The sequence below is a fragment of the Halichoerus grypus genome, chromosome 5 (genome assembly GCF_964656455.1).
Source record: "Halichoerus grypus chromosome 5, mHalGry1.hap1.1, whole genome shotgun sequence".
NCBI lineage: Eukaryota > Metazoa > Chordata > Mammalia > Carnivora > Phocidae > Halichoerus > Halichoerus grypus.
Window position 1 is genome coordinate 60,206,505 of NC_135716.1, and position 288,358 is coordinate 60,494,862.

Genomic DNA, 288,358 nt, shown 5'->3' on the forward strand with positions numbered 1-288,358 from the left:
AATCCCATTTAAAAATGGGCAGAAGACTTGAACAGACACTTCTCCAGAGAAGACATACAGATGGCCAACAGACACATGCAAAGATGCTCAACATCATTCGTCATCAGGGAAATGCAAATCAAAACCACAATGTGATAGATACCACCTCACACCTGTCAGAATGGCTAAAATAAAAAACGCAAGAAACAAGTGTTGACAAGGATGAGGAGAAAAAGGAGCCCTCATGCACAGTAGGTGGGAATGCAAACTTCCTGTGGCCACTGTGAAAAACACTATGGAGTCCCTCAAAAAATTAAAAATGGAGGGGACACCTGGGTGATTCAGTCTGTTGAGCATCTGACTTCGGCTCAGGTCACGATCTCAGGGTCCTGGGATCAAGTCCCACCTTGGGCTCCCTGCTCAGCGGGGAGTCTGCTTCTCCCTCTCTGCCTGCTGCCCCCCCTGCTTTGTGCTCTCTCTCTCTCTGACAAATAAATAAATTTCAAAAATCTTTAAAAAAATTTAAAAAAAATTAAAAATGGAGTTACCATACGATCCGGTAATTCCACTACTGGGTGTTTACCCAAAGAATACAAAAACACTAATTCAAAATGATATAGGCACTGCTATGTTTACTGCAGCATTATTTACAATAGCCAAATTATGGAAGCAGCCCACATGTCCATTGGTAGGTGAATGGATAAAGAAGATGTAGTGTGTATATATATGTATATATATACACACACGATGGAATCTTACTCAGCCATAGAAATAAATGTGGCCATTTGCAACAATGTGGATGGATCTGGAGTGTATAATGCTAAGTGAAATAAGTCAGTCAGAGAAAGACAAATACCATATGATTTCACTCATGTGGAATTTAAGAAACAAATGAACAAAGGGAAAAGGAGACAAACCAAAAAATAGACTCTTATCTATAGAGAACAAACTGATGGTTACCAGAGGGGTGGGGATGGATGAAATAGGCAAAGAGGATTAAGAGTACACTTACTAAAAAAAAAAGTGGCTGGAGCTGGAATATCCAAGATGGTTTTGGTGGGATGATTGGTAGACTGGGACTTCTCTTCTACCACATGGCTAGCTTGGACTTCCTTAATGGTGGCTAGATCCAAAGAGTAAGCATTCTTAGAGGATAAGCCCCAAGGTACAAGTTACAGTTCTCTGCTTGCATCATCCTTACTAATGTTCCATTTGCCAAGCCCAGAATTGGTCTTTTTGAGAGGCATGGTTCAACGGGAGCCACCAAAGTAACAGCCTACCATGTTGAGATAGAAGCCAGCATCAGAGGAGAGGTAGGCTGAAAAGAAAAGAGGAGTAAAGACATTTATATCAGGCTGGTGAGTATGCAGAAACATGAACGAATGTACAGTGACAGGAGTGAGCATAGCATACTGGGGTGACAAAGGAGGCTGGTGAGGTGTAAGTGGGTGGGGAAGGGGATGTGTCTGATAGTTTGACTAGATAGTAATGAAAAGACTTTTAGTTAACTTTCAATGATTTAGATTGTAATTATTCAGGCTCTTTGTGTTTATGTCATGTTATTGTATGAGCAAGAAAGCAGAAAGAAGAAATGAATGGAGATGAAAGTCAAATCAGTGGTGTTTATTGTTTATGCAGAGAGACTGGAGTCATCTTTAATTTCTTTCTTTGCCTCAAACCCACATCCAATCTGCCAGTCCTGTTGGGTCTAATTCAAAAATATGCCCTAAATCTGACTACATATCATCATCTCCCCAGATAAAACCCTATTCTAGATTACCACCACTTCTTACCTAGACTGCTGCTCAGCCCCATTTGCCTACCTGCCTCTTTTCTGTTGTCTGTCCTCCACATGGCAGCCAGAGGGATCTTTCTTAAATGTAAATCAGACAGTGCCACTGTTCTGATCAAAAATAAATTATAAAATAAAACAAAACAAACAAAAAGGATCACTGGTAACTTTATATTATACTAAGAATAAAATCTCAGCTCTTTACCTGGTCTACAGAACCCCATGCTCCACACCCAGCCCGGGTCCTGCTCTTCTCTTCTTGTCCACTATCCTCATAATTTTTTCTTTCTTCCCTCCTACTTGCCAAGTGTGTTCCCTTTGAACTTGCTGTTTCTTCCCAGTGGACAGCATCCCCTCCACCTCAGATTTTTATAAGTCTATCACCTCTTTTTCGTTTTGAGTTTTAAAATTCATTTTATTTCATTTTATTTTTTATTCAAGTATAATTAACACACAATGTTATGTTAGTTTCAGGTGTACAATATAATGATTCAATAATTCTATACATTGCTCAGGGCTCATCGCCTTAAGTGTACTCTTAATCCCCTTTATCTATTTCACCCATCGCCCCCTTACTGGCAACCACTATTTTGTTTTTTATATTTAAGAGTTGGGTTTGTCTCTTCCTAATTTGTTTGTTCTTATTCATAAACTCCACATATGAGTGAGATCATATGGTATTTGTCGTTCTCTGATGACTTATTCCACTTAGCATTATACCCTCTAGGTTCATCCATATTGTTGCAAATGGCAAGATTTCATTCTTTTATGTCTGAGTAATATTATATATATAGATATAGATATGAATATCTATGTGTATATGGGTGAATGGATAAAGAAGATGTGAGATATATATACATATATATATATTATGCATCTATCAGTGGACACATAGACTGCTTCCATAATTTGGCTTCTGTAAATAAAGCTTCAGTAAACATAGGGGTGGATGTATATTTTTGAATTAGTGTTTTTGTTTTATTTTCTTTGGGTAAATATTCAGTAGTGGAATTACTAGATAATAGATAATTCTATTTTTAATTTTTTGAGGAACCTCCATACTGTTTTCCACAGTGGCCACACCAGTTTGCATTCCCACCAACAGTGTAAGAGGGTTCCCCTTTCTCTGCATCCTCACCAACACTTGTTTCCTATGTTTTTAATTTTAGCCATTCTGACAGGTGTGAGGTGATATCTCATTGTGGTTTTGATTTGCATTTCCCTGATGATGAGTGATGTTGAGCATCTTTTCATATGTTTGTTAGCCACCTGCATGTCTTCTTTGGAAAAATCTATTTAGGTCCTCTGCCCATTTTTAAATTTGTGTGTGTGTGTGTGTGTGTGTGTGTGTTGAGTTGTATAAGTTCTTTATATATTTTGGATATTAACCCCTTATCAGATATGTCATTTGCAAATACCTTCTCTTATTTAGTAGGTTGCCTTTTTGTTTTGTTGATGGTTTCCCTCACTGTGCAGAAGCTCTTTATTTTAAAGTAGTCCCAATAGTTTATTTTTATGTTTATTTCCCTTGCCTGAGGAGACGTATCTAGAAACATGTTGCTACAGCCGATGTCAGAGAGATTACTCCCTGTGCTCTCTTCTAGAATTTTTATGGTTTCAGGTCTCAGATTTGGGTCCTTAATCCATTTTGAGTTTATTTTTGTATGTGGTGTAAGAAAGTGGTCCAGTTTCATTCTTTTGCACACAGCTGTCCAATTTTCTCAACACCATTTGCTGAAGAGACTGTCTTTTCTCCATTGTACATTCTTGCCTCCTTTGCTATAGATTAATTGGTTATACAATCACGGGTTTCTTTCTGGGCTCTCTGTTCTGTTCCATTGATTTATGTGTCTATTCTTGTGCCAGTACCATAGTGTTTTAATTACTACAGCTTTGTAGTATAACTTGAAATCAGGAATTGTGATTCCTGATTCAGGGTCTTTTGTGATATCTTACAAATTTTAGGATTATTTGTTCTGGTTCTGTGAAAAGTGCTGTTGGTATTTTGATAAGGATTGCATTAACTCTGTAGATTGCTTTGAGTAGAATGGTCATTTTAACAATATTTGTTTCCTTAATTCATGAGCATGGAATATTTTTTCTATTTGTTTCTGTCATCTTCTACTTTTTTCATCAATGTTTTATAGTTTTTGGAATACACATGTTTTACCTCCTTGGTTAAGTTCATTCCTAGGTATTTTATTATTTTTGGTGCAATTGTAAATGGGATTGTTTTCTTGATTTCTCTTTCTGCTACTTCATTATTAGTATTTAGAAATACAACAGGTTTGTGTATATTAACTTTGTATCCTGTGACTTTAATGAATTCATTTATCAGTTATAGTAGTTTTTTGGTGGAGTCTTTAGGAATTTATATAGTATCACATCAACTGCAAAAGTGAACGTTTTACTCTTCTTTACCAATTTGGATGCCTTTTATTACTTTTTATTTTCTGATAACTGTAGTTAGGACTTCTAGTACTATGTTGAATAAAAGTGGTGAGAGTGAACATCTTTGTCTTGTTCCTGATCTTAAAGGAAAAGCTCTCAGTTTTTCACCATTGAGTATGATGTTAGCTGTGGGTTTTCCATACATGGCCTTTATTATGTTGAGGTATGTTCCCTCTAAAACTAGTTTGTTGAGAGTTTTTATCATGAATGGATGTTGTACTTTGTCAAATGCTTTTTCTGCCTGTATTAAGGTGATCATATGTTTTTTATCCATTCTGTTATTAATGTGATGTATCACATTGATTGATTTGTAAATATTGAACCAACCTTGCATCCCAGGAACGATCCCCACTTGATGATGGTGAATGATTTTTTTAACGTATTGTTACATTTGGTTTGCTAATATTTTTTGAGGATTTTTGCTTCTATGTTCATCAAAGATACTGGCCTGGAATTGTCTTTTTTTGTAGTGTCTTCATCTGGTTTTGGTATCAGAATAGTGCTGGCCTCATGGAATGAATTTGAGAGATCTCCTTCCATTTCTACTTTTTGGGATAGCTTGAGAAGAAGAGGTATTAATTCTTCTTTAAATGTTTGGTAGAATTCACCTGTGAAGCCATCTGGCCCTGGACTTTTGTTTGTTGGGAGTTTTTTTAATTACTGATTCAATTTCATCACTGGTAATTGGTCTGTTCAAATTTTCTAGTTCTTCCTGATTCAGTTTTGGAAGGTTATGTTTCTAGGAATTTATCCATATTTTCTAGGCTGTCTAGTTTGTCTAATATAATTAGGCTGTCTAATATAATTTTTCATAATCTGTTATAAACATTTGTATTTCTGTGGTGTTGGTTATTTCTCCTTCATTTCTGATTTTATTTTTTTGAGTCCTCTCTCTCCCTTTTTTGGTAAGTCTGGTTAAAGTTTTATCAATTTTGTTTATCTTTTCAATGAACTAGCTCCTGGTTTCATTTATGTGTTCTATTGGGTTTTTCTAGTCTCTATTTTTGTTCTAATCTTTATTATTTCCTTTCTTCTACTGGCTTTGTTCTTCTCTTACTAGCTCTTTTAGTCTACCACCTTTTCATTGTCAATGCTTCAACTCAAGTGACACCTCCTCAAAGAGGCTTGCTTTCCTTGACTAGTAAACACAGCACCCACCCCTTTCCCCATATCCCTCTCTACCAAATTTTACCTGAAATACTTTTAGAACTTGTCAACAAGTAATATATACACATACAGGGTCAAGAAAGTGTCTGGTTTTTTTTTCATTTTTATTTTAATCAAAATTATATGCATATAATTTTGAAAGTCAAACAATTCTATAAAAATTATTGTGGAGAGGAGAGTCTCCTACCTTTCATCTTTCTTTGCCTTTCCCAGATAGAACCACTTCTAACTTTTCAGCTGAATCTTGCTATATTGTTCCTTGTTGATTTTTTTTTTTCATTTTTGGTGTTACTTATTGATTTGCCACTATGGAAGATGAATATTTGTTCCTCTTTCATCTCACTCCCACCCCAACACATACACACAAAAACTGTCAGTCTTGCCATCCTTCCAATATGGATATTTCCTGATTTGGGGCATTTGTATCACTCCATCTATATGTATGCTCTTTACAGCAGCTGCATATAGTATTCTATAAATTCTTTTAAAAATTCAATTTCATACCCTCCCCTGATTGTTTAACTCTTCTTTCCATATGTTCAGATGTATCAACTATTCTATCAATCTTTTCATCTTGAAAACTTTTCTGGTGCTTTCTGACCTCCTCTGTTTGGATGGGCATGCCTGGTAGAGCTATCATCCTAGAAATTCTCTTTACTACCAACACTAGCAATTAGATTCTTCTCTTTCCTATTTGGTTGACTTATTTAATAAAGGAGGTTTGCTCTCAAATTTCTATAGAACATATCTTCTGTTAGCTCCCTGATAAAAGATACTTTGTAAATAACCTTTTTAAACCTGGCATGTCTGCAAATATCCTCAACTTGATTTAAATATCTTCAATTTTTCTACTTGTTACAAAGTTTTTAAGATATAAAATTCTAAGTTGAGAGTTATTTTTCCTTAAGAAATTTAAAACCATTGTTCTATTATCTTCTAGAAATACAGGTTCCAATTAAGAAGTCTGAAGTTGTGTGATCTGTTTTGTCTGTGATATGTTTTTTTCTCTTGGGATACTTGTGGGGGGGGGGGGCCTACCCTTTTCCCAAGGGTTTTGAAATGTCCCAACAATGTCCATTGACCTCTTTTTTTTAAATCTATTTTGTTGGATATTCATTGAGCTCTTTCAATCTGAAAACTAATGTCCTACAAAACATTTTAGAATTATTTATTTAAGTTTTACCCTTCATTTTCTCTGCTCTTCTGGAACTCCAGTTATTTGGATGTTGGACCACCATATTTTCTTATATTTCTTCATTTTATTATTGTATTTTCTGTTCTTCTCTCATATTTTCCATGTCTTTTGCTCTATTCTCTGTAAAACTTCCTTAATTTTATTTTTTCAAACCTTATGGAATTACACATTTCTGCTATTCTGCTTTTTATTTCTAAGGGCTCTTTTTTGTTGTTAGATGTTTCTCTTTTTAAAAAAAAAATCATTATTGTTACTTTCCTATCTTGTTTACTATCTTATTTCTCTGTGGATATTAATGAGAGTTTTTTGTTTTTCTAACTTTTGCCTGACCTCTGTTTCCTCAAATTGCTTTTCTCTGTTCATTTAGCTTCTACATTTCTTGCAAGAGGGTTTCCTCAGACACAGATAACCCTTGACTATTGGCTCATATGTACAAGTGGAGCACCTTAGAATTGACTGTTCTCTGGGGATTCATAGACCATGGTTTTTACGGTAGGGCAATTAGGGTGGGTCTTCTCTTTGCAAGACCTCCAGGTATAAGTATCTCAAGTCTTTCCTCTTGGGCTAGTTAGAATTCTTAGTGAAGGCTCTTTTTATCTACTGCCTGGATAACCTAGATATAGCTGCCATTATTCTAGGAATCGGAATGGGGAAAGGTTTGGTGGAAGGAAACAGGGGCAGTTGTCCCAGAATTCAGTTTGTCCCAGCATTCAGGATTCTGTAAACAAAATCCACCTGTTTTTAGTATGGTGCCCCTTCCTGAACACATTCCGGGGCTTCTCCTTCAGTCCAAGTGTACTTGTTTGACTATGTGAAGTGGCATCTAAGAGTGATTCTAACTGCTTCTTACACTGATTTGTACCTCCTTTTTTTGGTATTTCTTTTTACTTCTACTTCCAAAAGTGCTTGGTACCACCAGTTCCTGAGATGTCAAGGGGCTTTGTTGGTATAAATTGGATTGCTTTTCAGCTTTCCTCACTGCCAACTTTGGATTCAGCTTTCTCGGATCTGCTAAGCCAGCTACTAATGGTCTGTCTGTTTTTTTACTTCTAATTTTTTTTTTTTACTATTTTCTTATTAACTGCCCTCTTCATTCTTTGGGATTTATGCTTTAAAAAAATCCATCTACTGTTGCTTTAGTGGGGTTTGTAGAAAAAAGCAAAAATAAATGTATATGTCCAGTTGGCTAACTTTTAATTTATTTACATGCTTTTATGCACACATAAGTGGGAATTCTGTCTGCTCATTTACTGCTTCATCTCCTAGTGCCCACATACTAGATGCATGATAAATATTTTCTGAGTGAGTGACTAGCTGACAGACCCACTAACTAGCTTGGTTAGTTAAATTTCTGAATAGCCTCAAAGCTGCAGAAATTAAAATGACAATGTTGTGGCTGTATCTACCATGAAGTATTTCTGAAAGGTGACGATATCGGGTTTCTTTAAAGATATTTTCATTCTATTGTGTATCCCTTTAAATGTTTTTAATTTTCCTGCATTTTTCCTTTAAGAATTCAAAAGGGAAGTATGAACTACTTTGGAGTAAAGAGTACTTTGGGAGGAATATGATAGGTAAAACTAAATATGTCATTGATAGTTTCTTTTTAAGTGAAACTTAACTTTTTATTTCATTTTCTTGATCCGCTGAAAAACAGACCATGTGGATACAGTGATTTCAGGTCTCTTCTAATTTTTAAATTTCCTTAGAATTTGGTTATTTCCTATTGTCAGGATGGCAAATGCCTGGCAGTTGCAATGACTCAGTTTGGTTCTATAAAGTGTTTTAAATATGTTTTGAACATGAGAATGAGATTAACTCTCCTATGATGATAATGTCCTAGCCAATTCTCTTCAGAGTTTCTAAAGGAGGACAAATACAACAATGTGTAAAGAAAATAAAAACATAGAAACAAAAGAAATTCAGGGAAATCATTTTTCTTTCATAAACCAGGGCCTTGTTCTGTCAAGTAGCCAAGTGTGCATGCATTAATTAATTTAAATAACATTTACTGAGCACCTACCATGTGTATCAAGTTGTGCTAATATTAGAAACTCCACCATGTCCTGACTGGGCACTCATTCTATTCTTGCTTAATTAAATTGATTTGAAATTCAGTTTTCTTTTTTTTTTTTTTTAAGATTTTATTTATTTATTTGAGAGAGAGTGAGATAGAACATGATTTGGGGGAGAGGCAGATGGAGAGGAAGAAGTAGACTCCTCACAGAATAGGGAGCCTGACTCAGGGCTTGATCCCAGGACCCTGGGATCATGACCTGAGCCGAAGGCAGACGCTTAACCGACTGAGCCACCCCGACGCCCCTGAAATTCAGTTTTCTATTGCTATTTTACTATCTATGAGAGCTTTACCCTTGCAGTAAACATTTTTTTAAGATTTTATTTATTTATTTGAGAGAGAGAGGGAGTCTACGAGCTGGGGGGAGGGACAGAGGGAGAGAGAGAAACAGACTCCCCGCTGAGCAGGGAGCCCAATGCAGGACTCGACCCCAGGACCCCGAGACCATGACCTGAGCCAAAGGCAGACGCTTAACTGACTGAGCTACCCAGGTGCCCCTACAGTAAACATTTTTATCCCCATGCCATTTTGGTTAGGTGTGTGACCTTCTTGCATCCATTTTATAGGTAGCCTGTCTATAGATTATAAATTGAGAGTCAAGTATTGTGATAACAAAGGGCACAGAGAAAACCTATGCTAAATTTAGAATTAGAACTTGAACCTCTAGTGTATTTTTTTTTTAGTCTAGTGATTATAGGTAAATTTTGGTAGCTCTCCGTATTTAAGGAAAAGGACAGCTTTTAAACTTTGAACAGTGATAGATACAAAATCCAGAAGTACAGAAAGATGTGGTATATGCTGCTTCAAGAATGTCTTAATGTGAAATATCTCCTTTAAAATATCTTTTTTTTTTTTTAAATAGGCCATTCATTGATTGGGAATAGACATGATTTCAGAAAATTGTAAATAGAGAGCTTAGTGATGTGGGTCTTCCTTTTAAATAGTCTTTGGTTTTTAGTCATGAATGAATTTATTTGTGGTGAGTTAGGTCTTTTATTTTTTTTTAATTTTTATATTTATCAAATGAAATGCCTCCCAAAAGAGACATATATACTAGTAAAGGTGCTGTAAATTTAAAACATATAAAATCTGCGTATCGAAAAACATGATCTTTTTCCTTTAGAATTTCTAAGTCATAGACACTCGTTCTTTTAAAAAAGCTGAGATCCTTGAACTAGTTTTCTGATTAGTGTCTTGAATAACTTCTTGTTTTTTGCTTTGCTTTTGTTCCGTCCCGTCCCTCCTTTACCTCCTCCTTACCCCTCTCATCCAGTCTCTGCTGGTGAGGAAGATCTGTCCTCTCAGGCAAGGGCAGGAAGGAAAGTGAACAGCTCTCCCAGGAGGCCAGAGCTAATGGGAGTTTTGCGGATCTTTCAGCAGGGCTTGTCAATGATAACCGTGCAGTAGAGGTCTCCCCTACTGGCTCTCTGACCTCTTGGTAAACTATTTGTTTTTCCTTGTATTGATTTAAAAAAATGAGCCACCAGTCTATAACTCCCTATCAACCGGGGTGTTGTTTTTAAGAACCATACGCATTTAAAATATGCTAATTCAGAAAACCCCAGATCCTTGACTTTGTTTTACTCTGCAATTCAGGTAAACCAGATCACTGATGATGTTAAAACAGAATCCTTGAAAGAAACAGTGGATGCTTCCAGACTTCTATTTTTTTTGAAAGAATACAAGCTACAATTTTTTTAAAAATCAGTATAATACTCCATATATTAAACCATCTGAAATAAGAATTCTCATTACTTATGAACATCTAAAGACTAGAAAACTTTCATCTTTATTTCCATTTTGGTCCTAAAAAGGTACTCTCTTTCAGTATTTGAACAAAGTGGAGCTATTGTTTTTCTTAGCATATAATGCAGAGTCTATTTTTTTCCTTACTCTACAGCATTCTAAAGTAAAATTCAAGGACCCAGGGCATCTTGATCGCCTGCACGTATGAATCTTTACAGTAGAGAGAAACCTCCAGGTTGTATACCTATTGACATTGCTTAATAAAAACATCTAGAAAAATGGTGCTTCTGGTTGTGTTTCCAATAGCAATGTGATTGCAGCACACTGTGGATTAGGTTACCGATCCTTTGAATTCTGACCTTCTGTCTAAAACAGCTTTAGAGGTTACTCTTTTTTCCGATTTGGGAGACTGGAGGGGGAAAAAGTTAATGCTGCTTGAAGGAAGAAAAAAATTCTCTAGGTTATTAAGTTTTGGTTTTTTATTTTGTCCCTTCTTGGCAATTCCTTTGTAATAATAATAGAGCTTCTTGATTCTCGATACTTAAACTATACCTCCAAATGCATAAGGACACTTGGAGTACGTTTTGAATGTAATTATTTCCTCATGAGCAAATCAAGTGTTTATGATGTAATAGCTATTAAGATCAAAGCATATCACATTGGATAACTGAAATTAGGAATACAAAAGGGAAGAAATGGATAGAACTGTAAAACAAGTTGTCCATATAATTTGCTTGTGGTAGACTCAGACCCTTAGTGTCTCCTTTTTATTATAAAGAAAAGGTTGGGAATATTTATAATCCTTATTTTAGAAAGATAATTTACCTTTTTTTGATAAGTAGTGAGAAAAAAATCCCTGATTTGATCATTTCAGGTTTAAGGATTCATTACATTTTTTTTCCCTATTGATCATTTAACATATTTTTATTTTTGAACCTGCACACTAACTTGTAATATGTTTGTCAATAATCATATATTGTACACTGATTGTGTCTATTCTATATTGAATATACCATTTTAATATATATCATTTCAACATGTCACACACCTTTCTGGATTTATTAACTTTATTAGGTGTCCTCTTGCTCCAAGAGGATGATACAGCCCAGGACATATTGATGTCCCTCCCAGTGCTCCATCTACTGTTTAGTGGTAACTTTGATGGTTTCAGAAAAACGAGGCAGATTCTAGAACAAATAATTAGGGGGGAGGGGCATATTTTTTAAAACACAGGATTTGTACAGATAAATTGTCATGTTATTTGTTAAAATAAATGAAGAATGTATATAAAACGCCTAGCACAGTGCCTGGCATGTAGTAAGCACTCAATAAATATTAATTTCCTTCCCTATTCCATGAGATAGTCACCATTTCTGAAGAATTTAAAAACTGTGAACTCAGCTGTCATGAAACCTGGAAAACACAAAACAAATTTCCAGATCCTCTTACAAGTGTTGGGAGGTGCTGACAAGATTGGTTTTGCCCATGGCTTTGAGGGAAAAAAAAAAGTCTGAAGCGTAGACAAATCTGGGTTTTCTAGGTTATTTCGTGTCAACTGAAATCCATTTTAAAGTGTGAAAAAGCAAAAGAGCTTATTGCTGAGATTAAGCATGTGCTTCCAAGACAATTATTTACATATTTTTGGCAGAAGGGAGAAAAAGTAACTCTGTTTGCCATTTTGGAAAATCAGTTGCCTTTAAAATGGAAAATCTGGTATGTCATATTTTTCTTAGATAAAGTACCTCTATCATCCCATTCCCGTTTCTTAAAAATCTATTGTTATCATTATTTGTTTCAATAAGTGCTCCTCAAAGTTTCTATTAGAATAATAATTTTGAAAAAAAAAAAACATCCAATAGGCAGTCATTACTACCTATAATAAGTTTCCCACCCTACATAAATAAATGTTATTATTCATATTAATAATCAGTATTAGAGGGCCAGGAAATAGATTATATTTCCAAATTGTGTTGGTATAAAGACTATAATATTTATTAAAATAATTTTCCATGGTACAGTGAATAGCTAGTAATTGCCTCCTTAAATTTACTGTTAAAAGCTATTCATGTTGGAGTTTGAATGGAAAACATTTAGCCAAATACTGGTAGACATTCAGTTTGGCAGATTTAATATCATTCTTAAAATAAATAGAGGATGTTTTACTTGGTTGTGTTTCAGCAGAAGGCTACTGGGAGCAGGGCCCTCATTGTAGGTCTCGTGCCAGTGGGGAAAGAGGAGGTCATGAAAGTGACCGCTCCAAACGCCAGCAAGGATCTTAGCGTCAGCCATCCACTGTTCCAACGGTTCCATAAAAAAGCCAGGAATGTAGTGCCATGGCGTGAACCACAAGAAAAGAGAGTCGTTTGGAAGCAGAGGGACCAGAAGGACAGTATTTTGGAATACTCTATTTGCCATTCCACTTTGAACAGCCCGAATCGCAAAATGTTGATTGTATTGATCAGATATTACTGATTTTACTGAGGTGGAAGAAAGAATGACTAAGATTTTGCTTTTGAAGAGAGATCACTGGCCTTTAAATGCTAATTATGTTTTTGCAACTTACTATATTATTATTCTTGAGCAATAATCTGCTAAGAATGGTAGAAACAGAGGTAAGAGATGGTTGATATCGGACCAGGTAATAGCGTTCATCCTTAATTGTAAAATTATTAAAAGGTAGACACAAATAGAAGAAAAATAACTTCTGAGTACATATTTTATTGAGAACTTCACAATTGCTCACAATCTTTGTTATTGTTACTGGAAGGGATAAAGGGAAGGAACACTTGCCTTTAATCATTTGTTTTCTGTGTTCATTTCTTATATTTTATTTGATTAATCAACTGTTTACTCATGTAGTTTTTAAAAAGTTCAAAGTCACCTTTTCAATTGTTCTAATGAATTCCTCATATCTGCCCTAGTCTTTTTTTTTAATTGCAGACATTTGTTTATTTTTGTAATCATGCCTTTATTTAAAATTGTGTTAGTTGGAAAGCACTAACAACTTGTCTCAAAATTGCAGATTTCTCTATAACCAGGCACACGTCTAGGGAATAGCTTGTTCTATAAGATAAAACCTGTTTGAAGATACAGTATATGAAAGATATTGTCTGTTTGAGGGTATTCAAACACTGTTACAGTTGCCTATTTCAAGTGTTTTCCTTTTCCAGATAAAATTATATATTTATTTTTTTGCTTTAGTGGGGAAAAGGCATATTAGAAATTTCTTTACTCCTATTCATATGTTTGTGTTGAAATTTCTTCAGGAAATATCAGAAGATAATGCTTTCTACATTACCTGTCTTTACTAATGGTAAATTTTGAGCAAATGTTTCTAATTGCTGTTGTAATGTGTATGACTTTATTTAGGGGACACCTTCATCCTTAAAATGTATGGATAAGTTATGTAATTGTGAAAATTTAGAAATAAGAAGTTAATAGTATACTACAAACTGGATCTTATTAGTAATGGCTTACATATTGGCTATTTATCAGAGAATGACTTATTTTTGGTGTAAGTTGCATGGTAATTACTGCATATTTGACAATCAGGAGTAGTAACCAGACAAAATTTATGGATAAGCATGTGATTGTTTTTAATCCATCTAATTTTGCTTTAGGAAAGGGAAACCATTTAAAATTGGTACATATGCACATGGATATTTCTTTTAGCCAATGACTAAGCTCTTTGTTACATAATTATGAAGCATGATCTGTGTCATATTAGTGGTCATATTACCTTCATCGTGCTTTTTATAATTTTCCTCGTAATTACATGCATCATTTCTTTAATGGTATCTTGTTTGGTTATATAAATAAAAATAATTGAATTTCAATATAAAAACTAATGTAGTATGATAAATTTGATTATAATACAGGCAAGTAATTTATATATAAAAGTCAGATATTTTACATGATATTCCTGCTGTTCTGACTTCATATGGCTTGTGTCTCCTGGGTTTGCAAGTATAATCTCTCATGGATCAGAAAACTAATATTTTATCTTTTCATATCTAAAATAAGTTTTAAACTATGGGAAGCATGCGTACAATAGCTTAACACAGGGTTTCAAACAGGGTTGAACCAACCAGCACCTCAGATTTTTATTTTATGGACCTTAGAAATAAAGATGATAGCAAAAGCACTTACTATGTGGGTGCCTGACGTCATAGATTAAATTAATGTAACATGACAGTTTATTTCACAGCACTAGAAACCTCCATTATATGCTGTATTTTATTTTCTGCATATATGCTTTAGTATATTGAATAACTGATACTTCTGGCTTGAGAAAGTGGTGTAGGTGGTAATGTAATTCTATTTGTGCAGCATAAATGAACAGATCCAATAGCAATCAACTGATTTTTGACCTAGCTTCCCAAATATGGCAGATGACTAGCCCATGACTCCTTGCTGGTACCATACAAAATGAAATCCTAGGTGAGTTTGCAGTTTAAGTTGACTCTTAGATTTGACAAAGCATTCTTTTCTGAGGAATTTAGATTGGCATCCTTTCAGGGGGGAGAGGGGGAGAAAATCCACAGTGAATTTTGTTCATTAGAAGCATTTTGTTTTGGTTGCATGGGAATGGTGCTTTCATTTACAAATTAGCAAAGAAAAGGTAAGACTGTATCTGTTTTATTAGTTGATCATCTGGAAATGTATCATAAAATCATTTAAGAGTTTACTGTGATTTTAAAAATGTTCTTTGATACCAAAGCAAGAGGCTTAAAAAAAAAAAAAAGATGTTTTTTATTATTAATAAAACAACTGAATACGTAGAATAGTATTTTCGGTAAAGGCGAAATAGTTTGAAAGAAAGTCCAATGGGTATAAAGATTTTACTTTAGAGTACAAGATTGGTTATGATAAGTGAGTAGTATCAAAATAAGCATTTGTATTTGAACTTTGGTATGGAGCTGACAAATTAAAATATAATAGGCACATCAGTGATGCCTTCTTTAAATATTTGAAATCAATATAATGGTTGTCATCGATCTAATAACCAAAGCCATTTATTTACCTAAAACATGATAGTAAGTAAGCATTTTAAACTAAAGCTGTAATTTAGTCCTAATGTGAATAGCTCGACTCTCTAGATAAGTGTTATGGATTATCATGCATGGATTGTGAATTTAGTTAGAATTTTTTAAGAGAACAAAGTGTAAGGAAAGAGTTCTAGATAAAATAAGTATTTTCCCAAAAATGATTTTAAGATAGTAACACTGAAATACTATCTGGTTCATATCCAAAAAAAAAAAAAAAAAAATGTTCCTGTAAAACTAGCCATCTAGAAATCATTGCAGAATCATCATTTGGGCTTTCATTGTTAAACTGATAATAGTTTACACGTTTGCTCGTTTTCTCCCTTTACCTACTTACTATATAAATGGCCATTCTCATTTTTAAAAAATTTTTCCCAGACCTGTTAGTTGGTACACTCGGAAAAAAAAAAAAAAAAAAAAAATTTTTTTTTTTTTTTGAAAAGTGTTGATTCCCCAAGTTTCAGGGCCTGAAAAAAGTTTTGGAAAAGTATAAAAGATAACGTGTAACTACTCCCAAAGCTCGTAATTGGTAGCTGCTGTAGCAGGAGATGTGTGTTGACAGTGTCTCAGAGAACTTATTCTCACACAGCTGTTTATTCAGATAGCATGGGGCGCGTTCATTTACATAATAAATTTTTTTTGAGCAGCAAGGTTGAGTCAGACGGAGCAGTGCTCCTTTCAATTGTTGCATTTAAACCAATAAGGTTAGAACAAGAGAATAGCTGTGGTTTGCGTTGCAAAAACAAAAAAAGCCCCGAGGCTCCACGGGCAGACCTACAAGGCTGCGCAAACAAATCGAGGGATGAGATTCTGCTGTTTCTTTGTCTAGGGTTCTCAGATGCTATCTGCGGCTGCTGTTTGGTGGGGAAAGAGCGCGGGGCTCAAAGCGGTCACTAAACAGAACGGTGGGAGCTGATGGCTCCGAGTTTGGGGCGAGGTAGAAACTCTGCAGTGCCACTTCCGACTTTAAGCCTTCCTGTTGCCGTCCACTGTGGCGGTTTTCGTTCTGGGGAAAGCGTTTTCGCTCAGTCGCTCGGCAGCCCGAGCCTGCAGCAGCGGCCAGGCGGCTGTCCCCGCGGCCGGGCTTCCCCCTCCAGAGGCGCCCCGCTTCCAGCAGCGCCGGGCTCCACTGGGAGCGCCTAAAAGCCCTCACGCGTCCTTATCCAGGAGCAAAACTGCATAAGGAATGGAGGTCTGCTAAACCAGAAAATTCGAAGGAGCACATTAAACTGGTGGATGCAGCAGATGTAAGCGCTGTAAGTACAAGCTGACTGTTTGAAAAATTGTAGTGACTGACAACAGCTGTCCTGTGGGCAAAGCCCAAGATAACAGGAGCGCTTTTTAGTATTGTTTTGATTTGTTTTGGAATAAAAACATTAGGGCACGGGCACGATTCTGACACTTTGTACGTAGTGCGTGATTAGCCACAGGGTTCCATCATAAAAGTATAATTCTTAACCCCCAAATGATCTGCTCGATTAGCATCATTAAGAGATAATTACAAATTAATTGTTAACAATTACTGTTGTTGTGATCGATATAAATGTAACACACGGCTATATTCTTGTAGGGAGATTACTTCATATCGCTCCTGAATTGCTGCACAAACCTCAAATATTATTGTGATACTGAATAAAGCGAAAAATACGTATATGTAGCTCTCCATTGCAACACAGATAACTTTTCCTCCGCAACTTTGGTTGATACGAGAAAATGAGGAAGGAATTAAGATTTTGAAAGGACAACAGATAACAAAAATCAACTGATACCACTTTTTAAGGAAGGAAATCCTTTTGCTTCAATAAACAAATTTCCCAAACGTTATATTAAACAGGCTCATCTTCAAAAGGTGAAATAATAAACATTTGCTAAATTAATATACTTTTTCCCTTATTGACACTTCATATGACTTGACTGGACCTTGAAATTTAAAACAAGATTCTTAAACTTTTGAACGACCATTTAAAGTATTTGTCATTCAAAATCAGTATATTGCTAATGACTCATGGGCTTATATTTCTTGGGAGGAATTTTTGAACACATTTAAGTAACTTTTGCAAGAATTCAATAAATTCAGACCTGTCATTGAATTTAGACAAGAGTTTTTATGTTGCATTTCTTACAATGACAAGGGGTACAAAAAGTTTAGCAGTTAAGCCCAAAGTGTAGTTTTATAGGGTTGGGGTGGTTTTTTTTTATGTGTCTTTCGGAATAGGTTTTATTTTAGGCTTCTGTGAGTTTTTCCGCCCACCGTTTGGAGGTTTGAGGACATGCATACATGAATAGTCATGCTTTTTTTGCATTATCAAATATTTGATATTTGACTTTCTCGCTGCTTGAATTCTCCTAAGGCCCAGAGTGTTCAGTAAATGAGCAAACAGCCATGGGTTCTCAATCCTGAAAATTCTTCACGGTGACAGAGAAGCCTAATTGAGCCACTGTTCAGTTTTTGAGTGCCAAAAGGAAGTCAACTGCTATATGAGCTTCGTAGATATGATAAATGATTTTCTCAAAAGAAAATTTTCATTTGAATGCAAAAAGTCATATTAGAATACAATGGAAAGAGGAGAAACACTTGCAGGGAGAATAAAATCCCTTCTTCCATTTAATCAGATAGCAAAGGTATTTCATTCAACATTTTGAATGAATGCTAATTTTGAAAACAATCTTTTAAAACTATGGTGGCGTCAAGTGTCATTTAAAGGCTTGTTTTTGTTTTCACGGGGACTCGATTTTGTCATTTTCTTCAAACGAGGAAGTTTGAAATACAGCATGTTACATTAAAATCAGTAATAGTATTGGAGCATTCATTTTATAGAGTCTTTGATAAAGCAGGAAATAAGTGTTAACATGTAAAAGACATCTACCTCTTCCTAGAAGTTCATTTTGATTTTAGGTTCAGGTTTTTATTACAGCATTGACACCATAGTTAGAAATATTCATTGAGAAAAATTTTAGCAAGAATATATTCTGATTAAAAAGCAGATTTATGCCTAAGGCTCATTCTTATAAAATACATTCTGATTAGAAAATTGCCATTGTCTTTCAAATTTGGGAGTACTCAGGTTGATCTGTGGTTGGGCAAAACCAGCTTGCCTGCCAACTCTATTTATTTAGATAAGTTCAGTACTTTCACTTTGAAAATTTCTTTTTAGTTTGGGGGAAAAAAGTTTTAAATTATAGTCATTTTATAAAAATTGCTTCTAGCAAGCAAAAAAGCCTATGGAAAACCCATAATTTAGACAAGTACCTACATTTTATTTGCTCTGTGCTGCTGAGATTTAGAATCCCTTTCCATTTACAGTTTACTTTTCACAGAACATTATTAACTTTTTGGCTTCATACATGATCTTCTGTCAGATGCTTTTGATTTGTAATTTAGCAAAGTATAATAAACAGTGCAAAAGTCATGAATTTTGCTCTGCATCCTGAGCTCTGTGGTAGGGAAAATGTGATAAAATGTGTACCTTAAGTCTTGTTTGATGATCTCTCAAAGCAAGTTTGCCTTCTGGAAATAATTTCTGGGGTTGAAGAGCATGGTATTAACAGATTTAATGTGGCTATTCAATGGATTGGCGAAGTACTATGTGAGGTTTAACAAAATGAGAGAGACAAATTGAACATCAACAAAAGTTACATCTGTGAAGAATTATAAATTTAATTAGAAAAAAAGGCAAACTTAAAAGACCTCATTAACTAATCAGAAGTCAAAGTTACTAGTTTAGAATTCTTGAATTTAAATTCTACAAAGTTCTATCTTTTTTTCTCTTTGTATTTTTGCAACTCTCAGTATGCTGCTGTGGGTACTCTAGCAAAGAGTTTTAAAAAGCATTAAAGTGAAGTGACTTCATTGTAATAGAAGATGACTATTTGTAATGTTATGGGAAATATTTTTGTACTCATAGGAACGTTTGAATTAAAAATACCAGATTAGAAGAAGACAAGAAACATATTAAGTTTATCAATGTGAAGCAGAAAATGTGAGTTTACTGAATGCCTAACAGCATTTTTCTGAAAACCATGAAATATTTTTTTTCTTTTTGAATAGGAATATGCCTAATTAATGATTTTTGAAACCCCTTATGCTCTTAGACCTCTAAAGCCCAGAAACTTCCAGAGATATTGTCAAACATAAGAGAAAATCAACACCAATCAGAAATAGGTGTTCTTTTCAGATAAGTCATTATTAAGAGTATGTTTCCTTACTGGACTGTAATCTTGTACTACACATAAAAAACTAAAAGCATGTGAAGTGTAGCATTTTGTAAACTGTAACTAATTTTGCTCACATCTGTGTCTAATTGTTGTCTGCATTCGCATTCTTGAGAGTAGATTTATTTTTCCTGGACCACGATGTGGATTCAGCTGACCAGCCTAAGTGAGGATTAGTTGTTTTAAAGTTATTTTGATTAAAGAGTCATTTTTAAATACAGTAACACACAACACATGGTTTAAATAATCCTTGAGACACAAAAGAATATATCTGAAGTATACTTAATGAAATGAAGATCATGAATATGGACTTTCAAAAATTGTAGTGTATGAAAGTACAGTAGAGATTGAGTCAGGCCAGCATTAAAAAAAAAAATGCTGTTGTGCAAATGCATTTTTTTTAGTGAGAAAATGTGTTAGAATAATTCTTATTTTTAATTTGACCTAAGACCTTATTTTGAAGTTCATTTTTAAGTTTGACTTTGAAATTTAATTAATGATAGGTTAAGCCACAAATATAAGTATAATTAAACTTTCAAAGTACACAATGAAACTAAAATTATATTTCCAAGATTATACTATCTAGCCAATGTTAAAATAGGAATGTATTTTAACGTTTAACAGAAAGTGTGTTTTACGTACTCTTTCCCATAATTGGGCCAAGAGAGTTCTTAAAACTAAGTTAGTTCTCACCTATAATTTATTCCAGGTGTATAAAAGCAGGGGGGAAAAAGGGTGGGGGGGGAAGGAAATTTATCCTTGGGGTAGATTGCTGCAGTTTCTAAAGGAAAACATTTAATCTTGCATGAGAACATTACTTTTAGCAAAAACTGCGGACGCCTGCTATCACAAAATGACATATCGGCAGGCATTAAAATTGCATTTTCACTTAGGCGTCTCTTAATTATTTTTCGTCCTGCACATATTCTAGAAACACGTACCTAGAAATTTCACATAATCTTACACCAAGATATTCAGACTTTGACAATGCGCTGTTCTTGCCAGAAAGGTAGAATTTCTTAATTTCATGAATCATAATTAAAAAATAACAGGACTCAATAGCAGATATTCGGTCGGATTACTTTAATGCCATTTGAGATGCTTCAGTTCTCATCTTTGTTCTGTAGCCCTAATTGATGTCAGTTCAGGTTGAATGAAAATGCACATCAAAGATTTGGAATTCTGAGTCATTTTAAGCATTTTTCAGAATGCTCTTTCCTGGGAGGCGTTAGCCTGAGCTTGTCAACCAGCAGCCCACCCTCACCTGAGTTTATCACCTGCTGGTCGTTTGCACTGCCTCTGGAGGAAGGGCAGGGACTAGCAAAGCCTGCACGTTAACTTAGTTGATTCATCTGGAGACAAAAGGCACCAAAATGCTGGCTAACTGGGACATTGAATTGATTATTAAGCTATCCATTCTCTCGGTTGGTTCAAACGACAGAAAATTAAACGGAAAGCTAACTGCTTTTTCTGTTTCAGCAGGCAATAGCAAACAAGCATTCGCTGAATTTTAAATTCTCATGAATAAATGAGCACATCGCTCAATGATGTGATTTTTGGGTCTGAAAACTTGCCTTTACCATCTTTGGTCAGCCCAGCATTGCCCGAAAGTTGCCCAGAAGCCGTTTCGGTAGATGTCAAATGGCGTATAGTACATATAGGGAGAAAACCATCATGATAAGGATAAGAAACTGTCAGGAGTCAAAGGGGTGGGCGGGAACTCTATTTCAGCTGGGGATAGCAGAAGATGAAAGATCTTCTGAGGATGCTGGAGGATTAATTCTTGAACTGCTGTGAAACACACTCATTTTGCTAATAGCTATTTTTTTCCAAGCACCTTTTCCAAGCTGCCTGGGCAAGGCTGCTTTGCATGTTGATTGGGGGAGGGGTAATCCCGTTTGCAGCTGTCATAGGCCAGTGATGAATCACTATCCCGTCATTTGGCTGCCTTCCCCCCTGACAAGGGGAGGAGGAGGGTAGACCTGCAGGAGGAAACAACAGTGGAGACCTCAACTTAAAGACAATATGCCTTTCACTGCTGCAGTATCCTCCTTTTTCTCTTTTGGTTAAAAGAGAGCATTGTCGTTCTCAGCCATGTGCTCTGTATAATTAAGAGCTGACACTGAAGCAGAGTAACAACAGCTTCTAATTTCTTACCCCTGATCACAGGTGCAAACATCTCAAACCAGTTCAGATGTTGCTGTTTCCTCAAGTTGCAGGTAAGGATATTTGACATTTTTGGAGATTACCTTTCTGTGACCCATATCTATTTTTGTCTAGGATTTCTTAATTATTTCTATTAATAGCAACAGCCTCTGTTGGAAATTACTTAACAATTTGTGTGTGTGTGTGTGTGTGTGTGTGTGTGTGTGTGTGTGTGCGCTTGTAGAAAATGTTAAGTATGTAGAAAGGGAATAGGAGCCCGGGTTTGAAAATGATTATGGGCTATAGTTTCTGGTGTTAGGTAAACTGTGAATGTGTAATGTGAATTAGGAGAGAAAAGTTGGATTGTAAGCCATTTCTAGTTTGGATTTAGATTTGGGGAAGTAAAAACTCACTTTAGAAGTTACATGGTTCCTATTAAGCTGTTTTAAAAACTATTTACAGTAAGTTTAAGTGCAACCTCTAAATTAAAATAACTAGCTTTTATTGACCTGGTTGGGGGGGGGGGCAGAAACAGTTTTCACTTCAGTGGAATATTAATACCCCCTCCTCTTTTTTTTTTTTTAAGAAAAACACAGAAGTTTAAAATAAAGTGAATGGGCCATAGATTTTTTTTAAAAAAAATTGCAGAAGGGTATCTAGGTGTGTTTTGAGTCGCTTTAAATAAAGCCCCTCCTATTAATAGAATATTAAATATAAATGGCTAGTCCTGCAATTGTGACCGTGAGGAGTGGCTTCTATACCATAATCTTCTAGAATAAGTAACTACTGAGTCTGAGAACTTTGGTGGGGGAGGACTTAACTGTTTTTATAGGGTAAAAATGCAAAATTGCTGCATTGAAGTAGAATTGTTATTTCCCTGAATAAGTGACAGCTGAGGTATTCCAAGTGCTAATGCTCGCAGGGACTCACTGTATGTTGGCCTTATCCCTTTTCAATTGGGCACGCTGTATGTAATCCACAAAGCAAACAAGTGAGCCGACATCGTAATGTTCTAATGCTGCATTTGTTTCAAGGGAAACAGAGGAACAATTAAGCAGTTTGCCAGAGTAAACACATGCATCAGGACTATCTCTTTCCCTGTCACTACACTATAGGCTTCAAGTGTTTTATTTGGTTTGGAGACCCATTAAATTACAATTGAGTGGTAAATTATAAGGGAGTACCTAGGGCTAATTTATTAGATGAAACAGATTCCATAGAAAAGTGATTTTTTTCCTATTATACCTGTTTACGTATTTCTTTTACAAAAATCATGCCTCTTTTTTTAATATAAAGAAAGCGTGACTGCATTTTTTTTTCTTTGAAAATTAAAATAGATGCAACTGTCTCATTGTGATTTGATGAGCTGTGTAAGAAAAAAAAAAAGATTTTCAAAGTGCCATGTGAATGTTTGGTTGGATAGGTAAGGCAAACGACACCTTTGAGTGCCACATGTTATGAAAGCATGACTGAAGTTAAAACTAAGTAAGATGAACTATTTGGAGTCTAAGAAAATAGATACAATGGGACTTTTGTGTGAATGTGTTTCAAAGGTGTCAAGTCGTTAGCACATTAAATAGTAGTGTTATGAATTTGGTACATCTGTCACACGGAAGGCTTCTTGTCTTTAGGTCTATGGAAATGCAGGATCTAACCAGCCCGCATAGCCGTCTGAGTGGTAGTAGTGAACCCCCCAGTGGTCCCAAACTCGATAACTCTCATAGAAATAGTAATTCCATGACTCCCAATGGCACCGAAGGTGAGTGTCTGCCTTCTCCCTGTTTACTTTGCACCTTGTTTCTTCGTCACTATATGCTTTGTTATTGGGTGGTTATGATTTCAGTTGTCAAACCCATGAAGCTACCGTTCTAGTTCCCCTTTAGCTAATTTGACTTGTGAATCAGCATTCATCCTCAGTGAGGAGCTGCACAGGACTAAATTATTATAACACAGACTGGTTTTATTTGGCACAAATGCATATGTATGTATCTATACATATTATACGCATGTGTGCATAACATTTCTAACCTTTGAGTGTTTTTTAGCTCCTTGTTGATCGTTCTCCAGAGCACAGTATCAATTTGCATGGTTTTATTCTATGAGCAATGAAAATTTGGAAATATTTCCTTTATTTTACTTTCCCTTTTGTTACTAAATATAACAAAATTTGCTTAAATGTAACATTGGACTGGATTGTTTCTAAGTAACCATAACATTGTGTGCCTGATGTTCTTGTGGCTATGACCATTAAAATACAAATAAGTAAAAAAAAACAAAAAACAAAACTTGTTTACAAATATACAGCCTTATTAGGAGGTACATGAAATTTATTTACTTTCTTAAAGATTAAATAGTACACATTAAACGTAGTACTGTTACAATTATTCTGTATAATGATACATATGAATATGTAAATTTTATGCAGATATATATTTTAGCCCATATATTCCTAAGTCTACACATGTAAGCAAGGCTATCCTTATGTATTGTTAGCTGTTATGCATATTTATGTAGGTACTATGTATAATTTTAGAACTTCAACATATGGAGAGATATATTACATGTTGTATTTTTCTAATTTAGCCTATTGAAAAATTTCTTCACAGATATTTTTTGCTTGTTCCTTACTAAGCCTCAGACCTTAATGAACTTAGAGCATAAGTTTCACTAGTTCAATGAATTATCCATGTTAGAATTCTATCCATAAACAAAACCCTTAACCATCATTTCCCAATCACCATGGTGATCTTTTATCACAGTTCTTAAAGATAAACAAAACTAAATGCCATATAATTGTTTGGTGCAGTATTCCAGTGTGTATTGATGAGGCCTTTTGAAACTAGTAATGTTATGAAATTTCTGATAATAGAAAAAAAATATAAAGTAAGTTGTTTCTGATATTAGACATCTTAATTTTTATACCGACAGTGATTATTTTTAAAGTGTAAATAGTCTGTATTTTACTCTTTGAGTAAATTCATTACCAGTGTTTGTGAAAAATGGTCACTGTCAAAAGTAGAAACTTTGCTGATCTAGCCAAAAAAAAAAAAAAAATTTCTGGATAAGGTGGCTTCTCATCTGAAACTCTTTCCATTTTGATAGGTGATCAAAAAGAAATTGGAATGATTTTTAGGAAAGCAATTCTGGTATTTAGTAGATTTTTATAGAGCCAATAAAAAAAAAATCAAGCAGTCCTTTATTCTCTCTTTTGGAATTGGGCTTCAGGTGGCAGCATGGCTGCCGCCCTGTGCACGTGGGGCGCGTACAGCTCCCTAGGCTGGTGGGCCCCGCGCCGGTGTCCTCATGCAGGTAGCTGCTGACAGGAGGGTCAGAGGAGGCCATGGGTGCAAACCTTAAATAGTCATTCTCCTCACTGAGAAGTCCAAAGAAGACAATCATTTAGAGGAACTTAAGAATAAAGAAGACCAGGTTAAATCATTTTTGCACTAAGCATACATTTTGCATGGAACCATAATACATATGGGTAGGAGCAATTATGAAATAATGATAGTTAATTTACGTATGAAGAAATGAAATGGGGGTAAGGCGTTTTCGTTTTGTCATCATTTACTGGCAAATCGTCTCCTACAAAATAAGAACCACATAATGTTGAAACAGACTATGTGTTAGGGACTGCCCCCTAGGAAGGCTTTGTGAGAATGATATGTGGCTTGTTTTTTAAAGGCATGTGGAGTGGTTAGATTATTTCTAACAGTTCACATTTAATGGCTTGGTATCAGGTCCACATTCAAGAATATGTATCTTATACAATTTTTGCATAACTAAAATTGTTCAAAATACAATATTTTAGATAATTGTGGGATCTGCTGAGCCAGTCAATCTGGTAAATAGTTAGAAATTACTACTTATCAAAAAAAAATTATCTTAGGTCTTGGAAATGAATTTTTCAGACCTATTTCAGACAAATGCAGTTACTCTTCTCACTTTGTAGGCATCATTCCTGGATGTACTTTGCAAGGGTTATGGTAATTAGAGGGAAGTTAGAAGATATCAATATAAATTATCTGAAGAATAAAGGGAATTTTGGTCAATCCGCTGGGGATACCCAGTTTTATTTTAGTATATAGTTTGGAAATATGGATCCAAATTTCCTTCATGATCCATGTTACATGCCTGTTTAGATGCAAACTGTATCAGCAAGTTCTGGGTTATTGTTAAGTTTGTGAATCAATTCATCATGCTGCTTACGTGTTCCGTAATGCATCTGTTTCATTGCCCTCCGTCACCGCTAGAGGAGGGAAGCTTAAAATGAGTGAACTAGTGTCTGGCAAGCTTCTCTGGGATATAATCGTGACAGATTTTCCTTGTACTTCTTTGAAAATCTTATTGATTTCGAAACCAGCACTGTTCACCAATGAATTAGAAGAAAGCAAAACAAGAAACTCATTTAAATTTAAGGGCACGTTTGAAATAGTCCTCATCTCTCCTACCTCCATAACAAGTATCTCTAGCTGTATGTGCCATGATTTAGACCTAGGTGGCTCCACTTCAGCTTCGTTGAAATGAGCTTCCTTAATGAGGTCAACAAAACTTCCATTTAGTTTACACAGTTGTTGGCTTTGCCCGCGTTTATATAGGTTGTCTTCTCTCTCTCTCTCTCTGCAATTTTTACTTCCTGCCACCACTTGTCCCTATAATGAGGCTAAGAAAACATGAAAATCTCCTGTATCAAAAACCATAACTTCATCTGAAGAACAAACAAGAAGGGAATGGAATGGAGAGGCAGAGAATATTAAGTTTCTTCTTAAGTCTGCTGCCAAATTATCATAAGACTCAATGTTTGTAGGTTCTGTCCTCACAGGCTAGTGCCTATTTTCATGGTTCATCTAAGGGATAAAGACAGAAAGACACTGATCTACAGCCTCCAATCCTGTGCTTTTTTATTTCCTAGATGAAACGTTCTTCAGTTAGAATAGTTGTTTGCATGTTTCATATTTCAAGTTTCAACTATTCGTATTTTATGTTCTATTCCAACCTCTCTGAATCGTTATTGTAGTTAACTGTTGGTTTCACACACTTTATAAATCCTTGAGATAGAAAGCACAGATAGGTAAAAATACAAAACAGTAGCAAGAATGAATGTTTGAGTTGCTCTGAAAAAAGCACTGTTAGAAGTGATATGTTTCCAAACGAATTAACAAATATTTTAGCTACTATTAAACACTTAAGGCTTGATTTGGAGGAGACTAATGGATACTTATGAAAACACCCAATTGTGGCTTTCTTTTAACCGTTTAGCCTATTTTGAGAGGAGGCAGTTAGTCTTCCAAGATAGGATGGAATAGAAATTTCTTATTAGAGAGATTGTAAAACCATCATTTTTAAGACCTACACTTCTTGGTGGTGATGCTCCCCTAGATCCATATTAACGCGCTGAATCTGAAAGGATTTCTAATGCGTGGATTTATGTTCAAGCCTCTATTTGGTCGAGGCTGTGTGTTGATGTCTGTGCTGGGTAAGTGGGAGAAGTAGTTGGGAAACCTTCCTTCGGAAGGACTCAGGGCCATAGCAGTAAAAGGATTTTTATTTACATACCTAATTAAGGCCTTGTTTGAAAAGCAGTGATTCTTACCATCTTTGTTTTTCCTGGTTGTCTTATGTCTATGGGAGCCTAAGATTGGTTAGTTCATATATTGCTCGTTTGAGTGTTTATTTTTGGTTGTCTGGGGATGAAGAGTGGGGAAGGGTGAAAAAGAGGTGTGAGCAAGTGGAACTAAGAGCTCTAAGTCTGAGTTTTTCTCTATTGTAAATTTAGCTCCAAACTCAAAAAGAAGCTTAACCTTGTCTTAAAGCAGATGAATTTGCCTTTAAGTGACATAAAACCAGATGCAGTTGGAATCCTCACTACAAATAGGGTTTCAGGAATTCTGATGGTAATTCAAATAGCAATTTTGAATTGGTATATCAGATTTCCAAGATGATAAGAGATACAATCTTGAATTAGGTGGCTAAATTTTCTGCGTTTTAAAATTTATTTAATTTTATATTGCATATTTTAGGAGGCTAGGTTAATTCAATTTTACAAATTTATATTATCAGAAGCTATTTTAAAGTTTTATCATTTCTACAAAGCTTAGAACACTAACAAATTATCTGAATTTGTTTTTCTCACTGTAATGTGAATTTAGTAAAATACAGTTATATCCAACTAGAGTATTTTTAAGAAATCTTATTTACAAGAAATATGTAAACTGGAATGAATGTGTATAAAATTATGGTTTGAGGCTGCATTTTAAAGGCTACATTTGCATATTTGTGGTCAAATATTCTGTTGTCAATAGAAACATGGTAATCTAATTTTATTATTGTTTACATTCTGCACATGATTTACTTTCTGGAAGGTTAGGGGACATTGCGAGTAAAAGGATTTCTAACGGACATTTTTAAAGTCTGCCGGTAGCCCCATGATTGGTCTCTTATAAATTGTTCTTAAGCAAAAGCCATGAAAGAATGAACAAAATACTTTTTGGATTTGATATTTGCCTATATTGTGTATGTGAATAGTTTCTACATGCCTATTACTAATTAATAATAATAATGGCTAATGTTTATAAATAACTTACTGTTAGTCATTATGCTGACCGTTCTCCATGATTTGTTTCATTAATCTTCAGAAAATTCCTGACCTACCAGCATAATGGTTAAGAGGCTGGGTCTGCATCCCAGCTCCACTCTTTACCAGCAGTGTTCGCTTCCGTTAGGCTCAGTCTCCTCATCTTTAAAATGAGGATAATAGCAGAACTTATCTCAGGCTTGCTGTGAGGATGATAAGTAAAACCTGGAGCACACTTGGAACTGAACTAAGTGCTCTGTATTTATTAACTCCTATACCAAGTCTAGATAATAGACGCCTCTACAGTCTATTGCTGTTTTTACACACGAGAAAACTGAGTCTTAGAAACTTCAATGTCAAGTTTAAAGGCACAGACTTTGTAATTAGTACCACTAATACCTGACCTAGTATTTGAGTCAAGTTCTATCTGAGTCCAGAGCCTGGGTTTTTAAATCACTGTATTAGGGACGCCTGGGTGGCTCAGTCGTTAAGCGTCTGCCTTCGGCTCAGGTTATGGTCCCAGGGTCCTGGGATCGAGCTCCGCATCGGGCTCCCTGCTCGGTGGGAAGCCTGCTTCTCCCTCTCCCACTGCCCCTGCTTGTGTTCCCTCTCTCTCTGTCTCTCTCGCTGTCAAATAAATAAATAGAATCTTAAAAAAAAAAAGAAAAGACACTGTAGCCAGTACATAATTTGGCTCAGCTGGGAATAATATTTACATCCATAGTAACAATGAATAATATGGATTACTCTGAATATATTGTGAGGGTAGACAGAGGGAATGAAAAGAAATGGCAATATATACATGTTATATAGAAATTTGAGGATAGCTATGGGGTGCCTGGGTGGCTCAGTCATTAAGCATCTGCCTTTGGCTCAGGTCATGATCCCAGTGTCCTGGGATCGAGCCCCGTATAGGGCTCTCTGCTCGGCGGGAAGCCTGCCTCTCCCTCTCCCACTCCTCCTGCTTGTGTTCCCTCTCTCACTGTGTCTCTGTTAAATAAATAAAATCTTTTAAAAAAATAAAATAAAATCACTGTATTAGTCTTTGGAGAGAATATGTGATTCCCACCACCTGCCAGTGTCTTTTCTGATACCTTCCTACTGAACACTGGTGCCTTCGCTGCCCCATGGATGCCTTCGTAACTGGAGAACCCCATTCCCTAGCAAGCAGCAGAGCTGTGAAAGGACCGATGGCAGAGGCTTTGACGACGAAATGACTTCATTATGAGGACACGTCCCCAGGGCAGTTATACTCTGGTCTTTAAGTTCTTGTGTGTGTGAGTGTATGAGATTTCATCCTGGTGTCACGCGTGCACAGCATATTACATCAATAGGTTGAGTTTTAAGGGATTGTCTCTTACTAGTTTTCAAAGCTTTAGACTTAATTATAATTCCATCAGCCGTCTCTCTCTGTTAGGCTTCCTTGGGATCAAACGGAGATGGGAGGTCCTCTCTGCTTTTCATTATAATAGTCATTATTCTATACACATTTGGATTGGAGCAGAATTACTGTGAAATTTAAAAAGTAGTTATAGTTTTGCTAATGCTCAGGGTAACAATTTTCTATCTCAGAAAATATGTTTAAGTGGGTGATAAATTTGGTCACATTTCTCTTGACTTAGAGAACCAGGTTGTGTTAACCAAGCAAAACTCAGAGAAGCAGCTTAAGTGGCATTTGTTGGAGGCTCCATAGAAACAGCAGTTTCCAAAGCCAGGATTTGGGAGCATGCGTGTTATGTTCTAGGAGCAGCGAGTTGCTGTGCAGGCAGCGTGAGCGGAGGGACATGAACAGGGCGTGTAGGAGGTGAAGTCCGAGGATAAAGGTGTGGCGTGTGTAGGGCCTTGCAGCTTGGCAGATATACTATAATTTATTACAAATAGCTTTCACAGTAAGAAGAGGAACTCCAGTGCTCATTGCCTAAAAGTAGGCTCAGAGTTTCTAGAAAGCCAGGCTTCTTGATATATTAATGACTCTCTGTAAACGGTATTTGCCTAACTCCCAAGACCTAATAGTTGGGAGAATCACGTTTCCATGCCCTCTCTTCTCTAGCTGGGCCAGAAGTTTGGTATGATCAGAAATCTCTATCTCCCTTAGAAAATCCTGTCTTCTGGGAAAAATTTCTAGTTCCTCCGGGGAGATGTGTGAAACTTTAGTGAGTGCTAGTATTTGGCTAATTCTTCATCCTTCCCTCATGGATTCCTTGCCTTAAGTAATTCCTGATTTGTTATGATGGCCAAGGATGCCCAGGAGTGAGCTGTAGATAGATAAAGTGGTATGTCTCTGTGTGGCCACTTTGCGGACTTGGAGTAAAGTCTGAGAGTGACTCATTTTCCGTTTTTGGCTGCAAATATACAATATAATAGGAAAAAAATATGTAATTACAAATTTTCCATTTTTACTTTGGGTAGACAAAAAAGTTATCTGACACATTGCTGTCTTCAGTGACTGCTAAATAATCAAGGATTTATGCTAAGGATTTATGTTAAGTTTTAGGAACCCTTTTATAAGTAAAACCTTGTTATGTTTACGGTAATTTGTTGGTTTGGCTGATATATATATATATATATTTTTTAGTTTCACTTTATGCTACAGTATCTCATTATATTGAAAAAGGTAGATGAACTCTACCAAACATATCCCAAGGTGATATGTTTATGTACTCCCTTTAAGGCAAATTGGAAACAGTTCTTTTACATGAAATGAATCAAAATCTAAAATGCTTACCTATTTTACCATTACATCTGTTACTGTTCAGGGGAATTGTGAGTGGAAAGAATACTTTTTAACAAAATAAGGAATATGAAATGAATTGACTAAGTTCTTACTGTTTATCGAGCACATCATTATGCCTTCTGCATACCTTATTTTATATACCTCATTTTAAAGAGTTTAAACAGCATAGTAACTGTTTTGGAGAAGAGATTCAAAGACATGTGAGGCTGATTTCAAAGCCCACATTTACACTCTAAAACATGGACTCCCCGATAGCCAAATAACTCGGTTCTTTTTTTTTTTTTTTTTTAAAGATTTTGTTTATTTATTTGACAGCGAGACAGCAAGAGAGGGAACACAAGCAGGGGGAGTGGGAGAGGGAGAAGCAGGCTTCCCGCGGAGCAGGGAGCCCGATGTGGGGCTCGATCCCAGGACCCTGGGATCATGACCTGAGCCGAAGGCAGACGCTTAACGACTGAGCCACCCAGGCACCCCAAACTCGGTTCTTATTGACATAATTTATCTGCCTTAAGAAATTTTTATGTTACCCTGTCTAAGCATATGATTCAGTGAAGGAAGTACAAGATCTATTTATATGTGTGTTTTGCTTAGTAGAGTCTCTAGGTTCCTTAAAGGCAAGGATAGACCTGTTCACTACTGTGTCCTCAGCATCTAGCAGAAGTCTTGGCAGTGATTAAGCAGTCAACAAATATTTGTCGAATGAATGCCCCATATGACTAAGCAAACAATGCAGGCGAGTGATTACAAGAGAAGAGAACCATTCATTTTATTTAAAGGCACTAACAGATTCAATGAGTATCTAACATCTGTTTTTCAAATTTTGAAAGTGATGATTTCACAGACGAATTTATATAATAGTTATATAGGCTGTCCATCCAGAGAACATCCACAGTCAATGTTGCTGCTGATTTTGAATTTGATCTATAGTAACTGACTTGCATTTGACCTGTACTAATTAATTTACTGATGGAAACCGCTCCTATTGGACTTAATAGCATTTAGCAATAATGAAGCAACTTCCACATAGTCCCAAGAAATGACTGAATTATAAAAAGATCAGGCAGTTAGATGGGTTTAGTATCCTTACAGGATGGTAAGGAGTCATGATTGGAGATGAACATTCTAAAAGATGAAAAATTTCAAGAATAAAGATACATACATACTGTAGTGAAAAAGTCTATATATATGAATTTATAAAATTATATATCACACTGTGTATTCACCATTGCATCATTCATTCATTCAAGAAATATTTGTTGATTTGTGTCTAGAAATTTACCAGATATCATACTTGCCAAGGAGAAGTTTACAGTCTACTGTGATTTGCAGACCTATAATCAGATGACCACTATACTTTATAACAAGGGCTATATTATGCAGAGAGGTGGGGACCTAATTATGACTGGGGTGATTGAGGATGGTTTCTGCACACAGGTAATACTTAAACTGAGTCTTGAAAAAGAAGTAGAAAAACACTCGGTGCCAACCCAGGAAGGAAGAAAGGGCATGGATTGTAGAGCTGTGGCAAAGACATCCCTCATCGCGGGAGTATTGTGTGTGTGTGTGTGCGTGCGCGTGTGTGTGTGATGTTTGGAGAGGGATATGTGCACAGTGCATATGCAATGGGGCTAAGACAGTGGCCCAAAGCAGATGATGAAGGGCCTTATGTATGAGGTTCAGGAGTTTGGATTCAATCCTGTGGGAGCTGAACATTGGGAGGCTCACAAACAGGAGAGTGATATGACCGAGTCTGTGTTTCAAAAATCTACTCCAGTAGTACTCTGCAACTGTATTCAAGGGATGGTAGGTGGGGAGAAAAGACTCTAGGTGAAAAGCTATGTTAGGACATTTTTGTCTGAAATCATGTACTTACTTACACGTTGTTATTTCAGTACAAATTTACATCCGATGCTTGCCTTAAAGAAAGTGGAGAAGGCATAATATTAAAAATAAAGAAAAGCATGGGATGCCTGGGTGGCTCAGTTGGTTAAACGGCTGCCTTCTGCTCAGGTCATGATCCCAGGGTCCTCGGATAGAGCCCCATGTCAAGCCCCATATCGGGCTCCCTCTCAGCAGGAAGCCTGCTTCTCCCTTTCCCACTCCCCCTGCTTGTGTTCCCTCTCTCGCTGTCTGTCTCTCTGTCAAATAAATAAATAAAATCTTAAAAAAAATAGAGAAAAGCAGTATTGCATGATGGGGAGAACATGGATTTTGCAGTCAGACTAACCCTGGCTTAAAAAATTGCAGGTTAGCTATTTACTAACAATGTAACTAATGTGTGGGTTTTGAAAGGCAGCAGAGCAGGGGCTTGAGGGGGCTCTGCCACACAACAGTTAGCTAGTGTGATGCTGAGTAATTACTTAACTGCTCTCTGGCTCTGCTCCCTGGCCTATAAAATGAAGAAAATAATAGTACATACCTGTAGGATTGCAAGGATGGTTACATGAATTGGTAAAACACTTAGAACACAATGTGACTCCTAGGAAGTGCTTAATAGTCATTGATTATTATTATTATTATTATTATTACCATGATCATCATCATCTATGATCTCTGAACCTTGCTTTCTCCATTAGAAAATGGAGATTGCAGTTTTATCATGGTATTATGGCAATGTCTATTTAAAATACTGAGCATTGCGGTGCCTGGGTGATGCAGTCAGTTGAGCGTCTGACTCTTGGTTTTGGCTCAGGTCATGATCTCCGAGTCCTGGGATGGAGCCCTGCGTTGGGCTCCACGCTCAGCAGGGAGTCTGTTTGAGGATTCTCTCTTCCTCTCTCTCTGTCCCTCCCACTCGTGCTCTTTCTCTCTCTCAAATAAGTAAGTCTTAAAAAAAAAAAAATTAAAATACTAAGCACAGTCACTAGCATCTACTACATGCTCAAAAAATAGCAGCTATTATTAAATAATTAGAAATGTTATATTTAAAAAACCTGCTGGGACTGGCTACTGTGTCTCCACGGGAGGAGGAGGATATTTTCTCCTCCTCTGAGGTCCTTCACATTGTGTAATGGCTGCTACACGTTCTCTGAGTACCTGGGCTACTCAGTAAGTACTTGCTCAGTTAATATATAGTAAGGGTAGGATTTATGTCTGGGAACTCCTGCAAATTGGTGAAGAATGGGAAAATATGGGGGAAAAGCATGATCTGAGATGTAAATTTGGTAGGTTGATTACATTTTAGGCAAGTACACCATTTTTCCAGATTGATATGATTGAGGTTCTGAGTCTGAGCCAGCTCATCTGCTTCTAATCTTCATTCACTAGTTTATTTTACCATCCGCTAATTTGCAACATACACTGATACATTTTTATTCAGTGCCCTGGTATTCTGGGACTTTTCCTATGGCTGTTCGGTTTGCTGATTGTTCAGATTTCCATCAGAGCAATGATTAAGGATGATAAAGCCCTAGTTAGGAAATGTTTGACTTTTCACTTTTTAAAGGCTTCATGAAAGATGGTAATAAAAAAAAAAAATTTAAAACTAGCTATATGACCTTAGGCTACTTTTTAAACACCTTTAAGCTGCAGTTTCCTCATCTTCGAAATGTGACAATTATAATAAATATTTCAAAATTTGCCATGAGGAACAAAGGAACTATTGTTTGTAAAGTCCTTAACACAATTCTCGACATATAGTACGTGCTCAATAATCATAAACTTCTATTTAAAGTATTCCTTTTCCATTCTAAAATTCTAAATATCGCCTATGTCATAAATTGAGAATATTACTACCTTAATTCTTAATATTAGAGCAATCTTTTCATACCATTGTGCCATGCTTCCATTATTATAACAAGCTAAAAATAGTTAGATCCCTCTTTGGAATCTAAATGTAGGTATCTGTTAAAAGTCATTAAATGGCACATTTAAGGTTGCATACTTAGTTATATATACATCTTAATTAACAGAAAGAACCAGAAACAAACATGAACTCTAGTTAATGATGTGAATGGTGAAGTATTAAAGGAATATATATTGTTTATGCAGCTTATTTTGAAATGCATGAAAAATAAGATGGTTTTATAAGAAATAGATAGGGAAAAGTAAATATTTTAATGTTAATTGTGAGATTTAGGTGGTTGGTTTATGGCTCTTCCCTGTATACTTCTTTTTTTTTTTTTTAAGATTTTACTTACTTGAGAGCGCGAGTGAACGAGAGAGCATGAGCAGGGGGATGAGCAGAGGGAGAGGGAGAAGCATACTCCCTGCCCAGCAGGGAGCAGGACATGGGGCTGGATCCCAGGACTCGATCCTGGGACCCCGGGACCATGACCCAAACCAAAGGCAGACGCTTAACCAACTGAGCCACCCAGGTGCCCCTTAACTTTTCTATATGTATGAAAGATGTTATAATAAAATATTGGTAAAAAAAGTGAACCTACAATACTTAATGTGTCCTAGGAAGGAAACATTTGTTTTTTTTTGTTTTTGGGGGGTTTTGTTTGTTTGTTTTGTTTTTGTACAAAGAACTATTCCAGAATCTAGCAGAAATACAAAGAAGTATGTGACACTGCTGCTGTCTTAAGGAACTCACAGTCTGGTTGGGGGAGACCAGACTTTTTGAAAATTGAGCCCAAACTCAAAGGTCCTATTACGTCAGTTGAATTATGAAGGTGGAATTTTCCACATGTGGCTTAGAGATCCCCAGGAGTTGTAGAGCTAGTATTGAGGTCAGCAAATGCTTTTGTGCAAAAAGCTTTGTTTGTAGGAGGAGGAAATTAGCAGGCCACATATATGTTTAACTCTTTGTCACATGGGGACATTCTGTTACCTTCATTAAAACACACATTTTCATGTCTGAAATTTCACAGTAAGTTTTTGTCATTATGCACTTTCTCAGTCAGCAGATTAGAAGCAGTCTGTCATTTGTGTTCTGAAATATTTCAGTGTTAGAAAGAGGGCTTCATGTCTGTGATTCAACAGTCTTACACAATTCACAGACCTGTACCTCTGAAACAAATAATACATTATATGTTAAAAAAAAAAAAAAAAAGAAGAAGAAGAAGAAGAAGATAGCAGGAGGGAAAGAATGAAGGGGGGGACATCGGAGGGGGAGACAAACCATGAGAGACTATGGACTCTGAGAAACAAGCTGAGGGTTCTAGAGGGGAGGGGGGTAGGGGGATGGGATGGCCCGGTGATGGGTATTAAGGAGGGCACGTTCTGCATGGAGCACTGGGTGTTATACACAAACAATGAATCATGGAACACCACATCAAAAACTAATGATGTAATGTACGGTGATTAACATAACATAATAAAATTAAAAAAAAAAAGAGGGCTTCATTCTCAAGAAGGTTAGGAGCCACTGATCCAAACAAAAGTGCTCTCAGAGTTTGGAAAAAGAGCTCTTCAGCTTGTGGAGGTCTGGCCAGGCTTCAAGAAGGAGATGGAATCTGAGCTGAGTGTTGGGAAATGGGTAGAATTTGAATAGGTTGAGAAGAGATGGAATGCATTCTAAATGAGGGACCAATCTGAACAAAGGTAGGATAGTTTGGGAGACTGTGAGGAGACTAGTTTAGCTGAAGAAGGAATTGATAGGAGATAAGGTTGGAAGGATCAGCTGGAGCCAAACTGTGGAGGACTCCGAACATTAGACTGAGGAATTTGGACTTCATCCTGAAGCCAGCAGAGAAGCCATGGAATATTCTGAGCAAGGGCTTGATATGGTGAAAGTGTTTTAGGTATTAATCTGGCAGCAATTGCAAGGAGAGACTGGAATGGGGGAGAGATGGACACATACGGAGGCTCGTGTAGTCTGCCCAGATTTTATGTGTCCAGGATCTGAGCTAGTGTGGCAAGAATGAGAGTCACAGGAAAGGAAAGTGAAGTCTCGAGACCTTTCAAAGGAGCCGTCGTCATCTACCATGGGGCATTTCTTTTACCAAAGAGAGTCAACTAGTCGAGACCTCTCCAGAAGCCATTGCATGGTGCTGCCCCAATACGGTACACACGCTACGCTTCTGTGACTAACAAGTTCTGAAATTGACTAACAGTTCTTGTGGGCCCTGTATACATTCCGGTTCTAAGTTTAGTCTATACGTGTTGCTTTGTTTTTCATAAGGTTATGAAAGGTGTGATATTTTGAAAAACTGATATTTTTCTACCCTCTTTTAGGCAAAAGAGGATGGATGGCTCTAACTTTAAAATTTTGGAGGGATAATAATCCTCCTCCAGGGCCAATATACACATATAAAGGAATGCCTCATTTCTCAAATGGGAACTACCCAAAGAAACACATTTGCTTCATGGATATATACATTTTTAGATAAAGAAGAAATGGTTAAGTGGCTACTTACAATATTTATTAATTGAATTCTATGTCTTTAAAAAGTGTCACATAAAATATATAAATTTAGGACTATTGCTGTTTTCCACTTTCATATTTCACGTAATCATTTTATTCATTCTTTTCACATAGGCATTTGGTATCCCTTGATGCCACTTTTTCAGTCATTTGACACAGTTTTCAAAAACCTACATTTCCACTTCTAACTAATGGTTTGAGAAGGAGTACTCATTAAATCCATGAGTGATACTGCCATTGAATCCAAATTGTAACATAATATTATGGTGGCTGTGCTTTTATTTTGTCCCACAAGTTTATATTTGTTATCTAAACAGCATAGTCTTGTGCAGTGTAGCTTTTAAAAGTTCTTTTAAGGTCTATTTATAGCAGTAGCTAATATTTGCCTTTGAATGGTTATGCCCCATGCATTATTATTAAATCCAGGTACTTTACCTCTCTTTTGAAGGATCCAAGCCCAGTCCTTTTTTAACAAACAAAAATTCCAGTGGTAGACACTATTTTATGTTAATGTGTCTTCTCCAAAGAGTACTTTGTTCAAAATAATGTAACAATATGTCCTGTGAGAGGCTTTACAAGAACCTGCCCGTAAATTGACTGAGTGGTAATTTGGGAGGAATAAAATGTCATCTTACTTTTGAACATACCCAGGATTATTGTTAATTGCTCTATGCAATGTGCCTAGCAGTATAAAGTCAGTTGTAAGTCATTTGTACATTTTTACCTTTATTTGTTCTCTCAATGAATATTGAGTTTCAACTATGTGTCAGGCGTTGTGCTAAGTTCTGCAGGGATATAAAAAGATATAGTTCCTACCGTAAAGAGATTTATAACGTATTAAAATGGATAAGACTGAAATGTAAAATGAGGTAGAATAGGATGTGTTTTCTAAAGGAGGTACAAACTCAGATTTAGTAGCTCAAGGAAAAGAAAAATCAGTCCTGAGTAGTAGGTCAAGCAAGACTTAGCAAAGCAGATGCAACTTTGATTGAACCTGGAAAGAACTGTGAGATTTAGTCAGATGGAAATTTTGCCAGAGGGAAAGGCATTAGCAAAACCATGGGTTTGGGGATGCATTACGCATTAAGCATCTCCGTTTAAACTAGTTTGGTTTAAATGTTGAATATATACAGTCATGATTCATGGTCTGTAAAATGGGATAATATTGTCACACAGAAAAGTTAGGACAATTAGATGTGACCGTGTATTTTGTAATACTTTGTGTTCTTGTAAGCTACTAGTTATTATATAATTAGGGAAGTAAAGCAAAAAAAAAAAAAAAGAAAAAAGCAAACGTCTTGGTGTTAGAGTGTGTGGGGGGGAGGCTTAAAAACATGATAAAGGGATGTAACTTAATAGCTTAATTCAGGAGAGCATGGAGAGCTGAAGACCTCAGAGCAAAGAGCGACTCACTCAAATCTAAGCTATGGAGAGATCAGCATCTGCTTAAAGTAGAAAGGCCAATTGCCAACTTTTACGAGAGAAGAGATATAAAGTAATCAGGATAGTGGCTGTGATTTAGAAAGAAGATGGTTGGGAAAGATTAGAGTGGTAGAAATTGTAGACCTGGCAATAGGGTGTGAGGAGAGGGGATCTAAGAGAACTTGGGGTGAAGAGGAAACTTTCTAAGTGACATGACCATTACAGAGGTATAAAATGAAGATTTTATGTTAGAGTAGGTTGAGTTCAACCCTGATCCAGGCAAGGGCATTGTGTAATTGGGATGTGGGGATTGATTCCCACGAAAAAGATGTGCTGGTAAGATAGAGATTTGGGAGTTCTCTACATGAAGATGATTTTTAAACCTCTGGCAAGGAAAGACTAGAGCAGCATTCAGACAGGTAAGAATGGCATAGAATTAAACAAAAACAAAAACAAAAACAAAAAAACAGAATAAGCAAAGGGAAGAAAATCCAGAGAAAGGAGATAGATCTAAGGGGAGAGGGGGAATGTCACTGTGTTGTATTGGGTCAATGATAAGAAGAGAATCAGAGGAAGGCCCATTCTGTAAAAGAATTAAGGAAAACCAGGATTGGAAAAAGTTTGACGTGGGCAATTAAGAAAGTCCTTTTAGTGAAATAGCAGCTATAAAGGGATGAGGGAAAAGACTAAAGAGAGAATAGATGATCCAGATTTCAAGGCAAATTTTTAGGAAACTTGGTGACGAAAGAAGGGAGAAAAGTATCATGGTCGAGAACAGACTTTTAAATATTCAGGGAAACCTGCCTTTTTAATTAAAGTATACCTGACACACAATGTTACAATGAGTTTCAGGTGTACAGCATAGTGACTTGACAAGTCCCATTATATGCTATGCTCACCACAGGTGTAGCAACCATCTCTCACCACACAGCACTATTACAATACCATTGACTATTCCCTATGCTGGGCATTTTATTCCTCTAACTCATTTATTCACAATGGGAAGCCTTCATTTCCTAATCCCCTCATCCATTTTGTGCATGCCCCTACTCTCCTCCCTTCTGGCAACGATCAGTTTATTCTCTGCATTTACAGGTCTGTTTCTGCTTTTTGTTTGTTCGTTTGTTTTGTTTTTTAGATTCCACATATAAGTGAAATCATATGGTATTTGTCTTTCTCTGTCTGACTTATTTTACTTAGCATAATACTCTGGGTCCATCCACGTTGTCGCAAATGGCAAGATCTCATCTTTTTTTTTTTATGGCTGAATAGTGTATACACACACACACACACACACATATATAGTCCCACAAGTTTATATTATCTATACAGCATAGTCTTGTGCAGTATAGCTTTTAAAAGAGTTCTTTTAAGGCCTATTTATAGCAGTAGCTAATATTTGCCTTTGAGTGGTTATGCCCCATGAATTATTATTAAATCCATGTAATTTTTGAAGGCTCCAAGCAGAGTCCTCTTTTAATAAACAAAATTCCAATGGCAGATGCTATTTTATGCTATGTGTCTTCTCCAGAGAGTACTTTGTTCAAAATAACATAACCACATGTGTCCTGTGAGAAGCTTTACAAGAACCTGCACATAAGTACATATATGTATATATGTTAGGTATGTATTTACACATGTATATATATATGTATGTATACACATATATCCCATCTTCTTTATTCATCTATCCATGGACACTTGGGTTGCTTCCATATCTTGGCTATTATAAATAATGCTGCAATAATCATAGGGGTACCATATATCTTTTCAATTTAGTGTTTTTGTGTCCTTTGGATAAATACCCACATGTGGAATTACTGGACCATATGGTATTTCTATTTTTAACTTTTTGAGGAACTCCCGTATTGTTTTCCACAGTGGCTACACCAATTTACATTCCTACCAACGGTGCATGAGGGTTCCCTTTTCTCCATATCCTTGCCAACACTTGTTATTTGTCTTTTTGATTCTAGCCATTCTGACAGGCAGGCGGTGATATCTGTCTTTGTCAGTAGAAGAGAAGTAGCCTCTTGAGATGGAATTATTGAGGATTCTGGGAGATCAAATAATGGAGTTTTGTTGCAAAGGAGGTATGAAAGTGGAACCAAGAATAAAGGTTTAAAAGGTTAAATCCTACTACAGGAAAGGAAACCTCCATTGAGATTAACCAGTAGGAAACTGGGAGATGTTGCAGGAAGATCATTGAAAGATCTAATGTAGCTTCAACATTCTTTATGAAATGTTGGTTAGGGCATGTGCTGAAGAGAATGGGGAATGAGGTGAGGACTAGGGGCTTGAAGAAAGTGGAAAAGACTCCATAGAAACTGTCTCAGGTACAAGAAATGGAAAAGGGAGATTGTCGAGCAACAAGATGACTCACAAGAACATGGAAAGCATAAATTTTAACAAATTTGGTCAGCATGCATATTGTGGCCTCCTCGCCCGTGCTCAACCATCCAGAACAGCAGTTGAAGAGTGAACAGCAAGGGCTTGCCAGTGCTAGGATTAGAGCCTGGCAAAAAAGATGCTTGGAAAAACGAGATGACCCAGGACTCTAAAGTGGAAGCTCTGGGTTCCAGACTGGGCCAGTGAAGTTGGAAAGACACGATGTTTTGATGAGCAAGTCTAGTATAAGTGAGCAAATGAAAAAAATGTGACAATTCTTGGAGGTCATACAATTCTAGGCAGTGGTGTAGCTGAATCATTTAATAACCAAAATGGAATGAAGGCAAATCTCATTGAGATCTTGAGATCTCTCAAGAGATGAAGGACTGGATTTTTCATGCTCTTGATCATTATAGTAGGAAACAAAATAGAAAGGAAGACCAAGTGTATGTCAAGTGAAGACAAGCTGTGCTATTATAGTTTGAAAAAAAAGTTACAAAATAAGCTTAGATACTGCTGGGGGAGGACCTGCTGTTCACCTGGGCTGATGCCTTCACTGTGCAATCCTGGGCAGATTCTTCATAACACAAAGGCTGGCTCCTACTCCAGCAGGCAGAGCTGTCCTTTGGTAGTGAACTCCCTTTAACTGCTCTCTTAATTTATGGTAAAAAATTAACCAAATGGATTTAACACGTGTCTCCTCTGATCAGCCCATCATCTTTCTTGAGGCTGTTTATATGACTACAACATTTAAAGTGCAACCAGAAGTTGCTTGATGAGCACAGAGTCATACTGTAATGGGTTAGTTGGATGATCTTGAGAGCTAATGTCACCAAGCTCCAATGGTCGGATAGATGCGTCTCCACTTAAATTTATGGTGAAGGAATACCGACTTATCTTTTCCATGGGCCAGTTACAGTATATTCCCCCTACACAGTACTAGAGAGAGAGGCCATTTTCTCCTGGGATCCTCAGTCTCACTTGCCATGTACATCATGATCCTCCTGCTAGCCTGTATCTTCAGATGGAATATACACAGATCGTAGTGACAAGTACAGTAGTACTCCCTTATCTGCAGTTTTGCTTTCCATGGTTCTAGTGAAATGCAGTCTAGAAGTAGATAGTCCTCCTTCTGACATATCGCCGGAAGGTCAATAACAGCCAAACACTATGTCACAATGCCTACATCCTTTACCTCACTTCATCTCATCCTGTATGCATTTGATCATCTCACATCATCAGAAGGAGGGTTAGTTCAGTACAATAAAATATTTTGAGAGACCATGTTCACATAACTTTTATTACAGTATAATTTTTCTATTTTATTGTTGCTAATCTTACTGTGCCTAATTTATAAATTAAACTTTATCATAGGTGTGTATGTATAGGAAAAAGCATAGTATGGGTAAGATTTGGTACTATCCATGGTTTCAGGCATCCACTGGGGGACTTGGAACATATCTTCCACAGATGAAGGGGGACTACCGTATAATTATAGTTTTCTTATATAATCATGATTAATCCTGTATTCTTAAGTTACGTTCAAGTTATCTTGGTTTGATATTGGCTGTCCTGAGTAAAATGGCCTCATGTTAGATCTTAGGTAAGTCGCTTGACTTTATATTTTTAATTTACTTTTCGAAGGACAAGTTTAACTTTAATGTAAAGTTTATAATAGATTTTATCCCATAAGACTTCGATGTCTCTTAAAGAGACCTATAATGATAAAGTGACTATAAAAGTGTGGCCTTTGGACTGGGTTAATGATTTGTAAACCACTGGACAGTGCTCAATGATTTCTAAGCATTCCTCTTCTTTTTTTTTTTATCCTTGCATGATATGTTATCCCCATTTAACAGATGAGGAAGCTGAGACACACAGAAATTGAATAACTTTTCCAGATTTGTGCTGTGAATAGCAAAGCTAGATTGAAATTCAATTGATAATTCCAAAGCTGATACTTCTAACAATCTTTATTTGATATTGCTCTCTGGTACTAGTCCCCAGGAGAAAGGCATTCAGTGTAGGAGAATCCTGCTACTACTAATGATGATGATAGATATAGTTTCTGCTCCTACTTTATACCAGGTACTTTGTATAAATTTTTACAAATCCTTCCTGCATTCCTGTAATCTAGCTATCATTTAAAAAAATTTGTACATGAGATAATTAAGGTCAGAGATCAAATAACTTTTATAAAGTCATATAGCAGATAACTGGAGTCTTTGACTCTAGAACCAAGGTTCAAAGGTGTTGATAGATGGGAGTTTGTGGCACCCATGGAGGGTAGCAAGTTGCCCTGTGTAGTGCGGGCCTAGAGTACATGGCTGAGCAAAGGAGTTGGGGGGGATTGTGGAGATTAAAGAGGCAAAAGAGAGTTTCTGAATATTTTTAGAGATGAGTAGGTCCTTAAAGTATCAGATGGAAGATTGAAGACTTAGAGGGTAAAGAGAAATTCTTAAGTGGGGGCAAAAGAGAATAAAAGTTGCTGTTTTCTAATAGACTGAAATCCTGTAATGAAAGAAAAAGTACAGTGGAGATAAAAGAATTGTACAGTTATTTATTTATTTTTAAAGATTTATTTATTTATTTTAGAGCAAGCGAAAGAGAGAGAGAAAGAGCATGCGCACAAATGGGTGGAGGGGCCGAAGGAGAGGGAGAGAATCCTCAAGCAGACTCCCTGCTGAGTGTCGAGCCTGACGCAGGGCTGGATCCCAGGACTCTTGAGATCATGACCTGAGTTGAAACCAAGAGTTGGCTGCTTAACTGAGCCACCCAGGCGCCCCGAGAATTGTTTAGTTATTTAGAAGAGAACAGATGCTTCATAGATTTTTCTTTTCAGATAAGTGTCTTAGATGGGATCATTGTTCTCAGATGTGACAGTACCTTAAATCTCTAAGACTGGAAAAAAAAAAATTCAGGATGTGGTGTTTTAAACTGGAAGCCTTGGAGAAGTGCTCTATGATATCATCTATGGCATATTTTTAAATGTGATAGTGGTAGTGAAGATGGATAGTTTGGTAGCTGGAGATCAGTCTTGTCTTTTTAACTTTCTGGTGGGGGTATGCTTGGCAACAACACCAGAAGTGGTCTCCCCTCATTTGGCTTTCACTCAAACTATTTTACATCACAATAAATCTCCAGTCTCTTTAGCATCAGGTCCTGGTGATCAAAGTATTCAATTCCAGTACCTGATAAAATCATGACTATCCTGGTAGTTACTTTATGTGTATCCTCTTTAACAGAGCCTTTTAAAAAATTGGGTTCATTAGGAAACGGGAGTCTTCATTCCTTAGAGTATAGATGGGTATATTTGAACAATGACAAAAGGCAATGTACTTGGGGCCTAAAAGAAAAATTACCCTCTTCCTTTCCTTCCTACTTTTAATGGAATTTCAAGTATAATTGAATATGTCTCCTGGGAGTGAAAGCTATATTCGATCAAACTAATAATATGGAGAATAGCTAGAGTAAGTCTTTGGGGGGGGGCGGGGTACAAGAGTAGGAGTGGTTTTGGAATAGTCAAGCTTTCACCAAGTAATTTTATAGTCCAATCTACAGAATCATAGATCTTAGATTTGGCAAAGACTTGGAAGTAATCTGGGCTAATACCTTGTACACTGGAAAATTTCTTCTTCACCATTTTCTCAAGCAAGTGGACATGGAGCTTCTACTTGAGATCGTCCTGTGAGTGCACTAGCCTGGAAGTGTTAACACTCTAGAGGAGGGTGTGGACTGCTGGGGTTTTACTTCCTTCTATATCCACAGTGTGTGGCACTGTGCCTTAGTTTCCTTGCTCTGTTGTAGAGTAGTGCTAATTATTGGGAAGTGCCATGTGTTGTCATTTCTTCAAGACTTAGAATTGAAAACATCCAAAATTAATTCCCATTTCTGCCACTTGTGACTTTGGGCAATTTTGCTAATCCCTTTGGTTTCCATTTTTGCATGTGAAACAAGAAGACAGTACCCAACTAGGGAGTTTGTGAGTTGTACTCTGAGACCTACTTAGAGAATGATTTAAAAGGATTAATCATAATGTCTATAGTCTGACAATAGTAGGCACTTTACATGACTACTTCTCCTTGAGCCTGATTCTCATCTTTGATCAGCGTATGCTATTTGATTCTGAGTTCAGATCCCTGTGGTAATCTGTCTAGTACAGAGTAAAATAGAGCTATTGCTTTACAGGTACAGGGCATTTATGAGTTCTTTCAGGAAGGATGGATAGGATGTGGACAACTGGGTAGGATACTTTGGAGCTGTGCACCAGCAGGGGAGGACGCGCTTTCCGCCACCTATGGCAGTATAATGGTTACAAAGAGCAAGACAGTTAGATTGCCTGGAGGTGTGAAGAGAAAAGGGAAATACAGGCTTATGTCAGAATTTATTAGCATGAACTGAGACTTCTAACCCCAAACAACTGGTGGAAAGTGAAAACTTCAGTTACACTATTGTTTGGTCTACATTAAAACAATCACTTGGAGTGATTCCCATTAGACTCACTGGCTTTATTTTTCAACTTTGTTTAGAAGCAGTCTAAATAATTAATTTTTTGGAAGTGACTATCTGCTGCAACTATTTATAATGTCTATTTGAAAACTCATTATGCATTAGTAAAAGATTCAAAGGTCAAGGAGGGTGAATCTGTTCTTTGCCTGATATTTATAAGAGATTGGCAATGTTGAGAGAAGGAAAAGCTGCATTTTCTCCATCATTCTTTCCCATTTCAGAATGTACTTACTTGTGAGAGAAGCCACCCCAAATATTCTCTTGGTAGGACCTTTGTTTTGGAAAACATGTTACTGATTTTTAAGTAGCCTCTGAGATATTATTGCATTCTTTCTGAAAACCCATTAGTGGGAATATATAACTTCTACAAAGTGGGCCACAAATTCCAATGGTAGCACTTCGCCAGTTGTTTCTAAGAACAATAATGCTATCTCTTCATTAAAAAAACAAAACAAAACAAAACACCTAAGTCTAGGGGAAAAGGCAAACGTTCTGAGGTGGTCTGGCTTATCTGCTTAATAGGGGTCAATAATACCATCACTATATCAATGGATTGGGTTGCTATCATGAATCTATAGCATAAATCTAAATGTTTTTATTGTACAGCTACAAAGGACTTTACTAAAGATCAAAATGTTTCCCACAAACTATCTGCTATTGGTTTTATTTTGGAATGAAAAACTTAATTTCTGCTTCATTTACACTTAGTGTGGTTTTGTACTAAGTGTACATCAGATATTGACATATTGGCAGCCAGATATGGCTGAGTGGTAATAATGATCCATTAAATTGAGTACTCTGTTTTACAGCCATATTGGATAACCAAGAGAGTGCACGTGTGCGTGCGCATTTGCACACACGCACGCACGCAATTGCGTCTGCCTGTCCCTAAGCATGATGAAAATCTACCAGTGTTATTTCCTACTTCAAGTCTTTTTATTCTACCGTTTTGGCTCTGTTGGGCTAAATGGCTACATAACCAAGGAAATACCCTCACATCCTCATCATATAAATTTTAAAATTTAAATTATTTGTTAATAAGCAATTCAATTAATACGTAAGGTAATGAATTTAACTACTTTTAAAGTGTTTCTTTTGAAGGATAGCTTGTTACAATGGATTGTTTCCTTAGGGATTAAATAGTTAATGTGTATGTCTTTTTTAAAATTCTATTACAAATATTAATCTGAATTATATTCAAATACTAAAAGACTGCTTTTTAAAATGATTTTCATGTGACTATTTTGAATATAACTTCTCTACCATGCCTTTACAGATAACTATTAATTGGATATATCCTATATGTTGTTTATTTTTGTAGTTAAAACAGAGCCAATGAGCAGCAGTGAAATAGTTTCAACAACAGCAGACGGGTCTTTAGACAATTTCTCAGGTTCAGGTAAGGAATAAATATTAGATTTTCACATTAATACCAAGCATGGTTTTTCTTAGTTTATTTATATATGTAAGTTTTTCTCTGTGGGTATATGCATGTGTGTATGTAGTATAAAATTGTACTATAGCTTTACTCAGAGTCCTGTACCTGCAATTCTGTTGTTTTTATCAATGTTACGAAGTATTTGCTGAAAATGTTGATATCCTATAGAGATAAAATCAAAAGCGGTTTTTTTCATTTTTCTTCAACTAAATTATCTTTATTATGTTAATGACTCCTGCCCTTTTTCTCTCATTTGTATGATTTTTCCAATTACGCATATTTAGGTAGGCAAAATTTGGCTTCTGATACTCTTTAAGCAGACTTAACCAAACCATCCTCCTAAGTAACTGTCATGTCAACTAGAGATCTAAATTAGACTTTATAAAGCAGCTTTCGGTCCTTAAGTTAGTTTTGATCTCTTTCACATTAACAAAGTTTGTCTTACTAGAATTCGACTTATGCCAGAGAATGTGCTTGGTGCTATTACAGATTAATAGGTGTATGAGAATGGCCCTGGTTTGGGGCTTAGTAGGGTGAATAAATGACCAGACTATCATATTACACTTTGATATTTCCAGAGGGAAGGCCAAAGATCCCCAAGAAGGGTTCCCCAGGAAGGGACCCAATAGAGACCGGGTTGGGATGGAGGGGGTAAGGAAAGGTTTCCTGGAGGAGATGCCTGCACTCAGCCTTAAAAATGAGTAGGAATAAAGCACACATTGATCTGGGGAGGGGAAAGTTGGACAGATAGAACATTCCATGGGAGGAGACCAAGACACAGAGGCATGGAATTTGGAATTGCCAATGGTTCAGCATTCCTGGTGTGTACAGTGTGAGTGGTGATGGCATGCCGGACAGGGTCAGGATAGAGTCTAAAGAGGCATTTGTGTTCCACATGATGTTTGCTCTATATCCTGAGTACAGTGGGAGGCATCAGAGGAAGGGGGTTGCATGATCGTATTCACATACAGAATCCTGACTGTAGCAGGAGGGAGAGGGGCTGGAGAACTGAAGTAGAGAGACCAGATAAAGTCTTTTTGCATTAATTTGGGCAAGAAATCATGAAGACCTGAGGTAAGGTGCTGGCAATGTTATGGAAAGATGGTGGATTAAGGTGTATTTGCAAAGCCGAATTTATGGCATAGTAACCAGTGAGTACAGGGGATAAGTGAGGCAGAGAGACAGGTTAAGGTGATGGAATGCAAGAGGAGCATGACTGAGAGGGAAAGGCATGTTGAATGGGAGGCAACATCCACTCGAAGATGTTGAAGTTCAGGAATGATCTGGAATGGAAATTTTGGGAACGTGCAGGGAGTTAAAGCTAGTGGGCTCTAACAGAGTTGAAGACAGAATCCAGGGAAGACCAATATAGAGAGACAGGCAGGGAATAAAATGAAGATGCAGGTTTTCAACTGGGAAAGAAGGAAGAGAGTTGAGTTGGAAGTAAAGGCAGGAAGGGTTTCAAGGAAGTGCTGTCTATGTGATAGATTGGTATACAGCTATTAAAAATAGTTTGGAAAAAAAACTTAATGGCATGAGCAAGTGTTAACTATATTAAGTGAAAAGCAGGTTACAAAAGAGTAATATGCTCAGTATAATCCATGTGTTTTTAAACATTTATGTGTATGCATATTTGTCTTTGTGTATGTGTATAAAAATTAGTGGTGGCTTTCTCTGGATGATGGAATATAATTTGAATTTTATTCCTTCTGCCTTTTTTCAAAAATGTTTTACAGTGTATTTGTATAACAGTCATACTTTTAAAAAGTAGTAATTTTGAAGTGCAAGTTTATCCAAGTCACATACTGAGAAGAGATAAGTTTTTTTAAGTATCTCTAGATAATAGTATTGCTTCGCTATTCTTCCTGGTATTGAAAACCTGTGGTTTAAGGAATTCCTTGTTCTTAAGAAATATACATCGAAGTAATAGTTAAGGGACATCTTACCTGCAGTTCCAAAAAGAGTGAGCTATACATGTGTATGCATATACAAATCTATAGGGGAAAAAGAGAATAGAGAATAAAGCTAATATAATAAGATGTTAGCATTTAGAGAATTGTGGTAAAGGATATCTGGGAAGTTTTTCTACTATTTTTGCAACTTTTCCGCAGTGTCAAGTTATGTCAAAATAAAATCTAAATGAGGAACATCCGTGGATTTAGCCTACAGCAGTTTCAGTGGATGGTGCTTTACTTCCCCTCATGCCCACTTGCCCCTATGCCCCAGTTCTGTTTTCTCCAATACAGTTCCTAGCAGATATATGTGCTCATAAAGTGCCGTGAGGAAATGGGTGATTTAACTAACAAGGTGAGGAAGTGGAGACAGGGAGGAGAAAACTGTCTTTCAAGTACATAGGTGGTAAAAGGAGAAGAGAAGGTAGTCCATTAGAAAGCAGGAGATAAGGCTGAGGATGGCATTTAGAAGGTCAGGGTGGTTTTGGCTGCCAACACCAACTTTATAGAGGTAGGGGTTAAAGGTAGTAGATAAAATGGGGATAATCGATGCAGGGAGGTGCCTGCCGGTACAGCAATGGCTTAAATCCTGAACAGAAGTGGATCGCCTTAGAAAAGGAATAACTTTCCCACAGAAACATCAGGAACAGTGGACTGGGAATGAACACAGATGAGTTTGAAGTGGAGGAGGAGTCAATATGTTAAGGGAATTCCTGCCTGATTCCTCTGCTCAAACCCTCCAGTAGCTCCCACGTATCTCTGAGTAAATGCTGAGTCCTTACAGTAGCCACAAGCCCCATCGGACCTATTGCCTCCTTCCCACTATTCCTTCAACATCCTGGACAGGCTTCCAGTCCAGACCTTTGCAGTGGCAGTCCCTCTGCCTGGGGCACCTCTCTGTATACCTGCCTGACTCCCTCACTACCTTCCAGTCTGGGCTCTCATCTCCCTTCTCTGCGAGGCACCCCCCACCGCCACCCCGACCATCCTACTTAGTGTTGCAAAACTCTCACTGTAGGGTTCCAGCCTCTCTAACATGCTAAACACACCCCCCCCCAATAACACAGCCTTTTGCAAACTGTATCATTTACTTGTGTATTAGGTTTATTGTTGGTGTTTCACTCCCACCAAAATGTAAGCTTGTGATGGCAGAGATTTGTTTTGTTTCCTTGACACCTGAAAGAGTATCTGGTGCTTATTAGGCACTTAGATATTTACTGGATGGATGGATGGATGGATGGATGGTTGGATGGATGGATGGATGGATGAATGAAGGCTTCTACCATTTCCTCTGAAGTGACTCAAAGTGAGGATAGTGATAGGCTTATAAGCTGGAAGAGATGGAGAAGATTGAAATAGATGTCACGAGGAACTGGGAAGCCTGAGGCTGCTTGGAATGTAAAGGAAGGTTGACAGTAGAGCCAGAGTCCAAACAAAGGTAGAACTATGAATGTGGAGCCTTTATCATAGAGCAATTTTTCTCTACAAGGGTTTTGCTGCCCAGGTCAAAAGATATTTATCTTGATCCAGGGTTAAGGGTTTTCCAGGTCAGGCATGGAAGAATATGGAAGTAAGAGAATTGAGGGTATCAGTAAGAAGAGTTTTAAAAAAATGATTCATGTATCCTCCTGGGATAAGTATTTTAAAAAAGGTAAGGAATAACAAATTGAGAGAAGGTAAGGATGTCAGGGGTCCTGCATCTATAATAAGGTTGGAGAACAGGTTAGATGGGAATAAGGGAAAGAAAATTCTGACAGGAGAGGATGTCTTCCCTTAATCTCAAAACTAGTGATGCCTCTACCATATGCTTCTGTAGTTAGTCCTCCATACTTCCCTTCCTCAGCCTTCATCACTACTTTTAAAATTACTTTTCATTGTCTTTCTTCCTGCTAAACCATAGCACTATGAGAACAGAGATTTTGTTTGGCTTGTTCACACTTACAGTCTTGGTGGCCATCATGGATTTGAGCACATGGATGCTGGTCAGTAAATGTTCATTAAGTAAACAAATGAATTGGTTGATGCTGTTGTGGTGCAAGACTGTGGAATGGGGGGAAAGAACAGTCCATAATGCGGTCTTGAGCTTAGTGGTTGGAGTAGAAGGCCAGAGTGGAGGCCTAGACAGAAGGAGAGAAGTGATGGACGCATAATCCAAGATAACGCTGAGACTTGTTAGGGGACACAGTTAAATACTAAAGGTTTTGATAAATGCAAGACAGTGTTTAGGAGGTGGGTCATTCATGAAAGTGTTAAAGAATTGTCATAAACCTTAGACAAGGAAGGGTTTAATGGGAGAGAAAAAAACAAAACAACAACAATTTTGAAGAAGCAGAAATGGGGTTATGTTTTTCAGGTCTTTGTAATATCTGGAATCTGAGAGCACGAGTACGCTCTACTTGAAAAAGATATGCAGGAGAAGCAGGGTCCTTGAAAAAAGGCTTAGCTGAAGGTGGAAGGATAGTTTGGTGAAGAGACTGAAGCTATAGGTGATCTTGTTTTCCATAGATTGATTCTCCGTGTTGCACAGCGGAGAGAGAGAGAGTGAGCTGGGGAGTCAGGGGCAGGTATAGGAAACACAAAGCTTTTCCCTTAATTCTTTTGTTCCTTCTTTCTTTCTGTCTTCCTTGAGTAAAGATGCAAAAGCCATGGCCTGCTGGGGTAGCTATGAACAGGACTTAGGGCTTATAAGGGAAAGAGAAAGCAATCTCCAAGCATTTACTCCAAAATGGTCTTCACCTCTGGTCACTACTCTGCTTCTCCATGATGGCTTAAAAATTCACATCCCAACCATTTTGGGTGTCTTGATGAAACAGACAGCAAGAATAAAGAGGAAACAGAGCCATTCTGACATCGGTAGTAGCTGTCTCCACCTCTGTCCTTCAAGGAATCTGAGCATCTTAAAGCATTAAGGAGGCAGTGAGGCTCCTTCTTTTCTAGGAAAATCACCAGGTATCCTGGTATGGGGAGACTGGAGGAAAGCAGTAGATTTTCAAAGGCATGTTGCTGAATTGAAAATTACAAGGCTGTTTATTATGTTTTTAAAATTTAATTATGTTCTGCCCATTTATTGTTTACCAATGAAAAGTAATATTTTAATGATCTAAATGTTAAGAATAATTGGGGTTGAAAATAATATTTTTAGGGATTGCAAAATGTCTTTGCCTTCTGTTTCTTCCATTTCCACAAAGCCTAAATTTGTTATTAATTTGTTACAGGAAGTGCCAGTTGATAATACAATGTTGATGTCTGGTGGTATTTGAAAATTGGAAATAGGAACAGGAATGCTTCTAGAGGAGAAAAAAATATCGTGTATGACAAGTAGGACTTCTGTCTTTTAATTGTTCCTAAAAAGATGTAACTTTTGGGGTCTGACTCATTCATTCAACAATTCTGTATAGAGCTCCTACTATATGCGAGGCAGTGTTCTAGGCAGTGGGAATATAGCAGTGATGAAGTAGATCAGGTCCCTGCCCTCATGGAGCTTTCATTCTGTGGGACAGAAGATAATAAAGAGGTAAGTGGTAGTGTAAGTAAGTAGGCTACCAAAAAAATGAAAGCAGATCAAATAATGTAGTGAAGAGTGGATGGAGGTCTCTTGTAGAGGGAAGGCCTCTCTGAGGGGTGAGCATACGAGCAGAGATCTTAGTGAAGTGAGGGAATAAGTTTGGGTTTATGTATGTATGTATGTATTTTTAAGTTTGGGTTCATTTAAATGTAAAGGAGGATAATGGGGCTTGGAGTTGGGGGCAGTTGTGACATGATCTGTATTTTTTTAAGAGGTCACCATTTGTTGTGTGGAAAACGCTTTATGGGAGAAGAGTGGAGAGGGGGATAAATAGAAACAGGGAGACCAATGTTGCCCTGGCTCAGAAGAGAGAAGACTGTGTTGAGAAGAGCCCCCGAGACAGGACTGAATGTGTAAGGATTCCATTAGGAGAAAAGAGTAGAGAAGAGCGGGAAGGAGGCAAGGTCGGGGGGGGGGGGGGGTTTGTCCTGACTGCCATCCTCTGGTGGCCACCACATTGGTGATTGGAACAGAGAAGTAAATGAGAGCAGTGAGTTGTCAGGTAGAGGACATATTCTGAAGGGAGAGCTGGCCGAATTTATGATAAAATGGAAAGAGAAGAGTCAAAACATTTAGGCTTTTGACCTGCTTGTCCAACAGAGTGATGTTGACATTCACGAGATGGGAGCAGTGAACTGAGAACCTGCTATTTTGGGGATTTCTATTGACCTTCTCAGTAGATTCTCAAGCTTGGGTCCTCCCCTCCCTCCCTACTACAAGATTTGGGGAACTTCTTTAACTTCTATGTTAGCAATAAGAGAAAGAATGGAATAATAGGAAACAAATGTGCTAAAGCAGAGAGGTATTAGTTGCCCATATGTTCCCGAGGCTCTGGCATGCATAATTTGGAGTTTACTAATGGTAAAATAACCATTTTATTTACCTTGATGAATGATGAATGATCTGGGAGCATTCTTTTTTGCTTTAGGTTATTCTGGTCTCATGAAAATTAATCTGAATTCCTAAATTATTGCTTAAAAAGTTAAAGGTGTTTAGGCAATTAGGAGGAGAAGTATTTGAGGTATGAGATGGAAGATTTTTGACTTTGGGCCACACAAAATTGTAGAGGTTTGGATTTAGGGAAATCCCAAAAGATATGGCTTATTATATGGCATTAAATATTTAATCATTTTAGGGGCACATTGGTAATTAGTAGCAAGATATTTGGGCAGCATCATGGGTTCTTACATGTATTTTATAAAGAATACTATTCACTCCCAATTATATTGCTGAAGAGCTAAATCAGGTTTATTATACATTTTTACATAGGACTTAAAATAATTTAACCACCCTTCATATCATCAGGGTTTAAAAAAAAATCTCCTTTGCTTATGACCTAAATCTCACATTGTAATTAAACAAATATTGTTTATTGATTACTTACCACACACGTAAAGGAGAGCAAGAGGTCCTGGGCCCCAGAAGCTCCTGGTTAGCAGAGGAAACTAACATCTATACACTACACACGCTAACTATAACGCAGTGTGGTGAAGTGCTCCATTGCCAATGTTTACAACACTCCAAGAAAGTACAGAGAAAGAAGACATTATCCTAAAGAGAAAATGATGTTTTAGTCCCAGCAGAGGAGTAAGTGTTTGTCAAGCAGAGGAAAGGCAGCCTCACAAGGCAGAGGGTCTGGTATGAAGAGCCACTGAGCCAAACATGAAAATGCATGGCATGTATGGGCAATCCTCGAGTCCAGGGAGGCTACTGATTACTAAACCCAAGGGAGGGTAGATGCTTACATCTCCTTGTGTACCTTGCCAAGAAATTTGGAATTTTTCCTAGGCATAATGTGAGCACAGTTGAGAGATGGTAAGTTGGAGAATGGACATGAAGTTTCTGTTTAAGAAAGATCACTTTGGTGGCCATGGATGTAGTGTGTGGTGGGTTAATGGGTGGTGTGCAGGGAACGTGGCTGAGGCTCAGGAGAACCTGAGCCAGGTCAGGGGCTTGGGGATGGAGGATGAGGGACAGCTCAACAGGCAATATCTGGATTTGGGATGGGTGACTCGAGACTCATGAAATGGGGGTGGAGGGAAGGAGATGATTTTGAGGTTTTTAGATTCTATGTAGGAGGTCAGGAGCTAGTATGTTTTGAGGGAAAGAGTCAGGCAGACATGGGTTCAAATACCAGCTTTACCATTTGATTGCTTGGACGTGTTGCTTAATTTTTATGCCCCATAGGTACAATGGGAACAAAGAATCCTGCTTTTAAGTATTTTGCTGGACAGACGGTGATGCTGTCCATTGAGTAGAATTAAAAATGCAGAAGGAAGGGCAAATTCGGGGGCAAAGATAGTGGGAATCTGGAGAGCTGAGCTAATGAACACTACACATTGTGCTCTTCACAACGATCAACGATCCCATTTAGTCCTCAAACCATCCTGGGAGGTGTAGGTAGTATTACTGCCATCATACAGGGGAACGTAGCAAGGTTTAGAGGGATCAGGTAACTTGACCAAGACAACAGAGGAGTTGGAACTTTAGTGTCAGCCGAAATTAAATTCTGATTCCAGAACCTATGCTTAATTACCACACTCTGCAGCCTCCCAGATCTCTTTATGTGTACACACCTATGCTATGCATATAATCTTAAAGCTTCACGGAACTCACCTTACCCTGTGTAATAACCTTGATATATACTATTCCGTTATTCTGTTTGTAAAAAAAAAAAAAAAATTGCTGGGTGTAACCTGTGCAGTTGAGTTTATGATGTTTTCATGGGTCCTGACTCACAATTTCAAAAACCCAGGGATAGAGCTGAAAAAGCATAAAAGGGATTTCTATGGCTTCCATCATCGGGTTGCACTGGGTTTCTGTTCTTTTTTTTTTTTTAAACTTATTTTTAACTGTGATTTTCCAGGGAAGGTATTACTCCTCCAGCTACTCTGTTGGATAAATCTCTTTTGCCCTTGGCCTCTTTCCAGGCTTAGCAGAGGGGAGTAGGAAAGGTTGTCATCACGGATGACCTGGGCAAGTGGTAGTCCTTGTTGTCCAAGTATTCTCTCACTAATCCCTCCCTTCTATAAATTGCAATATTTACCTAATCCCCTCATGGCTATTTGTGTGTCGGCCTCCCCACATGTGACAGAGAGAACTTGTCTATGCATGTTTGCATCTGTGACATCTCGCTCAGAGCCTGGAACAGAGCAGTGACTCAACATGTGCCCGCAGATGGGGGGACACCAGCCCAGTTGGCCTGCCTTCGCTTTAATGTGGACCCCGGCTCTGCCAAACTGAGAGCCACGTGGTGGAAGTCTGGCAGCTTGCGTGCAAGAGTCGTACTAATCTAGATCTACTCTACTGTCGCTGGGTTAGGCCTGCTTGCTTTACAAGGAGAGGATTATTCATAGATTAAGATTCTGGTCCGACTCTACCACTCTTCTCCCAAACACAAACAGAAAATTACATTTGAGAAGTATAAATGTACTGATGCGACATCATGAAAAATGTATACAACTTTGAGTGCATGGAACCTTATAGAAGGATTTTAATACACAGTATAGTTAATGAGTAATAGAGCCTCTGAACACCAGGATTATTAGTGGAAGAAGAAAATAAACATATTACATCTCATAATTGTACCCAAAGAATATGCATCTTAGCTAGGTAGAGGATAGGAAGAGTCTGTGGGCGGCGGGGGGGGGGAATATATGTGTGTATATATATATATAGTATCCTTTTATATATATTTTACATATATTTATATGTAATACATAGAAACACATATAGCTGTGTGTATATATAAATATATAAACATAAATGTGTGTAATATACACATAAAAGAGATAGTCCCTATTTACAATAAATAAATTTTAGTGCCTTATGTTCACAAAAATGGATTTTTGTTCTAGTTCAGAATGAGTATAAAAGAATGTTTGATAGACTTCAGTGCATTTTCTGAGACCTACTGAATAAAGTCTGTGTGATTAAAAAGAGATGAAATTCTGCTTGAATGCTTGAATAACGTCTTTAAACAAAAAAACTTTTTTACGGAATTAACTGAAGTTGAGCACATTTAACTGAAAGGCACAGGAACACTGCCCCAGAGCAAGAAAAAACAGGCTTAGCTTGCAACTTGAGAAATTTAAGAGAGCTATAGGAATGCATTTTTACTAAAAAAAAAGTTGCTAAATCAATGCAGGCAAATGAGGCTCAGTCCTATTTGTACTCACCTGAGACGGGGGTTTCTCTGTAATCCAGTCTCAGGTGTGTGTGTTCCGAGCACACACAATAGGCCAGGTGACCTTTTGGGGTCCCGCCCAGCCCTGCAAACTCACCCTCCCACCGCCTCTTTGAGCAGGTCCTTCAAACGGTAGCCAGGACGCCTTGTACTCGTGTACTGCTGCTGACAGGTATTTCAGATGACGGTGATTGCTTTCTGAGTTAATTTAAAATACAAATCCCTTAATCAGTTCCCATAGGTCGTTCAATATATTTTAACTTTCTCTTAGCTTGAGCATATGAAAGTGCCAATTTTTTCAGGCCAAATAGGGTGAACATCTACAATTTCATGGTCTTCCTGTAGTTCAAAAATAGATTGAAGCTTTAGACATATTTTGTATTTTGCTATGATTATTGTACATTATTTTTTTTTCCAGCAATTGGGAGCAGTAGCTTCAGCCCAAGACCAACTCACCAGTTCTCCCCACCACAGATTTATCCTTCCAAGTAAGATGTATTTTCTCTTAATAAATGACTTTTCTTAGTAGCCTTTTACCTTATTTCAAGTCATGTTTTGTGCCTACGTGTTACGTCTTAATTTAAACTAAAGTGCATTTCCTAGAGACTTCAGTGTGTTTACACAAATTTATTTTGAGCGTCACCTAGAAGAGGTACTGAAGTATTTCAGTACTTTGTATAGTTAGATTAGAAAGTTATACTTTAAGAGACAGTCTTTAACTGCAATTTGTGATATGGTTGTTAATCGGTTACCTTGCATGTTTCCATCTAATGCATGGGCTTTCTATTTTCTGTCATTTCTGACAAATAGCAGACCATACCCACATATTCTCCCTACCCCTTCCTCACAAACTATGGCTGCATATGGGCAAACACAGTTTACCACAGGAATGCAACAAGCTACAGCGTACGCCACATACCCACAGCCGGGACAGCCATACGGAATTTCCTCTTATGGTGAGTAATCCTGTTACCTCAGTAGTGGGATCGGATGGGCAGTCCTGTGTGTGTGCACGTTTCACAGGAGTGGTACCTAAAGACTGTCACCTTGGGCCACTTTATTATTATTTTTTTTAATATTTATTTATTTGGCAGAGAGAGACACAGCGAGAGAGGGAACACAAGCAGGGGGAGTGGGAGAGGGAGAAGCAGGCTTCCCGCTGAGCGGGGAGCCCGATGCAGGGCTCGATCCCAGGACCCTGGGACCATGACCTGAGCCGAAGACAGACGCCTAACGACTGAGCCACCCAGGCGCCCCACCTTGGGCCACTTTACAAAGTGTTTACCACCTTCTGTATCTAAGTTCTTCATACGCTTGTTTTTAAATGAGCCCTGTAAGAAGTGGTGGCTACTTATCTTGAGATCAGCAGTGGCAAATAGATCGCATGGTTTATATGCCCTCTTGCTCTCATTTTTTTCCATTTATAGCTCAACTTTTAATTTGTCACTTGAGCACTTGGTTCTGGAATCCAAAGTATTCTGGTGCATATTTGTGATAAAACTTCGGTGAATGGAGTCTTTGGGGGTAAAGATTCATTTCCTATTTATCAGATGCCTACCTATGATTAGGGAAGTACAAACAGAATTCAACAAGCCCTTGCTCTGAACTTGACGGTGGTGGTACTTTCAAATTTCAGCAGGATCAGCCATTAGGAAAAGTGATCTATATATCACAGCTTGGGCTGCACTTTAAAGAGGCAAAGCAGGAAACATTGAAAGCTCATATCCTTATTTGTTCCTTCCCACCTGGAGATTATCTTTATCTCGGTGTAATTTAACTCAATTGTTAAAGGGTCAATACCTGTAAGTTAAAAATAAATCCAGCAAAACCCCAAAGTTTAATTTTAAGAAATCTTAGAATTTCAAGATACCTTTTCTTCAATTGAGTTGCAATTATAATTTTAAGCAAATTGCACTTTGAATAGAAAGAATATGAATTAACACTCCCTTAAAAAAAATAAAATCAAGTGATCAAGAAAAAGTACATGAGAGTTTGGGGGAAAGGAGTGGTAGAATAAGTAATTCTGTGTTTATAGCAGTATATTGAAAGAAGCATTTAAACATTTCATTAATAATCGAGAACTAAATTACTTTATTCCTTTTTATTCTCTAGCTCTACCCCAAACCAAATCAACTATATATAAATTTCTTAGAAAATATATGTAAATTAAAATGTAAATAATATATGATTTCACCCTTTATAGTTTCATTGCAAAACTTTCCAGAACCAAATGTTATCTAGCTAGGTATTTTTAAGCCAGGTTTTAGAAACAGCCATAAAATGGACTTCTAGAATTCTCTTTCATTTCCGTAACTTTTACTCAAGATTTTTGAAAATAATATTAGATGTAGATCAAATTTATCTGCAATTTACTTCTAGACAATTCTTGTGCTGAAAGAGAGAAAAGGATGTCTGATTTGAATTGCATACCTTCAACTCTATAATGTGAGTTGAGGGGGTTCCCAATTTATATTCTCAAAATGGATTGGTAAGCTGATTATTTGAAGTGTAAATGTATCTTCCGGCCCGAACAATACTAAACGGTAGCCTTACCAGTGCTGCCCCAGGAAGCTGCCATTCAAGTCACTGCCTCGGCTGCCACGCACGCACTCCTCTCTTGTTCTTTCTTCTCCCCATGGAGTCATGGTAGGGCCTTTGCCCCTTTCTTGCCTGCCATCTAGGACGGTTCCAGTTCTGAACCATTAGTGGATGTCCCTATTGTCTGCAGTAATTGTTCCAGTAGAGGAAGATGAGCAGAGGTTCTGAGATTCCAATCACAACTAGTAGAGTGAGAATGGGCATTTTAATGTGATAGGTCAGGAGATGGTAAGAGCGTGGCACTTTGGTCAAGGGCTTTGGCCTCAGGGCCGTCTGTGCTTATAAATCTCCTGAGAATGATTCTGAGTCCTCCTTATTTTCCCCAATCTCTTTCTTCTCTGCCTGGGCCTTGAGTACAGAGAGATGCTCCCAGTGCTTCTGGCCAGGAATTCTAGTTTTCTTGGGCCAGTGCATTGAAAAATAGGACCACCTTCTCCCCTCTGCTTGCTTGTGAAGGCAGAACACATACATTAGGGTTTTTAACGGCTGATAGTCAAGGTCCAGATGGTCTAAGAAGACTCTCTCCAAGGATTTGTGCCCCCTGACTTTTTACTTAGACCCTGTAAGAAAAGCTAGGCAAATCTTTTCATGGTGTGAACAATAGATGGTGTGAACAATAGATCAGTGGGAAAGAAGAACTCGTCCTGTCTCTGGATCTGCGTGGAGCTTAGCGATAAGATGAGTTCATAAGCTTATGGGTGGAAGCCCTCGAAAAAGGTGCAGATGAGGGTGTTTTCTGCCTCTTATTGCTCTTCCTTATCTGTTTTTAGCACAAAGATTGGACCTCCAGGCTAATACCAGAGGTGGTACAAGCAAAGACTGGAAGCAGATTAATAGTCTCAAATGGAGAGAGAGGAGGGGAAATCCCTGTTGGTGACAAGGAAAGGAAGGGAGTTTCTAGAGCCATCAAACCACCTGCTTTGGGCAGGTGTTTTTCCAGGGACCATTTATAAGTATGGGTTATTCATTGGTTTGGGATTGCCTGTACAGGGAAAAAGATCACATTAAAAAAAAAAATGTTAAGGTTATGTTAAGACTTAAATGTTAAGGTCATTATGAGGTTATTTAGAGATACTCCAGGAATTATTGTAGGCTCTCTCGGCCAAGAGTCAGATTCTTCCACTGCCTTAGGAAAGTTACCTAACTTCATTCTACTGATGAAATTCCCCTAAAATGGAAATAAACAGTGAGACTACTGTGATCCCAAAGATATCATTTATCTTAAGTGCAAAGTAAAATTATTCAAACATGTGAATTCGCTTGGCAGAAATTTTTCTCTCTTCCTTCTGTGGAAATTAAGGACAGTTGTGAACTTTCATGACTGTCTTTAATTATAATCCAGTGCCGAGCCCTACACAACATTCCTGCCAAACCCAAGTCCTGCAATTTGGATGTCAGCCTGGCGCTTCGGGAAGTAGTTGGGGGCCATAAACACATTATTTTTATATTATCATGATGAGAAAGAAAGTGTACTTTAGGCTACGCTTAATAAAATTGGGATAAATACTTGAAACTACAAGGGACAAAAAGGGAACTACTGGTCAGCTTCACTTGTTTATAAAACAAGTGCTGCTCTACATGATTCAGTTCTTTAATATTCTCCTTTCTTTGTGCTTACTTTCCGATAGGATCTGGGTGTTTGGGAGAAGGTTTTCCCCTGGGTTGCTTATTTCTGTGCCCAATATTGCTTCCTCTGACTTCAGAATGAGTCGTGTGCTAACATCAGTTTTGGGCAGAAAGAGTAAGGAAAAAACAGGAGAAAAATGCTGTGAGGCTAGAGACTAATCTCTTTCTAGAAAAGAGAATTTTGACAGTGATCAACATAGTGACTTTTAGAATAATCTAGTTAAAGTTTAATTATGGCCATCTCTTGACTATAAAGGAGATGCTCTTTTAACCCCTTAGAAAACAAGACTACATTTAGAAATGATAGGAGTTAAAGTTTATAGAAAATGTATTTGAGAAAAACAGGAAAGGACAATGTGAATAGTCGCTCAAATCTGTAATACTCCTGTTTTGTTTTTGTTTTTTTTTAATTGAAGTTCTAGTTTAGGGTATTCCACTCTAGGCTTGTATACCCTTGATTACTGAGATGGTATTGGGAAGCTTTGTGACTGAAGCGTTGTGGGGGTGTTTTTGTGTATTGACCAGCTTTGGAGATGGACAGATAGATAAGCTATCACTAACTGATTTAGGTGCATTGTGGGCAGGCATCAAGACTGAAGGCGGATTGTCACAGTCTCAGTCACCGGGACAGACGGGATTTCTCAGCTACGGCCCAAGCTTCGGTACCCCTCAGCCCGGACAGGCACCGTACAGCTACCAGATGCAAGGTGTGTATGCATGCTCTTGTCAGTAACCATGCTGGAGTCTGATAGTGACCTTCTGGAGTAGAACCCAGTGTTCGGTGTAAGTAGCAGATGGGGGTGGAAAAAGGACTGGCCTTAGAGGCAAGATAGCCTTGTTCTGGTTTGGCTCTTCACTTATTCTCTGGGCCTCAATTTCCATATTTATGAGATCAAGGGGTTAGGCTGAATCCTCTCTGAAGCTCTTTTCAAAAAGCTCTAAAATTCTCCGTGAAGTTGAAGTTTTCTGCTTTTTCCTCTGTCCATTAAAAAAGGAATGACCAACCCACAGTGAATGACATGAGAGGCTGGAGAGCGAGACATGCTCAAACCGCAGGCACTTGGGGTGGCCAGGCAACCTTCTGGAAAAGGCTTTTGTCTTCATTGTCATTATCGTAGCTCTACAAGTAGGGTGTGTGATAGGCGTTAACTAAATGACCTACCAGTGTCCAAGAGATCAAATTGACAACCACTCCATGCATCTTCGAGATACTGCTTCTAAGAACCCGTTCCTGGGCTCTGATTTTGAAACTGTAGACAAATCAATAATGTAAATGCAAGTCAGATGGAAGAAGAGCTGAAAGTTGAACATTGTCAATACTGTTTTCAGGAATACACAGGCATAGGTGTGATTAGCAGATCATTATCAGGCAAATGTGCCTGTGAAATACCTGAAAGTGGGTCTCCTAATTCAAGTATTCTCCTAATAGCTTGTTTTTACTACAAGTCCCTTCAATCACATTCGACCTCTTACTAGCGCCAGTAGTTGAATTAAATCCTTATCACTACTTTTTGACTGAAGGCATTCTTTTTGTATTTTTATCTTTTTAATATCTTTTATTCTTCCTTACATTAAAATAGTTGTTTATTGCAGGTAAATTAGAAAATAAAGAGAATCAAAAATAAAGATCTCATATATTTATTATTACTTTGATATATGTTCTAGATAGGCAGTATGGGACCATATTGTATAATATAGTATTGCAACCTGTTATTTTCAGTAACAATAGATTGTAAATACGTGGTAAACATCTTTTCACATCAATAAATTCTATTCTACAGCATCATTTTAATGACTGTGTGGTTTCATAGGTATATCTTATTTAACTAATCTCCCTTTTATTAGACATCTAGAGCAATACCATGAATATTTTACGTGCATTCTTAATTATTTCCTTTGAATGAATTTGTGTGAATTGCTAAGTAATCTGTTTTAAACTCTTCTAAGGATTTGTTATATATTTACACAAGGAAGGGCTACATATTAGCATGTACACATTGGATAATACCTTTTTAAAAAGTGTCATTTTAGTTGGTACGAGATTTTATTGTTTTCATATACATTTTTTAATTGACGATAAATCTTTTCATGGCCGTTTTCATCTTTGTCTTATTTCTTTTATTAAGATTCTTAAACTTCTGTAATATTTTATAGATAAATTTCCAGCTTATCATTTTTAAGTGTTTTTTGTTTTTTTTTCTCTTCAGTAAACTAAAATTTTATGGGAAGAGATCCATTAATTTTTTCATATTTCGTTTTGCCTTAGGTATAAAAATACCTGAATTATAGGGGCATTGGGGTGGCTCAATTGGTTAGGCGTCCAGCTCTTGATTTTGGCTTGGGTCATGATCTCAGGGTGGTGAGATCGAGCCCCGCATCTTGCTGTGTGCTAGGCATGGAGCCTGCTTAAGATTCTCTCTCTCGCCCTCTGCCCCTCCCCCCATCCCTCTCTTGCACTCTCTCTCAAAGAAAACCTGAATTATAAAGTTTGGATATATGTGGTGGCTATAAAATAAAAACCATCTTACAACAGATAGTATGTATTATTAGGAGGATGTTACTGTATGCCTGATTCCAGAACTTTAAAGCTGCCTGAGGAAAGAATTACGTTTCTGCATGTGCTGAGTATCAGTTGAGTAAAGGAATAAAAAGGAAAAGTGACGAAAGGGCTTTATTAATGAATTTAATAGTCCTAAGCCCTAGTAATGAAACAAATTGTAAGACAAACAAGGTCTGTTTGCTGGTAGAACTTTCATTTGTGAAGGGCAGAGTCTCCTGAGAGCTGTGAGAGAAATACATAGGGCACCGTGGTAGGTCCTGTTCTCTACTGAGCATCCGGGTCTCCTTGAGGAGAAGGTCCTTGGGTCCTGAAGATGAGAAGGAAACCAGTGAAGCACCTGAGAGTGAGAGCTACCTCAGTGTGTGTGGTTCCTGGGCCCAAGCCCATCTGCAGCCTCTTGGCTACCTGTCCATAATGAGTGAAGTACAGAAATTTCAAGTTAAGTGTTTAGAAACTTATATAGTAGGTCAATAGTAAATCTCATGTTGGTTAAATCAAATAATTTTAAGAAATGGGACTTATACTCTCTCTTTTTTCATCTCCTTCTTTTGTAACACATTACTATTTTATTTTGCTAAATGGTCAGTCCTGGAGGGATTAGGGGGAAAAACTGGTCTTGTATCTCAGAGAGTTTGAGAAATAATGCACTTGAAAGTTATTTTTATTCTTTCCTCTCAGATTGAAAGCTTACGCGGCAGAAACAGTCCCTAAGGGGACTAACCAGCTATCAGAGTATAAGCATAGTGTTAGAATAGAGAGAAGTATGGAAATGGAGGAGGAGAAAAGACAGTTAGTTTGGGGAAGGAAAAACTGTATTTTAAAAAAGAAATAAGGACACATGCAGCACGAAATATAGCATTGCTTCTCTACCCATAGGTATCATTGCATCTGGGCATATTGGATATTGCATTAAAACTTTTTTGTGTTTTGTGCAGCCTTTGGTTGGATGGCCTTTCCAGTGGGATTTCAGAATCCATTTTCCATGCCTGAGATATTATTTTATATGGGTATTTCTATAATGGCACTTGACTCAATTTTAGATTATTAGATATAAAATGACTTCCACAGATCAAGCCAGATAATTATATGCTATTAACTTGAAACATGCTAGTGTGATGATGGATAATGATATATTATATTTTATAAACTCCTTATGGCCAGATTTGGATAAATAAATTCTGATTAATATGTATTTCATAAATATCAAATGCGTTATGAAAAATGCTTCACTATTATTAAATGATTTTGTATAGCCAGTTGTGGGAGTCTATTGGCCTTTTAGTATCTTCTCAATATATCTTGTTTTAATATAAAAATTTCTATAATGTCTTAAATTATTTTCAAAATTCTCCCAATTCTTTTATCCTTAATGAATAACAGTGATTTTTGCTTATGTCAATCTCATCTTAGAGCTATTAAAATTTCTTAGAACCCCGGATGAAGCTATATGTATTTTAGTGGTTTTGGGAGTGTTTTACCTAGCTTTTTTTTTCCCCCCAAGATCTTCTCACCTTTAAAATGCAAGGTACAATAATTAGTTATTCAGAGATTTAGCTACTAGAGTTTCATAACAGTAGAAGAAATATTCTAGTAACCCAGATGACTCAAATTGAAATGTGGTATGTGTGCTTACTGTGTTACGCTGATTTAAAGAAAATTTGCGGCGATCCTCTCTTTGATTCTGTCCAACATAGTAGAGCTAGATGAACAGCCCAGTGAACTCTTGCTCTCTGGTTAACAGTGTAGGTTCTAGAGTCAGACTGCCTGTTGCACAGCCCTGCTGTTGCCGTCTGTGGGCCTTCAGCCCAGCCCTTGACTTCTCCACACCCACATTTCCTCACCTCTCAGGTGGGGATATTGTCTACTCCCATAGTGGCAGGGTGAGACGTAATTGAGATCTGACTCTGACCAACATAGTAGGGATTGCAGTGACTGTTTTCATTGTCACTGCTCTCATTGTGGTGGTGATGTGGTTACTATTGTTTATTATTGTTATTATTATTGTCCAGCTTTTTCAAATAGTTCCAAATTAGGAAGAATTACCTAAATGCTCCCCTTCCCCAGGAGGAAGCAAACAGAATATATAAATTTAATATAGACATAGTATACTAAAAATATGTATATGTGCATATATACACATACATATATATATCCAACAAAGAGAACTCCAAGACCCCAGTAAACAAATAAGCATAGCAAAAAAAAAAAAAAAAAAATCCAGATCTAACTAATGTCCTGCAAAAAGAAAAATCACTATCAACAAAAGTCAGGCTGTTTGTACAAGAGACAAAAACTGGGGGGAGAGACTGGAAGAAACAGTCAGGAACATTGAAGAAGAAACCCGGAAGAGAGAAGAAGCTGTGTTGGCAAGAGTGGTGACAGACATTGGAAAGTGAAAGCAGTGGGACGCACAGAAAATCTGCTGACAAAGACAGGAGTTCAGATCTGCAGAGGTGGGAGAGAAGGAGGCATCAACCAAGTGCTTATGCCTCAGTAATCCCTCTGTCATCTCTCTATTTGGAGCAAGAAGAATGAGTAGAAAAAGAAGAGGCAGCAGCAATAAACAGCGAATTTTTTATTCAGAAATCAAGATTAAGGGGGCACCTGGGTGGCTCAGTGGGTTAAGTGTCTGCCTTCAGCCCAGGTCATGATCCCAAGGTCTTGTGATCGAGCCCTGCATCGGGCTCCCTGCTCAGTGGGGAGCCTGGTTTTCCCTCTCGCTCTGCCTGCCGCTCCCCCTGCTTGTGCTCTCTCTCTATCTCTCTGTCAAATAAATAAAATCTTAAAAAAAAAAAAAAGGCAAGATTAGGGAAGATGATAAGACCATGACAAACTATGCTACCCAGAGATGGAAAACTCTAGTGCCCATACACCAAAATAGCAGTTAACATTTATTCAGCAATGATTAATGCCAACAACTATTCTAATTATTTTACACTTGTCTCAATCCTTCTGAAAACCCCGAACAATGACTTTAAAGATAAAAATCTGAAAATGCCAAAGGATGCATCAAAATGGAGAATGGTTTAGAACTGTCAGACCCTCCTCTGTTGTAATCCATCTAAATTATAGCACCAGTAGGGGAGCCTCTTAGAGAAAACCACAAAAAAAACCAAAATGTAGTTGCTTATAGTATATATATTCCGAAGGACAGACTTACTCTTTAAGTAACTGAGCGAGACATTGCATTACACAACTAGGTATATAAATGGTCAAAAATACCAGCTCCAGAAAAAAAATTGTTCAGATAATTCTTTTTTTTTTTTTTTTTTTTTTAAGATTTGTCAGAGAGAGAGAGAGACAGAGCACAAGCGGGGGGCGGGGGGGGGGGGTTGTGGAGAGGCAGGCTCCCTGCTAAGCAGGGAGCCCGATGCGGGACTCAATCCCAGGACCCTGGGATCATGACCTGAGCCGAAGGCAGACGCTTAACTGACTGAGCCACCCAGGCGCCCCTAGATAATTCATTTCTGAGCACTGTTTGTACTTTAACACTTTAATGGTACTTAAGGAACAGGTTTATTTGGTAATATGTGGGTATGTGCCACTCCAAGCCTTGTGAACTAGGTCATATCTGCTGCCCATATTTGGTCCAGGTGATCTTTCTGGATCCTTCCAGCTTCAGCATTCAGCACTTCTGTCATGGTAGGCTTCCATGGATCCTGCACATACCAGATTTTAAGCCAAACAAGGATTGAATTTTTGTTTTATATGCACCGATACTAATAGCCCATGCAGTAAAACCTCATGGATTGGGAAATCTGGTTGCCTTCACTTTTGCTGAGAGATCGCTAGAAAATTCTATTTCTCTTTTCTATATCTCTTTTCTACCTCCAGTGAAAGATTAGAAACTTAAGTTTAACTGAGGAAAACAAAATGTTTCTGTTTGTAGACAACTGTAGGGTTCACCCTGAGGAAGCGAAATCCTTGCTTTTAGTTTGATACCTTCCTGCTCCCAGGATTAGCCTCAGTGTTTCTGGAAGACGCTTTGGAATGGTGTGAGAAGGTTTTCCATCACACACCGTTGACAGACTCTGTGTAAATGAGTTAGCTGAATGGGTGCGTATGGATGGACATAGGGTGCCTGGAGACTTTGGGTCAGTGATGCCGGTGGTGTAGGGAATGTTCTCAGTGCTGCTGGCCAGTCAGAGGGCACGGATAGGGTGAGGCGGGGATGTTGTGTGTGCATGTGTGTGTTGGGGGGTGGGGTGTGAGTATGTATAAGTAAGTATGTGTCCATGTAAACGTCCTCCGAGGGGAAAATGCTTCAGCCTTTGGCTTACTGACCAGTTTCACAGAATATCCGCCCAGTTGGTCATAAACTAGATTTATTCACCTTTTATGTATAAGAAGCAACTGACCTGAAATCAAACTGTTATATTTTTTTCAATGCACGTCCCAGAGTTATTGCTGGCAAACCCCTTCCTTTACCCCTGCATTCCATACGGTATAGGCTCATAGTTCTATCTACCACAGAAAAGAAGAGCTGTGTTCATAATTTTGAGGGTGAGTCACATACAGAAAATGACAGTTTGTTGGGCAGTTTATTTAAGGTATGGAAGTGTAAACCCTTTCATACACAAAAAAACTAAAATCAGATTGGGTCAATTAACTGAAGCTCAGCTTTGAGGAAAACCCAGCGTTCCATAATAACTTAGTCCTGTTGATTCTAGATGGTTACAAGTAGTGATCATCTTTACTCCTATTTTCATCTCTGGTATCAGTTATAGAATATGCAAATGTCTGTTAAATGTGGAGAGGTCAATGCCACAAAGAAGGTTAGAGATTAAGATTCGTAAGGACCGTAGCTTGCTTCATTTGGAGAAGTGAATTTGGAATTTAGCATAATAAAGATCTTGGTTAGTTTATGATCATGGTTTGTCCAAAGCAATCTTCCCTTGTGCTCATGCTCATCAGAGGAGCTGGTTGGGGACATCATGGAATGGGGGTGGGGGTATACAGTGCTGCTCTGAGTGTTTTATTGCCCCTGAATAGTAGTTGTGGTGAGGAGCATTCCTATCATTCTGCACCAGGAAGGTGTCAGGATTGGTCATGATAGATAGGAGGGGCTACACAGATATTCCCGAAAACCAGAGGGCTCTGGAAACTTCACTTTGTTTATTTTCCTTAGGCTTTATTGCTCTCGGTTAGAGAAGAAAATAACACAAAATCTGACGCCCTCTTTGTATATTATGTTGTTCATTCTGTTAAAGAGATCGGGGTTCAAACCAGTGAAGGAGACAAAGGGAGAGCAGGGGTTTATTAAAAGGTACGTGGCAGGCTGCACAACTCTGCAGCCTTCCACGCTGCCCTTATCTGGGGCTCATTATCCAGTGGAAATGATCTAATAATAACCTAATGAGGGAAACCATCCTTATTTCCTTTGTTCTGCCCGTCCAGGGCTTTTCAAACATATAGCTGAAGTGTTTCCATGTACGAGTCCTTTAGAAACTCAGAATTGCTTAGCAAAATGTACTTTGAAAGTTTTTCATTATCCATAGAAATGGTATTTTTCAAGAGGAAAAATAGCAAACTCCAAACTGCATGGTTTTAAGAAACCTTTTTCAGAATCTGCTATGATAAAGCATTTGAGATTTGTACTTTCTGACATGAAGTGACACGATACAGTTAGAATTGCAGAATCACTCTTGCAGCTAGCCCTGATGTTCAGAATTTCCCCTTAATTTCTTTGCCAGTCTATTCATATTGATATTTTAGTTCATGGCCTTTTTGCATTCTAGGACTTTTTTATGCTTGAGCTGATTTTTTAAAGTAATATTCCATTTCAGCTCTTTTGGCATTTTATGTTATTTCAACTAAGGGGTATTAAAATTGTACCAAATTTTGTAGAAATCCAGCTGTCACAATAAGTAATCAGTGATCAGTACCAAATTTGTTTTTTATAGGAATTGTTAAAGTATATAGAACTAGATCAAGAAAGGTAAATGTAAAGACTTTACGGTTTTTATTACCTAAGTTAAAAATGCTCTTTGGAATATAAAAACTATTACCGGGATAAAAAGGAAAGCTTGGTTACTGAAAAGCCTTCTTGTAAGAAAGGGGGAAAACTTTGGTTTTAAATAACCCATCTGGCCTTCAGAGGCCTGTCCCCGGGGAGTTATGCTAACTTCTGCCACATAGATCGCGCCCGATGATGGACATAGCCCATGGCAAAGAGGCCAGGGAAGGAAAGCAAATGGACTTCTGTGAAAATACACGAGGGACAAATAGCATCCTGCTTGCCGAGTAAGTGCTAGGAAACACTCTCAAACATGGGAAGTACAGACAGGCCCCAGCAGGTTCCAGCATTCTTAGGTTGGCTGGGATTCTGGTTTTTAATGTGAGTCCTTGTTCTCTGTGAAGTAGACCTTTGACCTACACGTTACCCTTGTCTTTTCCTAAGTGTTTTGAAGTTACAGCTGGGCAGTATTCTCCAGGTTAAAGCACCTACGAAACTTTGATTTGATATTTTAAATTATGGAGTTTATCAATATAAACTACATTCTTAATATGCTAACGTTGTAGGGGTTTATTAATCAAGGTTCTGAGAGGTTGGCTTATTTTTAAACTACAGTTGCTTAGCACCTACAGAACAGGGTGGCCCACACAGGGCCTTCTAGCAAGACTGTTTCTTGTTTGTTACGGTTGACAAGACCACCACCCCTTCTCTGTAGGAACCCCTGACAGTGACAAGAGGAAAGCAAAGTCTTTGTGATCTGCCGTCTGTGGGCAACTTTTATATAATTTGCTTTTAAAATTACTTGCTAGCCTACAAGAGAGTTATAAGGAAGAAGTCTTTTAGAAATGAGATGGTTTGATTGCAAATGTATTCATTAAATTTTTCAGGTGCCTTTGTCTCTAGTGTCTGCAATGTTTGTGTAACCAAAAATTAAGACCACTTTCCAGAATATATAATTCACTTTCAATGTCACTGAATCAGAAAATCGGAACAGTGGGTTTGGCGTGGTAGAGTGGAAAACAGTGACCTGGAAGTGGAGACAGTGGTCATTCCCTAACAGAGTCCTTGTGCAAGAGAGAAAGCAGCATCCTCCCAGCTCCTTGGAAAAGGAGAAGGATCCCTGCCTCAGCTGCCTTAGGAACTGATGGTGGAAATAACCCGAAACAATGGGGGTGGAAATACCAAAATATAAATGGACTGTAAAAACATAGAATCTTATTGCATTCTGAATATGAAGTTTCTCAAATGCAAGCAAGACTCTTAATTTCATTAATATACCCACAGTATGCCAACATCTGAGTTCACAGTAGCCTCTTAGGAGGCCCCTATCTGTGCGGTGAGGTCGGTGTTCTGTTAGGATACCCATGTGGTTTGTATATGGATGTGACATCCTTGTACCATCTCTGGGATCCAATGGTACTAAATATCTAAAACCAGTGAGATTTTATGAGCTTAAAATCCATGATGCTTATTAATCAATTTAAAATCTTACTTGATCATTTAAAAAAAAAAAAAAAAACAGGGTACCTGGGTGGCTTAGTTGGTTAAGCGGCTGCTTTTGGTTCAGGTCATAATCCTGGGGTCCTGGGATTGAGCCCCATATCGGGCTCCCTGCTCAGCGGGGGGTTTGCTTCTCCCTCTATCTCCTCTCCCCCAACTCATGCTCTCTCTCGTGTTCTCTCTCAAATAAAATTTTAAAATAAATTTTAAACATCTTATTTAAAACTCTGATAGATTTTTTTTGGAGATTTAGAAATATTTTAAATCCTTCCAGAAGGGTGCTTATTCAAGCCTGCACTTAATTTTCTTTAATTTAAATCTAAAGTAGTGCCTGTAATCTAGTGTTTAAAGATAAGCGTTTATACACCATCTAGTTTAAAAAAAAAAACAAAAAACAGTAAAGTGTGTGTTCTCTAGATAAAATCTGAGAAATAAGCTGTTATTAATTTGTTTTTCCTTTCCCTCTTTTTTTTTCACTGCTGAACAAATAAGGAAGTTGAGACATGTTTTTCTCTTGTAATGTCTATTGACTTTCAAGTTGTCCTTCCAAACTGCCCATAGTTACCACCACCATCACCAAAAAAAAAAAAAAAGAAGTTATTAAAAGTCTTCCTCCTTACCTGATTCTTTAGGCCAGGTATATTATTACCAGACCCTTTTGTCACTTACCACACTGGACTAAAATTCTTAAGCACCAGTTCTGTCTCTCACATGAGCCTAGATGAAACCCTTCAAAGGCATGAATCAGCCATGGCTTATCCATGTCCACGTGAGGCAGGCAGGATAAATACATCACAGGAATCTAAGGAACATAGGATGGAAGCAAGACTAGTGAAGAGGCAAATTCCATGGCTTCCGTTAGAAAGCTGGGATTCCCAGAAAGTGAAATCTGTGCAGAGAGGAATAGTCAGGGAAAGTTTATTGGAAAGTTAGGACTTGAACCAGGCCTTGAAGGATGAGAAATGAGGACTGTTAGAAGGAAGCAGGAATGAGTCTGATGTGTTTCCAGGATCCCAGGGATCCCATCCTGAATTAATATAGCAGGCTGTGGATGAGGGAGCCTAGGCAACATCCATCCCAAACTCTCCTCCCCAAACCCCATGTCCCTTCCCCAGGCCCAGTTATATGCACGTACATGTCTTTGCACATATGACAGCTTCCCCCCCCCTTTAACATTTCCTGTGCCGCAATATGCTCTCATATTGGCATGTTCAACCGTCAGATTCTTGGGTTTTTCGGTTAAAGAATGCCATGTCTTTTCCTGAACTGTTAATCTTTTCTTAAGTGATCAAGAAACTTCTCTCACCTACCTTTCGTCTCTCCCCCTACTTTTGTAAGAACCTTTCAGTCTCTGATCTTCTTTGGGCAGTTATCCCTCACTGCATGCGAGGAACATACTACTTGTGCTTTTTGGGTTTTTTGTTTTGTTTTGTTTTTTTGTTTTGTATTTGTTTTGGGTTTTTTTTTGGTGCAGTTGTATTTTCCTTCCCAAACTAACCAGGTGTTTTCATTCACTTGATCAGCTTTGTCTCTTAGAGGTGTTCTGAAAGGAAAATTTTTTTCAGTGTTCTTTTCCCCTCCCCACCAAAAAAAGAAGTATTGCTATGATTTTTCACAACAGTAAACTATTTAAATAAGATTTTTGTCTTAACAACTGGGTAGGAAGCTTCCTCCACTGCCACCACGCTTGGAGCATAACTTAATTCCAAACTATACCAAGAATAATACCATGCATTATTGGAGCTTCGCTTGAACCCATCCCTGCCAAACTCCACAATTAAGAAATAATGAGTTCTAAGTGGGAATCCTTTCTACTTTGGCGAATTTTTGTAACATTCCGCTACATAAAATATACAGCATTTTATTATAGAATATTTTTGCTCTTTTATTTACCTAAGAGGTTATTTTTCACGTAAAGTGATTTGTCTCTGGGAAGGAGAATACTTTTATATTCTTTTGATAAAGGAATTCTGAATATTAAGCCTAATTCTATGACCTAAGATAAAAGTGAAGACTCCTGAATCAAAGAGAAACTCGCAGCAGATGGACCCTCACAGAGAGAGGAGGTCTGTTTTTCTTCATCGCGTCTTGCCCTCTCTCCCCCTGCAGCATCCATGTTCAAGCCCGGTGTATGGCAGCCTTCTCCACAAATGTGCCTCTCCTGCTGGGCTTGCTCAGGGTAGGAAGTGGGTTTCGCAGCTCTACACCGAAACTTTCTCGGGAGCATTGTGATAGCTATGTTACCTTTGCTTTGCGCCGTTCTGACCCGGTGAAATTCATCGGGTGGTGTTGGCACCAACTCTGCGTCCGATCAGCTATCAAAGTGGAACCCTCTCCTCCCTTTAAGAGCTTTCGCACAGCTTAAGGAGCAAAACTGCCCCAAACAGCCTCCGTGAAGCTTCCATTCTAGAAATGCCTGGTGAGTGTGATTACTTTCTTAGAGGAAAAAAGCAAGCGTGTACTGGTTACGGGTTTCTGAAGCAGTTGCTAAAACATCTACTGAATTGGTACAAAACATAGTAGTGCTAAAAAGCAGGTACTTGGGGTGTTTGACAAACCTGTGGATTTTCAGGTCAAACCCTCCCTCTTCTACCTCAATGAGATGGTGATTCCCGTGTCTAATGAGGGGCCTAGATATGTGCCTTTTAACGGGTAGCTCCTGACGATTGCCTGACAATTAGCCATATGTTGGATATGTTAAAAAAATTTTTTTTCAAAGATCTCCTCCCACCCCACACCCACCACCCCGAACCCGGCCCCAGTTACTTTGAGAGGTAATCTACTGTGGAGATTAGGAACTTTGCCTCTGGAGCCAGATGGCCTGGGATAGAATCCCAGGTCTGCCCTGCTTGTTCCTGATCTTCAGCAGTTTGCTCATCTGTAAAGTGGAATGTAGGTACTCCTCTCATGGGGGGTGGGGGGGCGGGGGTGTTGGGAGGGCCCAGGGAGCTGTAACATGTAAAATACTGTTTGGGGGCCTGGCTCAGAACTACCACTCAGTAAGTTTTAAGTGCTATTCTTTGTTCTTATATACATCTATTTTGCTTCTTATGTTTTTCTTAGTCCTATAGAAAAATAGAGTGAATTTCAGAACTTCTAAAAGCAACAAAGAAGCGGTAAGAGGGCATGAGAGAGCATTGTGTAGACTCTGAAACCAGACAGAGCTGGGTTTGAATTTCACTTTTACCCGACGAAAGCTGTATTCTCTTGACCTAACCCTCTGTTTCCTTATTTGCAAAATGGGAATATTAATACTCCCTATAGTATCAAGGTGTTGTGGGGTTTAGATAAAGCATGTAAAAGATGAACACGCTCCTAACACATAGTAAGTGCTCAGTGGACATGGTCCATCTTTAGTGTTACCGTATTTTGTATTCTGGGCATGTTTGTATGGGTTGACTACAAATATCCAATTCTGTAAGCTCTAAGATTTCTTTTTAGCCTATTTAATAGGGAAGGAACTAATAAGCTTAAATGTAATTAGTATTTGAGGCGCATGGGTGGCTCAGTGGGTTGTATCCGACTCTTGATTTCGGCTGGTCGTGATCTCAGGGCCCTGAGATTGAGCCCGTGTGGGGCTCTGTGCTCAGTGGGAAGCCTGCTTCTCCCTCTGCCTGCCGCTCCCCCTGTTCATGCACTCGTGCTCTCTCACAAATTAAATAAAATCTTTTTAAAAATGCAATTAGTATTTAATTTGTATTAATTTGCTAATTATTAGTACTAATTAGCTTAAAATACCGATGAGTAGTCATGGATATATATAAATATATATTTATAATATCATAAATTATAAATATATATTTATAATATATATAAATATATAAGTTATATATATTTATATATTATGTATTTATATATTATAAATACATATATATTTATAAATATATAAAAGTATATTATGCATTTTATATATTGATATATTTTATATTTATATATGTATATATTGTATATAATGTATATATTATATAAACATATTTATAAATATATAAATATATATAAATTTGTGTACATATTACATAAATTTATATAATAAAATATATAAGTATATGTAATTATATATAAGTATATATTGTATAAGTATATATGTTTATATATATACATATATAATTTATTATATAAATTTATATAACACTGTATATACATTACAGAGGTAGGTAGGTAGATTGGTAGGTAGGTAGGTAGGTAGATAGGCAGATAGACAAGAGATTCAGTAATCCAGGCTTAGAAGGAAAGAGAAGAGGGGAATTCAGGGAAGGTTTTTCAGAAGAAAGGTTTCTAGTCCATGCTGAGTTATTGATTAGATATTAGGATACGATGGGGAGGAAGTAAGAGGAGTCGCCTTAAGAGACCCACATGTTGCTTCATTTGTGTGAAGTTAGGCTGGAATGTCTATCTGGGTGGGTTCGGTTGAGGTTCCTGGGAAGAAACCAAAGAAGTCCAAAAGATAAACTGGAGACAGACCAGGGTCTAATAAATAAGCTCTGGTAAGGCGTTTGAATTTTATCCCGAGGGTAAGAGGAAACCACTAACAGTTACTTTTTTTTTTTTTTTTTTTAAAGATTTTATTTGACAGAGAGAGAGAGACAGCGAGAGAGGGAACACAAGCAGGGGGAGTGGGAGAGGGAGAAGCAGGCTTCCCGCTGAGCAGGGAGCCCGAGGTGGGGCTCGATCCCAGGATCCTGGGATCATGACCTGAGTTGAAGGCAGATGCTTAACTGACTGAGCCACCCAGGCGCCCCAACAGTTACTTTTTTTAAACAGGGGAGTGAGAAGAGCAGATACACACGTTAGAGAAAGTATTCTACCTTTGTGGAAAATGAACTGGAGGGGCCGGAAGATGGGCAGGAAACCAGTAGAGGTTGTTGCCGAAAGCCAGTGCTGGTGGCCTGGACTGCAAGTTAGCAGCCCTCTTTCCCAAGTCCTACGTGAAGGCAGGTGGGGTGGCCCTACAGCCCCGATGCTGGTGGTGAAAAATGAGTATTGCCTGAGCCTGATTCTCTCATGTGTATACCTCTCCCTGAAGTAACTGAGACCCTTTTGGAAGTTGCATGAAGTCTCCCAGGCCACAGGAGTGCCGTTAAAGCCTGCCGCAGCATACTAAATGGAATGGAATCTCAGCCTGCAGTCGGCCAGTAAATGAATATAACTTATGTTGAATTCCAGCTAATGTACAGTCTTAGAGGTAGCAGTAAGTCTGGAAAGTCACTTGGGTGCCATTTCAAGTACTGAACTGTGATGTACTTGGTCATACCTCACTGGCCTCTATGTGCCGATATAGCGTCCGTGGCCTTTTCTACTTTGTTCCAGGGAATAACTTACGGAATGAAAACATGCATTTTTAAAATATATTTTCTATATCTTACTCATTTTCTTGGTGGGTAGGGATTATTGAGGTCAGTATTTATTGTTCAAAAATGTGTAGTATAAATGAAAGTAACAAGTCATAACCTAGAAGTGTGCAGTTTTAAATGAAAGTAACAAGTCATAACCCAAAGTAATGTTTCCTGTTAAATGTTTATGATAAAGTTTAAAAAAGTATTGATCTCACACTCTTATCCAAAAGAAATTTAAATTTTATTTTGCAGGGCATGTTTAAAATGCTCAGTGTAAGTTTGCTTTATATATAAAATATCAATATTAATTGTTCACTAATAAATACAGAGTGAGTCACATGCCCATGAGGTCCAGTGCTTAAAAAAACAAAACTGATGTCATCCTGGTAAGTCCTGTGAGGTCCCAAACCATGTCTTAGTCATCCTTTTATTCCCATGTAATTATCACCATAAGTCCAGCACTTAATACATGTTTAGAAGTTTGTGATTGCCACATGCAAATGACAGTAATATGGGGAGCTTGTCTGAGGCCCCAGTTTTCGTGGCGGAATAACTATTAGGAGTGTGAGAGCTCTCTGCATATCTGTGATGGATGTTATAGGAACTTTGGACAGTTGGTATTCCTGAAAGGCACAAATAAAGAAACCTCAAATATGAGTCTGTGATAACTAAATTTGAAACTATCTTAGGAAATAGTTTCCCTTAATAAAAATAACAAAGCCTTGGATCAGGTTTTCAAAGTTCAGAGATGTTTGATAAGTAAGTAGGAAAAGAATTTTAGATATGCAAAGAGATAAAGCGATTTATCTAGTTTGGGAAAGTAAAAAGAGAGAAAAGATACATAAATGCAGTGGAGAATTTTAGAAATGTTTACTGAGATAAACAATAACAGCTCCTGACATTTGTGTGGTACTGTACATTGTGCATCGTGCTTTCCAAAACATTACCTCATTTGATCTGCTGAAGAACCTTATGAAGTAGAGTTTTCACGGATAGGGAAATTAGATCTTAGAGTGGTTAGGTGATTTGTCCAAAGTCCAAATAGCTCATAAGTGATGACTGGAAACCCCGTTTTCTGACTCTTAAGGTAGTACTTAAATGTTGAGGAGTAGCAAATAAATCATTGGCATGTATTAACTCCTGCATCATACCTGAAGACATCTGTGAAAAGCTAGTTCACAATGAAGACTATCTCCTTGAACTGCCAACACATTTATTGCTCATACCATTCATTTGACATAAAATTTTAATTTAAAAAAAAAAAGGTTTTTTCTGTTTATAGAAGCAACACAGCTTCTGAGTAGAAAAGTTTAAAATGTGCCTTGGCTTCATGAATATTATGTGACCAATGGTTGTGCTCTTCCATAGATAACGTTTCTGAGATTTTTGTGCTTTTTAAAAACGTTTTATACTTTTAAAAATATTTCCGATGAAATCACCAAAACATTTTCCTTGTTTCCATTTTTACTCTAGCAAAATAATATGAAAAATGTTTCCATGTAATTAAACATCATTATAATACCATTTCAGTGTCTTCATAGGATTCCATTTTCTGAATAACACCTATTAAGGACTTGGGAATGTTTCCTATGTTTTGTTATTAGAAACAGCACTGAAGAACATCTTTGCTATCTCTTTGTATAAATCCACGTATTTTTTTTTTCTCAGAGCAAATGTTGGGCAATAAAATTGCTGGCTGGAAGTTAATCATTGACCAAACAGCCCGACCAGAAAGGTTGTGCATATTTAAATTCCCACTTTGTAGCGTATGAATGCCATGGTTTACAGATTTGCCAATCCCTGATATTTTCAAAAACCTTTGCTAGTATGATTATCAGAAACAGTATGTTGTTGGGGTGCCAGGGTGGCTCAGTTGGTTAAGCGTCAGACTCTTGATTTCAGCTCAGGTTATAATCTCAGGATCCTGGGATCGAGCCCCACATCAGGCTCAGCGCTGGGCATGGAGCCTGCTTAAGATTCTCCCTCTCTCTCTCCCCGCCACTCACATGCACAAAACACTCTCTCTCTCAAAAAAAAATAAATAAAAGTGTTGCTTTGAATAGTTGAACAATAAATAAAACAAGGGAGGGAACGGAGATTGCTTTTATGTTTGTATCCTGCACAGTGGCTGCTATTTATTGTTGAACCTGTGTAGACATTCAGCACATAGAATGTTACTTAGCACATGTAATACGTAAAACATTGATCATGTTCCTCTCTGGGCCTTGTCTTATCAAATACTTCAAGGGCTGCCATTTATTCTTCTGTGAAATTGAAATAATCAGCTTTTTCAGTGGGCCATTATAGTGACCAGCGCAAGTCTGAAAGTATTTGAAAGTAGCATTGTAGTTGTTGAGCTTGTAAGAACTTTAAAGGTCCTTTAATCAGGTCCATCATTTTTCATTAAGCCTATTTAATGTAAAGATATGAAAAAATCCTGGTGTGTTTTACAAATTGAAATGGAAAACCCAGTGTCTAATATTTTTTGCACAAATGTATAATTTTGCCCATAATTTTATATGAGTTACTCATGCCCTCAGAAATTTAAATCTCTGTACTCTTTAGTGCTTTTCAGTATGGTGAAAATTTTCAACGACTTTAAGAAAACACAATTTTTGGTCATGGCAGTGGATTCTGGTTTTGAAGATAAACCAAATGCATTTGCAATGATTTTCAACTCTGTGTTATCTAAATAATGATTTCTTATGGGTACATTATTCTGCATAGTTTCATCAACCATATTTCTTTTCATTTTGTTTTAGGTAGCAGTTTTACAACATCATCGGGATTATATACAGGAAATAATTCACTCACAAATTCCTCTGGATTTAACAGTTCACAGCAGGTAATTTTAAAAGCCAGTTTAACTTCAGAATTTTTTTTTTAAATGCAACAGATGATTTTCTTATATAAAGAAAGATCTGTTTATATTATACTGTGACAGCTTACCTAAGCCTTTTAAGATATGTATATTTTTTCTTTTAAAAATCTCTTTAGCAGTCTTCCATGGTGAGCATTTGGTTTTCGGAATCATTTAATTTTACCTAGTCATGCATCATGGGATAGAAGACATAGGAAGAGTGTATCTGATCTTACATAAAATTTGTTTGCAAGTCTGGGCACTTCCATCAGTGTATACTTTGGAAATTCAGAGAAGACCCAGAAACACAAATATAGTTATACTTTGAAAAGTGAGAAATAAGCAGCAACATTCTCATGGATTATTCTTGTGTGGTTTGATTTGGTAGGACTATCCATCTTATCCGACTTTTGGCCAGGGTCAGTACGCACAGTATTACAATAGCTCACCGTATCCAGCCCATTATATGACAAGCAGCAACACCAGCCCGACCACGCCGTCCACAAATGCCACTTACCAGCTTCAAGAGCCACCATCTGGCATCACCAGCCAAGCTGTTACAGATCCTGCAGCAGGTAATTATGTGCACTTTATTAGTCCTGCAGGCTAGATTTCTGGTGGTTTAAATGCATTTTTCTACAGTCCTATATTCCTGCAGTGGTTTCACAGTTTTGGCAAGTTTTGGCACAGCCTAAATCTAAGTCAAACAGCAGGATTGTGGCATTAACTTTATTTATTTTTATTTGCTGAAAAATTTTAGTATAAATTATGTAACTTCAAAAGCCCTTGAAATTGAGATTTTATTTAGTTGTAAATATACTCAATTTTCAGGAGATACAGTGTTTTAGATACGTAGTTATAAATATTGAGCTATAATTATTAACTATAATTATAAATATTTGCCCACATATTGAATATGAAAATAAATATTACCTTGAATTCAATGTTTATCATTAAATATTTACTGTTTATCCAAAATCACAAAAAATCAGAGTTAATAATGGAAAACAGTGATTCCTCTGGCTCACCCTTCCCACTCGTGGCCTACTCTGAATTTCGTAACTGGGCATGAGAATTTCCATACTTCTGCACAACCCTCGATAGGCCCTTTCAAATGAAAATCTCTCCATCTCTGGAAATTTTCCTACCAAGCCTTTGACATTTCTTTCCCTCTTTTAGTTTTTTCTCTGAAACTCTCAAAATTGTATGCTTAATTTCCTGAATTGGTCTTTACCTATATTTCTTATATTTTCTCTTGCACGTCTCACCTTTGTCTTATTAAAAATGTAGCCCCTCCTTTCATGGATTATGAGGTGAGCCATTATCCTCAAACAATCCCAGAGTTTGCTTCCTTTTGCCTTTTATTTTTAGCACCAAAGCCCGCTCTTTGCTGCAAGCCAGGTTAAAGTGGTCTTACACTGAAACACACTTCTATGAAATTGTGATCACAGTGTGTTAATTCTAGTCAGTTATCCTACATCATGAAAACAAATTTTATGGAACAGGTGCTAATTTCAATCTTGACTATAGGTTTATCTTGCAAATATTAGCAGATGTCCCCCATAAAAAAAAATCTCCTTTGGGTTTTTAGTGTTTCACATTTTTTCTTAAATGTAGGTGAACACTATTTTGTTCCAGAGCAGAAGTTAGTCCTAAACTTCTATTCCAACGAGCTACAAATACTATTTCTGCACAGCTCAACTCTATACATTTTAATCTTTGATGATTGTAATCCATTTACCTTTCTTTATTCTTTAAAAACTAGCTTGATATATTTTTCACTCAGTTCACATGTGTAAATACAGTATTCACAGAATCTAATATACATGTCTTTTAGATTTAACAACTATATAATTGCTGTCAAAAATTGGATTTACTGTAGAAGCTGTTACAGATTTTTCTTCTCTATTTCTGTTAATTTCAAATAGGCATCATGAGGAAAGATAATGGCTTGTCCCAATTTTAGGGAGATCTCATGTTTTCATATGAACCATCTGGGCCATGCCAACTTCTTGCAGACTAAAAGGAGCTTTGAAATAGAATAGCAGAGTAATTTTACTTACTTCATCATGACATTTTGATTGTGAAGAGTACAGTACAAAGTAGTGAAGACTTAATCATGTTTTTTAAATTAAGGTTGATTAGCACTTTCTAAAAAATACCAATTTAGGCATATCAGAAAAGTTAGTCTCTGAAACGTGCCATTATTTTAAGTGCATTTTATTTATCAAAAGGGTGCCGTGTGAAAGAGTGGGGAGGACTAAGCACAGAGCCATGGTCCATAGGAAACAATGCAAAATGTCTATATAATTTTAAGATTAAATGATTTATTTTAGATTTTATTTGAATAAATGCTTAGTATTTCAGGTACTCATTTTAATTTCAGTATCTTTATGGCTGCAGAATAGGAATGAATTGAACTGGGGAGAAAATAGTATTTTTCAGGTTTCTTATATTTACCACTTCCCACTAAAATAAATGTATGGATCAGCCTTCCTTATGTAGTTAGAGGTGGAAAGTTCAGTGAGTTTCCACATTAAAAAGAAATGTGGATTACTTGAGAAATTCAAGGAAGAGTTAGTCTGGTTTTGGGGGTTTTGATTTGTTTGTCTGTTTACATTTGCAGTATGACTGGATTCAGCCTAAGTCTTTTGGTGTTAATTTTCCTTTCTTATTAGTCATATATAAGGTTGTAGACTGGTCTTTGATGAAAAGGAAGTTTTGAATGATAGTGTCCACAAAATCATTAAAGAATTAGAAGGAATGATTTATAACGTATAACCTAATGTTTTTGTTTTACGATAGAAATAAAAAAATGGTTAAAATCATGTCTATTTTGTTGAAATCATCTCAGATTTTTTTTCTTTTAATTTTAATAGTCTATTAGGTTTAAAGTCAGTATTTTCTACATTGGAAAATTAGATTCTAGTTATGATCTGATCTTATGTATGGCCAGGTTTCTGCCTTTCAGTTTCAAGGAATTATACGGTACAGAATGAATACACAGGATATATGGCTCTCCTCCCATACTTTATAATATCTGTTCTTGTATTGTTCATGGAATTGTTTGTCATAATGAACATACAAAGATAATCTTGTAAGGATTTTTCAGGCCAAACATATAAGGACTCATTATTTGGTATTATGCATTTTTAAAGTTATGAAGAATAGCTATCTTTTAAGTCCATGGTATTTTGCAGTATTACTTATAAATATGTACCTCCTCATGAATCTTAAGTTCAAAAATTATTTTAATGTGTTTATAATTAAATATTGAAAGTTATATTCTCCTTTGGGTAGATATGTATAATACATTAAAAATAACATAACTGGAACACAAAAGTTTAATATCAAAATTTTAATTCATTTTAAAAAGTAAAAACAGCACCTTTTTTGTCTTTTATTGAGATATAATTGATATTTAACATTATATTAGTTTCAGGTGTGCAACATGATTTGATATTTGTATGTATTGTGAAATGATCACCATAGTAAGTCTAGTTAACATCTAGCATATGTAGTTGCAGATTTTTTTCTCTTGTAATAAGAACTTTTAAAATCTATTAGCCATTTAAATCCTTTGCATTCATTTTTAAAAAGGAGTCTGGGGCACCTGGGTGGCTCAGTTAAGTGTCCAACTCTTGAGTTCGGCTCAAGTCATGATCTCAGGGTCATGGGATTGAGCCCTGCGTTGGGCTCCATGCTCAACGGGGCGTCTGCTGGAGATTCTCCCTCTCCCTCTGTCTTCCCCCCATCCCAGCTCACCCGTGTGCTCTCTCTCTTAAATCAATCAATCAATCAATCTTTATAAAAAAATAAGTTTGTTTGTCATGTTTTGACTATCTTAATAAAAGTTACATCATCTGGAAATACCTAAGTATTCATCTACCTTGGGAAATATGGTGAGGTTTGTCTGTTTATTTAGCAATATTGTAATACTTATTGGGCTCAAGAAAATCATACCTACTCTTCAACTAGCAATGCCAGCCTCCTCCGTCATCATTGAAGGCCATCTTGGTTGCTTCCAATTTTGGCAATTATAAATAAAGCTACTAAATATTTGTGCTCAGCTTTTTTTTGTATAGACATAATAAGTTTTCAAATCACTTGGGTGATAAAAACCCAGCAGTGTGCTCACTGAATTGTATTGTCAGAGTATGTTAATTTTATAAGGAATTGCCAAGTTGTCTTCCCAAGTGCTATACCACTTTGTGATCCAGTAAGTAATGAATGAGAATCCTGTGGCTCCACAACCGCGTCAGCATTTGATGTTGTCAGTATTGCAGATTTTGTCCATTCTAATAGGTGTGTAGCAGTATCTAGTTGTTTTAATTTGCATTTCCCTAATGAAATATTATGTTGAGTATGTTTCCATATTCTTATTTGCTCTGTATATCTTCTTTGCTAAGGTGCCCGTTCAAATCTTGTGCCCAGTTTTTAATGAGCTTGTTTTCTTATTGTTGAGTTTTAAGAGTTCTTGTATATTTTGGATACAAGTCCGTTATCAGATAAGTTTTGCAAATACTTTCTCCCAGTCTATGGGTTGTCTTTTTAATCTCTTAACAGTATCTTTCAAAGAGCAGAAGTTTTTAATTTGAATGAAGTCCATCTTAGCAGTTTTTCTCTTTCATGGAATATGCTTTTGGTTTTATATCTAGAAACTCATTGCCAAACCCAACCCAAGGTCACCTAGGTTTTTTCCTATGTAATGATCTAAAAGTTTCATAGTTTTGCCATTTCAGTTTAGGTCTCTGATCCTTTTTGAGTTAATTTTTGTGAAAAGTATAAGTCAGCTTCTCGATTCCTGTTTATTTATTTGTTTGTTTATTGATTTTTGCACGTGGATGCCCAGTTGTAGCACCATTTGTCGATAAGCCTATGTTTTGCTCCATTGAATTACCTTTACTTCTTAGAGATCAGTTGGCTAACTTTGTGTGGGTCTATTTCTGAGCTCTCTGTTCTCTTTCATTGGTTTGTCTTTTTTTTCCCTAATACCACATTGTCTTGATTATTGTAACTTTGTATAATAATTCTTTAAGTTGGGTAGTATCACTCCTGTGTTCTTCAATATTGTGTTGGCTATTCTGGGTCTTTTGCCTTCCCACATAAACTTTAGAATCAGCTTGTCAGTATCCACCAAGTAATTTACTTGGATTTGGTTTAGAATTGCATTGAATCTATAGATCAAGTTGGGAAGAACTGACAATATTGAATCTTGACAATATTGAATCTTCCTATCCATGTACATGGACTGTCTCTCCACTAATTTACTTTTTTATTTTTTTCATCAGAGTCCTATAGTTTTCCTCATATAGATTTTGTACATATTTTTTAGATCTATCTTTCTTTTTTGGTGCTAATCAAATCATGTGATTTTTTCATTAAAATTGCAATTGCTCATTGCTGGTATCTAGGAAAGCAATTGACTTTTGTATATTATCCTTGTATCCTGAAACTTCGCTATAATCACTTAGTTCCAGAAGTTTTTCATGTTGATTCTTTGGTATTTTTTTTTTTTTTTTACATAGACAGTTATGTCATTTGTGAACAAAGACAGATTTATGTCTTTTTTTCCTACTCTGAATATTATTTGTTTCCTTTTCTTATCTTATTGCATTAGCCAGGACATTCGGTACAGTGTTGAACAGGAGTGATGAGGAGACATCCTTGTCTTGTTCCTGTGATCTTAAGGAGAAAACTTCTGGTTTCTCACCATTAAGTGTGATGTTGCTACACATTCTTTGTAGATATTTTTTATCCCTGTCCCTAGTTTGCTGAGAGTTTGTATCATGAATGGGTCTTGGATTGTTTCTAGTGCTTTTTCTCTGTCTGTTGATAGGACCATATGATTTGTCTTCCATAGCCTGTTGATGTGATGAATTATATCAAGTGATTTTCAAATGTGGAACCAGCTTTTCCTACCTGGAATAAATTCCACTTGGTCATGGTGTATAAATCTCTTTATACATTGTTGGATTCAGTTTTGCTAATATTTTAAGAATCTTTGCATCTATGTTCATGAGATATATTGGTCTGTGGTTTTCATTTCTTATAATGTCTTTGTCTGGTTTTGGTATTAGGGTAATAGTGACCTCATAGACTAAGTTAGGAAATGTTTTTTCTGCTTCTATTTTCTGGAACAGATTGTAAAGAATTAGTACCATTTATCTCCTAAATATTTGGTAGAATTCACCAGTGAACCTATCTAGGCCTAGTGTTTTCTGTTTTAGAAGATGGATTATTGATTAAATTTCTTTAATAGATATAAACCTATTCAGATTATCTATTTCTCCTTGTGTGAGTAGATTGTCTTTCAAGGAATGGTTCATACTATCTAGGTTATATAATTGGTGGGCATAGAGTTATTTATAATATTCCTTTATAATCCATTTAATGTCCATGGGATTGCGTGTGATGGCCGTTTTCACTTCTGATATTAATGATTTGTGTCTTCCTTTTCTTTTTTTTTTTTTGGTGCCTTGGTTAGCCTAGCTGGAGATTTATCAATTTTATTGATCTTTTCAGGAACCAACTTTCCATTTCTTTGATTTTCCTTTATCGTTTTCCTGTTTTCAATTCATTGACCTCTCTGACTTTTATTATTTCCTCTGCTTTCTTTTGATTTAACTTGGTCCTCTTTTTCTAGTTTCCTAAGGCTTGAAGCTTAGATTGTTAATTTTAAATATTTCTTCCCTCCCAATACGTGCATTAAGTGCTATCAAGTTCCCTCTAACTATTGCTTTTGTTGCATCCCACAAAATTTAATATTTCTATTTTTATTTAGTTCAAAATATTTTTCTTTCCATTATCATCAAAACCCTCCGTTTTGAAGAGGTATATATTTATAAACATTTTATTGGAGAAAAATATTAGAGATTTGATGATGTACAGTATGTATCATTTGTGACAGCTGTGCGATTATTCACATCTTCCCAGTTAAATGGCTTTCTGTTGTTAGAGAATGTTTTTAGTTTCTGAGAAGAAGAGTATTCTATGGTAAATTCAAATCCCACTATCTGTAAGAGAAAATTTTGATCAAAGTCAACTCTTTTTTTAGTCAATTCTAAGATTTGTAAGACATTATCACAGTTAAATCTATGGTTACTTGAAATTTTAAGTGATGGGTTTAATTTTAAATTTCTTTTTTAAAACAATTCTTTACAAAGTAGATGGTTTTCTTTTATGTTCAAAAACAGAGGTAAGAAAAAAAGAAGAAGGCATTTTAGGATGTTTTCCTTTTGTGATAGTATCTGAATTCACATATTATCATCTCTTAGCCACCTACCTGTGATGAATATGTTATTTTCTTATATTAAACACTGAAATTTTAAGGTATATTAGCAACATAACCAAATTTTTTCAAAAAAGTGATAAAAATTATTTAACCACCACTTGAGAGTAATTGTCATGAAGGAATTTTCTAAATTGACTTTCTTAGAAGAGTACTTAAGCCATTCTTTCACAAATATTTTTCTTTACCATATGACTTCTCTATGTATGATCAAAATATGAACTTCTACGGTGCCTGGATGGCTCAGTCATTAAGCCTCTGCCTTCGGCTCGGGTCATGATCCCAGGGTCCTGGGATTGAGCCCCGCATCAGGCTCCCTGCAGCGGGCTCCCTGCTCAGCGGGAAGCCTGTTTCTCCCTCTCCAACTCCCACTGCTTGTGTTTCTGCTCTCGCTCATGCTCTTTCTCTCTCTCTGTCAAATAAACAAATAAAATATTTTTAAAAAAATATGAGCTTATTTGTAATTCATTTACTGTACTGTACTTAAATAATTTGGATCGAACACATATTTTTTGTCAAAAATCTCTTAGAACATCTAATAATTATGACAGCTATCAAAAATAATACATAGTAAAAATGTAAGTGGATGTTTTTAGAGCTTTATATTACATGTAATCTTATAACACACCCATGAGGTGTAGGTACTATTTGTCCCCATTTTACAGATGAGGAAAATGAGGTACATAGCTCTTAAATGCTCAATAAATAATAAGTATTATTGAGTTAATTGAGAATTTTGAGGCCAAATTTTTGTGAAAGGACTAGTCATGTATAACATTGTATTTTTGAAATACTATAAAGCCATGAGAAAAGAATAAATGGTAGATAAAACACTTTAGGTGAATGCAAAATAAAGCTAGTTATTTGTTCATCAGGAATGAGTTTTAGCACAGATACTATAAAAAGTCAGGTTTTCAAAGGATTTGTTCCCTCGAATTCTTACCAAAAGGTAGACGTTGAAATCTACCTTTTCATGCTCTGACTGCATGCAGACGATTTACTGGTTAAGGTGATATACAGGAATCTTGCCAATATTGAATTTCAAGTGACAGAGGAAAAATCAGTATAAGAGGGAATTCAATATGCATGGGAAACCATTTGTTCCCTCTGCTTCTTTGATCCTTGCCAAGGCACACGAAAGTAGAGCAAAGCGCCTGAAAACCGGGAACATTCTTGTCCAAAGTTGCAGGGGAACTCTGAGCTCTCACAGGAATTCAGTGTGACAGGATGAAAAACTAAACTGCCAGCCGTCTGCCTTTTAAATGCAGGAAATTTGGGCCACGTCTATACGACCAAACACGCCTACATTGTCCACTGTAGAAATGATCCTGAGGTTTGCAACAGCATGCATCTTGACTCCTACTCCTACATTTTGCCGAGTGAGCAATTCTGAAAATCTTTAGGCCATACTTGCTCATTTTCACTGATGCCTTGTGGACTTTGGAGAAGTTTGCAATTTGTTCAGCTCAAAAATAAACTCTTTTACTGAAGCAGTTTTAACTAACATTCTGGAAACATTTGTCTGCAAAACAAATATTTATGTCTAAAATAGTCAGGCTATTAAGATGTGAGAAAACAAAACAGATGTTTGTTTGGGGTTGTTGGGTTTGTTTGTCTTGATGGCATTTGCTTGCTTGCTTTCTTTTTTTTTTTTCCCCACTCCAGAGGAAACACAGTGTTAACCTTAATGAGATTATAAAATTCTTGAAAATAAAGTTCACTTTTTGTTTTATATTGTCAGGAATGTCATAAAAATAAGTTGCCTTATCTTTGAGTTTTGGACTATGTTTCCAAAAAGTGAAAAATTCAGTGTTTTAGAATTTTCCCATTTTGTGCCTCATTACTGGTTTGACTAATTTTTTCAGTTTGTTGTCTGGAAGGCAGGATGCTGTATAGAGTTAGTTTTAGTATACATGCATTCAAATATGTCATTCTTCTATTTATATTTAACATATGATTTGTATATAAATACCCAAAATAAGAAAACATACATTATTGAGCTATGTTATTGAACTATATTTTTATTGAGTTAAATTCATTTACTAGCCCTCCCAAACATTTATTACTTTATCTTTATAATTCTTTCTTCTATTTATACTTAACATATGATTTGTATATAAATACCCAAAATAAGAAAACATATATTATTGAACTATATTATTGAACTATATTATTGAGTTAAATTCGTTTGCTAGCCCTCCCAAACATTTATTACAAGCTAATTGATTCGTTGTTTCTGTAAAGCATTAAGCGTCCTATGGGACCAACACAAATCACTGTAATAAGTTTCCTTGTTTAAGTTGGAGGACATCAGCATTTACTGATACAATTTTTTAATTAGAGATGGTTGAGAAAAGAACATACAAATTTATCTGTGCCTCATTTAATTTGGATTGAATGGTTTAGTGGATAAATTTTGGGTTAATTTTTATTTTCTGGAGGGGGTAATTTTATTTATGTATTTTTTTTGCAACATTGTCAATACACAATGTTACATGAGTCTCAAGTGTACAACATAGTAAACTGACAGGTCTACACTTTATGCTGTGCTCCCCACAAATGTAGCTATTATCTGTCACCATATACCATTATCACAATACCACTGACTATATTCCCTATGCTGTGTCTTTCATCCCCATGATTTATTGGATTTAACTTTCAAATAAAGGTAGGATTGATGGATTGATGGCTATTGATTTTAGTCCCAGTTCGATAGCCGAAAATTTAAGTTTAATGAATTTTTAAAATTTACTGGAGAAGAACATACGATCATGGGACAAAATTATAAAAGTATAGAAGGGTTTACAGAGAAGAATAAAATTCCCTTAATCTTTTGTAGCCAGTTTTTTTCAGCCGAGTTCCTTGTGTATCTTTCCAAGGATACACGTTGCTTATATAAACATATACAAAGCAATATAAACATATACAAAGCACCTGCCCCTGGATACCTTTTTTTTCCACATTCAAGTATGTATACTTTCTGTAATTTTTTTTCCTTAAAGATAATAGAATACATACTGTTCTATCCCCTACTTTTTTTACTTAATGATATACAGAGAAAAATTAATAGGTATTTTTGATGTGGATTTTATATGCAAATATAATGATAGCTGATTTTTTGTGTGTACCCACTATATGCCAGGCATTTTTCTAAGCACTGTTCATGCATGAACTTAGTTCATTCCCACCCAACTGCATGAGATAGGTAGTGTTATCATTATCCCCATTTTACAGATGGAGAAGCTAAGGAGAGAGGTCCATGACAGCATGAGGATTTAACTTCCAGAACTTTGACTACAAACATGAATTCTTAATTAGGCAAGCATGCTGGTTCTAGAAACCACTGTGTCTGAAGTTTCAAATAAGCGAAATAATGGAAATGTAACCAAAGAGGCAGTAACAATCTGGCGTTCATTTTCTTAAATTATTCAAAGAACTCAGCAAAGGCATATATTAGCAGGTATTCTGTTAAATATGTGTTAAATAATTTGAATAGGCTCTATTTGCTCATAAAATACTGTAGGTCTGAAATTATAGGGAAGTAGTATGTAGTATATTTAAGGTTATCTTGTAGTATTTCCTGAACTATATCTTGGATAATCCAACAACTAATTGCACACTTTTCCTGAATGTGTGCTATCCCCACCCCCTCTTTATCCTATTTAATAATTACCTGTCATGTACCTGCTTAGAGAATAATTTTTCATGACATCTCTACCATCCCCTATCCTTCCTTGAGGACCTGGTTCTCTACATTTCCAAATTCTTTTTTTTTTTTTCTTTTTTCTTTATTTCTCCACTTGCATCTCATGGTTGATGAGCACTAAGTATAGGGGTGATGCTATTCTTGTATCAAGGAAAAGGGAAGCCATCCATCCTAAAGTGTAAGTAAATGTCTTAATCTAGTACAGTCACCTTCTAATACTTTTGAAAATATTTGTATGACCCCTCCAGAAACTTTATCAAGTACCTCTTCATAAAATTAAAACTGCATTTTCTTCAGTACCATTAGTTAAGACAGATTTTACTGTTGTTCACTTTTATGTAAGTGTTGATATTTGAGTACAATTTTCTAATATTTGTATGTGCACTATTCACCTGGGTTATTGATTGACTTGATAATCAGGGATTGATTTAGCAGTCACATCTGCCATTGTTTCCATGGAAAATAGCTTCTGGGTTCCAAGCAACTGATTTAAAAATATGTGAAACCAGGGGTGCCTGGGAGGCTCAGTTGTTTAAGTGTCCCACTCTTGATTTCAGCTCAGGTCATGATCTCGGCTCAGGTCATGATCTCAGGGTGGTGGGATCAAGCCCCACCTCGGGGTCCACACTGGGGTGAAGCCTGCTTGGGAGTCTCTCTCTCCCTCTGCTCCTCGCTCTGCACCCCCTCCTCTCAAGCAGTCTCTCTCTCTCAAAAAAAAAATATGTAAAACATAGCTGATTTTGACAGCTGAAATTGACAACTCTCTTGTCTCTACAAATCCGCTTGAGCAACTTTAGCGTGAAGCAGTTGGGCAATAGGGACAGAGAGCCTTTAATGGGTTCCCAAAGCAGGATCAGTTAGGGAAACAAATTGTTAGGTTTAAAGTTAGCAGGATTACTGTACTTGAGGTCTTTCTGGATCCCTCGATACAGTAATATCCACTGAAAACCGAATATAATGGACATGCTTCCCAATCATACTTGGCTGGGAACCACTCTCCACTCACCTCCCGCCCCCACAGGGGCTATCTATGAACTTGGGCACTGCACTGCCTCACAATATAATTAAGATAAAGGAGTGGTGGCTAAGGATTTGGGGTTGGGCTAACCTGGATTTGAATCCTGGTTCTATTATTTACTCTGGGCAGGTCACCTAGCACTTTAGCGTATCAGTTTTCCATTAAATGAAGATAATACTGCTCATGTGTATGGGATGAATGTGAGGATGACTTTATGTAAGTGGCCAACAAAGTGATGGACACCCACTGGGCCCTCAAGTGTTCATTTCTTCCATGCATGCATTTAGCAGGTATTTATAAAAGCTTACAGCGTGCAGGCCCTGTGCTTGGCCCAGGGGATAAAGAGGAGACAAGAAGGGCAAGATCCCTGGCAATAGGAAGCCGGTGTGTTTTCTTCCCTCTGGAAGGCTATTGCTGTAGTGCATTGTGCATTGTGGTTGTTTCAGATGCAAAAGCCCCCAAAGTGTTGTTCACCAGTTTCCTTCACGTAGTATGATGGGGAGAGGTTTAAAGCAGAGGTTGAAATGTGTGAGGATGGATGACAGAAGTTTCTATGAGGTTGTCCACAGAGGAGACAATGGCTGTATTCCAGGAGTGATAAAGCTCTCTTAATTTAGTTACTAGACCTTGACTGAGGATTAATTTACCGGGGAGACCACAATCAGTGATGGTGTGAAAGGGAAGTAACGTTATAGAATACAGATAGAGAAGTCAAAGCAATTCTCTAAAATTAGTTCAAATAATATTTATTCATCTCTGACTTCTGGTTAACCCTATAACACTAGTCAACAAGTCTACTTGTGTTTAGTTTATTCTACCCAAGTTTCTATGGGAGAGTTCTACAGCTGATAACTTAAAGTTGTTAAGATCCCTTTATTTTAAGTGTTCTCCTCTTTGATAAGGTAATATTCACTGAGAATATAATATTATTAATGTAATTTATTCAAGACCTTGCTGAGGTTTTTGGGGTTTGTTTGTTTGGTCAAGACAGAGACAACTCCCACTTAAAAAATCTCCCAGTATAACATTTTCATGGTCACACTCCGTGGCATGTAATTTTGAAGGCTTGATGGCCTATTGCTTGGTAGGTCTGTAAGAATCCCAAGCAGCTTTTCAAGGACTATCGTGAGCCTTACCTTATGGCTGTAGCCTTCCACATGGGCATCTTCCCTGGTTTGCTCCCTTTATTTTCACAAAAGAACATCCTTTTTATTCTCAGCAAAGGTAACTTAGTAAAGCATATCTGTCTCCACTTAACTGAGCAACCAAGAATAGCTCCATTTCAAGTAACTCATTAGTATAACTTTTACCTTATTGCTTCTTAACACCCAAGGAGACACTTGCTTCTGTCAGCTATCAAGAGGGCACATAATGTCTCATTCTTCTAGATGTTTTCAGTTTTACCCTTAAAATAACAAGGTACCCCCACTCCAGTGCTCTGCAATCTAAGTACTGAATTAGCCCTATGAAGTCTGCTGTGGTCAGCCTGAGAAGTAAGAATCCTATGAAACCTGCTGTTTTATTTACCATGAGGGTATGTTCCTGACATCACACAACATCTTCTCAGGGAGCAGTCTTGTGAGGCATTTCTGTCTCATCTCTGTGCTAGAAATACCTATGTTTCTGTAGAAAAATTGATAGGTCACATTCTGTGTACCTGAGTCATAGAACTCTGTGCCCTTGACTGCGGACCTTAGGGCAAGCAGACCCGTGTTGACCACTTTCTCTCCTGGCTTTATTTTACCTTTCTCACTTCAGTGTTTTTTTTTCTAATGTACTCATTCATTTTTTTAAAAAAATTGCTGTATAATTATTGTGTACATATTTGGCACATGATCTTTTTGGAGAAAGGATATAAATTACCCAGAAAATACATTAAGAACTAAAATGTCTTATTCAACAAGAATAAGAGTGAGAAAATAGATTTATCCCATCCATTCCATATTCAGGAAGCACTTACTTTCTAAATTTTACATTATCACCGTGTTTGTAAATGTCACCATTTTGGTTAATATGTGCACAAAAACCTCTTCAAGATTCTCATAATTATAGCCTCCCAAGGGCACACACCTGCCCATCTTTTCTTCTCTTTCCTCAAAGCCCCAAACTGCCATGTCTAATAGGCTTGTTATTTGTTTCAATCCAGCTGATTTATGTAAAACACGTTGCCAATTGCAAAATGGCTCCCAAATGTAAGAATTCATTTTCTCTACCACTGACATTGTTTTCAACTTGTGCAGTTTATTTTCTTTTCCATCCCTGATGACATTTTAAATGTTCTCCCTTTAAGTATTCTAAGAATGTTCTTTCTGTGGAGTCTCTTTGCTTTCTAGTTTCCCATTTAATGTTTTCCCTAAAGCGTCTGTTTCAGTACATTTGTTCATCTAATTACCTCCCTTGACTCACTTCTAATATTGATAAAGGTTATCGAGGAAGCACATTTCTCTTGAGACTTATTCCTTAATCTTGCTATTAAATTTCATTACCCTGTTCCTTAATTGAAGGAAAGGCAGAAAGCACAGTTTCTTCTTCTTTCAAATAGGAATGAGGGTTTGAAGATGTTCTTCAACATTCCATTAGCTATTCATTGAGCAGCTCTTAATTACAAAGTTGTCTTAGGTTCTGCAGGGATACAGAGAACAAGGAGGTTATTCCCTATCCTCAAGGAGCATTTACATGAATAGCCAAACCTAATAAACATTATATTTAAAAAATGCTGTTCTAGAAGAAGGAGCAAAGTGCTCTGGAAGAATATAAGAACAGAGATCTCTTATATAAAGTATTTGAAGAAAAAGCTAACAAAAGGGGTGAAATTTATCCTCGGCACCAAAAGATGTAAATGGGTGAGGGACAGGATAGAGATGGGATATTTATTCAAGGCTGGAGTAATAAACCCTTTTAAGTGGGCTCATCGGTGGTATCACTCCTGTCAGTACAAACTTAAACTATATATAAATTTCGCTAAAGAATGAAAGCCTTTTTGAGCTGAAAGATCACTTTCATCTCAAAGCCTTTTTGATCTGAAAGATCATCTATATGAGCAAGATAACTAAGCCCGGAGAGATGACTTTGAACAATTCACTTCCCACCACAACATTAACGTGTTGGGTAATTCTATAAGTGACAAGTTACCAATCCTGTTCAGATCCTACTGTCTGAATTTGTAGGTTATGCTGTCTACCACAGTGAAATGTGAACTACTCAATTTGCCATGTTCAGTAAGTTAAGGAGGATGTGGAAATGGACCAAAGTTTGCAAGATCCATCCCCTCCATGGGTGGGTTATTTCCTGAACACTGAAAGGAAAGAGGTCACATTTTTGGAGTCCATACAGGTTCCGTAATCCATGCCCCTAAGTCTCGGTTCCGGGCAGCTCCCCTTCTGTCCCCAAACCTCCCCAGGCAGGGGCCCATCAGAGACTATGCCGTCTGTCTTTGTCACTACAAAGCAAGGGTTCCGACTTGGGAAATGACATGCTCTCTGAGAAAAGTCAAGACTGGTTCAGTGAGGTGTGTGAAGCAGGAGAAGGCAGATGGAACGAGAGAAATAATCTCAGAGTCTAGAGGAAGCCCTGTTCAATCCACCCCTCTACTTGTCAACCCTAAGGTGGCCTCTTCCTGTGAAGGGTAAGGTCTACTCCTAGTTCTGCGTTGCATAAAATAAGTTGAACCCAAAAGCTGGAATCTGGAACCAAGCGTGCCCAGGTTCCCCTCCTGTCGGGTCCTCCCAGAATGAGCATGAAGGCGCATCGATAAGTACTTAACTGTGAACATTCTCTAGGAGAATGGTGAAATAGGACTTGGCATGAAGGCTTATCCATGATCACGAGCAGCTTGTCAACCAGGGGTGCTCCACATGCTGGGTTGTTAGCTCATTCAACAACGGCTGTTTACGGAGCCTCTGGTATATTCCAGGCGCTGGTCTAGACACAGGGTACTCGGCAGGGAACAAAATAAAGTCTGTGCCCTCAAGGAGCTTATATTCTATCAGAGCACACAGACCACAAGTCAACGTACAATGCCTCTGGTAGTCAGAAGTGCCTGCAAGGATGAAATGGTTTGTAAAATAGAGTTAGGGCAGATAAACTATTTCAGAAGCGTGGTCTGGCAGGGTGACCTTTTAGCAGAGACCCGAAATTACTGAGTAGAGAGCCACCTCCGGGTCTGGGGGGAAGAGTGTTCTGGGAGAGGAGAGGCAGGACTGGGCTTGGTGGACAGGAAGACGAGTGTCACTGGAACATGCAGGGGTGGAGAGTGGAGGGGGCCGGGGTAGGGAGGTAAGAAGCCAGATCACAGCAGGCATGTGGCATGCGGAGGACTTTGGATTCTTTGTGTGTTTGTTTTGAATGAGGTGAGAAGTGTTTAAGCATAAAAGTGACATGATGTCATTACATTTAAAAAAGAATCTCTCTGGTTGTTGGACCGAGAATAAGCAAGGGAAGAAGGGGCACCGGTGGTCATGGAGGAGATGGTTCCAGTGGCCCGGGAAGAGGTCACTTGGGCAGGCTCGGGTGCTTGGGGGGAGGTGGTGAATGTGGTCAGATTTTAGAGAGATTGGAAAGTAGAGCTATCAGGATTTGTTGATAGATTGAATGTGAATAGTAACACGAGAGGAATCATGGATGACACCACAGTTTTGGGCCCAAACAGCTAAAAAAAAAAAAAAAGTGCACTTGCCACTTATTCCTATGGTAGAAATGGCAGGAAGAGAAGGTATTGTTGGAGAAATCAGGATTTCTGTTGAGCACGTGTTAAGTTTGTGGTACCTGTTAGAAATTCAGAGGAAAATGGCAAGTAAGTTGTTCAATGACTAAGTCTGTTGTTCATAGGATAACCTAGGACCTAAATCTGTGAGTCATCACAAATGCCATTTAAAACTTATGTGTCTGGCTGAGTTGACCAAGGCAGGGAGCATAAATGCAGAAAGAGAGCCAAGCATGGAGCCTGGCCTTCCAACCAAGAATGATTTGTTTCAAAGATTTTTTTTTTTTTTAAGGCTCTCGATAAAGACCTTTTCAAAGGTTTCCAACATAGTTGCCCTCTCATTGCGAAGTAAAAGCAAGTAGTTGAGCACGTGAGCACGTACACCTGTGCTGTGTTGTGAGCATCTGTTGTCTGTGGCATGGCTCTCTGACACAGGAGAGCTCAAGCAGGAACTTTCGGCCACCACTGGAATTTCTCTAGAGGCTTGAGAATAATACTTCTCAACTCTGAGGCGGTCTGACTATAGAGGTTGATTCCAGGCGGCCTTCCGCCTGATGACCTTACAGGAGAAGAGAATCTGTTTTACAAAATGCCGTCAGAGGGCTGGAGGTGAGCCTGCGAAGGAATGTTCGTCAGATTCAGTTATTAGAGGTCACTGTAAGTCCAGGAAATTTAAGTGTTCAGTATGAAAGGCCTACCTGCCCCTTTTCCATTGGACCTTTCACCTAAATTTTCCTAATTTTCCTGTGTAGTGAACAGCATGGCTTGACAACAGCGGGGCATTTGAATTTTTCTTAGACAGTTTAGCTCATCACCCAGCGTCCCTGGTGTGCTTGCCTGCTTGTGTAATTTGTGATTGTGTCCTCCAGATTCAGTCAACTGCAAAGAGCCCTATAAGAAAGCATCCCCAAGGCCACACACCTGGAGCAGTGCCCGACTTACAGCAGTTTCTTTAGGCTTGGTGCCTGCCTAGAGCCATTCTGCTAGAGATGAGAACACAAAATCCCTCCCAAGATATATGTGTCTGGTGTTCCTACCAACCCAAGGAGATTCTGTAATCTTTTTTGCATGTCAGGTTACCGTGTTCATGAGAAAAGCAGAACTTTGTTTGTATATTCAAGGTAGATACATTTTGATATCACGGTTGCTGGGCTCCCTTACCACCAGGGATAGGGCCTTTAAAAAAATACATATTTAAATTCCTTTTCTATTTATTATCAATTCCAAAAAAATAAGCACCTTGTTTTGGACCTTGTTCTCCAATTAGTTTGGCAACATGTTGCACTTATTATCTTTATCACAATGTTAACGTTTAAGGTTTGCAGCGATGTTGAAGAAGCAATATCACCCGGAGAAGTAAGGTGACAGTCACTTAAATCTCATAGTCATAATGGAGTCACTTACTTGAATCTCATATTAACACACTATTTCCCTAATGAATACAATTATATACTCCCACAAGCCAAATCTGTTTTATAAAGTGTAACTGAAACACCACCATACTTGTTTATTTTTTTTTTATTTTTTTTTTTTTTTAAAGATTTTATTTATTTATTTATTTGAGAGAGCGAGAATGAGAGAGAGAGCACACGAGACGGGGGAGGGTCAGAGGGAGAAGCAGACTCCCTGCTGAGCAGGGAGCCCGATGTGGGACTCGATCCCGGGACTCCAGGATCATGACCTGAGCCGAAGGCAGTCGCCTAACCAACTGAGCCACCCAGGCGCCCCGATTTTTTAAATCTAATTTATATTCAATTAATTAAAAGTATTATTAGTTTCAGAGGTAGAGTTCAGTGATTCATCATTTGCATATAACACCCAGTGCTCATTACATTACGCACCCTCCTTAATGTCCATCACCAAGTTACCCCATCCCCCAACCCACCTCCCCTCCAGCAACCCTCAGTTTCTTTCCTATGATTGAATCTCTTATGATTTGTCTCCCTCTGTTTTCATCTTGTTTTATTTTTACCTTCCTTCCTCTATTCTCCTCTGTTTTGTTTCTTAAATTCCACATGAGTGAAATCATATAATTATCTTTCTCTGATTGACTTATTTCGCTTAGCATAATACCCTCTAGTTCCATCCACGTCGTTGCAAATGGCAAGATTTCATTTTTTGATGGCTGAGTAATATTCCAGTGTATATATACCACATCTTCTTTATCCATTCATCTGTCGATGGACATCTGGGCTCTTTCCATATGTTGGCTATTGTGGACATTGCTGCTATAAACATTGGGGTGCAGGTGCCCCTTCGGATCACTACATTTGTATCTTTGGGGTAAATACCCAGTAGTGCAATTGCTGGATCATAGGGTAGCCCTATTTTCAACTTTTTGAGGAAACTCCATACTGTTTTTCCAGAGTGGCTGCACCAGCTTGCATTCCCACCAACAGTGTAGGAGGGTTCCTCTTTCTCCTCATCCTCGGCAACATCTGTCATTTCCTGACTTGTTAATTTTAGCCATTCTGACTGGTGTGAGGTGGTATCTCATCGGGGTTTTGATTTGTATATCCCTGATGCTGAGTGATGCTGAGCACTTTTTCATGTGTCTGTTGGCCATTTGGATGTCTTCTTTGGAGAAGTGTCTTTTCATGTCGTCTGCCCATTTCTTGATTGGATTATTTGTTCTTTGGATGTTAAGTTTGATAAGTTCTTAATAGATTTTGGATACTAACCCTTTATCTGATAAAACATTTGCAAATATCTTTTCCCATTCTCAAAGTTGTGCTTTGGTTTTGTTGACTGTTTCCTTTGCTGTGCAAAAGCCTTTTATCTTGATGAAGTCCCAGTAGTTCATTTTTGCCCTTGCTTCCCTTGCCTTTGGAGACAACACCACCCTGCTCCTTTATTTTTTTTTTTTTTTTTTTTTTAATTTTATTTTATTTGAGAGAGAGAGAGTGAAAGAGAGAGCACAAGAAGGGGTAGAGTCAGAGGGAGAAGCAGACTCCCCACCGAGCAGGGAGCCTGATGCGGGACTCGATCCCGGGAGTCCAGGATCATGACCCGAGCCGAAGGCAGCCGCCCAACAAACTGAGCCACCCAGGCGCCCCGACCCTGCTCCTTTATTAACATGTTGTCTGTAGTTGCTTTTGCTCTGTAATGGCAGAGTTAAGTCATTGCAACAGACCACATGTCTCACAAAGCCTAAGGTATTTACTATCTGACTTAAAAAAAAAAAATTGCTGACCTTTGCATTAGAGTATATAGACAGAAAAAAAAAATAGTGGGCAAGTTGGCTCCATGCCTCTCTGGGTACCCATGTGATCTGTACCCCGCTATCCCACCAGTGGGTTTCACTGCCCTTGCACCTCACAGTGTAGCCATTTGAGAGAGGATTTCTGGGCAATTTTGATTGATTACAGAACCCATCCTTGGAGTAAGATGCAATCCCATATTTACCTTAAAGTAATCAAACTCAGCTTTACAGAGTAGCTTTTTCCTTCATAGGAAAACCAATTTTAAAAATTATGAACAGAAATAAACCCAATGGTGGTTTATGATTCTTTTAGCCAGTAGCATCAGGCTTGATGCATCATCTCCCTATGGAGAATGCCAAGGTAATCAGAATAACCTTTCCTCATGGAATCAGAATTAATCTCTCTGCATTCTTTCTCTCGATCTTCCTGGTTTGGGCTTGATGCATCCCTTTTGAGAGGATTTTTGCATATATGTATGTTGATTTTGAGAGTCTCAAAGTTTGGGGGTACCACACTGTCAGTGGCTATCTGGCATCTTCACACTCAACCTGTGTAACTATCCATATACTTTAAATCTTGAGTCTCAAACATGACAATATCTGCTTTTAGGAAAGTAAGACACCCTGTTCTTTTTATCTGAGTCCCCTATAGCAGCAAATAGAATGTAAGTGTTGATTGCCATGGCTCACGTTCATTAAATTCAGGTAATCTTTATAAGGATTAAGGATTTCCCACAAAGCTCTACACTTCCTTTTGTAATTGGTATTGTCCTAGTGTAGATTCAGGGTCTAGCCTAGAGATAGTAGCTTCCCTGGCTTCAACCCAATTAGCATTATATATGTGGCAAGAGCTTCCTGTCCACACGGAGTCTGGTTACTTGATTCTGTTTCAGGGGAGTAATCTTTCACCTCAGTTAAACTTAGAAATGAGTAAGGAGAGCCTCCATCCTTCCAAAGCACAGAGAAAGGAACTTGCAGGAACCCTGTATTCTACTCTCTCTACAACTACCACTGGCATATATAGTCCTAGGAGTGTAAAGTTAGATCAAAAGTTCTCTGCTCCACTTAGAATAAACGTGAACACTTATCCCTAAATCTTCAAGGAGTCAACCAGGCCAATAGGCAGTGCTTTATGTAGTGCAGAACTATATATAAAAACAAAAAACAAAAAACAAAAAACTACTCCTGTGAAGGAAAACATAATTTAGGGAAATACCAGCATAATTTGAGGATTTGAGGGACTATCAGGAATGGAAAAGTGTCTGCAAATATGAAAAAGAGGTTAAAACTTTTATATTCATCAGTAAAGGAATATAAAAAAATTGCAAAGGATTTGGATAGTTCATAAAGAGAAATATAATTTTCAAGCCCGTATCTGTAAGTATCTCCAGTATGTCCTAATTAAAATCACTACTATTGTACACCTAATAAAATAGCAAGAACTTCTTTAAAACAATGATAACCATAGTGTATAAGACTGTGGTAAAACTGACACGATTTAAATTGATACTATCCTTTTGAAAACTATTTGGCAATGTGTATAAGAGTAGCTAACATATATATGTATATACATGTTATATACATGTGTATATGTATATAAGTAGCTAACATGTCCAGGGAGGGCATGAGAAATAAAACCAGATAAGGAATTTGGACTGGGTACGGTAGGCAGTAAACCCTGATGGAGTCTGAGGGTTGGAGTTGCCACGGTTTTTGTATGGATTAGTCTGAAGGTGACCATTTAAGAGGGAAAGACTAAAAGCTGACAGCTAGGAAGATGTGGTAAATATTTTACATCACAGATAATAGAACTTAAAAGCTAAATCATCTTGGCTGTGTCCTCAATTTGACAGACCAGGAGGCTAAAAGACATGGAGGAAATGTCCCTAAGACTCAAGTAGCAGTTATGAGCTCAGCTCAGAGGGACTAGAGGTGCCAAGAGGAACTAAATGGAATCTTCTGAGTTCCAGTTCTGTTTCTCTTTTCAGTATCGAAAGATTTATGGAACTCTTCAGTAATACTTACAAATGTACAATGTTAATGATCTTATGTAGATTCTAATATTTTATGATTGAATATGTAAACATTAATGTTTAAATAAGCTTTAAAAATAATTACAGCTATTTCTCATTTTTAAATATTTTGACTAGCTGGTAGGAATAATTAGGTAATCTTCATAGACTTAATAGAGCAAAAGCCAAACTTGAGAAACACTCATTCTTTCAATCATCAGTTTTTTTTTTAATGTGTACTTGGTGCTCTGGACTCTTACTGTGCTCTCAGAATATAAAATGAACACCACCAGCTTCTGTCCTCTAAAAGGAGTAATGGACATTTGCTCAAAATAACTCAAGTTATTATCTACTGCATGAATGATTGTAAAACTTGCATAACCCTACAATAAAGATAACCATAAATGCAAAACAGAGACTCAGATTTAGATAGAAAATTCACAAAGAAGATACGTGATCTTTAGGGATTCTTAGGAATTTCACAGACAGATCAGGGGAGGGGTGGTAAGAATGAAGAAAAAGCCTTCTAAGAAAGCGGAACAACATGTTCAATGTCATGAAATAGCCTGGCATGTTCAGAGAACTCAGATAATTAGGTGTGACTGTCTGAAGTGTAGACTGTGAAGGGGAGAGAGACTTGGTGGGACTTCTCTTTGTTTCAAGGCAGCTAACATCATAGATTGCTAGTGCCATGCACCAGTTCTGACTACATGTATATTGGTTTTCTCATTTATTCCAATTTTACATATGATGAAACTGACTCATAGAAAAGGTAAATAACTTGCCCAAAGTCATACTTATAATAAGCAGTGGGATTGTGATTTGAAACATGGCAGTTGAGTCTACAGCTCAGTGTCCTAAAATCTAGATTGTCCTTCCTGTTGTACACTAGGAGTTTGGAGCATTGAGGACTCAAAGTTTTCTGTCATGGTGGTGTAGATGGTAATTGAAAGGTTGTGGGTAGTAAGCTTGAAAATAGCCTGTTGCAATAATCAAAGCAGGGATGATGAGAGCATGAACTTAGAACAAAAGTATTCGGAAGGTAAAAAACCTAAAACTTAGTCTTGATTTGAGGGCACTAATGAGGAACTTCTGGCTTGAAAAACTGGGTAAATGTTGGTACCAATAAGCAGGACTCATTAAGAGAGGAGGAGAATGATCCATTTGGGGACACCTTTAGTTGTGGTGCCCATGGAATATTCGGGTAGAGAGGTTTAGCAAACAGTGGGGTATTCAGGTCAACAGATCAGGAGGCTTTAGAATCATCAACCTGGGAATTATCATTGAAATCCCTCTTACAAATACTACAAACTTCTGAGAGCTTGTAGTGAGATAAGAGGACCATAGAGAAAATTCTGTACTGCTGCTCAAGATATACTCGACCAACTGGCCATCTATCCACTAATTGTTTTTTAATAGTCCATATAACATGAGGATTTACTTCAGAATGTAATCAACTGCATCACTAAGCACACTGTGTATTTAACTTTTCTTTTTAATATTAGCAAGACTTTTGATGAAGGAAGCATTGCATTAATTAACATCCTGATATAAGCCCCTTATTTTGTCCCAGGTCACTTTGATTATCACTAGTACAAATACACTAACCTTTAAGCTTTGGGTAGAGGAAGAGGTCTCTAAAGAGACAGAAGTAATAGTGTGAGTGGTAGGATGAGAAGCAGAAGGGAAGTCAAGTTACTCTAATGGGACACAGTTTAGAAGAGCCAGTGGTCAGCACAGTCACAGAGAGGTGAAATGAGATTAAGAAAAAATATAATTATTGAATTTGGCCATTATAGGGTCTTCAGTAACATGTTGGGAGTTTTAACCCCTGTTTACTCTTCTACCTTCTGTCTCATTTTTATCCCACCAGTCCACCTCCTAAATACTTCTCAAATCTGTGCTTTTGCCATGTGTGCCAAAGACCTCATTGACTCTAAATCTCCAAGTACTCTTGGATTCAGTTTTCACTTTACCTTATCTCTTGGCTGATCAGAGGTTATTGATCATGCTCTCCTTCAGACATACTCTTTCCTCTACAACACTCTAATCTTGGTTTTCCTCCGCACGCCCCACCCATTTTTCTCTGCCTGCCCCTTCTACACACCCTCTATGTCTTTAATTATACCTGTTTCTTTAATTACATTATGTATGGCATCAATTTCCAAACCTAAATCCAGCCCACATTTCTTTTCTGAGCTTCAGAGCAGTCTAGCAGCCTACCGGATATCTTGAATACCACAGACTCTTTTTTTTTTTTTTATGTTATGTTAATCACCATACATTACATCATTAGTTTTTGATGTAGTGTTCCATGATTCATTGTTTGTGCATAACACCCAGTGCTCCATGCAGTATGTGCCCTCCTTAATACCCATCACCGGGCTAACCAATCCCCCCTTCCCCCTCCCCTCTAAAACCCTGTTTGTTTCTCAGAGTCTGTAGTCTCTCATGGTTTGTCTCCGCCTCCGATTCCCCCCCCTTCATTTTTCCCTTCCTACTCAAGTTCACTATGTCCAAAGCTGAATGTGAATTCTCATCTACACACTTCCCCATAGTCCCTTCTTCCTAAATCCCCATGCCTTGTGCTTTATACCTTCATCTTCCCTGTTGTTAAACCACTGACATGAACATCATCCTTGACTTCCTGCTTCCTCCTTCGTTCCCTCCCAGTGACACTTCAGATCTATAGCTCTCCCTATCTCTACTACCTGCATGGGCCACCAACAGCCCTCACTGAATTATCCTCCTGTCTGGTCTCTGCTTCTCAGTCTTGACTTGCCTCCAGCACCCGCACCACACTGGAGCTAGAATCATCTACCTAAGGGGTAAATTTTATTTCATCCCTCCATTCTTGAATTCTTTTCCTGCCACTCCAGCCTCATCTCTGTACTCTTCCTCTGCAGAGCCAGGTCAGATTGATTTTTTTTTTTTTTTTTCAATTCTTTGACATCTCTCTCTCTTTCTCTTTCTCTCTCTCTCTCTCTTTCTCCACCTTCACACATGCTTATATGCCTGCCTGGAGAACAATTTATATTCCATTTTTTACTGTTAACTTTGTTCTCCATCTTCAGGAAGCTTCTGTAATTTTATAAATCTAAGGTATGTGGACTTGCTCTGTGGTCTCCAGGCATTCTACCTTTCTCATGCCATTACCCTTCCCATATTGTTTTCTAATCTCTTATTTTTGTTCATAAATCAGTGCCTTCCTCTGAATTTTATGCCCCAAGAAGACCCTATCTGTATGGTACATCATTATACTTCAAGCTCCTGGTATAGTGCCTGGAATAGTATGGGCATACTGTCATTGTTTGTTAGATGAAATAAATGCTTTTCTGAGTATTTTCACATTCATTATCTCAGTGGGGGTAAAGTTGAATAATTTGGAAAGGATTTTAATGAAACATGAGATGTCAGTGGATTAGAAGATTAAATTATTTGTTGAGTTGTTTTACACTAATAGAAGGAAGGAGAATAGAGTCAGGAAAACTGGTTAGGAGAGTAGAAGTGTTTAATCCCACCTCATAGAACAAAGAGGAGGAGATTTTTTTTAAATCTAGCTTGCATCATTTAACTTTTATCTTCCTTCTCATAAGTTGAGGCCTATAAGGGGTGTGTGTGTGTTTTAATATTTAGAGGTATCAGATTGTCCATATTTTAGGGCTTCTTTTTCCACCTGGAAAAACTTTAGATAAGATAATTTAAAAATCCACCTGTATACTTTGCTCATTGAACTTAGTTTCTTTGGGGGCAGGCTTACAGAAGTGAATAATCAATTTAATTATCATTTTTATTTCAAAAAAAAGAGACGGAATATATTTTTAAAGATTTAATTGGGTTTTAACACAGAGATAAAGAAATACACACCAAGAACTAAAGGAATGGGTAATCCATAGGAGGAAAGCTAGGGTAAGAAAACCTCGGTAAGATGAACTACTTGGAGGAAAAAATTCGCCCTAAACTAGCTGGAAGTCAAAGCAAAAGACATAATGCGATAAGATACATTCTTAACATCTTTTAGCTTCTTGTCAAATATGAACTTCAAAAGGTGAAGAGCTCACGATTCAAGACGGACTTCTCAGTCAAGTACTTGACGTACGAGTCCAATTAGATGCCAGTTGTGCCAGTTGCAAAGTAAATGCTGTTTTGAAGCTGGTAAAGAGATTGGCATGTGTTCTGTCCCAAATGTGGCTATCCAGGTTTGCACGGAGACGTAGTTGCAGAATTTTTAAAGAAAAAGGAGGTCAAGATTTTTTCTTCAAAACACAACTTTGAATTCACTGAGCTCCTTTGAAAGTATGTATTTCTGTGGAGTTCCTAATTCTCTATAAAACATGGAAGGCAGATGCTTGGTTTGGAACATTTTGAGGAGAGGATGCCACAGTCATCTGCCTCTGCAAGAAAAGGAACTAATGTAGATTTGGAGAATGTTAAACTTTGACCAGCCAGCACTGTATTCTGATAGTTCTACAAGATGGGTTAGCTCAAAAATGCATCCCACGGAACTACATAAGCTGATGTAGTGAGTGGAGTTGTTCTGGACTTTCTGGTCATAATTAACTAATAGGCTTGCAAGTTATCATGGTGGTTTCGGGGTACAAGTACCACATGACTGGTGTATATGAGGAACTTTGCTGTCTTGTTTCCTATGGCAGAGGACATGCAAAATTCTCATCTAAAAGTGATAGGAATCTGTTTAGATTTTAAAATTAAACAGGAGGTATAGAGATGTTCCATGTGATTTAGAAATGGAATTTACTCTGTCGAAGTCTATTCCTATCTACCCAAACTCCTAAGGCTTAAGTCCTAGACTTGGAGGTAACACTGAGACCACATGGTTTGACACATGGCTGGCCTTCTGGGTACAGTTGAGGATGATAGTATATTAACAAAGGCTACCAGATATTCACCTGTCCTCAATACTTTTCTGTTTGGTGAAATGTAATATCAACAACATCTCAGTGAGAATTATCATTCCTTATACCAGCTTGAGAGATTCCAACCCATATCTAGTAGAGACATCTGGCAAAGACTTTGGGGAGGTAGAAATTGTCTAATGTGTGAACTGAAGAGAAGAAACCCTAAGGGGTTTTTGTTCATTTTGGAAGCAGGGTAAGAGTCTCGCCTCCCCCAACTCCACAATCACTACTCAGCCGTTCCTCTAGCTGGTTGGAGGTGGTTCTTTATTTTATAGTTTCTATATAATTATTTCTGTGATTTCTCCGAGTTACCCAGGTGAGCAATTTTAATGTGGTGTCTGTTTGGGATTTTTGGTTCAGAGACTAAGATACAGTAAGAATCTGTGATGAATGCTGTACAGAGTATGGGCATTGCCCATATATCTGTTCTTCCTTATCTTGCCACTCCCTTGTTCTCACATAAAATGAGGGAGAAAAAAGAGATTTTGAAATTTTCAAAGAAAAATCTGCCTGGAGATTCGTTTTTTTCCACCCCGGAGTTGATTTTTCTTTTTTTTTTCTGTAAACCAGAAGCTTTTCATAGGTGAGAGAGTGGCTGGAAAGGCACATGAGTGAACCTCTCTCAGTATGGCCAGGCACTGTTTGTGGAATGAAAGAAAGACACATACATGGAAGTGGGGATGGGGGGGCTTTGTCTCGTCGTGGAGAACGGCAAAGAAAAACTAGGCAGCTTCCTACAGCCTGCTATCTTCCACCATCAATTAAGTTCTGTTCATTTCTGATCACACGTTCTTTCAAAAGAATGGATTCTTGAAATCCAGTATCTCATAAATTATTTATCGGTGGGAATAAACAGTAACAAAAGTGAATAGAATGAAATGTGTTTTACTCTTCAAATTTCCCCATGAGTTAAAATAAGTTTGATCTTGACACCATGGTAATAGATCCAAAAGATGAAAGACCTTCCTGTATTTCTACAGAGTACAGTACAATCCACAGCCCATCAACACCCATTAAAGACTCAGATTCTGATCGACTGCGTCGAGGTTCAGATGGGAAGTCACGTGGACGGGGCCGAAGAAACAATAATCCTTCACCTCCCCCAGATTCTGATCTTGAGGTATGTTATTGTCAATGCCCTGGTAAATAACAAGGTATCTTGGTAGTTAAATGGTGGTTCTATACACCTGCAGTGTAAACAGCCATCATCAAGATGCCCAAATGCTTTTGTTACTGCTTTCTACTCTATATAATAAGTAAAGCATTTTCTTTCTCTTTCCTATTTCTTATAGGTAAAAACAATTATTTCTGTTTTCTCTGCCATTTTAACTACATGTAAAGCATCTGGTTAGTTCTCTCTAATATAGTAAATTATATAATTTTGCTTGAACAAAATTCTCTTATACTGCTCTATATCATTGCCATTCTAATTAAGTGTCATATTAAAAATGCTTACTAAAATCCACTTTGAAAATTAAAGACACACATATATATTGAGAAAGGAAAACCTGGGATGTTCTAAACTGAAATGGTAGCCCTCTTATGAGGCCTGTTTTGGTGGAGTTCAAAAGCAGGAGGGATTAAATAAAACCTTGAAGGGTAGATTTCATAGCCTTGAATCCACTGCAATTAAGTTTCTGGGTTTTGCCCAATGAAATCTGATGGTGGAAAACATGATTATTTTGGCTGAAAAGATGGAAATTTCCTAGCAGAACCTATGTGTATGAATATATACTGGTATGAGTGGAAAGGGGAAGAAGACAAGTAAGCTTGGGAGGCCTTTGTGGTATCTCAAAGATGTTTTTGAAGTGAATTCCTTTAAATCCGATTCCAAATACCCCGAGTATGTCAAGAGCATGTGTGATGTGTCTGCTTACGTTGTTAACTATCTGCAATCTGAAGAAAACCAGGCAGGAGTCATACATAACCCATCAATGTGGTAACAGTCCAAAGGTAACATAAGGTGAATAGATGATGGGAAGTTTTATGTTGTATGTACAGTTTTTAATACTTGGCTTGATAAAAATAAAACATAAGATTCGCTGTTTTAAAACTTCTTAATAAGCAGACAGAAGAGGTAAGAAAAACAGAATGATTTTTAAAATGATTGGCGGCTCTCTGTCTCAAGAAGTTATAAACAATCTAGTTTTAGCTCGTTTTTTCAGAACAATGAACTGAGAATCTACTTCAGAAGTCAAAAGGATATATATTATTATTTCTTGCCCATGTTTTTATTGATGTCACTAATATTATCCTCTTAAACCTCACCTGAGGTTCTACTCTGGAGAAAAGCTGGGGGATACTCTTTGGAACAGTTGTATTTTAAAAACATAGTAAATTCAGATTTTTCCTTTGTCTTCTGTTTCAAGACTGCTTATTTATGTTGAAGTTAACTGAATAACAGGTTTCTCAACCAAGGGAAGGACATATTGATTCGGTTCTTCCTTTGTAGAGGGTGTTCATCTGGGACTTGGACGAGACAATCATCGTTTTCCATTCCTTGCTTACTGGGTCCTATGCCAACAGATATGGGAGGGTGAGTACCAAGAGACATCAGTTTTTAATTTCTTTAAAGTAAATATGTCTAGAACTGAATTTTTTTATCCAGATGGGAATGTGGTTTAACTTTAAATAATCTAAAGCATGAAAGGGAGAACAACTTAATTTATTGATATAGTCAAATATATATGTAAGGCAAAAACATACAAATGAATAAGAGGAGGGTTTTTTTTAGGTCCTTAAAAATGAGATAAACTTTATGCAATTAAATTCATTCTTATTTCAGACCCTAATGAATAAAAGTGTTTGGATACTATTCTAGGATGAAATACTAAAATATATAGAGACATAGAATGATATTTGGTATTTTTCTTTGCACCATTCTTTTATTTTTTTTATTCACAACATATGCAGCAGAGCAAGTATTTTACATGTTACTGTCTTCAGTGATTAGCAGTGTTAGTATTTTATTTTCAAAACACCCGTTACGAATGTCTTTATAAATCCCTTTGCTGTGAGGCTAAATTTATGTCAGTGGTATGTAAAATTGGGCCTCTGAATGGCAATTGGACAAATACTTCCATGTTTGAATTGTTACAATATTTACCTTGGTGTGGTAGATAAAAAAGAATATTAGAGACTACCTTCTATGAGTAGAAATTCAGCCTCAATGTTCTGCTTTTGGGCTTCTCAAAAACTTTGGAAATTCTTTTTGATCTATTCTTTGGTGGTTTCATAAACGTTTCCCACACAAAAGCTGTGTTATTTAAAGTGGCTATAGGTAGGGCGCCTGGGTGGCTCAGATGGTTGAGCGTCTGCCTTCGGCTCAGGTCATGATCCAAGGGTCCTGGGATCGAGTCCCGCATCGGGCTCCCTGCTCAGCTGTCGAGACTGCTTCTCCCTCTGCCTCTCTCTCTCTCTCTCTCATGAATAAATAAAAAATCTTTAAAAAAAAAAAAAAAACTGGCTATAGGTAATTTCTGAAGTTATCCTGTGAATATGGTATTTCTCATTTTTTTAATCTTTAAAGAAATCATATTACAAGTCTTAACATCTTGAAGCTATTGGTTCAGAGCCTTAGGAACTGAATTCTGTGTCTTGGTGACTCCAGGTGTTTATCACAATTAAATGTTAAAATTAATACCCACAAAATGTATGCTCTCATTATAGATTTTATCCAGGCACCCATTCTTTCAATAAATATATATTGAGTGTCTGCCATGTAGGTATAGTTTGGCAGTGAAAGTTGAGGAATGATCAGTTGAGCTTCACAATGCAGCTTTCCTTCTCATAACCCTGAAGTTACACCTAACCCCCCAAAAAAGGCTGGAAAAATGCACATTTGTAAGAGCAAGAATGTTCTAGAATATTCTACCCTTTGGATTTCTATTCAGAAATAAGATACTGTAAAACACAAAATGCCCCATCTTAATGTTAGATTTTCTATGAGAAGAAGACAATGAACAAAAGTACAGTGTGATTATTATTAAGAAAAAAAACATAAAGCCATAGAATCAATCATTCAAAGAAAGTCTCTACTCTGTGGCTAACACATAAGGATTCAATAAACATTAGCTGTGGTGTTTTTTGTATTCCTCCTTCTATGAATACTATTACTAGTATTTCCACAAAACTACTACTTAACAAACTAAGGATTAATAGCTGAAATATCAGTGTGTACTAAGTAGCAAGAATCCTGAAGATCTTCTTAACCATTTTAATGTTCCTACAACTAACTCCTAAGGAAGAAAGCATTGAAAAGAGCATGCACTTAGAACACCAGCATTTGAAAACCATCCAGAAAGTGTCGAGTCTTTGAAAGCTTTCTCACTAAGGACCAGATTGATGCAAAGAGAGTTGTCTTGATCAGGGCTCTGTTCACCACTGAAAGGGGCCAGCTTCGGGTGAGGTGGTGAGCATCCCATGACCTAATGACCTCATGTCAGTCCCTGGCCATAAATTATTGCTTTGCACATGGAATTCACACCTAACCTAGAAACCACTGGAAGCTTAGGGTTTTTCATTCAGATCCTCAACAATATCTAAACAAAACATTACAAGTACCACATTTTATTTTTAAAAGTGTCAGCCATTAGTATTTTGAGGCTTCATCAAATAGTATTTTGTTAGTTGGTTTAGTTTTCTCATACTAGAGCGTGTGATAAAAAGTTTTATCTCCTATAATTTCTAAAATCAAATGTATATATTCTTTAGTATGGGTGATCTGAAATATTTAAATGTATGTTAACCATTCATTTATAAGTTGACAGGGGTTGAGGAGAAAGTAACCTCAGAAGGTGTGATTGGGGAAGGTCTTCCTGAGCATGCATGACTTTGAACCTGAGGTCAGAATAAAAGAGGCTGGTTGATAATGACACCATCAGCGGAAAGAGAGTTCTAAGCAGAGGAAGCAATGAGCACGGAAGCAGGAAAAGGTTTGATGTTTGAGGGACACAGAGGCGAGTGTGGCTGAGCTCAGTGATGAAGATGCAGAGTCAAGATGTGGGCTGGGATGAGGGCAAGTACAAGCCAGGTCAAGAGGGTCAATCTCATAGCACATGCCATAGGAAGTAATTGGAGGACTTCAAAGGAGGCCATGACAAGATCTGATTTCGATTTTTAGATTATTTTGGTTGTGTGTGGAGAAGCAATGGTGAGGAAAGAGGGTTGGGGAACAGAAGGGAGGTATTAGGGTGACCCGATGTACTAGCAGTAGAGATGAGTAGGGAGAACTCACTGGATTCGGGCTTCTATTGCAAACAGAGAAGTAGGAATTGCAAAGGATTTGATTTGGCCTGGTGGGCAGTAATAGAGGGGAGGGAAAAAACCATTCCCAGCTGAGAAGCTAAGCAGCTGAGAGGCTAGTCGTGTGTTTGTTGAGATGAGGAAGACATCCACTTGGACCAGGCAAGAATGTGGATGGAAGGTGAGCCTGGGACACATGGGAATAGACAGGCCTTCAGATGACAGATTTAGCGTCAACAGCACACAGCTCAGAATCAGAAGGTCCTCAGACACTCTTAGTCTGATTTCATCCTAAATGTTTGTGAACACCTTCTTTGTGCTGAACACCTGTTGTCTCAATGCCATGAGGCATCCCTTCTGAAGACACATTGCTGAGGATGTTGAATTGTAGCCTGAAGCATGCAAGGAAGCTTGCTTAATGTTCTCTTTATTAGAGAACTTTAAAGTCAGGAAGAATTTGCTCTCAAATCTGATAATCATGCCTTGTAAAAATGTGTGGTTCAACAAGGCTTCTTCCAAACAATAATAATAGCCAAGCTGATCCGAACACCTTGCCTCCCTTTCATTCCTTTCACTAAAGGAGAGAAGTCTTAAAGCAGTTGAAGGGCAAGCCTTATTTCTTGGAGCATAGTTTTGGTGGTGTCCCTGAGCATTGTTAAGGGAACATGTGGTTGGGCCTTACTCTACAGGCATATAAAGAAATGAATGCCTGGACAATGTGATAGCTGTTCTGTCTCTATGGGAACCAGATACTTGAGAAGTAGCTTAGTCACAGTAGCTTAGGCAACTCAATGAGTAGGCCATTCAGTAAGGGGATACAGGATCTGGTTGATATAATGCAAAATTAGTGCATGTTACAGCAATATGTACAAAAAAGTTTGAGAATGTCCCACCTTCCATGTAATCCTAGCTGTGGGAAGCAGGCATGTTGGGCATTATAAGGAAGTGTTTTATAACAAAGGTGATGGGAACAAAAAGGGTGCTAGGTACATGACAGGTCTGGCTAGGGAAGAGAAAAGAAAGAACATGTTAGCAGGAAAATGAAGTCCATGGGTGTGTTGCCATAAATTAGGTGGTTGTTAATAATGTCTGTCCTCGCTTTTTTTGTTTAATGCATTTTGAAAAGTTGCTTTCAAACTAATCCATATCCCCAAGTTTCACTGAAGAAAACTAATCTTGATCTTTTTTCCATTGAATGCCCTCTTTAAATTAGACAATATAATCCTGTTGCTAATATCAGACCACATACCCCAAACTTATATTTCAAGTAAGTATTGCGCTGATGTCCCAAGCCTAGTTCCCCTCTTGAGGGAGGACTCCCCAGGGTACCCGTAGCCAATGCCTTCATTGTTTCAATACTTTATTTTTTATTGTTGCTTAACACCTGTGTCTCATGGATTTGGGCTAGAACAGGTCCTAAAGATATGGAGCCTCACTCCTCATTTTACACAAAAACTTAAACATGAACACTTAAGACAGCATAAAGCTTAGCATTTTTAACTCTAGGCCCTACTTATGAAGAATTTCTTATGTGCCCAATACTCATTTAATTCAACATTAGTCCTCTTAAACTGCTATTACCAAGCCCATTTTACAGATAAGGAAACTCAGGCTTGGAAGGGGTTATAGCCCAAATGTCTGGCATAAAATAAATACGAGTTTTGTTTTAATGTAGTTGAACCTTGACTATCAAAAAAACACAAAACAACCGACAAAACAAAACCTTGAATCTGGGGCATAGTGGCCAGGGAGTAATATGTGTTAATATGTGGTTTAAATTTACCAAGTACCAATATGAGATCCACCTATTGCAAGATAGAAGGCATCAGATTTGAATTCATATAGATCTAGACTCAAACCGAAGCTCTGACTTTTCAGTTCTTTGACCCTGGGTAAATTGTTTATTCGCCCTGAGCTCCAGTATCTTCATCTACAAAACTGGTGACTTGACTTGCCAAATTGTTTGAAGAATTCAATTGTGTCAAATACACCTTAGTAAAGCCAGGAGAAGAAAGATCTAAGTTGTGTCTTGAATTTAAAGGGCCCAGCACTATGTCTTATTAGCAACAATAACCCAATAATGAAAACAGCATATGTCACTGATTGGTCTTGTATCTGCTGTCTAAACATTTGTTTTATAATGCACCAGACTTCTAGAAGGATGAATTTAAATCAACTAAGCCTCCCTAGTGAGTGTATAGTGTAATCATTTAGGACATTGAGCAGAGAAAAAATTTACAGGAGTTGAGCAGACCAATTTCATTCGAACACTCCCATTAACCAGTAAAGGTTGCTGTTCTTATTACCCTGTTTCAGAGCGAAACATTAAGCTCCAAAATCTTTTGAGGGATGATCCTCTTCTGTGGTGGCTGGTCTAGATGCTGAATTCTTGGCATGGCCCCAAAGTAGCAGTGTCCTCCTTGGATTGTGAAGGATCTGGTTACTTCAACAGAATAATCCCTCTTTAGGAAGCTCTGGACCAGAGGCTGGGAAATATTTATTAGCTGACCCTTTACCAAAAATGAAGGCTTTATGGGCCATATGCCTTCCTAACTGCTCACCTCTGCCCTAGGAGTGCAGAAGCAGCCACAGACAATAGGCGAATGAATAAATGTATCTGTATTCCAATAAAACTTTACTTATAGTTCCTAAATCTGAATTCCATGTAATTTTCATACATCATGAAATATTTTTCTTCCACTGGATTTTTAAAAAATCAGGACAAAGGGTCTAGGCCAGGAATTGACAGACCATATTCCATAAGCCAAATCTGGTTTATGGCTTGTTTCTATAGGGCTTTCAAGCTAAGAATGTTACTTAAATTTTTAAAGGGTTATGAAAAAGGAGAGGAGGAAGAAGATGTGTCAGAGACTTTATATGGACGGCAAATTCTCCAATCTTTATTGTCTGTCCCTTTAGAGAAAAAGTGGGCCTGCCTCTACTCTAGATCATGCTCTGAACTTTGTGGTGATTCATTTGGCTCCTGCCCCCGGGACATCAGGACAATTCAGTGACACGCACACTGTGGCCAACTAGGTTGTAAACTCAGTGCGGGTATCATGCGTCTGCGTCTGGGTGCCCAGTGAAGCACAAGACACCACGTGAATTTGTTAGGGTAGGTGCAGTGGCTGTAACCAATAGGCCCAATATGTCGTGACAATAGAAATTTCTCTCTTTCTTAGTTAGTGGTCTCGAGTGGATCTTCCAGGTCGCTTGATTTAGGCAAGGTTTGGTAGTGCAGATCATGGTTGTGCCATCTCACCATCTAGCTTCTGAGGCTTCTATGATCACTGTCATCAGCTTTCTAACCCACAGGGTGAAAAAGCAGGGGGAGCATGAACGGGAGGCTACACGGACTAGGCTTAGAAGGGGCACACACCTCTGCTTATTACATGGCCCAGTGCAAACGAGGCTGGGAAGCATATGTCACCTAGCTGTGTGTCCGGGAAGAAACAGAGTTTTGGTGGACAGGTGGCAAGCAATCATGGCTCTCAGTGAAGATGAGTGAAACACAAAGCACACTTTCCGCAGCAGCAGACCAGTGCCTGAAGGCTACGTGACAGGTGTGTCGTGGAGTAATGAGTGGCCAGTTCAATCCCAGAGCACGATTTCCTTGATTTTACTTTCTTCTTTGGATATCAATGCCGAGTTAGACCAAGATGATGAAATAAGTCACGGTTCCAAGCAGAACTTTTAGATACCACGGAATGACGTAGAATCTAAACTCTCAAAACAAACAAAAAGCTTTTTTTTACCTTTAGTTTTTTGTTTCAAAAAGACAGTGTTTTTGACTGTCAGAGGGCTGTCCAGCTGAAAGATCCTCCTCCATTCATTTCTTTGTCCTTAACTTGACGGTTGTTCTCTTTCCCTTTCACTGCTAGCCCTTTCCTCCTAACTGGCAGACGGTGAAATGTGTATTCCTACCACCTTATTGAATGTGGCCTTATTTTTCTGCAGACCTATGAAAGGGAATGCAGTGAATGAGCGCAAATCACAGCTTTCTATGCACAACACTGGCCTGCCACCACCCACTTTGGACCTCCCTTGTTCTGCGGCCTCAGGAAAGCCCCCTTATATCTCTGAGTCTCGCTTGCTTGTCTTAATCTTCCCATCTATAAAATGAACGCAGTCACAGCACTCCTGGGAAAACAATGTACACCATCTAGAAAACTACTTCTAGGCATTCCATCAATAAGAGCTTTTGCTTACTTGGGGATTCTGAGAAGGGAGTGGGCAATCAGAGAGGCAGTATTCTGTTGTTGCAGGTAGCAGAGAGGGAGAGGTGGAAGCAGAGCATAACTGTTTAGGGAAAAGATAGGCAAAATGGCTGGAGATCTATGAAATGTGTTTAGAGGACCAGACTGGCAGAAGACGAGTAGCAGAAAATTTATTGAAATGGTAATAAAAATACCATACCTTTGTTGAGCTTGTATAGTTTACACGCCTATTTCACATTTATTATCCAACTGGTTTCTTCTTTTTTTCGGATGGGGAAACCGGGTCTCAGAAAAATTAAATGATCGGCTCCAGGAAGCACATCTATTAACTGACAACACCAGGAACATAATCTAGTCTCGTGATGGGTCCATTGCCCTCAAACGAGGGCTGCAGGGAACATTGAGTGTTGAGATTTTGTACCGTAGGTGTGGGGATGCCACGAACAAAATTAAATATTAAAATAATAACTATTAAAAAGGCACATGATGGAATTATACAGTTTGGAAGATTAGACTCATAGCAGAATAGATCATCACAGTTCTCCTGGTAGGAAATAATCAAGGCTGAAGAAAATGGCTGTAACACTAGGAAAGGGAGCGATAGGAGAGTGGTTACAGATGAAATCTAGATAGGTCTTTTTTGATTGGATTAGCTGTTTAGGCTTTCATTGGCACTGTGTGTCGAGGCCAACCCTGGGTCTGCTCTGGTTTTCTTCTTCTTCCTCCCACTTTGTACCACTTCTTGGCAGTTGTCCCATGTTTGGGATTCATTGAGCTTTCTCCACAATCAAAATTAATCTTTGGAATGGTGAAGCTCTTTTTCTTACTTTCCACGTGGGTATTATTTTCATGATGTTGAAAGGGAGTCTCTTAAGGAGAAAATTAAAGTAGTTGGGTGTCACATATCTAATCAGTAAAAATGACCTGATTAGCCCCACCACAAGCTTGGGTTTGGTTTTGTTTGGTTGTTTTTAATCATTCAGTCAGTAGTTCAATTGTGGTTTATTTTTCACGTGTATACACTCTCTCATGGTAATCCAGATTATTCCTTAATTGGCATCAGAACTACACTGGGCTCCTAAAACGTGGCATTTTGTGCCGGCTGTTTAGTGATAGGAGCTCCTAAAATTGCAAGAAGTTAATATTCCATTGATGGTATTGATGACTTTACACAGGGGGAAGGAAAACGGTGGAGACTTTGGGTCGAACAGGTTGTATAGATCACTTACATAACACTTTCAGTGATATTTTTTAAAAGAAATAACATTTTTGCATAATTTTTTTTTTCTTCTCTCAGATAAGGAAGCTAATTTTCCTAATCTTCTCTGTAATCCTTCCCTTGTGAGCAGCCAGCATGGGGCCGGAGGAAAAATAGGCCCCTCCTGTACTCAGAGTGCCCATTCCTGTTTTTCAGCTTCTTTTCCCCCAAAACAAAAGATCCTGAGTGAGATTTTATTTTAAATGACATCCAGGCCTTGTTTGTGGCTGCAAGGTTAGCATTCTAAATAAGGACTTGTTGAGGGGGTCCAAAACAGGCATTTTTGCGTTCATTTGGTTGATGCTGCCCAAAGATTTGTTGTCAGCGTGAGCATACTTTACAAGATTTTCACATTGACCAACAAATCCTCCTAAACCTGTCCTCATTGTTAGCATCACACCTCCCTGGGCCACTACAGCCGAGTAATTGCTTGCCAAGGGAGGCTTAGCTGCCCACATAGGATCAGTGCAGATATAATTTAGGAACCGTATCCTAAGTTCTACAAATTCAAAATCTAAGTACCATATCCTGAAGAACTAGTCATACTTTGGAAGCATTTGAACCATCATCTAGTAACCCTTTCTAGCCTAAGATTAATACTTTAACAGCATTTTTAAAAACATAATATATTCTATTTTTTGATCCAAAGAAGAATAGCAATTGCTAGGGGTTTGTGTAGATTTGATCTCATAGATGTAATAGGGTGCACATTCAAAAAGGAGAGACACAAAAGACACCTAGCGTATATTTAAAATGTGCTTCTAAATTGAAAATAGAATAGATAAAAATTTAAAAGTAATATATATATATTTTTTACTTTCAGAAAAATAAATCCCCAACACCGTAGGGACTTTGTAGAACCCAATTACTAATTCAGAATGCTGTAACTATCTAAAATTGGAACAATATGGGTGCCTGGGTGGCTCAGTTGGTTAAGGGTCAGACTCTTGGTTTCAGCTCAGTTCGTGATCCTCAGGATCCTTAGATCAAGCCCTAGGAGTTCAGTGTGGAGTCAGCTGGAGATTCTCTCCTCCCCCCTCTTCCTCTCCCTCTGTTTCTCCCCCTCCCAAATAAATAAATAAATAAATAAATAAATAAATAAAATCTAAAAAAAATAAAATTGGAACAATGACTTAGGTATTAAAATATTTTTTAAAGGTCTCAACTTAAAGAATTTAAATTGGATAAATATCTATTGCTTTTTGTGCTTGCTTGGTTTATTTTACCTTTTTTTTTTTTTTTTGCTTTTCGGTTTAGAAAAATAAGATAGTAAAAGAAAAGGAATAAAAAGGCAAATGTCCCAGGGTGTGTCAGTCGGAACCAGAGTTACATTTAAAATAGGAACAGTTTTGGGCGCCTGGCTGGCTCGGTCAGTAGAGCATGTGACTCTTGATCTCAGGGTCATGAGTTCAAGCCCCATATTGGGTGTAGAGCATACTTCAAAAAATTTTGTTTTAAATAGGGAAGAATTTTTTCTCTTAATGCTTTACTGGTATATCTAAGCAGTAAAGAAAAATTGCTTCCTTATTAATATTTGGTACTATTTTTAATTGTTCTTATAGTAAAACTGAAATGACATGGTTATTCTCTTTGGACTGTATATTATCTGATGTAATATTTGGCAGTTGTAACATTTTTAAATCAAAAGTAAAAATCTAGGGAAGTATCTTTTAATACAATTACATAAAAGGAAGATATTTTTATGGTTAGGTGAATGGCTAGCTTTAAGATTTCTAGAGAAAGAAGAAAGTATTTTATTTTTATACTCAAAGAAACATTCTAGATCCTATTCTAAAAACCCAAGAAGAGATAAACAGGTTTTCTTTAAACTTTCTGTTTTGAGGCTTAAAGGACCATGGACACTCTGAGACACACAGAGAAGTAGAATTTTTGGGAAAGTAAATAAAAATGGGTTAAGAAAATCATTTGGAATCAGACTCAATTCTGTGTGTGTGTGTGTGTGTGTGTGTGTGTGGTGGGGGGTGTGGGGGTGGTTCATGTTTGACATTAAAAATAGATTAAATTGCCATTTGAAGCTAGGAAGTGAGAATTGAGGATGAGTGCATATGACCCTTCAAATATTTTTTGCAGCACTTACTTAAAAGATAGTTAAGATCAAGTATCATGTACAGAGGCACCTGGGTGGCTCAGTCAGTTGAGCGTCCAAGTCTTGGTTTTGGCTCAGGTCATGGTCCTCAGAGCCATGAGATTAAACCCCACATCAGGTTCCATGCTCAGCAGGGAGTCTGCTTGAGATTCTCTCCCTCTCCCACTGCCCCTCCCCCTGTGCACACACACATGCACTCTCTCTCAAATAAATCTTAAAAAAAAAAAGTACAAATAATGGAATTAGCAATGCAGTTGCAACTATAATATTTCTCAACATAAATGGGCAACAAAATAATCTGAGAAGCGTGAACTTCAACCTGGTCACGGGAATAAAGCAAAAGTCATGTAAGAATTTACCCGTTGCCCCCCATCAGCAGGGACCTAGAGGAATTCGCCATGAGGTCCCTATTGGCTAAGGTACTCTGCTAATACCGTGTATTCTCCATGCTAGGACTACCTCAAATTTAAGACTCTGTCAAAATAATTTGTCATAATAGAAGGCACTTAGTACCTTATACTTCTGGCAGTAGTTTAGTTGTGAGTGAAATAATTCAGAAAATTGTACTACCAAATGGCACCCTTCTCAAGTTGCACACACAAAACCTCCCATGTTATACCGGCTACAGTGCCCAAGATACGCACCTGACTACCCACCCTTCTCCTGCCTGAGACGCTATTTGTTTCCCGGCCTGACACTAACAAGTCATTCAGAAAGTCAGTCTTTCATAATTTATTAAGCAAATATATCAATAGTATATATTTGTATATATAACATATTGTCTATATATAGCATATAGTATCTATAGCATATATTTGTAATATACACTTGTATAGTGTAGTAGAGCTGGCCACAATCCCTGCCTTCCCAGAGCTTATAAATGAGTAGAGGCTGCTGGGAGAGAAGGAGTAACTCTTCAACAGTGGTTTTTGACTGGGGCACAACTGTTCTGAAGGAATGCCACTAGAAATCCACAAAGGGTGAAACCACAAAATCTCCAAAGGAATAACAGTATTACAAAAGAAACAAGTCTCCTTGTGTTATTCGTGACAACCATTCTCCTCCAGTAGCTATAATCACTTAACTCGTAAGAAATAGCCAATAATAGGATGTCAGATGATAACACTAGTATTGTGGATGAGAGAAAAAAAAAAAACAAATCAGGATCCACCGGAGCCTTACAACCAAAACCTAAATGCCGGAGGCCCTAAATGAGATGCTTCTAGGGTTACTGCTATTCTTAAATTACACTGGGAATTCTCCTTTGCAGCCGATCAGCGTTGCAATGTGATACGGCCATTCCTCAATGCATGAGACGGAGGTCCTGTGGCTTCAATTATAAATGTAGAAGTTCCCCTGGTTTTCTGGAAAAGAACATCCCATGTGATAAAAATTAGTAGAGTTAATACAGGCAAAGCGGTGTCTGACATAGATTCTTGTGTATATCCTAAAGCTCACTTAAGCCTGGGTAAGGATTACCAAGCAAGGCCTAGCGCCTTCTTTTCAATAAACGGTGATATGCTGAGGAACTCTGCCAGGCTTTTGCAATTTTGACTTTTAAAAAATGTTTTTGACATTTTAAAAGTATGGTGTGAGTGTGCTTTAAGTTTTCAAAATAAATATCCATAGTTTCATCACCAAAAGACAACCAATCTTATCTTGGTGAGTATTTTTTCTATATTTAAGTATACTATAATAAATACTATAGTATACTATATAAATAATAAATATAATAAATACTATAGTATAATAAATACTATAGTATAATAAATATACTACTATAATAAATTTATTTATTATACTAACTTCTAAACGTATACAAAAGTAGATGGGATAGTATAATGAAACTCGTTGTAACCTCTCTAAATTAACAATTGTCAAATCCTAGTTAATCTTATTGTATCTGCAACCTCACCACATCCCTCCCCTGCCCTGCTCTGTCCTATGATTATTTTTGAAAGCAGATCCCAGATATATCATTTAATTTGTATTTATTTCCATATGTATTTAAGACTCCATTAAAAGAATTTTTTAGACTAGAAATAGTAGATGATACCCAGTACTTTAGCTATCTAGCAAATTAATAGTAATTTCTTTGTTATTAAATGAATAATCAAGTTACATTTCTCTAATTCTTATTAATTTTTATGTTAAGTTGTGATAAAGTACATATCATATAAACTCTACCTTCTTAGTCATTTTTAAAGCATTTTTTTAAGATTTATTTATTTATTTTAGAGAGAGACAGAGAGAGAGAGGGAGGGGGAGAGAGAGAGAATCTCAAGCAGACTCCCTGTTGCGCACGGAGCCCAATTCGGGGCTCAGTCTCACCACCCTGAGATCATGACCTGAGCCAAAACCAAGAGTCGGACCCTTAACCGACTGAACCACCCAGGCACCCCCTTCGTCATTTTTAACTGTATAGTTCAGTAGTAGTAAATACGTTCACATTGTTATACAACCAGTCTCCCTAACTCTTTTCACCTTGCAAAACTGAAAGTCTGTGCATTAAACAACTCCTCCTACTCTCCTGCCCCCAGCACCTGGCAACCACCCTTCTGCTTTCTGCCTGTATGATTCTGACTACTCTAAATACCTCATACACATAAAACAGTATTCATCTTTTTGTGAATGATTTATTTCACTTAGCATAATGTCTTCAAGGTTCATTCATGTTGTACGCATGTGTCAAAATTTCCTTCCTTTTTAAGGCTGAATAGTAATATGCCCTCATATGGGTATATCACATTTTGGTTATCCATCCATCATTGGACACTTCTTGAGTTGCTTCTACATTTTAGCTATTGTGAATAAGGCTGCTGTGTGTATGGTTGTACAAATACCTTTTTCTTTTTTTTTTTGCTTTATTTTTTGTACACCTGAAACTAATATGTCAACTATACTTCAATTAAAGGTTTTAAAATGCAAATATCTTTGAGACCCTGCTTTCAATTATTTTGGGTTTATACCCAGAAGTAGAATTGCTGGATCACATAATAATTCTATGCCTAATTTTTTGAGAAACTACCATACTATTTTACATTTCAGCTGTACCATTTTGTGTTCTCATGAACAATGTACAAATATTCCATTTTCTCCATATGCTCATCAACACTTGTTATTTTCTGTCCCCTCCCCCTTTTTTTGATAGTAGCCATCCTAAGGAGTGTGAAGTGGTATCTTATTGTAATTTTGATTTGTGTTTTCCTAATGATGAGTGATACTGAGCATCTTTTCTTTTGTTTGTTGACTATTTGTATGTCGTCTTTGAAGGAATATCTATTCAGGTCTTTTGCCCATTTTTTTTTAATCAAGTTGTTTTTTTGTTGTTGAGTTGTAGGAGTTCTTTATATATCCTGAATATTAACCTCTTATCAGATAATGAGTTGTAAATATTTTCTCCCACCCCATAGGTTGCCTTTTTACTCTGCTAATTGGGTTCTTTGATACACAGAAGTTTTCAGATATAGTCTAATTTATCTGTTTTTTCTGTTATTGCTTATGCTTTTGGTATAATATCAAGAAGTTACTGTCAAATCCAGTGTCATGAAGCTTTTCCTGCAAAAGTATTATACTTTCACTCTTAAATTTAGGTTTTTGATCCATTTTGAGTTAATTTTTCTATATGGCATAAGGTAAGAATCCAACTTTGTTCTTTTGCATTTGAACTGCTGGTGAAAATCATTTGACCATATGAATAAGAGTTTATTTCTGGACCCTGTTATATTCCATTGGTCTGTATCTCTGTCTTTATGTCAGTACCACACTGTTTTGATTACTGTGGCTTTGTAGTAAGTTTTGAAGCAAGGAAGTATGAGACCCAACTTTGTTCTTTTTCAAGATTGTTTTGGCTATTCAGAGTTCCTTGAGATTCCATATGAATTTTATGATAGATTTTTCTATTTGTGCAAGAAATGGCATTGAGAATTTGGTGGGCATTTCATGAAATCTATAAAGCACTTTGGGTACTATTCACATCTTTATATTAAGTCTTCCCATTGAATGTCTTTCCATTTATTTGTGTCTTCTTTGATTTCAGCAACATTTTGGTAGTTTTCAGTATACAAGCTTTTTGCCTACTTGATTATGTTTATTTCTGTTTTATTCCTTTGGTGCTACTGTAAATTGAATCATTTTCTTAATTTCTTTTCTGGATTGTTCATTGTTAGTATACAGAAATGAACCTGATTTTGTGTGTTGGATTTAATATCCTGTAACTGTACTGAATTCATTTATTCTAACAGGTTTTTGTGTATGTGTGTAGAATCTTTAGAGTTTTCTACATACAAGATTGTGTCCTTTGCAAACAGATAATTTTACTTCTTCCTTTCCTATTTGGATGGTTTTTCTTTCTTTCTTTTTTTTTTTTTTACCTAACTGCATTGGCTAGGATTTCTAGTACTATATGAAGTGGAAGTGGCAAAAGTGGGGCATTCTTGTCTTGATCCTGATCATAGAGGAAAAGCATTCAGGCTTTCACCATTGACTGTGCTGTTACCTGTGAGCTCTCATACATGGCCTTTACTGTGTTGAGATACTTTTCTTCTGTCTTCTCTTACTAGTTTGTAGAGTCTTTTCTCCAGTGGTTTTATAATTTTTAAGTTATTACCGTATGTCTCTCAAGTGTCTTTTAATCTGTAGATTCTCTCGCGATCTTTTTTTTTCCTTACCTTGTGTATTTTTGTTGAAGTAACCAGACCATTGGTCCTGTACACTTCCTGGGAGTCTGGATTTTGTTCATTACATCCCCATTGTGTCCCTTTGTCATGTATTTCTTGTCCCCTGTACTTCCTACAAATTAGGAGCTAGATCCAGAAGCTTAATGAGATTGAGGTTTGATTTTTTTTTTTTTTTTTTGGGTAGGAAGGTCAAGACTTCATAGATGGGTATATCCTTCTAGTAAGAGATGCATAATGTCTGGTTACTGTCATTTTTAAAACTTCAGGATTCTGGTTAGACAGTCTCCTTTAGCAATCTGTTATAGAATGTTCTTACTTATCCTGTATATCCTTTCTTCTTGGGTCAAAGATAGTTGATTAGGAAGGAAGAAACCCAAGAGTTGTGGGGGTAGGGGCCAGTGGTTAAACCATAAGTTCAGTATATGCAGATCCACTGTCAGAAATAAAATGATAATTCTTGTTGCAAATACCTAGGCCGTAACTGTTTTTGGTGAGGCAAAGTTTTGAGGTGAATCTAAACCACTTCCTTAATTTTGAGATTGTCTCAAATATCTCTTCTTGAATAGCTCTCCAGTATTACTGAAGATGCTTGATTAAGGCTTCCTGATCACTCCTAGTGAAAAGAGAGGTAATCTCAGTGGCTCATGCTGAGTAACCTGGCAGGTGCCACATTTCTTTATTATTTTTTCAGTAGCATGGTGAATTTTAGTTTATCAAACATAGTTTCAAGCCAGTGAGTGAATGTGATTAATCTATAGATGTGCTTGATGCTTGGCAGCTAATTTTAAAGGTAAATCCAATTGTCCTCCTTAAGGCTTGAGTTTAGCCTTAGGCATGTTCTCTGCAGGTGGTTTCCTTGCAAATATCAGTGTAAGAATAATATTTAACAGAGGTTTATGTATAATGTGTGTACAATGTTATCTTGACTTGTAAGTAATTAACTATTTACATTAGGGAAAGAATGCCCACATCATGGAGCTGAGGAATGGAATACATTTCCCAGGAGTCAGTCAGATGATTGATTCAATCAGAGTTGCTATTTGTGGAAGAACTGATACTAGAAGACCCTACTTTTCTTTCTTACTATGGTAGCTAATAATGATATATCATGTGATATTCTTAAAGTGCTTCCACAATTTATCCTTTAACCCTACCACAAACAAGAACTCTCTAAGATATTATCTTATTCCTGAAATGCTGGAGTACAGCATCATTTTGTGAGCACTGAGCATTTTCAGGGACTATATACATTGAAGGCACTAAATTTGTAACGTATCTCAGTAATTACTGATTATTGCCACGTATCACTATAGCCACTTGTTTTTAAACTTGCGCGGGGTCAAGATTTTGCCAAGACGTATTCCCCAAGCCATTTGTTAATTGGCTGTAAACAATGGATTTGGACTATGCTTACCTGCCTATTCACGAAGTCTGACCTTTTAATGATTAATGGTATAGGCTAAGAGGTATTTGTGACTAACTCAAGATCACACTGCTTGGCTATGCAAGTAATGTGTGTATGGGTTGTGTTGTTTTGTTTTGTTTTGTTTTTTAAGATCACCTGAAGTTTCAGTTTAATTGGTGCAGGGCCTTGATCCTATCTGAATGACACTACCTCCTACTCAGCTCCTAGATCTTCAGTGTATGAAACATCTTTTGCTGGTTTCCTAGTGTTGGGTCATGTCTCCTAGTGGTAAGAACCAGCTTTGTACCAAACAGCTTAGTTGCTATTTTTTGTGAGAATAAAAGGCAGGCCCTCCTGGGAGTCGTAACACTGGGTGTTAAAAGTTTAGCTTCCATGTAAATCAGCTTCACTGATGACTATGCACTTAAAAACATGGTCATCTCAAAAATATTGGCATGGGGAATTTATGGTTACCCTTATCATTAAATAGCCTGAGCTTCACATCCAATTTGAATGTAGAATGTTAATGCACCTTTCTGTAGTGGAACATGGAGTCCCATGTCTGGATTGACCTACGGCTTTTGGTATAGTAGTGATAGGAACGGTAGAAATAACACCATCACTACCAGTAGTAGTAGAACCAACAGCAGCTTCGGGCTTGCCGGGCACTATGTTCAGAATTTTAAATTACCAAATTTAACCTTTAACATACACTGGTTTTATTCCCATTTTATTGATGAAGGACCTGAGGCTCAGAGGTGAAGTAACTGAACTTGACCACCACACAGTTAGTCACTGGCAAAGTTTAGAATCCCAGTCTAAACTCTGTGACTGCAAAGCTTGTGGTGTGACCATCATAAGCGTGTGCATTTCTGATGCTCTTCTGCCCTTTCATGCAAGAGTTTTTTGCCCGCAGGTCATGAACAAAATTATTTTAGAAGAAACTCCTTTAATTTCTGTGCCATGCAGTGAAAGAGTTGCCCTGAGAATGCCTTGTGTTAGACCTGGTTTAGTATTAGACTTTGTTCTGTCAAGAGGTGAGCTGGACAGCCACGTCGTAAGCACTGTACAAGGAGTTTCATTACTAGTCATCCTAAGAGAACTCCTTGCCTGACGCGTAGAAGCAAATGGAACAGGCTTGCAGGAACAACAGTGTCTTCATCTCGTGGCTGAGTCTCAGTAACATCAAATTTCTAAATTGCTATGGATTGCATATTTAATGACCCTGATAATTTATCAAACGCTGTAGCTCATCTTTGAAAACAGGGTGACAAGAGGCCGTATCCTAGGCTTCTGATATCCTAATACCCACATGTATTTACAGACACTCTTTTCCTTTATTCAAAACACATTATAGGAGCGCCTGGGTGGCTCAGTTGTTAAGTGTCTGCCTTCGGCTCAGGTCATGATCCCAGGATCCTGGGATCTAGCCCTGCATCGGGCTCCCTGCTCTGCGGGAAGCCTGCTTCTCCCTCTCCCACTCCCCCACTTGTGTTCCCTCTCTCGCTGTCTCTCTCTGTCAAATAAATAAAATCTTTAAAAAAAAAAAAAAACAGATTATAGATTTTCAGCATGTGAATTCAGGACTAACAGACACAAATCTCTCTAGAGGCTGAATTTAATGGCATTTCAGCCCTTCTGTGTACTAATTTTATCTAGAATTTCTTTTTTCTCTTTCAAGCATTTTCATGACATGAACATCTAGTATAATAGCAGTGATCAAGCTGAAAAAAAAAAATAATCAAGAAACAAAAAAATGACAATGGGCCAGGGATGCTGCTGGTGATTTCAGCATAGGGTGATAACAACTTGAGTTTCTGTGTCCCAGAAACAGGAGGAAAAGATCTTGAGGCAGTGAGATAATTAAAGATCACTTGATAAAGGATGAAAGCAAAACAGTTGTTTTAGGCCTGGGTCTGTCCTCAGCAGATTTCATTGTGATTTAATTTTTCAGCTAAATGCTGCTTTCTGTTCAGTAGACATAATCGTCTTTGACTTAACATGCAATAGCCGGGGGGTAGCCTCACATTGCAACAAGTTCCTTCACTTTATTTCCATGACTTTAAGCATACATTTGCAATTTAATATCCTATCAAAATAATTTAGGAGCAGAGTTAAATTTCAGTTCTCTGTGTGTATGTGGGGTGTTGGATGCTGTTTGTTTTGTTTTGGTAAGGAACAGCTTGAAAAGAAGGTCTCCACTCATAGGATGTCCTGGGCATAAGAGCTATAATAAATTGACACTGTTTCTTGGTAAACCAAGGAAAAAGATAAAGTATCTGACTGTATTTTCTCTTTTTGAGCCTCTTCACTGTACTATGCAATTTTTACTAGGGAACTGAATTGTAGAACACATAAAAATATATTTTGCAGAATGTTGTAGTGCATACCACTACTGAATTTAAAAAATAAATAATTGCATGCTGATCTTATGCTAATCTTATCTACCACATAAGTAAGTAGATAAGTAAGGCTTTATAAGCAGCTGTTTTAAGAATGGGCTGCTCTTTCATCAGGTACCAATTAATCAGGCATTCCTAATATGTTTAATACTATATTATTTAGATAGAATCATTTTAGGACTCAAATGTCTGGGTTTTTGTTTTTCTTTTCCTAAGCTAGGTATCTAGGAATTTTTTTAACCAATACTGAATGCTAACAATTAACTAAAGATCAAATTTAATTTTTTTATTGGAATTATTTTAAATACTCTATTTATTGCTTTTCATTCATTTATTATTCCCCCCAACTTTGGGAAAGCTCTGTGCCAGGCATATTGTGCTAGGTCCCAAGGATATAGAGATAAGGATGTAGGGCTATGGCTCTGCCCTCCTTAGACAAGAGCACATGCAGCTGTGGTACACAGTGGAGCCAGGCTGGGAAAAGTCAGGGATGAGACTCTTAACTGATGAAGGGGCGATGACCTCACCATACTAATGTGGATAACCAACGGAGACTGATTGTTTGCCCTAATTTTTTTTTAAGGGCCTTGGTGGGAATGTCTATCAGAGCTCCTCCTTTTATTTCTTTAATTTCAATTCAATTTAATTAACATATAGTGTATTATTAGTGTCAAGGGTAGAATTTAGTGATTCATCAGTTGCAAATAATACCCAGTGCTCATTACTTCCAGCGCCCTCCTTAATGCCCATCACCCAATTACACCGTCCCCCCACCCAGCCCCCTCTAGCAACCCTCAGTTTGTTCCTATAGTTAAGAATCTCTTAGGTTTGCCTCCCTCTCTGTTTTCCTCTTATTTTTCCTTCCCTTCCCCTATGTTCATATGTTTTGTTTCTTAAATTCCACATATGAGTGAAATCATATGGTATTTGTCTTTCTCTGACTGACTTATTTCACTTAGCATAATACTCTCTAGCTCCCTCCATGTTGTTGTAAATGGCCAGATTTCATTCTTTTTGATGGTAATACTCCACTGTGTGTGTGTGTGTGTGTGTGTGTGTGTGTGTGTGTGTGTATACATATACCACATCTTCTTTATCCATTTATCTGTCAATGGACATCTGAAAGACCCCCGTCTTTCATATAAGGCCTCTGCCTAGTCATCTTTTGAAGAAAAGATTTCAATATAAAAAAAACAGTTTGAAAAACTATGAATTGCTCACATGTTAGGGAGGTAGGCAAGAGTCGGACACTTATGGGCCTTTAGTACTTGTTGAAGTGTTTGGATGCTTTCTAAAAGAGATGGGAGAGTGACATTGTCATAGTGAGAGCCTGGGCATAGAGCCCGGGAAAGAAGACTATCACAGATATCCACAGAGGAGGCAATGGCTGGGGGCGGGGGGGAGGGGAGGGCGGCGCGGGTAGGTAGTGAATATAAGGAAGGCATAAATTCCAGATCCAAGTGGCAAGATGTCATGATTGATTTGATGTGGGGTAAAGAGAGGCTCTTTAAAATCATGCCAAGGTTTGGGGCTGGTAGGTTGCCATTCTCCTAAAGAAGGAAAACAGTAGGTTTCGAGAGGAACTATGATGAATCCAACTTGCAGCACCTTGAGTTTCAGATGCTGTATGGGGACATCCAGCTAGAAATGACCCCCACGTAATTGATATGTGGGCCTACAGTTGAGATCTAAGATTTAATGGAAGGGAGTGGGGTGATGGTTGAAGCCATGAGTATGTTGGGGTCTGTAAGGCAGACCCCAAAAGTGAGGAATGCATAAAACAGTCCCAGGGGCCCATATCATTTAAGGGATCGATGATGGGTACTCAGATTCTAGAAAGATACCTCAAAAAATATTGATGATGTTATAGGCACCAGGTAGGAGAAATGTCAAGAAGATATTGAACAACAGTGACAAGTGCCACAAAGGGTCAAGTTCAGAAAAAAATGGAAACATTTGGCAACAAGGTTTACTTAAATGACATGTTTCTTGGAAGTGGAGGCAAAGTTCTAAATAATTTTTCAAAAGTGATATAACAAAAAAATGGTTTTATAAAAGCAACCATTTTATAACTGCTACTCTGGAATTTGTTATTGCAAAGCATAAGAAAGGAAGATTAAGCCAAAGACGTGGTGATTTTAATGTCTCAGCTTTGGTCTAAAAACTGTGGGTTTTTTCTTCCTTTAAATATGCCAAAATAAGCCATCAAGCTATGACTAATTTATTAACTGTTCAATGTTAGCTTTTGTCACATTTGACTTGTATCAGACATATTTGAAAAATCTGAAAGTATTAAGAGATTTTTATAAAATAAATTTCACCTCAAAATGAGAACTCCAGTGTAAGCAAACCCATGAACACGGTTATCTATTTGCTCTTCTGCTAGTTTCCTCTTGGGTAAACCACTCTGAGTGAGGCGGCCGTGCGCCCTGCCAGCCAGCCCTGTACCACGAGCAAATCACAGTAGTGCCGCAACCCTGTTTCCCTGTCTCTCAGATCCCAAGTGGGTGTACTCTAGAGCTCTTCTTTTCAAACTATAGATCTTGATACATTGGGGGGCCATGAAATGGAAAATTCTCAGAGTGCACTCCACACAGTGGGTAACGTCTTGTTTTGACAAATTTATATTTCAGCTCTTTTTGTGGGAGAGACAGACGGGGGAGTGGGGAAAGAGGGAGGGAGAGAGGAAGAAAGAAGGAGAGAGAGAATACTAGATCATCATGCAAAGTGTATTTTTGACCATGGATTGTGGTTTTAAAATGTTTGAGAAAACAATGTTCTCAACTAGAGCCCCTTCCTATTCTAAAATTCTCTCATTCCAGTTCACTGTCAAACTGTTCTTTCGGTGTAGTAAATGGTTCGTAACAATACTGTGGAGCAGCAGGTATAAAAACTGTTAAGGAAGGACAGCTAATAACAAAGGAGAAAAACATTAAAAGGTAAATAAGGCCAACATCTGTGTTGTATTTGACCACAAGACTGAACAAGCCTTTAAAATTTATTAGTATTCTGACTAGCAAGTCATTACTGTAATTTATGAAGTAAAGTTAAAGTATGCTATATATTAACAAACAATGGAGTAATTCTTTTGATGGTGGTATAAGGGAGCAACCTTATCAAGGAGAAATCATACTTTTTCAAAAGTAACAATACCATGGCACATAAATTCCAGAATTGGCAATTAAATAAATGTGGTGAGTCTCTTCCACCTTGCCACATAAAAAGATTCATTGACATGGTTATGAGATAAGTCAGTGTATTTTTATTGGCCTGAGCTAGAGGGAGTAAACACCTTAGTCAGGTGTTTTGTTTTAGGAACAGCTGTTTGAACTTCTACTGGTTATTTCTGCTCTAGGGTATATTTGAGCATTTGCTTCTTCCAGCACACTTTACTGATTTGGAATCCGAGTGAGTGAGCAACTTCCTATAAAACTAAGATTCGGTGACAGTTTCTCTTTACTTGTAAACTATTTTTAATTCTTCTACAACCTACAAAATTTCATGGATTTTAGGTGGTATTAAGCAGGGACAATTAAAAAAAATTTTTTTTTAATTTATTTATTTGACAGAGAGAGACAGCAATAGAGGGAATACAAACAGGGGGAGTGGGAGAGGGAGAAGCAGGCTCCCCGCAGAGCAGGGAGCCCGACGTGGGGCTCGATCCCAGGACCCCGGGATCATGACCTGAGCCGAAGGCAGACGCTTAACGACTGAGCCACCCAGGCGCCCCAAGCAGGGACAATTTAAAGAATGCTAAGGAATAGGACTCATCAAACAGGAAATCTGAGGGAAGTATTTTTATTTGTCCTTCCCTAGCCAGCTCTTGAACACTCAGTTCGTCTCTCTTTCTTTCCCCTCTGCCCTGTTATAAACCCTGGGTGTTTGCTTTGCCCCTTTGCCAGTCTAACCCCTGACTTTTGGCAACACTGTGTCTTCTGCCTCCTTGCCACTGTCGGTCAGCCGGAAGAGACAGGAATTGAGACCAGCAGTGTCACCCTGCCCTATTTTCCCAAACCCTCAGCTGTCCCTCCTCTGCGACTCCTGAAAGGTAGACGAGTGGCTTGCTGGCAGGGTGTGGGCAGTGCCCGCGGAGTGGGCGGTGCAGGGGCGGGGTTGACTCCTACCTGGCCAGCTGATTGGCCCTGATAGCGAACCAGTCTCCGCCCCCATCCCTCCATCCCAGGCTCCGTCTCTCTCCAAGATGTACGAACAGGTATGATTGTGTCCAATTAAGAGACGAGATTTTTTTTTTTTTTTAATTGTACGTGAGAACAAAGTGCTTGTCAGCCGTCTGATTTGTTAGATGAGCAAACTGAAGATCAAGGAGGTAAGGACAGCAAAGTGGGAGAGCAAAGGTCAAGCCTGGATCTAGAGCTCTTCTTCCAGAGCTTCCTGCTCTTTCCCGAAGTCCGTGAGGAGATGGTACTTGAGGTCAATACTCAAGGGCTTGATAGATCACAGATGCGTGGAGAGTAGGGGGCAGGACACAGACAAGTCTTGAGCTTTGGAATGAAGGTAGCGTGCTCAGAAGACAATACACAAAACATACAAGGTTTATGCCGGACAGTGTAGATACACAGGGTGTATGCCAACAGGTAGGTGACATGTGAAGCCATAATTTCTCCAGTTACAACTTCCCTAGTTAAACGATGATACAGGTGGATTCTGTACTTATTCCAAAGGTTTGCTGTAAGAATAAAATAGTATTCAGAAATTATTGTTTGAAAATGTTTAAAATGTCATGGTTGTAAAAGCCAATATTGTTGTTAGAATGCCAGTAAAACCTTCAAAAACTCACATCACATCTTTGTATACTTTACGGACATTTTTTCCTTCCTCGCTAATTATGCAGGGTCTTCACCACGAACCATGGTGTTTCCTGGATTTGATACATTATCAAAACAGTAACACCATAAAAACTGCAAATATTTCCATAGCCCCTGAGTTCATCTCAGTGCCAGTAGATGTCCTCAGGATATGGGTTGGATGAGACAGACAGACTGCTCATCACTAGTGTCCAAGGCTTGAAGTTTTGGATGGAAGCCATTGTACATTTCAGAATGCTGGTATTCCCTTTGTGTATGGGACTGGCTATTTGATAACGGGATAGTGTCACATGAATGTCAAGATCAGCTCCCTGAGCTGGGCATGGTGCCAGGTGGTTAGAATGGCCATCACTTCCTACTATGAGTATACTCAAAATTGGCAGGCAGTCTGAATAAATAAGAAATAATGATAGTTATCATCTGGAGTAGAAATAGTATTTATTGCCCCTCTGAAATTAATCTATATTGGATCTATTTTCCTGTATTTGTGGCAATGCTTTTAGATACTCTTAATGGATTGTGGCATAACATAAACAATGTCTTCTCCAGCCACTGACTTTCTTGCTCCTGAAACAGACGTATGAAACTAAATTTCCTCTACTTTATATGTCTAAGTGACCCTAGATTTTATATTTTTGTAATATTTTAAGCAGCGGATTATTTCTTCATTATGCAAAGTACCAACAACATTTGGGTCACTTATTAAATAAGCCACTGAAGTCTGCGCCCTGGAGTTGGATCATGTAGTCCAAAAGCTGCTGGAGCCCCAACCTACCGATGAGTTTCTTGCTCTCAGCCATTCTCCATCCCGAGTCCCCCTTATTGTAACACTATGTTCCATGAACCTGAAGTATGCATGTTCTTGACCTGAAAAATTCTCCTTTTAGGATCCACCTACATCAGTTTCCCTTGGACTACGAATGGAAGAAATGATTTTCAACTTGGCAGACACACATCTGTTTTTCAATGACTTAGAAGTAAGTTCTGATTATTTTGTATACACACTTCCTGGGGCATGTCTGAAAATTGATGAGTGGTCTGAAAATACCAATGAGATATTATTATTTCGTGAATGTATAACTAGAATAATGAGATAAATTAATTATTGCTTATATGGTAGTATGTTTGCCTTCATTGTATTTCTGATTTTGCTTTATTTTGACTGTTGCCTTTCAAGGTTAGATTCCATGTGACCCTTGGTAAGGATTCAAATTTGATGCCAAGAATCTTAGATAGTAACCTGTGTGGGTATCAGAAGCTGCAGATTGCTCAGCTCCATAGTTACTGTTGAGATGGGTCACCTTCCGAATCCCACAAAGTTGTGATACTGGCATACACTGTCGGGGGCAGACCTTTATCCTATTGGCTCAGCTGCTTGTCTTTCTGGTTGGCCCAATTGTATAACATTCCAGTCAGGCCTCTGCTCTTGGCGTTGCCGGGATTTCTTATGTCAAACTGCTGATGATTTTATTGGCTCGTTATAATTCGGCAGGGGGGAGCTTTTGTAAGATGGTTAATTAATTATGTTACGGGCACTGTCAAACATGGCGATCTCGATTAGCAGCATTCTTAAGAATAATGAATATTGTTTCTCCTATCTCCATCATGAGAACACAGGACTATCACTACACTTCACTCTCTTCTTAATAGAGACAGTTGTTTATTTATATCCTGCTGTTAAGCAAGCTTGTGGTAGGCCTGCCAACAGGCATTAATCATCAAGTTGTTGTTTGGGTAGATTTTATAAATGTATGTTATTTCAGACAGGAGAAGAATCTGAAAGATTCAAATAGAACTCTTACTGATCAAAGTTAATTGGCAGCAATTGGCCTTTAAATATTTCCTGATGTTTCCCTTTTCAAAATCAAGCAAAACACACCTTATTTAATAGATGAGCCAAAATCATTTGAAAAATGCCAGTGTGTGACAGAACTTAAATGCGGTTTGTTCAACATCTGTCCTGTATTTTGATTTCGTTTCATCTGCAATGAAACTACTCATAGACGAATTGGCAACTTCCAGTGCAATAAAATTATTTAAATGTGCTTCATTTTTTCCCCACTCCTTAGTGAAATATTTATTTTTACACTTAGGGTAAAATACAATTTTTTTTTTTTTTTTTTTTTGCATTTTAAAGTGTTTGCTTTTCTTAAGGAAATTACATGTAAGGCATTACTGTTTTTTAAGGTAGAAATATTCCAAGTGAGTGACAAGTTCAGAGTTGCCTTTAGAAGAGCTTAATAATCATTCTTATTTTCAAAAGCTGTTTCTGATTTATGGTTGTGATTCACTTCGTAAGAGAACAGCACAAAAAAATTCCATATTTTACTAGTATGTTAAAATTCTTTCCCCAAGTTTCCATTTGTTTCTAATGATACAGACTAGGCTGATATTTTGTCTTGGATATAACCTTGTTACTCTTACTGATGTTAATAGGTGTTAATAGCACCCATCAAGAAGAAATTAGCAGTAATTTGCTATTGCTTTTAAATTCTACCTTCTTACAAATGCCAAAGCTTGTCTATGCAGTGCCAAAACTATGTGGTGAAAAGTGAGAAGTTAGACAAAGTAATAATTCGGGATAATATAGACCGAAAAACTTCCAAACTTGGTTTTGATATAACATAGCTGGATTTTTATTTGTTTACTGACATTAGTCACAGTGAACTATATATGGAAAGTAAAATAGTGCTCAGGCAAATACATGAAAAATACATATTGAAAGTTTTAGCTTAGGGATGTAAGGGATATAGTTTTTCCATAAGCCCAGATTAAAACAAAAAGAAAATGAAGAAGTGGGGGGGTGGTCTATGCAGTCATTAAAATATCTGATTCTGTCTGTGGCCTAAGGACTCTTCCTTATGTAAAATAGAGAAGGGAATAAGCCAAATATAAAAATCAATAGTAGAAACATTATTTAGACTTATAACCTTACAAAAGTTGATTTTAAGTTATTTTTCTCAAGAATAATATAAAGGTGTCAGCAAAAGTATCAATGAAATATCCATTTAACCTCTGTCTTTGAAAGTTGTTTACTTGCTCTAGATTTGCCCGATATTTTAAAAATAAATTGGTTCTTATACTTATTTCAATCTTTCATTTTATATTTTTCTAATTCAACAGACCTGGGACTGGTCATTGCAAATATTTGTTTCTTTCAAAATAAAAAGCAAAAGTATTTCCTGGGAAAAATAAATGTATTGGCATTATATTCCCAAGAAAACCAAAATTATCTCATCAGGCAGAAATGGTGTGGTAATGCTTGATTTCACACTCTAATAAGCAATGTACTGCGATAGGGGACATGGATATTTTAATATATTTAAATTACATGTTTTTAGCTTTTTAAGATCTCTGATACAAGTAATTTCAAGGAGATTAATGATCTATTGGTTAGCTTAAAGTGTGATTTCTGAACTCCAATTATTGACATTTGGCCTCACTTTCTTTTAAAATGTTAACTTTTTGCCAGCCACCCCTCTGTATCATTTGGTTAATTCACAGTTCTGGCTTGTAAGAGATTCTGAATAATGAAACCCACTACGTGAGAGGCTTTCAGTAACAATTCTTGTATCATCTTGTATTCTATGCTTAATGCCGTTATTAGGATACTATTTAGGAAATTTAGGATATCATTTTAAAGTAATTTAGAAATATCTTAATTGTATTTTTAAAATAAAGTTAATCAGTTTTGGTTCTAAAAGTTTTGTCTGTCACCTATCATTTAGTAACATTTTTTAATAAAAGCAATCACAATTTAAATTAGTTGTGTTGACACTCCGGGGGCAGATAATAAAAAGGAGAAATTTGGGGGTTTTGTACCATTAAAAATATCTGACATGTTAAGAAACATGAGTGACAGGGAGACATAATTATCAAAGGAAATAATATCTTCCCCCACCAGAGAAGGGTTTAGACTTTAGTTCCATAGTGTACTTCTGGCTTTCCTATCTCTAAGTCTGACTAACGTCCTGCGTATCATTTTACCAAAAGGTCTCTGCGTGCAATACAATGATGCTTACATGGAAGTCATTTTTTATGAATGACAGTATGGAACTAGAGGTGTTTTTTTTCCCCCCTTCAGCTTCTTTAGTAAAGTAGGACTCTTTCCGAGTCAATGGAGAAAGTGTTCTTTCTGTTGGATTTTTATTGAAAGGCAACCTGCAAACAGAGTGAGGAATGGCCTTTCGTGTACGATAAATGTTTCAGTTTAACTTGCTGCTGATCAGTTCTCTTGCTAGATTTTTCTACAGTTGAGGAAAATATTTCATCAAGATGGAAATAAGTAAATAAAAATAAGGTGCAAGCTTATGGTGAATTTTCCGTCTCTGTTTGGCATTAAGTAGTATCTTTTCACTGACATGATGGTGTCCATCGTAACTGGTGTTGACGTGGTGGTCCTCAAGAGCCTCTGCTCCCAGTCCCTACTCCCCAACTGCAGGAATCAGGGCTGGGAAGTAGCGGGAACACTCCCCACCCTTCCGTCTTCCTGTGCAGGTGTTGTACACACCACATTCATCTGGTTAAGTGTGAAGCTACATTGGAGCATGCTCCTTCTCCTAGTGTGTTGCATAGTGGGGACAGACCAGATGATTCCTTGGTGTCAGGAGACACATGAATATTTCAGGCCTTTCCTGGGCCTTTGCTAAATAGATTCCTGTCCCAGATCTGATTTTTAAGCACCTGCTCTTGGTATCCCCTTGTTTTCACCTTTTCCACTAAGAAAAGGCTTGGGATAGAAGGTTCTGGTGTCAGGAGAGGCTAGTCTGCATTTGGTGAGTCAAAGGCCATGGAAAGGAGCTGGAAATAGTCTCTAAATAATGCCATGGTTTAAAGGAAGGGAGCTGTAATGATTTTTCTCTTTCTTTTTCTTTTTTTTTTTTTTTTTTGAGATTTTATTTATTTATTTGAGAGAGAGAGAGAGAGAGAGAGAGAGCATGAACAGGGGCAGAGGGAGAGGGAGAAGCAGACTACCCTGCTGAGCAGAGAGCCTGACGTGGGGACTCGATCCCAGGACTCTGGGATCAGACCTGAGCCAAAGGCAGATGCTTAACTGACTGAGCCAGCCACCCAGGCGCCCCGTAATGATTTTCTTATAAAGCAAAAAAATTAGTTTGCCCCTTGGTTTAATTCAGTCTTTAAAATTGTAGTAATATTTTGTTACTCCAAACCTTAGGTTATCATCTGTTAATTATTTTAATATATGTTGTTTATAAATTTATTTTTAGCTAGGAAAAAAAAAATCTGTCTTCAAAGTATCAACCTTGCCAATGCTCAGTAGCTTTGAGTTCAAGTGACGCCTTCTTGTAGTGATCTAATGCTTGTGTTTCCAGAAGTGTAAAGATTTAAACTAATTCAGAAGTTGATTTGAGTTGAAAAATAGAATTCACCTAGAAAGTGCCTTATTCTCTATAAATAGGAAGAAACTCTCAGGCCCACAGTCCAGCTTTTGTGGTGGGTGCCGGAAACTTTGGTTCTCTGCTGCAAGGGTTTTGTGGGTGCTTGCAGATAGAGGACACTTCACGAAGAGCTTGAGCTGTTTTCTGTTTTCAGTCCCTTCCCCAAGCCAAGAGCCGCTATATGAAAATGTGTGCACACATCAATATATTCCAAACATAAATGTACCCATACACATATACACATACGCAAATATGCCACTTGTTGTTTTCAGCTCTGTACATAGGCTTTTGTATACTCATTTTCTCCTTATAAATTTAGCAAACATAGAGGATCACATTTTTTAAACTCCCAGGAGCATCCTTCATAACACTCAAAATATTGCCTTCTACATTTTGACTATTAAATGAATTAGACTGAATTCTTATCTGTTACATTAGACTAGAATAGCAATTTCTATTTCCTTCCCCATGGAAGACAATAGAGTTGACTTTGCGTTCCTATGTTTTAAGGTAAGTTGTTTGGCCTTCTCCATTTCCTGAGTTGACAAGAGTAATAGCAGAACTCTCAGTGTAGAGGGCAAACTACAGTTTTCAAGTAACGAATGATTACTAGACATAATAAATGAATACTGAATTTAATGATGTTGTAATTGGTGGCTGAAAAGAAGCATGTCCATATTTTATTATTATTACTAATGAGTAATTTTAAGTGTTCTTCCTATTTCATCTTTTCTTACAAGATTCTGTCATCTTTTATCTGAAATAAGAAATAGAAATACAAAAGTATAGTCAACGGCTTCTTTAATTCTGAGTTTATTTGAAAGTTAGGAGTCAAAGTATATATAGCTGTTTAACATAATAAAAGATACTTACCTTACACTGACAGCCAACATTGTACTTAGCGGTAAATGAAAGAGGCACATTGTCATTACAAAAGGAAAAAAAATAAAAATGCTCTCTGTCAGCACTGTTATTCAGCATTATTCTAGGAATTTGAGGCACAATAAGACATGAGCTATAATGAAATGAAAGAGATGGAAATGATTGTTTTTTTGCAGAAAATTTGATATACATAGAAAACTGAAGTAAATCTACTGGAATAGTCTTAGAATTTATAATACACCTCAAAAAAGTGAAGGATTATAGAATTAAATTAAAAAATCAGTAACTTTCTTCTATTATAGCCAGACATGCAAAAATTTTAATTATAATTTTAAAGTAGCAGCAGTAACAGTAACACCAAAACAAAAAATTCAAGAAAAGGAAAAATAAAGAGTAACCTATGCAAGAAGTTCTTGCGAGAAATATATGAATAAAACTTTGACATCTTACTGAGAGATCTAAAGAAAGATTTGAATAAAAGATGTCTTCCTTTCCTTTTCTTTTTTTGTAACATGTTCTAACAATTTTGTAAAATTGTCCCTAAAGTCCATTTGAAAGGATAAATAGGCAAAGATACCTAGAAGTTTTTGACAAAAAGTAATAGCATCCAGCTCAACCAAATATTAAATATTTTATAATTCTACAATGATATGAAGATTTGTGTTGGCCTACATTGGCATTGGACTAAGTATGGGGAGAAAAGATCACTCAGGCGCAGCCCCAACTTCTAGAAAACTTCTGTATGTTTTAAATTAATCCAAGCAAATTAATAGTGAAGGAATGGATTATTCAACTTGTATGCAGAAATAAGTCAATTAAAGAGTTAAAATGTAAAAGAATAAAAGAGAAAGTATAGGTAGATCAAAAAGAGATTTCACATTGCTTAGAGGAAGTAAATTTTGGGGTAGCTGTTTGGTGATAAGCCTCAAGAGCCTAAAAAAACTGCACGCATTTTACATCTAGACTTTTTACTTTGATCAGAAATAAAGGCAAGTGTTTATAATAATAAACATTTCTGAATTATGAAATTCTGATAATGTTTTGTTTCTTGACCTTGTTGCTGGTTACATGAGTATTCCATTTGTGAAAATTCATCGAGCTGTAATAAATATTTTTTCAGTAAAATGTTCATTTTTAAAAAGCACTGTTTTGAGGAATAGATACACACACAGTTTGCTGTCAACTCTGTTAAAAAAATTATATGTCCAATGTATAATATATTCAACTGCTATTTTTCTAGCAGAGGATCTGGCCCAATAGAAGGACTCAGTAGATATATATTGAATACAAAATAAATGGAAGAACAAAAAATATATGGAAAGATACAGCCTAGAATTTTAACATTGATTTTATCTGGAACTTGGGGGTTTATTATTCTTACTTGTGCTTCTCTGTATATTCCAAATTTTCTATAAAATATACTTATTTCTTTTATAATCAGGGTAGAAAACAAATACTATTTTTGAAAGCCATAGATAAAAGATAAACTTTTTAATTAATAAAATAAGGAATTAATATGTCAACTCATTAAGAAAAACATAAGAAAGAAATAGCTCAATAGAAGAAATGAGCAAAGAACATTGAACAGATTATTCGCAAGAGAAAAACATTCAAATTGTCCACACACAAAAAGGAAAAATGTTAGGGTTCACTTTTGGTAATCAGAAATGTTATCAGCAAAGATTTTAAATCAATAAAATGGTCTGCAGTGCAGTAAGATAAATACTTGTGTACATTACTGATAAGGATATAAAGTGGTACAAGTTTTCAGAAAAGCAGTTTGATAATATGTATTCAGGAGCTTAATGTGCTGATTTTTTTTTCCCTAGTAATTCTACTTTTAGCTTCTATTCTAAGAAAGGAGAGTTGCAGACAGATAACTGACACAGTAGTGATAAGCATTCAATGACCACTTGTTCTAAATGCTTTGCATACATTATTCCCACTTAATACCCTGAGGTTTCTCTGATAGAAGCACCATCATTATCTCCATTTGATGGAGGAGCTTAGTGAAGCTTGGGGGGTTAAACCAAAACTTGTCTAAGCTCCTATAGCTACTGAGTGACAGATTCTAACACAGGACTGGTGCTTTCTAGAAGTCCACTCAGCCCAGACTGTATCTCCCCATGGTGGTTTTTTCTACCTCTGAAATATAGAAATGTTTTAAATATCCAAAAATAGATTAATAATGAAATAAATTATAGTACATCTTCTTTGAAAATTGTTTTAAGACTACATTAAATATAGAGAAAATATTCGTGGTCCATTTCAAGTTTAAAAAATAGGCTCTATAATACAGTGTAACCTTAATGTTAAAATGTACAGCATTATTATCTGAAAAGGTTACATACTGTATGATTGCAACTCTATGACATTCTAGAAGAGGCAAAACTATGGAGACAGTAAAAAGATCAGTTGGTTGCCATGGGTTGGAGGGAGGAAGGGATGAGTAGGTGAAACTCAGAGGATTTTTTAGGTAGTGAAACTATTCTGTGTGATACTACAATGGTGGATATACAACATTATACATTTGTCAAAACCCATAGAATGTACCACACCAAGTGTAAGCTCTGACGTAAACTAGGGACTGTGGGTGATGATGATGTGTCAGTGTAGGTTCATTGATTATTACAGATGTAACACTCTGATGTAAGATGTCCATAGTAGGGGAAGTTATGCATGCATGCAGACAGGGTGCATATGGAAAATCTCTACTTTCTGTTCAATTTTTTGTGGATCTATTACTTCTCTAAAAAATAAAAGTTTATTAATTTTATTTAAAAAATTTTGGCATATTAGAAATACTGAAGGGAAATATATTTTTAAAAGCTACCATGATATAACTTCAAATTTAAAAATGAGTCTGCAAAATAAATCATACTATATGATCCTGTTTTAATGTATATGACATTAAAAAATAACTAGAGGTAAATATATTAAAAGTTGCCAGTCTGGATGATGGGGTTAGAAATGCCGTTTCTCTGTGATGCTCCAGAACTGAAATGCTCATAGCATTTTGCCATCTCTTTATATCTTGTTGCTTCTGTCCTTTATTCAATAGTTAATACATATTTATCGAGCAACCGTTAAGTGTCAGGCACAGTTCTAGATGCTGAGAATACAGTGATGATTGAGTTCAGTTTATTCTCATGGAATCAGCACTCTGGAGGGGAAGAAGGAGCTGAAAATTATGTAAATAAAATAACTTCATGTAGGAATAAATGCTATAAAGAAAAACAGTAATTGGATAAGGGTGGATGAGCTAAAGTGGGGCATTTTTAGCTGAGATGTTCAGGAAGTGGTATCCCTGAGGAGAGGACATTTGTAAAGAAACCTGGAAGTTGGGAGGGAAGCAGCTGCAACTACAGAAAAACATTCTGGAAAGGAAATTACAAGTGCAAAGGCCCTGAGGTGGAAGTGTTTTTCACTCCTTCAAGAAATAAACAAGATCAGTGTGGCTACAACAGAGTGAATGGGGGGACAGTGATAAAGTCCAGTTCTTGAAGGACCTCATAGACTGTGGTGAAGAAGTTGGATTGTTTTTCTAATTGCAGTAGGAAGCCATTAGAGAGTTTTAAGCATAGCCATGATAGATTAGTGTCTATATTCTTAAAAGAACAGTCTGATTAGCATATGAGGAATAGGCAAGACTGAAACCAATGAGACCAATTAGGAGACTGTTGAGCCAGCCAGGGAGCTTTGGGCTGAGAGCGTAGCAGTTCTGGACGTGGTGAGAAGTTGTAGGATTTACGGTATAATTTGGTGGAAACACTGGCAGGATTTGCTGAAGGGGTCAGAGATGGGAGGAGAAGGAAGCTGAATCAAGGATGGCCGCTAGGTTTTGACCTGAGCAACTAGATGGGGGGTGGATTATCTGAGATGCGCAAGAGTGGGTTTGGGGTGATGAGGGTGTGGAAGAAGTTGTACTCAGGTATCTGGATTGAGCATATTAAGTTTGAAATATGTATTCAACATCCAAGTCAAGAGATTATATATATACATATATATACATATATATATGTATATATATATATATAGGTTTGGATCTCAGAGGAGAAAAGCAAATTTGGAGGTATAGTTTTAGAAGTCATAAAGGCATCTTATATGGGAAAGAGTGCCAGTTGAGAAGAGGGCCTAAGATTGAGTAGTAGACACTCTAACAATCAGAAATAGGACCAAGAAAGAAGAACTTTCAAGAGAGAGTGTTAAGGAATAGACAGTGAAGTAGGTGGAAAAGTCTGGGGCACCACAGAAATCTAGAGAACAGGATTTCAGGAACAAGGGAATGGTGTGCTGTGTCAGTGGTCAGCAGCACTGAGTAAAATGAGGACAGAGCAGTGACTGTTGGATTTGGCAAGAATCTTGGTGGTTAATCAGGCTGATATGCACCATTTCAACGAAGCAGGAAGACATAAGCCCAATTAGAGTGGTTTGAAGAGAACGTGAGGGTTGACAAAGTGAAGACAGGAAGGATTGAGAGTTTCACAGGGATAGAATGCAAAGAGATGGGGTGGTGTGTGGAGGGGATCAGAAGATCAAGGGAGGTTGTGTAATTTTTCAGGGGAAGACACTTAAGCATGTTGGATGTCAGTGGGAATGATTCAGTAGAAAGGAAAAGATACATGGTATGGCAAGGAGAGAGAACAACTGCAAGAGTGAAGTCCTTGGGTAGAAGAGAAGTTGGATGGCATCTGGAACACAAGATAAGAAGAAAGGGAGAACTGGCAGGTCCAGATGCCAGCAGGCAGCTGGAGTTTGGCAGTGGAAAGAGGAGGCTGTTTTCACTGTATCAATACTTACCACTCTATTATTACGATTTTCTGTCTACTGTTCTCTATTCCCCACTAGACAGTCCCTTAAGGGCAGAGACAATGGTTTGGCCACTTGAATCTTAAGCTCCTAACACAGGATTTGGTACATAGAAGGCTCTCACATGTTTCTTAAATTTTTTCAAAAAATTTTCAAATTGATAGTCTATAATGAGCATTCCTGCTTTTATATTTCTTTATTTATTTGAGAAAGAGAGCATGTACGTGAGTACATGGGCAGGGGGCGTGGGGAGGGGGGGCAGGGAGAGGGAGAGAGACTCAGTCTCACGACCCTGAGGTCATGACCTGAGCTGAAATCAAGAGTCAGAGACCTAACCAACTGAGCCACCCAGGCACCCCATCATCCCTGCTTTTATAATTTACAAAAGTTACCTTTTTACAAGTAAATAATTAATCACAGCCTTAAAATCAATTGAGATTGTCCAAGATGTTACATTTTGATATCCTTTTCTTAAAATCCTATTTTCAAAATTCTAATGCCAAAATATAATATACATGGAAGAGGTATGATATAAAATCACATACAGTGTGGTTCTAGTTTAAGGTTTAACAAAAAGGGTATTTATGTCAAAAGAAAGATAAAAGATTTTCTACATTAAAAATGTTACAAGAAATAATTTCTATAATAAAAAAGGCTTATTTCTGAGCAGTGGTATAATACTACTACTAATAACAATAAGTTTTATTTTTTATTTTCTATAGTTAATATTTCTTGTAATTAGCAAATGATTGAATTGTAATCAATGACTCAACTATTCCAACTTGACTCAAAGCCCTATATTTATGTGGTTTGTTATCTTACAGTGCTAGAGGTACCAGCAGTTGAACTCATGAATTCACTCATTCACGGAGGAACCCCTCTGTGCCTCAATTTCCTGTCTATAAAATTGGATAATGATAGTATGTGGCTCATAGGGTCTATGTGAAGATTCAGTAATTCTGTATTTCTAAGTGCATAGAAATAACCCTGGCCCAAAGGAAGTGCTGACGAAGTCTAAGCTGCTATTATTGCTTATGGGTATCTTCTACATGTCGAGAACCCTAGACAGCAGGGCTATGGAGGAAGAAGAGGGGTGACTTAAGGAAGGGTTAGGGAAGGAGATAGTAGCTGGATTGCTTCCAAAATTCCCATGTAGAACTCCAACAGTAATCCCACCAGAAGCAACAACATCTGCCAGTGTTTAATTTGCAAATGCAACTGGTTCCAGGCACATCACATGGCACTTCCCCTGCTCTTTCCTCATCCGCAACCCCCTCCCACCTCCAGTTCCATGACAGGAGATTCACTGTTAGCAGCTAAATAGCTACCGTATCTGGCTTCCATCATGCTGTGCTGCTCCTTCCTAGAAAATGAGGATGCTGGCTTCGTGTCAAGAAGACACGTGTTTCTTTGCTTGTGCTGATAAGTTTTCCTTTCCTTGTCCGATTCCGGCCCCGTGTTTTGAAGGATGGCTCATGGAACTTGCTGGTAGTCCGCAGCATGGAGCAGAGCCTTGCTGTGTGCGGAGTCTCATCGTCCCGCAGAGCAGCCGCTCCCAGGGGGCAGCCCCACACAGCAGTGGGGCTGCGCTGTTGGGCTCAGACTGCTGGCGGTCAAGTAGAGAAGACTGGAAGGCAGCAGGCTTTAGGGAAACTCCTCCCGTCCGTCAAAAAGCATTGACTTTGATTCTCCCTCAGCATTGTGAACTCCATCTCACTATCTCCAGCTTGCTTATCCATGTGGGAAATTGAAGTGAAGTGATTTTTGCCCAGAGCCGCTTTGGGAAAGCCGGGGTCGAAGTAAGGGTTTCCTGCCGCGGCTGTCATTGCACTAAACCTCTCTCGCTGTGTCTCATAAGCTGACTCTTGCTCTTTAGCAACACAGAGGAGGAAGTAGCATCTTGGTGCTGTCACACACTGACGTCATAGAGCAGGAAATGCCCTATAATGGCATTTTCTCTAGTGTATTCTTTGAAAGCTTTGTTTCTCGCCATGTCTTCCAAACAGTAGCTATACTCAAACAACCCAAAATCTGTTCTGAGAAAGGTGGGAGATCAGTGGGTAGGTAGATAAATAGAGAGGCAGGCAATCAGCAGGTGGACAGCCGTGTGCTTTTACATCCCTGCTGTTGAATAGACAGAAATACTATTTTTGCAGCCCCTGTATTACAGAGAAAAAGAGCTGATGTGCTGTAAGTGTACGCATGCTTCCTCCATTCTGGACACTATACGAGGCATAGAGGAGAAGAGATGAAATCTATTCACTGCCCTCAAGGAGCCCAGATGCTCCGTGGAGACGGAAAAGCAAAAGCACCATTATATCACAGAATGATCCTCCAGTGATGGGGACACATAAGGACATTAGTTAGAGTCCAAAGGCAGGGTGGCTCACTCAGGTTGAGGGAGAGGTGGTGGCAAGGCTGTGAGTGTCAGAGAAATGGCTTCCCAAGGAAGGGATCTTTGACATGAGAGCGCATGGCATTTAGGGACCCGGCTGAGTAGGTATGAAGCACAGAGCACGTGCCGCGGTTGTGAGGTCAGAGGATAGAAAGGGAGACTGGAGCCAGGTCATGGAAGGCTCTGTACACTCTGCTGAGGAAGCTGGAGTTCACATGGAATGCCAACAGTAATCAGTAAAGGATGTTTAGCATGACTGTAGACGTGCATTGCATCATGAAGTCAAAGGTGTCGATAATCTCGCTGAGAAATCACCAGGGTTTCCCTGCAAGAACAGAGAGTACAGGGCCAGATGTGAAAGCTCAGAAACTGGTTTGGAAAGATTGGGGAATATATTCAACATAAGGGGTAGGGAAGCAAGAATCTTACTTTCTGGCTTGGGTAATCAGGTAGAGATTTAAAACCCCAGGACGGTTAGCTGGCTTGGGAAGGAAGGTGGCAAATTCGGTTTTGAGGTGTTGGACTTGAAGTCTGTGTTGGACAGACAGGTGGAATCCAGCACGCGGGCTGCGTGCAGGTCTGAGGCTCAGAAGAGAGAACTGAGCTGGAAGTCATCACCCTCGAAAGCGGTTAAGATTTCCCAGGAAGGAATGCACTGGATAAAAAAGAAAAGTTCTTTCAGAGCAGGGGTCCTTCTGTGAAGTTTTTGTTCGGAAACTCAGAATCCAAGCGTATGTTGAAGATTCCTGATTCGGAAAATGGAATGAACGACTCATGTAAGGCAAGAGTGGTCCATCTAGCACCCTGATGGTTAAGCTGCCCTTGAAACCAACAGTCTTCCTGGTTTTGCCACAGTCTCTTTATTCTGAAGATGAAGCTGCAGGGAGGTGGCATGGTCTGAGGAATGAGGGAACCCTTCAGGGATGGAGAGACCAGAGTTCAGTCCTTGCTTCCGACTAATGTGTGACCTTCACGTGGTCAACCTGACAAGCCTCAGAGCTGGCGAAGGCGTGCAGGGCAGTGAGGAGATAACAGGATCCCGAGCCCCTTGGGGGAGTACCATCCAGAAATAGGAGTACCATCCTTCCTTGAGTAGAAATACCGCTTCACCTCTCACAGAGCTGACTGGATGGCTGTCAGTTTATTTAAAAAGTCCTGTGAAACTGACCTGTTGGTGTCACATATGACAGGCTTTTCATTTAGATTCTTGATTTTGACAGGTGCTCGCTAATCTTCAGTCTGGGAGAGAGTCACTATTTTGTAAAGTCAGATTTTACTCAGTTAGCTTCATAGGAAGTTTGCTTAGTACAGAAAGGAATTTTTTTTTTTTCTTTCAGATTGACTAGTGCAGGAGAAAGCCTGTAACTTCAACTTCCCCCAAATGTGTCTAAGTTGCAGTCCCTGGAGACTTCTCCTGTTTCAGGGCAGTTACAATAGAGCCTCTATGCGAACAGCATTTCTAAGGAAACGCTTTCTAAATCCTGGATTCTTCTCGCTGCTAATTGTGTGCTACTCCTTTGTGGGGCAGGTGGAGGGTCGGGGCAGGGGAGAGGATGCTGTTTTCATCCACATTATTTTGCAGATTTGTTCGCCTCCTCAAAAATAATTGAGTAAGAATTATCTCCTGGTCTTGGCATTCTGTCAGAAAGTTAAAGGGAGCTCTTATGTCCAAGATATCTCTTCCATTGGTGGGAATTGTTTGTCTTAAACACATATTGCCACCCTACTGGACTAGGAGATAAGTTAGATCTGTCGAGCAAAAAATCAGTAGCTTGGAAGATTAACAGTTGAAAGGTAGTGTTTTGCAGGTACATAGTAGGAACATGTGGAGTTACAAGAAATACAAATATTTTCTCTTTTTAAAGTAGGAATTATGACATTAACTTGTTTTAAAATGTAACAAAAATCACTTAAAGGCAAAAATGAATATTTCGTTCCACTTATGATCACATACCTATTAAAATGGTCTTAAGCAGAAGTCACTCCTCATTGGCCCAAGGCCTTACAGAGACTGAGAAGAAGGGCTCTCCCCAAATCCAAGAGAATATGTAAGACTTTATACTTAAGTTGAGGCAAGAACCGAATGGATTTTGTAGAACTATTTTTAGTGATAATGGCAAACAAGATGAAGGTAGTCCCATTCTCAGGGAGCTTAGCATCGTGGAAGCGCAGAGTAAGAGTGGTGTGGAGCATGGGTACTCGGAAAGGTGAGGTTGACACGCAAACTACCTTCGAAGGATTAACAGCAATCCACAGAACTGCATGGGGTGGGCTCTGGAGAAGAGTGTTCTAAGCAGAAGGTATATCGTGAACAAGGCTCTGAGTGATAAAATTATCGATTGAGGAAGATAATAATATTGCCTAAGGGGATAAATGAATGTCATAAACCTGTCAAAGCAAGTTCTTCACAGTGGACCGCTTGCTTAAACAGTCATTAAGCAATGACTGTGCTATGCACCGAGCATGACTTTAGATGCTCAAAATAGAATTATAAGGAGATCTGACAGTTTGTTGCCCTACTAACGTTGATAGTCCAAAACAAATATTGGGAAATGATCAGCCATTGCTTGGTTAAAAGAAATATGAAACATGCACAACATGGAATATTACAACAATTTAAAAGATAATACAGATGATTAATATAAAAAGATCTTTATTACATGTTGCTGAGTGGAGGGGATAGTAGCCACAAAACATTTATCTGGTTTGACCTGCTTTTTGGGTGCGTCTCCCCCTCTGACACTGTAAGCCTTGTGAAGACTGTGAGGAACTTTGGACAGTTGAGTCAGTAGAAGGAGGGCAGGAAGGACAGATTTAACAGTGGTTACTTCTGAAGGATGGGATTAAAGTGTCTTTTATATGCTTTTTTGGTTTCCATGTATTTTCTACGTGAGTATGTATTATGATCAGACAGAATAAATCTCTTTTCATAAAACTGCTTTCTAACACTTCTGTGACATAAGGCAGCAACATTCTCACTTACCTTCTAGTTGGGTCCTCAGTTCCGTCATAACTAAATTCTGTCAGATGATCGGAAGTGTTTCATTCCGTACCATCTGTGTGCTTGGTCTGCATCCAGAGGAAATAGACAGAGGTAGGGTCCTGTTTAGAAAATAAACAGCAAGAAAAAGACCCATGAGAAGTTCTCTCTTCCTTCCAAGAGTTTATTATCTGGTGGGATCCTGATCTGCTTAAGTCTTCATTCCCTTGTCCAGCAAATGTAGAGTTTTGGGGAGGATTGGAAATCACATGTCGTCCTGTGCCTAACACATAGTAGGCTCTCAGTAGTTGTCACTACTGTTATTCAGACAGTAGGTTACAGAGCATACATCAGGGGTTGGGGAAAAAAACAAAAAGCAACTAAAAGTTTAACAGAGGAATTGTCTTGACCAGGAGCGAAAGGAGAGGGAAGGCATGCCAGCCACCAATAAACACCGAAGATGGTCTGGTGAAGGGGAGTGGAGGAGGCCAGGCTCCTTGGGACTGGCCTGGCAGACGCACACAAGGGCACAATGGGATGTGAGGGGGACACAGACAGACATGGCATTGGATAGGCAAGGTGAAGGCTCATCATAGAGGCCCTCGGATGCCCCGCTGCCTCAGAATATATTGGTTCCAGTTTCGTTTTTTCAAAGTACCTATTGATCACTGTCTGGTTAAAAGGCAGAGGCAGAAAAGGAAGTGAAATGTATTTGCCTGCTTCCAAGAAGCTTATACTCCATGTTGGAAATTATATTTTCGGGTAGAGCAAAACCTACTTTGGGAAAAATGTATCTGAAGGTGAAGGTTGAAAGGAGATGGACTAGCAGCAGGATGAATTCCATTTTGCACTCTCATAGCTTTAAAAGAATTCTAGTTCCTTCCCTGAGAGAAAATTGTAGTGACGCTCACCTGTACCCTCTCTCTCTAACCTGTCAGATTTATCAAGCCTTCCTGTGATATCTGTATCTGATTTTCGTGTGCTTGGTTCCTGGTATATAAACAGGCAGTCGGTCATTATTAGTTGAGTGCGTGACAAGCTGAATAAAAGAATACAGAACGTGTGTCCTATGTATTTTCTAGAGATCGTTCCACAGTTAATATATAACATACGTAACATAAATGCTCTATTAGTGGTATATAATATAACCAAATTTATAATTAACAATCAAATCATGATTATTTGTCACTTTAAATATTCGTGGGGAAGGGGGTGGTTTGCTAGGAAGTGAGAATATGAGTAAGGAGGAAATTTTTCCCTAGTTTTCCTTTCAGGCACCCACTCCTTCTCCCCAACCCCCATTGACACCCAGTGGTTTGGGGCACACCAGAGCTCCCCATGCTGGAGGAAATCTATGATAGAATAGTTCACACCAAAGTAATAGAGCTTAAATAATTTACTCTTATCTGAAGTCTTTGTCATATAAAAGAAGAAGCAAAGGGAATGATTTCGGGGGGCGGATTTCAGATGATAATACTTAGAAGAGAAGAGAGCATTTTTTGATGAAGAAAGTGCCCTTTCAGAGGTCCTCACTTCCCCGTGAGGGGCTGACATGAAAGGTGACATGGAACCTTCCAGTAGCTCACAGAACCCTTTTTTTTTTTTTTTTTTTAGTGCCTGTATCTGGTTCTGCATACTTTTCTCTCCAGAGTCAGTAGTAACAGAAGAAATTGGCTTGAAGAATTTTTATCAATTTATTAACTAAGGATGCTATTCTGAGTTACACATTCTTTTATAGAAAACTGAGGATTTTTTATTATTATAAAATTATCTGGCCATATGATATAAGTTAAATTAATAAATTGAGCTCTTTTAAACTTTCAAGTTTCACTCCCCACCCTTGCAAAAAGGAGTCACCTAAAAAGAAAATTACTTTCATGATCTCTGTAAAAATTGTATTGAGGTATGGTTTGCAGTTAAATGAAGATGAATTGATAGGCATGGAATAGTGATAAACTGGAACTAATATTTGTTGCAAATATTTAATTTCAGAGTAAAAATTGCTCCAGGAAAAAAAAAAAACCTCTCTTCAAACATGACCTATTTAATATTATAGCTTTAGTCCCTTGTTTTGTTTGTGATCACAACAGAAATATCCCGTGTAAATTAAAACTTCCAGTTAAATGCTTTGTGAATAAATTGGTATGGGATTCATTTTCCTCAAATGGCAGTGAGAGCTACAGAAAAGTGATTGCGGAAAAGGATAAAAGGGCTCCTGGTTGGAATATTTTTCCATGCTTCTGGCAGCAAGTTTGCAATAAAAAGAATGATTTTTATGAGAATGTGATTATTCACAGCAAGATGAGAGTTGGTGTCACTATGAAAAATTCTTCTTCAGTAGATGCTCTCAGCAGGAATAATAAATCTAAAAGAAAGGCAACAGGAATCACAAAGAACACTGTTGCCAATGACAAATGATGTTTGCCAAATGATGAGCAAACCCATTGAACACTGAGAAATCAGTTCAGCAGTAAATCAAAGGCTTATTCTTAAGAGTAGTTCTGACTCACCATTCAGAAGGATGACATTTATATTACATTATATGCTGTTTTCTTTGTTTTTAAGTTCTGAAATATTTTAAACATTAAGTCCGCCTTGAATCTTTTAATATATGAAAAATCACATGATACAATTATAAATATGTACGATATTTTTAGGATAAAATTGTATAACGCAGTTTGACATATTATCAACCACTAATCCAACTGCCCTTTTTTGTCTTTGAAGGGCTGCAACATTTTCAGTGGCTCCTACACAAATTTGTAAAATGCCCTATCTTCTGATATTAGTTGGATCATAAATGAAGCTATGTATTTGGGCCTACGCCTCTTGTGTATAATACCATGTAGGGGTGTAGAATGCACTGAACATAACTTAAACAATAAAAGATGGATCTTGTGGCATTAGATAGAAGGTATTCACTATATCCTTAACTTTTTAAAAAGGAAAGAAATTATGTGTTGATATAATTAGATCACATGTAATATAAGCCAAAATTATCAATTAAATTAACCCATTAATTTGGTGTTGAGCAGTTTTAAATAAGCCTATTTTATTTTTAAAAAGCATATTTTTAATTCTTTCTTTTTCTCATCCTAACGTTCAGAGTGTGAATAAAGACAAATATATTTAATATAATCATGTGGTAAAGAAGGTATTCATGGTGAGAAAGAAGGAACTCCAAGCAGAGTGAAGTTGACGTATCGTATTTATTAACACTGTACTTACTCGCTAAAAAGGAACTCTCTTCATGTAATTCCTTTGGGATTCTTTGAGCAATGTGTTGAAGTGGTATTATGATGACATCTTATTTGTAATGAGCACATTCTAAAATTAATATAAAAAATATTTAAATATTTGAAACTTTTTTCTTTATTAACAGTAGCTTGAGCTTTCTATAAATTTTTATGTAGTGATCTGAAATATTTATCATAACTTTGTATGTATACAAATACATAGCTTAAGCACTTCAGTTTATCTTTTGCTTTAATATGCCATCTTCAGGAACTTTCAGTAAAGATTTTATTCTCTAAATATTTTATGAATATTCCTCTAAACAGAATCAGACGGAAATCGTAATATCTTCTTACCTTTGTTGAAACTGCTGTAATCAAATCTTGAGTTTCAAATACGAGTACCCAGGTCTCTTAGCAAATGTAAACATAATTCTAGTAAAATCTCTCTCTCATTCTGATAACCTCGACAGGATATTGTAACATTAAATATATTAAAATACTGTTTTTGTAAGTAAGACGTGGTAATTAAAAGCAGTGTATGTCTCTGCAAGTTACACTTTATGACCAAATCTCAAAAATAGATGTTAAAATGCCTCTTACTAGTTTCTGAGATTTGAAATTCTGTCTCCCCCCCTCCCCATTGGCTGCTATGGTTGTGTCCTCCTATTCCTGTGAAAACAGAGATATTTAGATACTGACTTAGAATACACATTGGCGCCTATGCTATGCTGAGTGGATAATCTAGAGTGAGAATTGAAAGATGAATTTGTCCAGGTATGTTCTAATCCCTTAACTTGCATTTCCCAAAATTGTCAAACAGAATGAGGCCAGTTTCAAAACACTCCTGTGCCTTAGCCATGCACTCTTTTCTTTTGCAAGAAAGCTTTGCGGTGGGAAAGCAAGGGAATGGGAGGGACACAAGGTGCACCCAGACAGGCATGACAGGTCCTGGACAGCCGCGCGTGGGGCTGCAGGGCTGCGAACGGCGCATCCCGTTTCCACTTGGCCGTGCTGTAGGCTCGCATCCAGTCCTCGATGGTGAGCACAAAGGCACAGCAGTGCGTAAGCTCTTTAGTATGTCTATTTGAAAGTGCAGTGAGGGCTTTGCCACACCTTTAGAAAACACATTGCAATCATATTATTCCACATCAGTAAGTACAAAAACAGTGCATTGATTCAACAGTCTCCTTTTTACAGAAGGAAATGTACAAGTAAAAACCTGGCTTCTGCAAATTGACTAACTCACAGAATTTCTTAACTACAGAGACTGACATACTCAATATAATTGTCAATTTAGAAGCAGCATTCTTACCAAAAAAAAAAAGGCAGAATTCTTCACATCTCTCCCATCAATTGGCTTGTTTCTGAACTACCCCTTCCCCCTGAACTTCTGAATCACACAGGATCTCTAGGGCTAATCCATTTTACCCTATTTTCCCAGAGAAGTTATAAAAATATCTAGGGAGTCAGGAGTTACTTCCAAAAGCCGCTCTGGAAATCACTCCCTTAAAACCTCTGTCCCTCAAATACTGGTCACCCCGTAATGCCATCTGTACAATTTTAGACTTTCTGTGAGAAGGAGGGTAGTGTGGGCAGATCCACAGGGGGGTGGCTGATCCCCCCCCCCTTTTTTTTCTTTTTAAAAGCACTGCTAATCACTTGTCAAAATAAAGCGTTCGGACAATCTGTGTGTTTGTCTCGAAAGTACTGGAAATACCTCTGTACTCTGTATAATTAGACATTTTTGTGTTGGGAAATAAGAGGAAAACTTCTTGCTGGTCACTTGTGGATGTCTAAGGTATCAAGTGGGTCTCTGTGTTGTTCCATGGGGAGGTGGGAGCAGTGGATGTAATAGCTTGATGACAGATAGGAGGGGACAGCGCACCCACCGATCATTTCCTCTGCCGTGGCCAACTCCAGCCGGTCTCAATAGGCACGCTGATGTACAGACACAATGAAAATAGCTCGTTCTCTGGCGACTCTCTTTTTCCTTTCATTTTTACTTTGTAAAGGAAGGTATTGAAACAATTAGTTGGCAGTATGGTGTTAGTTTCCTCGTGGTAAATTTGGAAAATGGAGCAAATAGAGCCTCGATCAGCAGAATCTGGGCTTGTGTAACTCAACTGCTCCAAAGACGTGTTTGTAACATTTTTTTTTTTTTTTAAAGATTTTATTTATTTATTTGAGACAGAGAGAATGAGAGAGAGAGAGCACATGAGAGGGGGGAGGGTCAGAGGGAGAAGCAGGCTCCCTGCCGAGCAGGGAGCCCGATGCGGGACTCGATCCAGGGTCTCCAGGATCATGACCTGAGCCGAAGGCAGCCGCTCAACCAACTGAGCCACCCAGGCGCCCTGTAACATTTTTATATTGTTCCCTTTCGTAACATGCAGTCTGCCTCAGTCTTCTTAGAGTCTGTTTATTCAAAGATTTTAGGTTTACTTGGAGTTTATGTTTCTAGTGTCATGTTCAGAGGTAGGGTGCCTCCACGTGCTGGCTATTACGTCACTGTGCTTGGCATAGATAATAAGACCCATTGGAACTGTCTTAATTCTTTTTATTAATTTTCCTAAACTAGCTTGAGTGGTATGGTGGTTTTTTTACATAATTATGGCACAAGTGAAAGGCTTGGAGGAAAAGCACAACCACTACGGTATCAAAGCAGAATAAATATTTGCAGAAAAATTCTGCCATAACTTAATATTTTGCATATGAGCCTCTGTACAAAATCTGAGTTATTCCTGGGGCTTGGTCCAAAAGAACATGTCTGTGGCCCGGCCCTGGAAGGCCAGAGATGATGACGGATCAGAAAAAGGTCAGCTTGAGTTGCAGTGCCAAAAATAATGACAGGAGGGACCAAAAAGGCAGAATAACAGTGCAGCCAGAGTTCTGAGAGGGAATGTGCCTTTGCCACATGGCTGTGAGATCGTACCCCATGTGGCTTTCTTCATACTCCCAACACCAGGGCTGGTATTCGGCTGCTTTATGTGTTGGCAGTTCTCCCCAGCCATCCATGTGAGCATTTTAGAATCCGGCCCCGTGAGTGCTTAGATATCTGCGAGCAGAGGGCCAGTAGTAACTAAAGCTTGCTAATTTTATTTATTTTACTCCTCTGCGAAGCACAGGCCTTGGGACATAAAGGGAACGCCAGGCGAGTGTAAACTCTGGTCATTGGTTTGTGGTGTTTATCTGCACATGCCTGTAGAACCCTGTCGTGGAGAATAGAGGTCGCAGGCTCGCACCTGTGGGCTCAATGCTGCGCTTCTGATTGTTGCCATCTGCCTTGCCAGATCCTTTCTGGGCCTCCGGCCTCCTCCTCAGGACACGCTTTGTCAAACGCTAACACCTATGCTCTCACCGCCTACAATCGTGCTCTGTACCCTCCATCCCTGGCAAAGGCCCAGTTACCCAGTTACCACAGTGGCTCTCCTGGGACGATTTCCCTCTGAAGTGCCAGTCATTGGAAGCCCCACTGGTGAGATACAGGGCCGGGGCTTGTCCTGGAGGATGGAGGACTCCCATTGGAGCTCCAAGCTGGGAGAGGGGGCCGTGGTGACAGTTGCTGGGCCCAGTAGGAGTGGAGCAGGCAAAGGGGAGGATATGTTTTGTAGCTGAAGTCTCCTGAGCTCCAAACAAGCCACAAAGGATCTAGATGGAGGCAGTTGTGAGCATCATGCGAAGTGGGTGAGGAAGAGACCGTGAGTTAGGGGGGGGTCACAGACCTAGTATCTCAGCACTTACCTTATTTAACTTTTCTGAGTCTTCATGTTTTGTATCTGTGATGGGTTATACCACTGCATAGTAGTCCACTTTCACCATAAATTGGTAACGCTAATTCAGCTCAACAAGAAGGAGGAATGTCTGTGAGGGAGAGAAACCATGTGCCTGCCTCCGCAGGGTCTCCACAGAAGTGTAAGAAATGACTTATTGAGGGGCGCCTGGGTGGCTCAGCTGGTTAAACGGCTGCCTTCAGCTCAGGTCATGATCCTGGAGTCCGGGGATCGAGCCCCGCATCGGGCTCCCTGCTCAGCGGGGAGTCTGCTTCTCCCTCTGACCCTCCTCCCTCTCATGCTCTCTGTCTCTCATTCTCTCTCTCTCAAGGAAATAAATAAATAAATCTTAAAAAAAAAAATGACTTATTGAGTAGTTTGCCACCACTTTGGGGAAGGAGGAATATACTCTTCAAGGGATACCAAGTGTCAAAAGAGGACATTTAATCAAGTGTCAATGGCTCTTGTTGCCCTGGTGCTTTAGGATTTCTGAAAAGGGTGAGGCCAACCTCAGGTTGCTTTAGCAGTAAGCTAAATTCGGTAATTGTAAAATTTTCCTAGTGAAGGATAGTCAACAACTTGGCCTAGCACTGGCCCTGACTTTCTGAGAATTTGTGCTTATGTTGGTGTATATGAAAATTGATTAAATAAAAATGTTAATTATATATTCCTCTACTATTGACTGATACAGAGGCTTTATGCAAAAATGTTGCTGATTTTGACCTCCCTTTGAAAAAAGCCATTATCAAAAAAGAACTCTTTTCCCACCTCTCAATCCCTTGCCAGCTCCCGTAGCAATTCTCAAGTCTGTAACTGAGAGGGTAACAAAAACCATCCCATAAGGGGAGGGGACCTGCTTGCTAACTCCAGAGAGTTCCCTTGCATGTCTGGGAACTAAGTCTGGGCTGTTTCCTAGAGAGAAGGACAGCTTTCCCGGTAAGTGCCACCTTCCCCCACCCCACCTCACCACCATGCATAAGTAGTGGTCTGGCATCCACAGTCTGGGATCAAAAAGCTATGTTTTGTTTCGGTTACCACAGCTTCAGTGACTGTGAACCATCTCTAGCGAGTCTGCCATTTATCTCTCGATTGCTTTCATCACAAAAGCATCGAGGATAAATGTTGGGCCGGCTGTCCCTCCCCCACCTAGCAAAACACAATTTAAGTTTTTCAGACCTCGGCAGCTCTTTTAGACTAAATAGAATTCAGCCATTCAGCAGGAGGATGTTCCTTTGACTGTTCCTCAAGGCGGTTCTGCAGCATTTACTCCCATTGTAATTTATCACATGTGTAGTTAATTAACTTCTGTCTTTCCTGCTAAACTGTACGTGCCTTGAGGGCAGGAGCTGATAACTGGATGCTACTTCCCAAGCCAGCTCCTTGCTGTCACCTGCTAGCCCTTGTAACTCTTCCCGCCTGATGCCTGATCTCCTCCTTGTGCCCCACTCCTGCCTCATCCTCCAGCACACCAGGTTCTCCTGCCTCAGGACCCTTGAATGTGTTCTTTCCTTGGCCTGCAGAGCCATTCCCCAGACCCCACACAGCATTACATCATTCCCTTGCCTGCTATATTTTTTCTCCTTAGCCGTCATCAGCACCTAACATATTATACATTTTGCATATTTTCTTGTTTGGGAGTTTCCCCCACTCGAATGTGTTAGTTCCGAGATGGTAAGGATTTTTGTCTGTTAAATGTTGCATCCTTAGCATCTGGAACATAGTAGCCCCTTAATAAATAATAGGAGACATGAATGAATAAATGACCACCTTTCTAAGCTAAGGCACCCGTTAGCCCGTTCAGATGGGTGTTGAGTGTGGAATCTACCAGGAGTCCTGAGAAGTACTACCTCCTCCCCAAATGAGGCCCCCAGCCAGATCCCCAAACACAATAGGGCTACCTGGGGCATCTCCAGCCTCAACAGGACAGATTAATGCATAAAACCTGCTAAACTGACTGACCTGGCAGTAGTGGGCCTGAGACATGGGAATGCTAGGCAAAGACTTGGCCTCAGTAATGACTTCAGTGCCTTAAAACCCTATTGTGGACTTTTTGGCGATTTATTTCAAAAATACATTTTCAGCACATTCAGTCTTTTTAGAATAAAAACTTCCTTTTCCCATGGCATTCTATATGTTCTGTACTCTGTATTAAGCAGCAAAGTAGGGTTTTTAGGAATATGTCTTGGTGCCTAGAAATATGGGTATCTTCCATTCTTGTTTTCTGTGTCTATAGATTCTTCCAGTGGGCTTTAAATTTTGTCATGTTGTTTCAGTGGGTCCAGAACTCCTGCTCCCCTCCTTCAGTTATCTAATTTTCTGAGTTTAAAACAGATTTAGAAACTAAAAAACAACAAAGTCCAGAAAGCAAACATGAAAACCTAAAATTAGGGCCTTAAGAAGACAAGCAAAAAACTAGATAGCTTCCGAAGAAAAGTGGGGGGGAAGGAGAGTCTCATCCCAGTGGAGGAGAGAGAATTTCAGATGTCAGGATGCAGGGAAATGCATTTTCTAATTTGAGAGTAGATGCACTTAGAAAGATTTACATATTCCACATGTATCGAGATACTTCTGTATTTTAATATTCTCCGTTTTGAGGAATTAAAAATTTTAATAGGTAAACATCAAGATAGTAAAATAGTTTTTCATCAAAATAAAAACCTATTTCCCGAGACATTTCTACCCAGATGTAGAAGCTCCTACCAAGACTTGGTTGCTAAATCTTCAGTATGTATCTTATCGGATTTGTGCAGCATAGTATTTTTCTATCGTTAAGTGACACGGACAGTTCTGAAAACATATTTTACATGGACATTGTCATGGTTTCTTTTTATTCCTGGGGTAACTAATTAGACCCTTTAAAAAATGCTCCTGATGTTTGCATCTATTTTCATGAAAATCATTCCACGAAGCAATTCTCCTGATAAAGAATGAAGATTTCCTTGTTGCCGCCACACCAGAGTTGATCAGATCTCTGAGAAGTGAGTTTGGTGTCTGCAGGTAGAAGCTCAAAGCCGTTGACGCTCAATTAGAGGTAACCAAGATCCTGAACAGTCCTTCAAATGAGGGCCTCAGCCCTGGGAACAAAAAGACTTGGATAAAGCTGGCGGGAGAAAACAAATACAGGATGTGAGAGGACAATAGCAACAATGGAGTCATTAACAGTCCCTGGAGGATAACTGGCTTCTGTTAGTCACGGAGATTTACAACTGCATTCGTTTAAGAAAAGCCTCTCAACACCCTGCCTTTCCAAGGAATTCTCCCCACCCCTGGAGTTAACTAAGTAACTTGTAAGTCAGCTTTGGTGTGATTCCTTGAATTAAACCCTTTTTAACGGAGCTTTTCCTCTTGGACTTCCTCAACTTCCACCTCCTGTTTCTCCCAAAAGAGAAGAATCTGCCATTGTGGCGCTCTGGCTTTTTGAGTTTTTCTGTTTTTGTTTGGGGGGAGTACACTTTTTTGGTTTGTCTTGGTTTTCTCGTCTGTTTTGTACACTCACCATGTACCCTAAAAGAGTTGTTTACCAACAATATAAAAAATGTATTTCTGGCTAGATAAGTGGCAGAAATGTCTACACTCATGATTTAGGCACTCTTTAAACCCAGAATAAGTACCTCGTTGAAAAAACACAACTATCATTCATCTTCTGAAATATGATTAAATTAATAACTCCGAGAAGTCCCCAAACATGTTTTCCAGGAATGACCTCTTTTTAAAAATGTTAAATTCATGGTCCACATGTGCGGCCTCCTAGACTCGCTTTTCCTCTTTCTTATCTGAGGTTATGGACCTCAGGAGAGCAGGGGAGGGTTACAAGGTCAAAGTCTTTTCCTCCTTGGAACTTGCTGCTTGCTGGGAGGCGGTTGCCTGGAAAGTAGATGCTTTAGAGAAGAGGTTGGGGGGTCACGATTTTAATTCTGTTAAGCAACAGCTGGTTTGAGTTTCTTTCCCCTTCTATCTCCTGCTCCCTTCCTCACAAATCCATGGAGAGAAAAAAATTTGTTCAGAAGGAACCCACAACATAAAAATACATCTTGTGTTACTGTGGTACTTTATGACTGTCATCTTTGTTACAAATTTTATGTTGAGCACTATATGGATAGGCTAGAGTTTACAAAATTATACAGGAAATATAACCAGGGCCTTAGCCAAAAGAACCTTTCAAAATACAGGACATGTACCTGGAAATCTTTTAATAATATTTTTAAACTAAAACTTTTAACGAAAATAAGTATGATAAAATAAGTATGGGGTATTCAGAGCCTGACTGCAAAGAACCATGACTGAAATATTGAAGCACGCCAAAGTGTGGGTGCCTTGTCTCTGGGTGGGAGACCTTGTTGTGTGTCTCTAAATTAGTATGCCGTCATTTCTTCAACAAATGTATACTGAGTGCTCCGCACACAGCTATGCTAGGGACTGGGAATATAGTGGTGAGAAGTTGGGGTGTTCATATGCAAACAGGTGCATAATCATCAACTCAGTCCAGTAGAGCTGTAGTCCAAAATCACAGCTTCCTATTCGAAACAGTTTACATGTGGTTTGGGATTTAAAAATCAGCTCTGTTCACATAACATTATTCTATAATCCATAAATCCATCACTTAAAAGGAATATATAATAGTGAAACAGCTAAAAAAAAAAAAAGTAAAAAACACCACATGGTTTTATTGTTTTTATTTGGGTTTTGAAGTCTCCCATGCTTTCTTCCTCCTACACACACACACACACACACACACACACACACACACACAAAGAATAAAACTCACATCTCTCAAATCAATGGCAAACCAGTAACAGATTTTTTCATCTGGGTTCCTCAGCACACTGGCCTCAGGCTCTGTTGGTGTGTGGCTCAACAGCAATCAGAGGTCATAATTTCATTGGCAGTTAGCATCAGGTTTAATTTTTCTAGCATGTTACATTTACCGAAATGTCTGGTTTCAGTTATGCTTGGGCATTGACTGAATCAGCTTTGAGCAGCATGATGTCTTCAGGTACCTGAGGTTTATGGAACACATATGCTAATTGTTTTCAATCACTTTCCTTTCTAAACACAAAAATGTGTTTTCTGAAGCTGAATAACAGTAGTCCTTAAGGACATTGCTCATTTTTTATGTTAAAAGAAGACCTGAAGTAGGCAAAAATATCAACTTAACAAGACTGACACCTACTGATTGACATTGTTGAAAAACAGTCCAGTTAAAGTTCAGGGATTTTTTAAACAGCTGTGTGTGATTTTTCAAAAAAAAATGAAGATGCTCCTTGAAAATGAACCTGTACCATTTTAATTGCCTTTTAGGAATGTGACCAAGTTCATATAGATGATGTGTCTTCAGATGATAATGGGCAAGACCTAAGGTGAGCACGTTGAAATGTGAAGCAATTTTCTCCATTTTATAGTTTAACGGCTCAGCTAATGGAGATGAACTTTCTGTTTGGTTAACGGTGGGCTTTTCTTGCATCTAAATAGCACATATAACTTCGGAACAGATGGCTTTCCTGCTGCAGCCACCAGTGCTAATTTATGTTTGGCAACCGGTGTGCGGGGTGGTGTAGACTGGATGAGAAAATTGGCTTTCCGCTACAGACGAGTAAAAGAGATCTACAATACCTACAAAAATAACGTTGGAGGCAAGTAACCACCACCAGGATCTTACCGGATTATTAAGATAGTCTAGCTAAAATTCTCCAAGGACCACACACTTACGCATCACACTTTTTTTTGGATATCATAGCTTTTTTTTTAGAGCGGTTTCATCTGACCTGTGATTATTCTGCTGTGATTTAGTGACAGAATATTAGACTTGAGCCAGGCACCCTGGCTAGTCTTATCTAGTCCTGGCTCCATTCGTTCATAGTGTGTGGGACCTGGAGTCAGTTTCTTGACTTTTCTGATACTCATTTGTCCTTCCAAGGAGATGTAGGATTAACTACCTTTGGCCAAATCACTTGAGATGGACGGTAAAGCTCATTCATCTGTGTTGCAAAATGGCTTTAGCTTACAAGGGAATATGTTGACTTAATAATGAAAAGTTTAGGGGTGTGTTGGTTTCCAGCATAGCTAAGTCCACATGCTCAAAAGATGACATCCAGAATCTCTTGCCTAGGCTTTCCTTTGGGTAGGAGTCATTCTGGATCAGTCCCTCCCATAAGGTGGCATAGGTGACCACTGACAGATCCAAGTTTATATTCTGTGAGTTTAGCACCTCAATTGAGTAGAAAAATACCTTCCCTAATAGATTCAGCAAAAGTTCCAAGACTGACTTGCACTGGCCACGCTGCGGTCCTACACCTTCCCTGGGAGCCAGAGGGTAGCGTTGGCTCTGTCCAAACTCCATGAGTAAAGGAATGGTGTGAGCCGACTCCTCAAAAAGAAGAGATGACTTCCAGAACCAGGGGGAAGGGATGCTAGGAATGCAAAGTCATTGGATTTTGCATGTTTCCTACAATACTAAATAAATATGTGTCAAATGAATGCTAATCTGTGAAAAATTACCTGATATACTATAAAGCTTGAGGGTGATACTAGGAGTGGTATTAAATGTTTATTATTTATAAAGTTGACTAGACACATCGGTAAGGAAGGAATTCCTGTGCTTTTAAATCCACAGGCCTGCTTGGTCCAGCCAAGAGGGAAGCCTGGCTGCAGCTGAGGGCTGAGATTGAAGCCCTGACGGACTCCTGGTTGACACTGGCTCTGAAAGCGCTCACGCTCATTCACTCCCGGTAGGCTGTCCCCGAGTCACTCCGTGGTGCTTTTGCTGGAAAACAGCCTTGGCTCGTGTTTGTTCACTCTGGAGATTCATTTTTCAACAGCCTTCTTTCTTTTTTTTTTTCTTTTCGGTTCTCATAGGACGAATTGTGTGAATATTTTAGTCACAACTACTCAGCTTATCCCAGCGTTGGCGAAAGTCCTGCTATACGGATTAGGGATTGTATTTCCAATAGAAAATATTTACAGTGCAACAAAAATAGGTGAGCTGCTGTTGCTTGTTTTATACTCAACTTTTTCCCTTCAGGCTGGTAAAGGTGAATGAGTAAAAGTAAATGAGACTTTTTTCATAATGCTAGGTGTCAGAAACCTAGAAGAAGAATTTAATTTTATTGTCAGCATTGCCTTTAGACATCAAGAGAAACATAAATCAGAAGCCATGCAGCTTAATTCAAAAAATGTTACTTTACCGGCTAACATTAAGGCCTATGCATTTTAGCCATTAGCAGTGGAGCATCAATTCTGGATTATTATCTTACTTGCCTTTTAGATAACATCAACAAAAATATCTAATAAACTAAAACAAAATAGTAGTATAGAGATATACAAAGTATAAATGAAACAATTCTAATAGCTTTCTTTAAATTATCACTGGAACTTTTTTTTTTGCTTTATTTTAATTCAACGTGTATAAACAGTTAAGTTCCCATTTTTGTTATGGGGATACCCAAAAAAATTAAGTTCTTGAAAGAAGGAATCATAGTTGGAGAAAGATGACTAATGTGAAATTTGGTTAGAATATAAACCAAGACAGACTAAAAGTGAGATTAAAAAAAGACATGACTCCTGTTCTTACAGAATTCACCATCTAGTGGGGGAAGCAGACATCTAAATAACTGTAATATGACAAAGACATATGTAGATGAGCATTTTCATCACATATTTAGTAGATGCGCAGAACTGTACTAAGCATTTTACATATTAAAATCAGTCTTCACAACCTTTCCATTTTACAAATGAGGACACTAAATCTCAGAGACTTAATTGTCCAAGTTAATAGCCAGTAAAGGTAAGGGTCAAACTAGCTCTGATTCCAGTGTCCAGACTCCTTTCCATACCATAGGGAGTTCTCTACCACTAAGTGCCTGAATGTGCACTTGAATGAGAAAACATTCACTCCCACCCAGGAGGAGGCAGAGAGCAAGTGTCCGTGAATACTAAAAGGAAGAAATGTCATTTGAGCTGGGTATAGAAGGATACAGAAGAGTTTAGTAGGCAGATGGGCTAGTGAGAGCAAAAAACAGAGACCTTAAAACGTGTTCCCTGCTGAGAGACTTGTAAGTGGTCCTGGGTCATGGGAAGCTGAAGCTGGAAAGGTAGACTTAGGTCTAGACATATGTGGCCTTGTTTATCACCCTAATGAGATGCTATTTCAGTGAGTCCTGGGGAAGGGGGATGAGGATCCTAGTAGATGGGAAGAAGGTTGTTTCTGGCTGCTCAACTCTATCCAAAGAAAAAAGGTCAAAAATGGAATCTAATTCTCCATCCAACTATACTTGTATACTTCCAATACTTTTCTTTAAAAGCATTTACTAAATTATTGCTAAAGAATTACTTTTATAATTATTTGTTCATAGTCTGACTTCCCTATCAGACTGTAATAGCCACTGAGTCTGTCTGTGTTGCTCATCATTGTAGCCATGGTGCCCAGCACATACCAGGTGCTCAATAAATGTTACTTCAATAAAATGGATGAGTAAACAGTTGTTTATTCTGAAGAAGGCTGACACAGAGGTTCTTTTTAAACACCTGGGTCAGTAATGACACTATTAACTGATGGGAAAAATCAGATGTGATGGGAAAAATAAGAGTTTGATTTTATTAATGTTGAGTGTGAAATATTCACATAGTCCTGTCAAGTTGGAAATAGCTGGAGTTGGAGAATAACTGCTGCCTCCTGAGAAGCACCAAGAACAGAATGCTAGAAAATACTTAGAAAGAGAAAGGAATGGGGCACCTGGCTGGCTCAGTCGGTTAAGCGTCTGCCTTTGGCTCAGGTCCTGATCCCAGAGTGCTGGGATCGAGTCCCACTGAGCAGGGAGTCTGCTTCTCCCTCTGACCCTCCCCCATCTGGAGCTTCCTCTTTCTCATTCTCTCTCTCTCTCAAATAAATAAATAAAATCTTTAAAAAAAAAGGGAATGTACCAAATAGAATTCCTGGTAGCCCAATATAACCAGATTTTTTTATGTTATCATATCCATAAAAATAACTGTTTACATTAAGTCAGATATTTATGCTATCCATAACAATAAAGAGGAATCATGCTGTGTTTTGTAAACAGGAGTCCATGGTAAACATTTATCAGCACATGAAAGAACAATTTCCAAAGAAGCTTATAGAATGGAAAGGATAGTGCTTAACTCCCCAGAAGGAAAGAACAAGTAGTGTATTTATTACATGTCATGCGCATTGAACTTTAATCCTGAATAATTTAAATAATTTGAAAATATTAGGATAATAGAAAATTATAACAAGTATATATTAGGTATTTTTAATGGGCATTTTGTTTGTGATACTGAACTTTAATTTTTATCAATACAGAATTAAAAATGATTTTAAAAAGTGGTAGGAATTATCTCAAAACCAGAGGTAGAACCACTTTTCTATGGTATTTTTAATAAGAAAAGTAAATGGGGAGCCTAGGTGGCTCAGTTGGTTAAGTGTCCGAGTCAATTTTGTCTCAGGTCATGATCTCAGGGTTCTGGAATCAAGCCCCATATTGGGCTCTGGGCTGGGCATGAGCCTGCTTAAGATTCTCTCTCCTTCTCCCTTGGCCCCTCCCTCCTCTCATGCATGTATTCTCTCTCTCTAAAAAGATAAAAAATAAAAAGAAGAAGTAGCTATTGAAACTCCTCTAGTTTTGCTAGTTTTGCAATCAAATGAGATATAATTTGGGGGTCAATGCAGAAAATCCAGGAATTTTCCTTATAGGCAAGTGGCAGTCATTGAAGGAGATGATTAGTCTCTTCGTTTAGCGGGTCTGTGATGTTCTTCCAGATAAAATGGATTCATCAAAATGAAAATTCCATGTAGGTCCTCTAATTAACTTCTAAAAGTCAGCTTCAGTTTCTCAGTCTTTATTATGGAAGACATCTATGTGACCCAGACTTCACAGTGAAGCCTATAGGAAATAGTATACAGGTGAGAAATTTTTTTGTCTACCACAGCCTCACCTGTAAATAACATTGAGTTTACCTTCCTTTTCCCATGAAAGGGAAACTTGGCAAAAACACATAAACATTTCCCTCTAAGGAGGAAAAGTTTCATGACATCTAAGTTTTTGATTGTATATTTTTGCAGTGAAAACTACACTTTGTATTTGTTTCTTAAAGTGATTTAATATTTCACAGTTTAGTGGGCAACTAAAGAAGCATTGAAATTACATCCTTTGAATAAGGCTGGCCCGATTTTGTTCTGTCAGATGCAAACCAGAGATTTTAGTGCAAAATACAAATATAAAGCAGACATTTGTTTAAGCAAACAAGCAATTTGTTCGTGAGTATATCTGATCCTTATTTGAAAGAGATGCGGGCCGCTCAGCCATTTACATTTGAAAACTATAAACTGTCCCATTGTCCATTAAAATGACCCTCTTGGCAGTGGGGGACTAGGAACAGCAGTTTCTTCTCTAAAGGAGCAACAATGGCTGCATTAACTGCAGGGATGTGCCTCCTGAGAGCCCAAACCAAGTCTTGACATGGGAAAGATAATAGATAGATAAAGGTATTCTGTTACCTTTATCCCGCTTTTCCTCTAGGAAAGTGCTTTATTGGACATTAGATGCCTGGGTATGGCAGGCGTGATCTCTCTGTAGTGCCCCAAATTACCTGACATTTATTTCAGAAACAGCTTTACCAGAACATTTCAAGTAAACACATTAGGTTTGGCGGGGGGTCTTTCATTCAAATAGAATCCCAACTGGAAAACGAAGCAATAAACAGATTCCACTGTTTGATTTCTCCTGCTATAACAAAACCTGTCAGTTTTTTTTTTTTTATCCTTCTCAATAGACTTGGGATCAGATATTATTTTCGAAGTTTGGTATATTATGAAACATTTTTTAAATCAAGTTCAAATATGTTGCCAGAATCAGATGCCTTCACTAAGTCTCAGCTGCTAGGAAAAAAAAGACTGCTGCAAAACTATTTTTTCCCAAATGCTCTACTATGATTGACTAGATCCTACTTTTTAATAAATGAGCCCTTGGGAAAAGAATACTAAAATTGACAATTTCCCGGTGGCTCAGTCAGTTAAGCATCTGCCTTCAGCTCAGGTCATGATCCCAGGGTCCTGGGATGGAGCCCCGAATCAGGCTCCCTGCTCAGCAGGGAGTCTGCTTCTCCCCCTGCCCCCCCGACCCCGTGCGTGCGCTCTCTCTCTCTCTCCCTCACAAAATAAATAAATAATCTTTTAAAAAATAAATAAAATTGACAATTTCCAAGGGACAAGTCACCACATGGATAATTTACAATTTGTAATTTACTGTGCTGTTTCAGATTCTATCCAAATGGCATCTAAAAGCACTCTTCTTCAGTTTGTACAAGTAGGATAGAGTTGAATCAGAAGCATAAAGGAAGTATTTTGTATAAAATGTTCAAGCACTGTAGCACTGAGTTACTCAAACTTTACACTTTTTATAATTTACCTTTATGTATTAGGAAAGGAAAGCTGTTTTGAGAGGATAATTCAAAGGTTTGGAAGAAAAGTGGTGTATGTCGTTATAGGAGATGGCGTGGAAGAAGAGCAAGGAGCAAAAAAGGTCAGTGTTCCTTGATGGTGCATCTCATGCCATTTAATTTTTTAGTCTTCAAAATGTTCATAGCTGGATCATTTAAACAAGTTCCATTTCTCTGAAACAAATTACAAATGTGTTCAGAACTGTAAGCAATGAAAAAGGACAGAGTAGAATTAAATAAATATGGTCTTTTTGAAGAGTGCCCTACACAAACTCAAAGGTCGTGGATGGTTGGTCTTTGCAGAACGTAGACTTTTAAGCAGAAAGGAAGGTTTCGTGCTGTAGCCGTCATCCAGAACAGAGATAACACATTTGCTGTGCTCATGTGAGCATGTCCCATTCTGCCCCATGGCAGAGATTGCCAAGTGATTAAAACCTACCTGAGCCTGAATTCAGCCTAAGAACCTTCTAAACATCACTTCAGAAAGACTCTACCAGTTGGTCGGAGCTGGTTTGCCAAACTCTTTACTGCCCTATAGTGTCTCATTTGTATCCCAAGGTCAACAATTTGTATCCTCACCTCCCCTGGGACACTCGGAAAAGAGGAAAGGGTTGGAGCCAACCATGAGTCCCTTGACTTCCAGGTTGCCCACCATACAGCTTTTTTTTCTTCTTCATCCCTGCGAGTGTCATTCTGCCATTTCCCTCAGCAAAACCTTGCTAATTAAGTGTATTCCATTGCATTTCAAAAGAGGAGGAGAAGGGGACCACTTTCTTCACTTGGGGACCACTCAGGGTCTTCAGTCTAGACACAGCCTACCTGGACAATCTTTCTCACCCCAGCACTTGGCATTGTAGTCCCTTCGGCCATGCCCAGCACTTTCTCCCTGCTGTCGCCTCTGCTTGGAATGTTCTTTTCCCCAATGCCCTACTGTCACTGTCTTACTCATTTTTCAAAATCCAGTGCCTGTACCACCTTTTCTATTTCCCTTATTTGTAAGAGCTTAATTATAATCGTGCTCACTCACACTTTAATTGGAGAAGTTGTAAATAGCTTGGATGTTTGAGCTGAGAGCCTGGGTTTGAATTATAGCTCCACTGCTTACCAGTTCTGTGACTTTGAACAAGTTATGTATCCCTCCTCTTTCTCGTTCCTTATCTATAAATGGCAATAATAACAGCATCGAGCTCATTGGGATATTTTAAGGATTAGATTTAGTTAAGATGTAAAACTCGTAACACAGAGCCTGGTACATATAAAGTGTGCAACAAATGATAGCATTGTTATTATTTGTAGATATGCCTGTTTCAGCAATAAAAGGTGAGCTCAAGAGGTAGGGATCTTATTTTGCTTAGTTTGTTGTTTGAGACTTTGTTTTCAGTTTTGTTTTTTCTATAACTCCCTGAATCTTAATGCAGTCATACTCTCTAAATATTTTTTGAATTGAAGAGCATTAAGTATTGTATGAGGTTACCCAATAGAATTCTTTTCCCTTCCTTTCCCCACACACTGACTCATAGAAATCACTGTATATTTCCACGAAGGATGTAACAATTCAGCTCTTCTGGAGTATTCCAGTACATAACAGAAGTGACCCATAAAGTCACCAGAACATAGATGCAGCATTCAGCACGACACGTGGCCAGCCTTCTTAAGAGAGCCTAAAGATGGGGCGCCTGGGTGGCTCAGTTGGTTAAGCGACTGCCTTCGGCTCAGGTCATGATCCTGGAGTCCCGGGATCGAGTCCCGCATCGGGCTCCCTGCTCAGCGGGGAGTCTGCTTCTCCCTCTGACCCTCCTCCCTCTCATGCTCTCTGTCTCTCATTCTCTCTCAAATAAATAAATAAATAAATCTTTAAAAAAAGAGAGAGCCTAAAGATGATTTAATTCACCTTCAGTGCCTCTGAATTCTAATAAAAGCAGAGAAACAGACCCTAATTTTATAAATAATAGATTATTTCACTTATACCCACTGATACACAATGTACCCAGGATTACATGCTTCCCCAAGTGGGATCAGTGCAGATGGAAACCCACACACACTTCAGATCTAGTAGAGGCTGATGCAAAGCTGCATTTGCCATATAACCACTAGTTCTGACATTCCAACTTTACCAGTGGGCAACCACCATGATCATTAGGTACATCTGTCATCCCTTTGGGCTGTTTTCATAAAATGAAATTTTTCCCAGACTAAATTAGAATACCCAAAACTCAACCCCAGAGAGTGAAAGAGGATGTTTGATGGGAATCCAGACTCAAGTCTTCTTCCTGGGAAAAGCCTCTGGAATCCTCCATGCCATTCCTAGACAGGACCTCCTAGTTGCTAGCGGGATAGACATGCACATTTTCAGCAGCATAGAAGTGAAGAGCCACATCTAATGCCCCTGCAGCCCAGGGCCAAAGATGCCAATCTGCCCACGTGGCTGGTTGTCCTCCCTCTAGTAGTCACCAAAAAGTTTAGCTTCAGAAGGTTGCCAAAATGTGGCTTTCTAGCTTGTGGTAGGCAGAGGGATGCTTATAAAAGTGATGACTTAAAATGCAAGGAATCCTTTGGGCCCTAGCAAGGCTTCTGTGTGGGTAAGTCGCTTCCTAAACCTTTCAGAGTAGCAGGTTTCTTAGATGTTCATCATGGGTGAACATAACATGGAAAAGGTAAAGGAGTTCTTGGTTTGATATTAGAACTGGAAGTGGTACTGGGGCTAAGAGTTTTTGCTCTCTCTGCAGAACGGAGAAAACTGTTTCCACTGTTTAGCTTTGGATGTGTTATTCTTTTTATTGGGGACAAACACACCTGTGCCAAAAAGAATTAGGCAGCTGCCTATGAAGAACATCCTCTTTGGATTTTTTGACTGTGAATGAGTATTCTTAGCTTCAGCTCTCTGGTTTGATGTTGTGGGATGAGTATATGTGGTAAGGGTCCAATAGTATGTGTTACAAACAATCTCTTTGCACCTTGAGACTTACCGGTGTGGGAACTCTGACAAAATTGTGACCAGGAGTTATAAGACTGTTTATTGTGTATGTACAACATATGGATTTTTGAAAAGGTTCAGATTCCTGATAATCTCGCAGAAAATTCAGATGTCATCAATCTATCATCCACAGTGATGAATTGACCATTCCTTTCTTATATTCTGTCTAACCTTATTAGGATAGCTGGTATTTAAATAGCAGTATTTTGTGCATGAGTTAAGTAACAGGGATCTAATAATTCACAATAGAGGAGTTTTTCTAAGTGGACTTCTGCGCAGAAATAGAGAATATTTAACTTAGGGAAAATGCTTAATTTAGGGGAAAAAGAATACTATTCAGCAATATCCCATTTTAAAAACTATATATAAAATTCAAGCTAAAGAAATAAATTAAGAGATGGTTATCCATGCTGTCAAAGGATTAATAATCATAATGGTGAGAAAAAAAATTGCTATCAATTATAAAGCCCTTATCGTGTCCCACACTTTCTTTTAGGCACTTTCTACCCATTATCTCATTAAATCCTCATCATAATTCTATGAGGAATGAGTCCTTCAACCCACTTTATATATGAGAAAACCAAGGTTCAGGAAGGTGAATAATTTGGCCAAGATCACATAACTTGGAAGTAGCCAAACTAGGATTTGAAGCTAATTTTATCTGTAAGATGGAGCACAAAATTCCTTTAAATTATAAACTTGATTTACATATCCTAAATATGATTTGATTAAAAAAGAATTTTCATGCTTATTTTTTAAATTATTAGAATACAGTGTGCAATATATGCTTCTTTCCTTTTGGGAGGGAGATAGAACTGTTTAAGTGTTCTCTTTCTCCTAAATTTACATTCATGATTAAAATTTTAAAAATAAATCATCGATTCTGATATTATAGCTTTGAGCATTTTAGATTATTAAATAAAATAGTGAACCAGTCAAGTTCTGCAAGTTTGAGCACTAAAATGTTTTGCAAAATCAAAACATTTTGCAGTTTTTCTAAATCAATTTTAACCATTTAGCTTGTCTCTCCTAGTTTCCTAAGTCCTTTTAAAAATCTAATAGAACATTCTTTCTTTTTCCCTGTAGAGATGTCTTTCATCTCTCTAAATAATGTTCTTTTGCTTGAGGTAGTTACTTTTTTTCAAGCTCAGAAATGAAACCAGTAAGTATTCTGCCAGTCGCCTGTTTCGTTATGGTCAATCGAAGTCTGTTCTGTCATCTTTGTTCTCTTTGCCAATATAGTCCCAGGGCTTTAGTAATTTTATCTAATTCTATAATTCATATCATTAAAACACACCCCATCAAAGAGAAGAAGTTGAAAATACCTTTGTTTATTTAAAAGAACAGCTTTCTTCCAAAAAGATCGCATGAAAGAGTTCTCTGCAAGCACCTCTTTGTTCCTAGAAAGACTGCAGAGAATGTGAGAGGAGCCATCTACCTATGGATAACTTTCTCTGACCTGGATCTTTTGTTGTCAAGATCTGCCAGGCTTCCTTTTTTATCATAGGATTCCATGTTTCCCTAATACAACATATTTTGTGTGACAATGATAGGCATATGTATGATTTTTAAAAAGTCAAAATGTAAGTCTTCTGCATACCAACAGCAGTTTTTGATTCTAGAGTAAAAGTGGCCTTGTTTTAGAACTCCACAACTCAACTAAACTTACTTTATTTACTTTTCAGAGAAATACTTAAAATAAATCGCTTGTGAACACCAGGGAGAAAATGGCGGGTATCCATTATTCCGCATAATGGCAAAGGCTTCATCAATAAATGTCCATTTCATTCATTCATTCACCTTTTTTTTAAGTATAGCTGACACACACCGTTACATTAGGTTCAGATGTACAGCACAGTTATTCCACAACTCTATACAATATAGTGTGCTCCTTACAAGGGTAGCTACCATCTGTCACCATACAATGCTATTAAAATACCATTGATTATATTCCCTTGCTGTACCTTTGATCACCATGACTTATTCATTCCATAACTGGAAGCCAGTACCTCCCACTCTGCTTCATCTATTCTGCCCATCCCCACCCCCACCCTTGTCACCTCTGGCACCCACCAGTATATTCTCTGAATTTATGGGGCTGTTTCAGCTTTTTTGTTTGTTCATTTATAGGTTTTGTTTTTTAGATTCCACACGTAAGAGAAATCATATGGCATTTGTCTTTCTCTGACTTACTGCACTTAGCATAATACCCTCTAGATCTATCCATGTTGCCACAAACGGTAAGATCTCACTTTGTTTGTGGCTGAGTAATATTCCTTACTATATATACCACATCTTCTTAATCCATTCATCTATCAGTGGACACTGAGGTTGCTTCCATATCCTGGCTATTGGAAATAATGCTGCAATAAACATGAGGATGCATATATCTTTTTGAATTAGTGTTTTTGTTTTCTTTGGGTAAATAGTAGTGGAATTACTGGATCATATATTTTGTATTTTTAATTTTTTTTTGAGGAACCTCCATACTGTTTTCCACAGTGATTGCAGAAATTTACATTCCCACCAACAGTGCATGAGGGTTTCTTTTTCTCTACATTCTTGCCAACACTTATTTCTTGTCTTTTTGATACTAGCCATTCTAATTGTTATAACGTAATAGATCATTGTGGTTTTCATTTGCATTTCCCTGATGATTAGTGATGTGCTGAGCATCTTTTGATGTGTCTAATTGTCATCTGTAGGTCTTCTTTGGAAAAATGTATATTCAGGTCCTCTGAATAAATAACAAATTTGTTTTTCGGGTGTTGGCTTATATAAGTTCTTTATATATTTTGGATATCAACTCCTTATCAGATATATATATCATTTGCAAATATCTTCTCCCATTCAGTTGGTTCCCTTTTCATTTTGTTGATGGGTCCCTTTACTATGCAAAAAGCTTTTTATTTTGGTGTGGTCCCAATAGTTTTTGCTTTTGTTTCCCTTGCCTGAGGAGACATCATCTAGCAAAATGTTGCTAAGGCTGATGTCAGAGAGATTACTACCTATGTTTTCTTCCAGGACTGTGATGGTTTCAGGCCTCACATTCAAGTCGTTCATCCATTTTGAGTTTATTTTTGTGTATGGCATAAGAAAGTGGTCTAGTTTTATTCTTTTACATGTAATGGTCCAATTTCCCCAGCACCGTTTATTGAAGAGACTGCCATTTCCCTACTGTATATTCTTGACTCCTTTGTTGCAGATTAATTGACCATATACGTATGGGTTTATTTCTGGGCTATTTTGTTCCATTTATCTATGTGTTTGTTTTTGTGCCAGCACCATACTATTTTGATAACTACAGCTTTATAGTATACCTTGCAATCTAAGATTGCAATACCTCCAGCTTTGTTCTTTCTCAAGACTGCTTTGGCTAGTCAGGGTCTTTTGTGGTTTCATACAAAGTTTAGTACCATTTGTTCTAGTTCTGTGAAAAAATGCTATTGGTATTTCACTATTGATTGCACTGAATCTGTAGACTGCTTGGGATCGCGTGGGAATTTTAACAATATTAATTCTTTGAATCCATGACCATGGAATATCTTTTCATTTGTGTCATCTTCAATTTCTTTCATCAGTGTTTTATAGTTTGCAGGTATAATTCACTCATCTTCTTGATTAAGTTTATTCCTAGGTATTTTATCTTTTTGGTGCAATTATAAATGAAATTGTTTTTTAATTTGGTGTGGTCCCAATAGTTTTTAATTTCTTTTTGCTACTTCATTATGAGTTCTAATACTTTTTTGCATGGGTCTTTAAGGTTTTCTATGTAGAGTATCATGTCATCTGCAAATAGTGACAGTTTACTTTCTCTTTACCGATTTGGATGGTTTTTATTTCTTATCTCATTGCTGCAGCTAGGACTTCTATTTTATTCTATTTATTTATCTTTTATTTCTAATTATTCTACATTGAATAAGAGTGATAAAATGGATATCTTGTCTTGTTCCTGATTTTAGAAGAAAAGCTCCCAGTCTTTTACCATATAGTGTGATGTTTGCTGTGGGTTTATCATAGATGGCCTTTGTTATATGGAGGTATATTCCTCTGAATCTACTTTGTTGAGTTTTTATCATGAATGGATGTTGAATTTTGTCAAATGCTTTTTCTGCATCTATTGAGATTGCAAATTGAGATAATTTTTATCCTTGATTTTGTTAATGTGGTGTATCACTTTGATTTCCAGAAATTGAAGCATCCTTGCATTCACGGAACAAATCATACTTGATTATGGTGAAAGATCCGTTTAATGTATTGTTGAATGTCAATTTGCTAATTTTTACTGAGGATTTTTGCATTTATGTTCATCAGGGATATTGGCCTGTAGTTTTTTGGTTTTGTTTTGTTTTTGTTTTTTTTTAAATAGTGTCTTTGCCTGGTTTTGGTATCAGGGTAATGCTGGTCCTGTAGAAAGTATTTGGAAGATTTTCTTCTTCTCTATTGCTGAGAATATTTTCAGAAGAATACATATTAACTCTTCTTTAAATGTTTGATAGATTACTCACTTCAGCAGCACATAAACTAAAATTGGAACAATAAATGTTTAATAGAATTCACCTATAAGTCCATCTGGTCCTGAACATTTATTTGTTGGAAATTCTTTATTACTGATTCAATTTCATTACTAGTAATTGGTCTGTTCAGATTTTCTATTTCTTCCTGATCATTTTTAGATTATATATTTCTAGGAATTTATCCATTTCTTCTTTATTGTCCAATTTGTTAGCATATGACTTTACATAGTAGTCTCTAATAATACACTGTATTTATGGTGTAGGTTGTTAATTCTCTTCTTTCATTTCTGATTTTATTTATGGGAGTCTTCGTTTTTTTTCTTGATGTGTCTGACTAAAGGTTTGTCAATTTTGTTTAACTTTTCCAAGATCCAGCTCTTGGTTTCATTGATCTTTCCTATTTTTTTTAAGTCTATTTTATTATTTCCACTTTGACCTTTATTATTTCCTTCCATCTACACACTGGGCTTTGTACTTCTTTAAGTGTAAGGTTGGATTATTTATTTGAGATTTTCCTTGTTTCTTGAGGTAGGCCTGAATCACTATAAATTTCCCTCTTGAAACTGCTTTCACTGAGTCCTAAAGATTTTGGACCTTTGTGTTTTTATTTTCACTTGTCTGTATGTATTTTTTATTTCCTCTTTAATTTCTTTATTGACCCATTAGCCTCCACATCGTGTTTTTTCCAGCTTTTTTTAAAATTGATTTTAGTTTTATGCCATTGTGGTCTGAAATGATACTTTTGAAATGATTTTGATCTTCTTAAATTTATTGAGACTTGTTTTGTGGCCCAGCTTGTGATCTATCCTGGAGAACATATCAAGTGCACTTGAACGAATATGTATTCTATGGTTTTTGGATGGAATGTTCTGTATATATCCGTTAAGTCCATTGAGTCTAATGTGTCATTCAGAGCCACTGTTTCCTTGTTGATTTTCTGTCTGGATGATCTATCCATTCATGTAAGGGGGGATGTTAAAGCCCTCTCCTATTATTGTATTACTGTCCTTTTTTCCCTTTTGTGTCTGTTAATAGTTGTGTTATGTATTTAGGTGCTCCAATGTTGGATGCATAGATATTTAAATTATTATATCCGCTTGTTGGATTGATCTCTTTAAGACTATGTAATGCCCTTCTTTGTCTCTTGTTACAGTTTGTTTTAAAGTCTATTTTTGTCTGATATAAGTATTGCTACCCCAGCTTTTTATTTCCATTTGCATGGAATATCTTTCTCCATCCCTTTACTTTCAGCCTGTATGTGTCCTTAGGTCTGAAGTGAGTCTCTTGTAGACAACATATAGATGGGTCTTGTTTTTTATCCATTCCTTCACCCTGTGTCTTTTGATTGGAGCATTTAGATCATTTAAAGTAATTATTGATAGGTATGTACTTACTGCCATTTTTTTCATTGATTTCTGGTTGTGTTTGTAATTTTTTCTGTTCATATGTTCTTTTGCTCTCTTTCCTTGTGATTGATGGATTTTTTAATGCTACGTTTGGCTCTGTTTTTCTTATGTGTCTATTATTGATTTTGGGTTTTTGGTTACCATGAGGTTTATATATAATATCCTAAGTATATAGCAGCCTATATTAAATTGATGGTCAGTTAAAATCAAACACATTCTAAAAGAACTTCATTTTTAATTCCATGTTTTATGTACATGTTGTCATAGTTTACATCTTTTTATTTTGTGAGTCCCAGTGAGGTCTACACCATGAAACATAATTAAAATGGCAAAGTTTAAAGAGAAATTTTTAAAGGCAGCAAGAGAGAAGCAGTTAGTTACATACAAGGGAAACCCCATATTACTAAATAAATAAGTGCCTATTTGGTGTGTTCATGGAGGAGGTGGGTTCAGGGTCTTCCTGCATTGCCATCTATACTAGACAAACTCAAAAAAATGTCCATTTTAAATGTGAACTCCAAAATTTGCTGAAATCCAAGATGAAATGGAGAATCTGATTAATGCTCAATTCTAAGCTTGAGAAAAATGAGAGCTGCTTTTGTAAAAAAAAAAAAAATAATAACATTTTTAATGAATTTTTTTGCTTATAGATTTTGAGACGTGGGGATTACTAACACCAAGTTCAGTGAATTTTATTATTCTAAAGCTATTTCACTTAGTACTTAATGAGAACATTATGTATGACAGGTCTTGAAATGTATTTCATCTTTGCTCTTAATTCACTGCTGTCTAGAATAGGAGCAGATATGCAAATAATAAAAGAGCAATGCTGTCTAATAAATTTTTAGAATAATCTATCTTCCAAGATATATTTATTTATAATTTGGGAAGTATTTGTACCTCCATATGCAAATTTTCTAGAGATAATATGAAAGCAAAGCTATGTTCTTTATTTTTTTATACAAATGATAACTATACACCTTTTTCTGTACCTTTTTTTTTTTTTTTTTTTACAATATATCCTGGCAGTCATTCCATATCAGTACATGGAGTTCTGTATCTCTAATTCTTTTAAATGGCAGCGTTGATATTCTAGTATTTGGATGTGCTACACTTCAGTGAGTCCCTTGGGGCTGAACATTTAGGTGGTTTCCCATATTTACTATTACAATCAGTTCTGTGAGTGGGCTTTATGTGATTGATGCATGGGCAAGTATATCTGTGGGATAAATTCCTAGAAGTACAATATCTGAGCCAAAGGTTATGTCCTTTTGTGATTTTTAACATTTTATTAATATATTCTTCAGCAAAATCCAAATTACATGTGAGTGTCCATGAACCCGGTTTTTATGTTAGTGATTTTATGTATAACTAGAAGGGATAAAATCATACAGTATTTATCTTTCTCTGACTTACTTTACTTGATGTAAGATCTATCCATCTTGTTGCAAATGGTAAGATTTTCTTTTTTATGGTTGAATAATATTCCATTATCTATAGATGCCACAAGTCTTTTATCCATTCATTCATCAGTGGACACAGGTTGTCTCTGTGTCTTGGCTATTATGAATAATGCTGTAATGAACATAAGGGTACAGATATCTCTTCAACAATGTTTTTGTTTCCTTTGGATATATACCCAGAAGTGGAATTGCTGGATCATAGGGTAGTTCTATTTTTTACATTCCCACCAGCAATACGCAAGGGTTCCCTTTTCTCCACAGCCTCACCAGCATGTTACCTCTTGTCCTTTTGATAATGGCTATTCTCACAGGTGTGTGGTGAGTTCTCATTGTGGTTTTGGCTTGCAATTCCCAGATTAGTGATGTTGGGCAACTTTTCATGTACCTTTTGGCTGTCAGTATATCTTCTTTGGAAAAACGGTATTTTGGTACCCTGCCCATTTTTAATTAGATTAGTTGTTTTGCTACTGATTTGTATGAGTTTATTATATATTTTGGATATTAATCCCTTATCCAGTATATGGTTTACAAATATTTTTCCCCATTCTTTAGACTGTCTTTCCATTTTGTTGATCATTTCTTTTGCTATGCAGAAGTTTATTTTCAATGCAGTCCATTTGTTTTTTGGCTTGTGCTTTAGGTGTCACATCCCAAAAAAAATCATTGCCAAGACCCATGTCAAGGAGCTTTTTTCCCATGTTTTCTTCTAGGAGTTTTCTGATTTCTGGTCTTACATTTAAGATAGGGATCTAGTTTCGTTCATTTATGTGTTTGTAGCCGATTTTCTCAGAACCATTTATTGAAGAGGCTGCCTTTTCTCCACTGAGTGTTCTTAGCTCCATTGTCAAATATTATGTGACCATATATATGTGGTTTATTTCTGGGTGGTTATGTTTCATTGATCTATGTGTCCATTTTTAGGCCAGTAATATACTGTTTTTATTACCATAGCTTTATAATATACCTTGAATTCAGGATTGAAATCAGGATTGCTTTGGCCATTTGGTGTTATTTGCAGTTCCATGTAAATTTTACGTTTGTTTTTTCTACTTCTCTAAAAAATGCCACTGAAGTCTTGGTAGGGATTGCATTGAATCTATGGGTGGTTTTGGGTAGCATGGACATTTAAGCAGTATTAATTCTTCTAATTCATGAACATGGATACCTTTCCATTTGTGTATGTATTTAGTTTCTTTCATTAATGTCTTTTGTTTTTTAGTGTAGCTATTTTCCTTGGTTAAATTAATTCCTAGCTTATTTTTTACAAGTCATTTGGCATTAGTGCAGAGAAAGACTACTGATTTTTGTATGTTAATTTTGTATCCTGTAACTTCACTGAATTTGTTGGTTAGCTAACACTTCTGTGGAGTCTTAGGATTTTCTATATATAAAATCATGTCATCTGCAAATAGTTTTTCATCCTTTTCAATTCTAATGCCTCTTTTTTCTTGCCTGCTGGCTGTTGTCAATGGGGGCATATATAGGTCATGCAGATTATTTTATACATCTGCAGTCACTACAATATTCAAGTCATAGACTTTATTAAACCTACAAGCAACCTTCAAAAAAAGCCTTCATTTTACAGATAAATAAACTGGGACTCCAGAAAAACTGTCATAATTCAAAATCATATAATGTCAGAGTTGAGAGTATAACCCAGTTCTCCTCATCCTGGCACCATATCTCTCTGATGTCATATAATATTTGTTTCAGGCTTAATACTGAGGTGGAAAAAAAAATTGTTTTCTTTGCACCCAATTGTGCTGGGAAGCTCTTATACATTCATAAAATCTTTGCATCAGTATGTGGTGAATTAGGGAAAATAGTAGTTCTAATTATTTGTGAACATGAGTTTCCTCTCCCCTAGATTCAGTCTTCTTATAATGACTCACTTAATATTAAACATACATTTCTTAAAGTAGAAGCCCAATAATTTTTGTAATAATGGAGCTGATTATAACAGAGATCATATTACCCTTCATGTTATGAAATAGTGCTGAGGATGGAGTTGTTGTTCTTGTGTGGGAATGTTCCCAGAGACTACCTCTTCCCTTTCATATACACCTAAGGTTTGCCAGTTATTACTGTAGAACCTTTTGCACTTTGGCTCAAATGAATGACCCCATCATCACTGTATTGTAATGAGTTGGGTCTGTAATATGCCACAGGCATATTTCATCATTTGAATCTGTTTCAGGGTGCTACTTGATCATGTGGTTCTTAATAATACTGTACAGGAAGATAGAAGCTATTAGTTAACTCCAGGGCTTTTTGTGAATAACCTCACCTTTCCATAATTTGTTTTGAGAATAGTTTAAAACAGTTTATATTACATGTACTCTGGGCTGGAATCAACTCCTACACCTGTAAAGAAAAGACACATAACCATTGTATGATTTTGTTTACTATGGAATTAAATCCCTAATTTTTATCTTAACCATGTACCAAAGAATTAGTTGGATTTTTTTCAGTTCCCTTTCCAACTTCTCTGCCATTCATTGCATTCTACAATACATACTGCTGAGTGCACCAATGGCTCTCAAATGTGTTTTGTCGTCTATGGGAAACACATCTAACTTCAGATAATCAACATGCAAAGAATTTGGCTGAACTTACTCTGAAAAAAAAGCATCCACTTCTTACAAGTACTTTTATATTTACTTATGAAGGTAGTTGTCCTGAAAGTTTCTGGATAGCTATCTGAAGAGCCTTAAGCATTCTCTGCTACATCCTGAAATAACAGAGCAAAAGAACTATTCTACAGCTCCCTTTATTCAGTTGTTCATGAGAAGCAGTTTTGGGGAAGGGCAACAAATCTCTGGCAAATTAGAAATAAAGGAATATTAAAATAGAAGTTAGTAGATGGTTAAATATACAAGAATGCCGTATAATAGCTGAATACTTGAAAACTTTTAAAATAGTGAATGATTTTCCTTAAAGATATGTCAAAAATGGACTTGAAATTTAGTAAAATGAGCAGGATGCTAAATGGTACATACTATATACACATGATTTCAAATAGGAGTGTGCATATCTAAAAGATATAGAAAAATACTTATGGACGTTATGTGGATAGTGGGATTAGAAATGATTTGCATTTCTCTATAAAACTGAAGTTCTACATTATACAAATATTTTACAGGACACATGGATTTTTATTCTAATAACATAAAAAGAAGGAAAGCTTTCTACGTTATAAATGCAAACATTTTTCAGATCTGATCTATAATTTTTCAATGTCCCTCACTCAACACGGGAGGGAGTGTGTGTGTGTGTTAAGCTATATACTATGGTGCTGATAATTTGTAGAGCTGGATTAAAAGGCCATTGAGAACAGTTAGGAGGCATACAGCGTCTGGGCTTAAGATTCAGACCCGACCTGATGTGATTCAAGGGTTCACTCCCTACCAGATGTTATTTAAACCTCTCTTCTCCTCCAAGACTCAAGTTTTTTCAACAGTGAAACCATGATGGTAATACCTATCTATCTCTGAGGTTATAGAGAGGCTTGAATCTGAGAATCTATATAAAGTGCTTAGGACAGTGCCTGAAAAAATACTCCATAAATTACAGCTATTATTATTATTGATGACCTCCCTGCGGGCCCTGCTCCACGTGGCTTTCTCTCATATACAGCCAGTACCCTAACAATGGAATTCTCCTCCATTCTCTGCCCCCTAACACACACAGCCCTCAAGTGCTCTTCTGAATGGTCATCCTTTCATACGTAGTTTAACTATTACCTCCTCTTACCAGGAATTTCCCCCAGCTTCCCAGGCGAAGGGAACTGGCTCCTCCTAGTTCTTTCATAACACACAGGTAAAAGCTCGTGATTGTTTACATTTCTACTTCTCACCCACAGACTACACCATCTCTGCAGATGCAAAAAAGGAGTGAATGAATGCAAAGTAGTATAGTCTGTTTTTCTAGTCAAAAGTTGACAAGTAGATCATCCTAAAACTTTGAAAAGAGATCTTCTAGTACTCCATGCTGGACTATTATTATTGAAAGATAACAAAGATAGATAGGGAGTCCAGAAAGATCTACATTTGATATTGGACTGTGGTATATGCTTTTAGCAGATTACTGGAGACAAAGGCATTGTTAATAACTAACTTAATAGTTTGCATTCTCAGAATATGACAGTTCTGTGATCTACATCAAAATAGTTCCTTGCTTCCAATTTTGGTACAGATAAGCCCCCCACCCAAAACTCTTACATCCCACTGTTTGCTTCCATGACAAATTCTCCTGTTAGTCTGATTGTAATTCCTTAGCATTATAATTGCACAATATAGTCAGCTCTTCACACTATTTCTTTGTTGTTTTAAAAAGCTGTTTTTCTATGGGCTAAGTAGAATGTTGTCTTCTGAAAAACGAGGATTACCTTTCCCTTATTTGAAAAAAGATTTTGCGGATGCATAAGTACTTACTATAGAGCCTTGAGCAATAACAGTTTATAATCATGTTTTCATCCTTCGTGGATGAGGTGATCTCTCTTCTTTTCCTAATTTTCTTATCTCTGGCTAATTCAGGTGTTTTACAAAGATTCTCATCATTTAAACTAGATTTTTAGATTGATTTTTTTTTTTTTTTTAAACAACTACCAGAAAAAATGTTAGATCGTCATTTAAAAATTTCCCATATGGTAAAGCCATTTTAAGGTCAATGTGAAGAATGCCTAATGGAAGTAAATGAAAAAAAGCTGCTTCTTCCATGAGTAAAACTAAGTTTTGAAAAATGTAAAATACCACCACCTAAGGAAAACTGCTTAAACTTTTAGCATTATATATCTACTGGATCCATACTTTGAAAGGCAACCGTTTTTTACAAAGTTTCATTCATAGCTATTGTGTTTTATGTAAAGAAGTTTGGAATTGGTATTCAAGTCACAGTACGGATCAACTTCAGAAATATCCATCACTTTCTTAAAAAAAACAGACTCCAGATTATATTTTAAAATGCAGTCCAGTAGTCTTAGGGGAGGATTAAGTTTGAATTTTTGTTTTAAACAGATGTGATGTTAAGATCTTCACGGGCAGTTCTCACAATACTGAGAAAAGGGGATGAGCGTTGAGCGAATTTCAAAAGCAGGGTTAAGGCTTTGTGCTGGGAGCATGGTCTGTCCTCACCGTGTGTCTGCCCCTTTGACAGCACGCCATGCCCTTCTGGAGGATCTCCAGTCACTCGGACCTCATGGCCCTCCATCATGCCTTGGAACTGGAGTACCTGTAACAGCCACATAGCACTTTGGAACCGCACAACTGCCCTGTGACCAGGAACAAATCCAGCAAGCCTGAGTCCTGTGTCAGCGCTGGAGTACCCACCATAGTGATTTCAACATGTGGACGCAGCGCTGCTGTGGGTCTTCACCTCTGCCCTTGCGGTACATGAAGGACCACACCTATCTCTTCAGAACGGCTGTTGACTCTAGTACTGTGAAGCCAGTGAAAATAAGCCATGAGAATGTTCTAGTACAATGTGATGTGTCTTCGCCACATTCACTACATGGTTCAAACCTGTGAAGAAAGGACCTGCAGACGCTTACATTGTTAGCATCTTCAATGTGACATAAACAGCTTCTCCAGTACAGCAAACTTGATTGCACAACAGAGACTGAAATGTGTTTCCCGAATACCAGTGAGGGGATTTTCTTGTAAAGAAAGTTTACTTTTTTTGGTGTCTCATACCCAGGGTAATCTGTACATGTCTACTTATTTATGAACAGACTTTTTAAAAACAGCTTTAATTGAGGTATGATTCCAGCACCCTACAATTCACTCAGCCAGACTTTTTTGACATCAATTAATTGAAGAGACAATAGCATCATAATAAGCGATTACAGGCCTTTGCCTCACGACACAGCAAGTACTTTGAATCTTAGCACATTGCAAAGTAGTTTAAAGTATGTCTAATTTAAACGTGTAATATGTACATCACTGAGACAATCATGTACAGAGAGAATTTTTGGTGTAAATTTGTAATAATGGATGATTCTTTTACATATTGTTTAGAAAATGATATTGAGAGGTAGCAATGCCTTGATAGTGAAGTACGAGGCCATGCGTGCACGAGGTCAGGTGCAGTGCCTTAGCCGAGTACTGGGTATAAAGATGTAGATAATGCAGTTGGGTTTGGTTTGGTTTTTTAGATAATGTCAAGACCAAAAGCATGGATGTTAATGGAATTTTGTTTTCCAAATTATTTGTCCCATCAGTTTTTTGTTTTGTTTTGTTTTTTAATGCTCTTAGGAGGACCTTGGTAAAACAAAACAGCAGTGTCTTAAATAATTTGAAAAAAAAAAAAGTCCTCTTACAACCTCACTTTTTCATTTTCAACACTCATGTATTATATGTAACTACTTGAAAAAAAATGATTATGCAAATGCTTCTTCCCACAGAAAGAATGTAGATGATTGATATATTTTATTAATAAAATGGTTCATGAATTGGAGACTAGCAAAGTTTTCATGTGCTCAGATCATAGGGTCTGCATTTTCTTGCTTAGATAAAGGAGGACATTACCACATACCTGGAAATCAGCAAAACTTTTTGATTGATTGTTGTTTTCCTCCACACCTCTCCCTAAACCCCACCCTCCCTGGAAAGTTCATTGCAGGCAGTGGACATGGCCCAATACTCATCACCAAGGTTATTCTTCACCTGCATTATGTATAAAGCATAAATCTGGGAAATCAAAATTGTGACCTTCCTTATGCCATAAGACAGTTTCTCCAACAGTGATGACTTTGGGCACTAGTTTTCATCTAAAACCTTCCCTTGTTATGAAATTACTTTTTGGATGAATTTTAATATTAATTGGGGGGGGGGGAAACACCAGCTTTAACCCAAAGTAGCTAAAGAGCTACTCATCTTTTCCTGAAGTTTCATGTTGCTGCTAGAATTAGTTGTGAATTTTCCAAATTATTTAACACTCGATTTGGGGTTTTTTTCTTTTTTTGCTTGAAGCAAACAGAAGTTGACAATTTTTTAGCCTTTTCATTTTATGTTTTTGTACTCTGCAGATTGGAAAGACAAAGTTTATCTTGACTTTACTGTATAAAGGTGTGTTGTGTCCACAATTGTGTACAGAATTTTTCTTCATTAATTTTGTGTTTAAATTAATAAAATTGATTTGTGAAGTACTGTAAGCTCCTTGAATGCATTCTCTTATCTCTTGTTTACAGGAAATAGGATCTTGGTTGCATTAGCATGCTTCTGGTCCAACAAAAGGAAGTGGTATGAAGTAATTGTAGTAATAATGGCTTTATCAGTCCTTGAGGGGACTAAACTAGAAGGGTAACATCTGTTTCTTTGATCACTGTAAGAACAGATGAATAAAAGAGCTCTACAATTCCTCTAAAACTATATAGATAAACTGGGCCCTCACTCAAATTTACTATAGAACAGAATTCAGCATCAAGAATCTGGATGGCAGAGCGCCGATTTAGCCACTTAAATACCGTAGGGATAGCAATATAAAGCAGTTTTATCTATAAAGAACACCCACAACATTTACCTCTAAAATTTGGCCAGATTAATCACTGAGAGGGAGCTATAAAACGGTACAACTTGCTTCCTCTTGGGATTTAATCTTAGAAGCAAAACATTCATACATACAAACACATGAAAAATCAAACATGCACTTGTATGACTCATTTATCAGGCCCATGGTGTTCATTTTTCACAGGTACACACCCAGGCAAGTGGCTTGAGTAATGAAATGTGTGAGCATGCTTGGACACCCTGAGAATAAAAAAGGTTTGGAGAAAGTCTTCAAAGAGAGGCAAGGATGGGGAGTGGAAGGATTTTTAGGTCTCAGGTAAAGAAAATAAGAAAAATGGGCAAAATGGAGGTTATATCCTCAAAAGATAATTTTTTAAAGCAACACTTCTAAAATGACACTACCTGACCAATATATGTAAAGTGTTTCCCTTTGACCATTGATTAGAGTCCAAATTTTTCTACTTGGCATTCTAAAGTTTCCAAATATAGTATCTACTTTCTTCCCAAAATAATCTCTCATTACTGCTATGAACAAACCTTCAGTACACATTAACTGGACTCTTTAATGGACCAAACAGCCTGTAAGCATCCCTGCCTCATCTTTGTTCAGAGCATTCCCATTTCTCCATCAATGACTTCCTCCACCCTCAATCCACCCAAAGGCTTTAGTGCCTTCTTCTTTGGAACCTTCTTTCCCATCATGGCACACAGTGTTAGCCCCCTCTCCTGAACTTCTCCCATTCAATGTCTATAGTCTCATTAGAGTTCATATTATTCCCTTCCATAAAGATTCTCTAGGCCCCCACTATGGGGGGCATTGCCCTAGGTGCTAATGAAGCAAGTCCCTGCTCCTGAGGATGGAGTTTTACTCTAAAGTAGGTAGGAATAGACAAGACATAAATGAATGAATGAATGAATGAATGAATGAATGAAAAAAAGAAAGAAAGAAAGAAGAAAAGAAAAGAAAGAGTCAAAAACACTCTTGATGGAAAATTAAGACAGAGAATATAAGTGACAGGGTATAAGCTTCCTTGGAAAGGATGGACAGAACCATAATGTATGAACTGAGACCAACTGCTAAGAAATAGGCAGCATGTGAAGATCAGGGGCAGAGCATATAGGCAAAGGTCCTCAGAGAAGAATGTTTCTATTTATTGTGTTCTAGGAGTGAAAATCATGCCCATGGGTCCAAGAAAAGATGACTTTGAAAAGGGAGACCTTGAAGCCTTGAAGTCATGGTAAGGGATTTGGATGTTATTCTAAATGGATTTGGGAGACGACTGAGAGTTTAACACAAGAGTGTGGCCAAATCTGACACTCTGACATGATCACTCTGGCTGCTGGGTGTAGAATGGGATGTCAAAGAGCAAGAAAAGAAATGGGAAAACAAGTTACTAGCCTGATAGGAAGGAACCAGGTCCTTGACGCACAGACCATTTATCAGGGCACTGCATTATTCTGGCTTAGTCAAAAAACAAGGTGAAAATGATAGTCCTGTCCCTGACCCCAAGCATTCAGATGGTAATTTAAAAAAGAATCAATTACAATTATAAAAACAGGCTTCCATGAGCAGTAGGGATGAATGTGAAGTGGGGCTGGCATAGGAAGCCTAGGCAGGCAGGGGACGCTTCCCCGCAGAACTGACCTCTAAACCAAGACCTGAAGGCTAGAGTTGGTCTGAGCTGAGGGAAGAGAAGGTGGAGAATATGAGAGAGGCTTTGAGTGGACAGAATGTGGCAAGGGAAGGAGAGAAGAAAAGGAAAGCCATGGACTATGGGACTGATCGCCATTGAGTGAAGGTAGAAGCGGCCAGAAGAGGGAGGGGCACAGGCTTTACCTGTCCTTCATCTCAGAGCACTTCAGGCTTAGTGCTTTTACTACATGAGCTGGACTCTTGCTCTGCCTTCATGGGAGAAAGAAAAGGAAGGGGATAGGAACAGAAATTTCATTCAGGCTCCTGCGTTAGCACACAGAGCCTGGAAACTTTCATTGTGTCAGTGCTTCTACAGGAGACTTAAAATGTTAGGTCTAAGTAGTGTTTAGTTGAGCCCCTTTTAATTTACAGATTACAAAACTTGGGTTAAATGCTTCGCCAAGGGTCACAGCCAAATAAGGCAGAGTCACGACCCCAACCGACTCTTGGATACAACACAGAATCATGGAAAGACCACGAGCTCCAGGGGCAACAAAACATTGGCTTTGCCTCCCTGCTCAGTCACTGCATACCAGGGTGAGCTTAGGCAGCCCCGCTCAGTTTTCAAGGCATTTACAGTGTCCTGTCCACACAGTTAGTACAATTTCCCAATGATGTCTTTTTTAAAAAAACCTTAGCACCTTAATTCCATGTCATCTTTTCAGAGGTTGACTTAAAAGTTATCTTCTAATCAATATTTACAAATGTCAACTTTTAGCAATAACTTGTAAAATTTGCTTTTGAGAAACTATGGACACTGAGAAACAAACTGAGGGTTCTAGAGGGGAGGGAGTGGGGTAATGGGTTAGCCCGGTGATGGGTATTAAAGAGGGCACGTACTGAATGGAGCACTGGGTGTTATACACAAACAATGAATCATGGAACACTACATCAAAAACTAATGATGTAATGTATGGTGATTAACATAATAAAATAAAAATAAAAATATTTGAATGGGTGTTTCCCAATTCAAATGAATATAAAGGAGGCCATTTACTTAACAGAATGTGGAGAGATGATAGAACAGGTGTTGTGTGTTCATTTAAGACCTGTGAGAAATTTCCTTCCAGACACTGGAACTTACCCACACCACATGCAGCTATGAAAGAGTCAACTGGAATAGTCCTGCCCATCCCATTCAGGAGAGTTTTTTGACAATCCAAAAGGATAGAGTTGGCAAAAGCACTTCTTTCAGTGTCTCTCAGAATGTTTCCATTTCTCTCTATTCTGTGCAATTATACAAACTGACAGGATAACTTGTGGCAGAAGAAATGAAAGGGTTTGTAATTTAGGAAACCTTTGGCCCCGCTGACTGAAAGCAGGTTGTTTGTAAAAAGGAAATCCTGACCTCAACTAACTGGCAAACTCTGTCAGAAGCAATAGAAGGAAGCAAAGGAGAAAGAACAGCGCCGGGGATTTTTATTGGCAACAGAAGAAAAACGGATGCTCTGCCAGAGGAAAGCCCTTCGAAGAGAACTCTCCAGTGGGGGGAACAAGACATGCCCAGAGTTACTGAGTGTGTGACTACACAATTGCATGGTGGTTCTGTTCTGGTTTTGTGGGCTGGTTTGACTGGGGGAGTTTGCTACATGAGGACAATGGCTAGGCTGACAACCCTGAAAATGGAGCTCCCCCAGTCAGCTGAAGTTGGGGTCCCGCTTCTGCTACAGGCACTCCATGGCCTGCCCCATCTTCTATCTTGGCTTGACATAAAGCTCCAAGGACCATGGACAATGGAGTGTGTACGAGGTATACAAGGAGATAAACCACCTAATGTTTTCCATGTTAGTGCTGTCCATTGACTCACCCCCACTAACTTCCTCCCTCTATGTGCTGTTTGTGTGGCAGGACTCAGCAGTGACCTCTGGGTAACTCCATAAAAGAAAGGAGGTCTCTGCAAGCTCTAATTTTCTTATACCAGTAATTTTCAATTAGCTGCCCATTGAAATCACCTAGGTGCTTTGAAAAATACTCATGCTCGAGCCCCACTTCAGAGACTCTAATTTGTCTTGAATAGGGCTTGAGCGGTAGCCAAGGTAAGAAGCCATTGTTTCATGACAACCAGGTGTATGTGAGAGTGACCTCCACTGTAATCACCTCCTGGCAGGTCCAGGCAATTTGGGAAGTGCATTTTCCAGCTCTCGGTTTTTCCTTTCCAATCCATTCTGAGTCCCAGTTGGCCATGCCTATATTTCTGAAATCCTTATGACTCCAATTCAACACCTGGGGAGTTACTATGCCTGATTCCAGGGGTATCCCCAGAGGGCTGGCCATCTAGTGGGGACACAGAGATATATGATAAAAAGGCAGACTGTGATGAGGACCTCACTAGATTGTAGAACACCTGCAATCTGGGGGGATGGGGGGTTGGGCAAAGGTTGCAAAGAATTTTAATTTATGATGGAAGCCCAGAGGGTATAACAATGGATGTTGGCTGAGAAGACAGGAGAAGTCCCACTGAAGAGTTGATATTTTTGTTGGCCTAAATGAAAAAAAGAAAAATAAGATGCTGATAGGCTCCTAAACCCAGCCCTCCCCTGGATTAATAAGAGAAACATACAGTAACCACAGGCTGAAAGACAGTGGGGGGGAGACTACAATAATTCAAACAAGATGTAATGAGGGTCTGTCCTCTGGCAGCCCTGAAGACAGAAATATGGAACCCATGTAGAAAATGTCCCAGACGCAGAGCTAATCGTAAGTGGATGAGGTTGGCTTCCAAGATCCTTTGCCTACCCCCACTTTGACACCCAACACCAGAAAGGGTCTGGTTGGGAAGGTGTTGGTTCATTCTAAATCTTCTAATTTAAAACTAGGAGGCTTTCCTCTTTGGAACCATCTTTACACAGATCTTCCTTGACTTATGATGAGATTATACCCCAATAAACCCATCCTAAATTGAAATTATTGTAAATCGAAAATGCATTTAATACATGTATCCTTCTGAACATCATAGCTTAGCCTAGCCTACCTTAAACATACTCAGAACACATATTAGCCAACAGTTGGGCAAAATTATCTAACACAAAGCCTATTTTATAATGAAGTATTGAATATCTCATGTAATTTACTGAAGGGCGTACTGCAAGTAAAACACAGAATTGTTGTCTGGGTATGGAATGGTCATAAACATATCAATTGTTAACCCTCATGATTGCATGGCTGACTAAGAGCTGCAGTTCACTGCCATTGCCCAACATCAAGAGGGAGTATCACACTGTATATCTCTCGCCCAGGAAAAGTCCAAATTCAAAATTTGAAGTACAGTTTCTACTGAATGCATATTGCTTTTGCACCATCATAAAGTTGAGAAATTATAATTTGAAACATTGTAAATCAGGGACTGCCTGTATATAGTTTGTGTGTGTGTGTGTGTGTGTGTGTGTGTGTGTGTGTGTGTGTGTGTGAGATAGAACTGTTGAGGGTAAGCAGAGCAACCTGGTTTCCCTGATGGATCCAGAACGTGCAGTAATCAGGCTGAAGCCCTTTACATGTAAGTGAGAAAATAATCACTTTTCCATTTCAAATAGGAGAAAGGTGTCTGTCTGGCTCAAGGAGATGACAAAGAAGTTAAACCCTCCCTATGAAGTCCCTTATTATCCACTTTCTAAAAACACTATCTAGAGGTGGTGGTAGTGGTGGGGCACCCAGGCCCAACTTCAACAGTACCTGCATGGCTTTTGTAGCATCTCCAGGAGGACATGGGTCCCCACAAATGCTCACTCCTCACACCTCCTATTAAGGGATGCTGCATCCTTTGAGATGAACCAAGCACCCAGGGGCTGCCCCAAGGCTCCTAATACAAAATTCCTTTGACTCTGTCCCTTGCACTTCCTTGCTTATAAGCACAGAGCCCACCAACCTCAGACAAACAGCAGAGTGTTCAAGAGGAGGAAAAGAAAAGAAAGAAAGAGAAGAAACACTGAGACAAAGCATGTGGACAAAATAAGGGAGAAGGTTGGTTGTGTCAATGTGGACAATGAAAAAGACTAAACCATTGAACAGATTCCCCCTGAACTTGCTCTAGCCCTGAAGTGCAGGAGGCCTGGCCAGAAGCCACCCGCTGTCACAGGGATCAAAGTCCCCATGAACTTAAGTCCAGACAACCCCCGGGAAGGAAGAGGAAGGAGGAGGGGATCTGAGCAGGAGGAGGCAATGCTCCCTCCGCTGGCTCTTCAGAAAGGGCCCCTTTCACTGCCTCCCCATGTTCCTGTCTGTACAAACCTCTCACTGAGAAATCACCACAGGCCCCATCACCTAGCCTACTTAGTGGTTCAAAAATACCAAAGGTTTTGCAGAATTTCCATTCTTCCCAAAGTAGTTAAAATGCAAGCAGGCGGGAGAAAGAGTTGATGGAGGAAGCACACGCCCTTATTGGAACAGTCTTGTTTTGAAAAACTTCTGCCCTCTGGGGTTGAAAGCATTTTTTGGCCCAGTGGAATCAAGAGGTGCCATGATAGCTCCAGAAATGCTTCCAGCCCTTGACCTTGTTATTTATTTGCAAAGCCTTACAGGAAATCAGTTCTATGTGTTCCATGAAAAACAAAGGAAAATGCAGGAATCAGGAAAAACAACAGACCGCTCCAAACAGCCTTACACGAACAGACTTTAAAGAAAATTAGATGCTCAAAAAATAGTTCCCTTTCACATGTAATCTCTCAACATGTACAGAAGACCCACTATGTGTTCAGGCCTATGCTAGGTGCTGACAGGGTCTGTGCCCTGAGAAGTTCATGTTTCCCAGGGTGGAGTAAGGAGTGCTGATGAGATAAAGGTGGTGAGTGGGTGATTTCAACTTCACCACTGAGGAGCAGGATGAGCATAAGGCTTCAGACACAGAAGGAAGAGGGACATACTCTGGGAAGACTCCTAGCAGAATGTAACATTTAATTTGTACTGTGAAGAACAGGTAGGAGTTTTACAAATCAGAGAAAGAAGACAGCTAGGAAGAAAGCAAATAATGTCTAAAACAATTTCAGAAATTGAGCCTAAAAATTACAATAAAAATTAAGCATGACTTTGGAAGACCTGATAGTCACTTATAACCATTTATGGCATGCTTTCTACGTGTTGTGAGAAATTCACAGAAGAACAAGGGAGATGTGCCATGCACATAAATGCCTGGGATTAAGTTCACCAAGAATTGCAAACTCAAATGACAACAGGGGACAGAAAGTAATATAAATGAGTAATGGATGCAGACCTAGCATAGGGATCCTTTTTTGATAGAGACAGTATCTCAGAAAAATATTTCTACACTGTAAGAAAAACATCAGCACAAGCAATAGGCATTCATCCTCAGAGGGGAGGAGGCAGGAGAAAGTGGTGGGGATTGTGTCAGACAGAAAAGTGCATGGCCCTACGAAGAGGACAGCTGCTTCTCAACTCTGAACAGTTGTTGCCACCTAGGAATGCTGGCTCAGGGTGTCAGGTTTTCAAGCTTTCAAGAGAAGCCAGAAACCCTAATATTGGGAAAAGTTGGCTGTGGGAATTTTAAACTTTATAAATTACGGATCAAAATTAAAAATTGTGTAGGTGGATTAAAACAAGACTGTGGGCACAGTTTAAAACATTCCAATAATGGGAAATATTTGTCTGGAATGTCTAGGAAGACTTCGTGGAGGAACTGCTGGTGAAGCTGAGCCTTAGCAAGTTATTGGCAGAACTGAAACCTCACATGGGAGGCTGAAAGGCAAAAGGGCTCAAGTGACAGCATCACTCATACTTTTGAAAGTCACATCATTCACAGGTCCCAAACTTGGCCATATACCAAAATGAACTTGGGAATTTTTGTTATTGTTTAATGGGTACAGAATTTCTGTTTGGGACGGTGAAAAGTGTCTAGAGATGGATAGTGGTGATGGTTGCACAATATTTTAAATGCACTTAATGCCACTAAATTATATACTTAAGAAACTTTAACATAGTAAAGAAAAGTTTATGTAACCTACGTCATGTCTTCTTATTACAAATATTAGACACAGAGTATAGAAAAAGGTAATTTTAATAAGGACTTTTGTTCTCAACCTGTTGCCAAATGAATCTGCAGTGAACCAACTAATTCTTCCCTTCATTCCTCTCAAACTATTAGGAATTCATCCCACTGGGCTCCTACATCTCAACATTGGCTATTTCACAGGCAACAACCCCAACTATTTCCATTAGAATGATCCTGGGCTTCATATGCTTTGATTCTGATTCATTGACCATTTATAAGATTTGGGGGAAGAGAGATGACAGAAAACAGCTAAGTTTCGGGTTCCCAGAAAATAAAGTCATGTGAATGCCTTTATTTGTGTGTATGTTTGTGTGTTATGTGTGTATGCATGAGTATGTTTAACCATATTGGCTTATTTTACTTAATTTTCTGCTTCTTGATTTTTAAAAATGTTAACTAACTTACCTTCCCACTTCAGTACTTACAGATTTAATTCTTCATTTTCAACAGCTATCTAGTGTTCCACTACATGTAAGAAGCATGCCTCTTCCATTGACAGAAACTGAGGGAGTTTGCTATACTTTTTCCTCCGCAAACTATGCTATAATAAATATTCTTCTATATATATTTATAAATTTGCACAAATATTCCATAAAAATTTCTAGATATATATAGTTGCAAGGTCAGTGGGTGTGACTATTTAAATGCAATAAAATTTGCCCAGTTATTCTGCAAAAAGAAAGATTGCACCAATTTTTATACTTCCACCAAAAGTGTTGTGGACTCTAGAAGGCTTTTTAGACTCCAAGAACCCTACTCCCAGAAATCCTGATGCAGTAGTTCTGTGGTAGGGTCTGGAGGTCAATATTATTTAAAAACTCTATAGGTAACCCTAATATTTACCAACTTTTGAAACCATTGATCTAAGTACGATATGAACATCAAATTGTATATTAACTAATTGCAACTAAAATGTAAGAACCAAGAAACATTGTTGACAGAAATTGAAGAACTCCTAAATAAATGGGAGGGTATACTATGTTTATGAATTAGAATACTGGATATTGCAAGGATATCAATTCCCAAATTGATTTGTGGATTAAATGTAATCACAATCAAAGAGCAAGAAGAGAAAGAGAACATAAGCTGATTTCTTAAAAAATAGAGCAGGAAGACATATTAGCAGGTGTCAAAACCAATCACAAAGATATAGCAATTAGACAGTATTGTATTGGCACTAGAATAGACAAAAAAAACCAGAAAAGCATAAAGAATAGAATATACACTGTCACTGGTGCCGAGGATGAGAGTACAGTACAGCAGAGAAAGAATGGCCTTTTCGATAAATGGTGCTGATCAACTGTATTACCTTTTGGGAAAAGAATGAATCGTGACCCCTACTTCTCACCATACACAAAAATAAAATCCTGACAGATTGGGCACCTGGGTGGCTCAGTTGGTTAAGCGACTGCCTTCGGCTCAGGTCATGATCCTGGAGTCTCGGGATCGAGTCCCGCATCGGGCTCCCTGCTCGGCAGGGAGTCTGCTTCTCCCTCTGACCCTCCCCCCTCTCATGCTCTCTATCTCATTCTCTCTCAAATGAATAAATAAAATCTTTAAAAAAAAAAATCCTGACAGATTGTAGGTCAGATGTAAAATAATAGAGATATTAGAAAAATACATATGAAAATATCTTTATGACCCTCAGGTAAACAGATTGTGTAAGAGGACACAAAAAGCATTAACCATTTTTAAAATGACAAATTGGACTATATTAAAATTAAGATGTTCTGCTCATCAAAACATACCATTAAGAGAGTAAAAGGGCAAGCCAGAGTGAGAAAGGTATTTATAATATATATATCTGGCAAAATACTTATAAAGAGAATATATTTTTTTAAATTCCTGTAAATCAATATGGAAAAGATAATAAACCCCAAGATAAGAAAATGTGCAAAAGATCTGAACAGACACTTCATATGAAGAGGATATCCAACTGACTGATAAACATAGGAAAAGTTGCTCAACTTCATTGGCTGTCAGAGAAATGCAAATTAATAATGATTGAAATGAAAAAAAAGATAATACCAGTATATAGTGCTAGTGGAAGTATAAATTAGTACAGCCTTTTTGTAAAACTGTTTGACACTATCTACTAAATTGAATCATGCTGCACTCCTCCGAATTACTGAGGAAGATAATCTTTATGCCATTCATTTAGTATTAACTGTTGCCTTGAAAAACAATGGTTGGTTTTCACATATATATTTCTTAACCCTCTACCCAGCATTTTAAGGTGTCCTGGAGCTTTATTTCTTATACCTCATTTCTTATACCACTAGAGTATCCAGTCCATCATATGGTAAATATGCAGAATGATATGTTGAAGGTGGCACTGATTTACATTGTTGATCAATAAGTCCATTTATATGTTACCAAAAAACTGATTCACTTTTCTTTAATATCTTCTACAAGTTAAACATGCTAGTGTCTTAGATCTCAATTTTAAAAATCTGCTATAATCCCATTTCTGGGAACTTAATCAAAATAATATTATTTCTTTATCTACCAGAAACTGTGCTAGTCACTGAGGACAAAACAGGAGCAAAAACAAATACCTGGCTGGGATAATCATGACCAGATCATAAAAATAAATGCTTGGGTTCCAGTGTAAGAGGAGGATATAGGAGGATACTGAACTCACTTCCTTCCATGGATACACTGATATGGAACAACTCCCTCTAAAGAACTCTAAAAACTGAGTGAACCCTACATATCGGGTGAGAGAGAGGGCCCACACTGAAGCAGGTAGCAGAGACTGGGACACAATCTTACCATAAACCTCATCCTTGATATGGCAACCCACAATTGGGAGAACTCAAAACCCAGAGCTTTTCTCTCAGAAGCAAAGGCTTTAAATCTCACAGCAGGCACCCCAACTTTCAAGAACTGCACCTGACAAACAAGCTTCTGAAACACCTAGTTTTGGAAACCAGCAAGGCCCATGTCCACAAGAACCACAGGCCACGACAATCTGAGAAATGGTTCTTCAAGGGCTCATATGTGGACTCACCAGCTCCAGCACTTAGTGCAAAGATGGGAGATCAAGAGGTAGCCAGACTTTCTGTAAAAGAGGCTCATTGGCTAATGATAAAGCACTGGCCTAAGGGGTAGGCATCTAATTTAACACAAATCTAGATGTCTAATGGCTGGCAGGCACCAGCTTCATGTTCCAGTGGCATATTTGCACTCTCCACTTGCTGTGCTCTATCAGGGGGCACCTCTACATCACATGGCTCTGGTGGCCAGTGGGGCTCATGGGTCCCACAGAACTGTAACCAATGGAAAAAGAGCTCTTAAATGCCTACCATTCTTAGGGCACACCAAAAAGCAACAGACTCAGGACCTTGGTCTGATGTAAAAGAGGACTATTTAGGTTATCATCATAGATTCAGCTTGAGGGTCAGGCTTCCAATTAAACACAGCAAAGAGTTGACTGGAATCCCTTCCAGAGACCTCAAAGGGTCTATCTTTGCTATTCCCTCTCTGCCATGCTCCAGAGTGCCGGTATCTTCCAGAGGGGAGCTTCTACATACAACTGGTACCCTGGTTTTTATATCTGGTGCCCCAGTTTTTGCACTGCCCTTTAATTGTCTGGCTCTGGTGGCAAGGGGGTGCTGGTGTCCCTGCATCCCATGGGACCATAATAGACAGTTCTTGGCTGCCACCCCCAGGACACTGCACAGATCAGACTGAAACACACCCCCGGTCTTTCTGTGAAAAAGGTCTATCTGCTTGTCCTAGAGCTTTGGCCTGAAGGATGGGCTTCAGATTTGGGACATATCTAGGGGCCAACAGAAGTGCTCTCCAGGAATAGGCTAGTGGATGCCATCTTTATGCTTTCCTGCTGTCTCACTACAGTTCACTGGTGTCCCCAAAGAGAGTTTAATATTCATTGGGAGCCCCACTTTTTGCATCTGCTACTAGGGGGACACCTCCAGATCACCTGGCTCTGGTGGCCAGCAGAGCATACACTGTGGTTCCAAAGGACTGTATTATTTGCAAACCTTAAAAGCTGCTGCCTGAGGGTCTGGCTCCAACTGGTCTGATTCTAGGTGCTGACTGAGATCCTCCCCTTTGGGAAACTGTTAGGTCTTGGAACACCTTCAACTACTAGGCTATTTTTTCTTTAATTAATTTAATATAAAAGACAGAAATGTTCCTTATTTCATATAATATTAAAAAAAACAGTTTTAAAGTATTTAATAAATTCAGGGCACCTTAGTGGCTCAGTTGGTTAAGCATCTGCCTTCGGCTCAGGTCATGATCCCAGGGTCCTGGAATCCAGCCCCACATCAGGCTCTCTGCTGAGCAGGGGGCTCCCTCTGCCTTCCACTCTCCCTGCTTGTGCTCTCTCTCTGTCAAATAAACAAATAAAATCTTTTTTGAAAAGTATTTAATAAATAATGAAAATAAATGTATTGAAGGGTAGCAATGACTACAAAATTAATACTACCAAACACTACCAAGTCAGACAAAGAAAGGGAAATACCATATGATTTTATGTATATGTGGAATCTAAAAAACAAAACAAATAAACGAAAAGGCAGAAACAGACCCATAAATACAGAGAACAAACTGATGGTTGCCAGAGGAGGGATTATGGGCAAAATAGGATGAAGGGACATGGCAGGTAGATGCTTCCAGTTATGGAATGAATAAGTATTGGAAATAAAATGTACAGCATAGGGAATACAGTCAATGGTATTGTAATAGTGTTGTATGATGAGAGATGGTAGCTACACTGTGGCAAGCATAGCATAACATATAGAGTTGTCAAATCACTATGTTGTACACTGAAACTAATGTAACATTGTGTGTGAACTATACTTCACAACTAGGCTCCTTGGACAGTCACAGAGGTTTGAGAGACAACCAAAAACTAGTACAGGGTTAAATGATGAAGCATATCTCCTACATGAGGCCTCTACTTCATCTGGCATAAATGGCTCTTTTATCTAATGCACAAATCCAACACAGATTGTCAAGGAAAATGAAGAAGCAGAGGAATATGTTTCAAATGAAGGAACAAGATAAGACCTCAGGGAAAAAAACTTTAAGTAAATGGACATACATAATTTACTTGATAAAGAGTACAAAGTAACAGTCATAAAGAGGCCCATAAGACTCAGGAGAAGAATGGATGAACACAGTGAAAACTTCAACAAAGAACTAGGAAATAAAATGAAGTACAAAATAGAAGTCATAAAACTGAAGAATACAGTAACTGCCCTGAAAAACACACTAAAGGGGTTCAACAGCAGACTAAATGAAGCAGAAAAAAAGGATCAGTAAATTTGAAGGGAGGGCAGTGGAACGCACTACCAGAGAAGCAAAAACTTTTTAAAAAATGAAAAAAAAGGTGAAGATAGCATAAGGGACTTACAGGACAGCATCAAATGGATTAACATTCACATTACAGGGGTCCCAGAAGAGGAAGAGAGAGATGGAGAAAAGGGCAGAAAACATTTGAAGAAGTAATGGCTGAAAATTTTCCTAACCTGGGGAAGGAAACAGACATCCTGCAGGAAGCCCAGAGACTTCCACAGAAGATAAATCCAAGGAGACCTATACCAAGAAACATTATATTTAAAATGTCAAAAATTAAAGGAGAGAATTGCAGCATCTGGGTGGCGCAGTCAGTTGAATGTCTGATTCTTGGTTTTAGCTTAGGTAGTGATCTCAGGGTTATGAGATCAAGCCCCACATCAGATTCCACCCTCAACATAGAGTCTGTTTGAGATCCTCTCTCACTCTCCCTCTGCCCCTCATGCTCTCTCTCTAAAATAAATAAATAAATCTTTTAAAAATTTAAAGGAGAGAATCTGAAAAGCAGAAAGAGAAAAATAACTTGTTACATACAAGGGGAAACCCCATAGGACTATCAGCAGATTTTTCAGCAGAAAATTTGTAGACCAGAAGGGAGTGGCACCATATATTCAAAGTGCTGAAAGAAAAAACTTCCAACCAATAATAGTCTACCTGTCAAAGTTATTCAGAACTGAAGGAAAGATAGTTTTCTAGACAAGCAAAAGCTAAAAGTATTCATCATGAATAAACCAGCCATACAAGACATATTAAGAAATTTCTTCACACTGAAAAGAAAGGATGCTAATAAGTAACAAGAAAAACTATGAAAGTATAACTCTTGCTGGTAAAGGTAAATACATAGTAAAGATAGTGCATTCATTACTTATAAAGCTAGCATAAGTGTTAAAAGACAAAGTTGTAAAAAAAAACACCCTTATGCTGAGCAAAATAAGTCAATCAGAGAAAGACATGTATCATATGACCTCACTGATATGAGGAATTCTTAATCTCAGGAAACAAACTGAGGGTTGCTAGAGTGGTGGGGGGTGGGAGGAATGGGGTGGCTGGGTGATAGACATTGGGGAGGGTATATGCTATGGTGAGCACTGTGAATTGTGCAAGACTGTTGAATCACAGATCTGTACCTCTGAAACAAATAATACATTATATGTTAAAAAAGAAGAAGAAGATAGCAGGAGGGGAAGGATGAAGGGGGGGAAATTGGAGGGGGAGATGAACCATGAGAGATGATGGACTCTGAAAAACAACCTGAGGATTCTAGAGGGAAGGGGGGAGGGGGATGGGTTAGCCTGGTGATGGGTATTAAAGAGGGCACGTTCTGCATGGAGCACTGGGTATTATACACAAATAATGAACCATGGAACACTACATCAAAAACTAATGATGTAATGTATGGTGATTAACATAACATAATAATATAAATAAATAAATAAATAACACCCTATAATTACAATAATTCATTCAGGGATACACGAGATAAAAATATGTAAAATGTGACATCAAAAACATAAAATGTGGTGGGAGAAAGTAAAAACAGCTTTAGAATGCGTTTATATTTTATTATCAATTTAAAATAGAATGTTATCAATATAAGTTGTTATATGTGAGAATCATGGTAACCACAAAACAAGAACTTATGTAAGATACACAAAAGAGAAAGAGAAAGGAATCTAGACATACCACTAAAGAAAGTCATCAAACCACAAAGGAAGAGAGCAACAGAAGAAATGAACAACTACAAAAGAGCCAGAAAACAGTTAACAAACCAAGTTGGCAATGTAGGAAAACCCTGAACTCACCTCCTCCATGGACACACCGACTCTATACCTATTAATAAAATAGTTCTTCCTGAAGAAGAACTACAGGGCTGACTAAACAGCTTCTGCACAACAAAAGATAGAGAGACCAGATAGAAAATGGCAAGAGAAATAGAGACACAGTAATGAAGGGAACCCTCACCCCTGAAGCTGCCAACTACAGTGGGGAGGGATAATACTGAGGAACTGCAAAGAGATTCATCTGCCCGAGGGCACAGACAAAAGCTGTGATTTAAATGGGCAACTAGAATATAAAGAAACCAGTCCTAGAACCCTGCAAAATGGCAAGGGAAGTGCTGAAACTCTCCATGGGTTGGAGGGGCAGGCAAACTCCACAGTTTATGTTCCCCCCCCTCCACACTGATAGCCCAGATGGGAGCAACATCCATGAGCGACAGCTGGCCTGCTGCCTTGGTGAACCCTGGACCCCTAGCCCACACCAGCCTCAAACATCCTAGTACACGGGAAAAAAAAAAATGACTGTTCAATAGAGCAATTAGAATATAAAGGATCTAGTCCTAGAACTCCAGAAAATGGTAGGGGTGCTGCTCAAAATCTCTCTGGGTAAGAGGAGCTGCCTCCTTGGTTTACATTCCCCCTCCCCCCTGGTAACTCAGACAGTAAAAGAGTCCAGGTGCCATAGCTGACATGACACCTTGGCAAGCCCTGGACCCCTAGCCCATACCAGACCCAGACACTCTGGGGCACAGAAAAAATAGGCTGTGGTTTTAAAAAGCACCTACAATATAAAGGATCCAGCCCTAGAACTACACCAAACAGTGAATGAGCTGCTGAAACTCACTCTGGCTCAGAGTGGCTGACAATCACCATGACTTATGTTCCTCCTTGAACTTGGTAGCAGACAGGAGTGGGGGCCAGACACCATAGCTGACCTGCTGTCTCAGCGAGCCCAGAGACCCTAGCACATACCAGCCCAGTAATCCACCAAGGTGGCCTCAACATGATGGGCACTGGAGCACCACTGGTGAGCACTCATTATAGCTCCAGCTATTTCACTAAGGTGACAAAGGTGCAAAACACCTCAGAACACTCTAGGAACCCATTATTTTAACTCCAGATGACTTGCCAGGGTACCACTGGCACAGAGTGCTTTGACTCTGGCTGCCCTGCCAGGGTGCTCCCTGCACAGAATACCCCAGACCACCTAGCCTGTGCTCACCTCAGCCCCAACAGCATGGCCAGGGTGCTCTCTCCATGAAATGCCACAGGACACACCAGTTTACACCCACTTCAGATTTAGCTGTCCTGCCAGAGTGCCCTCTGCATGGAGAGGACTGGATCTCCCTAGTTTACACTCATTTCACCTGCAGATGTAATCTCAGGATGCCTTCATTGCAGGTAGTACTGGGACTTGGCTAATGCCCACCTCAGCTTTAGCTGTCCTGCCAGAGAAATCTCTACACAGAGAGCACCAGGATATCCAGCTTTCACACAATTCAACTTCAGCTGTCCTACCAGGGGAACCCCTTGCATGAAGAGCCCAGAGACCACCCCAACCCACACTTGCTTCCGCTCAGACCATACCACCAAGGCAATCACAGCACTAAGCATCCTGGGACTCATATCCATGCTAGTCACAGCTCCATTTAGCCAGCCAAAGTCACCAGAGACACACAGTCAACACAGGGGATGACCATAAACAATACCACTCTTTAAGGTTAGGAGAAATAGCTGTTTCACCTAACTCATAGAAACAAACACAGAGTCAAGCAAAATGAGGAAACAGAGGATATCCTCCAAAGGAAAGAATAAGACAAAACCTCAGAAAAAGATCTAAATGAAACGGAGATAGCCAATCTACCTGATAAAGGGTTCAATGTCATGGTCATAAAGATGCTCACTGGAGAGAAGTGTGGATGAACTCAGTGAGAATTTCAACAAAGAGACAGAAAATATAACAGAGAACCAATCAGAGTTGAAGAATACAATAAATGAAATGAAAAATATATAAAAAAACATCCACACTGAACAGCAAAAGAAAAAAGAATTTATATATATATATATTATATATATATATATATATATATATATATATATATATATATATATATAAGAAGGTAGGTTAAAGGGTTAAAGGATTTCCAGGATAATATCATGCAAACATTTGCATGATAGGGTCCCAGAAGGAGAAGAAAGAAAGACAGGGGCAGAAAACTTACTTGAGTAAATAATAGCTAAAACTTCCCCAATCTGGGGAAGGAAACAGACATCCAGATTCAAGGAGCACAGAGAGTTCCAAACAAGATAAACCCAATGAGGTCCATAATGATACATAATAATTAAGATGTCAAAGATGAAAGAAAACGAATCCTAAAAGCAGGATGAAAAAAGCACCTACTTACATACAAGGGAAACCTCGTAAGACTATCAGCTGATTTTTCAGAACTTTGTAGGCCATAAGAAAGCGGCATGATATATACAAAGTGTTGAAAGGAAAAAAAAAAAAAAAACAGAAAACAAAAAACAAAACTACAGCTAAGAATACTCTATGGGGCAAGATTATCATTCAGAATTAATGAGAGAGAGTTTCCCACAAAAACGAAAGCTAAGGAGTTCACCAGCACTAAACCAACCTTATAAGAAATGTTGAAAGGAATTCATTAAGGGGGGGGGGGGGGATGTGGAGAAGACCACAATTAGAAGTACAAAAATTGACAGGACAAAATTTCATGAGTAAAAGCAAATATAAACATAGTAGAGCAATCACTTATAAAATTAGTATGAAGATTAAAGACAAAAATAGTAAAATCAACTATATCTAAAAAATAAGTTAAGGGGACTCACAAAATAAAAAGATGTAAACTATGACAACATGTATGTAAAACATAGATTGGAAAATAAATATGAAGTTTTTTTAGTATGTGCTCAGTTTTAAAAGACTGCTATGTAATTAGGTTGTTATATATGAATCTCATGGTACCTACCAACCAAAACCTATAATAGATACACAAAAAATAAAGAGAAACAATGCAACAAAAAACACTGAAGAAAGTCCTAAATCACAAAGAAAGAGAGCAAGAGAAAATGGAACAAAGAAGAACTACAAAAACAATCAGAAATCAATGAACAAAATGTCACTAAATACCTATCAATAACTGCTTCAAAAATGAATGGTCTAGGGGCGCCTGGGTGGCTCAGTCGTTAAGCGACTGCCTTTGGCTAAGGTCATGATGCCGGGGTCCTGGGATCGAGCCCCGCATTGGGCTCCCTGCTTGGCGGGAAGCCTGCTTCTCCCTCTCCCACTCCCCCTGCCTGTGTTCCCTCTCTCGCTGTGTCTCTCTCTGTCAAATGAATAAATAAAATCTTAAAAAAAAAAAAAAAATGAATGGTCTAATTGCTCCAATCAAAAGACATAGGTGAAGGAATGGATAAAAAAAAAAAAAAAACAAGACCCATCTATATGCCACCTACAAGATATTCACTTCAGATCTAAAGACACATACAAATGGAAAATAAATGGATGGAAAAAGATATTCCATGCAAATGAAAACAAAAAAGCCGGAGGGTAATACTTATGTCAGACAAAATAGACTTTAAAACAAAGACTAAAAAAAGACAAAAAAAGGCATCACATACTGATAAAGGGATCAAGTCAAGAAGATATAAAAATTGTAAATATCTATGCACCCAACATTGGAGCACCTAAATACATAAAGCAAATATTAGCAGACATAAAGAGAGAAATTGACAGTAATCCAATAGTAGGGGACTTTAATACCAAACATATGTATCAATGGATAAGATCATCCAGACAGAAAATCAAAGAGGAAACAGTGGCTTTGAATGACGCATTAGACCAAATGGATTTAACAGATATATACAGAAGATTCCATCCAAAAACAATAGAATATATATTCCTTTCAAGTGCACATGAAACATTCTCCAGGATACATCATGAGTTAGGCTACAAAACAAGACTTAATAAATTTAAGAAGACTGAAATCATATCAAGCATCTTTTCCAACCACAATGGTATGACACTAGAAATCAATTAGAATGGGAAAAACACAAACACATGGAGGCTAAACAACATGCCACTAAACAACAAATGGGTTAAGAAAGAAATTAAAGAGAAAATTAAAAAATACATGGAAACGAATGAAAATGAAAACACAAAGGTCCAAAATCCTGGGACACAGCAAAAGTAGTTTTAAGATGAACATGAATAAAATACAGGCATAACTTAAGAAACAAGAAAAATCTCAAACAATCTTACCTTACATCTAAAGGAACTAGAAAAAGAAGAACAAAACCCAACGTTAGGATAAGGAAGAGAAAAATAACCAGAGTGAAAATAAATTAAATAGGGACCAAAAAACAATAGAAAAGATTAATGAAACCAAGAATTGGTTCTTTGAAAAGATAAACAAAATTGATAAATTTGTAGTCAGGCTCAGCAAGAATAAAAGAGAGAGGACCCAAACAAATAAAATCAGAAATAAGAGGCAAAGTAACAATAGACATTGCAGAAACACAAAGGATTATTAGAGACTACTATGAAAAATGATATGTCAACAAATTGGACAACCTAGAAGAAATGGATAAACTTCTAGAAACATACAATCTTCCAAAAATGAATCAGGAATAGAAAATCTGAACAGACAGATTACTAGTAACAAAACTGAATTGGTAATCAAAAACCTCCCAACAAATAACTAGGAATGGATGGATTCACAGGTGAATTCTACCAAACATTTCAAGATGAGTTAACACCTATTCTCCTCAAACTAGTCACACACACACACACACACACACACACACACACACACTCTACAGGCAATATTCCTGATAAGCATAGATGCAAAAATCCTCAATAAAATATTATAAAACAACATTCAATAATACAGTAAAAGGATCATTCACCACGATCAAGTGGAATTTATACAGGGGATGCAAGGATGGCTCAATATCGGCAAATCCACCACCATGATATACCACATTAACAAAATAAAGGATAAAAATCATAGGATCATTTCAATAGATATAGAAAAAGCATTTATGATAAAAATTCTCAACAAAGTGGGTTTATAGGAAACATCCTTCAACTTAATAAAGGCTATATATTATAAACCAACAGCTAACATCATACTCAAAGGTGAAAGACTGAGAGCTTTTCTTCTAAGATCAGGAACAAGACAAGGATGTCCACTTTCACCAATTTTATTCAACATAGTACTAGAAGTCCTAACCACAGCAATTAGACAAGAAAAACAAATAAATAAAAGGCCTCCAAATTGGTAAGGAAGAAGTAAAATGGCCACTATTTGCAAATGACATGTATTATACATAGAAAACCCTAAAGACTCACCAAAAAAAAACTATTAAAAGTAATATATGAATACAGTAAAGTTGCAGGACACAAAATTAATACACAGAAATCTGTTGCATTTCTGTACGCTAATAATGAGGTAGCAGAAAGAGAAATTAAGAAAAAAAATCATTTACAATTGTACTACAGAGAATAAAATACCTAGGAATAAACTTAACCAAGAAGGTGAAAGATTTGTACTCCAAAAACTATAAAACACTGATGAAAGAAATTGTGAGTTGCACAAATGAAAAGATATTCTATGCACATGGATTGGAAGAATATTGTTAAAATGTCCATACTACCCAAAGACATCTACAGATTCAATGCCATCAATATTAAAATATCAATAGAATTTTTCACGTCACAGATTCAATGCAATTCCTATCAAAATACCAATAATATTTTTCACAGAACTAGAACAAATAAAACAAAATTTGTATGGAACCACAAAAGACCATGAATAGCCACAGTAATCTAGAGAAAGAAGAACAAAGCTGGAAACATCATGCTCCCTGACTTCAACTGTATCACAAAATTATGGTAATCAAAACAGTATGGTATCAGAATAAAAACAAACTCATAGATCAATAAAACAGAATAGACACCTCAGACATAAACCCATGTATATACGGTCAATTAGTTTATGACAAAGGAGCCAAGAATATACAATGGGGAAAGGACACTCCCTTCAATAAATGTTGTTGGGACAAGTGGACAGCTTCATGCAAAGAATGAAACTGGATCACTACCTTAAATCATACACAAAAATTAACTCAAAATTGACTAAAGACCTGCATGTAAGATCTAAACCCATGAAACTCCTAGAAGAAAACATAGATGGTAAGCTTGAGACCACTCTTTATGATTTTTTTTGGATTTGACACCAAAAACAAAGGCAACAAAATAAGAAATAAACAAGCAGGATTTCATCAAACTAAAAAGTTTCTGCACAAAGGAAATCATCAGCAGAATGAAAAGACAACTTACTGAATAAAAGACAATAAATGAAATAATAAATAAATGAAATCATATATCTGATAAGTTTATAAAGAATTCATACAACTCAATAGCAAAAAGCAAGCAATCAGATTTAAAAATGAGCAGAGGACCTGAACAGACATTTTTCCAAAAAAGACATACAGATGGCCAATAGATACATAAAAAGGTACTCAACATCACTAATCATTACAGATACACAAATCGAAACCATATTACTTCATACCTGTTAGAATGGCTAGTATCAAAAAGACAAGAAACAGACTTCCTGGGAAGATAGTGGAGTAGGAGGATCCTAAGCCCACCTCAGCCCATGGATACATCTAGGTAACACCCACATTAGCATAAATAATCCAGAAACAGCCTAAAAACTGGCAGAACACACTCTCCACAGCTAATTGTAGAGAAGAGGCCACATTGAAAATGATAGGAGGGACGGAGACATGGTCAGGAACAAAACTGACTGTGGAAGTGAGGGACACCACAACAACAGAGAAGGGAGAGGAGCAGAATCCACCTCAGGAACCCCAGGCACAGGAGACCCTCACTGGAAAGATGGATCCCCATAACATTTGGTTTTGAAAACCAGAGGGGCTTAACTTCATGAGTTCTTACAATCAATGGGGCCTAACACCTGGAACTTTAAAAATCAGCACATTCAGCTCTAGGAGAGCCAAGAGGGCAATAGGAAACTGAGCCCCCACAGTTAAAGAGCCAGCAAAACAAACAACTTCACAGAGATACAGCATAGAAGTAACAGTCTGAAAAAATGCCTGGAGTATATAGGAAGGAGATTTATTTATTAAACTCATAATATGAACAGGAGGGAGAGACAGGAATCTTTGGGAAACTTCTCCAAGAACAAAAGAATTGGTGGGAGCCACTTCCCTTCCCCAACCTCTAGCCTAGATATACACATACCTGCAGAAACGAGCATGAACACTCTGCACCTAGCTTGCTAACAATGTGCCCTGTCCCATGCTCTCCTGCAGACCTGCCTTCTCCTACCCACCCTTGGCAGGAGTTCTCCATAGCCGCTCCAGGTTCTCCTCCACAGCAGACTAGTACAAACCTTACAAACAGTACACCCCACCCCCATATTCTCCTGTGGACCCCCCCTCAGCAGTTCTCCAAAACAGCTCTAGGTCCCTTCCAGTAGTAAACCAGCACAAACCTTACTGGCACTGCATGCCCCACCCCTGTGTTCTCCTATGGATGCACCCACCCAAAGCACACTCAACAGGAGTCCATCCAAAGCAGCACCACAAGCATGGTATTGTGCAAACACTCCCAACAGGGACCAGCACCACTCCAAAGTGACCCATGCCTGGGGAAACTGCACACTAGTTCAACTGCAGCACTGGCAGTGTGCTAGAAGACGACATTTGGTCTGACTGTGGGCCCTACCCATCAACAATAGCCTCTCACGGGACAACACAGAGAGAGCAACCTGCAGTTCAGTGCAACTGCAACTCTGGAAGACCCCAGGTCTGACCCACTCAAGCCCTGGGTGGCCCATTAACAACATAGAGATCAAACCCTGCCAATGATAGGCAAAGAGAGCCATTGCAGATGACTGGACTGAGAGAAAATGTGGCTCAGCCCTAACAGTGGGGTACATGCAACACACATAGGAGACACCCTTGAAGCACCAGGCTCTGGGGAACAGGGGACATTGCACTACATGGCAATCCAAGACCTCTTCTTCATAAGGCCACTACTTTCAAGAGCAGGAGTTACAGGTGACTTTCCTAACACATAAAAAAAGATACAGAATTAGACAAAATGAGGAGACAGAGGAATATGTCCCAAATGAAAGAAGAGAACAAAAATCACAGCAAGAGAGCTAAACAAAACAGAGATAAGTAATATCTCTGATAGAGAATGTAAAGTAGTGGTCATAAAGATATTCACTGGACTTGAGAAAAGAGTGGAGAATCTCAGCAAGATCCTCAACAAAGACATAGAAAACATAAAATAGAACCAACCAGAGAGTAAAAAAAAAAAAAAACTCAACTGAAATAAAAAATACACTAGAGGGAATAAATAGTACACTAGAGGAAGTAGAAGAACATATCAGTAACTTGCAGAACAGAGTAATGGAAAGCAATCAAGCTGAACAGAAAAAAAAAAAAAAATTAAAAAATGAGAATAGATTAAGGGAACTCAGCAACACCATCAAGCATAACAATATTTGCATACTAGGGATCCCAAAAGGAGAAGAGAGGGAAAGGGGGCGGAAAATTATTTGAAGAAATAATAGCTGAAAACTTCCCTAATTTAAAGAAGGACACAGAAATCCAGATCCAGAGGCACAGACCCCCAACAAAATCAACCCAAGGGGGTCCATAGCAAGATACATAGTAATTAAAATGACAAAGAATAATAATAAAGAGATAATTTTAAAAGCAGAAAGAGAAAAGAGAACAGTTATACACAAGGGAAACCCCCTAAGGCTATCAGCTGATTTTTCAGCAAAAACTGCAGGCCAGAAGGGAGAGGCAAGATATATTCCAAGTACTAAAAGGAAAAAAATCTGCAGCCAAGAATACTCTCTCCAGCAAGCTATTATTCAAAATAGAAGGAGAGGGAGAGTTTCCCAGACAAAGAAAAACTAAAAGAATTCATGACCACTAGACCAGCCTTACCAAAAATGTTAAAAGGGACTCTGAGTGGAAAGACCATAACAAGGAGTAAGAAAAGTAGGAAGCACAACAGCAGTAAAATTAAGTATATCTATAAAAAATCAGGTGGGTGGGGGGATGTGTTAAATAGGTGATGGGGATTAAGGAGGGCACTTCTCCTGATGAGCAGTGGGTGATGTATGGAAGTGTTGAATCACTACATTGTACACCTGAAACTAAAATAACACTGTATGTTAAAAAAAAATAAAATAAAATAAAATAAAATAACACTGTATGTTAACTAACTGGAATTAAAATAAAAACTTAAAAAAAAGAAAATGTATTATACATATACAATAGAATATTATTTAGCCATAAAAAAGAATAAAATCTTGCCATTGCAACAATATGGCTGGACCTTGAGCACATTATGCTAAGTGAAATAAATCAGAGAAAGACAGATACCATATGATCTCACTTATCTATGGACTCTAAAAACACAGAACAAAACAAACAAACAAACAAAAAACCTGAGCTCATAAATACAGAGAATGACTGGCAGTTGGTGGTTGCCGTAGGCAGGGGTAGGGAATGGGCAAAATGGGTGACGGGGTCAAAAGGGATAAATTTCTAGTTATAAAATAATTAAGTCATGGGGACTACAGTTAATAATACTGCACTGAACATTTGAAAGTTGCAAAAAGAATAGTTCTTACGAGTGCTAACCACAAGGGGAAACAATTTTTTATCCGTATGACATCAGATGTTAATCAGACCTATTGTGATGATCATTTGCAGTATATATAAATATGAAATCATGTTGTACACCTGGAGCTAATATAATGTTATATGGCAAGTCTTCCTCAATAAAAAAATGAATGTTTGATGACAAATATGAAGATACTATAAATTATACTTCAATGTGCCAGTCAGCTGGGGACATTCTGCCTCTGTGCCCCAGGAGAATCTTCGACCTCCCCCACGTCACATTTAGCATACTTTGTGTTGGTTAATTGCCTCAAGCCCCCTCTAGCTCCTTAGTTCCATGAGGACTGGAATCCTGTCTGTTTTGTCCATCCCATCTCTAGCAGAGAGCACATGTGAGAATTGAGTAAAAAAAAAAAAAAAAAATTAAAGTACATCTATTTAATGAAATAATGTGCAGCCATTAGAGAAATGATGTAGCACTAGCTATAGTCACAGAAAGCTGCCCACAATATATTATTCAGTCTAAGGAAAAAATCAAGGCACAGATTGGATGAATATATACCAATGTATGCAGTGATAATCTATGAATGGTGGAATTTTGAAGGATTTTAACTTCTTGATTATGTCTTTATTTTCTTAAGCTACCAATGAGCAAATGATATATCTAAAATAATTTAAAAGCTATTTTAATTTTTAAATAAATTTTCCCTATTTTCTATGTTTAGCAAGATTTAGCTCAAACACCATGTCTTGGGCAGAGAGGTAATTTCTTCCCTGAAGCTAGGCATTTTGAGGGCCATGCCCTGTCCAAGAGGTGAAGTTTTCCATGATCTCTGCTTTTTCATACATCTTCCCAGTTGGTACGGTGAAAAAGCACTGGGTCACCCAGGCAGGCCAGTCCCCTGCCACCACAGCCTTGGCTTGAACCTCTCTTTTTTTTTTTTTTTTTTAAAGATTTTATTTATTTATTTGACAGAGAGAGACAGCGAGAGAGGGAACACAAGCAGGGGGAGTGGGAGAGAGAGAAGCAGGCTTCCTGCCGAACAGGGAGCCTGATGCAGGGCTCCATCCCAGGACCCTGGAATCATGACCTGAGCCGAAGGCAGACGCTTAACGACTGAGGCCCCCAGGCGCCCCAGCTTGAACCTCTCTTTACACCACCAACACCATTTACCTTTTCACCATGTAGTCAGTGAATATCTATTCATATAGGCGCTGAATATCTATGCTAGACCCTGAACTAGACAGAAGGAAAGCATGGGAGATTGGCTGGCACAGAGTCCATGCCCTCAAGGAGATCACAAAATCCTTGGGAGACAAGGTACACACACATGCATGTGTGCACACACACCAACACGGAAGAGTGCAATTATCTGCATCCTGCCTCCTCGAGGCCATGGTCTTGGCACTGTTCTGGTGATTGCTAACTACTCCTGGAAGGCAGTATGCCAATGACAGAGGACAACGTTGACTACTGTCTGGCTTTCCAGCTTATTTAACTGCATTTTAATATTTTCCATCAGAAAAAGTACTGGTGGTAGCTCTGAGAAGTACACTAAAACATAAAGAAACAATAAACTCATGCATGATTTTTCCATATAAGGCATGAGCCCTGTTAATATTTTAACTAGTTTCTTTTTAACCTTTTTATTCTTTTTGCTTACACAGTTGAGATCAAATTGCATATTCACCTTTTTTTTAAGATTTTGTTTATTTGTCAGAGAGAATGAGAGAGAGCGAGCACAAGCAGGGGGAAGGGCAGGCAGAGGGAGAAGCAGGCTCCTCACTGAGCCAGGACCCTGATGCAGGACTCAATCCCAGGACCCTGGGATCATGACCTGAGCTAAAGGCAGATGCTTAACCAACTGAGCCACCCAGGCATCCCATATTTTCAACTTTTTATCTGGTTTTTCCTGATAGTTTAGGATTAGTATTTACCCATGTTATTAAACACACTTCCTAAACAGCCTTGTTTAGGGCAGCATGATAATTCATTATACGAGCACATACTATTTGCCAGATGCTGGCCTGAGCACTATAGCAGCTGTAAGAACTAACGCTGGGGAGTGCTAACCTCTTTTCTAAGAGCTGGGTAAGGGGATTGTTTGATTTCATCCCTACAAATTCAGGAGATAACATTCAGAATAAAAAAGAGAAAGGTCCTCAGTTACAAAAATGTAAAACACTTGATCAAAGCCACAGAGGTGAAGGGCAGAACTAGGATACGAACCTAAAAAATCTGATTCCAAAATCTACCTACCGAACATTTATGTTATCCCGTGCCCTCATCCCCTGAATGAATAGTAATGGCTCATAGTAAGCCATATGCCAGGCACTGGGCTAAGTCCTTGAGGTCCATCAATTTATGTAATTCCCACTATCATTCTCTTACTGTCCTCTTTTTATAGATGAGAAAGCAGAGACTCAGGATAGATAATGTGCTTAAGATCACACAGGTAGGGTGTGATGGTCTTGAGTTTGAACCTAGGTCTCCAACTCCAGCCCCCAACTTGACTGCTCTTCTCTACGAGGACATAAAACATAGTCTCATTGCCAGGTCCAATGTCACAAAGCTTTTCCCACCCGTAAGTTTTCTACTAAGAGTTTTATAGTTTTAGCTTTAACATTTAAGTCCTTGATCTATTTTGAGTTAATTTTTGTATATGGTGTCAGGTAAGGGTCCAACATCATTCTTTTGCAATGTGGATATCCAGTTTCCCCAGCACCATTTGTTAAAAAAGACTGTCCTTTCTCCATTGAAAGGTCTTGGAACTCTGTTGAAAGTCACTGGACCACACATGTGAGGGCTTATTTCTGGGCTCTCTACTCTATTCCATTGGTCTAGATTACTGTCTTTACATTTTGATTATTTTAGCTTTGTATTGAGTTTTGAAATCAGGAAGTGTAAGACTTCCAATTTTGTTCTTTTTTTTCAAGGTTTTGTTTGCTTGTTTATTTTGCAATTTGGGGCCCTTTGAGATTCCACATGGATTTTAGGATGGATTTCTCTATTTCTGTAAAAAAGAAAAAAAAAATTTGCTGGGATTTTGAAAGAGTCCACAATAACAACATGCAAATCGGTAATTACAGTAAAATGCTGTGTTGGGAGCCACTAATCTTCCCCACTAAACTTTAAGCACTCCAAGGGTAATCATTTTATATTTGTAATCCCCTCAGAAGGTAGTATTGAATCATGTGCTGGGTAGAGTTCGATTAATGCCTCTGAATGAATCAGGATTACAGAGCATCAAATACTTCCTTATCTGATAAGAACCAAGATATTTTAAGAACTGAACAAAACCAACTGAAAATAAACAGTTGTCTTCCTTATGATCAGACTTCTAATTTCTCAGTAAAGTAAGACAAAGTTGAGGCCTGGCTGGTACAAACACATCATAATTTCCATGATTATATAAGAACTTGGACAGATGCAAAATAAAGTGTGGGTTTTTTTTTTCCTACAGTTTAAAACAAGTAGAACCTCTTCCCAATGCCCCCCACCCCCCAGCCCAGCCAGCTGTACCTTAATAAAATCTAAAGGTGATACACACACACACACACACACACACACGTGTGCATGCCTAACTATCAGAGGTAAGTGGTTTATTATTTCAGGGGCTGTATTACTGACTGAATGCTTATTGTAAGTGCTCAGAATTGGACATGGTTTATTCCATTTATAGCATTCATACTATTTTTTAAGTTTAAATAAACTAAACAGATTGAAGAATTGAAGTTCGCATAATAATGTTGTTATATAATATAAAAGGTATGAAACATAAACCTCTTCCTTCCTTCTGCAGAGTCTAATGAAACTGCCAGTTGTTTATTTTAGCACAAGAAAACTCCTGGCCTGCAGAGCACAGGAAAGACAGAAGAAATGCTTGCTTTGATTCTTCTAGAATTAACCCAAGAGGCCTTGTAAACCAAGATAGCAAAAGTGCCCTTATACTGCCAGCCCAAGCACTGTCTCCTTTGCAGCCCCTTCTCTTGGCAAACAAAACTCCTAGAGCTCACAAAGGAATAGTCCAGCACCCAGCGGTGGTGGTGTGTAGGAATAGAATTCACTTTTATCTAGGCCAGGAAGGTTCAACCTTCTATGGGATATAGACTTCTTTGAAATCTGAAGAAATATGTGAACTCTGACCCCCAACCCAAACTCAAATGCAAACATACCTGCAAACTTTTACATATGATTGCAGGGGGTTCACAGACTAAAACTTCTGGTCTACTGTGTGTCAACTTTGTGTTATGTACTGTGTTAGGTGAATTAATCCAATGTTATATACATTTATCTGGCAAGTGATGATGTTTGGGTCCAAGGGATATAGGGAGGTATTGTAGAGTGACAAGTTTGCTAGTTTATTTTAATGGATTTGCCAGGAAAAGAGCCCCACAGGTATAAGACCTGGGACAGTGAAGAGACTTACCAAACCACCATACAGCAAAGAATATAGCCTTGTATGGAGACGTCTGGCCTTTGCCCTTAACTTCTGGGATGTAATCTATGTCATACCTGATAGGAGGGTCTTTGCAGAAGAAGTTGGCCACACTGGATCTTAGGGTGGGGCCAGCCACCTGAGATAGTCTGAGAGGGGAAGGTGACCACTGCAGAAGATTAAGCATGTGCTTTAGAGTGATGGCTTTGGGTCATGCAGTTGACCTGGAAGTTGAGATCCATCACATGGGCAATCAATCCATAATACCTATGTAATGAAGCCCCAATAAAAACCCTTGATCCTGAAGCTCAGGTGAGCCTCCCTGATTGGCAATACTCCATGTATGTTGTCACACACTGATACTGGAGGGTAACACGTCCCCGAGGATGATGGAAGCTTTGTTTTTACCCTTCCAAACTCTGCCATATGCTTCTTTTCCTTTGACTAAATTTGATCTGTGTCCTCTGCCTGTAATAAACCACAGCTGTGAGTATAATAGCTTTCAGCAAGTTTAAGGAGTTCTTCCAGTAAATTATCAAACCTGAGGGTAATTTGGGGAACCCCCCCTAAACTTGACAGTTGGTGTCAGAAGTAAGGCAGTCCTGGGATTGTGCCTTCCAACTTTGATATTGGGTGCTAACTCCTTGCAGTTGGTGTCAGAAGTCTTGGGCAGAGTTAGTGGTCTGGAGGCACCCTTAATCTCACAGTTTGGCTAATGGTAATAGCCACTTTTAAGCAAAGCTCGGTAGCACCCAGGTCCCTTGGCAATCAGCCCCCCACCCCCACCCCCCAGGATTGGTGGGCAAGTTGTCAGAGGATTTCTAGACTTCCTGCCCCTGGGCAAGCCTGGCTATGGAAAGTCACCTGACTCCTGATATGAAACAGTGGGGTGGAACCTATGAACTCAAATCAAGAGAAGTCCATACCCGAGTTAACCTTTCCCATGGTAAAGCCACTGATTTAGTCTTTCCCACCCAGGTTCACACCAGCAGAGGTGGAAAAAAATTTAGTAAAAATGGAAGCCCAGGTGAAGCAGAGGGCTGAGTCCTGTTTTCTAGAATATGTTTGTAACAGCCTCAGTTTCTAGGGCCAAGGAAATGCCTTCCTAGGTGAACAGCAACAACTTAGATACAGAGATCCCTTCAATGTTTGGTTGGGAGTACACATTGACTAATGAGATCTTTAAATGAACACATGGCATCCACCACTAAGAGGAGTTGGCCTTTTGTTATAGGTAGATCCATTTTTATTACCTATTGAAGAAACTGAGGTGACAAATGTTTAGTCCATAAGATAAGCAAATGAAATAAGCTCATAAGAAGCCTTAGAATGGCAGAGAGGCAGGTAACTGCCCAACACTTTCCAAATGTTTTCTCTCTTCTCCCAAACTAGTGGGAGTGTCAAAGTTAGAGATTAAGTGGAAATCAATACCACTCTGCTCCTAAGGTGCCCCTGAGGATTCACGGATTTACTAATACATGTGCACTGAATACTCTGTGTGCTTAAAATACTATGCTGAGCACTATGAGGTGGGTGAGAGCTTTGGTTCAAAGCTCTAAGATAAGACCCTGCCCTGATGGACTTACAGTCTGTCCGTTAAGAGAACTAGGATAGCCACACCTGGGTTATAAGAAAAGCAAGATAGAGTGGAGGCCATGTGGAATAATACCAAAAACAAATAAATAACAAGTATGGAAATTCAAAGAAGGGAGATTTTGCTTTCTTCTGGGGTAAACATAGGAAAGACCAGGTTTTAAATGGAGGAATTAGGTCATGTAAATAACAAAATCATGGTCATCACAAGAAAATAGCATTAACGAGGTAAGAAGAGACTTAGGATTTTAGTACTCTGGAGTACTTTTATCTAGAGAGAGAAAAAGGAAAAAAAAAGTAACTTTAGTTATACCAGAGTTTCCCTAAGACAGCTGAGACTAAAAATCAGGAAGGCTAGCTGTCCTAACCCGAGGGGCTAGATCTTGTCCTGGGTCTATTATCGGAAAGCAGACACCATGTGACCAGAGTGGCTGAGCAACTTGTACAATATCCTACAGGGAGCGGTCAGAGGATTGGCTGACTGTGGTTCAAACCCATGCCTGTTTGATGCAAAAGCACGCAGCAAGCCGGAAGTGTAACCTGCCATAGCGCTGCAGCAATCTCTGGCAAGGCTCAGTGTCCTTGAGGGGTGCAGAGTGGGATCTGAGAGGGGAAATGAGTGCATTGGTGGAGAAGTCCCAGATACAGCAACAAAGCTGCAAATTTAAGCCAGGCAGACACTGGCATCATGGTTTCAAACAAACCACCTGTTCTTAGCAGTATGCAAGGGCAGGGCTGAGGGTAGGATAGGTAGGATTGCCTCTGGGAGAGATGGAATGCTGGGCCAGATGAACAGAGGTAAAGCATAGGTTTTTATGGATGTGTGAAATGTTTCCTGTGTTTTGCTTTGATCTCATCACCCTACCAAGGCAAGGGGACCAGCACGGGATTCTTCTGTACTCTCACTGCTACCTGAAAGGAAGATATGTACTAGCTTCGAAACTGAAGTCTCATCTCCATTTAAAAGGATAGAGAAATAAACGTGTCCTATTTATCTTCTTATCAGCAGCCTTCCCTTTTCACAGTTACAGAGCATTCAGGAGAATTCTGAAAATTACTGAAGACATCAGTGGGACCTCACCTCCAGGCTCTAGAGCTCACCGCACGATTTCTAGGATTCTGTCTTCTACTCTGAAATAATTCAGAAAAAGCTACAAACACAAGTAACATGGATGCAATATGAGCAGAACTCCGATCTGAAATTCTACCAAGGTGCATGAAAGATAAAACAGTAAGCTGGAAAGGAAGATACCCAGAGGAAATAAATCCAACCTCAACAGAAAGAATGAGTTGGCTAGGAAAAAGAGGGAAGCAGTGTAGAGACAGATTTGGATCCTGGAGAACATTGTTTCTTCTCATTACCTGTGGGTCCTCTTCAGCCTCAGTTTTCTTGTCTATAAATGGCAATAAAAGTATTTACTTCAGGACAGACTATTCTGGATTAAGAAATATAGCAACCAAACAATAATGTGTGACCTTATTTGGATCCTGAGATGAGCAAACCAATTGAAAAAGATACTTCTGAAACAATAAGAAAAATGAAGATGGACTGGGTATTAGAAGAAACCAAAGGATTATTATGTTTATGCTTTGAAGAAAACGTCCCTATTTTTTTTTTAGATATGCATAGATGTAGAGGTAATATGATCTGAGTCCTTTGCTTTACCATCTTAACAACCAGCAAGGGAGGGAAGGTGCAAATAGGAGTTCTAATTTTCAAGGGCTTCTTTTTGGCTTCACCCAGTTGTAAACAGCCAACTCATCCAAACCCTCCCTCTCTAAAACACATCGCCCCATTGAAAACCCAAACCTTCCTAAAACATTCTTGAATATGAGCCACACAAGATGCTGGCTCCTAGTGGGGGCTACCTGTAGGTATTACATATTCTCAAATCAATCCCTTGACATTTTTATGGCATCACAAAATCTACACCTTTGCTCCGGCCTAAATCAACAACAAAAGCGTCAGACAAGACTGCCTATATTACAGGATCCTTGTAAATCAGCAGTTGCCTTTAGGCTCGAGGGGCCTCCAAATTTGACCAGCTGTTCAAAACAGTAAAATCTCATTAGTTCAATGTCCAGCCACTCAACAGTGAGGCTGACTTCAAAGTCACGCTCTGCAACCAAGAGAGAATAACCAGGAAACTTTTTGTATTTATAAGGTAATTAATAAGCTGAAAACCTGATTTCTTGTCAATAGGAGAAAAGAGATAGTATGCTATTTAAAGGTTTTCTTTTTTTCCTTCCTTTAATTACTCGTCCCCTTCCCTTTTATGAGGAGACACTTTTTTCTAATGGAGAAGAAATGGTAGGACTTTGCTTCCCTACGATTAAGGTGGGAAATTAGATGTTAAAAGCCATTAACACAAGCTTGATGTTGACTGTTTTGATGCACTGAAAACTTTCACTTAGTGATCACATTGACTTGGACATCAGGCTGTGAAAATTTGGCATTAACTTTCATCTCAAACAGCGTTATGGAAAAGTGGGTGCTATTCATTGGTATTTAAGTAAGACCCATTATGTATCAGGGATTCTTTCTTAAACACATGCTAGCACAGGCACAGTTGGTTGGCAAGTATGTTGGACATCAAATCTGGCCCAATATCTATCACATGGTGAAAAAAGAGGGGAAAAACTGTGAGAATGTGTGGATATACTTATTAATTTGGAGGCACGGAGATGGGGATGCCAAGGGAAGCTAATTACAAAGCTAATTACTCTGATTGCTGGCAAGCTAAAGCAATATGGCACTCATGCTGATATTCAGTACTAGATGTTTTCACCTTTGTTAATGGTCTACATATACTTAAAGAGTTTGAGAAGTCTCCATGTTCTGATTTGATGTAGGGTCTATGGGGAACATGATGGTGATCAAGGACACGGAGAGAAGGCAGGAGGTGGAAGGTGGTGCACTTGACTGTGTACCCCCCACTTTTTCCTGGTGATGAGCTTTTGCATGGAGCAGGTCAATCAGTATAGCAAAGCCCACTGATTGGAAACAAACTCTTGGAGCCAAGATTTGGTAAGAGGGGTCCAGCTGGCACATTAAGGAATGAAAGCCCACACCTGGCTAGACCAATAAATCCTTCCTTAGAAGTGTGCTTGCTGTCATGCGAGCACATACACAAACCTGCTCTTACGTCTTGTCTCTTTAGCACATTGTTTTTATCATCATGCTGGATTCCACCTCTTCCAGAAGCTCTTCTGGAAAAGCTCAGCTTTAAAATTAGAGAGGATAAAAGAAATACCAGTAACTGTGTCACTGTCATAATTTCTTTTTAAAGAACCACATCACTCCAGAGCATTTTCATGGCGGCTTTCGAAAAGGAAGCTTAGCAACAATAGGTTTCTATTCAAAGGGAGCACTGCTTCGCTAGCCCAGGATTTCACTAGAAAAAGCTTCATGACAACAGTAGCTAACTTCCATGTCAGTGTAAGAATAGGGCTGTTACACAGGGGGTGCTCAATAAAGATTTGTTAGATGAATGAATAAATGAAATTAGTCTATTTTACCTGTTGTTTGGTGGCAAGGGAAAGGCATCTCCCATGAGATTCGCAAAGTTGTCTGAGAATGAACTTCACTAAGACTTTGCTTCATTCCTTTTTATCATGTTTCTCTTGTACCATAAAACTCCCGTGTTTTCTAAAGATACTACTAATTTGTTTGTCACATGGATGCCAAACACATTTGCCGGAGAGGAGGAAGCCGGAATCCTGCTGTGTGTGTTCTGTATTCTTTAAAAGCAACACCAAACCAAGAAGGTCACTGTCTAATAATTAAACAGACTATTCCTGTTGAACGATCGGCTCTTGCTGGCGAGTTTTCTAAATTGCCAGAATGGTTTTAGAAACCAGACCAGATACAGCGTTAACGTACAAAACTCTGCCAGATTCTCACACAAGTTTTTAACATCACCCTCCATAGTTTGGTACAGATGAAAGAGTAATTGGAAGCCTGTGGAAAATATGAGTAGTGGGGTCACAGATTTTTCTTTGCTTCTCATGTATCCCTCCACATTCTAGAAGGGAAGGAAATGACTTATGCAATGTTATGATAGTATTAAGTGACCATTGTTTCGATGTTCGTGCTAACCACCTAAGGCAGGTCAGGGTGTGGATTCTGGCTCTCCAGCGGAGGGGACCACAAAAGTCATGAGTGAGTTTCAGTTCTTTCCTCCTGTGGTATCCAATCTGAATTGAGCAGCAAGCACAAAACACAAAGACTTCCAAAAATCTGAGGCTCTTCTCTTCTAGCCCAATGATATACTTAACAGGAAAAAGGAAATGAAATTAAATGAAAACAGGTTTCCAAAAATATTGTAGTTACCAGCCAAATCAAAGTCCAAAAAAATGTTAACAGCCCATGATTATATCCTTGGTAAAGGATGATCCAAAACATAATCCATCAGGAAAAAGACAGTTTAGTCCAAAATATTCCTTGAAAGGGAATCCCAGTAGTATATGAAGTAGCTCCAACCTTCCTCACAGCAGGAAAGAACATCCCCTGTCTCTCACCCGATCTGGTACTGAGTCCACCATGCCAAAAACCTATTACAAAGCTGGTTCCCTGGCCCAGTAAGATGAGAAGGACCCAGCAGAGTAAGCGGCAACAGCTCTATGTTCCAAATATGTCCCTGCATCCATCTAAGGAAAATTAAACATTTGGTTACTAAGCTTCATGCAAGCATGCTTCCAGACTGGTGAGGAGCTCCAGAAAAATGAATGGACACTTTTTCTAGCATGCTTACTCTACTATGGCTAATGTCATATCATCACCTGTACACTTAGGCTGAGGCATTTATTTGTTCACCTGGATCCTGCTGCTTATTCCCAGCAATCAGCGTCATTTACGCCTATTTTTATATGCATGCCTCAGCTTTTCTGCTTCATATCTATAATTTTGTGATGTCCACTGTTCCTCGTGCCTTTTCATCTGTTATACACAAATTTTCCTCCAAATCTACATAGATCCAGGTTGACTTATGTAGCGCCAAAAATTTACTAGTAGGAAGTAGTCCCAGCCCGCTTTCCAGACACTAATTTAGAGCAGGGGAGAATATTGAGAAAAAGCTTTTATTTTTTCAGTTTGTCAAATTAGCAAGAGAACAACAGAAATCTCAAACACGTGCGCGTGCATGCACACACACATACACACACAGAGTTTATGTTTGAGCTTTGAAGGATTTAGGAATCCCAGCATTGTTGTTCAACTTATCTACTGAAATGAATTAGAAGAACAAAAATCCATTTTAAACAGTTGTACTGTTTGTTGACTCTTAAACACAGGCTTGAACACAGGTCCACTTAAATACATATTTTTTATAAATACAGTCCAATACTATGAATTTTCTCTTCCTTATGATTTTCTTAACTTTTTTTTCCTCTAGCTTACCTTATTGTAAGAATATAGTATAATGCATATAACATACAAAATATGTGTTCATTGACGGTTTATGTTTCAGTAAGGCTTCTGGTCAACAGTAGGCTATTAGTAGTTAAGATTTTGAGGAGTCAAAAATTATACATGGATTTTTTTTTTCTAATTATATTTTTTTAATTATGTTATGTTAGTCACCATACAGAACATCACTAGTTTTTGATGTAGTGTTCCATGATTCAAAATACCCCAAAGATACAGATGTAGTGAAAAGAAGGGCCATATGCACCCCAATGTTCATATCATCAATGTCCACAATAGCCAAACCGTGGAAAGAGCTGAGATGCCCTTCAATAGACAAATGGATAAAGATGTTGTCCATATATACAATGGAATACTACTCAGCCATCAGAAAGGATGAATACCCAACTTTTGCATCAACATGGATGGGACTGGAGTAGATTATGCTAAGTGAAATAAGTCAAGCAGAGAAAGTCAATTATACATGGATTTTTGACTGTATGAGGGTCAGTGCTCCTAAACCCTGCACTGTTTAAGTGTCAACTATACGGACTTATTTAACATTCTCATTAATTAGTTAAGAACTGCCTTCAAATGCTCAGATCCTACATATTTGGCCTTCCTTCCTTTCTTCTTTCCTTCCTCTTCCCTCCCTCCCTTTCCATACTTGACCAGCAACTACTGATATTTATGGGACAAAGATTTTAATTGCTCGGTTTTAAAGCACAATAGCTCTTAGGTTATTGACCAAGTTTTAACTTGTTCATTCTTCATTCACTCATGCAACTAACACTTATTAAATGCCAATCTGTGCTAGGTGCTTAGCATATGAACCTAATTCAGAAACTTTATACTCAAGAGACTTAGAGCTTATGAAGGAAAATAATGCATGTGCATAACCATAAATCAAGGTAAGAAGAGAAAAGCACAAGGGAAGAACAGATATAATGCCAGGGCAATTCAGAGGAATAATTTTAGGTACAGGAAAATCTGCGGAAGCTTCCCGAAGGAAGTCATTTAAGTTGAAGAATGAGCTCACAAAGAAATATATGCAAAGTGCGTATATACGTATTACCTTAATATTTTGATAATTTGTTTATCTCTCTAAATTATTATACAGCAAGTTCCTTGAGGGCAAGAGGCACTATTTTGTCCACATTTATGGGTTTTTTCCTAGGCCAGTACCTAGAATGTGTTCAGTAAATGTTTATTGAATGAATAACTTTATTAATAATTAATTTGGTCATGGGGAGAATTCCAGACAGAGGCCACAGAGAGCAGTTGATTATAGACAGATTCTTTTGATTCCATTTTTTGGCAAATAGAGACTCTTTCAGCTATGAAAAATAAAGCAATATGTTTCTTGTTCCATTTGAAAGTTTATTTTGATTTGAAACAAACTTCCTTGTCTTCTCCCCAAGTCCTGCTCCATGAATTTGCCGGGTGTGCACATATGTGCTGAGAGACAACAGAACTCAGGGTAGACATTTCCTTTTCTCACCCAGGTTCCTGAGCAGCTTCCTGGCTGAGTGGAGGCTTCACTCAAAGCCCCTCCAGAATGTGGGAATGTTTCACCATGGCTATACTGAGGATTAACCAAACTCAGGCAAGTGTTTGGAGAGACTTAGATGAAGGTCCCCATAGACCCACAAGGTATTAATGTGATGGAATGTTTAGAAAATCTTGCAGCTTGGCTCGATTTTTCAAACTTGTGAGGCTCTGTGTTGGAATTATTGCTCTGTTCCCATTTCCAACAGATCAGAGCCCATTACTAACCACAGCATGGGAAAAGATTAGGGAAGGGAGAAAGAGAAATAAAGTCTGAAGCCTATATCACTTCAATATCTCTGTGTGTGTTTGTGTTTGTGTGTGTGTGTGTGTGTATGTGTGTGTGTGTAAGGGGAGGGTCTTGTGGGAGTGGGCTGGGAAAGGAGTATGGTAAATAACTGGATGAAAAATGTGATCCAAAAACATTCCAAGTAGAAAGAAGCAGGGCAATCCTTCCCCCCATTTCTTGGAATACCTGGAGAGGACTAAATCTTTCTCAGCTCCTTTACTCTCAATATTGTTTCTATAAGTTAAATGATAGAGAAGACCCTTTTATTTTAAAAAGGTACTTACTAGTACATTCATTTGGTTATGTTTGAGAGGTGATTAAAGACAGGGTGAATCTTGAGATCTCCAAGTCACTCTATTTGAAGGAGGGCACGTATTGCATGGAGCACTGGGTGTTATACACAAACAATGAATCATGGAACACTACATCAAAAACTAATGATGTACTGTATGATGACTAACATAACATAATAAAATTTTTAAAATTAAAAAAAAATTTTTCATTTTGCTTTGCTTAGAATAAGGTAAAGTGCCCGGGAAGGACGTTTGCTTGACAACAATCTTTAACAAAGGCAGAGGAAAACATCACCTTTACATTCTATGAGCTTTGCAACTTAATATGTTCATATTTATGACTTTCTGGATCCTAACACACTTGGAGAGTCATAAGTCAGATGTTTTTGACCCCATTTCACAAAAAAACAGATTGAAGTTAAATACGTTTATTTCCCTACCCCTGCTAATTAATAGAGACACTTTGTAAATATCTCTTCATTTAATTCCTACACCAGCCCTGCAAGAGAAGTGCTCTCCTGCCTTATTAGAGATAAGGATTTCTTCGAATTGGAGAAATTAGGTGCTTTCCAAAATATCACAGAATTTGTAAAATGGTGATTCCACTAAGTTAATATGATCATGACAGCATCACTATTCTTTAATCACACCCCTTTATTTATTTGACAGTCTATGCTTTGAGTGTCTACCATGTGTCAAGCACTCTTCTAGGTACCTTATATCAGCATCTTGTGATGTTGGCACATTCAGAATGGAGATATGTGAAGGACCTCACTATTCTGTGGATGTGTACGTGTGCACGCATATACCTACTGAGTCTCTCTTAGGAATAGCTTGAACAATTTGAAGTGAATTTTCCAGAACTTAATTTCACAAGTGGAAACAGCTTCTATGTTTTCAGTACTTCAAGCACAGCTCAAGTAGATGCAGGAGCCATGGCATGGTTTCCCTGTACTGTTCAGCCCGAATCTAATGACTAGATCTTAAAAGAACCACCCCAGGGCCTTAGAGGCTAAATGTAATTTCTCAACCCACAATCTTAGTCTCAGACACCACTGTCAGAGAGAGGATAAATCAGTAGCAAGGCAAAGGGTATTCATATTAAATAATGTCTATTTAGGTATTGTCCATGGGCCAAAGAATCTGGTGACCCTGACTTGAATTTGAAAATAAAATGGTTAGGAGTAAGTTGTATTAAATAGAAGTGACTAGTTATAAAGTTTTGTGCAATTCAGTCATCAGCTATCTCTTAGGGAATTTGGAGAGTGCTGTGCTACCATTCAAATATTTCTTTCTCTCAGCCCTGACTTTTTAAATGTTAATTGATTTGCTCCATGAAATGCCCTGTAAAGCAGCCAGATGTTGTAAGAGAATCTTGATAGTATGGGAATGCAGCAGGAGACTTCAGCAGCATAAAATGATCCTCAAATTTCCCCAGCTCTCAACTTAGCAAAAACAAAGGCTCCCACTTTAAGTGGGATTATAAAGAATCTCCTGGATTTCACTGGTAATGTCTAAAGAAAAGAAAAATTGCCCACTACCCAGATCGCCAAACACACCAAACAGGATTTTGTAAACACATAGGATATTATCCTGCACTAGTAGCCAGGAGACCTTGGTTAATTCTTGACTCTGCCATTGTGTAGCTGTGTGACCCTGAACAAATCATACATTCTCTGGGTTTCACATTCTCAGTTATTAAAATGAATGTTGAACATAAGTGTGCCACCATGAGGAATGAACAGAGTGCCATGGGGAGGGGTGCCTCTCTGGCTCGGTAGGAACGAACGAAGTGCTGGAGGGAATTAGAGGGACCAGTAAGCCTCCCAGGGAAGTCAGGGAAGGCTTCACAGAAGAGGTGATATCTGGTCTAGTCTTTGAAAGATAAGTGGAGTTTGCCTGCTCAAAAGCCAGGGACAGGAATGTGAGGATAGGAGAGGATGGGGTGGCTGTGCAGTCATAATCAAGAGCTATTTGCAGAGACAATCACAAGAGGGGATGATGTGACAGTGTCTTCAGGGATCAGGGGAAAGCAGTGAAAAACTGCACCAAGGTATATACATAAGGCTGTGAGATCCGTTCCATTCAGATTGCAGGGCCCTGTGTCCCTCATTCAGTTTAGATTTTATCCAGAAGGCAACAAGCAGCCAATGGGAATTTTTATGTTTGTTTACTTTTGTTTTGCAGTAGGACAAGATTTTTAACATAGGAAGAGAGCTCTGCTGGCTGTATGCAGGTCAGTGAGATGGGAAAGTAAGTGATGGTAAGAGACACCAATGAGGAAGTTACATCAGACAAGACATAAGGGTATGAATTTTAAACCTGGCAGATTTTAATGCAGAAGAAATTTCTGAATTTAAAACCTGGCAGAAGAAATTTCTTCGGGAGAATTGGCAAGGCTTCCTGACTGGGGAAGAAAAACAAAGACCGATAAACCAAAACTATGGAGTTTCTAATTTGGGAGGCTCTATGGTGACTCCATGTAGATAGGTGTTCTGAAACGTGAGCAAGCATCAGAATCACCCAGAGGGTTTACTGAAACACAAATTTCTGGGCCCCATCCCCCAAAGTTTCTCTTCAGTAGATGTGAGTGGGGCTCAAGAGTTGGCATTTCTAACAAGTTGTCAGGAGACACGGCTGCCGCTCTGAAGAACTTGCTTTGAGAACCACGGATGCAGGATTTGAGGAGGTGGACAGCTAGTTTAAAGAGGAAATAAACTGATGAGTTAATTTTAAGCATGTATCGATGGAAGAGCCTATAGGACATGTCCTGTATTTCTCAATGATTAATCACCCTATTAGATATACACTCTAAGAGAGCAGGGGTATGGTTTGCTTCACATCTGTACCACTCGTGCCTAGCATAATGCCTGCAACATATCTGCTGCTCCGTAAAGGCTTGCTAAATGAACAAAAGGACATAAAATTAATCCAGGTAGGGATAACCAGGAGGCAGCTGGAAATACGCGTCCATGAATTTTGGAGAAGTCTTGTCTCTTCATATGGATTGGGCTACACAGATGGAAGAAGAATGACTATAAATAAAGAGTTACAATCATTAGAACTGACATTTTTCAAATCCTTAAGAAGTCTAGCAAAATTATAAGACATTAATAATACTTATTATAATACTTATAAGAAATTCTACAGAGTTCATAAACTTTGCAGGTAAGTGCCAACAGAGGGATGCAGATGTGTCCACGCTTAGAATCTCTCCTAGTTTGAGCAGTAAGCACACAACCTGCAAAGTTGAAAACTACTTGTTCCTAAAATTATGGAAATAATACTGAAGGGGCATCCACATGGAATACCGAGGGAAGATTTTCTGTACTTAGAGGGAAGCAGGACTAGATGATCTCTCAGTTCCCGTCTAACTCTAATCCATATCATAATTCTATGACTGAAGTAGGGAATAGGGAACAATGGCGGATTCATGTAAAATTGAAATGAGGAACGCGGTCCTTGGATGCAGCAGTAGAGCGAACCAAAATTTATTTCAGAGTGGGACCGACAAGCACAATAAAAATATAAGAAAGAGCTAAGAAACTCTAGGGAGAAGAAACACATGTGAGTCATGGCACTGGTGAAGTGCCGGCCATGACCCCACCCCAACTTGCTAGAAAGAATGGATGCACCATTTCCGCTCCTAGCCAAGACCACGCCGCACACTGCATAACAAGCCTATACACTAGCCAACTACTGTGTCTTCCTTGCCTCATTATTCAGACATTAACAGATTATGAGAAAATAAAGCTCTTGTCTATCAGAAAGTCCTAGACAGTTCTTGTGCTAAAAAGTCACGATTCCAGTTTCAGAGGCATCAAGAAAAGACACATATATTCTAGCCCTGGCACTTACATCTCAAGAAGGATTATTTTTAGAAAGAAAGCATATAAATCAGGCAACATTTTGCTGAGAAGTAAATTCTTTTTATCAGTAAAGGAAATTTGTGGCCTGATAGTGATAGAACATGGCCCTCTCAACTTAGAGTATGCTTTTACCTCTGCTACTGGTTTAGAAATACTTTAGAAATACACAAAGGATTAAAAAAAAAAAAATGGGAGCGCAGTGCCTTGGGGAGTACCGCTAGTTTAAATAACACATGAAAAGTATTTATGAGCCCTTTTTTATGAGGTGGTCAAAGAAAAGACCATCCAGCATGTAACATAAGACTGGCTGAAGAAGAAAGCATTTCCAAACCACACTGGAGAGTTAAGCATGAATGGAATTTTATTTTAGTCTCTATTGCTTATTTAAATGAATGGTGTTTTCAGATGGGGCCTAAATGATAATGCAGATCAAGGTGAGGCTTGCCAGGAAGAAAATATACCAGTCTATTATTCAAAGAATGTTGCTAGGTAATGCTGGGATAATCTGAAATATATGGGTTTAGCAAAACGGGGCTTCTGGAAGGGATAGGTGGTTGTAAGGCACGCGAGTCCATTTTGAGTTCTGTGGGTTGAGCCTTCGCTACAGTCATTGCTTTGGAATGACTCCATTTTCTCGCAGACTGTGGCTAGGCTGGCTATCGCCAGCCATGCCAGGGCACCGTACACACAGGACTGTGACATGTTTGAGTACTGGGTCCAGTTGGCTACAAAATGTACCGTTCTTCCTTTGCTCAGTTGTTGCAACTGACCTCTGTAGAGAGTGCATGCTGTTCACTTTATTTCGCCTTAATGGTAATGGCTCTGAGCTAATCTCCTCACAGTCTCCTTTCTGGATCTCTCTGTGTGACAAAGAGCATGCCCGAGTGTGTGACAACTGGCAAAGGTTATGGGTTGTGGATGCAGCCATGGAACAGAACAAAAATAACTGGTCCCTACAGGCATTAAATGGAGATCCTTGGCCTCATTAATTTTCTGTCTTATAATGAGCATCTGCCTCCTGAGTTGTATCAGTAACAAATTGTAATGGTAAATTGTTCCCTCAGGCCACCAGTTGATTGAGTTCCATAGCTGTGTCAGGAGTATTGATGTGTTCAGTCCTTAAATGAATGCTAAATGCTCCTGGCTATTCACTCATTTATTCTACAAACATTGATTGAGCGCCAACTATATTCTAGGCACTGTGCTAGGCTATAACCTAACTTATGTGATTTTTTCACCAAACTCCTTTTGGATACTATAAATAAAACATGGTGTATTAAATCTGAAGTTAGCATTTCTGGATCAGAAAAGAAAACCTGGGGCGGGGCCGGGGGGGGGGGTGTCTGGCTGGCTCAGTCGGTAGAACATGTGACTCTTGATCTCAGGGTCACGAGTTCAAGCCCCACATGGGGCATGGGGCCTACTTAAAAAAAGATCCATTTTTTTGTTTAATAACTTGAAATAGAATCCATCGGATCATTAATATAGTATTCCTCTTCAAAAAGCCCACATTTCAAGTTCAGAAGCATCAAGCATGGTACATATTTTATAAATTTCACATTTAGTAGAGGCATTGTTGAATTAACCTTAGAAAAAGAAATACAATCTCAGACAATTTGTCATTTGTGTATCCACCCAATAGCTTCAAAATATTATGAAGGGAAAAGGAAATTAGGTGATAGGAAGTTAGGTTTTCAGGAAATTCAGTAAAATCATTAAAGTATGTTTTGGTCCCTCTTACAGAATCAAATCAGTTTTGTTTATACATTTTCCTCAAAACATTCACTTTTTTCATTCCTTGCTCATCTACCTTCCTGACTCCCAAACTTGTGGTTTGCGGTGGACGGTGACAGAATTGATTAATACAGAGCTGGGCTCCTGATTCTGCCCATTTAGAAGGGACCACATCAGCTAGTGCACAGTGCAGCGTGGCACACACATAACCCCCTCCTTGGTGCCCATCCTCCACCTCCCTTTCTTTCCTTCTAACCTTTTTGCCAGATGGAAGAGTAGTTTACCAGCAGGAGGGAACTCCATCCTGTGACTGCCTCTATGTGAGACCACTGGATATAGAACCAAAAGGCGTCTACCCTTCACCAGCTGTCAAGCCCAACCCAAGGTAAATGATCACGTCTTCGTCTAGTGGTGGGGGTCCCTCCCCGGGAGGTAAAGGTAAAGTTTAATTAGCTTCTATTAAGAGTTAATCCACGATCCCTCACTTTTCACTCCAGCAAAATGATTTTTAAAATATGTCTTGCCAGACCAAATACAGAGTAAATAAAAACAGGATGTCACCCCCATTTTTTTTTTTATTGCTGTCTTTGCCATACCTGGTGGAAGCTGGAGACTTGGTGTTTTATGCAGCAATTCACTCCCAATTTACCAGGCAGGGCCATGGGGTGGATAGGGCTCTCAACGTGATTATGGATTTCCAGCCATATTTGAAAGGCAAGAACTTACGATTCTTTTTCTCAAATGATCCGTCTTACAGTTCAGCAAAGAACAACTGCTATGAGCCCCTAGTTGTCGGACTTTTTTTCTCTAAAATAAACAGTGCAATTCCTCATGTATACCTGATTAATTGGAGGTCACTCTATTAGACTTTATGCTCAAATTCTTCCTCTTTTGCTTCCCCAGAGGCAGGAATACTTTTAGTTTTAACATGAAAAGATGTAGCAGCTGAATCCAACACAGCCCCAGTTTTTTCAAGAATATTCTGCTTTATCTAATGGTAACTTACTTTATTTAGATTGTTCCAGCAGTTTAAAAGTCATAAGCATGAAATCCTACCAGTGTTTTCCCAAGAAGCCACTTCAGTGCATCCTCACAGGGAGATGGTAGGAAATTCTTCACAAAATAATGTTTCCAGCAATATCAACTAGGTGATCATTGCAACTATGAAGACCACATATTATTGATCTTGGCTCCCTCAACAACAAAGTCTAAAAAATACTTTTTTAACTGATTTATAGAACTCTATATCTTTTTCTCTTTTTTAGTCAAGTATAGTTAACACACAAGTTTACATTAGTTTTAGGTGTACAACATAGTGATTCGGCAAGTCTATACATTACGCTGTGCTCCCCACAAGTGTAGTTACCACCTGTCACCGTACAACACTATTCCAATACCATTGACTATATTCCCTATGCTGTACCTTTCAGGCCCGTGAATTACTCATTCCGTAACTGGAAGTCTGTACCTCCCATTCCCCTTCACCCATTTTGCACATCCCCCTACAGCCCTCCTCTCTGGCAACCATCAGTTTTAAAACAATATTTTTAGTAGTTTTTCAATTTAAGGATATCCCATAACCAAGAGCAAATTCCAGTTCATACCCATAGCCATTGACAAGCCATGGTTTAGCTCCTGCACGATCACCTGCATGGTCAATGTAAGGACCATGCTAGGTGCTGGGATATTTTGGCTTCATAGACGGCACGCTCGCGGCAGAATTCAGGGACCTCTGAAAACAGAACCACCTCTGTCTACTACCAACACGAGATTAATCAAGATTCTTCTCTGCCTTGGGCTTCACATCTGCCAGTTTATGAAATGCTGCAATAGCCTGTGGACTTTTCTGTAAAAAAATTTTAAATGAGAGCCACTAAGTCCTTAATCCCCTCATTTACTCAACAACATTGAGTACCAGCTTTGGATAAGTTACTGTTCTCGCTTCTAGAGCCATTCCTCTTACAGAAGCTGCATTCCACAGACTTATATTTATAAGCATTTTATCAAGATCATTTTCCACAGATGGAACAGAGGTTGGCATTTCTGAAAAGACTTTGGGTTGCCTGGAGCCAGCAATTGCCATTTTATACTGACTCCATTAGTGATACCTGTTGACATACGTGGGATCAGGAGAAATCACATAGGAAGCCATCCCTTGGTTTCAGAGACACCTGGAGGTAACAGTTCCATTGACCAGTGCTTGGTTATACTGGAAATATGAGACCTAAAGATTGAATCGAGTCATGCAGAACACTGGAGAGTTTCCTTATGAACGAGGCACAGAACTGCATAATGCAATCTCTCCACATGGCCTCTCTACACTTCCATCTACACATGCCCCCACACACAGAAATCTGCCCCAGCACAGACACACAGGCGAGGGAGTGGGGACAAAGGCAGTAGGGCATTTATTGTGATAGTTACATTTATAAATATCCCTTAAATAATGGAGAGCTTGGAGCTGACGGGAAATGATTTTAGCTAAATTTCATCTACCATTCTGGGGAAAAGGAAGAATAATATGAGAAAGCCCTAATTTATAAAGAGACTTTATAGTCGCACTGGCCTGAGTTCTAATTCTAACTACACTGCTTGTCACCTGACCGTCCTCAGTAAGCTCCTTAGTCGGAGTCTCAGTGCTCCCATCGGTGACATGAAGGTTCTAATGCCTGTGCCCTCCTGCTCTTCGGAGGGTGAAGATAAAGTGCCCATCAGGGCACCCGATACAAAATAGGGACAAAACAGTGTTAGAAATCTGCTTCTTTCTCACTTAATATAGCATACATTTCTGCTTTCATTTATGATTGGGAAGAAACAGAGCAGATCCAGATCAGAGTTCTGTAGTTTATGGCAATATGAAAATCTCGATATAATCATTCAACCCATTTGCTTATTCTACTATCTGTTGGGAATGTTCCATGTGAAAGTCACGGTCTCAAGAAGGACAACTGTCATCAAGCTCTATTATTACAGCATGCTTTAATCTGAAATCTGTAGTTTTTAGGTAAAGCCTAGAGTCAATTGCCTACCAAGAACACTTGAAGAAAAATATTTTTTTGCGCTTCCTAAGTATGTCCAAATTTTTTTTTTAAAGGCAGGATTCCAATCTCACAGTCAGAAAATGTGGTGTTTAGGGTGGCAGTTATAATACTGTGACTATATTTCTCAAACCATAAATTGACATGTGGTCTGACAAGCATAAAGTGTACTTCTGGAGACAGTGGGATAGAATATTTGAAATCAGAACTGGAAAATTTGGGACATATGAAGGCTATAAATAGTGGGCAGAGACGGGGCTGGTTCCAACAGAGACTTGATTCCTACTAAGAACCACGTAATTAGCCAGCCCCCATTTGTTATACATATAAATACCGGTACATAAGAAAGGCAATTTAAACCAAAATGGTAAACAAGCCAAGCCTGTGCCAGAGGGCTGCCTGGCCCACACATTCCCTGTTCCCAGAGCTCTGCACAGGAGAAGGCTGCCCGGAGGAACCGACCAGATAGCTGGGAAAGAAAACTGTAAGACCCAAACAAATGCAAAGCAGTGTATTCATTGACCTCAAATGGTCCTCTTCCGTTGTCCTACAGGAGGTGGTAGAATGATTTTACGTAGGAAGTTTTAACCCATCCATGACTTTTCCCAGTGGGAGGATCCATTTTGGGCTCAGACCCATTAAGCATTTACTCCTACATAGGCTGACAAAACAATGCTGGGGTCAGAGAAAGAGGAGAGCTGGGGCAGACTAAAAGCATGCATTGCACAGAGCTCCTGGATGGAAGTTGTGCTTCTTTAGGACTTTCACATTGTATTTTAGGAGCAAGGCACAGCACCTCTCTGCAAAATACAATAAGGACCTCCATAGGAGACTTTAACCACTCCAACACAAAGTGGCAATGGAAAAGATGTGTGGGGCATAAGTTCATCAGAATAATGACAGAGATGGTCTATGATGAGAGTGACTCATGACTGGTACATACCAGACACACTGCTAAGGGCCTTTGCAAAGATCCTCTCCTAATCTCAACAACCCCAATTATCATCTCACCTTTTGCAGGTAAGGACCTTGGGGCTGAAAACCATGCCGAGAAACCCGCCCAGTTTCCCACAACTTCTAATAAATTGTACTGTCCAAATCCATGATTCCCAGCATAACATCACAGCAAGAGGAAACGTGTTTCAGGAAGGACCAAAATAAAGACTATTCTCCCAGCCTTCTGATTCCTCGCAGCAAAAGCATCAGAATCACAAAGAGACACTTTGAAAATATAGGTGCTTGGGCCCCAGCCTGCAATTTCTGATTCAGAGGGCCTGGATCTCTGTATTTTGAAGAAGCTCCCTGCCCTGCCCTGGTGATTCTTGTACACACTTCCTATTTTTTTTTTTTTTTTTTTAAGATTGGTTTATTCATTTGAGAGAGAGAGAGAGAGCACAAGCAGGAGGGTCAGAGGGAGAGAGAGAGAGAGGATCTCGAGCAGACTCCACACTGAGCACAGAGCCCGCCGTGGGGCTTGAGCTCATGACCTTGAGATCATGACCTTAGATCACAACCTGAGCCAAAACCAAGAGTCGGACGCTCAACCAACTGTGCCACCCAGATGCCCCCATACACACTTCCTATTAAGAACTTCTTGACAAACCCCGTTGTGTCTGGCTGAGCTTCTACTTATTGCTTAGTGAGGAGGGATTCAAAAATCAGCATTTAATATTACCAATAAGCATTTGTTGTCTACCTAATATAAATCCACTACGGATGAACATGAAGTAATGGCTAAATAGCTCTAGGTCCAGGGTGGCGGTTGAGGCATTCTCTAACCACCTCTCAAGATTTTGTATTCATTGATGTCTACTCTGGGTGACACATTCTTGACTGCTGGAAGAAGCCGAAGTCAGATTCAACCAAATCCAGGTTAAAGTGATGGCCAAGTTATGAAAACCTGGGGGGAGAAGCAGCAGCAAGGGGTACAGGTGTAGCAAAGCAAGCACGACTCAAGTGGCTTTTGGTAAATGGACTGTGTCCATTTTAAAGTATGGAAGATATATCGGACTAAAAGTAAAAAATCCCCGAAAGATCAATCCTTACAAAATGCTCAAAATAGAAAGGCAGAAAGGATGAAGAAGATAGGTCCATTTCCAAAATCTTTGAAAATTTTTCGGTGCTACCATCATGGAGATGTGTACAAAAAAGAAATGGGACCAAAATATCCAGGTTCATATCTCTGTATAAGCCAAGTCTCAGAGGTTATCCATTGTTTAATGTCTTAAATGTGTAATAGAACAGTGGAATTAAACATGTTACACTGGGCTCTTGGCTTGATGATAGAAAAGAACATGATGCCAAGGGCAATTTATATTCCTAACTGGTCTCTGCTACTCAGTGACTTAGGCAAAAGATTTGACTCCAATGCCTTGATTTCTCAATCTGAAAATTTGGATAGAGAGGAAGAAGGGAAATATTGGTAGATGAGACACACCACATTTGTACTATACTTACGCTCTAATTGCAAACTACCCACAGTTATGTACATTCTGTTTTATGTGCTTTATAAGAGTCAGATGTGGAATTCCCTGTGGTGGTGGTTGTTTTAACTCTCTAGAAACTTGAAGGGAAATTAGAACTAAAAAGAAACTAAAGAAATAGGACTTAAGAATTAAATGTCTTGAATATTTTCCTTCCTAATTTGCTTTGCAGAAAAATGGAATACAGACTATCATCAATGGAGTGCTTTCAAATGAATCACAATCACATGCATGTGCAAAACCATCGGTGAAGTCTGTATGTGCAATTAAATGCCTAATTATGCTTAAAGAGCCCCTGCATTCTTTACTCCCTGACTATACCCTCAGGAAAACACACAGTGGCCTTCTGTCTTGAGTACAGGCTCTTTAAAGTATTTAAATGCCATGAAAGTGCAACTGTGCGCCCAATTAGGGGTGCAATTGCTGGGTCAAAGTATGAAACTCAGCCTATCCTCTGCCACGCTGGGTTAACTCTCCAGATTCTAGTTACCAACCCAAAGGGCAATACTAATCAGCTTCCTCTGTCATCTGGGGCTGGGTGAGAAGTATTGGATGCTCTATCCTTTGCCAGTTTTAGAGATGGTACAAGGGGGAAAAATGTCAAACTTTGGTGCTTCCTTCAAGGGCTTTTGTTTACTTCCTCAACTAAGTGATTGAAAATTATTCTTGGACACTGCTCTGCCACATGGAGTCAGGTATTGTGGGAAATGAGGAGAAAAGGATAGGAACTCTTTAACTCTATCTCAGTGCGAATCCTGATCATGCCCTTTTTCAGTCCATTAAAGACAAATTGTGGATTACCAAGATGGACTCGCTACTAGGCACCTATAGCACATGTTCTGAGAAGGTCATAATAAGGGCTTAAAATATTCTTTAATTTGGAAGTCACAGATAAATCTTGTTCATCAAAAGATCTTACATTGGTTGGACACCCACCTCCCTAGTTCCAACTGTCTTCCACAGATTTTTAAGTAATTGCCAAATCAGGTCATGGCCAGTGCGGGGATGGGCTAGATGGAAAAGTCCAAAGCCAAGGGTTAGATAGCCACACTCTATAGGGTGGCTAAGAAGATAGCAACACTCTATAGGGTGGCTTCTCACTGGCAGAGAAGACATGCTGGGTAGACATGTGTGGAGGGGTATGGGGAGCAGGCAGACAAGGAGAACCCGTGTCAAGCAACATATAATAGCCATAGGAGAGAGATTTCAGAGGCAGAACTTCAAGCCCTAAGGAGGCCATTGGAGTAACAGGATTTGAGTCTCAGAGGAAGAGGTAAATATAAAGAATCAAAGAATGGTCCAAAGGAAAAGAAAGAAGCCAGAGAACTCAATGCTGGATCAAAATATGAGGACAGGGTCTGGTCAGGAGAAGACAGGGTCTGGTCAGTGCCGGGCACTGAAATTTTTCACTTAAAAACCTTTGACTAAACACTTTGTATGTGTCATGTGGTGATTATAGTGGTCAGTGTTGACAATACACCAGTAAACCAGTTGATAAAAGTAATGGTCTGGAGGAAATCTGGCAAGAGGCTTGGGATACTGAACACACAGCTATGGACTCAGGGAATCCTTTAGTTCCCTTTACAGATTCCAAAGTCTGGGATAATATGGAAGTGATTTCAGCTAGAGGCATCCAAGTGCCATCGGATCAGGGCTCCAGCAAGATCCTGACTTTCTGGTGTATGTTTATTCTTTCCTTTTATTTATCCAGGCTGCTGCTTTTCTTTTCAAGACTGCTATTCCCAGTCTTGCTTTAAAAAAGAAAAAAAAAAAAAAAACTGTCTTAACATGCCTTACCTCCTTCCTAGTTAGCTGAAGAGCAAAAATTCCAGCTGTTGGTATTTCATGCTTCATCATGAAACAGAACCTTACCTCTCACTGGCAAAGTTGTCCCCTGTTGTATTGTGGGCACGCAGAGCTCTCCCAGTCTGTCCCACAAACCTCCTCCTTGCTTTTGCCTAAAGAGCTCTGTGCGACTGAGTCACGAGCAAAACAGTTGAAGTGGGGAGAGGCCAGTCCCAGTCTTAAAGAGAAATGCAGTGGCTATGCCTCAACGTAAACAACAAAGATGCACTGATAAGGTAAAACTAAACAATTATTTAGAATTTATTCTTCTCATCAAAAATACGCAACCTTGATGGATAGTACTAATAATATGGCAGGGATCAAAGATACTGTCTCCCCTCTGATACTTGGAATTGTGCATGACAAATAGTACATCTGGATTTCTATTGACACATAGAATGGGAAGGGACAGGCTAGATAGTAGCTTGGGTGTCTGGAAATCAGTGAAGTGCTAGGGTAAACCTTTTTGGGGCAGAGATCCACTTGGTCATAGTTTTGGCTTATTAGTGGATCTAACATATCCATATGATTTTCCCCAACTATAAGCAATGAGTCATGATCATTATGTGGCTTCCATTGCACTGGAGAAAACCCAGAGCTCGGAGAACCCCATACAGCTGAAGCTTCATTAGCCTAGTGGGAAATCTGTCCCATGATAGATAACAAGGCAAAATGCTAAAGTGGAAGTATCCAATGCCTGGGAAGTCAGAACCATCTGGAACTAGATTCTACCTCGAAACTACTTTTGTAAACATCCAATGGGCTTAAAAGGACTGAGAAAATATTTGGGGGTACCCTATAACACAGGGGCTTTCTGGGTTTATCTTTGGTCACTAATAGGCAGCCAACAGCACTGACCCTGCCCCCAACATGTCAAGGGCCCCACACCAGGCACCATTCCTTCAGGTTATCATTCTCTCACCCTGTATTACTCAGAGGCTTTCTACTGATCTCCCCACTTGTAGTATCTCCTCTTCCACATAGACACATGTGCTAGAGTAATATTCTAAAACACAGACTCTGTTCATGCTACCCACTTGTCTGACAACCTCAAGGACTCATCTTTACCAAATATAACAATTATAGCTGGGGCACCTGGGTGGCACAGTTAAGTGTCTGACTCCTCGTTTTGGCTCAGGTCGTGATCTCAGGGTCTTGAGATGGAGCCCTGCATTGGGCTCTGTGCTCAGCACGGAGTCTGCTTAAGACTCTCCCTTTCCCTTTCCCTCTGCCCCTCTCCCCTGACACACTCTCTCTCTCTCAAATAAATAAATAAATCTTTAAGAAGAAAAAACAATTATAGCTGCCATTTACTGACTACTAGGTTTCAGTACTTTGCCTTGATTATTGTCATTCTCACAATAATAATATAAGGTAGAGGGTAGCCCCTTCAACTATTCAATAAACAAACATGAACAAACCCTCACTGAAGTAATCAATGAGAAAACTGAAGATTAGAGAGTTTGAGCAATCTTTCCAAAGTGATTCATAAGTGGTCATCTTAGTATTCACATGTAGGTCTATCCACTTTGAATCCTGGGGAATCTCTCTACTCTCCCAGGCTGCCTCTTGAAAAAAAAAAAAAAAAAAATGCAAACTCTAATTGGCATTCAAGGCCTTCCAGAATTGGGACAAGACAGATGTCTCCAACTGGATCTCCTCTGCCCATCCTTTGTTTTGGTCAAAACAAATTCCATGCAGGTCCTTGGAAATACCCAGCCCTATCCTATGTCTGAGAATTATATTCTTGGCCTATGTCTCGGGATGTTTCTCTCCCATGTATATTCCACCCACCAATCCCAGGCTTCATCAAAAGCACACCCACACCACTAACACACGAGCTAGAGGTGACTTCTCCCTCCTCTGAACCCCCGAACAGCCTTGGAACTCCCTCTTGTGGACTGTACCATGGAATGGGACAAACTCAGAAGTCAGATAACCAAGGTTCAATTCTTCACTTTACTTAGTACTTAAACTCTAGGACCTCTGTCTCACTGGACCATGGGCTTGTTATCAGCATTCAGTTATGTGTAACAAATACAAAAGTGCTCAACATAGCCTGCTAAGGAGCAAATTTTCAAATGCCTAGTATTATCATTAAAATGATTTGTATTCGTGCATTACCCTGTCTTTTGATCTTAAGCTCCTTGAGGAGGGGGACCACTTTACCAGTCTTCTATCCCCAGCACATTTAATGGCACATGGAAATGTTTGATGAAGGAATGACAGACCATATGGAGCTTCCAATCTAATTTCAAAACCCATCAGGCTACAACTGATATCAAAGCTCCATATAATAATAAAATGAAATTGCAGCAAGAATTTAATGAGGCAAATATATATATGCTTCTGGGTTATGGTTTTGTCTACTTGCATGAGTAGGATCCAGAGTCTATAATGCCACAGTCACAGTTAAAGGAGAGAAAAAAAATGCTCAAAACACACTTCCCATTCCCCATACATGAAGAAGCACTCCCAGGGCTTGGGGAGAACAGCACAGTAGCAGAAGTATCATTACAGTAGCTGTAGGAAGAGCTGCCAACATTTATCAAGGACTTAAGTACCAGACACTAGTTTAAATGCTTCACGTTTGTTAACTCATTAACTTTTGCAACAACCAATATAAAATGCTTCTATTCTTTCCACATTTTTAGATGAGGAAACTAAGGCACACAAAAATTAAGTAATTTCTAAGGTCTCACAAGAGATGGTAAAACAGGGTTTCAAACCAGAGCCCATGCATCCTATATATCATGACAAACAGCATCGGTCTGGATGCAGGGCTGTTTTCCCCCATAGTAAGGGTATCAATCCAGGTGGACCTCAGAAAAGGTTCCTGTCCCTGATCTGCCAATTACTAGACTAATAAGCTGCCTCCTTTAGGACACCCAAATGCTGTCAGAACCTGTGCTTATAGAGAGGGGTGAAAGAGTATTGACATTAGAGATTAATATCTATCTTTAAAAGCCCATAACTTTGCACTTGCAAAGGTAGTTCCAAGTATAGGAAGATGTCTGTTGGTAAAATGATGCACATGGATGCAACTTAAGAGTATAGGTCGCATCAGGTACTGGTGGCATCACGATTCCAGACTTCCAGCTCTATTACAAAGTTGTAATCATCAAGACAGTATGGTATTGGCACAAGAACAGACACATAGATCAGTGGAACAGAATAGAGAACTCAAAAATGGACCCTCAAATTTATGGTCAACTAATCTTTGACAAAGCAGGAAAGAATATCCAATGGAAAGAAGAGAGTCTCTTCAACAAATGGTGTTGGGAAAATTGGACAGCCACATGCAGAAGAATGAAAGTGAACCATTTCCTTACACCACACACAAAAATAGACTCAAAATGGATGAAAGACCTAAATGTGAGACAGGAATCCATCAAAATTCTAGAGGAGAACACAGGCAGCAACCTCTTCGACCTCAGCCGCAGCAACTTCTTCCTAGACATATCCCCAAAGGCAAGGGAAGCAAGGGCAAAAATGAACTATTGGGACTTCATCAAGATAAAAAGTTTTGCACAGCAAAGGAAACAGTCAACAAAAGCAAAAGACAACCTACAGAATGGGAGAAGATATTTGCAAATGACATATCAGATAAAGGGTTAGTATCCAAAGTCTATAAAGAACTCATCAAACTCAATACCAAAGAACAAATAATCCAATCAAGAAATGGGCAGATGACATGAACAGACATTTCTGCAATGAAGACATCCAAATGGCCAACAGACACATGAAAAAGTCCTCAACATCACTCAGCATCAGGGACTGATGAATCACAGACCTGCACCCCTGAAACAAGTAATACATTATATGTTAATAATAATATAAAATAATAATTTTTAAAAAGAGTATAGGTAAAGACCCCATGAAGCCCCTGGACAGCAAACTCTCTGATGAGGTCATGGTATGTAAGGAAGCCAGTACAAACTGAGGAAAAAAGAATAAGGAGAAGCAGCTTCACTCTTAGATTAGTTCCTTCAGGAAAACAAATACAAGAAATTTGATGAAAATATTTTTAAAATTCCACATTGCTTTAGTCATTAACTATCCACAGTTTGGGCGATGGGGTCATTTGATGTTGAGGAGTTAATATTGAAATTGCTGCCTAAGCTAGTTAAACATAATGAGAGCCCTTCCTGATGGAAACTAGGAGGTAAAAAATAGGCCCACATTAATGAAGCCCAGAATGGCTGTGACCATTCATTAGCATTGCTCTCATATAACCCACCCCATTCCTAAAGGGCCAGAGGCTACCATACTCTTGAGCATGAAGTTAATCAATTGCAGAAGAAGGAATTTTACAAATCCTGAGGTTGTGACATCCTGGACCATGACAAATCCCTGCTCTGTTTCACTAAATATGTGAAGGAAAGGTGAGCATTCGACTGCAGGATGATCTGTCCCCCAGTGTAGGGCCATGGTGTTGAGTGCCTGGCCAGCATCTAAGCGTGCAGAAGAAATGCATTGGGCTGACAATTTCACTCACTAAGTTAGATCAACTCCTGGACAAGCTTTCTTTCATTCAGTTGACCCTAGAACATGCATTCTCAATAGGGGCAGTAAAGGAAGCAACAATTGGTTCTTGGGGCATGGAAAAAAAAAAAAAAAACCTTACTTTTTGTATAAACCACAGATATGTATGAAGTACCGAACATTATATATATATGATTATATATATAATATATGTGGTATGAAAATTCCATGGTGAGGGGAACTACTAGGGAAAAAATAAACCTCTTTGTGGAAGAGGGACAGGAATGAGCCCACTTTCAGAACACGAGGAGAAAGATGCATAAGAAAATCAGAAAAGTTTGTTGGTGGGAGGAGTGGGAAGACAGGAGAGACAATATTCCCGAATCCTCAGTTTTTGCCTAAACCCACCCAGTCTTTGAGGGCATGACTGGAGCCTATATCCAGCTTATGCTTTAGTATGGTTTGGTCAAGTCAGCTATCATCAATTAACATAATGAAGGAATCTCCTTTGTACAAATAAGGATAAGCCCCAAATTCAGCCATTCCCTGCAACTTCGGAAAAAGATGATGAGGCCTCAGGAGAAAATAAACCTGATGACACCTTTACCTTGGACGTCTAGCCTCAAGAACTGTGGGAAAAGCTAGTTTCTGTTGTTTAAGTCACACAGTCTGTGATACTTTGTTATGGTGGCCCTAGCAGACAAATACACCTGCTATGGTGTACACGTTAGGTATCACTTCATTACTAGTGCTCATTCGTATCTGGTCCTCCTCTCCTGGGCACAAGAGGACCACTTCCTCAAATCTAAACAATTAGTTATAAGCAGAAGGGACATTATCATGTTTCTGAGCCCAAGCATTAAATTGCTGGGTCAAGACACGTGCAGCACTCTTCCGTGCCATGGTGATCAGAGAACATGTGGAGACGCAGTTGCCAGAAGACTCAAGCAGCCCAGAATTCTAAACCAGTACCTCCCTGGAGAATTGGCCTGGATCTGCAAGGGCAGAAATCTATAATTCATTTTCTTCTGAGTCCACCAGGAATTATTCACTGCAGCAGAAAACCACATCACTAATTGCATGACTCCTCATGATAGCTAAGCCACCAGGACATCTAGTCCCCCCATCCACATCTGTAGCTGTGCCGTTGACAGGGACTCTGTGACAAGGCCAACAGTTGACTCCTTCACTCTATTCTCTCACATTCCATTGTTGCTGTTGTTGTTGTTGAATGTGTGGTTGGTTATATTATCAATGAATCCCATTCCAAGATGGCAAATGTAATGTGTTTTAAAAAAAAAAAAAAAAATAAGAGGTGGCTTTCTTATAAAGAGGGGGCACTGCATCCTATAAGGCATGGATTCTTCTTACCCATTTAAATACTCAGCCTTCCAGCCTCCAGTGAAAACTCTCTTCCCCAACAATTTTTCAAAGAAAGCCTCAAATCCCCCCCCTTTTAAAACAGTCCCCATAAGTCTAATGAATTTGAGGAATACTTCCTCAAGAAACCAAGTCCAATGAAAAGTCTTACCACATAAGGTAGAACAACATGTATGGTTATTTACGGTGAAATTAATGAAAACAAATTGAATTTCACACACATTAGTAACTAATTTCAAGTTAAGTAAGATTCTGAAAACCCCATATTCTCTACTTTGATGCAAAAAATTACTCAGAAAAATTAATAAAATAATCATTGACTAGTCATTGGTTAAAGTGAAAAGCACAACCCTAAAGCCATTTGGGAAGATATCTGTACTTAATACAAACACGTGATAAACAATATACATCTCAAAGAGTAAATGTCAAGCAGGACATGAAGCAAGATCTAAGACAGGGCTTAGGGAGGAGAAGACCAACTGAGTGGGAAGGCATCTAGGCATTTTGACAGAAAGAAGCAAGGCAGCGCAGTGCACTTACTAGCTGTCTGGCTGTGGGGGAGTTTCTTTTCTCCTCTATCAGTCACGGTTCCAATGGAAATGCAGAACCAGTAGGAGATGTAGATTAAGAGATTTACTTCAAGAAATTGGCTGAAATGATGATGGGAGCTGGCTAGGCAAGTCTGAAATCCATGGGGCAAGACATCAGGAAGGCAACCTGGAAGTCTTGCTCATGGACTATCACTCTCTCCACAGGCAGAATTTCTCCTTGGAAGAGGCCTCAGCTCTGCTCTTAGAGCCTTTTGACAGATTGAATCAGTCCCACCCTCCCCCCCCCCAACCCCGACTATCTAGAATAATCTGCCTTGATAAAGTCAACTGATTATGGGCTTTAGTCACGTCCACAAAACACCTTCACAACAACATCCAGATCAGTGTTTGCTTGACTAATGGGGCAATAACCTTGTCAAGCTGACATACCAAAAGACCATCACAGACCATCCCTTGTCAACTTGGCACCTATCTCCACCTCCTAAAATCATACTTAGGGGCACCTGGGTGGCTCAGTCGGTTAAGCATCCAACTCTTGGTTTCGGCTCGGGTCATGATTTCAGGGTCATGAGATCAAGTCCTGCATCGGGCTCTGTGCACCGAGCGTGGAGCCTGCTTGAGATTCTCTCTCTCCCTCTGCCCCTCCCCCATGCTCAGGCACTCTCTCTTTCTACAAAGAAATAAATAAATCTTTTTAAAAAATAAATAAAATCATACTCAATCTCCAAATAAAGAGAACAACAAAGTCGTACCTCCACCTACCATGACATGACTGTACTTCATACAACTGACAACCCATTAGTCCTTCCCCAAAAGGGAATGCAAAGTCCTTGGCTAAAGTCCACACTTTTCCAATGATATCCTGTTACTTAGTTCACATTAATAAATTTTATGTTAGATGGTAAGGAGGCAAGAGAAAGAAAAAACCAAAAATACTTGTTTAATATGTATACAAACATATGAACAACAAAATAAATGCTGATAGCTCTTACCAGCCATAGTATTCTCAACTCTGAAATGAGCATGGCAGGGACCATCTTCACATGTTGCTAAAGGAATTAGGTGATATGATAGGGTACATGCACTATAATCTGAATATTGCCACCATCATCAGTATTATTACTGGACAGGCACTTGTAATGGTGTTAAGGTGAGGACTGTGACTCAGAAGAGGGCAACGGTAAGTCTGTAATATAGAAGTGAAAAAGGAAGTAAGAAGCAGCCACTTCTGGCGGAGGAAAAAACAGCAGAAATAAAACCATGGTGAAACATACCAGGTTCTAGGATGGAAAGACTAAATATTGAAAATTTCTAAATTATTTTCATAGTGTATGCAATAGAGAGGCAGCCTTCCTCTTTGGGACCAAAACTGTCTTTCGATAAGCAAAATACCTACATAACCTCTTTAGTTGTAAATAATAAAGCTTCTTTCCTCTTCCTCTCCACCCAGTCCCCCCCTCCACACCTTCCACCTAGAAAGAAATCTGGATTAAAATAAAGGAGGGAGAGCAGGTATCAGTGATTTCCCAGCATGAAGACTTTAACAATCTGGAGGACTGGACACAAAAGAGTCACCCAAGGAGACAGACAGACAGACTTGCAGACAGAGCCGGAGATGGGGGGAGACTAAGAGATGAGCGGACACCAAGGATCCCGGGGGCAGCACAGCTGGGCGCAGCAGGACAGGCAGTGAGTTCTTGGAGACAGGAAGAGCTGAGGGGGATTTTAACTGCACCTGCCAGAGCTTCATTAAAGTACTCCCTGAAAGTGGGTTTACTGTATTCTGTGTAAATTATAACCCAATAAAGTTGATCTTTAAAAATTATGTTATGATCTAAATTTTTATTTTTTTAATTTTTATAAGACAATATGTTCAAAAATCTAGAAGGAACTATCAAAATATTAGCAGTGGTTATTTCTCAATAGTGGGAAGACATTTGAAGCTTATTTTAAGCAGTCTTGTATTTTCCACTTCCTCCAATAAGCATGGTTTTTTTTCATAATCAGAAAAAGTAAAATCTTCCTGGAAAAAGAGCCATTTTTCACCAAGCCCATGCTCAGTTCCAAACAGTGCTGACCACTTAAAACCCACCAATTTCCTATTAATATCCATTCATGTGGAATTCTCCATCCATTGTTTTGATATTATGCTGGTTCTAGTTTTGTTTGGTTTTGTTTTCAGAACATCTGCTTGCCTTTGAATTGTAAAAGCAAATAAAGTGAATGAATAAGTATCAATAATAGCATGTGCTTGTCTTGAGGTGGAAAGGGCAACAAATGGAAAGACTCAAGACTCAGATTTCCAGACAGCTCTGCTAAAGAATTCACTGCATGGTCTTTGGTGAGACACTTCCCCTCCAGGCCGCAGCTTCTTTAGCTATAAAACAGGGGCGGTGAACAAGAGCATCTCTAAGGGCCCATCTAGGATGGACATCCCGCCATTTTACGGGTCCCTCCGGGGAGGAAAAAAAAGCAAAGCAGAGCTGCGTTGCTGAGTCATCTATCTCAGCATTGTGATAGAAATCACACCTCAGGCATCCCCCTTTTCTCTGTATTTCTCTATTTCATCTTATATATTCAGCCTTCTTGCTCTTGCCAGTCATGTAGCTGTAAAACTTGTTTTTCACTCCCGACACTTCAGCTATTCTGGTTGTTACTCAGAGAGCTCAATCCTTATTGGTATCTGATTTTGCTCTGGCAGTCACTGGGGGTCTACATAGTTCCTCCACTCAACTCCAGCTCATTCCAGCAAAACTTCACACCCTCTCCTATGTTGAAAGCTTAGCGTGCCCCTCCCTATGGCCGTCCTTCTGCAATTAACCCAAGCAAGGGGGGGGTAGCATCCACGCTGGTCCCATTTCAGCTCTCACAAAATGATACTGGCATTTAAGAAAACTCTGTGTGAGTGCAGGGCAGGGGAGCAGGGGTGGAGGCCCTGAAATCCTAATGTAATCAGACTCATTTTAAGATCTACAGTCATTTGTCTTTGGCTCAATTTTCCCAGAAATGACTGGCATAGGAAGCTTTCTCGAAGGGCAATTGGCTCAAGGTTTGCTTGGCGGGTCGTAGGGGACCACTTCAGCTCGTTTCCTCTGCCAAGTCTGTATTCCCTGCTGACCCAGTTGGGATTTTAAGTTTCCATCGAGACCACCTGCCTGGTGTTAATTAGTTATGGTTTCTTATTTTATATGCAAACTTGTTTTAACGTCCATGAACTGGCACAGGTCTTGGGCTTCTCCCCTGGTTCTACCGTACAAGCAGCATTCTTAGCTGTTCCAGCCATTCGGACTTGAATAGCATGATGTAGCCAGGATGGCAAAACATTCAGCAAAAATCTGAGGATGGAAATTGCAAAATCCAAGTAAATCCCAAATCATAGTTTTTCTTCTGTTTGTTGTTTTTCAAAAACCTTGAACTTATAATTTGGGAAATTCTTTCTTATCCTCCATTCTACACATGTGCCTTCTACTTCCTAGTAAGATACATAATAAGAAAACCTTACAGTGAAACACAAACCTATTGATTTTAATGCCACTCTAGACATCTTTGTCATTTTTACCCATTTGTGACATTTTTACCCATTGCCAATTACTAAATCAAATCAATTAGTTTCCTCTTACTTTACCAGGAACTGGGGGGGAGGAAGTGATCTTTTTACACTTCTAGGCTTTCCTTTAGCATGAAAAATCAAAGTTTGAGGGTTACTTTCCTCCATTAGTGTGAGGATGCTCTCAGAAGACATGTTCTGACCAGGTAACTTTCAGAAATTTATCCTAATTTTTTTTTCAATTCATGGTATATAAGTAAACTAAGCACACTAGAATGGTGGACATATAGACTATAGTAAAAAGATTTGCCATTGACACATAAATGAAGTGATCCAAGAACTTTGGAAGGTGTAAGAATCCCTTTTTTTTCCTCCCAGGGGTTAAAAATGAACATTGCGTCTGAGGACAAATCAAGAGTCATTGGCTCTCAAAGAAGAGCTTGTATCTGTAGGCATTTTGATTTTAAATCCATTAATTTTCACATAATTTTAGACCAACATTAAATGGAAAAAATTCATATTGTCATTTTATATTTACTTGGGTTGCCTGCCACAGAGATTTCCTTATCATGTTTAAAAAAATGTCCATTTCAAGAAGTGACATGGAGAGTCATATTCACAGAAGGGTTGCTGTTTTTCATGTGCCTCAGACGACCTGATTTCATGTTTTACTGTGCCAATGACTAAATCCAGGGCTAAAGTGGCTGGAAAGAGAGGGTATGGAGTTACTTTTCTGTCATAATTTAATGGACAATTTTCTGGGTGCTAAGTATTAAATGGTTTTAGGAAATGATGAATAGCACCAGCCTCAGGAATTGGAAGGATTCCATTTCTCCAATGGCTCTCTTTTGGATCCACAAATAATCTGGGATTAGCTGGAAACAGGAAAAACGATCGCCCAGGGCCACCTCATCTTCCCCTCCGGACTTCTCCCCCTAAACACATAGCTGTGGGTGCCTCTAGGTGAGGGAAGGAAGGAGGCTGGATTGTGTAGGAAAGATCACTCTATTGGAGACAGATTAGAAAAACGCTAGCTTGGTGCCAGATGATAAACATAAATATGCAATATCTTAAAGTGAAAGTTCTTTTATTTTTAATATAAATGAATTATTGAAATGTAGTTCCTGAGGAACCTTCTGGAAGGTAAAAATATGGACATGTCCCAGATAATAGTCTACATAGGTTTTTATATATTATGCAGTGTGAATGTGTATGTATATTAGAAACGTATTTTATATATTATGCCTATTAATAAACTGCGCATTCTTCTAAAGGTACTAACCGACTGTGCCAAACAATTATTTGCACTGTGTTGTAACGAGTGGTATGCACTGGTTAGATGTAGCTGTAATAATTCCCAGCACGGTAGCAGTTTCCGACCTGTCAAAATCTACACTCAGCCTTTTAAAGGAATTTTCTAAAGCAACGTTGGTATGATTAGAGAAGAAAATAGCTACTCAGCTCAAACTGTAGTACTTTGCACCTTCACTTAATCAACATGCTCTTCCAGGACAGATATGTTTGCTTACTTTTACGGTGAACAATTAAACCTTATTATGCTGCCACATGCCGGGTACAACTCTCAGACGCATACATTTTTTTGCTGCTCCTGTTGCCCTGGACTGAATTCTTTTACTTTCTGAGAACTGAAATTTTCCTTTTGTAAATGTCACTTGCCTTTGCAATAATCACCATTTTGCTGTCATTTTCCCTCTTCGATCCCTTTATTCTGTGATCGACTGATCTCAAATCCTTTAAAAAACTTCATAATTTCTACTTCCTTCAAATATCAAAGGCCAGTGTTTGAATCTGTCATTTACATAACAAAAGTGCTATTTTTATGTTGGGCTCCTAGTCATTTCCCTATTGAATCAAAAAGTAGCAGATTTGTTACTAATTAAAGAAAAAACTTTTTAACAAGGATGTTACTTTCATGGTTTGAATCCTTAAATATCCTGTTTCATACTTTGCTTGAAAGTATGAAGCAAGTAGTTAATTTGTCATAAATAAGCTACTATCTGATTTAAATTCAACTCCTATTTCAAAACTTTCAGAATAAAAATGTTACACTCCCTTTATGAGTCTGCCTTAAATTCTTTTATTTTTGAGAGAAAGAGAGAGAGAGAAGGAGGAAGAGAACACACACATAGGGAAGAGAGGGGCAGAGGGAGGTAGAGAGAGAATCTTAAGCAGCCTCTATGCCCAGCACCGAGCCTGAGGCTGGGCTCAACCTCACAACCCTGAGATCATGACCTGAGCTAAAATCAAGAGTGGGACGCCTAACCCACTAAGCCACCTAGGCCCCCCTGCCTTAAATTCTCTTAAAGTGGGATGGGTGGATGGAGAGATAGATAGAAGTCCCTTTGAAAAATACAGATTAAAGGAAAAAATACAACAGATCCAGTAAACAGAAAAGATACCAGAAAATTACAGGATCTGTGTGAACAAGTTATTCAACATTAACTGCATATTGAAGAAGAAGAAAGAGGAAGCTAGAAGAACGCACTAATTATATGTGGGTAGTTACTGGCTGAAAGGAGGAGAATCATGGCATCCATAGTTTTAGCTTTAGGGAGGGGGAAAAGAGAGAGGAAATGCTACTTACTATAGATAGCAATTCTCTCTTAGCCACAAAGAGACCAGTTAGCTGGGATCAGCAACAAGTAGCATTAAAAAGCCAACCAGTAGCAAAACTACACAGTAGTAGTTAACATGAGAACTCCAAGTATCTGGCAAGAAACTGTAACTAGGACCCAAACTTGACACTAAGAGTGATTACACAGGCATAGAAGAAAAAATAAACCAATTTGTACCTTGATATCTTTGTTTCTTTCATTCTTGGTCTGTATCTGTGTAGTGTCTGAGTTTCTAATTATAATAAATGGTTAAATATTTAAAATCTGTTAATGGAGAATTCTATTTTTATATCAAAATGCAAACTGATCAGGTGCTCTATTAAGTCCCTCATCTGGCCACAGCTGAGGAAATCCTAGCACTTTTGCTTATGTGTTTGAGCCATGGCACTATATGCATAGAAGTAACCACCTTAATTACAGCTAAAATGTTTTTTTGGGGGTGGGGGGCGGTTAACAGTCTTCCACTGAGCTGGCTTTATGTGACAGCAAATTTTGCAGACAGACATATAAAAGAAGGAATAAACTTAGTCCATTATGTAAACCATCGAAGATAATGTACTAGCACTTTTGTAGTTTGGGATTAGACTATTTATCCATTATCAAAGGAGTCTTTGAATTGTTTAAGAAATGACCATGGTCACTTTTTATCCATTATAGGTTCTCTAAGTAAATCTCCCGGATGATTAAGAATGCACATTTTCAAAATAGCTTCTCAGCAGGGCCTGAAAACAAACCAACCTACAGGGAACCTGAAGCTATGAACACCTGTCTCCAAGGACAGGGTCAATGGAGATAACCAGGATCTCAGAACATATATTGAGGTTAAAAAGATACTTTTCTTTAAATTTAAATGAAACAAAGATTTGCAATTTTGTCAATTCCGTTATAGACGAGCCAAATTTTCTACAAAACACACATATGGCTTTTCAAAATAATGAAGGTTAAAAGCAGAGGAATTATTTTTTAATACCCAAAGAAAAGTCTAGAAACAATATACACCAATTATTTCTGAATGCTACTCAGAAAAGCGAAATGTCTCGACTGGCTATTTCTCAGCTGACATGTGCAACCCTCTTTCCCTTCCTGCCCCTCCCTTTGCTGCTTCTTTCACTTATTCATTCACAGAGTTGTCTTAAAAAACTTAAAACACTGTTCACAGGATTCAGGGTGAGAAACACTGGTCACAGCAAAAAGCTAATATTTCTAGGATGTGTGGTAGAATTTATATAGTTTATCTGTGTATAGGGAAAACAAAAAATGTAATCAAATCACGAGTCATCAGAGATTCATCTAAATTATGGCATACTGAATACATCAAGAGACCTGAGCAACCTAAATTTCCACTTATTAATTGGCACCCATATCACATAGACTCAGTCTAACAGACAAAGTTTGAAATTTATCTTAATTGCATGGTCTTTCATTAAGGAAAACTTAACAATATTCATACACTTAACAAAGACAATTCAACCAATGTTGGATTTTTTTACTATCTTTTTAAGTAATACCTTTGTCAAGGGATTGATTTTAATATTCATGTCTCCCTCTGTGAAGCATAAATTCAATTTCTTATAGGTTTTCTCGGTTAAAAACAAAACCTTAGTTTTAATCAGCTTTAATAGTAGTCAAGCAATTTTCCAGGAAATTGACTCAAATGCTCTGCCTAATATACACCATCGAAACGATTGTATCAGTAAAAACCCAGGTAATATGCTTTATGAATAACAGATTGATAGGAGATTTCTATGAAACCAAAAGCAATTTCATAAAAGTCACCATTGTTTGGGATTTAGCATGGTTTTATGCTTTTCCTTCATTAATCCTTCAGTGGGTGGGATTTATCTTTTCATTTGAAATGCATGGCAGAATATTTGACTGGTTACCAATTCATTGCAAAAGTAGTTACATGGTTGTTCCAATGAGGTTAGAACAAAATTATTTTGGAATTTCTAGAATTTGCAGAAATGGAAAGAAGCCCAACCAAATTTGAATTCTGCTCAAGGAATAAAAATGGGAATGGATGTTATTTTGAAATGTGTGTGTATATGTGTTTGCCAGGTACTCTTCTTGGCAGCTGCAAAATCTCTCAAAAAGTAGCCCAAACTCAATTAAAGACCGGTTACTCCAAACTCATTCTTTTAAATCTTCATAATAAAAATGGGTACATTCTTCAATATTATTGACAGAAAAGCAAAATAACTGAAGCCAGGTAAAAGGCTGAGATTAATTTCTCTTTTAGGGGAAACAGAAAGAGACTTTCTACCTGGCATTAGCACAGGTCCTTAATACCAGGTACACACACACACACACACACACACACACACACACACACACAAGTAATGGTTATTTTGCCATCTTTTTCTTAACTATCTAATTAAAGTTGTTCCCACAATTCAGTAGTCCTATGATGTCAGAGTGACTCCTGACATTATAGATGTGGTGACTTCATTAGCATCAAGACCATTTTAGAAGGAAAAGAAGGCTGATTGTTCTGAAGAGAGAAAGTGCTGTGGAGGAAGCACAACGTGAACTGTGCAGATCTCTGGGTGACTCTGAGCTCCACTGGATGCCTGTCAGCACTCTCGGTGAGAGCTACAGAGATGTTGGACAGGTTCTCCTGGCTGCTCCCAGTTGGATGAGAAGGCAAATGGATAAACACTAGTCACGCAAGAAGCTCTGGAATAAAATAACAGGTGGAATTTCTTAGGATCTCTGAGGAAGGAAAAGCAGTCATATGGGCAGATGGGTGGCAGGTGACAAAGCCAAGCCTTGAAGGATGAGTAGAGCTCTTCAGCTAGACAGGAAGCCAAAGGATAAAGAAGACTGAAGTCAGGAGGAGAGCAAGACAGAGAGAGTGAAGAAGCAATTTCCTCACAGAGGAGTAAGCCCCACCTTTGTGCAAATGATCTTTTCAAGGATGTCTGTAGGCAAATAGCCTCGAAACTTAGTCTCCTACCGCGGCAAAGAGAATTTTTACTGTCCAGTATAATAAAGACAACGTTGCCCCCTCTGGACCACACGTTGGACAGTTTGCTTGCAGCTCATTATAAAAGGGGGTCCCTAAACTCAGTGTTGCTTGGTGGTGATGCAAACCCAGTGTGCGCACGGTGTCCACCAAATCACTCCATGTCATCTCTGTGGGACCCTGGAGGCAAGGAGAAGCTCCAGGACCATAAAGTTCACACTGCTTGCTGAGCCAGGAGTAAGACTGCTGTCTCCGACCCAGGAGACTTGTGTCTTCTGCCAGCATCCAGGAAACTGGGGGAGGCAAATTTGTTAGCTTCTAAGTGGGGCGAAATCGCAGACCACTCACGGTTCTTGCCAGAAAGGCAGTGATTCCATCAAGCAAGACAGGAAGCAAAGAAGAATGCAATGGAAATTTAGGGAAAAGAGGAGGAGCTTGGTTTTGCTCTTGTTGGAATTTTCTCTTGTTGGAAGTAGTGGTGGAGGCAGGGAACTGGCAACACAGGTCTGTATTTCAGGATGGGTTCCCCCATCCAAAAAAAATAAAGGAAAATAGTAATAGTATCTACCTCAAGAGGTCATGAAACTGAAGGAGCAAACTCATACAGAGTGCCTCTTAAGAACCCCGATGCACAGAGAAGTCAGTAAGGGGCAGCAGAGTGGGCCATTTTCACTAATCAGATTCCTACCCAATTTTGAGATCTGTAATCTCTTTGAAATGGGTCTCAGAGGACAATTCTGAAAGGTGGGGGTTCCAACCAAGCCCATTTCAGGCCCTTCTTTGGCTCTAAATCACAAAGGAAGATTCTGGTGAGACCCTGGTCCACTCTCCTCTAGAGAGAATGGAATTGTTTGAGAATACTTATTTGAAAACTAGAATCTATATGGAATATAAGCCTCTGGAGACCCACAGACCAGGCAACTTGACTGGGGCACAAAAATGGACCACTTATGGAAAGGGGTCCTCCGGGGACCCAAGGCTGAGATTTGGAGCCGTCAGAGACATCTGGGGAAACAATCACACACACTCTGCCTAACAGTCCAATAGAAGCAAGACTGTGACAACTCTCCCGAACCACAACTTATTTATAACTTGTCACAAAGTGATCGCCCTGCCTCTTGATGGCCCAGGCGACTTGTTCTTAGCTTTCTGCCTCCCTACTGACTCCTTTTTTTCTCATTACCCTAACAGATGGAAGAAGATTCCCCATAGAGCTGTCATTCTCTGATGGGATCAGAAGATAGGAAACATACATCATCCAATTTTATTACCTCTAACAAACTGTTAAAGGATAAAATTATTGCCTGTAATGAGCTTTTTGGAAATAAGCTTGTGGGTTTATTTTGCTTATAAACACCCACCCTAGTTCTTATTTCTATAATAAATAGGAGTACAATGAGTTAAACAATACTATAAATTTACCCATTTTCACTTGCTCTCCGTTAAATAGAAACAACAATATCCTCAAATATTCAAACCCTTACCAAGTGGAGAACTGCTAGCGATTGTATCCTTCTCCCTTTAAGGAAGTTCAAGGATATGAAAATGACACATGTCATCACTAATTCCTGAGATATCAGAGAGAAAAATATACAAAAGCCTTAATGAACAGATGAAGAAAGCAAACTGGTAACCAACATTTCTGGCTAGGGAATAGGACAATCAACAGAAAGGCTACTGGCCAAATCACACAGACTGAAAATACTAAGAGCTTCACCCAGAGTCAACAAAAGCCATGTTCTGAGGAAAGGCGTCTTAGGGGACAGATCTGTTAACCGTCAGAGGGCAGGTTTCATCTCACCGCTCCTGGAGGGCGAGTTAAAGAAGGCTTTGTGTACCTGCTTTCCGACAGAAGCTGGAGCCAGGAGGCACAGGAAGGCCCGGTCCTGCCCTCGGGCCCCGGGACAGATAAAACACACACACACACACACACACACACACACACACACACACAATGTGTATAAAGACACACAGAGCACAGTCTCCAAACACTTTCCTTCAGGCTATTTCCCCACATTTCAGGCTCGCTGAAGAAAAGTTAACTTGAGTTAACTACGCATCAGAAAGACAGGCCTTTTCTTGTATTGAACATTGATTTTCCTGTCTGGCCAAGTCGGAATGGCTTGAGAGCCTCTCCAAAAGCCACAGGTCTTGTGTTAAGGAGTATAGAGTGCTGAAAGATCATTTAAAAATTAGTCTGACAGCTAAGTCCCTTCACAGCATGCCCAAGTTTACACAAGACCTTCTAGTGTCATGCAAAACAATGGAACATCCGCCTGATGCTCTTATTAGCCTGCGCTCTACAAGGCCACCAGGTTTCTCTGCGAGAGAGTAGTGACCAGGACGGAGAAGGTAAGCAGCGGGGGCTGTTCTTGTGCCCTGGGTAGGCACCACTGAACCCACTTTCGGGCGAAGATATGCAGTTTTATCATCACACTGCAGGAAAAATGCTACTGAAGTTGAAAAGGTCTAGAACGAGGCCCATATGTTGACCTCACTCTCCTGTTGCAGATCAATGGTAGTAAAGACCCCAACAAGGGGAACCTCCTAGAGCCTTTGCTTACAAATCTCAGCATGGGGTAGAAATGGTCCTTCCTGAGCTCCTGAATGTGTAGGGAAATTTTTTTAACACCTGGTCCCAAAACCCATTCAAGCTAACCCACGTGTCAGTCAAAATCCAATCTTTCTGTAGCATCTGAACAATGCTTTCTGATCCCTACATTCTTATTCACTCTTTATGTCAGAATGTAAGAAGTAAAATAGTTACCAAATGTTGCAAAGCAGGAAGCGGATCCCAAAACCAAGACAGCCTCAGAGTAACCTGGAATGTGCCTCTATTATATTTTAGCTATGCTGTTTACTAACACTGCACTTGAATCGGTTACTTTCTTCTTCCCACGTTTCCAAGGCAACCAGTTCCTGGGCTTGAGGGGAGGAGGCACAGGCAAAAAAAAGTTTAAGTGATGCATACCATGAAGTCAACCTGAATGAATTTAATTTGCGGTGGCGGTGCGACAATCCTGAAAGGGTGTACTCAGAGTCCTTTTTTTATTTTTTCTGAGTAATTTGAGGAGAGTTTCTTCATAATGGTGCCTTTTTCACACAGCAGGCACTTTTGAATCCCACCTGTAAATCAGGGATGTCTACAGGGATTTGTCAGGCTTTTCCCTCCCCATCTCTTTTATCTCTACCTCTTTTTCAGTTATTTGTGAAAATAAAATAGTCCTCCTAATTCTTTTATGTGAAAGAAGATTGGGTTGTTATGCCCCGAAAGTGGCACATTAATTTTGATCAACAATTTGCTCACTGAAATTCAATCTCTAAGATATTTCCCCCACATTCTGCTTTTAAAAAGAAAAATGTCCATCTGAAAGTCTTGGTCTACAAGCTACGATGCTAATGTTGCTCTAAATTAAGATTTAGCCTTTATTTCATGCTCCTAGCCCAGAGAGAAGCATCTATATACAAAGATGAATTAGGCTACATACATTGTTTGATTTCCTTAAATTTCCTTAATTTCCTTAAGCAATTATTTCTCCAACTAAATATGAAGTATTTCACTATTAACGTAAATTCACATTATAAAGTTACCCTGCTGTAACAGCCTGCTTTGGGACTAATTCTGTGTTTTGTCTCAAGTAAATTTTCAATTAAAGTTATTAAATGTTTTGACTTTGGATTACAGAATCAAGCTGTTTAAAAAGCATATGTACTTACACACACCCCATAATAATATTTGCAATGGAAACAAATGTCTAGCTATGTTGGATTGACTAATAAACTAGGATATTTCCATATAACAGAATACCATCCAGTCACCGGGACCGATAATGTAGAGTGAAGCGATGTTCAGTGACATGGAAATACTAAACAAAAGAATACCAACATTGCAAAGGAATATGTAAAATATCCCATTTCCACTAAAAAAAAAAAGAAAAAAAAAGTGTCCTTACACATGCATAGGATAAAATAGCTGAAAAAGTTTATCAGAATAATAGTAGTTACTACAGCTCAGTGATTTTGTGAGTTTTACTTGTTTGTTCTTTGCTTGTCACTTCCCGAACCCATGCCCATCCCCAAATTTTACAAGGAATGTGCTGCATTTAAAAATCTGTTATTTTTCAGGACGCCTGGGTAGCTCAGTCGGTTAAATATCTGCCTTAGGCTCAGGTCATGATCCCAGGGTCCTGGAATCGAGCCCCACGTCACGCTCCCTGCTCAGGGGGAAGCCTGCTCCTCCCTCTCCCACTCCCCCTGCTTGTGCTCCTGCTCTCGCTGTCTCTGTGTCAAATAAATAAAATCTTTAAAAAAAAAATAAAAATAAAATAAAATAATAAAATCAAGCACATCCATTAACCAGCTTGGCATCATTTTTAAAAGATACTTAGTTGTTTCTGTTGCTGTAAAAAAAAAAAAAAATCAAGAATTTGGACTGCATGGTTTCCTAAGGATCTTGGCAAATTTTTAAGTTCTGTGATTTTATACCTACATTCATTTTTTTTAAATTATAGATTCTGTATACCCTACTTCTAAAAGCAGAAATAGGGTATTTTGTCACTGGAGCACAATAGATAATTTCATGAAATTTACTCAAGAGATTGAAGTCTTTAAAATTTTAAAGAAAACATTGATTCTAATATTTTTTTCTCTATTATCCCCTGCTTACTTATCCAATTGATACCCCAATGATAATACGGGCAGATAGGACTCTTAGGGTTTAGCATGATAAAATGCATCATTTTCATCATCATTATCCTCTTTTTATAACTGATACAATTGAGGCTCAAAAAGGTTAACTCAAGTTCACAGATAATAATTAGCCAAGCCAAGAGTCAAACCCGTATCTCCTGATTCCACCCTGAAGTGTTGGTAGACGACCAACAGCAACACAACCCCTGGATATGTTGGTAGAAGAAAAACAGCATGATGTGCTTTCAAGAAAAAAGGGCTTAGGTAGAATATGTTGGGAAGCTGGGAAGCATAACAGCACTGGACATAGAACCCAAGGGAAGGGGACAACAAGACAGTTGGTTACCCTAATCTTACACTTGTGGGCCCTTTCAGACCACCACCTTCTACTTGATCAAAAACAAAATGGTAACAAAGAGCATTTGTTGAATACCTATGATATGGTAGACACTTTATATTTAGTATCTTTAATCCTCACAACCCTATAAATCAGATGTTCCCAAACCTTAATGTGTACCTGAATCTCCTAGGGAACTTGATAGATTTAATGCTGATCCAAATTCAGCAGGGCTTGGGTAGGGACAGAGAATTTACATTTCTAACAAGTTCCCAGGTGAGGCTGATGTTGCTGGTCCTGAACCACAGACCACACCTTGAGTAGCAAGGCTATAGAGGACTCTTATGTAGAGCATAACAGTCACCTAAGTGGCGAGTTCAAGTGCATGTTCCTGGGCCCTGACCCCAGAAATGCTGATGCAGAAGGTCTACAGTAGATCTAGGTTTCCTCTGATAACATATGTTCCAGGTCATTCTGATCCAGCAGTCTAATGGACAGTGGAGTCCAACAGGCCTGGATTAAAATCCTGACTCTATTACTTTCCGTAGGAAACCTTGAGCAAATTACTTAACTTCTCTGAGCTGGTTTCCCCCATCTGCAAAATAAAAAATACCTCATTGGAATGTACTGATGATTAAACAAGATTATCTATGTAAAATGTCTAGCCTATTACAGGCATTCAGAAAGTGACAGTTACTATAATGATGTTGATGTGATGAAGAGGATTCTCATTTGATAGTAGAGAGGTTAAATCACTTATCCAAGCCAGCTTACTAAGCAAGATTTGAATCTAGCTAGATCCAACTCCAACACCATATTCATTTCAGTGCACCAGATCACATGGACCAAGTTTTACACATTTCATCTGCGTTTATGGAAATCGCCCAAATCATTCTTTCCTCTGCCCCCATCCTGCTAGTTCTGCCAGCTTCTTCCCCTGCAACCTTCCCCCACCCCACCACCAACCCTTTGGATTTTGTTCCCAAGACTTGATCTTCAGGGTTTTCCAGGGACCTTCTGGTTCTCCTGCCCTTGACCTCCTGGGCCAAGGTCTCCCTCCCAATCTGTTTACCCAGTTCAAGAGGGGGCTTATATATGCAGAAAAAAGAGGATAGAGAGAAGACCAATGAAATCTAATTGTGAAGAGGTGTACCAGTATTTTTTGGACCTTAGTATGATGAGCAGGTTCTGTATATCCTGCCTTTTACCATGCTTGGATCCCCCCAAATTTTCTATTTTTTAACAAACAACTCTTGAGAAAATGCCAATCATAGCTATAAAATATCTGGGAGGAAAGAGTCCAAATAGAATTATTTACCCATTGCACTCTGATACACATGGGAGGAATACAAAATATATTATAGAGGTAACACAATCCCATAAAATACACGACAAGAAAAGCCATGGACTTACATTACTACTGCTCTGGCTGAAAAGATATTTTGTGAGAGATCGAGACACTTCAAAATGCTGGGAAAAACTCAAGATCCTAAATAAGCAAATTGTTTTAGCATTTCTGTTCCAAGCAATAACATTCAACGACTTCATGGAGATTATTTTCAATAGAGATTTTATGGGAAAACTATAACTGGAAATAAAAGGAATAGTCTAGCCATAAACATGACGTATCTCTTGTTGCACATGTTGGTGATGACATTGAATGAGATCTCCAAGCAAAATAAGAGTTATGATGTGTGGTGTCGGCATAATAAAATAAGACTTTTCCCTCTCAAAGGTCAATTCTTGAGCTTCATAAAGATGTACAGAATTTCATAGCCTGAAAACTATGTTAAGGGGACACTGAAAACCAGATGGCAAAAGAGTTTTTGAAAAGTTAAACAGGGCCCATGTCCCTGCTTTAATTCATTGCAGCACAAATCAGTGTTTTTAAACTAGCTATTCTCTCCAACAGTCTTTAAAAAAAAAAAAAAATGTTCATAGATGTGAATTCTCTTGAAGAATGTGTCTGTACAGAAAAAACACATGGAGAGTTGAACTGTCATCTTAAATTGCCAGCATCGATCATTCTGTTTCTTCTTCAGTAGGTACAAATTTATAAGTCTCTTCACGTTATTTAAATAGCTTTTAGCCTCCATTTTTCTTCCCCTATGCTAAGACAAAAAGTATGACATCGGATGGAAAAAATGGGGTAGACAGAGGTCAGTTGAACTGAAATAAGACGTTTTCTCAGCAAAAGAGGTCCGTGGTTAACATTGGGCTTTACAAGCACACTGCCTGCTTTGAATCCCAAATCTGTTATTTACAAGGTATGTGACCTGGGACAAGTTACTTAACCTCTCTAAGCCTGTTTTCTGATGTGTAAAGTGAGGGTAATAACAATTCCCCCTAGCAGGGTTGCTGTAGTCATTAAACAATAGAATGCATGTGAGAGACTTGGCAAGATGTCTAGTTCACAGAATCTTTATATAATATATACACACACACACACACACACATAACCACTTTACTGAGATACTTCACCCCTTTAAGGTATACACTCCAGTGCCTTTTAGTATGTTCATATATTCAGAGTTATGCAACCATGACCACAATCAATTTTAGAACTTTGTCATCAAAAAGAGCTGTCTCTTTTAGCAATCACTCTGTATTTACCCACAATCCTCTCCCCCACCCCCACTCTCCCATCCACCACCTTGCAGCCCTAGGCAAACACTAGTCTACTTTCCATCTGTATACATTCACCTATTCTGGACTTTCATATAAATGGAATCATAATATATGGTCTTTTGTGATTGGCTTCTTGCACTTAAAATGTTTTCCAAGTTCATCCAATTTATAGCATATATGAGTACTTAATTCCCTTATATTGAAAAGTAATACTCCATTGTATGCATGTACATTTCATCTACCAATTCATCAGTTAACTGAAATTTAAGTTGTTTCCAGTTTGGGGCTATTATAATGCCTTTCTGAACATTTACCACATTCTCACCAACACTTTTTGATTCTAGACATCCTAGTGGGAATGAAGGGTTATCTCACTGTGGTTTTGATTTGCATTTCCATGATGGCTACTGAGGTAGAGCATCTTCATGTTCTTATTAGTCACCTGTATATCTTCTGTGGGGAAAGATCTATTTGGATCCTTCACTCATTTTTAGTTGGGTTGTCTTTCACTACTGAGTTGTAAGAGTTCTTTATGTAGTCTAGATACCAAACCAGACAGACAAAAACGAGAAAAGAAAGCCAATCTCTCTTATGAATATAGATGCCAAAATTCTTAACAAAAGTCTAGCAAACCAGACCCAGGAATAAAGAATTATACATCACGACCATGTGGGATTTATCCCATGAACGCAAGGTTGGTTTAACATCTGAAGGTCAATCTTTATAACATGCCATATCAATAAAATAAAGGACAAACCACACATGATCCCACACAAAAAAGAATTTGACAAAATCCAATATTCCTTTGTGATGAAAACACTCAAACTAGGAATCTAAGGAAACTTCTTCAACCTGATAAAGGACATCTACAAAGGAAACCTCCACAGCAAATCTAATACTTAATGGTGAAAGACTGAATGATTTATCCCTAATATTAGCAATAAGACAAAGCTATCCACTTTGACTACTTCTCTTCAACATTGTACTAGAGTTCTAGCCAGGATAATTAGATCAGAAAATGAAACAAAAGGCATCCAGTTTGGGAAGAAAGCAGTAAAATTCTCTGTCTTTGCAGATGACATAATCTTAAACATAGAAAAACCTTAAGGAATTCACTAGAAACCTATTAAATTGAATAAATGAGTTCAGCAAGATTGCAAAGTAAAAAATTTACAAAAATCAATTGTATTTCTATATACTAGCAATGTACAATTCAAAAATAAAGAAAATATATACAGTAGCATCAAAAAGTAAAATACATAGGAATAAATTTAAGAAAAGAGATGTAAAACATTCTGAAAACAGCAAAAAATTGTTGAAAGAAATTTAAAGACTTAAATTTTCACAGAAAGACATCTCATGTTCATGATTTGGAAGACTTCATACTGTTAAAAATGGCAATACTTCCCGAATGGACCTAGAAATTTAACACAATCCCTATCAAAATCCCAGTTGACTTCTTGGCAGAAATTGGCAAGCTGGTTTTAGGATTTGTATGGAAATGCGAGGGACCCAGAATAACAAAAACAATCTCGGAGAAGTTTCCTGATTTCAAAAACTACTATGAATCTACAGGATTCAAAGGTAGTGTGGTGCTACTATAAGGACAAACGTATAGATCAATGGAATGGAATGGGGAGTTCAGAAATATACTCTGAAATTGAGGGCCAATTGATTTTTGACAAAAGTGCCAAAACAATGGGGGTAAAGAGTGTTCTGTCCAACAAATTGTGCCAAAACAACTGGTTATTTGCATGCAAAAGTATGAAGTTGGACCCCATCCCACACCATACACAAAAATTTAAAAATTGACAACAGGCCAAAATGTAAGAACTACAGCTATAAAATTCTTAGACACAAATAAGCTCTTCCAATTTCGTTCTACTCTCAGCTACTTTGCCCATACCACTTACTTTCCTCATCAATGACACTCATAAGTTTATCTTCTACCAACTTGATGTTCGGTGCCTTAGGTCAGGGATTGTGATAGTTTTCAGTGATTTATTTACTCAGCCCTGGGCTTAGCACTCAGCAGACAGTTTAAACGACTGAATGAATGAACGTATATACAGAAGTTGAAACAAACTCTTTATCCTGGGAATCCCAGACCCCATCTATTTCAATGGTATGCCAAAGTATAAGGCGTATTCAGTAGAGTTGAAAGATGGGCTCAAGCCCTGTTCTGTCACATTCTACGCCACTTGTCCCCATTCCAGCAGCCTGGTCCTCAAGTGAGAACAGAGATTCTATTTCTAGTGCTCATTTCAGAGAATCATAAGCAATACACCACACAACTTTTTTTGGGCGAAAAATAGCTCTTTGTGGTTTGTTCACAGGTTCCCTACCTGATCTCAGTGTTTGTTTCTGTCATTTCAATGCCATTTTTTCCACTACTTCCCATAAGATTTCTATCGAAATCCACAGAATAACCCCGTTTCTTGGGAGGACATTTTGAAAACCATTGACTTTGTTTTTCTTTCATGACAAACATGCTTCTGTTTCTCTTCTCCCTATCCTCCTCAGCTGAACACCCATGTAAAACATTTTAATAACATCATTTACTTAATGGAAGCCCATATTTAGCTAGTTACAAAATAAGCTTCAAGTCATTCCCATGGATTTTATATCTCTGCCATGACTGGGACCCCTCGGGCATTCTCGGAAATCCCCCCACTCAAGGAGTCCTTGAAGGATGGTACAGTTTGGGGCCCATTTCTCCCTCAAGAAATTAATCTACAAGTGAGAGCACTATTAGCTTTTTGGCATTTCTAAATTCTTACTCAAGCATGTGAACGGAGTCACCAGGTCAATGAGGCTCCCTAGCTTACACCTCTGAAGTCATAAAGTACTCACCCACCTGAGAGTGCCACTGGGGAGGGCGCCAGGGCAAGTCACCCTGCGGTGGTGACAAGGCGAAGATTTACAGCCTCGCAGTGACGCGGTCCATAGGGAGCCTGTTGGCCAGGCTGCCGCCTCGGCCCTGGCAAGCGTTCCTGTACTTATCCCTTTGACAGTCTATGATTTGGCACATTTGCTCGCTTTTGGCAGCAGTGCGAAGGGCATATCGATCTCCAAAAGCCACTTGGGCTGTTGAAGGAAAAAAGTCAGTCTCCCGTACCCTTCTTCTCTTCCCACATTTCTTCTTCACCCTGGGTATTTGCAGGCCCCAGTTTTTTTTCGTGCAAGGAACTCTTCCTGCAGCGAGCTTTTGAAAAGATACATCCTCTCTAATTCACACTGAAGTGATTTATCACAGGGAAATACCTGAAAGGATGGTAGAGTGAGGCAAGTAACTTCTTAAGAAGGGTGAGCTGTGCTTGGGGCCTGAGGGTGCCATCTGGTTTGGGCTGCCGCACCTGGGGCTTGTTAATTACAGGTGAAGGCATTTCCCTTTCAAAGAGTATTTTATGCTTCTGGCTTGATTCTCAGAGATTGTCAATCCAATATTAACTGGCCACACCAGCATGGAAGGTATAGGCCTCCATTCCAATGTGCATATAGAAAAATATTTCTAAATTACTGATTATTAATCTGGTGTCATTGGCAAGTCAGCCTCCTCTACTAGACTGTGATTTCTTTGCAGTCAGGATACTTTCTGTAAGTTCGCTGCCTTAGTACCTGGCACGTAAACAGAAGGCACTCAAAATCATTGCAGAATAAATAAGTAAACTTCTAAAACTTATTTAGAATTTAACGATAGTGTTCAAAATTTGGGGGCGACTAGCAGCCCTTCACAAGAGTCACTTCTAAAATAACCACAGATGAACCGCTGGACATAACCGGAAATCTGATGCATCTGCCAGCATTTAAACAGAAAGCCCTTGCCAGGGGAGGCGCTGGTAAGCCTGACCTCATTCTCCCCAGTGAGTATACGCCCCAGGAAGAAATTCTGTGAGTGCTCCCTCCTGGACCCTAGTTTCAAAAAAAACCCTATAAAGTCACCAGCTAGCATGTAAAGTACATTATGTGTCCATTTTACATATTTTTAAAGGGCTTAATGGATTTTAACTTCATTTTAGAAAATGCAACAATTGAAGAAAAAGACGAGAATCTAACAAAAGTTACTGCTTAGGTAGGCCTAATTCTGAAATCATTAGTTTAAATAAGCTCACCTGCCTTTCTTAGTCCCTTAACAGAGCTTCTTGGGACAGTAAAAGGGGAGATGTGCATGATCACTTCCACCTGCCTGCCCTCAAGTGGAAAAGAGTAAACACAGTAAGCAAGACGCCAAGTTGCCCTAGCTATTACTAGAAATCATGTGTTAATAGATCATTTTCTTTGAAAGTTTATGTTTGCTGCACTAGAAAAGTAGAATGAATAGTAGTCAGGTGAAATAAGCTATTGCCTGTGCAGGACATATGTTAAAATTCAACACCATTTTTTGTATTCATTGTCACCAGCTTAAACGTATATTGCCAAAGAGCCATTCTTTGAGAATAAACCAGCTGACAGCTATAAGGTGTGTTTGCAAGGGCTTTCGTGATTTACTTGCAACACGTGCTGAATACACATCACCCCCCCCCCATTTCCTGGAGTTTAATGCAAGAGAAAGGAACTCCACTAAAATGAAAAATCAATCATTTTCGAGGCAAAAAGTAACTTTCTTTGAGAGTATAAATAAGTGCTGCTCAGCACTCAAATGCAATGAAAAATCATTGTTCAGAATCAGTGGCCATCTTTGTGGAGAATTATAGAAGCATTGTAACTTGTTAATAGACCTGAAAGTCTACAGAAGTTTAAACTTCCCCTAATCACCTTTCCCATAAACCTATGGAAATTACCAGCATGCCAGTACTTTTCTCAGGTGTTCCTGGGCTTCTTTAGGATCATGCATTCACATTCTTTCAGCGTGTACAGATTTCAACCCCTCTGGAACATCAGAAATACTTATGGGATTTACAGAAAATGTGTATGTGCAGGTCCCACAGGAAGAAATGAATTCAATGGGTCTGGTGTGAGGTCCTGTCTATAATCTGTATTTTTTAAAGGTGCATGGATAATTGTATGTGCCTCAAAGTTTCAGAATCCTGACAAACATTGTGATCAGAAGTTCAGCAACACTTACCCTGAAGGATTCCAAATTCAAGAAAAAAATGTAAGCGCCATTCCATTAACTGTTAATGGTAACTAGGATTTATCATGCCAGAAGGAGAGTCAGGAAGTCAATCTATATTCACCCAGACGACACCTAGGTGCAGTTTTTCTGAATACGATCAGCCTCTTTCTCTCCCTTAAAAGCCCATCTCAGTACGTTTCTCCATCCAAACAAATCCGACTCCAAAGCCTCAAAGACGAGTGGAGCTCCTTAATTAAGTTGTATTGGGAAAAAGGTTACAGCAAAATTTGATTTAAAAAAATTTTTTTAACATTTTTATCCTAAAGTTACACTCGGAAACCATTGCCAAAATAATCTCGAACTCTCCCTCTCCCTTTTGATAGTATTTTTTGTTGGGATGAAATCATTAGTCCTTTAAAACTGTGACTTCTGAAAGCTTTCCTGCTGAGGGAAACATCAGCCTATGGGGATGGTTATGGCAGCGTGGTCACCATCTTTACCTGGCCCCAGGCCCCTTTGGCATTTTGCATACCCTATACGGTATGCCCTCCAGTAAAACACAAGCGGGGGCCCATCAGAGGCAGGGAGTTTAAGAGAGCAGGCATAACTAAGCGGTGGGCAGCTGTGAGATCCAAAAGAGAACAATTAAGAAACATCAAAGGTACAAAAGGTACAAACTTGCAGTTATAAGATAAATAGGACCTGGGAATGTAAGGCGCAGCCGGGTGACTGTTGTTAACAAACTGCACTGTACATCGGAAAGCAAAGGGAGGAGATCTTAAAAGTTCTCATCACAAGTAAAAAAAATTATAGCATGTGAGGTGATGGATGTCAGCTAGACTTACTGTGACCACTTCACAATATATACATATATCAAATCATTACAGTGTACAACTAAAACTAGTACAATGTTATATGTCAATTGTATCTCATTGTTTTAAAAAAGATGGTAGAAATAAATAACGGAACTAATGAGTTTAAATAATGAGAAAAAAATTAAAGAGTAAAACTAAGAGGAGGCTTAATTACCTATCAAGCAATGTGTCTAGAGAAATTTGGCAAGAAGTGACAATACAGTGAAGGAATGCAAAGAATTAACCAAAGAATTAGAGCTATGGAAACAAAAGCAAAGTCGAAGGATCAAACTACATAATAATATAAGAATGAGCTAAGCCCAAAGTCCTAAGGAAATATTTATTCTGTCTTGACTGTGTGTTTGTCAATAGCCGGGACCAAGTTTCATTTATAGAAACTTGTGTAGAGCCCAGTACAGAGCCTGGTCCATAGGCTGGTGGGTGGGTGGAGGCACGAACAAATGAATGAATTACTGGTAGACGAATTACTGATGGAGGACTCAGTTGTACTGCTTTTTTAATATATGGACTTCTCGCTTGCTGATATGACTTCAATGATTTGTTTTAAAGGACATGGTAGCATTCAAAATTATTTTGCCATCTTGCTTACACCCCTGAAAACCTTTTCTTTGTATCTTTGAAACAGAAAAATTGTGTGTGTGTGTGTGTGTGTTTTGCTGGAAAGCCATATATTCCTTATCATCTTCCCCCAAAAAATCACATTTAGGTTCAATAATACAACCTCAAACTTCTCAGCACTTATGAATGTTGTCCAAAGCCTAGGAAAATAAGATATTAGCAATATCATAAATAAAATCCTGGCCATTCAAATATAGTCAAATCTATGTCATTTTCACAAACGGATTCAAATTACTAATACATGTGGTCTTTCAAGCACACAATAAAATGTTAGTGTAAATACCATGGTAATTTTAATAAATACTATTAGTTTAGATTCTGGATTATGTTATAAAATCAATAAGAATTTGTTGAGTTAACTAAAATGATAAAATAGAGATGCATGCATGAAAATTGTCAATGTAAAACTGTTAATATCTGCTTTTAACACAAAGTGAAATGTAAATTCTTTATCCTGAAGATACATCATCAAATATAATTTGCATAGAGATTCAATGCTTTGCACACCACTTTGGCTGACTATTCTATTCCAGGACTGAAAGTATTAATTTTAGTTTCAACCTCCCTATGATTCAGGAACTATGTCCTTAAACAAATAACTAGGGATGCTAGAATATTATTGCTATAGTCCCCTACGAAGTTAGGGTTATCTTTGACCTAATATGATTAAATGACACTCTTCACTTTCAGGTCCATGATAATACACTACTCTAAAATCATAATAGGCTCACCCCATTTGGAGGCCCAGGTTCTATTACTATTAATGTTCAAATTAAAAACTTTCCTTGTTCTGAACCTTTACTCCCCAAGCATTCTTTGGATAAGATGTGGCTTTCCTTATACATCGGTCTACTCTCTAACAAATTCTAACTTATAAGTTACAGTAACAATTGGAACTGTCAGACAGACCAGAACGTCTGTATCTACACAACTCTTACTACTGTGTATTAGAGTAGGTGTGACAGTTATAGTTTTAATTGTCCATTAGTGAATTGGCATTCGGCTTTTCAAAAAATAAATTACTTTCTCATTTGCCTTTGTTCATCTTGCCGTGAAACCACCTGGAGTGAGGATCATCTTGCAGCAAGTGATACTGACATTGTTCCTTGTGGGCAGATACATATGGTGCCACTGGCAGGGGCAATTAAGGACATGGATAAAAATTAGGTGGCTGGGGGAAAGCAAAATCGGAGCAATTAAGTTGTTGGAAGACACTCCCATCAGGAAACAATGAAAAACAGTATGGTGTCCCATTAATTCTCTCACCATTCTGAAGAACCCAGGAGAGCTGACTCCAAATCAAATTCCAAAATCAAACAATCTTAAAAAAAACAAAAAACTGATTCTCTAAGACTTTCTCAATGACTCCTTTTCACAGTCATTTCTCTGCTTTGGTTTATCCATAGCAGATCTTGCTTTCAAGTTTACGACAGCAGTGCAGGGAAGGACAAATTCTCCTCTACCCTCTTAGGGTCTCTAGCCGGGCCTAAGAATTAAAGTGACAAAAGACAAATTAACAAGAGGAAAGCAAACACATTTTATTACATTTTTACATGTACATGAGAGCTTTCACGAGAGAATGAGGACCTGAAGAAGTGACCAGGGCAGGAAGTAGTCACCTTTTAGAGGAAGAAACAAGACATTTGTGACGAATTGACAAGACAGAGGGGTTGGGCTGGGGACAGTCAATGGTGGTGGGGAAGTGACTAGGAGACATGTGGAGGTAGGCACCACTAGTGAAGACAAGGGTTATTGTAGTAAATGTTTAGATCCATTTCAGCATCCATTCCTAGTCACTGGGGATAAGGATGTTCCCTTCCTGGTAGAGGGGGTGGCGCCCTTCTTATGGGAAAACTTATGGCCTGTTTCTAGGTAGAAAAAGATAGGTCAGAGAATCCTTCCTGCATCTGTGGCTCCTAAACGTCTGTGTGTTTGTTCAAAATAATCAACATGCCAAAATGGCATGTTTTGGGGTGGCATGTCCCGAACTTCAGTAGCAGCAGATATGTTATCTAGATTGATTGACAGCTCCCCTAGCTCTAGTTTATGTACTGTCAAATCACCTCGAAAACACAATCACTACCTCTATTTAATGAAAGACTGGAAAAAAGTTCTTTACATCAGTCAAAAAGGGCCATCTCTTTTCAGGATGGAGGAAGATGGAGCGACTTTGCAGAAACACTGGTTAGCTTTTCCATTCACCAGAATCAGTTCCTGATCATTTGAAATGAATTCCTAATACTTCAAACACTGTCCCACTCAAATATAATTGCATTATCAAAACAGTCGCCTTGGCCAAAAATAATTTAAATTGTTATTCATGTTTCTGATCTTCTCTACCAAGAAGACAACCAACTAATATTATTCCTACACAGTCTCTTACCTATGTTGCTAGAGTGAGGTGCTGACAGGTGGCAGAAAGAATGGGATACTGATCATAATCATAATTATAGAGGCTTACATTTATTAAATGCCTATTACTTACCAGCATTATTCTAATTACCATACACGAATCGTTCTGTTCTTATACCACCTAATAAGATGTGTTTTATTATTATTTCCTCCATTTTACAAAAGAAGAAACAGAGGGAAAAGAAAGGTTAGATGACTTGTGCCAGATCACAAGGTAAGGTAGGATTTGAAGCTAAGCTGCTTACAAGTTTGTACTCTCAATTATTATAAAATAAAACTCTCAAAAAATTAAAAAAAAAAAAAAAAGGAAGGGGGTTGGGAGGGAAGGAAAGGAACAGAAACATTAATCCTCATTCTTCTGGCTTCTGTGACTTTGGACAAGTCCTTCAGTTCTCTAGGCTCCTGTTACTCGATGTATGGTTCTGCCAACAGGGGTATTTGCATCACCCGGGAGCTTGTTGGAACCATAGAATCATAATCTGCATGTTAACAAGTTCTCAAGGTGGTTTATATGCATGCTAAATTTTGAGAAACATGGCTCTAGGCCTTATCAGTAAAATGTGAAAGGTGGCCTGGATGATATTGGCTGTCTCTTTCAACTTAAAATGTTGTATACATGTACACGTGACTTCAAACACACAGGTGTTAAACATGTTCATACATGCTCAACATCAAATGCTGGTTGTTATCCATAGTTGGGAGAAATAATTTGCAAATCCATCAGAGTTTCTGGATTCACAGTTTGTCAGGGTTGAATTACATGTTCTGTGTTGATTGAAGCTACTAATTTTAACACAAGTGAAAAGGTATTTGAAGTTCGAAGTCTAAATTTCATGTTGATGGTTTTTCACAGAGACTTAGATTCAACCAACTTTTCAAAGTTGAATACAGCTGTAATTCACTCAAAAGTAGAACTTAAATAACTGTCTCCAAAAGGAGTGTTAGCAAAATGTTGACTCATTCCTGAATGGCTTTTTTCTAAAGACTTTAATTGGTATTCCCGTCTTTCAGTAAAATACGCAATCGATGCCCCATTTTTTCTTTCTTCAACCCATTAATCACATATGTTTTTCCATTTTGCACTAATGACAATTAACTTCTGGAAGTTATCGAATTTTAAAAATGACCGTGAGGAAATAAAGAACTAGGCGATAACATCACTATCCATTCTGATATTCTAATAAGTAGATGTATTTTAATTATTTATGATACTTCATAACATGCCAGTAAATGCTTTCTAATGCTTTTTGTAAAGGGAGTGAAGTCTTGATAATTTTATATCCGACTATCATTCTTTACTATTAGATTGTTCACTAGAAATGTAAGGTGATACTGCTGATAGGATTATAAAAATTAGATTTGGGGATTAGGGAAGTTTGAGCCATTGCATGGCTACAATTTCTGTAATTAATTATCCCAGAAAGAACTTCCTTTTGTTATTTGCTGATGTCACTGCTTTTGCACTGCTCTTTGGAATGACTTTTATGAGCATGGTGATCATCGGTAAAAACTAAAGGCCTATTTTTATGTCTGTCCAATAACTGGTCCATTTGGAAGAAATACTAACTCTCGATCTACCAGTGACCACTTGTGTGACTTTGGAGAAATAATTTCAATTTTCTAGGCTCTTGCTAATCAAAGTTTATCCAGTTCTTGGTTCTTGCTGGTGTCTGGTACTGAGTCCCCAGATCAGTGAACACCCCACCTGAGAAGAGCTGGCCTTCCTAATTCCCCATTCAACCATAAAAAGCCCTGTGATTAGGGAATTCCTCCACATTCATCCTGGTGTCCCTGGCTGGTACTCCTCCATTCATTACTAGACTCTCTGCCTCTTTGGATTAATGTGCTTGCATGACCTGCCCATTGTTACGTTCATTTTCTCCCCTGGACACTGCCTACCTAATCAGCCTTTTCAGCCCTATAAACTCCTCCTGCTTTTTGTGTGGGAGAAGGATCAGAAGGAAAATAATCTATGGATTATATGTTATTTATTCTCTACTGTCTTAGTCCCTTTGGCCTCTACAGCAGAATACCATGCACTGCATGACTTATAAACTACAGAAATCTATTTCTCACAGTTTTGGAGGCTGATAAGTCCAAGACCAAAAAACCATGAGATTTGGTGTCTAGAGAGAGTCCACTTCCTGGTCTGTAGACAGTGGTCTCCTCACTGTGTCTGCACTTAATGGAAAGGATGAGGGATTTCTCTGGGGTCCCTTTTATAAGAGCACTTATCTCATTCATGATGGCTCCACTCTCATGACCTAATCACCACCCAAAGGCCCTGCCTTCTAACCCCATGACATTGCAGATTAGGTTTTAGCATATGAATTGGTGGGGGCGGGGCACAGACTTTCAGTCTATAGCATTTATGTTCAAGTATAAGACTTCTAAACCTTTATACTAATCAGTAAAAATAAATCCAAAAAGACCACAAAAGGGAGACTCATAAGCATTTTTTAAACAGCTAGTATTTTAAATTTAATTAAAATTAAATAAAACTTAAAATTCAGTTTCTTGGTTGCACCAGCAACATTTCAAGTGCTTAATAACCCTATGTGGCTAGTGTCTACCATATTGGTCAGAACAGAGAAAACATTTGCATCACTGGAGAGAGTTCTACACTGAACACTGAACAATAGTGCTCTAGATATTTTATATAACTTTTTCATTTGCTCCTGATAGCAACCTTGTAAGGTAGGACATTATCCTGACATTTATAGATGAGGACTCAGAGATTCAGAGGGACTCAGGAGCCTCATCCAGCTATCAAGTGAAAGAGCCAAAGGATAGAATCAGAATTTAAGTCATTCATACTCAAGATTTACAGATCTGACTCTAACTTTCCATATACTAGATTCTAGACTCCTGACTGCTATCATATGGACATGCATCTTAGAATATAATTTTGTAGTTAATTATCTGTTTCAATCTCCTGGTTTTATACATGAGACCAGAAAAGAAAATGATTTCAAAGCCCAAATACTGGTAAATGAAAAAGTACTAATATGTCACAATATTGTTTCCCTTAGTGCTACATCTCCTCTTACTTGCACCTAGTTTGATGATAAACTGGTAGGGAAAACAAGAGAAAAGGAATTAATATTTACTGAGTCTTATGCTAAACACTGTGTTGGTTTTGGAATGCTGTGAAGTAGGTATTATCCTCATTTTGTAAATAAGGAAATGAATATATATATAATAGATCTCTATATATCTATATATTAACTAATTCAATATTAACCAAATCAATATATATTAACCAAATATATTAACCAAATCAATATATATTAACCAATATACAAGGCCAATGTGAAATTCTTTAGAAAAGTTATTACACTAAATCTTGACTTAACAACTCCCTGTGATGTGGGAATCATCCTCTTTTCATAAGTGAGGAAATAAATGAAGTTCCTACATTTACACAGCTGGAGAGTTAACTGGCCAACCAGAGATTTGGTCTCAGGTCTGATTGACTTCAAAGTTCATATTTTTTCTACAACTTCACTCCTGAAGGAAGTGGAGCTAGGACCATAATGCCAGCTAGATTTCTTTCTTTCTTTTTTTTTTTAAGATTATTTATTTGAGAGCAAGAGAGAACATGACTGGGGGGGTGGAGGCAGAGGGAGAGGGAGAAGCAGACTCCCCAATGAGCAGGGAGCCTGATGCGGGGCTCAATACCAGGACCCCGGGATCATGACCTGAGCCGAAGGCAGGTGCTAACTTACTGAGCCACCCAGGCGCCCCCCCGCTGGATTTCTAATTTAAAGACACCTGATTTCCAGGTGAAATCAGTATATACACAGGTCAATCAGAACACTGGAAAAGATTTCAAAGGACCTTTAAGACCTCAAAGGCACCTTCAGTGCCTCTTCTGGGATCTTAAAGTATGATGGGGAAATTATTTTTTTAAAGGAAAAAAGAAAGGAAAAAACCCCACCAACACCAAAGTAGTATCTCACAGTGTATAAGAAGTCGATGAATTTACATAATTTCTGAATTATAATTTTTTTAATGAAGTGTGATATTATTTCTAAGACCAAACAGAATTTGAATGAGGCCAAGAAAAAATGCTTAGAGAAGCTCTTGTCTACTAATGAGTAGAAAAACTTATAATTACCATATCAAACGAGTATTTAAAAGGAAAGTCTCTGATTACATGCAATTATTCTGTAAAAAGTAATGTAGATGCTTCTAAAATTGTTTGAAATAGTTCTCTTACATAATTAAGGAATTTATCTGATAACTTTATTTACTAAGTCCTCTCTAAGTCCTTTCAAATATTTAACATACTGGTAACCATCCACCCAGGGCCTGATCAAATTATTACAAATTCCAAATTAATCTGCTTTAAGGGGGTTTTATTATAAGTTCAGCTTTTCATTAGTTAGCTCTTCACAGACATCTCTGAACATGAACAGTTGGACGTCCTTGAGATTTATCAACACATTGCAATGTTTGATTAGGCTTTCTATCTTCTGATCTTCAGCCAAGTTAATCCTGAAATGAAGCGAACACAAAGAAACCAAGAAAACAAAATCATCTTCAAAATGTGTAAGAAACTGTGTGCTAGGACATAGAGATGTTCTCTAAGTGCTATGCGAATGCCCTGTGTTGTCGATAAATTGAAGAAATGAACAGATCAAATTTGGAACTACTAGATCAGAATAAACAAAACATTATTACTGCTATTTGGTTAAATATATGCCAGATGATTAAAATATTTCCCTCTTCTAATTACAATTCATTTTAAATTTAATTTTGAAGCCTTATGCTGCTCTCTAATTGTTTCATCTGTTTTTGGTTTTCCTTAAGTAGATGATAAGTTCTTTAAAGAATTATGTTTTATACTCATGTTTCTTTATAATACCTTGCACAGTGCTGAGTAAATAACAGATTAGGAATGACAAATAAGTCTTATTTCCTACCTCCACGCTAGTGGCGGAGTCTGCCTGGGGAAATACACTGAGAAGGATTATGAATTCAGGACTAGACTCCACCAAGAGAGACTGCAGATGATTGATTGGTAATGTCTGTTCTGAGCTTAAAGGGAGGAGGTAGCAGCAGGCCTGCCATCTATTTTTCCAACTCACTAGTAGACATTCATTTCATACTTGTTAAATGAATTAAAATGTAAACAGGAAGAAAAGGAGGAGGATGCCAGTTAAACTTTCCTATTGAGTGTTCATTCGCATTCAATAAAAATTATACCATATGTAAGTTCATTATTAGCCATGGAATCAATAAACTTCGAAATTCAAAGGAAAAGCAACTATCTTAAAATATCGTGAGAGATACTTTGTGTTCATATCAGATCTTTTCTTTCAGATATTTTATTTAAAGCTAACTCACTTAAAATCCTCAAACCTCTATCTAGAAAATGGCAAAGCCAAGGATTCTCAGAGCTAAATATGTATACACAGAAGTGTACATATTGAGGCTGGATCAAGGGCTAAACACACAAATGGGCACAGGGTAGCATCACCATAACTAAAGGCTATTCCAATGGTACCACTTTAAAAGGGCAGAGGTTATGATGAAATTAATGTTTACTAGCCCCAAATAACCTTTGGAGTCCTTCTTGTCTCGTAGCTGGTAGCAGTTCTAGTAATTACATATACCCCCACATACACACATGCACACCCTGCTCACATGTACCCTGAGTTGGATACCTCTAAGCCACAGTTGTATGAGCTGCCTATCTCTATGATGTATAGAAGTTTCAAGGAAAGTCAAGTTTCCCATTATTAGTAGCTCTTTGAATATCCTATTTAATGATAAGATAAAGATGGCACTAGATTTTGTTGTTTGTATTTTGTATAATGGAGGAGGGGAATGCAGGACTTAGTGCTTGAGGCAAGTTTTCACTAAAAAGAGCTTAGCAAAATTTTTATTCATCCAGTAGCATCTTTCAAATAAAGGAAATTTTTCGGAGATCATAATTCTACATTTCAGTCCACTTCAGTATCTCACAAAAACCCTAATACTTAAGACAAGTGGTAAAGGATCTTATCAAGTGAGGTGTATTTAAATTCAAATAGTAGGTGGAAGCAAGTAGGGGTTAATGATCCTAGTGATAGTGGTATAAAACTCTCACAGTGTTTAGATTAAGAAATACAGCAAGTTAAAAAAAAAAAAAAAAGCATGAATGTGTCCTACAGAAAATGATTTAAAAACGTGAGTTTGGTTCTAGTTGCCCATCCATAGCACCTGCTACCTGACACTGTGAAGTCGACCCTAAGCGAGGTGGGTGGCCAAAAGAATCCACAAGGCCATTAGGTTTGACCCCAATTATCTTTTATTGTAAATAGGCCATATGTCAAATTCCAGGATAAATTGGAAACATTTGATCTATCTCCTACTTCTAGATTAATTTTAAAGATTCATTTTCTATTCTTACAGATCCTTTATTTGAGCTGCTTTGCTCTTATGTTTTAAAGAAAAGACCTTATATTTGCTTTCATAGACTCAAGAGGTTTCCATCTTTAAGAATACTTTTGGCAGAAGGGAATTTAACAGTCAGAACATAATTGAGAGAAAAATGGCAGGAAATGAGCATACTCAAAATTTAAGATATGACTAATACCATCCACTGAATTTCTTCATAAGAATTTATGTTTACTAAGGAGAAAACATTCATTACCATGCTTAACAGAGATGAATGCTTTAACAAATCTCCTCATTTCCCCAGGCAAATCATTGCTATATCCATGCAAACCAACACAAATAAATATATCACACATGAAAAATAATAGTCCTTTGAGCCTTTGAGGTATATATGGAACAATGCTTCCTTAAGACAGACTACTAAACCACTGAAAAGATCCTGATTGATTCAAAAATGAAAATAATATTAATGTAAACCAACGTGACCTCCAACCAAATAGATTCTGCATAAGTGAGTCGGGGCAATGTGATTTTCATAAAACAATTTGGCATTAAAACTAAACAGCATGGCAAAATAGAATCCACATTGCCCACCCCCCTCCCAAACACTCCCAGTCCTGAACCACTTAATATATACTTCTGAATTTTGCACACAAATAATCTGTTGGAGAAAGAAGTACTGTAGAAATCAGTGAGTTTTTTCCTCAAATTGATCAGAACAAAATGAGATTTTTTTGTAGAAGTCTACTTTTGACTGGTTTTGTCTATTTAGTAAAACACACTTGAATTTAGATAATTTATTGGTACAAAGTGTTTATTCCATTTTTTCCCTTTCTTTCTTTTTTCTTCTTTTGAGAGACTATTCCATGGGTGTTGCCTGCCAGATTAACTGTCCTCGAAACCAGGGATATAGCCACTTTTGTGCTCACTCGTATATGACCAGGGCTCCAGTTCTAAAATCAGGGTCATTGTTTCCACCCTACAGACAACACAAACAATAGCTTCAAGCGATGGAAAGATGAAACAGAACTGAAAAGGGGAAGAGTAAGAAAAGCAATAAAGGGCTGCGTGAAGGAAAGAAGATCTTCCTGTGACGGAAAGAAAACAGCATCCTGCACTAGTCCTGTTTGACCTTGCTTGCTACTAAATTTTGAATTTTTTGTAATGATACTGAAGAAGTGACGAGAGGTAACCGGTGAGCTAATGACCTCAAATGCCCCACAGGCTGCTCTCAGGTCTCATCCTCACATCCAGTGAGCTTCCCTTCCCCTGTCCCCTGTCCCTTTCCTTTGCACGACCCCAAGGCTCCCTTCTTGCAATTCAGCCTCTCCCTCCAACACCACCCCTAATTCTTTCTAAATCTATAAAAGAACCCTGTTGTGTGTTGAGAAAACAGCTAAGAAAGAAAATGTAGACACATTTAGCTTAGCCTAAAAAAAATACACGCACACACATCCCTATGGTCTAATGAACTTTCCACCTTTCCATGATAAAGCATTAATAAGAATGGAGTGAGATCCTCACAGTATCAGTGATCATGAATGATGTATTCATTACCAATAAGTGTTAGTATCACATCGACGATGCATCTATCTATACACCTAATTACAATATTAAATAGTCAGTGTGTATGATTAATTTATTTTCCTAAACAAGTATATATTTTTATTAAGAACTTGTTTCAAGGGCACCTGGGTGGCTCAGTCAGTTAAGCGTCTGTCTTCGGCTCAAGTCATGACCCCGGGGTCTTGGGATCGAGCCCTGCATCAGGCTCCCTGCTCGGCTGGGGGCCTGCTTCTCCCTCTCCCTCTGCTCCGCTTGTGTTCCCTTTCTCGTTGTGTCTCTCTCTGTCAAATAAATAAACATAAAATCTTAAAAAAAAGAGATCTTGTTTCAAGATAGTTTTTAATAAGAATCCCTTATTACACGAATATACAGGCTTCAGCTATATGAAAAGTTCATCATATTCCTTAGATTAATCCTTAAAAAAAGAAAAAAACATTCAAAATATTGACTGTTCCTAAGATAATGAACTGACTGTCCTCAGGAGATAGAAAAAGACAAAGGATCTCTAGGCTTCTATTTATTTATTCAGCCAAACTTTGGTAATTACATTACATTAAATGTAATCTGAATTATATCATGTATGAAAGGCGGTTCTCTGGAACTTCAGGGGGATTACAAGCTCTGGTGGCAAAGCCGCTACCTTCTCTGCCTCCATCACCAATGCATGAGCTCAGAGAAGAAAGTAAAAATGTGGGCATTCAGGATAATCCAAACTGGGCAGCAGTATGAGGCACGTCATGATCGCTGAGAAGCTCCCTCCACATCCTGGGCCCAAGCCACACTATTCAGGGGAACCTCACAGGGAGGGCCACCCTGACTAAGTTAGGAACTACTACTCACCCAGGTATCTGTCTGTGACACTCCAGCAATGCCACCAGATAAATATAGGATATTGGACAAGTCACTCCACTTTCTGGGTCACTTTTTACACAACCCATGAAATGAAGATCCCGAATATCCCTGAATTCTAAAGAAATAGTCCTTGAGGAAAATGAGTCAAAACATTTTTTTAAATGGAAGCTAGTATTTATAATCAACTTGGTCAATACCTGAATATCCATTTTTTATAATACTGATGATCTTTGTTTCTGCCATTATTTCTAATTTTCTTTTATAATTATATATTTACCTTACCCTAAGAGGAAAAGAAGTTAAAATATGAAAGGTACCATTCCACTACTTATAAAAGAAATGTTATAATAGAAATACAATGTTTAGTGTGGAAGAAAAGTTGAAGCTAAATGTCCTAAAATGAGATTTGGAAATTTAGTATTCCCCTTCTCTGTATTTTTACCTCATTTATCTGAGGATACTTAAAATTGTATTTGTATATGTTACATTTCTTAAGTGATCAAAGCATATATCGTGCATGATCTAATTAATAATTTTGACTTCTTCATAAAAGAAACAGAGTAGATTTCTATATATTACGGTTTAAAAAAGAAGAAAGGAAAATTGAATGATTAGAATAACAAATAATAGATTCCAGAGTAATGCATTCCTTCAGCCCCCCATGGTTCCCTACAAACAAATGTGTTCAAATCTATAAAGCTATTTATAAACAGAGAAAATGATTAGAACCTGAGGGTTCTACTCTACTTTAACCCGAGCCTCAAGGTAAAACCTTTCCCTCACTCTGATGAGGGACATATGTCCTCATGGTATCTTTCAAAACCTATTTTTAAATGTTAATGAGTCTATAAAAAGAAATTCTAAATCTTATACCCTTTCATTGCTTTTTGTTTCACCTCTAAGAAAAAAAAAGACTAAGTCCCCCATGACACAGCTATTTTCACCTTAGTTCAAAACACAAATGCACTTGCTGAGCACCTACAGTGCTCTGAGCAGTGATCCAGGTATCACATAGGTTCCAGAGGTGGACCATTTAATCAGAGAGAAAAACAGCAAGGAGTTGATTTTGAATGGAGCACTGGGTGAAGGAAATACTATGGTAGAAGAAGAGAGGGAAAAGTAGGCTGGAGCCAAAGCGTGAAAGAATACAGAGTCTGTGAAAATAAGAAAATTTGTGAGACAAAAGAGAATTATCAAAGGTGTGTGTATGTGCAGTTTCGTTGTGGCTGTTTGCCTAGGAGAAGCATGATTAGATCTGAGCGTAGGGAGAATGGGTTGGGCATCCACACGTAGGAGGAAATGAAAGTAGGAGAGAGTGGTGGTAGGGAGGACAGTTGAGATATAATGAAGGCACGAACTGGGACAAATGAAAGCACCAACTGAGCAGCCTAAATGGGGAAGAAGGGAATCAGAGTGAAGCCAGTCATGGAAATATAATCATCTGAACTCGGCTGTGGTTTAGATGTAGAGGTGATAGAGGAGGCACTGAAGCTAACACCTTGGCTTTGGATCCGGGGGAGCAGGTAAAGGAGGATACCTTAGCTGAGATAGGTGTTCTTGGTGGAGAAATGGATTTGGGAACAACTGAAGGGTTTCACTTAAATATGTTGAACTTGAGGTATCCCAGGGCATTCTGCTGTAGGTGTGCGGCAGGAACCTGGAAATGCGTATCTGGAGCTCAGAAGACAGATCGAAACTAGAAATGCCAGCCAAAGTCCTACAATTGACTGAAATGAGTTAATGGTGAAATATTAGAGGGAGAAATGGGGGTTGGGAAATTAAAGATAGCGTGGATCTCCTGTTAATCAGACACTTTGAACTCTATCCCAAAGCCCACTGATCCTTCTTTCTTCTTCTTCACCAATTTAATTATCCTTCTTCACCCTCAAATGTATCCTTCTTCCACCACCTCTTATGTTGGACTCATTATTTATATTCTCAGCCAAGAAAGAACTCTTGTAAGTCACCCTTAGCTTTCCTTTTCCTCAAATCCTACAGAGCCTTCTTCTTGGAAATCTCTTCCATGTAGCACTCTTTTTGTCAATCAGTTCATGGGTTTGAGATCCTCCTCATGTCTGACCTAAGTCCCTCCCTGCTCTAGTCCATTCTCCAAATTACCGCTGAAAAGTATCTAAGAGATCAAATTGATTACATCCCCACCCTATGTTAAAACCTCTGCTGGCCAAGAATGACATTAGTATCTGGGTATGGCTTACAATGCCCGAGTCTACCCATTGAAATGCTGATGGACAGGGAGGGACGCCTGGGTGTCTCAGTTGGTTAAGCATCTGACTCTTGGTTTTGGCTCAGGTCAGGATCTAAGGGTCGTGAGATCGTGCCCCAAATCAGGCTTGTGGAGCTTCCTAGAGATTCTCTTCTTCTCCCTCTGTCCCTCCCCTCCCTCAAATAAAATAAATAAATAAATTCTTTTAAAAAAGTGCTGGTGGACAAATGTCAACTCTTCTGTGAAGCTTTTCCTATTTGGTCCCTTCCTTAGCACCCTCTGCAGAACTCTGTATGGAACAGATTAACAATTTTTGTGCTATCTGCTATATTCCCAGTAGCTATGAAGGAATAATGAGAGAGGCTAAGGAATCATAAGGCTAGTGCTCAAGAACGATCAACAAAAGGGAAGTTGGGGCCCTTGAGAATAATGGTGAGAGATGGAGGGACTGGACAGTGGTAACCCAATATGATAAAGGCCAAAGTCCTCAAGGTGGCTCCAAAAGCTTAATGACTGAACCTCCGCCCACCTCTTCAGACTCATCTCAAACCACTCCCCTTGCTCTCTGCAGCCAGGTCTCCTGGGCCTTCTTGCAAGACGGCCAATGTCCCCTTTTATGTGCTGCTCCCTCTGGCAAAATCACTTTTGCTTGCCTCTGACCTGCTGACCTAGAGCCCAACTCCATTGCCATGTCACTCACACAGGGACCAGGGCCTGACTCCCAGACTAGGTCAGCTGCCCTGCATACATTCTTCTGGAGCCCTGGAATTTTCCTTTACACACACACATCATTCTGGCACATCTAAATGGCTAATAAAGTATTTTCACATCTAGGTCATTTCTGTATGTTATTAAAAACATGACTAACAATTTTATTCTGAAATGCAATTCTTAAAAAGCCCAAAGATGGACAGAACAACATATTATCTATGACCAAGTACAGATTTCAGAAAGTAAAAGCCAATTCTCAAATGTGTGATCCTTTACAGACTCAAAAGTCCATGTCATTCTTATAAACAGTCAGGACCTATCACTCAGTGGCAACATTTAGAAATTAAACATGCTTTTTATGACCATGGAACACTTGCGCGTGCATAGGCTGGGGTAATCATGTAAAAGTCATGACCAGCTGAATCCAAGAGAACACAAATAAAGATGAGTGAACAATCTAGACTGCCAACTCGCCACAGCAGGGGGCATAACCTCCATCTTTTCTCTGGCCCTGTCGTAGCAGACTTGCAATAAATATTTGTTAAATGGAAGAAGGGGCTCCTTGAGAAATGAGCACTATTTAGTCCTTGGTAGATGAGAAGTATGGAAAAAAGTGTGATATAATTGCATAGTGTAGGCTTCCCAGGATGAAGATGAGCAATTGTGATTGAATGATAGTCTGGAAACAGGCATGGGGAGAGGGAGGGTTTCAATAGTAGGGAGCAGCACTGTTGAACCAGTTAAGAATAAGACAGGAAAAAGTTGGAACTGTGTTTAAACGGGAGACTGAGGTTGAATTTGGAGTGTGGGTCTCAGCCTCCCCCGCTTCTTTTTAACCCAGATGTAGACAGAGGCTTCCAGTTTTCAGCAGTGAAATGAGTGTACTGTACACATGCCCCTAACATCGGGAGATCTTCAAGATACTATTTACGCAGCAGTTAGTTCATTTTCACCCCAGAGAATAGCTAATGAAATGAAGGATTGCCAAGATTACTTGGCAGACCTATTACCACCAAAATCTCCCAATGCAACCAGGTGAGCATGGCTTATTTTCTGAAAAGTGCCATTGAGTTGGTGTCTTGCAGGAGCTTAACATCTATTAGGTCTTTAGACATGCCTGAGTGAAAGGTGCTATATACTCAAATTATTGAGTTTCACCATATGCTCCCAGTTGCTCGCAGAGGTGAGAAACAGCTGGTTGATCTTTGAAAGGCAAAAACTCAAGTCCCCTGAACTAACAGCTTTCAGAAATCATATTCACCAGTCATAGAATTCATTTCTGATTCTTATTCATAGTAGCCATTCATTCTAAGATATTTATTTATCCACACATACCTATTTCATTCTCTAATTGCATTTAAATTCTTTTGGGGGAAAACTGTTATAAAACACGTCCTTGTTACATAAGGGAGCCATATACATGCAGTTTGATGGCGTACTAATTTATCAATATCCAGAATTATTATAAAGAAGCTGTTTGAAAGTACCAGAAGAGTACCAAAGTTTCATTCATTCATGAAATGATTGATTGCATATACTCTGTAGAAATGGATTCATATTTCTGAGTACATGTTACTTTATATCCCTCAAAGAGAAAAATACATTTGCACTCAATATGCATTTATAGGATAATATGACACAGGTGTGGTGATATTAGAAAAGAGAAAGCCAACTATAAAGAAGAAAAGTAAAAGCTTTACTAGGGAAGAAACTCAGATTTCAGAATGGAGCTGAGGAGTTGGAAGTCGGAAAATCGCCGAACGTGAAAGATGTTTTTCATATTATAGGGACGCTCAGTCAACCAAAAATCTCACCAACAAAGGTCTTGGTAGGGCACGTTATAAGACAAAGTCAAGTTTAGGACAACTGAGACGTTGACTTAAGCAACCGAGACCCCTAAGACAGGCTGCACAGGACCTGCTACCCAGCATGGAACTAACAGGAAAAAGACGGCACAACACAAAGTATTCCGACACCCGCCGCCTGCCGAGTTCCGTGTTGCTGCTGGGCTAAGCTGTTGTTGAAGAAGCATTCAGCACTGACACACAATTTTAAATGTGTCAATCTTGATGGGGAGCACTTCTTGTCTATACCATAACATTCATGCTCGTTACTACCAACACTACTTCACATTAACTTTTAAAACTGTTTTCATAGGTCCTTAAGATCTTTTCATTCCTAATCCACTTTAGGAACTTACAAAATGAAAAAAATAAATTGTGCTAGACATTAAGTTTTAAAAATTGACCAGAACAGCTTTTTCGGGACACAGCTTAGAAACGATACACATCAAAGTACCTGTTGCTGAAAAGCGTTGTGGTTGAGAATGCCAGAGAGAAATTTTTGAATTAGAAACAACTGTGTACTTTGGAATGGACCTTCTGAGGATTTAAAGCTAAAGACAATCGGGAATCCGTGTATTTTAAATACACCCCGACAGCCAAGTTAAAAGCTAAATAATGATAATGGTGATGGTAATAATAATTCATCTGCTAGCATTTATTGAACACTTAAGTGCCAAACACTGTGGCTTTAAATAGATCATCCAAGTTAAGGGACAATCTCATTTATATGGATTTTCTATTTAATCATCATCACAAACCCACCGGGTAGATACCCCAAGATATCTGTTCGGAGAGTTTAGCTGAGTGGTTAGACAGTGAAGCGCATGGACACGAGAGAGACTGTGCTGGTATCAGGCACAGCCCTAACTGTGCAACCTAAAGCAAGTTACTGACTTCTCTGTGATTTTGTGATTCTCATCACCAAAACAGGAATGTTCATGAAAATTAATTGCAATAATATATGTAAAATGTTTTAAAGAGTTCTGATACATATTAAATGTCCCCAATGGGTAACTGTTATGATTATCCCCATTTTAAAGATGAGTAAACTGAGGCCAAGAAGTGGCAGAACTAGGATTTGAATTCCAGCAGTATGACTTCAGAGCCCAACCTCTTAGCCATATGCCATCATGGACACACAATTTGGAATATCATTTACAAAGAAAGAATTTGCCATTTGGGTTTTATAGAAGGTACATGTGTTATAATTATTTTTAAATTCCTATCCATAGTTACATATGGGTATATAATTATGATCCATATTTAGGATGGAGTCATTGCTTTGATTCAATTAGTCATAGAGCTTAGTTAGAATTTTAACCCATTCTTGGTCCACACTAGTACTTTCCATCATCCCATATTTAAGTCCTTTAGTTTAAAAACACATTGCCTTTGGGGCACCTGGCTCAGTCTGTTAAGCAGCTGCCTTAGGCTTGGGCCATGATCCCAGCATCCTGGGATCAGCCACCTGCCCAGCAAGGAGTCTGCTTCTCCCTCTCCCTTTGACCCTCCCCCTTCCCCCTCCCCCTGCTCTCTCTCTTTCTAATAAATAAATCTTAAAAAAACAAAAATAAAAACACATTCTTTTTTTCCTAATACAAAATTAAAAAAGAAAGAGTGTATGAACTAATATGAATTTTGTAAATCATAAAAAACAGGTTTTTAAGTGTTTTTAAGATAAAACTTTAAAATCATGAATCTAATTCAAATTTGCATCCTTTTAAATTTTCAAATCTTACCAAACACTGAAAATTTCATGAAAACTAATCTTAAGGATATTTAAGGAATTTAATAAGGATAGCATGAATTTTCAAACACTTTCTTTCTCTTCTTTGGCCTATTTTTTTTAATCACCAGATGCTACAGAGTCTCAAAATGAACTTAAAATCACTACAATGTACAAAGTATCTTTTTAACATACCCAAAGACCACTGGCCTTTAGATATTTTAATGCTTTTCAGTATACCACAAGGCAGAAAAGTTATGGCTTCCTTAGCATTTGAGAACTTCAATTGTAAGAAAATAACTTACAAATGAAAATGCAGGCTCACTTCTCAGGGCTAACTAGATACCTGATGGAAGTGCAGGTCATCCCAAGTCAGGCACGAGCTGGCTAATGAATGACTTCTGGACCCACAGACTTGCTCCCACTTGGGGCAAATACTTATCCCCCTCCAGCCTGCTGATTCCCACCTCATCCCCAGGGTCAAAAATAGGTTCAACCTAGGTGAATCTCCAGGGAATTATGCTGAGAAAAAAAAAATCCTGAAAGATTAAATCCTGAATCATTCCATTTATATAACATTTTGAAATGACAAAATTTTATTAACAGGGAACAGGGCAGTGGTGTGGATATAAAAGAATGACAGTGGGGATCCTTGATGATGGAAATGTTCAGTATCTTGACTGCGATGTTGGATATGCAAACATACACATGATAAATTACATGGAACAAAACACACGCACCCCACCACCCACACAGGAGCAGATGAGTGTAAGTAAAATGGAAAATCTGAATAAGATTGGTAGAGTATTTCAATGTCAATAGCCTGGGTGGGATGCTACATTATGGTTTTATGGTTTTACAAAATGTTACGGGGAGGGGGGGAACGGGGTAAAGTATTCATGAGATCTCTGTCCAATTTCTTACAACTGCAAGTAAATCTGCACTAACTCATAACAATTTTATTGAAATTTTAAAAACAAATAAGGTGTGCAGTGGCAGAAAATTAAAGTGACGGGCTCCTGGGTGGCTCAGTCGCTTAAGCCTCCGACTCTTGGTTTTGGCTCAGGGTCATGATTTCAGGATCGTGAAATCCAGCTCAGCGTGCTTAAGACTCTCTCCCTCTCCCTCTGCCCCTCCCCACCACTCTCTCTCTCTCTCTCAAATAAATAAATCTTTAAAATAAAAATGAAAGTTAAAGTGAAAACGAAGGGGAAACGCATGAAAGAAAGCCCAAGGCCACCCATCTGTCCCCCCCACACACGCCTCCCCATCCCTTCCCCCCACCACCTCCCCACCCCAACTCTGCACTCCCCCACCCCAGAGTCGGGCCCACATTCCTTAGCCCCTCTGTTTCTGGACATGGGAGCATTTGGCTCTCGGCCCTATTTCCAATACCAACAAACCCCCCCCCCGCTTTCAACCCCCAGATTCCCTGCCTCCCTGCCCACCTCTGGTGAAGAAACAACCATAACCCCCCGTAGTCCATGGCACCTGAGCCACTGAGAGGAGCTTCATCCTCAGTCGTTCTGCAAACACCCGGTCCTGAACTCGGGATTGAATCCCTAGCAGCCTGAGATGAGCCTTCCTCATCTAAAATGGGGACACTCGGGGCTGTTGTGAGGATTAATAACAATAGATTTAAAGCACCGAGATGCAGCAGTTCTCCAATTCCTCACCAATAGGCAAACATGTCCACATCCGTGTGTGAAGACTCTATGTCCCCTGCGGGTCTTCGTGAAAAAGAAGATTCAGGCAGCACAGAAGAGCCGTTATCAGGGCCTGGGCTGGTAACTCAGAGCAGAACCCCCGAGAAGGTCTGCAAGGCTGTTCGGGGATGGGAGAGCAGTGGAGAAGCCACGGGGTGCGATCCATAGAAAGTGAGCCAGAGTGGAGGGAGGCGCAGGAAAAAAGGCAGGGGTCACAAACGGAGAATGGAGGCATCATTCGCAGAGCGTGCTGCTGTATGAAGTACCAGTGAGGACTGAGGGTACAAACTCAAAGAAGAAACGCCCCCTGTCTTCAGAAGACCTTAGAGTCTAAGGTCTGGGCACGGGATGGGGGAGGGGTAGAAAATCTACAAATACTACCGTCAGTTTGGAAGGGCTGAGATGCAGGCAGATAGCACACATAAAAGCAGCAGAGAAACACAGCGGAATCAGACCAGAGGGAGCTAGGAAGACTTCCTGGAAGAGGTGGTACTTGAACTGAGTTCCAAAGGACTAAAGGGGAAGTTGAGGATGGGGGGGAAGCAGGAAGAGGTCAGAGCACAACACGTGGAGGGCACTGAGGTGTGACGTGTCCTGACCCTGTGGGAGCTGCAGTTGTTTCACATGCTGGGGCTGACCTGGCTGCCAGGCGGGAAGATGAGAGATGCTAGAGATGAGGGAAGAGTGGATCCTAAGGCACTCTGGGTGGGGGCCCTAATGAACTGCCTCCTAAAGGACAAAGGGAACCACCATAGGATTTTAAGTAGGTGGATTCATCCCCAGATCTGTCCGTGTTTTAGAAAGATCAGCATGCTGCTGAGCAATGAGAACAAACTGATGGTCAAAAGAATCTTTTTAAGTGAGTTTGCTCCATTTTTTACTTCTGTATTTTTGCAAAACTGTGTGCGTTAAGAAACACACTCACAGAAGAGGGGAGGGAGCCTTTCTGAGACTGTTTGGGCAAGGTCCACGTGAGGATGCACAGAATCGCAATCTCCACGCACTTCCTGAACTGCATCTGAGTCCCCTTCCCATGGCCCCTTTGCAAATCTCTGTGCCCACAAGCTCTACTGATGGCATGTCTCTCTGGGACAATGTCTAAAGTGTCTCAAACACACACTCCATCCCCTTTTAGGGGCCCAGGGACCTCTCACAGCCCCACCTACTGGCCTGTGGGGTGGGGCTCTGGGAGCCTGCCTGCAGGCATGGGTTCCTATGGCCAGATACAGCACTCCAGAAGGGCAGGGATGGAGGGATAGAGCTGGTGTGCTAAGCCAGGGGATAGGAGCTACAGAGCGGACAATGCCACCTTCAGCATTCACTCGCTGGACTAGTGCTGGGTTCTGGGTTGGTCAGGCTTAGGTCACCCCCTCTCCAAGCCTTCGGGATTAGCTCATCTGTTTACTCTTCTGCCCTCTCCCCATCTCAAGGCTCACAAAGTAGGGACCCAGGGGCCAAGTTTGGCAGCAGACCTGTGTTGTTTGGCAAGCAGATATTCTAATATATATATTCTAATACAAAGGAATTGATTCCCAACATTTAACCCTATTGGGGGACTTCACATAAATATTTCAAGATCCTTTTGCAGGGCGGGGGTTAGGGGGAATGGAAGATCTGGCAACATTTTGACTGTTGCCCAGTCACTTGTAAGGATCCTGACATTGGAGGCATCGATTTAGAATATCTATGTTCTGAAACACAGGGTTTTAGTGGACCACAGAGTGGCTGCTCATTCTCAGCAGGGACTTGAACGGCTCTGCTCCCTTTGTGTGGGAGGCCCTCTCTTTCTCTCACGGCATTGTCTCTAGCGACAGGCTGCACATATTCCCAATAGCACCTCCCCCGGGAAGGAGGGCTGGCTCCCTCCGGAGCACTCTGGGTTGCCACCAACCACATCGACTTCCCGTCACAACACAGTGACGCATTGCTCAGAACTACGTGTGAGGATGGCTCTCCCACTACAAGGAGCTTGCTGAGCACAAATACCATTTTCTATTCATTATTGTATCTGGAGCATCTTACATGGGGCCTGGTAAATAGTAGACACAGATGATGATGATGATGATGATGTAATATAAAGAAAAGAGCAGCGTACGGGCTTTGAAGTTAGACAATTTCAAATTTCAGCTCTTCTTCACTATTACATGCAAATTATTTAATCTCTCTGAGTCTTGCTCTCTTTTCCTGTAAAATGGGCACACATGATTACTGTGAGAATTAAATCACACAACGAAATCATTCTAATGCAACACCTAGATTAAAGAGGCCAATAAATGTGAGTTAGCTCCCCCTTTGCATGCTTGTGGGATATATATCTAGGTAAATAGACAGTAGTCCCTTGTATTTATTACCAACACATTTCCATGAAGGTTTTGACCTAGGACCATTTTTCTGAGACAAGTGGATATCTCGGGAAGAGCAATTCAAGGAGATATGAGGGTGAATTCAAGGCCCCGAGGCTGGATGGTCCCTGGCATGTCTGAGGAAGCACAAGGGGAAGTGAGGAAGGGAAGAAGTAGTATGAGATGAGGAAAAAAGTAAGTGTAGGGCAGGCAGGCATGGGCACCTGTAGGTAAGGTCTTTGCTTCTTTACCTCTGTAAACCTACAAGTGAGGGAGAAAATCATTGAAGAGTTTTGAGCAGAGGAATAAGAAGGTCTGACACAGTGTAGCAGGATCGCTCTGGATGCTGAGCTGAGAACAAACTGGAGCAGGATAAGGGTGGAGGCTGGAGGAGCAGGAGAAGGCTCCCAGACCTCCAGGGAGGCTTGGACCTGGGTGGTACCAGGGGAGGTGGGGAGAAGTGGTCAGCTTCTGGATTATGTAGAAAGCAGAGCCAATATAGTTTGCTAATGGATTAGTTGTAGGGCGTGGGGAAAAGAGGAGTCGACAATGACTACAAAGTTTGTAACTTGAGCGACTAGAAGAATGGAGTTGCCATTCCTGAGCCTAAGGGCATGGGGGTGGCAAAGTCTCTCCAGGCCACCTGGAAGCCACTGGCAGGCTGCAAAGCCCACGTGGAGAAAAAATCAAATTCAGAT

The 288,358-nt window shown here is 38.5% G+C and overlaps 1 protein-coding gene across 1 annotated transcript; it reads left to right on the forward strand.

Moving 5' to 3' along the window:
- The first annotated feature begins 16,402 nt into the window (after positions 1-16,402).
- On the forward strand, positions 16,403-184,725 carry EYA1 (EYA transcriptional coactivator and phosphatase 1). Its single transcript, XM_078072305.1, has 18 exons — positions 16,403-16,708; positions 21,834-21,883; positions 23,441-23,568; positions 47,068-47,145; positions 57,306-57,375; positions 57,698-57,843; positions 61,681-61,818; positions 79,223-79,305; positions 79,709-79,895; positions 107,151-107,290; positions 108,623-108,706; positions 133,196-133,285; positions 161,075-161,133; positions 161,246-161,406; positions 162,387-162,501; positions 162,629-162,750; positions 167,207-167,307; positions 182,739-184,725. Exons 3-18 carry the CDS (start codon positions 23,445-23,447, stop codon positions 182,817-182,819), a joined length of 1,779 nt encoding a protein of 592 aa, XP_077928431.1. The 5' UTR covers positions 16,403-16,708; positions 21,834-21,883; positions 23,441-23,444; the 3' UTR covers positions 182,820-184,725.
- Positions 184,726-288,358: the final 103,633 nt, after the last annotated feature.

What these genes read in the sequence shown, in the direction of transcription:
- EYA1 (XM_078072305.1), top strand. Translation starts at nt 23,445, where the DNA reads ATGGAAATGCAGGATCTAACCAGCCCGCATAGCCGTCTGAGTGGTAGT. An exon ending in TTACAGTGCAACAAAAATAG is followed by an intron (nt 162,751 to 167,206) that starts GTGAGCTGCTGT and finishes TTTATGTATTAG; the next exon opens with GAAAGGAAAGCTGTTTTGAG. An exon ending in AAGAGCAAGGAGCAAAAAAG is followed by an intron (nt 167,308 to 182,738) that starts GTCAGTGTTCCT and finishes CCCCTTTGACAG; the next exon opens with CACGCCATGCCCTTCTGGAG.